We start from the raw sequence: 288,358 nt of genomic DNA on the forward strand, positions 1-288,358 counted from the left end.
ACAGCTCTGGCACAAAGAAGCCCAGCAGCAAAAGTAAGTTACCTTTTCTATATAAATAAATAGGAGTATAAGGGACACCTTGCAATATACTGAGCACAGCACTGCCCAGCAGAAATCTAATGTGAGCCTCAAATGTGGGCCACAGTTGTAATTTTACATTTTCTAGAAGCCACACCAAAAAGGGTAAAAGAACCAGATGAATTTAATTTTAATACTATATGGGGTGGGCAAAAGTAGGTTTATAGTTGTCATGAAGGTTATAATTGTTACAGCAGCTTTATTAACTCAACAAGAATAAACTCTGTGTTTTGGATACTCATAACTAACTATAAACCTACTTTTGCTGACCACTGTATTGACTTAACCAACTTAACCAATATATCAAATGTTATCATTTCAGCATGTAATCAATGTAAAAATTCATAATGACATAGTTTGTATTCTTTTTTTTATACCAAGTCTTTGAAGTCCAGCATGAATTCTACACTTGTAACATATCTCAGTTTGGACTAGCACATTTCAAGTGCTCTCTAAGCACTTGTGGCCAGTGCAGCCTTAGCACTTCTGATGGGATTGCATCTCTTTAAATTTTGACTTGATTTTTAGCACACATTTCAAGTTATGGAAGTGCTGGGCCCAGTCCCATTCCTTTAATAGCACTAATTTAAAGCTGTCTCATACGTCCAATAGAATATGGAACCAATTATCCTAGAGCAGGAAGCCCCAATCTCTTTGTGAGGAATGGCTATTTTTCTTCTCCTTGAAAATTTCAAACCTCCAAAACATTAGCATAAGCGGATAGAGGGGAAAGTGACAACAAAATTCCAGTGGCCTGGGGGAGGAGACCTTCCTGGTAGCTACACACTCCTCACTGATGGAGATCTAAGCAACCTGGGGACTGACTTGTTAAGTTTGCCGTCACGTTTGCTGTTGGTGATCATGATGGTTGGGGTGGCGGGGAGGCTGTGCCTTGATGAATAAATAGCCTGGATGGATGAAGGCTGTACTAGATTTGCTGGTGTAAGAAACACCAAGTTTTCCAGATACTAGGTGGCATCTTAGATGTCAGAGTCCACTGCAAATACTGGTTCATGCTCAGTTAATTATGGGCACTAAGGAAATATTAGTAGAAACTGACAAGATCATGTTTGGTATAGAAACAGAAAAGCTGTAAACTCTGACAAGTCTCTGCATAACTAACCATCTCTTGGGGCAAAGGAGAACTCAGTAAGGCCCTTTATGTTATCTATCCTTGGTTCATATTTTTGGAACTTGCTCCTACCCAGGGACTCCAAGGATTTCTTAAATGTCAATCTAACTATGGTATGACTTGAAGCACTCTTTAGTGGTTCTTGTGTTGTTGTCATTTTTTGTTCTGTTTCCTTCCAGACTTTTTTCTATAAACTTTTTGTGATCTCATAGCTGAGCTCAAATTTAACATCTAATTCTGTACCTCACGTTTACCAACTTACAATGTTTGCATTTTCCATGTTTTCATGTTGACTTCATAGACTATGTTTTTAATGACGGTATAATGGTCCATTGAGTGTATGTGCCATGATTTATGTAACCATCCTCCATTATTATTGTCCTTCTGGATATTATAGGATGTAGTTTTGTTTTATAATACTTGGGCACCAGAAATATTACCATTCTTTATTCTTTAAAATTAAATTAAATCTGGGTTAGGCTAGAAAGTTAGGCTACATTTCACATATATACCCAAACTGGCCTAAACCATGAGAGAGATGCACGGGCCTCTAACTGGAAGTTCAGAGAAGGTTTCAGGGTTAATCTAGTTCAGTCGCCTGACATCATCGAGGATCCAGGTTCTTCCAGTTTTCTGCTCTACTCTCTGCACAGTTAGCTTCACCTTGGTATAAGATGGTTGTCAACTGATGCCACATGCTTCTTTGTGTACATTCAGAGATGGGGGGGGAGGTAGAAAGACAGAGAGAGAGAGAGAGAGAGAGAGAGAGAGAGAGAGAGAGAGAGAGATATTCTTCTAGAATCTCCCTTCAAATAGCAAGTAAGCTTTTTTCACAGCCACTCCCAGAAAATGTCTCCTCCTTACCCATTGTCCTAAATCGGGTCATATGCCCATCCCTGCACCAAGAGCCATGGTCAGAATTAAGCTCATTAGTCTTTGGATTGAGACATATATCTCATTACTACAAATAAAGCAGGCTATTTCTCTCCAAAAGCACAAATGCACTCACTGCACAGGGAAGTAAACATAGTTACCAGTGGAAGAAGGAATGAATTTGTAGAGATCACTAAAATGTCTCCTATATCTTCCAACTTCTGTTTTCAGCCCTAGAAACCAAAATACCCAGCTATACAAACACAGCTAATGAAATCCCCAAGGCATGGCAGTCCTAAGCCCACACACAAAGGCTCCCCCTCACCACTGTCTTTCAGGTGAGGGAAGATCAGCTACCCCTTTCTTCTGACCCTCCAAGAGCAACAAAAACAAATCACAGATTTAACTTCTCAACACAGTATCCTGCTACATCATCTCTGTACTTAAGCTGTGTTTTTTTTTTCCTGACCTCCTTTGGGGAGAGAGAAAGACGACTAAGACTGGACACCTTCCTTAATTAGAAATGAAAGGACCAGTATAGACTTCAAGAGGATTTGCACCATCCAAAAAAAAAAAATCAAGGATCTGGGTACTTGGGAGAATAGAGCTACTGCTTCAAATCACACACATATTTGATTAAAGGTAAATGTAGTAAAACTTTATTAAATAACCCTCACTCCTCTAGTTTGCTGATCTTCACACTTTAAAATCCCATTTGTAAAAAAAGTGAGCTGGTGAATCTTGGATACAACTGAAATTTCCTTTAGTAGGTAAATGAATAAATAAACTATGGTATATCCAGACAATGCAATATTATTCAGCCTTAAAATAAATGAGATATCGAGCCACAAAAAGACATGGGATAATCTTTCATGTACACTGCAAAGTGAAAGAAGCCAAAATGAAAAGGCTACCCCTTGTAGGATTTCAATTGTAGGACTTCTGGAAAAGACAAAACTATGCATGCAGGCAGTAAAAAGATCCGTGGTTGCCAGGGCCTGGTGGGAGAGATGTGTAGGCAGAGTGCAGAGGACTTGTAGGCCAGTGAAACTATCCTGCACAATACTATAATGGTGGATATATGTCATTACACATTTGTCCAAACCCATGGACTGTACAACAGCAGGAGTAAATGCAAAGTATGGATTTGGGTTGATAATGATGCATCAGTGTAAGCTCACTGATTGTAACAAATGTATCATTCTGGTGTGCACTGTTGATGGCAGGGAGGTTGTATGTGTAGGGACATACGGGAACTCCCTGCACTTTTGACCTAATTTTGCTGTGTACTCAAAATGATTTTAAGTAATTAAGTCTATTTTTTAAACTGCAGGACAGTATTATGAGAGAACTGAGAATTGAGAGTCAGGAGACCCAGGCATAAACCCAGGCTGTCATTTACATGCTGTGTAATCTTAAATTATTTTAACCTTTCTGTATCTAAGTTCATTCACATGTAAAATGGGGACAATATTAACCTATAAGATTATTTACTGTGAAGAGACAACCATAGGTACTTGCACAGAGCACACAGTAGGTGCTCAAAAAGTGCTGATTGAGCCCTGGCTGGTGGGGCTCAGTGGATTGAGCACCAGCCTGTGAACCAAAGGGTCACTGATTGGATTCCCAGTTTAGGACACATGCCTAGGTTGCAGGCCAGGTCCCCAGTAGGGGGCGCATGAGAGGCAACCACACACTGATGTTTCTCTCCCTCTCTTCCTTTCTCTAAAAAAATAAATTAATTAAATATTTTTAGAAATGCTGATTGAGAGTGAAGACAGAGGAGGAGGAAAAGACCAGGATTTCATAAAGTCAAGAGATGTTGGAGGCATTTTATAATAAGATTCATCAATTAATGGTGACGAGATAATCAGCAGTTATTTTTTTTTTACCTCATATGGTCCACTCCACTTTGGATTTGGGCTTTTGGCTTAATCAGATTATGATTTAATAAAATTTCTATATTGCTTTTATTCTTCCGAACACTACCCTTGCCTTTGTTCTCTTTTGAGAGCTCATGGGAAGGAATGCAGTTTGGGGTAGGTTTTGTCACTACTGTTGTTGGTTTTCATTTATTTAATAGATATTTACTGTGAACCTGAATGGTGACTGGTAGTTATGTTGCACACTGGGGATGAAGCACTGCATAAGCCAGACTTAGGCCCATTGGTCACAGAGCTTATGCCTAGAGCCAAAGATAGGCATTAATTGACTTATACCAGAGTGTTTTGAGTGGTACAGTGGGAAGTACAAGAGAATCAGGAAACCATACAAATAGCAAGGGGAACAAATCACCTTGATGGTCAGGAAAGGCCTTTCTTGATGTCTAAATCTTGAGTATGCTGAGGTCTGAGGCATTAGCTAAAAGGAATAGGGAACTGGAATAGAGTGTATAGGGCAGGACAGCAGGTTCTTTCCTTTGAGTATGCATCAGAATGAGTTAGCTATTGCTGCATATCAAATCAGCCAAAAATTTATCACCTGGAAACAGCAAACATTCATTACAACAAACAGAGGTTTTGTGGGTCAGGAGCCCAGGAGCTGCTTAGCTGAGTGCTTGTGACTCAGGGTCTCTCACAAGGTTATAGTCAAGGTGCAGGACAAGAGAGGGCTCTGCTTCTAAACCAACCTGCTTCCCGGCTCACTCTTGTGGGCTTCTCCAACAGGGCTGCTTTGCAGCATGCCAGTGGCTTCTGAGACAGAGGGAAAGAGAATATGAACCTCAAGATAGGAGCCTAAGTGGTTTTTAAATGTTCACTTTGTTATTATTAGTTTTATAATACTTGTCCTAGAAATGTTCGGTAGTTATTCTATGGATATAAAATATCTTTACTGATATCCTACTTTTCCATTCATATTATTTGAAAATATTTTCTTTTACATTTTGTAATCAAAAGGTATGTATAGTTCCCTGTTTTATTGAGATATAATTGACATATATTATGTAAGTTTAAGGTGTACAGCATACTGATTTGATATCTGTATATATCATGAAATGATTACCACAATAAATTTAGTTAACATCCATCAACTCGCATAGTTATAAATATTTTCTCCTTGTGATGAGAACTTTTAAGATCTGCTCTCTTAGCAACCTTGAAACCTCCCAGTTATAAGATAAATAAGTTTTGGGTATGTAGCATGCAACATAGTGACTATAATCAACAGTACTGTATTGTGTAATTGGCTTTATTTTTTAGAACAGTTTCAGAATTATAGCAGAATTAAAAGATAGTACACAAGTTCCCATACTTGCATTATCTTGGTACATTTGGTACACTTCATGAACAAATGTTGATACATTATTATTAAACAGAGTTGGCGCCAAGTCCATCCTTTGTTCAGAATTCCTTAGTTTTTACCTAATGTCCTTAAATTTGTTCCAGAATCCCATCCAGGATAGTAACTTATGATTAGTTCTCATGTCTCCTTAGGCTTCTCTTGGCTGTGAGAGTTTGTCGGATTTTCCTTGTTTTTAATGTCCTTTATAATTTTGAGGAATTACTGGTCAGGGATATTGTAGGACTGGAATTGTTTTACAACCTAACCTTTGAAGTGAGATCTCACCACTCTGGCCATCCTTTATTTGTTAGAAGCTAGTACCACTAAATCTCTCGAGGGGAGGAATACTAAAGAATTTGGGGCTATATCTTTTAACCCCCCATAGCTTGTCAGGCCTCACCCCTGGAGTTTCTGATTCAGTAGGTCTAGAGTGGGGTTCAAGATTTTGCTTTCTAACAAGTTCCCAGGTAACTCCCCTGCTGCTGGTCCAAGGATCTCTCTTTGAAAGCCCCTGGGATTGGGGTCCCTGGGAAAGACCTTGGTGTGTACAGGAATATAAAAAGTTCATCAAGATCTATTTATTTCTCTCAAGACCTGTCTCTTTTGTAACTACAACCTTCACTGAAATCAACCCACTGGTTTAGCTTCTGACTTTTGCCAATTAACACAAAACTATTAGCTAAAAATATACATTACTGTATAAAACACGTCCAATATCTTGTGTTTTTATTAGATATGATTTATTTCATTTGATTGTCACAAATACCAGGGAGAGAAATCATGTATCTTCCCCTGATATAAGAAGTAACTGGGACACAAAGTCTAAGTGACCCGTGTAAGCTCACACAGTTAGTTAATGACAGAACCAAGCTCAGGACTGGGTCATGTGAGCCCTGGACCATCACAATTTCTATTATACCAGGCTCTTTCATATTGTTCCCAATTCTAAGATTTGCCACCTTTTGGACAATCATCAGTAAAACTATGCACATGACAGTTTAGGTCAAAATCAAATCAACAGAATACATAGATTTAAAGTAGCATTTTGTTTAGTGGAAAAAGGAAGGAGTGAAACAAGTGACTTTCAAGCTCAGAAAGATCAGCAGCATTTGTAGCTTCAGTTGGGAAACCTTCCCTCTTCACCAATAATGAATTCTCCCTGCTCACTAACTCCCACAATAGCCATTAGTACATTCTGCCTCTAGGTAGCGTCTGATAAAGTCACCACAGGCCACAGGTCTTCTTCTCTGCCCATATGGGCTCACCAACAGGATTGCTTAGTGAGCTCCCAGTTGAAGAGGTTGTTAGTATGTTTCTTTTAGGCTTTGGTTTGGATGGAAAGGACCTGGTCGTCTGTATACGGTACCACCACCAAGATGACTTGAAAATCTAGAAGTGGGGACGACCATTACTGTTTTTGAGTGTATGTATTACTGTTCTTTAAGTTCAGAATAGAGATACAATTGAATTGGATGCATACCCATTGAAGGCACAAAAGCTAAGTATCAGTAGCTACACACCAAATAATCTTATTCACTGAGAAAACCAGTCCAATCAGAGCAAAGGAGTGGTTTCTAGCTAGGGTTTTACCTTTCCTTAGAGAACATCCTGCCTTTCATTTTAGTTATTTACATGCTGCAAAAAAATAAAATAAGGTTTGATAGAAATGGTTAAAGCAAGCGGTACTTCATATATTCACATTAGGAAATAATGATTTCATATACTGAATCCTGAGTTCAAGTTCACTCTTATGTAGACAATACCAACACACAGTGTAAGCATGGACTTTTTGTCCCCAAGTAGTGGTGCTGGTGGTGGGGAAGCAAGAAACAGTCCTATGGTAGTGGCATTGATAAAGGGGTATAAGACATAGTGCCAATGACCTTAAATTTTACCGTTTCCAGTGGTAGTGGGGATGGGAGCATGAAACAGTCAGTGACCTTACCATTAATCGTGCCCGTGGTGTTAGGGAGAGTGCACAGGGGGTTGTGGGAAGGAGGCACAAAACGAAATGTCAGTGACCTTAAATTCGATCCTGTCCAATGGTGGTGGTGGGTGGGTGGAACAGAGTCAATAACTTAACAATTAATTTTGTCTAAAGGTGTTGGCCCAGGTGGGAGGGAGGTGGTGGTTGGGGAACAGGGGTCACGGGCCACGAAGCAGAATTGATGACGTAAGAATCCTGTCTAAAGGTGTTGGTGAGAGTGGAAGTGAGAGGGTGAGGTGGGGGGGGGGGCCGGGGAGGGCAGGACACAAGTCAGTGATGTTACAATGAATTCCGTCCAAGAGTGAGGGGTGGGCACAAAATAGACCCAGTGATTTCATTTGATCCTGCCCAAAGGTGGTGGTGGTGGTGGTGGGCGACGGGACGGCATGAAACAGCCACTATGGTTAAGTGGCAAACAGAACCTAAAAATCAAAGCGTCAAGACGTACGGAACACCTTGAAGCACAACAGCAGGCCTCCAGGGAAGGCCTCCTGGAAGAGGTGCCATCGGTGGAGAGAGGCCTGGAGCAGCATTTAGGATCAGATTCTTTACGTGCCTCCAGGCCTCCTCCCAGCCCCTCTCAACCTCAGCTACCTTTCTGCCACCGAGGACCTAGTCGGAGGCCGGACCTGAGGTACTAGCCCTCGCTTGCCCGGACCTGGAGCCAGAGAGGAAGGAACCGGCGCCCCACCACAGAAGAAAGCGAAGGCCACGGCAGCCAATCAGTGGGCGGCGCGTGCGGCCTTGCGCCCCTCGCGCCCCTCGCGCCCCTCGCGCTCCCGCTACCCCGCTTCCTGCTCCCCTCAGGCGCCCGCGTACGTGCAGCCGCTGGCCCCGCCCCAGGGGCGGGGCCTGGGGTATCCGAGGTGGGCCGGCGGGGGCCAGGGAGGTGCTGCTGCCTCCGCTGCTGCCGCTGCCGCTGCCACTGCGGCGGCTGCGCCCGCGGCACCGAGGACGAGGCTGAGGCCGGGGTGCGCGCTTGGCTAACGTGCCGAATCCACGCCTCTCGGTTGCACCGGCCCCTGCGGACGCCTGCGTGTCTCGGCTGGTGTGTGTGCTGCCCCGGCGAGGATGCGGCTGTTCCGGTGCCTTCTGAAGCAGCCGGTGCCCAAGCAGATTGAGCGCTACTCGCGCTTCTCGCCATCACCGCTCTCCATCAAGCAGTTCCTGGACTTCGGTGAGTGCAGGGCCCCGGGCCCCCATGGTCCCCACGGTTCCAATGGCCCTGGGGTGCGGGACGCTGTCTTCCTGGCCCTCCACCATCGCGGGTCTCCGCAGCTTTAGGGTAAAGTCGTGGGAACCGCGGGCAGGGCTCCGGGCTGTCCAGGGACTCTCTTGGGGACTCTGATTTCGGGGCGCGCAGGGACAAGGCCTTATACCCATACCGGTCGGGGGCCTACCCGTAGACACAGAACCTCATCCCGAATGGGACTCCCCAGACGTGCATGTTAAGCTTCAAATCTACTTGACACAGACCTCCCCGCCCTTAAAACTTCCCAGCAGAATGTGGGTGGCTTTTTCACGTTTTTATTTTTAGATTCTTTCTTTGGTTGGTTAAGAGCTGTTTAGAAACACCTTGAGGTCGTATAAATTATGCAACGGCATTTTGTTCCTTTTCTGTTTTAAGGTTCTCTAGGGTGGCCGGAGCTGCAGGACTCGAACTGCGTTATCTTCTTAGTGTTATGTTAAAATAGTTAGAGGCCTGTGCTGTTTAAGCCTTCGATGCTGGGGAAGAGGGTATGTGTGGGCTCTCAGCATAAGAGCAGGGTTTGATACAACCCCGGCCTCGGTGCTAGCACCTTTGCTCGCACCTCAACTTTTGTGTCCCACCCACCTTCTCCCATGTTGAGTGGGCTGGGCTGGTGGGCAGCTCCCACGGATTGAGGTGGGAGTACAGCGGACCGGGCGCCCAGCCTGCCTGAGGCCTAGCTGAGATGGGGCTAGATTCCACTACCTTATGTTAATTGGATCATGTTTCTCCAGAGTGGTGCCTTTTCAACCTCTGAGTGAATACTCCTAATTACTGAATGCAAGAGAGCTGGTTGTGGAATAACTAAAGTCAACCAAAAGTGCTCACCCAGGTATCAGAATGGAACTCGGCATCCTTGAAGGAAAATAAAATAGAGCAGCAAAGATGTTCTAAGCTCCCAAGGGAAAATAGCCTATTGTTTATGTCTATTCATTTCATGAATTTTATGTAAATGTGAAGGAGTAGTCTCAGGTGGATATAAAAACTGAAGTGTGGAATAGGTAGAACACTTGAGGAAGACCCAATATGCAGAATGTGATGTCCATACTGAAGTTGGAATGGGAAGAGAGGAATAGGGTGACGTGGAAACCAGATTAAATTTTAAGAAACCAGTTTGCCAGAGAATGATGAGGAAAATCGAAGTTGCATCTTAAACTTCACTCCCCAAAGCTTTCCAGTAGTTTTATTCTACCATCTCTGACCACTTGTGAGAACTGCAGAGGTTTGAGGCAGCTACTGACTTCAGAGTTTAGAAAGAGAATGTCACTGTTGCTATAAATAGCAGGTTTGCCTTTTCTAATTTATGGTTTAGAGAAGATTCTGAAGGTATCATCCTGTCATTAGGATAAACTGAGCCAGGCTAATTCACAATAAAGAGCAAAAGGAACGCAGAAACTCCCAACTCCTAATTGCTTGGCGAAATTTCGCCACATTTATTTCTATAACAGCTAGTGTCTACCCGTGTTAATAGGTGTCTTGGCAAGGACAGTACAGTATTTGAGTAGGAACACCATGGTGGAGGATAGTGTTATTGTGGAAAACCCCTGGGACTAGTATCTGGAAACGTTCTAATTCTTGCTCTGCCACTATAGTCCTCAAGAATGTGGCCTTGGCTAAGTGACTGAACCTCACCAGGGTTCACTTTCCTCATCAATAAAATGTGAGGATTCTATCAGGTAATCTCTAAAGCACAGCTCCAAAACTCTCTGATTCTAATTTCAAAGGAAAAGGGATGAGCTTTTTAGAAGAAAATGACCAAATCTTTTCCTAGACATTTCCCATAAAAGACCTCTGACCTGTTTTTGGGAGGGTGGAGGGTTACACTAATCCAGGGTAATGGAAGAAGCATAATAATTGAAATCTTTTCCTAGGAGGGAGTCTCACAGAAGAGCTGTATAGAATTGTAGTGGAATTTCTTAGAAACTACAAGCTTGTTTGTAATAATACCCAGAGATGAATTGGGTGGTCAGAAGTCTAGCCATTGATGAGAACTAGAAGAAGACAGTTGTCATACAAAGGCTGGCTCAGCTAATACTTTTCTCTTAGTTCTTCTGGCTCCTGATACAAGTTCCGTTTGGGCAAGTGATGTGGGAGTTTTATAATTTAGAATGGGTGTGGGGGCATTTTTATGGTGAGGAGGAAGAAGAATAAAGAGGCTTTCTGCCAGTATGTGATTAGAGAAAACTGCAGGGGAGGACCACCTCAAGTTCTTCAAGGACTCGGAAGTGGGGAGCAAGTGAGTCAGCAGGGTGGGGACAGTGGCAGGCTCCTGGGTATATGCTGGCTCCAGAAGGAGCAGCTGAATTGGCCCCAGTTCGATATATTTTAAAAGACATGTGGCTCAAATGAAATAGATGCGTGAACCATGTTGACCCACAGGCTGCCACCATGTAAACTCAAAGACCTTCTCCTTGGCTACTTTACAAATGGGACATCAATTTTTAACTAGAGTAACTGGACAAGGACCAGAAAAAGGATATATACGGAATTTTATGCTTCTGTATTTGTTAGAACCATGTCAACAAATACATTGTAGTTTCTGTGGCCCCTGGAACAGCTTGATTAGACTTTGGCTCTTTTTTTAATGGAAGATTTTAAGCATATATACAAGTAGAGAGTGTACCCCTTACTTAAGACTGAAGACCAAAACTGGTTGTTACTTCAGAAGCAGTGCTCTTATTTTTTTAAATTAAATGTATTGGGATGACACTGGTTGACACTTGTATGATCTTATTAAGCAGTGCTTATATTTTAAAGGACTCTTTCTCAGTCTCAGCACTCTTTTTTAAAAAGTTTATTTATTTTGCAACAGAAAGAGTGGGAGAGAAATATCAATGTGGGGCTGCCTCTCAAGTGTCCCCTACTGGGGACCTGGCCTACAACCCAGGCATGTGCCCTGACTGGGAATCGAACTGGTGACCCTTGGTTCGCAGGCCGGCGCTCAATCCACTGTCAGTCTCAGCACTCGTGCCATTTTAGGGCCAGTCACTGTTGTGGGGGTGCTGTACTATGCGTGTACTGAAGTAGCATGCCTGGCCTCTACCCACTGGATGCCAGTAGTAACACTCCTCCCCCAAAGTTGTGACAACCAAACAGGTCTCCTGAAGTGCCATGCCCCCTGGGGGAGGCAAAATCCCCCCCTGTTGAAGACCACCGCTGTGAAGTATTTCGATCAGTGGTTTGCATGCCTGAGCCCATCACCTCAACTTCTAATATAAATGGTCTGGGAACGGGGTGCTGGGTATTGGTATTTTTAGAAGATGCCCAGGTTCTAAAGCATAACCAGGGTTGAAAACCACTAATTCGATGGTTTGGATCTAGAGTACTGTCTGTCTTTCATCTGTGTGCCCTTTTTCTCTATGCTCTTTAAAATGAGAAGGGTTTCTTGAACTCAACCTTTACTTGAAACGTGGGCTTCCGCACAGCAAAGGGTAGCAAGAATAGCAAGCGGTCTAAATGGAGCATGAGTTTATAATGGCAATAGTGCCTTCTAAAGGGTGGGATTTTGAAAAGTGAAATTTTCTTTTTGGTCTGAGATTATAGTCACACGCTTCCCAATTCAAAAGGTTCTGAAGGACATAGGCAGAAAAGTCAGTTTCCAACTTTTGTTTACTAACCTCCCTGTTTTTGCATCAACAGCAGCTTATGTTTTTGTCTGTACCTTGCTTTTTAAAACTTAATAACTTAGCTTTCCAGAGCTGTATCGGCAAACTTTTTTTCTTTTTTATGGCTTCTGAGAATTTATTTCTATGAGTGTGCTATATAACTCATTAACTAACTCCCTGTTGATGGTTAGGAGGTCGTTCTGAATCATTGCTATGACAAGCAGTACTATAATGAATTACTGTGCTTGTATGTATATATATGACAAATTCCTAAATGTAGGATTACTACATCAAAGGGCATGTGCATTTGAAATTTCTTTTAAATTTTTAAAAGATTTTTTAAAATTTATTTTTAGAGAGGGAAGGGAAGGAGCGGGGGGAGAGGGAGAGAGGGAGAGAGGGAAACATCAATGTGCAGTTGCTGGGGGCCATGGCCTGCAACCCAGGCATGTGCCCTGACTGGGAATCGAACCTGCAATGCTTTGGTTCGCAGCCTGTGCTCAATCCACTGAGCTACGCCAGCCAGGGCTGCATTTGAATTTTGATAAACATTGTTAATCTGCTTTCCATAGAGGTTGTGTGTTTATCCTCACTGGAAGTTTGAGTGGGCCTATTTTGTTACACATTCACCCCATTTTTGTCAAACTTTGGATTAGTGAAAAATGGTATCTAGATGGCATTATTTCTCCAGGAGTAAACAGTTATTTACTTCAGCTTTTTTTTTTTTATGGAAGATTTTAAGCATACAGAGAAGTAGAGAGTATAGGATGATGAATTCCCAGGTTCATTATATTGCTATCCACGTGCTGGTTGGTTGTCTGTAGATGTGTGTATGAGCAGTGTGGTAGACTTTCTTATTAATGTCATGTCTGTTTTAGAAAGAAATATTTTTCTATATTAAGACCAACTGATCCTTCAAATTATGTGTTCTTTAAAGATTTGTTAGAATACCCCATGAAACCTTTTAAACCTAGTGTATTTTGGAGGCTCTTGTTGTTTGACAACTTTGGGAATTGATCTGTATAGCTTTCCTGTTTCTTCTGGAGTCCATTTTGATATATTTCTCTAGAAAATGACCCTAGTCATTGAGATTTAACGTGAATTTGCATAGCTGAGATAGTAGTCTCTTATCAGCCTTAATCTTCTCTGTGGCTCTTTCCTTTCTGTTTCTTTTGTATTTGTTCTCTCCCCTTTCTTGACTCGATTAGATGGTGGTTTATAGCAACGATTTTCAACCCGTGTGCCCCAATAATTTTCAAAACATGCAGTCCCTGAAGACAACAACTAACACAATGATAGCCGTCTGGTGGGAATGAATCAAAATTATACCTATTTTTTTGTTGTTGGATTGGCAAAAATGTATTTTTTGGTGTGCTGCAGAATTTTAGTAATTGGTTTAAGTGTGCCATGAGATGAAAAAGGTTGAAAATTGCTGGTTTATATGATTGGATTCATTTATTAGTTTTATGACTTTGGTTCATTTGACTTTCTTTTCTGCTTTGCTGTTTATTTCAGTATGTAGGGCTACAGTTTTGTAACCCTAATTTTCTTTATGTTTACTTCTGCTGCACTGTGATCAGAAGATGTTATCTGAATCATTATTTAATTTATTAATGTTTATTTCATAGTCTAATATTTGGTCATTTCTTGTGAACGTTCTTTGGTCAGCAAAAAGGTTACACTCTTTTCTCAGGTTACAGAGTTTGCTATGTCAAATCTACCATATTAATTATGTTATTGAAGTTTTCTCTACTTTTACTTTTTCAAATCTACTTGCTGTGTCATGGTATAAAAGAAGGTCAAGTCTCCTAATAATATGATTCTGTTTCTTTATATGTTGCCTATGGTTTTTGCTTTATGTCTGTCGATGCTATGTTTGCTGCTTAGATATTGTTACCTGTCGTGTCCTCGTTGTGAGATATACCATTTAGTGACAGAGTGCTGTCCTTTCACCAGTCTAATGCTTTTTGGCCTGGATTCAAGCATATTTGACATTAAGATCTAGAACTCGATTGTCCTCTTGTTGATACTTTCTGGTAGAGCATTGCCATCCTTTTATTTTCAGAATTACTTTGCTTACCTGTTACCTTGAATTGTATAAAGTTAGGTTTGCTTTGTGAATCAGACTTTTGCTTTTATGTGGGTAAGTGTAATCATTTTATGTTTACACATATGACAGATCTGCCATCTGTTAAGATAAACATCTATAATTTTCTTTTGCTTTCTGTTTTTAATACCTCAATTTTCTACTACATTGTATATCTTATTTGCCTTATTATATTTCTTTTAATAATTAGGCATGAATTTTTGGTTCCAGTGATTGACTTCATAATTATTTCTTTATTTCTTTAGCCTTCTGTGTCCACTATGGTCAGCTCCAGCCACTTGAGCCTATTGAGCTCCTGAAATGCGACTGGTGTGGCTAAGAAACTGAATTGATTTAATTGTCATTTAAATGTAAAATTGATACTTAAATCAGTTAATTGGAAAACTTTTAAGTGTGTTTGGAACAATTTGGATATGTGAATCTACCTTAACTCTTGATGAAATCTATTATATCAATAATTTCAGTAATATCAATAAATATTAGGTCCATAATTTCTGATAGAAATTTAGCTTATACTTGAGAGTGCAAGAATAAAATATACACTGGATTTCATAAACTTTTTATGTTAAAATAGTCAAATATCGCAATTATTTTTGTATTAATTTCCCATTGAACTAATTATCTTTTGGATATGTTAGAATAAAGAAAAATTTAAGATTTTTAGCTCTTTTTATGTTAACATGGCTCCTAGCAAGTTTAAAATTACACATGTGGCTCATGTTATATTGCTATTGGACAGTGAGGCTTCAGATAATATATATATTTATTAGGAGTAATAGGAACATAACATTTTAATGGTCAGAATAAACATTGATTGATTGATTTTATTTCTCAATATAACTTTTTCTTTTTTCCCCTGAAACCTGTTACTCTCAGGATTTTGGGACCAATCAGGAGTTGATGTTATGGTAGTTCTTTGTTATATTGGCAAAAGTTTGAGGTCTTTTTATTAAGTAATTGTTATGAATTAAAAGTTCTCTTAGTGCCCTGGCTGGTGTAGCTCAGTGGATTGAGTGCTGGCCTACAAACCAAAGAGTCACTGGTTTGATTCCCAGTCAGGGCCCATGCCTGGGTTGTGGGCCAGGTCCCCGGGGGGGGGGGGACATGAGAGACAACCAGACATTGATATTTCTCTCCCTCTGTTTCTCCTTCCCTCCCCCTCTCTCTAAAAATAAATACATAAAACAGTTTTTAAAATTCTCTCAGTGATATAAGAAGAACTTGGGCTGTTTTGACAAAATAAAATAGAACCTTCTGAATCTTGAGTGAGTTCATAGGAACTGATTCACATTTGCATTCAGACTTGCTTTTCATCATTCAGTTTTGCCCTGTCCTTCCGGTTCCTTCATTAATCACTTTTATGCCTCCCTGCAGACTTACTTCTACTTGTTTTATTTTCCAATTCCTTTGCACTTGTGTTTTGTGTAGCCACACTTTTTATACTAAAGGTATTTGCACCTGGCTTCTGTTATTTTATTCTAAACTGTTTCTTTGCAGAGGGCAGGCCCTTGCTTCCTTGTAACCTGTCAGAGCCTCCTCCTCTCACCGCCTCCTCCTGTCACAGCCTCCTCCTCTCACAGCCTCCTAGGATGTTTTGCTCTCTGCACAGAGCGTGCGATAAATAAATAGCAATTACTGACTCCATACAAAGATTATTAAACATTCTGTCACCTTGAGTCAGTTGTTATGTAAGTTTAAACTTCTATAATGTCCCCACATTTAAATATAGAATCTCCCAAATGAAACCACCAGAAAGCAGGTTGTCTGCTAACTCCATTCTCCTTCCACAGAAAAGATTCCTACCAGAATCATACTGGTTCTGTGAGCCTCTGAGCCTTTAGCTATTAGAAGGCGGCAGATAGTTTCCTGGTTTTAGCTATTTTTGAGGTTTAGGGGCCTAGCCACCTCTGCTTTCCTTTAGAAAGTATTTTAAGATTCTGATATCCACTGAGAGGTTGACTTTGATTCCAAATGACTGCTCTTTGAAAGAAATGTCTTGGGTTTTTAAGTTATTATGTTCCTTAAAGCCAGGGTAGAACAGTGATTTTGTTTCTGAAGAAGATAAAAAATATTTGTATTTTGTTTTGTTTTAATTGTGTTAAGAAAAGGGAAAAACGGAAAAACAATCAGATTCTATTTCCAGGTATGTTTCTTTTGTACCTTTACCTGTATGCTCAAGACACACCTTTTCTGTAAGCAGTAGGGTTTTTCTGCTGTGAGGAGTTGCCAAGAATTAGACTAATCTGTTGGGAGACAGAGTGAGCTCCTCAGAATTAAAGGGGAAGAGAAAGATTTCATTTATAATAAAGATATCTAATGTGACTTACTGCATCTTGACCAGTATTTCAATACAAGGAAAGAATTGGCCTTTCAGGCCTTAATGATCTTGTAGGGCTGAATTTCAACATAGCCTGGTTTTATCAGACTCCAGGCACTAAAAGTGTGTAGCTCTGGCTTCCTTCCATGCATTTGTTTTATGAGCTTTTGAAAGGGAGACACAAACACACTGACCTAGTGATGACTGAGTGGTTTCCACCCATTAAGCATTGGGAAATTGATTAGACTGTTGGCAAGATTTGGGAAACCGTGGCCCTGGCTGGTGTGGCTCAGTGGATTGAGCACTGGCCTCCAAATCAGGGGGTCACCAGTTCGATTCCCAGTCAGGGCACATGCCTGGGTTGTTGGCTAGGTTTCCAGTGGGGGGTGCATGAGAGGCAACCACACATTGGTGTTTCTCTCTGTCTCCTTCTCCCTCCCTTCTTCCCCCCTCTCTAAAAATGAATAAAACTCTTTTAAAAAGATTTGGAAAACCTTGGTTTTGTTACTGGACGGGATCAGAAAATACCATCACTTTTACTTTTAAAAATATTGTATGTGCTTTTTATTGTTTTACTTCCATGATAATCTTGATTTCAGTTGAGCAAATCCTCTTGTTTTCTGAATACTGCTGTCTAAGAGAGGTTGTCAACTATAGCCTGAAGGCGAGCCACCTGTTTTTTGTTTTGTAATTAATAGATTTTATTTTTAAGGGCAGTTTGAGGCTCACAACAACATTTGGCAGAACAGGGAGTTCCCACATAACTCCCTTCCCCGGATACAGCCTCCTCCACCATCAGCATCCTTCACTAGTGTGGGACATTTGTTACAACTGCTGAGCCCGCATTGATCCGTTATTACCACCCATAGTCCATAGTTTACACTGGGATTCACTCTTTGGTACACTCTATGGGGTTTGGAAAACACCTGTTTTTGTAAATAAAGTTTTCTTGAAACACACAATCATGCACATTTGTTACATATTATCTGTGACTTCTTCCCCTCCACAACAGTAGTTGAGGAGTTGCCAGTAGAAATGGTTTGGTCCACAAAGCCAAAAGTGTTTACCAATTGGCCCTTTACAGAAAGTTTGTGACCTCTGGTCTGAGTGAATTCCATTCCCAGTTAAAGACGCTTGAAGTGATTGCTCTTAATTTGCATCTAAATGATAAAGCTCTGTTTCTCCCCTTGGCTAGTAACAGTAAACCTTGGCTATCAGGAGTGTGACTTTTGTGATACCTAAGACTTTTCCAGGTAATTGGCAGTTTACCTATGGGATATATGCCCCTGAGTGGAATTACCGTGTGAAAGGCTTGAGGAATTTTATAGCTTTAATCTACAGGGCTGTCCCCAAGGTTTTAAGTGAACCAGTTTCTCCACAGCCCTGCCAAAATGAGGTTTTAGGATTTTAATTGTGTAATAGGTGATATAGAAGCTGGAAGTTGTGTCCCCACCCCCCATGTGGGTTTATTTTCTGCATTTTGTTGTGTGTAAAATACCCTTGACCATTTAAGCTGGAACCTGGAGTTTTAATCATGAGTGTGAATTCCTTGTCTATCTGGCATAGTGAGCTATTGTGCTATGTAAATATTGTTTCCTACTGTGTTCCATTCTTCGGTAATTATCAAAGCATACAATTAAAGGCATTTGCAAAGAAAATCACCTATAATCCATCCATTTTTTTCTGCAATAGCCTTCCAGCTTTTGCCCATATATTTACACCGTTTAACACCAAAAGTTGGTTTCCTTTTTATTTAGCACACAGCCCAAGCTTTTATACACTCGATCATTTATAGTGCTTTACTTTATCCCTCTGGAATCGCTTGCTATTTCTGATGGGACTTTTTATCCAAGCCCAAGAAGAGCTATGAACAAAGAGCTATATGTCAAACTTTATGAATCCTATGAGTCCGTGCATGCTTTCCTGCTGTTACTACCTGTTTGTGTCATAGAGGTGGTTTCTGGGAATGTGTGAGGTCTTAACCAAATTGTCCTTTATCTAAAGTGTCCCTGGAGGCTTTCTGGATTGGAGACACAAATAGAAGAACAAGTGTAAATGTATGTGCTACTCTTTTTCTTGATTTCTTGATCCTTTTCTTGGCTGCTTACTCCTATAGGTGCTCTCTGGAGTTGTTCCGGATGTATATTATTAGGCAAAGTTGGTGTAGGAGAAACCCAAATCTTCTTTCTCCTCTTAGATTCATTCAGTGGGAACTTGAGCTTAGAGATCATCTGTCCGAAGTCCCCAATTTCACACATGGTAAAGTAGAAGCCCTGAGTAGTGAAGAGACTGCCCAAACCATCAGCTGGTTGTTGGCATAACATCTTGGCCACCTCTTCCAAAGTGAACCATATTTTTTTTTAGGAGGCAAAGCCACCCTACCTTTTCCACTATTGTATCTAGCGGACACAATAGTGGAAAGATGTAGCTGTAATTCTCACAACATCTGGGTGAAGTAGCTGTTTTCCATTTCTTGGATGAAGACGCTAAAACTTAGATGATTTAAGTACCTTGACTAAGCAAAGTTACGGGCAAAACCACAGTTAACATTCAGGTAGGTTGAGCTTTTAAACCTATGCATTTTCAATGAAATCTACCATTTCTTTCAATGTAATATATCATTGCCCCAGTGCAGTTCTTTCTAGCAGACAGTTTTAGTAATGCTGAGGTTTTGTCTGAGTTTGTTCTGTTACACAATGAGGAAATTGCATAATCTAATGGTCATCCAATGTTACCATTTTTTAACTATTAGATTAATACCTACTTATTTACTTACACTGAAACAATTCTTATTTTGAGGATCACCGCCATGCATTGTCTGTCTTATTGGCTCTGGGAATATGAGAAGCAGCCCATGTAGACTGTACTCAAATCTTGATTCCAGGTGCCTACCACCAGTGGAAGCTTGGGCTAACCACTACATTCCACTGACCTTGTCTGCAAAATGGAAATGATAGCATCTAATCATAGGCTTGTTACACTGCTGAAATTGAGAACTGTGTGGCACAATGCATGGCACATGGTAGGTGCTCTGCGTTTATTATGGGAAATTAGTGACACTGCATTTCCTGGATGAAATCAGCTTCCTGCTAAGAACAAACGCTGCATAGGGTGCTCTAAATCTCCAGTGTTAATCATCTCAAAGGTTGTTGGCTGAAGGTTTCAGCTATATAAACTGATCACTTTCCAAGAAACAGCACTTCCAGCTCATGTGTGCTTTGAGCATGAATGGCCTTGGATCCTTTACCTTCACTGTAATGGTTAACTTAACATTTTCCTCAGTTAACCTCCAAGATGAGTACACTGTGCTCTTTTACTTAACTGTCCCTGCCTCCATGACAACAAGACATCCTGTAACTCACCAATCCACCCTTAAGACTAGATCCCAGCCCTCTCTGGAATTAGTTTGATGTGGGTCTGTGTGGTGGTTTTGGTTACGATTGTTATTTACATGTTCTCGCTGGTCAAAGTTCTATTTGATATCAGTTTTGAGCACTCCCTGGCCGGACACACCATATTAACAGTCACCTTCCTATCTACCTTTTGGCTCTTCCCCTAACTCTAAGGATTTCAATACCTCTAACCAAATGGATAGCATGCAGTGATCCGCCCATAAGAGAAATTGACCATTACCAGCAAATGTTAGCTTGAACCACTGAATTTTATGTGCTATAGTAAGTTTATATGGAAACTTACTAGGTATTTTAATTTTCAGTTTTAATCAGTAAATATGAAATACCTGCAATGTGCCAGGTAGTGTGCTAACAGACTCTTCCATTTTCTGATGGATCCGGGGACCCACAGGATATAGAGCTCAGTGATTGGGGGCAGTGGCAGAGGGGTTGCCCATGCAGTGGGCACAGACTGTGGGCCCACAATGAAATCCATGTACAACTTGCTTTGGCCTTATCTGCCATTCCGAGGGGCAGGTTTCTCACTAGTCTGTTTATGGGCATATATATTTCAAAAGAGTAAACAAATGGGATTTCTAAAGAGGGGATCGAGTCACTAATGGACATCACTTACTTTCCCTTGGCACAGACATGTTCTTATGAGATTAGCATGTTCTTATGAGATTTTTGTATTTTTTAAAGAATAAAATGGCCCTAGTACATTAATTTTTAATTTTTAACTCTCACTATGCTTATTGACATGCTTATTGATTTTAGAGCAAAGGGAAGGGAGGGAAAGAAACGTCGCTCAGTTGCCTCTCTCGTGTGCACAGGACCGGGGATCGAACCCACAGTCTAGGCATGTGTTCTGACCAGGAATGAACCTATAACCTTTTGGTGTATGGGATGATGCTCCAAGCAACTGAGTCACATTGGCCAGGGCTCTAGTAGGTTTTTTCCCTTTAAATAACAGACTGGGTCTAGTTATAGGATGACCTTTTGTAGAAGACTGTTTTTCTTTAAAAGCGCTTCTTAACCACTGCGTATTTCACCATGTAAATATACAATACTATACTTTATTTTACTGTTCCCTTCTTGTTGGATATTTAGGTTGTTTACAGTGTCCCTTCCAAATCTTTTATTTGAAAACATTTCTGCTGTGCAGTATTCCATTGTGTAAATAAATGTACCATAGTTTTTTGATCCAGTCATTTAAGTGAAGTAAGCCAGATGGTGAAAGACAAATACCATAGCATCTTACCTATAAGTGGAACCTAATCAACACAACAAACAAGCAAGCAAAACAGAACCAGAGACATTGAAAGTAAGAACAATCTGACAGTAACCAGAGGGGAGGGGGAGGGGATAATGGAGGGAAGAAGGGGAAGGGTTGTCAAGGAACATGTGTAAAGGACCCGTGGACAAAGACAACAGGGGAGGGGGTTGAGGGCAGGAGGGAGGTGGGTGTGGGTGGGGTGGGGAAAGGTGGTGGCAGGAAAATGGAGACCACTGTAGTTGAACAACAATAATAAATAAAAAGGAAGGGAAAAGAAACATTTCTGACCTTAGGAAAAGGGGCAAAAACAATTCAGTTAGCATTCCTGTCTAGCACTTAGATTCACCAGTTAACTGCCATCCAGCAGGTCCTTGAATAATGTTTTATTATGATGTTGATGAGACACCACAGGAACCCAACTGTTGTCTATATCAGTTAAAATTGGTTTTGTTATCTGTCATTTTACCAAAAGTTGCAGAGCCTATCTATAACATTAAGTGAGGACTTAAACATATTTGCTTTTTATCTCCCCCCTCAACCCCATTCATTCTCCAGTGTGATGCAGATATCACGCTGGAGAATGAACCGGAAGTCTGCAAACAGAAGGGTCGCCCTCCACCCTGACCATCAGAACATTGTTAGGCCGGGCAGTTACCCCTAGGCACAGTAAAGGGCAAAAGGGAGGTTCTTCTCTAACAACCCTGAAGAAACTATTTAAGAAGGATTAGGAAAGCTGGCGTGGTGTTAGGACCTCCACCAAAAAGCCGTCTAAATCAGGTGTTCTGGGTGCTCACTTAGTCTTTAGGCTGCCTCACTCTGAAACATGACTGAATAAGCAAGTATCACCAGACAGCTGAGGGAAGCCCGCAGCGAGAAAGAAACTAAGATAAATAAATGGCCAAAAGAAAAAAATGACCCCAGACAAAACAAATTCAGGCAATAGAAGAATACTTCAAAGTATAATTTGAGAAATAAATCATCTTCAGTACCTCCTCATGAACATCTTAGGGCAGGTGTCATATCCCAAGGATAGCCATGATGATGCTTTTCTACGTTGTGCCTTTGCCAGCTCTCCATCAAGAGGGGGAGTCTGATTCCATCCCCCGGAGTCTGGGCAGGCTGTGGCAGCTTTGACCAGCTGACAATGGCATCTGAGGCTGGGACATAAAAGGCCATACAGCTTCCACCTTATTTATTGAACCCATACAAGAATCCATCTAGCCCAAGGCTGCCATGCTGTGAGGAAGCCCACGGAGAGGTTACCCAGCGGTGCTGGTGCTCCGGTCAGCAATGCTCGGAAGTAGGAAGCCTTCAGATACTTCCAGCACTGCCCCCCCACCATGGTCTAGTCACTTCTCTGGCATTGAGTTTTCCCAGCTGAGCTTCCAGGCTAGTCATCACTCCAGTGTGTCGTCTCAGTCCCTGACCCACAGCACCTGTGAGCATAATGAAACAGATGTCGGACCAAAAGAAGTTAGTGTAATCTCTGGGTGTTGTGGGGGCATTGAATGCCATAGGGAATGAGGTGAGCTCGCCAGTCTTTGGCTCTGAAGTTTCTGGTTCCCTGTTAGTAATAATGTTAGTAATAATGACAAGCTCCTGGTCTGGAGTGATGGCAGCCTCAAGTGTGGTACTCCCCCAGATCCGCTACCTATTTTGATCTCTTGAAATTCAGGAAGTTTTACCAAACAAAAGAAAACTGTTATAGTACTTCTGGAAATTTTAAAAGTATATGTGAAGCAAAAAAAAATAAATAAGGGATTCTTCTGAAGGATATTCACAATGATTTGATAGCTCTCCATTCACACTTCAGTTTGTTTCTTTGAAGGACTATTCAGTTAATCATTGTTTAGCCCTGGTAACTCTAAGAGTTAATTACTTATGATTTCAAAATTCAATGTTTTCAAAAGACTAGAATCTTATAACTGGAGAAAATTAAAAGAGCTGCCCTTAAAATGCTGTTTTTTTCTCCGTTATATTTTATCCATTTTAACATGGTTAATGGTAAAAATACATTGGAAACTCAAACATTTAATTGGCAGTATTTAGAGAAGGCAGTATTATCTGAATGAGCTGATCATGCTGTTGGATTTTGGTGCCTTGCTTGTAGTTTTTCTGTTTGTTGCTCTCATTTCCCACCCCCTGATTCCATTACTACTCCTCCCAAACCATCCCCCACCAGGTGTGAAAGCTGAAAGCTGTGGACACAGATAGGCTTCAAGTAATCCAAACAGGGGACTCTGCATTTGGCTGTGAAGTTTCACAGCCCTCTCTTTAATTATAAAATATATCATCAGTTCACTTCAATAAATGAAGAAATAATTAGGGTTTTTTTTTTTCCTGCTTCCTGTAACTTAGTTGAAAAGAGGATTAAAGATTCACCGGAAATACAGGCCACTGTGAAAACCAGATGTGAAGAATAAGCCTGAGGTATTATTCTTGCTCTCAGAAGGCTAGTCAAATGCTCCTTTCTTATGGTGACCATCAGGGGGAGGGCTCCCTGCATTAAATAGAAAGTCATTTGCGTTTCTATGTCTGATTCATTCTACATCTTGGTGAATGGAAAGCTATTTGGAACATTTCCAAGCTTAGCAAATCATACCTTTTGCAAATGTAGTAATTGTCTCCGACTTTTCAATGAAAGAGCAAAGTATGAAAAACAGAAAACTGAAGAGAATGAAAAAGGCCATTAAATTAGGAGGAAGCAGTGAAGAAAAATACACACAAGTCTATTAAAGCCAATGACTAATTTGTGTTCATTAAAGTCAGAATTTTTCTTGCCCCTCACCCACTCCTTCGTCATCCTCTGAACTGATGCTAGGGAATAATTTAATTGGTACATTTGAATAAGATAAAAGTATTTAGAGAAATGCAGAATAAACTAGAAAATCAAAATTAATGAATGTAGAAAAGCCACATAAGTGGGGAAAAAACAAAGTCAAATAACTGGAAAATAGTATGTCAGAAGACTTATAAAAACAGAACCCTTTTGAGAGGACATTCAACTAAAACCAAAAGGTTCTTTTTTTGTAAGTGTACTTTAAAAATGTTTATTGGAACCCTTTGGTGAAACTAAGTATCCAGCATTAACACACAGGATAAAATATTTTCAACATATGAGGAAAACCACTGAGAAGTTTTAAAAAAAATCAGGTAGTTCATATTTATTTTTAGGTTCACTAATTAACTATAAAAGACGTATCCCCTGTTTAAGCTGATGTATAATTAAGGTATCTGAGTACAAAGAAGTTTTCTCGAAAGCTAAATTAGAATGTAGGAGGCAAAACCTGACATTTTTCAGGTACTCTTTTTTAAAACTACAAATTTTGGAAAGTATTATCTATTCTCCAATAAATCATTGAGAAGCTACCATAGGTGAGGCTCTCTAATTGGTGCCACGGGGGGGATATATAGAGAGACAAATAAAATAAAGTTTCTTTCTACACTGGTTTATAAAAGACTGGTAATCCAAGAAGGCTAGCATAAATGCTTCCTGAAACTTGGTCACCGTAGGCCATGCCAAATGAGTGGTTGTGTTTTCTAGTTAGTGCAGAGTTGACCAATGTAAGCATCGATGCCTTTTATTTTAAAAATAAATCGAAGTGGATGCTGGGGACACAGAACATACTTTAATTCTTTTTAATCCTTTCTTAATTATGTAGAATCATCAAATGAGCACAGGCAGAGCACTGAGCCAGAATGCAGTCAGGTTCTCAGGGCTCAGAAAATACCAGGCCTTTTTGATCTGGCACATATGGCCTCAGGCTGTTTCATTTTATCGTCCTTGGCATTGTTAGTGGTTGCTATTTAATGAGCCCCTTCTTCTACATTTTAACAACTTGTTGATGCTAAATGTTGGCACTTTTTCACCCTCACCACAGCCTCTACAAAATAAGCGGTTTTAATTTTATTTATTTATTTTTAAAGATTTTATTTATTTACTTGCTTGCTTATTTATTAGAGAGAGGAGAAGGGAGGGAGAAAGAGAGGGACAGAAATATCAATGTGTGAGAGATCACATTGATGCCTCTCACACACCCCCTAACTGGGGATCTGGTCCAAAATTCAGGCATGTGCCCTGACTGGGAATTGAACTAGCAACCTTTTGGTTTGCAGGCCAGCACCCAGCCCACTGAGCCACACCTGCCAGGGCTGTTTTTATTTTATAGATGATGATATTGAGGTTTAGAAGTGTAATGACACTTATCCATGCTCATAAAGCTAGTGGGTACTGGAGTCAGGTTACAAACTCAAGTCTACTGCTAGCACTTAATCTTGGCTTTATTTTTCTGCAGGACCGCAGTCTCATATCTGAACTCTGATGTGTAACAAGCTCTAAAAATGGAAGTACTTTTTCATACCTTTGGTGGCAAAACATACCTTTGTGTGGTAAAAGCCTATCCAACCCGATTTGAGGTCATGGTCTTTATCCTGCTCTGTGTAAATGTGCACAGATTTCACTGCAGCTATGTTGTGTCTGTATAATAGATCATATTACACAATGGATGTACATAATCCTTTTTACTTTCCTAAAATCTGACAACCTTAATATTCCAAAACCATCTAGCCCTGAGGGTTTCCAGAACAGATGTGGACCTGGCCTCCCCTTGCCACCTGGCGCCTGCCAGCCCACTGTCATTTCTCATCGGTTCTCCCTCTTCACCCTACCCACGTGCTTCTAATTTGATGCTCCAGATATGCCATGGACATGGAAATGTAAGCATGTAAACTTCCCCTACCCAAAAAGTCAACTAATTTTTTCCTGAGTTCATACTGATACTCCCAGTTCTGATTCATCACCACAAGGTTCTTTCTTTTCTTCCCCATTCTCTAAGTTACTCTTCCTATGGAGACAATGTCAACTTTTTTTTTTTAACTTAAAAAAATTAAATTCCTTTTGGAGATCCAGAATGGTGGCAGAGTATGTGGAAGTAGCTATATTCACCTCCTCCCAGGACCAAACTAAACTTCCAATTAAGTTATAGAACAATCACCCTGAATACCGGCCAAAGACTAGCTGAAACAGAAGTCTTATAACCAAGGTTTTACAGAAGGAGCCATATAGGGAGTGGTAGGAAGGGTGGAGACATTGAAAGAGCTGGCCTGGCTCCCAAGGGTGGTAGCTGACATTGAGGAGGGATATCTCAGCTGCAGAGGTCCCCCCCAAGAAGCATAGGGTCTCAACCCCAAGCTGGGCTCTATAGCAGAGAGCACCAGAGCTGGGAAGAGGTACCCAGGTAACATCTGGACGTGAAAAGCATCAGGGACTCTCTCCCCAGGGAGAGGCAGAAGTCTGCTAGCAACACAGGTGCCCTCTTAAAAGGCCAGCACACAAAATCTTGTTCTCAGCTACTTACCCTGGGCTCCTACCAAGGTGGGGGCAGAGGAGACTAGAGTCTCATGGGGAAAGAGGTGAAGGGATAGCTGCCAGGATCCCTGTGCTGAGTCCCTGTCCCACACTGCAGACCCCATCTTTCTTGGATGGAACACTCCCCTCAATGGCATTGGTCTAGGGGAATGCAATAGCTCTACCCTGCTGACTCCCCGTGGCACCACCTTTGTCACACTGGGAAGAATGAGGAGAGTGTGGAGGAGTGGATTGTTAGGTGAGCTTCCCTGTCTCTCGGCCTGGGCCAGAGGTTGCCCATTTCTGAGCAACCTCTCCAGGGAATATGGCGTGGCAGGAAGGCCTATCCAGTGCGAGCAACTTGGGAGGGACCCATAAGTATCACAGAGGACAGAAGAGGGACTGATAGTTATTGAATACTTGCTCTTTGTCAGACTCCACACACATTGTCACAGTCTTGACAAAAACTGAAGTTTCATCCCACTTTACAGATAAAGGCAGCTGAAACCTAGAGAGGTTAAGAAACTTACCAATGGTGTCCCAACCCCAAAATGGAGGAGATGGGGCTGGAGCACATTTCTGTCCCCAAAGCTCATGTCCTTTCTGTCAGGTTTAGAGTAGGGCTGGGGGTTTTGGGGGAGGGTCAATCATGAATCCACTCAGGGAAGGGGCTCAGGTTTCCTCTTTCAGGTGGCCAGGTACCTTTTTCTTACTGTGTCCTGGTTAGGTAAATTTGATGCACAGCCAGCTCAGAGCAATCAACAGAAGAATCCCTGACATCTGTCTTTAGAGTCATGCAGTGTCTGGCCCTTTCAGACATGCCATGGTAGGTCACTCTGCTCCTGAGAGGACCTGTGGTCTGGTTTCTTTGGCGCATCCTGAGTCCTGTGTCTTGGTCAGAAATGGGGCCTGTGGCTGCTTCCCCGAGTGGCAGAGTGGTGCCCGAAGAAACACATTAGGCGAAAATCCTGGTACATAGCAGGTGAATATTTATGGAATGAATGGATCTGTTGCCTTCCAGAAACTCCTCTGAACAGGCATGGATTTGTATGTTCTCCTACTTTTGTGCTTGGCAGTTTTCCCACGGGGAAAACAAATTCAGATTATATCCCAGGTTCCTTTTAGATCGAAACTGGTGATGCTAGGAAGATATTTGTGTTAAGGGAAAAGAAACTGCTTTCAAGATGGCCTCTTGGAATAAATGTTCTTTTGCTATTCTAATTATTTCCTTAAGCTTGCTATTTCAGAGGATAAAAATTTAACTAGAGGTTGCTGGATTATTTAATTTTCTCTTCCCGACCAGTAACTGCTACCATGGGAGCATTCATTATTCCATCTGTTAGATTGTAAATCCTGGTACTTTTTTCATCTCTGAATAGGGAGAGACAATGCGTGTGAGAAAACTTCATACATGTTTCTACGGAAGGAGCTTCCTGTCCGCCTGGCTAACACCATGAGAGAAGTTAACCTTCTGCCAGATAATTTACTCAACCGCCCTTCGGTGGGATTGGTCCAGAGTTGGTAAGTACATGATGTGACATCAAAGGGGCCTTCCCATGATGCTCTGAACATTTGGCGTTGGGATCATTCTCCCTAAAACTGCACGCACTGCATGTGTGGGAATGAGTCACGTGGGATAATTGGGATTTCCAGGCAATGAAGATTGTTTTTAACTGACAATTCAAAATTTTCTTAATGAAAATACTTCTAAACTATATGAGACACTTTGTTGACTTTGCAAATGTTTTAAAAAGAGCAAGTGCAGAAAAGTGGAGAGGGATAGCAGTGTGGCAACCCATGGGGGCAGGTCTGCAATCTTTTAGGTGGGGCATCTTGCTTCTGTCACGTCCTAGCCACGCTCCTTCTGTTTTCCTTTTAAAGAAGTTCCTTGAAGCCAGTACTTCTTTTAGAGCAAAGTCAGTCATTTAAAGGGACCTCGGACTGGAAAACCATCAGTACCTGCTATGCTGCATTTGCCCTGTGAAAAGTATGAAAAATCCTCACAAGTATAACTTATAAAGTTCAATCAGGTATAGCTCTGATGCTTAAAGCCTGCGTTATTTAATTGAGGAAGTTGAATTTGTGAGTAAACTACCGACTAGGTAAACAGGGTGAGGCTGGTGAGTGGTAGGATGTCAGAGAGTTGGTGCATTTTTAGAAAGGGATTTGCATAAACACAAGAAACATTTACAGGTCTCCTCTGTTATAAAAACAAGGTGGCAGGTACTGGAAAAAAGCTGGAGGAGTCTGGGAGGCCAGACGCAAAGAGTGCTGCCAAGCCAGGACAGAGGAAGTGCTGTGGGAGAAGTGCCAGCTGCGGTTTTGCACTGCCCCTCGATGAGTGGCTGGAAATGACAGGGTCAGGGAGAGCATCTTAGGGGAAGGGAATGACGTGGAACAGATAGGAGGAGGATGGCACTGTTCATGAACTTGCACTTAGAGGGTCAGTGGAGACCAGGCTGCTGAAAGAGAATGGCCATTCAGTAGGCATTCCTCAGTAATACAGGGATGAGTCAAAGTAGGTTTCAGTTGTTGGTATGGAAAATAATACAATAATTAATAATAATACAAGCATAAACTGTTTTGCCTGCTCACAACTGTAAACCTACTTTTGCCCACCCCTGCACGTTTTATACTAAATTCTTAGGGCTGAGAGTGAATTGTTTGAGACACACACTGGCCGTCCCTGGCCCAGTCAGTAGCTCCTCGCTGTGGGAGGCAGAGGGGTCCTGAGAGACCCCGGAGAGATGATGACCATGGTTTTGATATCATAGTTGCTTTCTACCCTAAGTTCATAGCTTGTTTCAGAAGGAGCAGCAGGTACTTGTTTGCATGAGACTTCTTTAATTGCTTCAAGGCCACAGTTAGAGATTTCCAAAAGAAAGTATATAAGCACTGTCTCAGGCTGCCGTGGTGGGGCTCTAGGCAGTCTAGATGACTTTCAAGTGCCCTAGTCCTGGTGACAGTGACAGTCAGACATTTACTATCACTTATGTAAAAGTGACTTCAGAGTCTTCACAGTGAATTGCTGGCAAAGTAGAGACACAAATGACTGTGTTGACTCTTTTTCGTGTCTCCTCACCATGGCCATTCCAAACACACACACGTCATTTCTTCCTTTTCTTTTCTTAAGCATTGCATTGTGAAATAATTTCCTGCTAACACAAGGGTTTGCAAAACTAGTGGCAAGAATTTCCATTACGAACCTTCATGCAGATTGATTGATTGTTGACATTTGGCAACATTTGTTCTACCATTCTCGTTCATATTCTGTCTGTCTGTATGTTTGAGTTACACACACACACACACACACACACACACACACGGTACATACACATATGCTTTTTCTCCCTGAACCATTGTATTAATGGTAGACATTGTGCTTCTTTACATTGTGCTTAATTTAGTAGGTATCTCCTTAGAATGACTCTTAGAAAACCACAGTATGATGATCAAATTTGAGAATTTAACACTGATCCAGTAATTTTCTTATATGTAGAACTTGTTCTCATCTCCCTAATTGTCCTAATGTCTAATAGTGTTTTCTTTTTGTTGTGCCCCCCTCCCAATTCAAGAATCCAGTGCAAGATCATGCATTCTGTTTTGTTGTCATTTCCTTTTCCCTCTTAAAAGTGACCTCACAGGGTGGTTTGACTTGATGACTTGAGCAATATCTAATCCATAGTCTTATCTTCCCAGAGACTTTGAAAAATATATAGCCAGAGATGAACATACTTTAGTATTACGCAGTGTCACAAAGTTTAAGTGAGGCTGATTAACAAAACGTCATTTCTATGTATGTGCTCAACAGTCAGTTTTAATTGCTTAAGTACCCTCATCCTCTATCAAAGCTGGCTAGTAGGATTAGTGTAATTATTTGCTAGAAATCATTAGAATAATAAGAGAGATCTTTCAGGACATGTTAATACCCAAAGCAGAGATCACCTCTGAGTAACTGAAATCTCTGAATCCCCACGGGATCTAGCAGGTCCTGTCTGGATGTAGATGCTCCAGTAGCGTGCCTCTCCGGGTCCCATTTTTCCGTGTTCTCTAGCTCTTTATGTTGAACACATTATTTCTTACACTGGCCCTGATTGAGATATGGAGCTATTCTTAATCCCAAAGCTGTTTCGGAGGGGTTAAGAGAGTTTAACTGTGAGAAGCTACCTTCTTGATTTCTAGCTTCTAAGTTCTTAGTGCACACTTCAGTATCACACATGTGCTTCTTGTCATTCATATGCACTTTTTCATATAACTATAGAGTTGGTTTGTCCATTAGGATATGTTTGTAAGTAGCAGAAAATCAAACTACACATGGCTTAAACAATTGATTGCCTTGTGTAACTGTAAGATCCAGCCATAGGATGAGCTTTTGGTGTTGATTGGATTCAGAGATTCATGAGCTTATCAAGGTACTGCTTTCCGTGGTGTTGGCTTCCTTTTCAGGCTGGACTTCCTCCTGGTGACAGAGTAGCTGCAGCAGTTCCAGGCTTCACGTCCACATAGCAAGCTGCACAAAAGCAGAGCAAGTTGGTTTCTCTCCCAGATACCTCTACCAAGTCTTTTTTCTTATTTCTCTGGTTTGAATTGAGACATTATGCCCATGCCTGAGCCAATCCCTGTGTCCAGAGATATGTGACACAGTAACAGGCTTAGACATGGACCATCAGCCTAATGAGGAATTAGTGACAGGAGAAGTGGGATTACCCAGAGAAAAGTCGGGACACCCCAGAGTTTTGTGTGGCATCAGCTGCTCCTGAAGCACTTGGGCTGCATGGGGGAAGGGGAGGGGATGTTACCTGAGTGAAAATTTGGGGTACTGTAAGGAAGGGGGAAAGGAGAAATGGGTGTTGCATAGATAGTCGACACATTAACTTTTCTTTTTCAGGTATATGCAGAGCTTCCTTGAACTTTTGGATTATGAAAATAAGAGCCCCGAGGATCCAAAGGTCTTGGATAAGTAAGTATGGTACCAGACTCATGTGAAAGTAAAATGATCTGGGTAAAAAAACGGTTTGGTGAATGGAGCTCATGTCAGTAAGAACCAAGCAGTATGATTTGGACTAAAACATTAGGTTTCAGTGACACAACATTACACTTGTTTAAAAAAATGGAGTTAAGAATTTAAGAGTACAAAATGAATAATGACACTTAAATCATGGTCCATGATCTAATTCTTTAAAAACATTTTTTAATTGAATCTATTGGGGTGACCTCATTTAATAAAATTATATAGGTTTCAGGTGTACAGTTCTATAGTACAGCATCTGTATAGTGCATTGTGTGTTCACCAGCCAAAGCCAAGTCTCCATCTCTCACCATATATTGACCTCCTTTACCCTTTATGGCCTCCCCCAGCCCCTCCCCTCTGGTAACCAGCACACTGTTGTCTGTGTCGGTGTTTTTCTTCGTTTGTTTTTCTTGTTTGTTCAGTTGTTGACTTCAGTTTTATATCCTACATATGAGTGAAATCATATGGTTCTTGACTTTCTCCATCTGACTTATTTCGCTTAGCATGCTGTGATCTAACCATTCTTAATACTTTTTGCTCACGGGGAACTGGTGTGGACCCTCACTCTGAATGTTGCAGTAAATGTTCCACCTAGTGGTCGTTTTAAGAATGCAGTGGTCTCTGTATATGTGTGAATCTGCCTGCTCAGTCCTTCACAGTATTTTGTAAACACTCCTTTATTTAGACTTACAAATCCTTTACTTTTACAGCTTAAAACAATCCAGATACAAATTGCATACAGTTAACTAACTAGGCTATTTGTGACCATGATGACATTTTTTATCTTGTTATTACATTAGGACACCTTTTAAAATTTTCATGCAGCTTGTTTAAAGTTAGTAATCCTGACCACTGATGACGTTCTCGCATTATGGATTGTTACCTTAAATCTGAGTTGCTGACATTTTACAAAGACATTTACTCGAGATATTAATTGTATCATTCATTGAAACCTGTGTTACATCAAAATTACCACTTTCTGGTTGTGGTAATTAACTCCCACAGACAGTTCAAAGTTTTGCTTGATGAATTAGATTCACAAACTGTAGTCTGCTCTATTACATATAGATAAAGTAATTTAATAATGTGTGATGCAGGAGAGATGTTTGAAATTGTTCACTGAAAGCTTTTAAAACTTTTTTGCATAATACTGCAACTTACACAGATGCTTTAGTTATCTTTTGCAAAAAGAATTTTACATATGACAGCCTAACCTCCGTCGTCTCACCCCTGGGTCCCCCAGTACTCTGCCAGTGGACTGTCCTTTACAAATCTGTCCTACAGCCTTCTAAACCTGTTACTCGTGCTTGCTCTTCCTTGTTCATCTCTTTAGCCACTTGAGGAAGGACCAATGCAAAGCTGAAATCTTTTCCTCTAAGATCAGGACCAAGCCAAGGATGTCCCCTCTTGCCCCTTCTCTTCCTCGTAAGGACTGGAAGTCCTTCCCTTTACCTCTCCATTGCCTTCTGATTAATTGGTGAGAGCTCTCTGAGTTCTTGATTTGCTCGGCGCCCTTTTCATCCACTGCACCAATAAGCTATTACATAATCTTTTCAGTCCCTTACAGTTAAAAAAAAATTGTTTTTCAAAGCAGTATAACATTTGAACTGAGAAACACAATAATGGCTTTACTTTGGGGAAGCAGGAGAAAGTGTGCTTTTTCTATGACAGCCTGAGCTCCAATGCTGCCATTCTGTAGGAAGACTGCTAAATTCTCAAGCTGATGGGAAATATTTCTGTTTCTCATTTTCATTTAACCAGAAAACATGAACCTTAGCTCCAAGCGTGGATTTTTCCCCCCAAGAGAAATTAAGTATCCTTTCCACATTACTTTCTTCCTTCCTGGTTCACATACACAGGGGTGCATGCATATGGCAAGTCTGTTGTGTTGAGGAATTTCTTTCTAAGTGGAAACCTGGTCCACACAATTGTGAGACTGAACGCCTTAAATATAGGTGTTCCATGAAAAATAAACCTAGAGAAACCTAGAGAAACACCACGTTATCTGAGACCTTAGCTCGAGGCACTGAACCCAGGCCTCTCAATTCACAGACAAGAACACTGAGGTCACAGGTGTAAGCTGACTTGCCCAAGATCATAACATCAGTAGCAGGGCTGGCCCTGGAAATCACATTTCCTTTCCCTTACAGCATTGTTCTTTACAACGCACCATACTGCCGGAACAGCTGGCTTGAGCCATGAGTAGCGAGGTCAGGTTTACATGTAAAATTACATGTAAATTAAATTAGACTATAAGAGGAAAAAGTCTTTGTCTGTTTTCCATTTTGCTAGGTGTTTTGTGTAATGAATCTGTGAAGCGTGGGAGGGAGTCACTGGGTCAGAGCTCCAGATACAGCATTTCCCTTACTATCAGCTCTTGCTGTTATTTAAGGTTTTGAAATTAAATGAATCAAAGCCAGAAGCCTTGTTTTCTCAGAAGTCACTAGCAAGTAACAGTGTGTTTGGCTGATATCCTAAAAATTAGGACTGGCCCCTCTGTAGCTTCACATTTTAGGATCCAAGTTTGTGGAAGTATGTGATATTGAATTTCTGCTGTGTGGTTCCCAGAGTCCTGCGTCAGTTTCTGGAACAGGTTGTCCATCTGATGCGATTTATAGAGACGAGCCTGCTTTGTGCACTACCGAGCACTGCAGCCAGTGTGCACAAGATTGTGATATAGTAGCTCTCAGCGAGTTTTGATAACTTGCTCAGGTTCATGCAGCTAGTTCGTTAGGACTGTTGGGATTTTAGAAGCCTGGGGCTCATGGCGAAGGAAGGAGTGAAGGTGAGTCATTTTTACTCATAGTAGTGGCCTTTTTTGTTCAGTGAGAGGTTATATAGAAGTCTCGGGCAGGGAAATCATTTTTTTTTTTTAATTAACTTTTTTCTTTCTTTTTTCTTTTTTTAAATTATTTATTTATTTTTAGAGAGGCAAGGCAGGGAGATAGAGAGAGAGAAACATCAATGTGTGGTTGCTGGGGGTTATGGCCTGCAACCTAGGCATGTACCCTGGCTGGGAATCGAACCTGCGACGCTTTGATTCACAGCCCGAGCTCAATCCACTGAGCTATGCCAGCCAGGGCGGAAATCATTTAAGTAAAGTGAAAGTAGCTTGGAGGAGAAACACATTTGTATAATGATAATGTTAAGAAGAGCCACCAAATATTGGGGAAGTCGTCTGGGAATTGAACTGTGGAGGCAAGTCTTCTCCCCTCAGATAACTTAAGGCACTTCTCTACCACAATGAATCGTTTCACTTTAGTGCTATTTAATTTATGACCAAATTGGAATGAGCACTATTACAAAGGACAAATTGTCCATCATAAAATTTCTTGTGAGTAATTATGACCTCCTAATTTCAGAGTTGATTTATTCACCTTTGCTGTCTTTGTGTGCATTTGTTACAGACATAGTTCATCATTGGGGGAAAAAGGCTACCCAGATAAGTAAAAAGAAAGTCACTCCACATTTCTACTGCCAGGGGCCAACCACTGTTAACATTTCCTCCCATCCCTACTTTGAACTAGGCATACATATTTCTATAAGTATAAAATGTTTTTACAAAAATAACCATGTCCACATTACAGATCTACACCATTTATTCATAGTTTCGTAATGGTCCATCTACAGGTAAGTCATGGGATTTGAACTCTTTATTATTGGGTTTTAGAATGGTTTGTAGTGTTTTTGTGACTATGAACAGTGCTCTGAAGAACAGTTCTTAAAAACAGCTGTTGCATTGATTTAATTTGTTTTTCTTTTATTATTTGTGAATGTGAAGTTTTTCACATTTGCATTTCCCCTGGTAAATTTCCCTTTGACACTAGATTCCTTGCCTAGTTTTCCGTTAGGATGCTCACCTTTCTATGAAGGATAGTAACGCTTGCAAATAGACTTTTCCCAGTTTCCACTTTGTTTTTTGACAGAATTGCTGAAATTCCACCTGGTCATATAATTTGTTCCTGCATGGTTTCTGCTTTTGCTATTAAGCCTAGAACAGCCTTCCTTACTTGAAGGTCATATACTTACTCAGCTGATTTTCTTTGGTCTTTTCTGTGATTTTGCCCTTTTGCTTTTAAATCTCTTAACCCACTTTTTGGCTAACACTTGAAATTGGGTTGTGACTTAAATTTTTAGCCAGCTGTCCCAACTAATTTGATTGTTTCCCTGCTGACTTGCAGTGTCGCTTTATTGACATACTCAATTTTTATACACACGTACTCACTCACCCTTGGTCCTGGTTCTGCGTTTTTTGTTTGCTTCCATTGACTTGTCTTTCTCTTTTTAGTTACTTACCATCCTTAATATATTTTCCCTCTGCATCTTTACAATAATATACTGTAATACTCGAATACGGGTGTTTTAATTGCCTTTATTCTACCTACATTTCATCATTATGTTTTAACTGCTATGAGAAATATATTTCAAAATTTTACTCTTCAGAAGTTTCACATTATTTATTCATGGATGCTATTGCATTCAGACTCCATAATAAATCTTTGGAAATGTTTTTTGAATTGTCCTCATGTCATCAGAAGAAATAATATGCTCTGCAATTCTTTATTCAGCAAATATTTATAGAACCTGCATTCTGTTTAATCACTTATCCAACAAGTCAGTGGATTCCTTAAAAAGGTATTTGAGCATTTTTTTTCTTTCCTGGAACCATTTACTTTTTGTGTTTCTCAAAGAAGAATTTCTGTAGGAAGTTGCAAGCAAAAACTTGGGTAATACTTTAGTTTCACACGAGTTCTTCCTTGTAACCTGGAATGATTATGTCATCTTTGCCTATGAAAATACCAGAAGATAAGTAGTCCAGAGATGGAGCTGGGAAGGTTATGCATCAACCATGAGATATAAAGACTGACCACTTTTGTTTCCCTCCCACACAGCTTTCTACAAGTTCTGATTAAAATCAGAAACAGACACAATGATGTGGTTCCTACAATGGCACAAGGAGTGATTGAATACAAGGAGAAGTTTGGGTTCGATCCATTCATTAGCAGTAACATACAGTATTTTCTGGATCGCTTCTATACCAACCGCATCTCCTTCCGCATGCTTATTAACCAGCACAGTAAGTTGGGGTTTTGGCCCAGGTTTGAAGTCATAACCAGAGTGATTTCTTCCAAATGTTTTTCTGTTACAGGTCTGCATTTCCATCTGTAGAAATTTCATTCCCAGTTCAGTTTTTTTTTTCTAAGTAAATCTTATCTATTAAAAAGCTGGTGATTAGTATTCTTTGTTGAAAGAAATCCTTGAAAGGTTCTTTGGTTCTCTTATTGGAGACCTGGCCACTGTTTGCCTTTAAGCATTTGCTGTTACATTCCTGGTGAGGGCGAAGGTCCCTCTTTAATGGCAGCTGCATTCATCTCCAAATGCTTTCATGTGTCTCTGAGAGAAAGTTCTAGTCTTTATCCAGGATGTTAGGTGGTTTCCCTTCTGGGAATATTGGCATATTGACAATATGAGCAATTGATCCTTAATGTCACAGTGATCAGTGAAATCAGATTAAGCGAAGTGTCAAACCATAATCTTGTCTTGAGAGTTTTAATCCACTGTTGAGGCTGATGAGCAGATGAGAAAAACAAAACTAAAATTCTTGCCACAAAAAAATATTTTGGCTTATTTTCAGCATTGTCTCTTAGCCTGATTTCATAATTCTTATGAAAAAGCATCCAGACTTCTAGAGTCTAAATCATCCTCTTCGCTGATCAGAAAATGGAAAATGCACCTTTATTTTACTAATTTTATTTATTTGTATAAATGAATGTTATACAATTATTAAATGTGGATTGGTCCTAAATGTCTATCTTTTAAAAATAGAACTGTATCTGCTGTATACCTGAAACTAATAGTTTCAAGCAAAACATACAACTCTTTAAAACTGTAGTCAAAGCATTATCAGGCCAATGATGTGACAATAAAGGTAATTTGTTATTAAACAAAGAAATGTACGACAATTTACAGGAAATTTGAAGGGAAAAAAAGAGAACGAAATACTAGCTAACTAAACTACTTAGATGATAGTTTCTTTCTGAGCCAAATATGTGTGTCTGCATATATACGTGCGTGTTTCTAGAGTGCTGACTAAGCTTGTCACTTCTGGTTTTCTTTCACGTAATCAGTTAGAACTTTGCCTGCTGACCTAGTGTCCATATTCATCAATTTTTATCATTTAAAATCTCCCCTATTGTATTTACGCATTCTCCTTTCGTGAAATCTAAGTTATTTCCAATGTTTGTTTGATTTAAAAGTAAGTACACCAAAAAAATAAATATTTACAGGGTCTGGCAGAAGTAAGGCCTGCTTGAGTGTGGTTGGTAGGGTAATAATATGGGTGTGATAATTTATAGTTTTTAATGTGAATATTTCACCTAAGATGTCACATGGTGTGCTTGAGTGTGATATTGTTATGTTATAGAATTACATGCTTAGGATTTGGTAATAAAAGATTTCGTAGAGAACAAATGGACAGTGACCAGAGGGGAGGGGGTTAACTGGGGAAAGAAGGGGAAGGGACAAGCAAAGAAACACGAATAGAGGACTCAGAATAGAGGACTCACGAGGACTCACGGACATGAACAATAGGGGGAATTGACTGTGGGAGTTGGGGGCGGGGTAGAGGAGAGCAACGGGGAAAAAGGTGGGACAACTGTAACTGAACAACAATAAAAACTTCAAATAAAAGATTCTGCAGTAAAAAAGAGGCATTATTTGTGCCAGACCCTGTATCTATGTATACCTATGAACACTTGAATTCAGATTGCTTTTTCCTTTGGGGCTCCTTTTGGCTTTTATTTGCAAGTACAATTTTGCTAATCTTTTGTATTGTGAAAGCATTTGTACTTTTGAAGATACTTGAACAGCTATCATTTGTGTACACTACATCGAAAAAAAATCTCCACGATGGAGGCGTTTGACATGTTCACAGTGAAGACATTTCCCAAGGCTGGCCTAATGCTGCAGATTGTGTTTTCTAACTATTTAGTGAATGTTGGATTAAATGTCTGCAGTAGTACTAAGAAGGTGGGTAAACCTGGCTAAGGATGAAAGGAAGTTTTTTCATCCACGTCACACTGGGTCGGGAAGAAAGGGTTGGACACCTGGCACGTGTCACTGCTTTGGGACCTGCTACGTGCAACTGGCAGGTCTTAAAGCACATCCTTTGTCCTTTGTTGTTCCCTTGTTGTGTATACAGGGCGGGGCAAAACTAGTTTTACAGTTCGTTGTGTGGCAGATAACACAGTAATAAATGATAGTGTAAGAATAAACTGTGTTTCATGTACTTACAGCTGTAGACCTTTTGCCCCACCCTGTTTTCTATTACTTTAAGTCACTGGATGCTAAAGTGATTCTTACAAATATGGGAATCCTCTGTATTTCTCTGCCTGACCATCCCGGCTGGCTTTGTTTGTAATCTCTCCCTTCCCTTTTGTGTTTGTTTAGCACTTCTCTTTGGTGGTGACACTAATCCTGCTCATCCTAAACACATCGGAAGTATTGATCCCACCTGCAATGTCGCTGATGTCGTGAAAGGTAAGGAGACCACTGTAATGTTAGTGACTGCAGTTCAAATAGGATTGTGGCGCAGTCAAGGTAGCTTGGTGATAGGGTGATGTTGCTGAGTTGTTTGCTGAGTCTTCAGGTCAGTCTGGGCCCAAGCTACTTAATTCAAATAGGAAATGTTCTTTCTAGGCAGTGCAGGAAAAGATGCGTAATTTGTAACGCTCGGAATGGGAGTTTCTACTTCACTGACTAGGGTTTTACTTGTAGTTCTGTCTTAAACCATATACATTTCCCAGCTTAAGTAAGATTCTAAGTTTTGATTGCCACTATTATGTGAACATTTTAGAGAAGGCTTGTTATAAAATTTGGCTGAATACACGTTAGTAAAATTTAAACAGCTTTCTGATGTGCACCCTAGGCTTTAGAACCTACGTGCGTGTGTGCTTCATGGGGCCACTGGACATCGAGCCAGACACTGTCCCAGTCGCCTTGGGATAGGACAGAGCCCTAGAGCCTGAAGTCCCCAGTACCCGGGCACTTTGAATATGAACAGCAGTTTCCTTTTTTTTTTTCCCACTTAAGGTAGACGGTAGCTTCAGAAAGCCTTCCTGGTTGTAAAGGGACCACCAGGTTTCTGGACCTTTCCTTCTTCAGTTTTCTTCAATATTATGGTTCTCTGTGCAGCCTCCCATCCCCAAACTGCCCCTTGCCAACTTTACTCGTGTCTCTCCTATCGTGGCCCTCGTCTCCTTCCTCCAAACACACACTTACAGGTTCTCATGAGCACAGCTCCTGGTCTTCGTTAAGGACCTTTGTTGCTCTCAGTTTTCCTGAACTGCGTTGCTAAGTCAGTAGGGGGCAGAAGAGGGCCTTGTCTGCTTGTGAGGCCCCAAAGCCCACCTCAAGCAGAGTGGCCTTTGCTGCCAGACTCAGAGGACCAAGGGAGGTGGCCCGGCGTGTGCAGCCTTCCCCCTGGAGGAACAGGCCACACCTGCAGCAGCCATAGCTAAGGAAAATCTGTGCTATTTCTTTACTGTGGGCATTTGTTTTTTAATTTTTTCCTTTTAATCTTAACACAAGGATTTTTTTTTTATTATTGATTTTGGGAGGGGAGAGAGAAAGAGACATCAATGTGAGAGAGAACCATCGATCAGTTGCCTCCCATATGCAGCCCGACCTGGGATTGAACCTAGTACCTAGGTGTATGCCCTGACCAGGGATCAAACCCCCAACCTTTTGGTGTTTGGGATGATGCTACAACCAACTGAGCCACCCAACCAGGGTTACTTTGGGCATTTTTAAACCCAGGGAGGAGGACCCAGGCCTACGGGCCCTCACTCAGCCTACACTTGCCAAGCTGTCCTGGCCTCTGTTTAATTAGGAAACATTTTCTCAAATTATTTCAGTTATCAGATGAGAGGCCCAGCCTCAGCTCCCTAAGAATCCCATAGGTTGCTCTCTTACAAGATAACCCTGTGGTTGATCATGACTTCTGCAGGCCCCCACTGAGGAAGGGGAGCGGGACTGGTCTTGTCAGTTGTATATTCATTAGACCCTAGCCCAGTGACTGTTATGAATCAGAAAGCCAGGTTCAGAGAGTTGACTGCCCCGAGAAAGAAAGACACACATTCATAGTGCAAAAGTGCATTATTATATACTGCGTGTGTGCCTTTTCTCCTGAACTGTGAGCAACTTGGGGTCAGGGTTTGTATCTTATGCTTGTTTTATAACTTATGTAGAACTGAGTATATGCCCGTTAGATGGTCAATAAGTATTCGTTGGTTTGATAAACTTGAAACCTTTTGAGAATTTACTGTACAATTCACCCATATAAAGTGTACAGTTCAGTGGCTTTTAGAGTATTCAGCATTGTGCAGCCAGGGGCACAATCCAATTTGAGAACATTTTCATCACCACAAAAAGAAACCCCCTTCCATACCCCTTAGCCGTCACTACCCACTCCCCCTCTCCCTGGCACTAGGAAACCACTAATCTACTCTCTGTAGCTATAGATTTTCCTATTCTGGACAGTTAATAGGAATGGAATCATCCAGTATGTGGTCTTTTGTGTCTGGCTTCTTTCACTTAGCGTAAGTTTTCAAGGATCATCCTTGTTGTTGTATGCATTAGTACTTCATTCTTTTGATAGCTGTATAATAGTCCATCAAATGGATAGACTACATTTGTGTATTTATCAGCTGATGGACAGTTCAGTTAGCTGGGAGACTTCGGACGTGTTACGTAACCTCTGTGAGCCTCAGTTTCTTCACCTATAACCATGGTCCTATATTGTAGGGTGAAATGAGTTAATATATGTAGCGCTCCTAAAGCAGTGCTAGGACCCAGTCAGGGCCATAGACAAGTTTACTAGCAGTAGTCCTTGGCCATCGTACAAGTAGTGTGGCTTCTCATTTATACAAGCAATTTTAACCACAAGTCAGTACAGCTAGGTAAGTGACAGCAGGTTCTAGGCAACCGCTAGCCCTTGCATAGAACAGAGGAATGAGCGGTGCTAAAGTGAGTCAGGCATTGGCAAGGGTGGGGAGGAACCTGTTTCAACTGGACTCAAGGAGAAAAGAATCTGTTTTGCAGCACTTAATGTTGGTACCGCTCTTATTGGACTTGGTACCTATTACCTGGCCTTGGCATGAGCTGTACTTCTTTTAAAAAAATTTTTTTTCCTGCTACTTATTCCAGAAAGAGGGAAAGGGAGGAGAAAGAGAGGGAGAGAAGCATCAATATGAGAGGGAGATACATCAATTGGTTGACTCTCACGCACTCCCAACTGGGGACTGAACCTGCAACCCAGGCATGTGCCCTGACCAGAAATCAACCCAGTGACCTTTCACCTTGTTGGGCAAGGCCCAACCCACTGAACCACACTGGCCAGGGCCACGAGCTATACTTCTGTTGATCCATCTAACTGGGGAGTAAAGATCCAAAGGTTTAGAATTACTCTTACCCACGTTTGCATTGCCCCTTTTAGGGACAGAAATTTTGTACCAAAAACTCGCTGAGGATCATGTGCAAAACAGTTCAGTGAATATTTCAAAGGAAAAAAAATGGAAGTTTATGCCCACTGTCTGCCTCACAGCTCCCTGCTTTCTTTGTCCTTTGTACTCACGAGTTTTGCCAGATCCCTGCCTCCTCTCTCCGCCCTCTTCCTGGGCTTGTTCACAAGCCTTCTCACCACTCTTTCTCCTGCCCCCTATGAGTTTTAACCAGTGAGACCACTATTGTCCGGTGAACAAAGTTTACTCCATCCTCTCGCGTAATCATTCCTATCACACGTGTGGCATAACTTAAAGCCTGGCTCCCTGGGGAGGCTATGTCCAATAGGAGTCATCCTCAGGTCCCTCTGCCACTTGGAACGCCACTTCCCCCAACACATACATGTGCATTCATTCTCCTACCCCCACGCTGATGGGTGTGGAGGAAGGACTGGCATGTCCCCTGCTCCCCACTGCATCTTTCAAACCATGTTCGTCATTTCTTAACAGCCTCGTCCCTTAAGGAAAACAGTGGTGGAGGGTGTTTTCACATTCTGAAAGTGGATAAACACATAAAACAGCATCTACGCAATCAACTTCTCGGCCAGCCTTTATTCCCTTCATAAATCACCCCTACCGCTACCCACAGCACACTGAGCATGCTCGGCTCATACATACTTTCCAGAATGCTTGTGTCCCATCTGGTGAGGTGTATACTTACTAAGGGTAAATTATTTGTCCTCAAACAATTGGTATAAGTTATACTACCTGTTGTGACTACATAATTTATTAGAATGTTGTATGTGCCCTGGTTGGTGTAGCTCAGTGGATTGAGTATGGGCCTGTGAACCAAAGGGTCAGAGGTTCAATTCCCAGTCAGGGCACATGCCTGGGTTGCAGGCCAGGTCCCCAGTAGGGGGTGCATGAGAGACAACCACACACTGATGTTTCTCTCCCTCTCTTTCTTCCTCCCTTCCCCCTCTCTAAAAATAAAGAAATAAAATCTTTAAGTAAAATAAAATGTTGTGTAAACTGAAGAAATAGTACAAAAACAGCCTTACTTCCATTAAAATCAAGTTGAATGCTTTGGAAAGACTTGATAAAGAAGAGTCTCTTAAAAATATAATGAAATGACTGTGCGTAAGATGACTATTAGGTTATAGGGCAACACTGAATAAAAATCTTAGAAGGAATCTGCACTTGGGTTGCTTCACGGTTATCTTTGAGTTTATTACACTTGAAAGAAATAGGAATTGGAATATTCATAGATGGATGCGGTATTGTTTATCTAAGACAGATGACCTGGAACCCCAAACCCATCCATATTCAAAGAAGAGGCTTTGGTCTTATGTGAAAAGATGGGCAGAGGAATGAGTGGTATATTTACCTGTACATTTTAAGTTATGTTTACACTAGTAGTCACATTTTATGGTTTCCCATTTTATTCAGCATTTTTGTCAATCATCCAACTCCTGTTTCCAGTTGGGTCAGTTAAGGGAACCAACCCCATGTTACCAAAAGAGTAAAACAGTGCTCGCTGAAGAAAATTTAGAAAAGGTGGGAAAAGAGAGGAGAGAATAAAAAGTGACCCATTTTCATAACCCAGTGAGAACATTGCTTTATACATTTGAATTCATACCAGATTTACAGATCGGGATAAAATTATGAATTGATGTAAGCAATCTTTGTATGCAACCCGTAGTCTTCGTGCATTTCCCCATGTCCAGTACTGAAGCCCGTCACACACCACCTTCCTGGGTGAAATCAGTACCTGACAACAGTAGCCTCTCTTCTGCCATCTGTATCAGTATCGTTGGAGTCCTTCCTGTATCTGATCTGCTGTATCCACAACCTCTAGATTCAAATGATTTTTCCCGCCTGGTGTATATAATCTTTATTCTTCAGTGGGGTCTTAAAGCAGTTACCTTTCTTACCATGGCAAAAATGGGCTGGGCCAGCAGGCAGGAAACCTACAGGTCTCTCTTCTCCACTGTAGACTAAAGCAAATTTTAGCAGTCAGCTTTCCATTTCATTCCCCACGGGCCCTACTCTCAATTTTGTGGGTGTCAAAATACCCACGCAGATGTCCTCTCTGGCTCAAAACAAAACTGTGAGAGGACCAGTGAGGCAGAGAGCACCAATGGTGAGAAGGCCTGGAAGTTCTTCCATTTCTTCTAGCAAAAAGGCACCCCAAACCCCTCCAAAGGCCCCAGGAGCAACCCTCAGAGGGTCTCAGAAGGCCCAGGCCTCACCAGCTGTTCTTCCCAGTGCTTGGAAGTGCTGCCAATGGGAGGAAGACACGTGTGCCATTTTCTTCGGACTCTTAGTGAAGGCATAGCCACTCCCTTCCCCTTCTTATAGTAGCTGGTATTCTTCACTAGCTTTTTACCTCCTCCTCGTGTTCTCCAAGGTTTCTCAGTGACTCTTCTAACTTGGCATCTCTATCTGTAATATTTTTTCCCTTCCTTTTGCTTTAGGAGGCATGGTGTAGAGGGAGTTGGGCTTGTGGGTTTCAGTGGCAGCTCTACTATTGATTTTCTCAGCTGCGAAGATCCTGCATGGTTTAAGCTACTCAGATGTCCAGCATCAGATGACCCATTGTGTGTGGTGCGCACACATATATTTTACAGCCTTAAGAACCCTTAATGAACTAACAATGATTCCATACTTAGATCTCTTGAGACAGACTATGGAAAACTTTTATGTGGAAGGGTAGGGACAATATTTTTATTTTTGACTAGCCAGTTGTATAAATGTGTAAAAGTAGGGTGCAATGTGCATAACATTAATTGAATGTGCAGAAGGCTGAAGCATGCCTCCTTGCTGCTTATTTAGCACATTAATATCTACCTTTACACATCTGAAAATTATAGACTCGTGGTAGTGAATGCTAGAATTAGCGTTGTAAAGTAGTTTCTATTATCCTCTGGGAGGTGCCTTCCATTGTGACCCTTCCCTCCTTTCTTTGTAAGAAACCAGGGAATGAAATGGAAAATCCTGTGGTAAGATAATTTTAAAGGCACAAACTTAAATACTTGGTACAAAAGTCACCTCTCACAGCGATGTTGGCTTGCCTGTGTTGTTCCTATATGCTGTCATTGCTTCGCATAATAGCACACAAATGGTATCCTGAAAGTGTGTTATTATTTTGGCTCAGAAATAATGTCTCATGCTGTCACCCAGGGCCCTTCAGGTTGCAAGTCACAGAGACCCACTCACGCGAGCTGGAGAAACATTTATTGAAAGGACCGTATAGGTCCCATGGTAATCCAAGGGCAGACACGCTTCACAGCTGGAGCTAGAGACACTGGAAGTGGGAGACAGAAAACAAAGGGTTGTTTTCTGTGTATCTTTGCAACTGGGTTGCCAAGTCCTGGCCCCTCTGCCTTTGTCTCCTGTCCGTAGTAGACTGGTGGGCTTGTTTAGGGCAATACTGGCCATGCCCGGCCTTCTAGATGATGATAACTTTCAGTGTATCCTTTTGTCTTCTGCCCTGCCTGAGTCTTCATCCTAAATTCTCAAAAGAGGAATTTAATTGGCTCAGCCTATCTTTCTGTCTACCACCACAGGTTTTCTACATCGGTTGCCTTTACATTAGATGCTCTGTCCCCCGCCCCCTCCTGTCAGCTGTGGTTTGGAGGGTGAGAAAGGGGCCAGTACTTAAAAAATAATCTGGTGGGCCCTGGCTGGGTAGCTCAGTTGGTTGGTGTGTCGTCCCATATCCAAAAGGTTGTGGGTTTGATTCCCAGTCAGGGCACAGGCCTAGGTTGTGGGTTTGATGCCTTGTCAGGGTGGTTACAGGAGGCAACGGATTGATGTTTCTCTCTCTCACTCTTTCCCCTCCCTCCCTCCCTCCCTCCCTCCCTCCCTCCCTCCGTCTCTCTCTCTCTCTTTCTCTCTGAAATCAATAAACATCCTTGGGTGAGGATTCAAAAAGAAAACCTGGTAGTTCCCCCTTGGGATGGGTTTTGGGTAGAAGGGTGATGATAGACACACCTTATTAGAATTGCTCTGAAACTTAAAAGAGTTTCTGAAAAGCAGCACATCTGTGATTTTGCAGTGCTCTGTGATCATTTATGTTCCCTTGTTCTCATAGCGGCTTCTTAAACTTGAGCTTGACAGTTTTCTGCATCCTATTACAGCCAAGTTAGGGACACTGGCACCTTCACGTTTGTTTTTTTTCAGCTCGCGGTCAAATTTATCCTTGTCCAGCTTCTTATAAGGTATTTGTAAATAAAGGTTATGTGTATTCATGATAGAGGCCAATATTTGACAGCAAAGTTCTATGGTGAATTTTTAATAGGAAGGTCTTCTAATAAAAAAATAATAAAACAACCTCCATAATGTATTCAGTATTCCTCTGTGCTTTTTCTTAAACTAATTCCTGGCTAGGTTGGATCTGTTCAGATAGTTGCTTGGTGAACCTTCACCCTACACTTTATGACTTGGACATGGCCTTTTAAATAAAAAATTAGGTCCTAGCTTGTGTGGCTCAGTGGGTTGACTGCCAGTCTGTGAACCAAAAAGATTGCAGGCCAGGTCCCTGGCTGGGGGCGTGCAAGAGGCGGCCGATTGGTGTTTCTCTCCCACATCGATGATTTTCTCCCTCTCTTTCTCCCTCCGTTCCCCTAGAAAAATAAATAAATCTTTAAAAAATAATTAGTCCTGTGTGTTTAGAGGTTGAGTATTCTAGCCTGGGGAAGTATTACATGTGCCACAGTTACAGTTCTGTAAGTGACTTTATGATCAATATCTTATTGTCCTTGAAAGCCAATCCTTAAAACAATGAATAGCATTTATATTCAGTGGCAGCCATAACCATTTCCTAGTATTTCCTTGCAAAGGTTTTTGGTGAATGCTGGCTCAGAGATATTGCAGATAAAAGTAGTTTGGTGATTTATCACATTTTAAAATTTTGCTTTCTAATTAAAAGTAGAAAAGTCTCCTGGCTGGCGTAGCTCAGTGGATTGAGCGCGGACTGGGAACCAAAGTGTCCCAGGTTCGATTCCCAGCCAGGGTACATGCCTGGGTTGCAGGCCAGAACCCCCAGCAACTGCACATTTGATGTTTCTGTCTCTCTCTCTCTGTCTATCTCCCTCCCTTCCCCTCTAAAAATAAACAAATAAAAAAATCTTAAAAAAAAATAGAAAAGTCTTATTTGAAAGCTTGTTATAAGTAGAACTTGCATTTTACTCTAGAATAAAAGAAATGAAACTACAAGCCCATCGTTGAGTCTTGGTTATGGTAGTGATGCTTTGAGGCTTTTTCTTTTTTGTTTTGGTTCATTCAAAGAGAAGTGAAATACAAGTTGGAGTATATATGAGCTGTTACACACCCCAGCACCCCATGAGCGCTCATGTCCTCAGAGAGACAGTGACAGAATTAGTGTGACCCAGCCTTGACTTGCCTGGCAAGTAGTCCCCTACTCCAGCTTCTCTTCAGAGGGACTTCCTAAGTTTTTTAAAACATAGATTCCTAGGCCTCAACACAGACCTACCGCATCAGACTCTCCAGGGGTTCATTTTATAATCCGTGTTTTTGAAAGACTTGGTAGTGAATTCCACATGCAGCCAGGTTTGGGAACTGCGCCAGGCCTCTAGTTCCCAGTCGGACACAAAAGAACTTTCTCATGGGCAAGAAGGTGGTTCTGTTTATCAAATGCTTGCTAGCTGTGTGTCACGTGCTGTGGGAAATTATGAAGATGTATACGAGTGTAGATTTTACTATTACTGCTCCCCAAATACTTGACTGGCGGCTGGTGTATGTGAGTCTCACTATGGTGGTTTGAGTTTTTCGAGGATCATAATGCAGTTTTTAATGACAGTATCAATACACCATCATTTGTCATGTTGCTTCAAAAAATTATTACTCACACGCAGTTGTAGAAGCTACACTGGGTCTTTGAGTCCCGAGTTGGTTGCCCTTATCTGGACTCTACCATCTCTTCCACATGTTACATTTGTGTAACGCTTTTTCTTAATAATGACCACTGGGCCAGTAAATGCCATAAGAAGCTAGCGCATGTAGTGGGTTCTTTTCCTTTTATAATGAAAGGGAGAACAATGTCAGAACACCTTTAAGGTGTTACATGCGTGGAGGAGTTGTTCTGTGGAGATGTTTCGGCTTTGTACATGGGTAGGGGAACGTGACTTTAGATTTCAGTATTTGCTGGTTTCAGAAAAGAGGCCCTGAGAGTTCTCGGCCGGCTTTGTGCGATCGTGTCACTAGGTGGAGATGTAGCATTGTTTGGTGGTGCAGGCGACACAGAAAGAGTGCATCTTGGTTTCTTCTGACAAAAGTACCGAACGGGTATTTGATGAGATTTATTCGACCCTAGGAACAAACCCTGCAGATTTACTATAATTCTAGATTGTAATTTTGTAGGGTTTAAATTAAGTCCTACTTTAATGACTGTTTTCACACTGATCAACTCTTTTTTCCTCTCCTCTTACTAATATTTCCTCATTATTCCATCTCATCAGAGCTATTCTAATGCCTCTGTCTGTGGTTCTGTGTAGTGGTTTAATCCTAGAAGTTTAATAAAATGATCAGAATTTAACTCTGTGGTCAAATACTACATAAAATTTTAATTTGATAGCAATATGAGGTTAATGAACCAAAACTTACAGTCTGAATACACCCAAATCTTATGTTTGATTATTTTAGGTTGATACATCATATTTTAACATATGTAAATTCTATAGGGCTTATTTTCCCCCTTTCTTCCTTTTCTTCCTCCCCTCTTTTTCTTACCTCTTGAATCTTAAACAAGCATCTGCACAGTATTGATGAAGGTAATGTAAAAGTATGAGCCTGTCTCCAAAGAGCTGGTATCTAGTTGAGAATATTGCAAGTATGCCACGAATTGTTTTAAAGTAATTTGAATATCTGATCTTTAGAAATTGTAAAGGTGAAATTAGAAAAAAAACAACTCACTTTGGAAAATAGTCTGGCTGTTCCACAGACATTTAAACGTAGAACTACAGCACGATTGAGTGCTTTTCCTCTGCTAGTTGTCTATCCAAGAGAAATGAAACTGTATGTTCACAAAAAATGTGGATGTGAATGTTCATCATAGTAGCATTATCCCTAATAGCCAAAAAGTGGAAACAATCCAAATGCCCATCAGTCAGTGAATGAATAAATGAAATGTGGTATATTTGTGCAGTATGATATTATTCAGAATAAAAAGGAAGGAAGTTCTGACACGTGTTATAACATGGATGACCCTTGAAAACATTATGCTGAGTGAAAGAAGCCAGTCACCAAACATCACATATTATGATTCCGTTTATATGAAATATTCAGAACAATAAATCTAACAACACAGAGTACATCCGTGGTTGCCCAGGGTTGGGGTAGGGGAATGACTGCTAATGGTTACGGAGTTTCTTTCTGGAGTGGTGAAAATGTCAGGTTGAGCCCTGGCTGATGTGGCTTAGTGGACTGAGCGCTGGCCTGCGGACCACAAGGTCACCGTTTTGATTTCCAGTTAGGGCACATGCCTGGGTTGCGGGCCAGGTCCCCAGTTGGGAGCATGAGAGAGGCAATCGGTTGCTGTTTCTCTCCCTATCTTTCTCCTTTCTTCCTTCTCTCTCTAAAAGTAAATAAATAAAATCTTTAAAAAAATGTCATGTTGATTGTGGTGATGGCTGTACAACTATGCAAATACACTAAAAACCACTGAGTGGTACGTATACTATAAATGGGTGACTTGTATAGTATTTCAATAAAGCCAATTTTTTAAAAAAAAATAAGTTATGGAAAGGTTTCAAATTCATCAAACCGAGGAATACTTATTGACTATCTAACAGGCTTATACTAAGGTCTATGTAAGTTACAAAACAAGTGTTAAGACAAACCCTGACCTCCAATTGCTCCCAGTTCGGGAGAAAAGGCACACATGCAGTATATCATAATGCACTTCTGCTTTCTGAAATTGTTCCCCATCTTTTAGGATGTAACCTCTTGAATTTCCTCTTCCAGCTCTCTCTGTAATGGCCCTGGTCTTCTTATCCTATGTCTCTGTCCTTTCAAAAGCAAACTGTTGCTCCTCAGATTCTGATGAATATCAGCCCCAGCCTGGTTACCTTTAACTAACTTAAAGGACAGTTTTAAGCTATGGTAGCATCTCCAATAACTTAGAGTGTGTGATTCATGAAAAACTCATGCATTCAGCAAACATTTATTGATGTTTCATTTACAAATAATTGACAAATCTTGAGACTGTTGGCATTATTATCTAATTACAATAAATATCATTTTGCTATAATTTACTCAGGTTGCATGGTGTTCAGAAGTATAGTCTTGAGTTTATAGATTTTCATGAAAAATGCCTGTTAGGAATATTTAAAACTAAAGCAAATGTGTGGTTAGTATAGAGCAGGCCATACCATCGTCAATGCAGTATTTTGATGTTGTTGTGGTTATTAAAACTTGAAAGGAGAAATTTTGGTTCAGTCATAGTATTTCTATTAATGCTAAAAAGGCTATTTTTAAAGAAGACAGTAGTTGATTAATTCTAAATCCTTCAGGTTAGGAATTGTCCTTATTTCCTTGTCTGTTCTGTCTGTCTGTCTACCTATGCCCGAGTTATTAGTGCAGCTGCTAAACGTTTTTCTTTCTCCGCAGATGCGTATGAAACTGCCAAGATGCTATGTGAGCAGTATTACCTGGGAGCTCCGGAGTTGGAAGTTGAAGAATTTAATGGTAAATAAAGAATAATTTTAACCGTAAATACAAAGACGTTGACTAAAAAACTGATTATATCTGAGCTATATTTCAGTGAGATCCTAAAATTATGCTGATTTTTAAAATATTTTTTAAAAACCTTTTTTTTAACCTTTATTTTTAAAACCTTTTCTTCATCTGTGGTCAACTAGGTGTATTGCTGTAAGGAGTTTTTGTACAGGAATGTGTAATCTACTAGAACTCAAAGTTCTTGGAACATTTTCTTTCTACACTTCCAGTAGAAAATGCACAAAGGTATAAATAGGCAGTTCTCAAAATAACAAATGAAAATACATAAACCTATAGAAAAGCGTTTAACTTTATTAATCAAAGAAGTGCAAACAAAAACACAGAGAAATGCCATTTTTGTGTCTTAAAATAGCAAAAATTAAAATACTTTATTGCTTTGAATTGGCGCCCAGGAAAATACTTTCTTAGCAACACTTACATATTTCTGTTATAAGTTTCAAATTGGTATGGCCTTTTTCAAAAAATGCTACCAATATTCTTTCTCTTTGACCCAGTACATAAAATTAGTAATAGTCATATTTTTAGTCTAGTAAATTAAACTTCAGAAAAATTAGTATAAGAAAAGAGAGGTATGCACAATTGTATGTACAAGAATGGTGATCACAGTGATTTCTTTATAGAGATAAATTAGAAAATCCAGGTTTTCTACAACAGAGGATATTTAAGTAAGTTGTGGTATACTTATATGATACAATAGACTACTATGAAGGCCTTTAAAATAATGCTTTAGGCCCTGGCTGGTGTGGCTCAGTGGATTGAGCACAGGCCTGCGAACTAAAATAATGCTTTAAAAGAATTTTTTGCCCTGGCTGGTGTGGCTCAGTGGATTGAGTGCTGGCCTGCAAAGCAAGGGGTCGCTGGTTCAATTCCCAGTCAGGGCACATGCCTGGGTTGCAGGCCAGGTCCCCAGTAGGAGACACACAAGATACAACCACACATTGATGTTTCTCTCCCTGTCTGTCTCCCTCCCTTCCTCTCTAAAAATAAATACATAAAATCTTTTGAAAAAGAAGCTTTTAAACACAGGCTATAAAGGTTTGTAATAGTGCAAGTTCATTGGAAAGTATTTGTAAGGCCTTCTAGCATTATTATAGATGGAGACAACAGAAGTGTGGATAGTAGCATTATAGCCAACTCTTCTATTAATCGTATGAATCTTTATTTTCATGTTATTTTTTTATTTGTAAGTTACCAAAAAAAAGTCATACTCACTGTAAAAGCACAAACAAGACAGAAATGTAGAATAAAAGCAGGTCTCCACTAGGTTGTCAGTCCCATAGAGAGCTTTATTTTTTACATAAATGGGGTTGAAACTACACATATCACATAATGTGTTTTTCACTCCACTTTGAAGGTCTTTGCGTGTATTGTCATGTAGACATTATCTGTAGTGTAGCTTGCCATCATTTATTTAATCATTTCCCAATGCCGATGTGCATGTGTATCTGTGTGTGTTTTGAAGGTGGGAAAATTGGTGACCATGTGGAAGTATTTCTGCGCATTAGATTCCTAGAAGTGGAATTCCTGAGTCTTAGGGTATAGGCATTTACAATGAAAGATAAATGGAAAGAATCCCATTTACAGGGCCCAAGATACAGGGCCCGGCAGAAGTAACGCCTGCCTGAGTGTGGTTGGTAGGGTACGTGAATGTCTCGCATGCAATGGACAGCAATTGGAACATTTCCCCTAAAATGTCATATGGTGTGCTTGAGTGTGACATTGTTATGTTGCAGAATAGCATGCTTAATATTTTGTAATAAAAGATTTGGTATAGATTGCGAGCTTGCAAATAGGGTTATTTGTGCCGGACCCTGTATATCAAAACTGTATTTTTCCTCTAATGAGATCAAAGTGTGAAGACACCTCAGGCTGCTGTTGTAAGACATTTCCCCCTACATTCTACTAGAAGGTATGGAATCAAAGCAGCTTTCAAAGTCTCCTGGGTTCTTTAAGAGTTGTGCCCGTTTTGAATCAACACACTATGAGAACCAAGTGGACTTGGCTTTGAATATTCCTGAGTAGAAGCATCTTGATAGCCCCTCTTTCTCTCTCTGGATACGTGGGGCCTGACTGCACTGTCAAGCTTTCTGTTTGTCAAACATGGAACTGAAATTCATAGCTAGTAACCAATTGCTCCTTTACATGAATGGCAGCCTCACTCACTCCGAAGGCTGGAGCAGCGAGCCTGTTCTTGCTGGTTCCCAGGTGCCAGCTGTGTCAGTGCGCTCCTTCCCAGCAAGGCTGTCACGCGAGGCAATGCACCCCGCCAGGAGAAGAGCTTTATGCCTATTTTTGGCAGTGTTTCATGCATGGTTTTTGAAGCGCTTTTTCCCGTCACTAAGATAAATAAATGCCGGTGGTTATAGGCAGCCTCCAGTTTCCTGTTGCTTTGAGTAATGTATTTATGATTTCTTGAATGTCAGAGCTCTTTGTGAGGGCTGTTAAAGACTGTGTTTTATCTCTAATAAGCTCTGTATTAGAGATGCAGGTTAGAGGTTGGTCCTGAACACCTTAAGTAGACTCTATTGCTTCACAATGAAAGAGAGTACGCACGTGTTTCCCACAACATGATACCTGACTGTTTTCCGGGAGGGGCCAGATCACATCCAGAGACTTAGGGTTTGATTTTCAGAGCCTGTGTGAACTAGCTTGGCCTCGCCTTTCGGAGTGCTCTGTGACCCAACGGGTGCCTCTAACAATAGTGACTGTGCTTGGTCCCCTCGGCTCTGTACTTCGGAAGAGTAAAACTGTCATTAACCCAAAAGAACAGTTTGTTGCTGCCTGAGAATTTAATTTCTGTTAGTTTGACACATTACCTTTTTTTTCCCCCTGATTTGTTTTTCTTGTCCAATGTTGATTCCTGAGAAGGTGGTAAATAGGATTATGCAGAACATACTATGTGAACACCACAGCATTTACCAGTCCTCACTACAATTCCCAATATTGGGGACCAGCTATAGTAAGCTTCCTTTATCATCTTTTCTGTAATGTGTTTAACAGGAGCCTTAAAATAACAGCATTTTAGTTACCTCATCCCATGTGGGTTCCTCCAAAGACAAGTAACCATTTCATCACACTGGTCCTCATTTCTCTTCAGAAATCAGTTGCCAAAACATGAAGCAAATAAACATTTCTAATTAACCTCTGCTGCATCCGTCCATATTGGCATGGCAGCATGGCTGAAGGGAAAGATACGAGCTTTGTAGCTAGCCAGGCAGTAGAAATCTGGATCCTACAAGTTAGATGTGGGCCTTAGACAAATCTCTTCACATCTGACACTCGGCTCTCTCATCCATAAGCTCACCCCATGGAGCAATAAAAGGATGATGTTTCCAGGGCCTCAAATGGAACACTGGCACATACTGGATATTTTCAAAAGGGTGGCCACTGGAAGTGAGGGTTGACTTGGGAAAGATAAGACTCATGTGGTTACTCCTTGCATTTTCCATCATTTCTAGATTAGTTGTTTCTGTCAAGAGGTTGATTTTATAGCTTAGGTTTGGTAGGGAGCAAAAATTTCAATTCATACCATGTATATTTTGTTATAAGAGGTTTCGTAGAAAAGGTATATATCTGGAGCTTGTTGGCCTCTAGTTTCCCAATATTGGATATTTTTGTGGTTATTTTCAGGCAAGTGGTTCTGTGTAACAATCGAAAACCATTACTGGTAACTCCATTAATAGTGTAGGCATTATTTTTTAGTTATGATAATAGGCAACACTTATTGACTGCTTACAATGTAAACTGTGTACACTAGTTTATCACTATGATCTCATTTAATCCCTGTATTAACCCAGGGAGATATATTCTGTGCCATTTCAGAAATGGAATGCCGAGGCCCAGATGGGTTAGGTACCTATTAATATATGCATTAAATGCCTAAGTTGGAACTTGATCTTAGGTCAAGACATATTATTTATTATTTTGAAAGAGGGCTACTATGGGAAAGGGGGAGGGACTTGTTCTTTTCTCCTTTTTTAACAAATTTTAAAATCATTCCTATATATTAATAATTTCAAAAATAGCTGATCATCAGACAGTTCAGGAGTTAGAATCAACAGCTCTTGGTTCAAGTGTCCAATTTCAGCGCCTCCTCTGTAATGGTGAGCAGTCCGGCGGCCTCTGCAAAGCCTGTGTCCTTACCCATCACAGTGCCGCCCACTCTCTGATCCACACGGTATTGTCACGAGGATTCAGTTGCATAATGTTTAAGCTCTTCGTAAACTGCTAAACACCAAACGAATGTCCTCTCCACTTTATACTCTTCATTATGTATTTTATTAGAGGAAGCAGTTCGGCTGAAATTATAACGTGGGTGAGTTTGTGTTCTACTTGAGAAAGTTCACATCATTTTAGTCTCTTAGGTGATTTCAGGTCACGAGGACTAAGTTTTGTAGCCTCTACTCTGTAGCCCACACTGATCTTAGTGCTTGACCCAGAGTTTGGTATCTCTCAGATTTCCCCCAGAAAATCCCTGATGCAAAGAGCAAGGACTGTAGGTTTCTGGGAGGCTGTCTGTTAGCTGCTAGTGGAAAAAGGTTATGGGAATCTTACATTCTACTCCATCATATGCCTTGTCTGTCACAGTTTAACATCGCTGTTAGTCTGCTTCACTGAAACAGTGTGCCCTGTTTCTTGTGTGCCTCTTACATCCCCCCTGCTGACCTGTGGGGTCACTGCTAGGGGTGGGTGTCTCCTGATGTGAAAAATACTGAGCGATATTTGGATGACCTTATGTAATGCTCAGAACATTAGGCTTAAGTGATAATATTCCAATTTGGCTAAACTAGATTCGAAAGCAATTGAGTCATTGGCCCAAGGTCACGTAGCTGGTAACTAAAGGAACCAGATGGCACCCCGTATTTGTCGGACTGCCAAAGGTTTGCTCAGCCCTGCCTTTAGAGGTGGCAACCTAAATTGGCCTTTTGCAGAGTTCTGTTTTAGGTACTCGGAAAAAAGAATGCAAACACTCTTGACTTTCTTCGAGTTTTGGCCCTTACTCATTGACCGTTTTGTCTCTGTTTTCAGCCAAAGCGCCAAACAAACCTATTCAGGTAGTTTATGTGCCCTCACATCTGTTTCACATGCTATTTGAGTTGTTCAAGGTAAGTGGAATTTAACAACATGGGAAGAAGTCTTCATTTTAAATTACTTTGATTCAGGGCATAATGGATTCATTAAATTAGCATAAGAAAAAGGTTTTGCATAACCATTTTAAAAATTCTATTTCTGATATCCTGTGGGCTTTATAATTTTTACACTGTGAGATGAAAAACTGTTGTGTACAGTATAGTTTTCGGGAATATTAGTACATATTGATTTTGAAGCTTAATTGTACTTTAGTCATTTTATATAAAATCCATAGTGTTTTTTCTTTGCTTATGAGATTAGAGATGCTTTTTCATTTCCAAACCTGGCAAAGACTTTATTGATGGTAGCCCGATTTAAAATAAAAACATGTTTATGCATATTTATGCCTCTGAGCATTAACTGTAGTGGTACATTAGTAGTTCTAGTTCTGAGAGCTACTGTAACTTTTTAACATATTTGAGTCATTTCAGAAGATCTGATGGAGGAAGAGGAGCAAGACGTGGAATGGCTAGACCAAAGAGAACACGCCCCCCCCCACCCCCCCAAAAAAGTCTTTAGACTCTCTACAGCATAAGCTGTTGCTTTTGTTAGCCAGTAGCCAATGGCATATATGGTAACAGTATTACAGGCACAAGGCATTTGCAGTAAAATTTCATTTCTTCCAATACGTGCAAAACCCTAAATTGAACCCCTGAAAATCAGTTGTGCTGTTTTGCACCCCCAAATTATATTGTTACTGAGGTAACCACCAAAGGTCGAGATGAGCATTCAATTGTGAGCTTTCTCCTGAACAGCTGTGGCTTTTTCAGAATGTCTTCTTAAAGGACATTTCTTCCACTTTTTCTTTTCAGCCACATGGTTAATTTTTGTGGGAAGCAGGGTTCCCACCCTCTTGACAGGGCAGGCGCCCTGTCACTGCAGAGCGTTAGGTAGGATTGAGAGCACGTCAGTGAGCCTCGGTGGCCTTGTCACATGTGACCAAAACACTCCTCTGGGTTGAAAGTTGAATAATCGAATACCCTAAAGCCAAACAAATGGGAAAAGGAAAGGGAAGAAAAAACAGACGTGTACTGTGGTAGGTGGGGCTCACACTGGGCGAAAAACGAAGCATTAGGAAGTGTTTCCTTGACCTGAATGCACATTTAGCTAAGTTCTTTGGAAGGAAAAAAATAGCTACGTACATGGTACTAATATTTCCCCCACAAAACAATTATGTATAAGTAATCGCACGTGAGTTTCTTTTCTTGAAATGTGGTTTGCGAGTCAGTGGTATGCTTTAAAAAGGGTCTTCTTATTTCAGAACTCAATGAGAGCAACCGTGGAACTCTACGAAGACAGGAAAGAAGGCTACCCTTCTGTTAAAACCCTTGTTACTCTGGGTAAAGAAGACTTGTCCATTAAGGTAACTGCTCGGTGTGCACATACACTTTCATTACCGGTTCATTCAATGGTATCTAGACAATGAGGAATCAGAGGGAAGGGAAGGAAACTGACATTTACCGAACGTTTTATTTTTAAGTGCCGTATTAGATCTTCAGCTGAAGTTACTGTATTTTTTTGGACTGTAAGATGCACGTAGCTTGTAGAGGAGGAAAATAGGGGGAAAAAATTGAAGCAAGAAATGTGGTAAAATATTTAATATCGTAAATAACATAATATTTCACCAATGTAAATGTAAACAGAACTCAGCAACAGCATTAACAACCATTATTCCTCCCAAATTTGGGTGGGTGGGGGTGAAAGTGCATCTTATAGTCCGAAAAATATGGTACCTTATTTAAATTTCATTAGTACCTCGTTTTCCAGGAAGCTAAACAGGGTCTCGAACCCAAGCCTGTGGGATCCCACAGCTTCCCTGCCTCCTTTGTTTTACACTGTTCGCAGAGGAACCATATTTCATTGGGGGTTCAAAGCCCATGCACGTTTTAGAGTAATTTCATATGGACTTTATTTAACAGACTTGTTGCCTTCTACTAAGTATAGACTGTTGCCTACCCCACCTCCTCCTCCATTACAGATCAGTGACCTAGGTGGCGGTGTTCCCCTTCGTAAAATAGATCGTCTTTTTAACTACATGTATTCAACTGCTCCTAGACCAAGCCTGGAGCCTACAAGAGCTGCCCCTCTGGTAAGCATCTTAAACTGCGGCTTAAGGGAAGATCGTTAACGTGAGCAGGGACTCAAACTGGGCTGGGGCGTGAACCTCGCTGAATTGGAATGTTTCTTGTGTGGTTTGAAGGAGAGCAAATTTTATGCCACAGCTACTTTCTTTGTCAATCCTTTGGACTTAGATTTCTTCTGTAATTTGTGTCTGAGACACACTCAGAGCTCAGTGTCTTATTCGCAAGTACAGAGAAAAGCCATTTCCCTTTGGGTAAGAGTGCTTCAGGAGCACCATTTACCACCTGGCGCTCCCCTTGGAAGAGGTGGAAGTTTAATCGCGGTGAGCAAAGGAACAGCGCAGCGTGTCTGGCTGTAGTGTGTCCTGGCATTTGGGCGCTGTGTACCAAATCACCCTAGGCCTTTGAACTTCCCCACCAAATTTGTTTATATAATTAAGATGTGAAATTACGAACATAGGAAATTTTGTGTATTCAAGAACATAAGCAGAAACCATATAGGTGGTGTGTGCATTTTCAGAGCCCTTTCTGTCTCAGTCTGGAAATAACCTTCAGCCCTATTAAGGCAGTGAGAAAAGTCTGGTTACCATGGCAGCGTTTAGATCCTGGTAGGGCCACACTTTCTTCCCCTGCTGAGTGTTTCTAATTGACAAACAACAATTGAACCCTTTGTCATTAAACACAGCAACATCTATCAGTCTGCAAAAATGGTTCAGGGTATAAATTAAGCTTCATTTTCAAGTCCTACCCAACTGATAAGCACGTAAGATTATATTTTATTTGTATGAATAAATTCTTAACACTTTGCATTGTTTATTCAAGACAGAGTTTATTAACGCAGCATGTTGAAAGCCGAGAGGAAGTCACTTACATCAGATTCAAGAAAATTCACGAAAGATCAAGTTTGAAAGGCACTGCCTTGACCAGGCTCTGGTACCTACTTAAATAAATGTCAAAGGGGAAAAAAAAATCCTACGAGCAAAACTAGAGCCTTTCTCATTTATTTAAAAGGAGTACGGATTGTCTATTCCAGGTCTCAGAATAGCATCTTGCGAACAGCTGTTGTGTCATAGTTATTTGTTAATGATCGAGACCTTCAAAAACACAAAAACAACTTCCCATTTTATAAATGAGAAAATAAGCTTAGTACCTTGCCCCAGGTCATTGAGCTAGCTCATTACGGCACCAGCTGCCTCTGCGCTCTTTCCAGTGCGCCTACCACATGGCCTCTTCCTTTGGAAGACGTGCTTCCTCTCACGTCTCTCCCGGTTTGTCAACGGTCCTCAGCTTTAAACTGGGCATGTGGATGTGTGCTGCTAGAAAACATAATTCCCTCACCAGACACCTTACTGTGTTACAGCTCTGTGCCTTGACACGTGCATTTCTTATGCAGAAATGTCCTCCTAGCCAACCCCTATTGATCCTTGGACACCGTGGGAAAACTCTCCTGAGCCTCACCCAGTCCAAGTTAGAGGCCCCTCGTCTGCATTCCGCAGGGCTCTAGGCTTACCTGTCTCCTCACACTGGGGACTGCATGGGCCCCGGGTGTGCTCGGCTGGTCCCTGGCAGGCCCGAGAACAGGGGCCTGGGCCTTGCTGGAATGGAGGAGGCCAGTTTCCTTGGTGTCTCGCTGGAGTATGCTGGTTTCTTTACTGTGGTGATTTTAGTCACCATTATGGATATTTTTGTCTTCACTACTGGTCATATTCTGCCAGTCTTAATTAATACCCTTAAATGACAGGGTGTACTTCCCTGTCACACCCAGCCCTTTGAGTTAGTCCCTACCCTGATGAAGAAATCGAGGAAAGATGGTAGAAATCCATGTAACTTGGTAGAATTGCTGTTCTGTAGTAACCACAATAGCAATTACCATCTATTTCGTTTTATTATGTCTGATGAGGTAATTTTTTAAAATTACATTTTTCTGATGAGAAAACAGTCTCAGAGAGGCTGAGTAAATTGCTCAGTTTCACAAAAAGTGTGTTTCAGCTTAGGTGTATCTCAGCCTAAAGCCCAGGCAACTGCCACTGCATGGTGCTTTGCCCTGCCGCCTTTTTTGTTAACCTTGGCAGTAGACTCAATCAGAGGGACCGATGCATGTGCTACAGCATCTTCCCCTGTAACCCCAGCATTACTGAAGTCAGTCTCAAATGGTCTTACTGTTCTTGTCAATACCTGAGATGTTTTTTTACTCCCCCCAAACCTGTTACTGACAGTGTTCTATGATGTAGAGATATAGGCAGGTACTAGAATTCTTTTCTTGTCTCTAAAAATATGTGGATTAGCATATATCAAAATCGTGTAGCATTCCCAGAACCTTAGAAAGAAGCCACGTAGGAAATTGTTCTCTTTTCAGTGCATTAACTTCGGTGCTGGTAGATTTGCACTCCTGTGCTATTCAATTTAATTTTTGCTTCAAGAGCAAGGGAATCTGATAGTGAAACTTTGGAATGGTGTGGTTTAGTTTTGTTGCCAGTTCAAATGCTGCTTAATTTGGGATTTGCTTTAAACATACTAAAACAAAACAAAACAAAACCGGTTCTTTCAAGTGCTAAGAAAGCGTTAGTCAAAAATTGCGGTGTTTCTAGTATTTTCCAAACCTACAAGAAATGTTTTTGTAGACTGAAAATAGATTGTTTGCCATAGATGAGCATATACATCATTGTAAGGGCCGAATCAATCATGGGTTTTCTTTAAATCTGAATCAAGAATTTCTTTTAATCTTCTGAATGATCCTCATACCAAACGTGTTGGCATGTGTGCCTGTCTCAACTGTATTCATTTTCTTTTCTTTGTAGGCTGGATTCGGTTATGGCTTGCCAATTTCTCGTCTGTATGCTAGATATTTTCAAGGAGATCTAAAACTGTATTCTATGGAAGGAGTGGGTACAGATGCTGTAATTTACTTGAAGGTACTACACGTTATTTCTGTTGGTATGAAGGCATCTAAACTTTAAAGCTGTAAATTCTAATAACTGATAAATAGACCATAGCATCTATCACCTGTCATATCAGCTCAGATTTACTTCAGTGTATGTGAAAGCCATGTCACATAATTCCCACTCTTGATTTTACACATAGATATAGCAAAGAATGAAACATAGAGACGTAAGAAGTAAAAGAATGACTTTTAAAATCATAATTCAAAGTTGTGACTTTCACAACAAATTGCATAGCTATTGAAAGGCTTAATCTAAAAGGAGACAGGTTATCATAAACTGGAGTCTTTTAATCTTTTGCTTTAAAACTTGCTGGCTTTCCCAAAGTTACAATTCAGTAATCATAATATAGTTATATAAAAGGCTGATCTAATAGCAAAGATTTCTGTAACACAGGCTTTCATTCATTGGTGGTGTTAGACTTGAATTCATTTCTAAACTGGAATATTGGAAGTATTTTTTGAATGGCTAATATAGGCACATGCTGCAAAATGGAAAACTAAGTGTCTCCCACCACTGGCGCTAAGGCACCCTGTTCTGCTTCCCAGAGGTAACCTGGGGTACCAGCTTCTTATGGATTCTCCTAGAAAAATCTAATTTTTAAAAAGATTTTATTTATTTATTTTTAGAGAGAGGGGAAGGGAGGGAGAAAGAGAGGGAGAGAAACATCAATGTGTGGTTGACTGTCCCTGGGGGCCTGGCCTGCAACCCTGGCATGTGCCCTGACTGGGAATCAAACTGGTGACCATTTGCTTCTCAGGCCAGCACTCAATCCACTGAGCCAGGGCAAAATCAAATTTTTTTTTCACACAAATGATTATTTCAGCACTTGGCTTTTTTTTTTTTTTTTTTTTTTTTTTTTTTACTTTCCAGTATATCTTGGATATCTTTCCATATTGATTCACGTGGAACTGGCCCCTTTTTAACAGCCGCATATTTTGTTACATATGCATGTAATATGTTATATCAAAACCTAGCCAGTTATTTGGAGTGTTTATCTTAGATGTCATTGCATTTAAATGGTGTGCTATTTCATAATACTTTATGGGTTATATTCATAAATCTAGCATGTATGAAACATTATTTCTTTGTGGGCCCTTTGGAAGAGCAGTTGCCCAGTGAGCAGTAGTGCATGTCACGCCGACTGGTGTGGCTCAGTTGGTTGGGCGTTGTCCTGCAAAGCAAAAGGTCACCAGTTCGATTCCTGGTCAGGGCACATGCCTGGGTTGCAGGTTTGGTCCCCAGTCTGGGTGCATACGAGAGGCAACCACACATTGATGTTTCTTTCCCTCTCTCTGCCCCCCTCCCCCTCTCTCTAAAATCAATGAAAAAATTGTCTTTGGGTGAGAATTTTTTAAAAGTATCTCAAACTAGATTCAAATGCTTTTTGTTCTGGTCACGTGTGTGTCAGTTCTGGCTTTGAATGAGTGAATGTTTATATTCCTTTTAAAAAAGCTTTTATTTCATCCTGCTTGTCTAAGTAATCTAAAATAGCATAATAGTATAATTTTGATATAATTCAAAAATACGTATTAAGGTTTTTGACATTTTAAATAGTCAAATTTGGGTTAGTATTTCATGTGAGACAAATAACACTGTGGCCCTTTGGTGTATGTTTTTCCATTAGGCCCTCTCAAGTGAATCATTCGAGAGGCTCCCAGTATTCAATAAGTCAGCCTGGCGCCATTACAAGACCATGCCTGAAGCCGATGATTGGAGCAACCCCAGCAGTGAGCCCAGAGATGCTTCAAAATACAAGGCAAAACAGTAATATATTACTTTGCTTTCTATTCTAGAGTATCTGATTTTGCCCCAGAATACACCAGCAGGACAATGCATACTTTCGGCCAAACCTTCCTTATGGTTTTGTCACTGGAAGAGCAAAATGATCCCCGAAACAAATAATGCAGCCGCTTTCTCACCCCAGACAGGAACGAGAGAACAAGAATTGGGCAGCCAGAGCAGCCATTCAGATAGAGGCCCTGCTGTTCCAGGGTCTCTGCGCTATGGAGGCCTTAACAGCGGTGGGCAGGGTTTATCCTGCTATGACTTATATTTGAAAAGTAATCGAGTTGGCAATTTGTCATCATCCATAGAGCTTGACAGAGAAAATAAGTTACAGAAATTCCGTGGGTTGAAACTGAAAAAATAAAGCAGTTAAAATGACCAATCTAGATAAACAAAGGTGGTATATCCACACAATGGAATATTATTCATCCTTTTAAAAGAACGAAGTTCTGACATGTGCTTCGATATGGATGAACCTGAAGTCGTCATGCTAATAAGTGAACTAAGCCCAACTTGAAAGGGCAAACACTATAGGATTCCACTTACATGAGGGACCTAGTGTAGTCAGATTTGTAGAGGTGGAAATTAGAATGGTGGTTGCCGGGGGAGGGGGAATTGTTTACTGGGGCAAGAGCTTTAGTTGGGGAAGATGAGAAAGTTCTAGAGATTAGTTGCACAACAATGTGAATGCATTCAACACTACTGAACTGTATACTTAAAAACAACCAAATCATATTGATATTTTTCATTCAAATTTAGCATTGCAATGTTTCTCCCTAATGCACTTTTAATTGTATATACTTCTTCTTAACCTGAAAACCTTGTCTTAACATCATGCCACAGAAAGGTATTTGTCTGCGAATACAGTTTGTATGGCATTGTACTTTTTCCATTTGTCATAGCATTGGCCTTTCTGACGAATGATATAAAGGGTGTCTATACTTTTTCCTATGGAAGTGTTGTGATGGACCTGTGAGCAGTAAGCAGGACTGGTCACTTATCTGAAATGTATACTTGCCCGTGAGTGCAAGTGCACACTTGGGTGTGTATGTGTATTCACATGTACATGCAAACACACACTCACACACCCCATCCCCGGCCAAGATTAAGCTAAATCACCTTGAAACACCCGGATCAATTTCCCTTGATTCCATTTTCAGTCTGTATGTAAGGCAAGTAGCATAGTGGGCATCAATGTGGCTAATTAACTCAAACTATTGCTCTGATGGTGGCGTTGTCTGGGTAATACAGATGCAGTCTTTATATATAATAAGGGTCATTTGAACTGTGAAAGGGATGACTTTAATTGGCTATTGTTTTGAAGGCAATTTTAAAACTCGAGAAGTTTTTAGCAGGTTGTATACTAATTGTGAGTCTTAATTTCTAGTATATTTGTAGACAAACATATTTTAGCAGAAAGCAATTTTTAAAATTCTAAAATGGTTAGCCTGGCAATTACAGTTGTTAAATTACAGAAGTAGGAAAATTAGTGGTGATCTTGGGAAAGTATTCAGTAGGTATGGTAAGTTCACTAGGTGAATGAGAAATTCTAAGAAAATATATTTTCTAATCAGATTTTTAACAAGAGTTCTATTGAGGTACAATTCATATACATAAAATTCACCCTTTTGAAGTGTACAATTCCATGGTATTTAGTATATTCACAGAGTTGTGTGACCCTTGTCACTATCTAATTTTAAACAGTTTCATCACTCCCAAGAGAAACCGTGTGTCCGTTAGCAGTCATTCCTCATTTCTAACCAGGTTTTTAACTGAGACTAAAGAACTATTTTAAAGTATACATAAGTAATTAAGTGATCATTCTTTTTCTGTAGTAACCATAGACAATAATTCTGAGATAAGTCAAGAGCTTTTGAATTATCACTGTAACTAAATGCTCTGAGTAAGTCTTGCTTGAAATCAAGAAGCTTATGCTTATAAACTCACTATGTATATTCCCATTATTTTCTTTGTAGAGACAAGATCAAGACCAATAGAACTTTCTAGAGAACTGAATGCTTTGGTCCTCTCTGTGAAGAAAGATCATCTTGCGCAAGTCAACCTCTGAGCTCCTTTCCTCTACTCTGAGCGTGACACCATCATTATTCTAGTGCTGGACCTTTGCCAGAGAAACTTTTCCTGTAGTTACTTCAGATTTTCCACTAGAGTAGTCAACTGAGTAATTTTTCATGGTTTGTTGTGATTTGGTTGGTGCCGTCACAAGAGAGCACAGAGCCTCGTGAGCGCTCCTGTGTCCTCATACCTCTCTCCTCATTATCATGAGTCAAGTGTCTGCAGTGTCCCCAGGGTTCTAAGGTCCCTCCGCATTCCAGATACAGCAGATCTCTACTGTTGCAGCTTGTGACCAAATACCACGTTTGTCCCAGACCACCAACGGAGGCCTGGGAAACATGGAATTGAAGACACCAGTTGAGTGTGTCTTGATGATTCAGTCCCAGAGCCCCTCCTCTCGCACATACATCCGTCCTCACTCTCTGAGGGAGAGTTTCGCCTTCTGCCATCTGATCATACTCTCATTGTGAGGGGTGTGTACTTTTGTGCTAGATCTTACTCTTTGATGCGTTGGTTTTATTTTAAAATTCATTTGTGTACTTTTATTCTGTCCATTAAAGCATTCCAAAAGTTGTCTTGGAATTTTTCACTTAGCTGCTTGGTTTCAAAGATCTTAAGTGAAAAACTACCTTGTGGTCACGATCCAGTTTGTAAAGATTGGGAAGTGGAGCTTTTACACTTACGTGCCCTTTTTACCAATCTAATACTGTACCTTTGTCATATTATGTTCCTTTGTAGTTTTCGAAGGAATTGCTACTTCTCGCATGAGGTACTTCACTACTTGTAAAATAGACTATCAAAGGGGAAAAGTTCTTTGGAGTTTATTTTGAAAAATGCCCTAGGTCTTTATAATTTTCAGTTTCACGAACTTTAGCCAGTTTTAGAATTGCCGATCTGATTTTCACAATCCTTCGCTTTTTGCTGAAAGTTGGAATTGGCAGAAGACTTGGGGCGAGGACATAGGATCCGCTATTATTTACCCATAGGAAGGGGAGCTGTCCGAGAGTTCAGATTACACCCCACCACTTACGTAGCTCCATGGGAAGTGTTTCTTTCATTTCATCACGTGGGAGTTACCCTTCATGTTCAGAAAGATCCCATTTCTTCCGTCCTTGGAAGGATCTCGTCTGAAAACTCACCATCAGGTGAAAGAAGTGCCGATGTACTTCCAACGCAGGGGTGACGGGATGGTCCTTGTGGAGGCCCAGCCAGGGCCGTTTCATATGATTATTTTCTTGTGTAAAAGATTAAAAACTAGTGGCTCTTTACATTTAGAAACCCTGGCTTCCTTATAAACATTAGCTAGTATGTGAGTATCTTGCTAGTCCTCCATTTATTACTCCTTTACACTTTCAAGTATGGTGCACTGTGGGGGGAAGGAAGGTTCTGGAAGTGTTCCCTCCTACCTTGTTCTGCTTCACTGTGCTTGAGGAACACCCACTGAGCATTATACCCTCACAGCAAACTCCATGTAAAGGTTGAAGAGGGAAAATGTGGTGTGGGAAAATCCTATCGCATTCCCCCCTTTCAGGTCTTTTTCAAAAGTAAAGTTTTCTTTCAATGTTTTAGTGGCTTAATTAGTAGTCCTTTACTCATATGCTTTCTGGTTTACTCATATCCATCTGATGCCAGTATGATCTTGCCTCCTCTTTGCTTTCTGCATTAAGGATTTAACTTTGAAGCCCTGGCTAGTGTAGCTCAGTGGATTGAGCGCGGGCTGCGAACCAAAGCATCGCAGGTTCGATTCCCAGCCAGGGCACATACCTGGGTTGCAGGCCACGGTCCCCAGCAACCACACATTGATGTTTCTCTCTCTCTCTCTCTTTCTCCCTCCCTTTCCTCTCTAAAAATAAAGAAATAAAATCTTTAAAAAAAAAAAGAATTTAACTTTGCTCCTGAAGTAACCACAAGAAGAGTTTCAGGAACATCTGGCATCCTCGCGGTTTAGTGCCCCCAAGTATTCATTTATTCGTTTTGTTGGCTGTGCATGATTCTTTGAACTTAGATGCATTTTCTCTGGCTGTTTGACAGGTTTGTCTCGAAACAAATGGTCAAAAGTCTACATGTGAGTTGTAATATAAATAGACATTGATGCCTTTGCCACAAAATTCATTTAGTTCAACCAATTCCTCTCTTTGCCTTTCATGGACTTGATTTTAAGTATTTGGAGAGTGTGTCTACTATTTGGAACAGTGCCTGGCACATAGTAGGTGCTTAATAAATATTAACTGAATGAAAGTCTGAAAATTGAGAGTCATTTACCATGGGTGGAGGGCAACATCTCTCTAAGTTCTTAAACTGTCTTTGTTCCCAAATTAAAAATCATTCCAGTCAGGAACTGTGGAAGTGCCAAATTTCCTTTTCGTGGTGCTAAGCAGTGACTTTAAAATGGAGAGAAACGAAAGTCCCTACTTCTTTCAGCAGGGATGGATCCACAGGAGGCTTCTGATGCTTTTTGGTCTTCGCATATTCATTTTGACCCCTTAATACAGTTGGTTCTTTCCATCCAACCAAGCGGCATGGGTTCATAGCCTTGCTTGTCTATCCCGAAGAGCTTTTACATACAGCATTCCCTGATCCTTACCATGCTGTGTGGAGGAGCACGCAGGCATTATCTGTTTTTCATGAGCCCCAAAGCAGTGCGGTGTTTGCCAAGGTGACGCGGTAAGTGATTAGAAGAACCAAAGTGAGTAGTCAGGTCTTCTTATTCCTAGGCCTGTACTCTCAGCAATGCACCAAGTAATTAGCATTCTCTCTTTTGAGGAAATTCCTGGGTGTACCAACCCTCAAGGGTAAGATGTAAACCACAATTTTTTCTGTAGTGCAAGAGAATTCTATTCAGGAGAGGTTTTTCTTTTGTGTGTTTTCATTTTGGCATGGTTAGTGAGAGGAGATAATCGAATGGATTTGGCAAGTTTTACCGAGGAAGACAGGCAACTTAAAGTATATAGCGGTAGGTAATTGTTAGAGTTATTTAATTTTATGTTTGAATGAACTCAGTGCTCACTGCCAGCCCTTCATACAAAGACTCCTCATTCGAGAGTTGATGCTTTCAGCTTTTGGTGGGCTGGTTGCAGCTTCGGTTGAATTTTCTCGCGTGTTTACAAATGTACCTCTATTGCTATTCCGTATGTTCAGTAACCTGGCTGGGTCTCGGGTTCTTGGGTCACATGCTTTGTCCCTTGATTCTTTGGACATCTCACTTTATTGTCTTCTAGTGTCTGGTGATGCTGAGAGAGCGGAATCCAGAGAGAACTTGCTTCCCCTTTGGTACATGACCTGCTTGTTTGCTGTGGGTACTTGTGATTTCTTGTTTATCCTTGAATTCAGTAACTCCATTTGAGTGCATGTCAGAGTTGACAGACATCTGTTGGCTTTTTCTGGTTCTCAATGACATTCAAGATTGACATTTGACCTGACCGGATTTCTTACTAGTTCATTTGTTTTCTTCTTCAACAGTTTGTCCCAGTATTGGCTGGCGGTTATCTGTCCTTCATATTTATCACTTTTTCGATCGCTGTCACCTCATCTTTCTTCCATAGTGTTGATTCTAGGCCTTGATGCTTCCAATGTGGCTTTCACTTCTGTTGTGGTTTTATTTTTTTATCTGTTTCTTTCTTAGCTCTGCCAGCTTTCTTCTCTCATTATGTTGTCCTGTTTGACTCCTTATTTCATTTCATTTGGAGGCTGAACAGTGTGGTCTACATTTTTGTGGTTTCTGAAATCATTCTGTTTCCAGAGTATGTGTTCATCTGTCTTTTGTTTCTTTCATTCCTTTCCTTTTCTGTTGTTCTGCTCTGTTATTGTTGCACAAGTATCATGATGGCTTTTCTGCTTATTATTTGTGCTTGCATGGGACCGGTTCTATCTGCCCAAGGAGAGGATGGACAAAGCCTTCTGGAGTCCTTTCTGAAGTGAGAAGTGTTTGAACGATCACCTTAGCACTCGAAGTGTAAAGCTAGATCTTGATGGGTCGTACTGGTGAGGCTGTTGCTCTGTTTTTCATCCTGCTCTCTAGATATGGGGAAATAGGGAATGAAGCCAAGTCTCCTTGGCCCATGTTGTCTGTGAGTCCCTTCCATGGACAGTGTGGGATCCTTTGCCCTGGGGTGGGCAGGTCCCATTGGGGGAGAGGGATTCCCCACCTTCTCCCATTTACACTAGATGTCGTGCTAGCAAAAGTGTGGAGAGTTTGTACTTAGGCTCTGCTGGATTATATGTACAGCAGGTCCTTGAATAACGTCGTTTCGTTATAACATTGATGAGATGCCATAGGAACTTAACTGTTGTCTATATCGATTCACCTGTGGTAAAACTGGTTTTGTTATACATCGTTTCACTTAAAGTCAAAGACCCTATCCACAGTGTTAAGTGAGGACTTACTGTAGTCAGCTTGTGTATGACTGGCTCCTGAGTTACTGTTTCCATCTGCTGCACACAAATGGGGCACCTGAGATCTCAGCCTCCCTTCTTAGGTTTTCTCCTGGAAATGTGCCCATGGAGTGTGTACTCTGCTTCTCCGGGCCGTCACCACTCTTGGTTTTCTACAAGTTAAGTAACTGTCATTGGTAGAGTCCTTTGGAACATTCTCGTGAACGGCCCAGCAACTATGGTTTACTTGGAAAATTTCAGAATCTTCCTTTGATAAGTGCCCAACTTCACTGTGTCTGTGAGACACTCCCCTGGAGTCCTCAGTATGTGGTGGTAGCTTTTATTTGTTTCATTACAGAGAGCTGCTTCAGTTTTTGGTGGTGTGTGTTGAAGGGCAGATGCACCAAGATAAGCATGCATTTATTCTGCCATCTTTCCCAGTGGTCCAGGTGCTTAAACATTAACTTTGAAGGTAATGTACTTCATACTCATAATCCATGTTAGTAAGCAGAAGGACTCAATATTGCTAGGAGGAAAGACCCATTAATAACTTGATCAACACAGGATTTTTGTTTATTGTTCATAATGGAAAGATAACTCTTAATTCAGGTTCCTGTTCCATCAATTAGAGATATCAGTACCTTCTGGTTTGAAAGTAAGGGACATTTGACATTTTAATGAATGTAAGATGTTATCAGCCACTGAGAGTTATTTATGTGTTAATTAAATATAATAGAAGATTTCTAACTAGCACATAATCAGAGTTATCAGGGGAAGTATGTACTGTTTTTTTATTAGCACTTCACTAGCCAAGCTACCCCACTGAGGGTAGTTACCCTTATGAGAGCTTTACTATGACGTAAGGGTTTGGGGTTTTTTTCTTGCCTCTCTTTTCAACCAACCCATTTTATAATTTGGTTCTTTAAGAAATAGAAACGTTCGATTCCTCATCGGCATTATTTCTGTTTTTCATGCACATGCATGTCCATGGTTTGTAGGGCTGGGGCCTACTGTAGGGACACAGGCGGCCATGTTTCAAAAGGACAGGTGGATCACAGGCTGCAGGTCTAATTTGGCCTGTTTGTGGCATCTCCCTTCCTGGTGGCCAGCATATTCTACTAGGCACACTTTTCTCACCTTCAGGGCCTAGCACAGGGGTGTCAAACTCATTTTCACCCAGCTCCACTATTGCCTTCAAAGGGCTGAAATAATTTTAGGACTGTATACATGTAACTACTCCTTAACTGTTAAGGAGGTGAAATTACATTCGGCCCTTTGAAGGCAACTGTGAGGCTGATGTGACCCCCGGTGAAAATGAGTTTGACAGCCTGGCTCTCTGTAGTTGGAGACTAATCAAATTCTACTGTACACAGTGCCTCCCCTAAGGTCACAATGATGTAGTTCCATTTGTTAATTTTTTCTTTTTTTTTCCCTTGCCTGAAGAGATAGATCTGAAAAAAAAAATTGCAATGACAAATGTCTGAGATTTTACTGCCTATGTTTTCTTTTAGGATATTTATGGTTTCAAGTCTTACATCTACATCTTTAATCCATTTTGAGCTTATTCTTGTCTGTGGTACAAGGAGGTGATCTAGTTTCATTTGTTTGCATTTATCTGTCCAATTTTCCCAACAGCATTTATTGAATCGACTGTCTTTCTTTACCCCACCATACGTTCTTGCCTTGTTTGTCAAGTAGCAGTTGAATATATAGGCATGAGTTTATTTCTGGGCTTTCTATTCTGTTCTGTTGATCTATGTGTCTGTTTCTATGCCAGTACCATGCTGTTTTGGTGACTGTGGCCTTGTAGCATAGTTTGATATGACATAGCATGACTCCTCCAACTTTGTTTTTCTTTCTCAGGATAGCTGAGGCTATTCAGGGTTTTTTGTGGTTCCATATGTATTTTTGGATTATTTTAGTTCTGCAAAATATGCCATTGGTATTTTAATAGGGGTTGCATTGACTCTGTACATTGCTTTGGTTGATATGAACATTTTAATGTTAACTCTTTCTATCCATGAATATGGTACATGCTTTCATTTATTTGTATCTTCCTCAGTTTCTTTCTTCAGTATCTCATAATTTTCCAAGTATAGAGCTTTTACTTCCTTGGTTAAATTTATTCCAAGGTATTTTATTTTATTTTTTGATGCAACTGTAAATGGGATTGTTTTCTTAGTTTCTCTTTCAGATACTCCATTATTGGTGTATAAAAATGAAATCAATTTCTGAATATTAATTTTGTATCCTGCTAGTCTAATGAATTCATTTATCAGTTCTAGTAGTCTTTGGGTGGAGTGTTTAGGATTCACTATATACAGTATATGTCATCTGCAAATAATGACAGTTTTACTTCTTTCTTTCCAATTTGGATTCCTTCTATTCTTTCTGTCTGATTGCTGTAGCTAGGACTGCCAGTACTATATTGAGTAAGAGTGATGAAAGTGGGCATCCTGTTTTGTTCCTGATCTTGAGGAAAATGCCTGTAGTTTTTGCCCCTTAGGTATAATGTTGGCTGTGGGTTTGTCCTATATGGCTCTTACTATGACATTGAGGTATGTTCCCTCTATTCTCCCTTTGCTGAGACTTTGTATCATAAATGGGTGCTGGATTTTATGAAATGCTTTTTCTGCATCTATTGATATGATCATATGATTTTTATCCTTCATTGTGTTTATGTGGTGCATCACACTTATTGCTTTGTAGATATTGTAACATCCTTGCATTCCAGGCATAAATCCCACTTGGTTGTGGTCTATGGTCTTTTGAATGTGTTGCTAGATTTGTTTTGCTTACATTTTGTTGAGGACTTTAGCATCTATATTCATCAGGCATATTGGCCTATAATTTTCTTTCTTTGTAGTTCCTTCATCTGGTTTTGGAATCAGTGATGCTGGCCTCATAAGATGAGCTTGGACATCTTTTCAAGCCATCTCCATGGTATCAAGGCAAGACCACTTGACAGAACTCCTTCCCCTCCCCACTTGAAACCCACAGTCAGATGTAACAGGAGCTGGTACTCAGGAAAGTTAATTCTTGGCATCTTTTTTTGTCATCATCCTTCCAGGGGTAGGAATGTAATGTCAGCGTTTCCTCACAGAAAGATACTACAACCTGGGGGTACTTGACATTGACTTCCTTGGCTGGGACCAGGTCAGCCTCATCAGAGTTTTTCACTTCATCAGGAGCGTGAGTTCTCCAGTGGAGTCTAGCTCCAATAATCGTCTTGGGCTCCAGACCCTGGGCAAAGCCTCATGGCTTTTCTGACTCTTCTTTTCTTCTCCAGTTTCCCCCTCCCTGTTATCTTCAGAATCAGAGTCAGCTTTACACTGGCCTCCCTATGATTCATATGTCTCACGTGCTGTTTTCTGTGACTGTAGAAACGCATCAATGAGGTTGGGCCAATCCAGGTTCTCTTCTGGCTCCCACATGTTGCCCTCATCTGAGAATCCCTTCTACTTTACCACTCGATGGTAGAGAACTTCTTCCACCACATATTCCTCTTCCTCTTGTAGCACCTCCTCTTGCGCCCCCCACCCCCCGCTGTAGTGCCTGCAGCTTTCTCGTGTAAATGGCTCAGAGTAGAGCCCAAGAGACTGAGGAATCAGTGCCATACTCATGGTGTGTGGTGTCGGGTGGGCCTGAGGAGTAGCGCCCAGAAAAGCAATAAGCCGGGTGGCTGCAGTTGATTCTCTCACTGAAGTGGCATATCACAGTAATCACTATTGCATTTCATTATCTCTCTGGCCAACAGAGAACCATGGCGACATGAGAGGAACCAGCTTTCACAATCAGATTTCATTGAAAAATGTGGGTTGCTGTTTCCTCGTAACAGAAATGCAGTTACAACAGGGTCCACGTGTCTTTCTAGGACTTCAGAAATCACTATTTAAATACAGGGTTTCTACTTACAGCATCTGGGTGATGCTGTTGCAGTTAAAATAGATGCTTGACAGGAGGAGAGCCTCTTTAACACTTCCACACCCATGTCAGAGGTGGAGGGAAGATTTCACCCAGAAGGCTTCCCTCTGAAGTCCACAGGTTGGCATTAGCTGTGTTTACCTCCCAAAATGAAGAAAAGAAAATAACAATATTGTGTTTATAGAATCCTTGAGAAACCTCTGTTTCTGCCTTTTCTCTGTCCCTAAAACAAGGACATGAATTGCCCATGATCCCAGTGGTAGGGACACGGGCTGCTACTTGTGTTGTGACACAGTCGGCTCTCTGTGATGGTCCTGCACCCTAGGACAGAACAGCAAAGCTGTAGTGCACACTCCCAGTTCTCTTTTAACACCTGCTTCTCTGGTCACCCTTGGAGGGCAGAGCTAAGTGATGGAGAAAGATAGGCTGCCAGGATGCCTTTAATTATTCCCTTAGGTAGGGCCAATTTGTCACCTTTAAATCGACTTTTTTTGCATATAAATAAAAGCACCTTAGGGCATCCCTACTGAAAGACTCCAAACAAATGTCTGGCACAGATCTGGTACAGATATTCAATGTCTGCATTGAAAGAAAGCCTGCTCTTTTCTCCTCGCAGTAGTAATAAGTCCCTAATAGGATGTGACTTCCTGACTATGCCTCCTGTCTCCTTCCCCGCTGGTGATTCTGCAGGGGCAGCGCGCTCCCCATTGGGAAGTGGTGACTTCAGTCCGGGGTGGAGTCTGCATATATCTTGAAGTTGATAAACATCAGAGCTTGGTGTCTGGTGTCCTGTGGTCTATCCAGTTTGAATGGTTGGGAATATATTTTGGGGGGTGGGATTTTTCTGAATGTTACAGATCTGAGTAGTAGATTTGTGGTAATATTGGATCCAGGAAGCTTACAGTGAAAATAGTATGAACTTAACCTGAAAAATATTTCTCTGTTCTATAAATCTCTCAGTGACATTTGGGTTAATCAAGCATAATTAAATGTAGTTAGAGTTTTGTCAGATTGTAGTTTGGAATAATGTTCATCTTTGGAGAGGCTAATATATTCTGTAGAAATTTTATTAAGCACTTTAGTTAAGCAAACACTAAGGAGAACAAAATCAGCCTCAGGAAGATTAATTACTAACAAAACACAAAGTTTAGCAGATTATGTAAATCATTTAAATTTTGAATACCATGGCTTGAGCTTTAATTTACACAGAGAGGTATTTTGATTTTTTTTTCACTTTATGTTTTCCAGAAGTACAAAATTATAATTGTAGTGTTTAAAAGTTCTAATCATTTTAGGATTTCATCAAGTTTGCTTATTTTTTTATGTTATACATTCCAAAAGTGAAGAATTACAGTTTCATTTTTTCCATTGCTAATAATCATTTTAGGATTCCACTAAGTTTGACTCGATTGTAAGAACTGTATTTTTATTTCTCTACCTTGAAAGAAGTGATCTTTTAAGAGAAGTATTAGGAGAGAGAATGTATATAAAAGACAGAGCATCCTTCCATACGGGGCCTTTCAATAACAAAATGAAATTTTTAAAGAAAGGAAAACATAAGAGTTTAGAGTATAATCATAAATCTTTTTTATTTTTAGCAATTTCTTTAAATGGAGAAGTAAAGAGATCAAATTGGTTTTGTATGTTATATTTTTTTGTATTCAAAGAACTACATTTTCACTACCCTTCCACGTCTCAGGGAATAGCCTTTGATAAGAATCCCCATAGAAATTTCTGAAACTCTGTCATGATGTGTTCAGATTTGATAGTTCTTGTCTACATTTCTAGAGATAGAGTTTCAAAAGTATTGTCATCTCAGGAATACAAGATTACCCAAGAAATTTGAGCCTCATTTTTATCACCACTCGGATTGCATGGGCTTTAGGCTCTTGTCATGATCAATTGCACCTAAATATCCTTTGTTTAGTGGGTATAAAAGATGTCTTTCTCACGCATGTCTGAGATTTTCACAGGGAGAAAAATCCCGCAATTTGATTTTCTTCTGTAATTTTGCTTCTTGGCTTTTCAGGGAGGATTCTGTTTCCCATTGGAATAGAATCCTTTCGGGATAATAACACATCACTTGAAAGAACATTCTATTAGAAGTCTGAGTTTTGCCAACCTAAAAGTGGCCTGCTAATTTGAGTTCTGTACATAACTTTTGCAAATGGGCTGAAACAGCACAAATGTCAAAGGTCATATATACTCTGAGCACTGTGTCAGCAAAGGAATGTCTAACTGTGGCACTTACCACTGGTTGTACAGCTCTTCAGTTCATCTTAGCCTTCCAAACTGGTTGAAAATGGCCACCTTAGAATGGAATGCATATTCAGAACAACTGCTTCATGTTTTAAAACATTCTTACCTTGAGATTTTCTTTGAGAGAAATTAAAAAGACTCCACATTTAGTTGTAACTCTCTTTTGGCTCTTCGTATATGCTGGGCATCAAAAAGGCTATTAGAGAAGTTTGATCCAATTGGAAGTCAAAGGCATTGGCTATTTAGCCATCCACGCTAAGTGTAGTGCAGGGGAGTTTGCGAAAACAAGTGGGATGAGTATGAATTGTTCTATTGTTGTTTATAATACACCACGGCACCCCTGTCTTACCAATTCCATTTTCTTTCTGCTATTTGAATGTTTATAATCTTGGGAAACCTCAGTCTGTGTTTTAAAAGGTACTATATTTACATTAAGAACTGGTTTATGCTTCTATCTAAAAAAATGCTGAGTTTAGTATTCCTCATCTTTAATTAGGACAAATGTTTTAGAATAACTACAGCAAAAGCCTGTAACTATAGGGATCTGAAACCAATAGACACTGCCTGCCAGTGAAGAAGGACCAGGCTGAATTGCTGACTTTGAAGCTTTGCCTGCCGAGCACAGGCAGGGGGCAGATTTTGCCTGGCTGTTGTAACAAGCGTAAAAGGTACAGTAGAAAGGGCTCCCCAAGATCGTCTCTCTGTTCCCTTTTTCTCTGCCTGCCTGTGCAGCTCCTCCTGGGAGAAGCATCCCATATAATCCTTTAGTTTCTCGCTTCTCACTTTTAAAAGTCCTTGTTACAGCTGGCATGTGAATTTGCCCAATCAATTGTGCAGACACTTAAAATTCTTGCAGACTAGACCAAACTAAATGTATTTTGACTCAGTAGACAACCAAGGCAAGGCTTACCTAGAAAATGTCAAGTACCGAGTGTTTTAAAAATTTAAGCAGACTTGATTCCGTGTGGGAGGAATTGAGTTATATTGCGTCCGTGTTTGTTTCTGTTATGTTCGTTGTTACGATTGGCATGCTCTCTTCTCATGCTGAACTTCTCAAAACCAGAACTGAAGGCTACACTCTAATGAAAACCCGGAGCTGTATTTGAGTCCATTCTGCTGGACATGGCACAGGTTTCAGAAGAATAGAACATACTACTGGAGCATTCTGGCTCACCCTAACCTGTGCAGAGTTCTTGGTCTTAGAGTCACTTGATGTTACGGTTGCTACTTCAGGTTTATATACACATCCCACCATCTGTTGCTCTAAGTTCACGCCCCCACAAAAGTACACGAGTGCCGGGAACTTCAATATTTCCCAGATTCAGAATACAAGTTGTGAATACTTGAGAACTGCTTGAACCAAATAAGAAAAGTCAAGGTGGAGTAAAATACACCATTGTGAACACATCTAACCCTGTGTTTAAATGTAGAGTTACTTGCTTGGCCGATTTTTCATCGTAACTCCTTAACTCAAAAGCAGATTCTAAACTGGGAACGAGAACAGATTTGACAAGAGGAGAATATTAACTCATGTATGAAATATGAGTTCATTACAATGTTTGTACCCGCAAGTCCAACTCTGACCTGGTTCGCTTTGTGCACCTGTCAGCTTAATTACAGTGATGAATGTATGCACCTGTCCAGTGCTCAGTAGCTGTCTTGCGGTTCGTGGAGTGAAGCCCGGCCACCTCCTGTACCGCGTGCTGTTTTGTGGCCTGGCTGGTCCACACTGTCATCCGTGAAGGATGACTTTGGTTTGAGCTAATGTGTCGCTCCACACACTCTGGAGAAAAGTGTTTCATTGCTGTGACTGTTGGAAAAACATGACCAGACAAGTATGTGACTCAGATAATGTTCTCCATGAGTTGGGGAGCCACCCGCGGTGTGTGTGTCATAGCCAAACGAGTCCTGCAGCACATGGACAATTCTGTATCACAATCATCGAACAATAAAATGGCAGTTGTGATTCATTGTGCTTCAGCGTGGTCTTTTCTTGAGCTCTGGTCAGTAGTCCAGCCCTCTCACCTGTAAGCTTTGCCTTCTACTCGCTTGGTTTCTGAAATTCAATACGTGACCAAGCACCTTTGCAAGTTACTGGGAATGGACAAAGGATCCTGAAATTCTTATGATCAGTCAAAGGAAAAATAAGGTTATTTGGATTCTCTGTAGCAAGGAACATTGAACTGGCCTTTTTGGGGAATGTCCTATTGGCAAAATAAAGGAGCTGTTTAATGGTAAACTATTAGAGTGGTATTTTTCAAGATACGGTCCATGGATCAGGGAAGAGGGACCAAATGATACACTGTCTAAACCAGGACACCTTTGACAGTGAGAAAGAGCACTGGATGCTGTAAACAGGCATAAACCAGACTGTCCTGGACAAACGGGCTTTGGCCATTGACCAGGTACACCAGAGTTACCTGAAATGCTGGCTACATGCACATTCCTGGGCTCTGCCTCAGCTCTGCTGATTCTGATTCTCTGGGTGGCAACCTAGGAACTGATATTGTAATAAATACCCTGGGGACATGCTTTAAGAAGTGTAAGTTGCAAATTGCTGCTATATGGAATTGGCAGAAGTTACACTTGAAATTTTTAATGAAAGGGCTATTGGTTCCATGGTCTCTTCTGAGGAGCTGGTGCCACACCAACCCCAGAACCTGATGCCTCCAGACACGTGATTGTAGCTATGTGCTCCCTGAGTAAGAGATGTAGTCTTCATGTTACCTTTCAATGTGTGATTGTTGCTCTTTTACTGAACCTTCTGTAGTGAATGGCTGTCTTTAAAATTTGACACCCACATAACTACTGTCTTGTGTGTTTATCACTAAAACACACACACACACACACACACAATTTGAGGCAAGAAACTGGCATTTATATGATTCTTGGGTGGTGGTAATGTCGGGAAACCAACGCCTGTGCCTTGGTTCTGCTACCAGCTAGCTGTTAACTGTGCCCTAGTTTCCTCATCAATAAAATGAGGGAATTGAGCCCTGGCCGGTGTGGCTCAGTTGGTTGGAGCACCATTCCCATAACCGAAAGGTTGTGGGTTTAATTCCTGGTCAGGACACATACCTAGGTTGTGGGTTCAGTCCCCAGACTGGCCACCTACAATAGCCAGTCCAGGTGTATACAGGATGCAATCAATGCTCCCCTCTTGCATCAATGTTTCTCTCTCTCCCTTCCTCTCTCCTTTCATCTGGCTCTAAAAGCAATGAAAAAGTGTCCTCAGGTGAAGGTAAAAAATAAAAATAAAATGAGGGAGTTGACTGCGAGGTTCCAAGGTTCTTTCCAGGCCTGATGTTGTATAGCCCTCTTTAGGCACGCTCTCTCTGGAGTAAGCCGGTGTCTTTCCCTACCTCCTTCCCCTCCCCAGGCAAGCTACCTTTCTCTCTCCTAAGCTTTAAGAGCCCTTCTTTTGACACTTTACCTTATTTCCTGAGCCCATGCAGCCCAGCTGGGTCACCTTTTGTACCTCCAGGACCTTTTAAATAAACTTACAATTGGAAAAATATATTAAAAAAATTTAAAACACAAAACCTAAAATCACTAATCAGCTGTTTTCACATTGTGATATATTTTGCCCAAAGAATACAAAACCAACGACTCTTGCAAGTGACAGTGGTTTTTAGTTAGAAATTTTAAAGTATCCATCTGTATTTCACCAAAAGTCGATGCTGTGCTAGCACAGCATTCGCAACTGGGGAATAGTGTCCTGGTAGCAGCCACTCCTGCCCTGATTGGAAATTCCAAAAGTGAACACAGTTTAGCTTCATAAAGAGACCCTCTGACTCAAGAGTCTGCACTTCCATGAAGCTGCTGCAAAGCATTGCACTGTAGTGTTTTCTCTTCCATGTCCTTCATTTCAAATTCTTTCTAGTGACTTAACAATGCATGTTTACAAATGATTATCTGTGCATATTGTCAGCTGTTCACTTCGTAATTACACATAGATGTATTCTTTGATCACAATAGTAAATTATGAGGCATCATATAGGAGGGTTTCTGTAGATGGTCGTCCGCCACTAGAACTCTGTGATGATAAGAATGTTCTCTGTGCTGTATAATACAGTTGCCACTAGCCAGCAGAACACTTAAAATGTGGCTAGTTCAACTGAAGAACTGATTTTTAATTTAATGTGTTAATTAAAATGTATTGATAAATAGCTCCTTGTGGCTAATGGGTACCATATTGGACAGTGCAGCTATACACGGCCATTACATTCTGTTGAAGCTTTTAAAGTTAACATGGAGCATCCATTTTTATCTGTCACTGGGCTGGCTGCCTAACAGCACTTTTGTCATTTCTAGATGTTGGTCTTAAGTGAATCCTTTGCCCTCTGCCCATTGATGACACTTTCATCAACATAATACTCTTCCAGGATGAGAAAATAACAAAAAGATATTTAGACATTTTCATCTCATAGTTGCATGGTAGATCAATTCTTACCTTTGTTATAAAAGGCACTGATTGTCAATCTCTTTGAATCCAGTTCTCTCAGAGGCTCACTTTGTTCTATGAGTTGAAACATTAACTATAGCCCAGGCGTCTCAGCTTGGCCTTGTTGGAATCTCTGAGTCCTGGGCTCCATTTCAGATCCATTCTATCTGACTGTGTCTGGGAAGCATTTATTCAAAAAAAAAAAAAAAAAAAGAGGTCCCTAGGAGCTTCCAGTGTATGACAGCGTTGAAAATCACTGATAAAGTCCAAACTACAGACCAGCCTTTGAGAATGGCTAAAATGCTGGCAGCAGCAAATACCATCTTCCTGGTACAGAGCAGGCTTGGGATCCTTGCCACTTTATGGATGTCCTGTTCAACAGATAATTGGAAAACACGTAAAGGAAGAGGCCTTGTCAATTTGGATTTGGGGCAACTAAGCAGCCTTGCTGTTTCCTTCTGTGCAGGGAACTCTAAGCTAAACTAATGCTACTCGTATTGTTTGCTGGCATTCCTGTCCAAACAGAATTTGCCAGTTCTCATACAAAATAACCATGTTAACGATTTCAACAACAGTGATGGGTGCAGAAGCTTTCCACAGTTCCTTAGTAACCGCTTAATACTAGGGTCATTATTTTGATGTTAAGGATGATTGTTGTCACCTTAGCACAATAATTGGAACGTAACTTCCTATATGAAAACTGCTCTTTTCCTAGGCTTTCAACTGGTAACAAAATAACAGTTTTTAAGGGCAAGTAATGCCCCATGATTCAGGTGAGAGAGGCCCACCAGCTACCACGCAATCAAAGAATCTAGGCTGAGACCTTGAATGACCATCTCATCTGCAAAACAGTTCTGTCCAAATGGGGGAGTTTCAGCTATTGGAGACAAAGGCCCCGCATCTGTTAAGGCCTTCAAGGAAAACGTGTGCCAATGCCTTATGACTTTGGTAGCGCCCCCAGAGCCTTATTGTCCATGGGCCTAGCTAAGGGGTATCATTGTCCATCTCCTGCATTCAGCATTCTCAATGAGTGGTTTCTAAAAGAAAATCTATTTAAAAAACCTACTTTTCCTATTTTCCCCTACTCTGGGTAAGAATTGGCAACATTTGCACTTTGGGAAAGTTAGAGCATCCCACCCAAAAGTGAACAATAAAATAATGTGAAATTATTTAGTAAAATCTTCAGAAAATTCTAATTGGCAGAATGAAAAACATGAACCATTTCTCAAGAGCTCAGTAAAGTCGAAGGTCAGGAGAGGCCAGAGTTGAGAGTCAAGGTACTGAACTGAACTTGGGGTGGAGGGTGAGGATTGTGTCCTCTTTATTCTTTGGATCCCCAGCACCTGGTAGCTCGCTCAAATATGTATTGAATGTTTAAGACAGAAATGTATGCTAAACCTTAAGTTACAATGCAGGTCGAAGGCCATGATGCAAATATAAGTTACTCTAGAAAGGAGCATGGGGTACGTTCATACTGGATAGCTGGAAGTGAATCACAGCTTAAACGCTGCGGTCAACATGCAAGGACCAAACCAAAACCAAAAGACACCAACCAGACAATGCAGAGAATAGGCAGGAAACAGATTCTGCCTGGTAGCCAGAAACTGTATTCCAGAGCTTGTTTCAGCAGGAACACATCCAATAATCAAAGACTTTCCTTAGCCCTGGCTGGTGCAGCTCAGTGGATTGACAGTGGGTTGTGAACCAATGGGTCGCTGGTTCGATTCCTAGTCACTTCCTCTCCTCATGGATCAATTTGCATGTATATTTGGGTCAGACACCTCCACTTACAGCTATTCTGTGCTTCTCTTAAGACTCAAGAGAAACATTTAAGCAGATTCATCACAAGTAGATGTAGGAATGTTTAAATGAAAAACATGTATATCTTCTCCTGCATGAGGGTCACTGTTCCTCAACTCTGTCAGGACCCAGAAGAAGGCTCGAGTGCTTATGATCACTGTCTTCTATCATCTCATGGTACACAGAGTAAGGTACCACCCCTGAACATGTCCATATTCTAATCCTCTGAATCTGGGAATATGTAGTATTCCATGGCAAGAAGGAATGCATGTTGCTGATGACTGTAACACAGGGGTATTTTCCTGAATTATCCAGATGGGCCCAGTGTAATTACAACAGTCCTTATACATACAGGAGGGAGGCAGAAGTGTCAGAGGAATGTGATGTGAGAACCACTGGACTGGCCATCGCTGGCTCTGAGAATGGAAGGGGCCACAAGCCAAGGAATGCAAGTGGCTTCTAAAGGCTGGAAAATTCAAGAAAACGGGTTCTCCCCCAGAGCCTTCAGACAGGAATTCAGCTCTGCCTACTCCTTAATTTTAGTCCAGTAAGATCCATTTTGGGCCCCGGCTGGTGTAGCTCAGTGAATTGAGCACTGGCCTGTGAACCAAAGGGTTCTTGGTTCAATTCCCAGTCAGGGCACATGCCTGGGTTGTGGGCCAGGTCCCCAGTAGGGGGTGTGTGAGAGACAACCACACATTGATGTTTCTCTCCCTCTCTCTCCTTCCTTTCCCTCTCTCTAAAAATAAATAAAACCTTTTTAAAAAAAGATCCATTTTGGACTTCTGACTTCCAGAATTGTAAATGAATGTGTTGTCTGAAGCCACTAATTTGTTACAGCAATAGGAAACTAATACACACCTATTCAACTTCTGTCATCTGTCCTTAATCCCTGGGTACCTGATACAGAAACAAGTGGAAAAACAATCCAAGACTCAGTTGTGTTAATGTTGATTTGTGGTCAGGCTAGTAAATAGTATATTGTCAGTGCCTGTGCACTAGAAATGTGATTCCAGGTGAGAAACACTAGTTATCCCCTCAAGCGGTGTAATGAGTCAGCTCCTGCCACATGCATGTTCAAAGGTTTTCTTTGAACTTGGAAATGTTAGAGTGACAAGTTCTGAAGTTGAAAAGGCCCCTGTGGAAATGGTAAAGTATCCCAATTCTTTCAGGTATGGATTAACTATTGAGAATGGAAGGTTATATATCAAATATTTTGGTAATGTCTAAACTCTGCTTTTATTAGTAACTACAAATCAATCCCCTTCCCCATACTTCCCCGAAAGATAATAAATGTAAGGAGAATAAAAATTGCTTATAGGAGACAATACAAGCCACCCCTACTCTAAACATTTTTCTCACATTTCTCACATTTGGTAAACTTGCAGCTGAGATTCAGCCAATACAGTGGGTTTTCTAGAATATAAATTATGGCAGTTCAAGAGGGCCTAAAATACAGATCAATTAGCACCTACAGATATTTATGCCTTTAATATTTTCAAATTTTACTGGTTATTTATTGGTTTTGACCCAATGCTTTCTTAAAGAATTTGGTCACAGGATATACTTTGGTGCTTATGAACTGTCATGTTTTGTTTGAAAACCATCTCTGAGGGAGTCTTTTTGTTTTGCATCTAATGGCTCTTGCTGAATATGTAAAGAACTGGCTTAAACATTCAGCTTCAATAGCCAACGAGGACTCCAATATTAGAGTACTCTGGGTGTATATGTGTGAACAGTTTTGATAGTGTACCTTTTAACCTCAGGTATTGTATTTATTAACAAAGGATATTTCTCTTTGGGGGCAAATGTCAGAGTTCTTAAACATGAGAGTTTGGTTATGCCTTACAACAGATTGTTTTGCCCTTGAAAACATTTCTGAGGTATCATGGAAGTCAAAATAAAACCTGTAACTGTTACTCTAAATACAGCCTGTCAAGAATGTGTTTGATCTGTGTGGCAAAGCCAAGTCATATGGTCTATGAATAACAGGTGTTGTGTTTTTAAGTGAATTCCTTTGCTGACTACAGGCCTGGTTTTATTTCTTCTAGAGTCAGGGTTAACGTTAGAGCTGTTGTTATTTCAAAGAGCTAAACATCACCAGATGGAGTTAATAGCAGCTCCTAAATTTGGCTAGTGGAGGGCATGAGCACATTGTCAGAACATGAGCAGGGTATGTGTTTGTGTGTGGGGGGTCTGCCTTAATTGTTGACATTTGGGATCCTGATTTAGCACCTCCATCCCCTTTATCAGCTTCCAGCTGATTGCAGGAGCTTTTCCCCAAAGATGGAAGAGTTCAAAATGGCCACTGCCGCACGTTTTAGTACAGGTGAAAAGCATTGTCAGATCTAAGAAAGGTGGGTGGAGCACGAGGTCCTGTGCAGCCCCTAGTGTGAGGAGTGAAACCAGCTACTGATGTTTGCAGTTGTGAAGGCCCCAGGGACCTGGAAGGCAACCTCTTCTCCAGCTTCCCACTTAGTGAGAGGTAAGCACTTTCTCATGGTCACTCAGTGACAGCATTGTAGCTGGAGAGGCTTAGGGACAACGCAGATTGCCTTGTAAATTTAGAGGCCTTTCCAGGCAAAGAAGACGTCAGAAATCATTCCCTCCAACCCCTTGTTCTACAAAAGTAGATACTGAGGCTAGAGAAGTGGTTTGGCCAAGGTCACAAAGCAAGCCGGTGAGGGCCCCTACAAGCCAGGGTCCTGACTGGACTCCCCAGGTGGCCTCCCCTCCAGGAGGGTCTGTCTCTGACTAGCTTTTAAGTCAGTCACTGGCCCTTTAGCAAAACTCTGCCCCGTGCTGCATACCACCGAGTCCTACTCAAGTGCTGGGGACACAGCTGGTCAGAGCCGGGACAGCTGCTACACATGTATTTTTGCATACTTTTGAGAAACCACAAGAAAAAGTGCAATTCTGAATCTCTTTATTTACAAACAGTTGGAAATGCTGTGTTCCATTTGGGAGCAGGGATGGGTTTGGAGCATAAGGGTTGGGGTGGGATAGAGGGCTGATTCCAGTAGTTCTCATTATTCAGCACCAGAGCAAATGCTTGGGCTTAAGGTCATACTTTAACATAGGTGAATCATCGTCATCTTGTCTCATAGGTACAGTATATATGCTCTTCTTATGGCTTTGTCCCGGAACACATTGCTATTAACAAAAATCTAAAGTCTACAGAAAAGTTCCAAACGCATTATGAGCTTATTTTCTTTTTCAAAAAAAAAAAAAAAATGATGGCCAAGACTGGTGCCGAACGGGTGCCTGAGGCACGGGAACTGCTCGGCTGTGCTTGGGCTCATCGGGCTCAGCCGAGCCTGTGCCACCATCTTGCATCCTGCCCCCGGGGTGCAGCTGGGTAGTTACATGGGGCCTGAACATGGAGAGAAAACACATCTGCACTCTTCCTGTCCCTCCCTCCCTCCAGGGGCGGACTCACAGTTACCACCGCCTAGGGCATGGAGCAAGACTGCAGCCCCACAGCTGTGTGTCTTCCCCTCAGAGCAGGTCAGAAGGTAGAACTCAGTCTTGGGGTCACTCTTCTTGAGGTTGGTTCCCTTCCCCTTTGTAAGGTCCTGGCACACGGGAGCTGGCTTTCCACAAACGGGCCACTCAATGTGACCATGGCATTACAAGTCCCCCGTGTTATCAGAGGGTGGAAGGGTGAACATTTGATTTCAGGGTTCCCAGGAGGGTGTGGCAGCTCATGGGGAAGTTCTGAAATTGGGGAGCTGGGGTGGACAGGGGACCCACATCCCACATGGGTACCCACTAACTTTGGGTGTCCGTGAAAGGAGGCCTTCCTTCTTCACCTGTTAGGGGGTGTGCGACACTTGAGATTAACTACTCTCCCACCCCCACCTTCTTTCAGCCCTGTTGTTGCCCATCGTCATTTAACCTGCTCCCTTCCAGAACCCTACGTGGTGTGCTCTCGTCCTCAGTCTGAAGCTTCCCTCCCTGCCTGGAGCTAAAGAATCCCCCCATTTTTTTGTCATTAATGCTAACCTCCTTAAGCTTGTACATCTCCCATTGCAGCCTTCGCTCAGTCTGGGCCATTACTGTTGACTGGCCGGCCCAAATAAAGCAACCCCACCTCCTCCTGGGAAGAGAGAGTGGCTGAGAGAAACTGATGGCCAGAAAGCATCAAATGTTGGGTGGCAGAATCCCCCCATTCCTTCTCAGTAGTCTTGTAGCCTTAGGAGGTATTGCTAGAGGTCAGGAGGGGGACATAAGGTGATATTTAGAATCCACTTGTGGGTTGTTTTGGCCCATGTCTGGAATATCCCAGGCATTGGCCATTTCCCATAATTGGCAGCTTCGATGGCCCTGAATCTGAGTCACCTAAGTGGCACCTGTCAGTATGGGGTATAAGGCCTGCAAACTTACAATCAGCCTGATACATCCATCCCACAGGATTTGCTCCAGAGCAGGATTCAGGTAAAAGTAGATCTGTCTGTCCTGGGCCTCTCTCTAGGCACCTTTTTCCTCTTCTCTTATTCTCACCACCTTGCTTTACCCAGCTGGTCTCCTCATCCGCTCACTGCTGTAAGGCTTGCCCAACTAAAGTGGCAGGCACATGTGCCCACTTTCCCCTGAGTGCATGGTGAAAGCGAAGAACCACCAAATGGGCCTTGCGCGGTCTGCACAGCAACGCTCTAGGCCTTGACTGCAAAATTTTCTTCTCACGTGCCATGTTCCTGCCAGCTCTGTCCCACACGAGTGCTTGACAGAATTCTGGAGGAAGTGCCAATAACAAGGGCATTCTGGGCCAGTTTAGCCGTATGATTTCACTTCCCAATAAACACCACTCATCTCCAGGTGGACAAGGAGGTAGTTCAACCCCAACACGAGGGGGAAAGACACGCCACCTTCCTTCACTGCTTGCCCCACTTGTCCCGCAGAAGGCCGGTTCCCAGGGCCTCTGGAAAGGGGTGTTTCTGTCACAAGAAATGCTGGGCTCTGCCTACAAGTTGCTGGTTCAGGCCTCTTGTCTCGGGCTTCAGTGGGACAGCTGGGTGGTGCCTCTTCTACCCAAGCGTGTGTGTGGTTCTACCCCTCGAATCAACCCGCTCACTTCCTTCCTGTGATGAGGGGGCAGTAACTTCAAACAACTCAGCAGGAATGCTTAGGGTCTGCATCCTGTTTGGCAAACCTAGGGCCAGGATAACTACAGTCCTCCCCAGTCCGTTCAGATGCTGAGCTCAGAACCGAGGCTCCCACAGTGCTCTCTGAAACTCTTCAGAGCCTCCCTTCACTCAAACATAGGACGGAGGCCATGAGAACACCACAACTCATTTCCTGGTTGGTCCAAGCCAGTTCTACAGGAATCCAGAATGAGCTGTTGGAAAAAAGTGCCAAAGTCACAATGGAACCAGCTAGTCCTTCACACCAAGGACTTCAGCAGGGTTATTAGAGAGCAGGAAAGGAGTATATTGTAAAATGCCAACTATATTTTCAGGTTGCATATGGTCTGCACCCTGGATGGCATGTCATAGAACAGGTACGTGCAAGTAGCGCCCCCTATGGGTATACTACATAGTTTGGTACATCAAACTGTTACTTGAGGTCTATGAAACTGTTAACTGGTCAGAAATGGGGAAAGCCATTCCATAACAGCATCCTGTAAGGAGAAGCTTCAGGAGATATTTACCATCTGCTAAACTTGGAGCCAAAGCAAAGCAGCTCCTCCTTCCTTTGTTATATAGGATATTTTTCTTTGTCGAGTTTCCCACAGATTAAGGTAGTTTGGGAAAACAAGTTCAATCGATGAGAAGGGACAACCTGGAGCACATTAGGCCTTACGTGGTGCTCTCCTTGGCAAAATTGTCCTCTGAATAAGAAATGAAGGGCCACAGTAGATGACCTTTTATATATCTGGCCTAAAGCAAACCTTTGTTTATGCACCACATTTCTGGAACTGGAAACAAGTGATACATTGCAATGTCAGGTTGCAGTGCCTAAAGTGAGTAGGTTGGCATTTGCCTCGGACTCAACTGTTTCTGTTGGTGACAGGTTTATTATGGCAGAGCTCGGGTGGCAGGAGGCAACGTGCAGGGCCCTTAGGAGCAGGAAGTAGCAGGTTGAGGGAACAGCCGCTTCCACAGGTGGTGCACGTGGTGGGGGTAGGTGTAAGGACCAAAGCAGAAGGCACCCCACTTGGTGCAAGACTCCCAGAGGTGCTCTGCATCTTTCCTTAAAGTAGAGTGATTCTAAGTGATGCTAAGGAGGTTTGTATAGTTTGTCTGCCTGGAAACCTCCCTGCAGAGCCCAGGTGCTGGGCTGACTGGAGAATGAGGGAGAGCTGGTCCCAAGGCCTTCCAGTAACAGAGCTCAGGGTCTCCCTGCAGAGCTGCAGCTCCTGTAACTATTACCCTTCAAACACCACCCAGGCACCCCCAGTGTCCCTGCCCTCCTCCCTGGCCCGCATGGTGTGGCTCTTGTAGTCTGCCAGCAACCTTTACTTTTCATCCTCATCCCCCTCACTCAGGCTGCTGATGGAGGCCGAGGCGGCTTTGGGCGAGGAGGGGGGTGAGCTTTTGATCGGGAGCCATGAGAAGGTGGGCGATGGCGAGCGGGAAGGGGACCGGCTCCTGGTGGGGCTGCTCACAGGGCTTTGCTTTGGGGACAGGGCCTGCAGCATCCGGCTACTCCTCTCCTGGAACATCTGCTTCTGGAGAGAAATTGGAGAGAAGGCATCTGTTAGTTGAGACATCTGAGATGGCAGCGAAACAGAAAGGAAAGGCGGGAAGGGGAGCCACCACCCCAAACGCCTGCCCTCCCACGCAGACTTGTACTACAGCCCATGTGGGCCAAGACTGTCTCTGTGGAGGAGCTGTGTGAAACTGAGGTCCAGGGAGCTGCTGACACACCAGGATACATCACTGCCGGTGCCCAGCGTGCTTTCCTTCATGCCGCCTTCTCTTCCATTTACAAAATCTAAGCGAGAGTCTAGCATTTGCCAAGCAAATAGCAGTGTCCTAGGTACCAGAAGACTATGAAGGAGAATGTCACAAACCAAATCCACAAAATATGTAGTGTGTCACATGGAACTGTGGTCTGTGAGAAAACTAAAATGATAGATAGGATAGCAAGGAAAACGATGAGAGGGATGTGAGCCTGAGGACACGTGGGCTGCGATTGTAAACAGGGCTCAGGGGAGGCCACGCTGAGAAGGCACTACTTGAGCAAAGACCTGAAAGAGATGGGGGAGAAGGCCACGTGAAGGGCGATTAGGAGCAGGTGCATTCCAGACAGAGGAGCCCAAGAGGGGAGCACACAGTTCATGTGCAAGGATGAACAAGGAGGCTATGGGGGCTGGAGTGAAGACACCTGGATGAGGAAGGCTATGAGAGGGGGTGGGGTTAGAGGCAGGTCACCAGAAAAGTCACGGAGAACTGTGTTATGTAGGGTCTTGGTGGCCATGTGAGAATTTTGGCCTTTACTCTGAGGAGAAGAGAAACCTCTGTAGTTCTGAGCAAAAGAGTAACAAGCTGACTTTTGTTCTGAAGGGCCAGTCTGGCTGCTGTGCTGGGAGCAGACTACAGCAGATGAGGACAAGGCAGGGGGAACAGCTGGGAGCCCTCTGCAACAAGAATCCAGGTCTGTGGTGGCACCTTGCACCAAGGTGACGGCCATGAGGGTGCTGAGAAGTGCTGGGAGTCCAGGTATGTTCTTTTCCCACAGTTTTGTTACAATATCATTTACTTAAACTTTTCAGCATATAGTTCTGTGAGTTTTGATAAATGCCTACAGTTGTGTGATTACCACCACAAAGAAATTATAGGAATGTTCTTTCAGTACCCAGTTCCCTTGGGACTGTTTCTAGGCACCCCCCCCCCCCCTCAGCCTCTGGCAATGGACCTGGTTTCTGTTCTGTGGTTTTGAAATACCATCTAAATAGAATCGTGCAGTAATGTGGTCTGGCCACACATTGAAGGCAGAGCCAACAGGACTCGCTGACAGATGGGATGTGGGGTGTGGGAGGAAGAAGAATCAAGCGATTCCAGTTCCTAGCCTGTGAAACTGGAAAGCCAGCGATGGCATTTGCTGGTACAGGGGACTGGGGGGTTTTGTGCAGGAGGTTTGGGGGTAAAATGGACTTTCCAATCTGGGCCCTCAGGTGACTGTTGCCTGGTGCTTTGGGGACTGAGCCCTTCCCTGGCACTGCCCTTCTGGGGAGCCCAGTCATAGCCCCGAGCCCCTGTGTGTCAGGCCTCCCAGAGCTGCCAGCAACTGTAACCTTCTGCTCTTTGCCTGTGGTACGGCCCCCCCCCACCACCCCCCACAGCTCTGTTCCATCCACTTCTGAGCACCCTGCCCATGCTCTTTCCTCATTTCTTTCCTTCACTTGTCACCAAGACTCAGCAGCTCTGTCCAATCTTTTGATCCTAAACTGACCCTCAGAATCAATTCTCCTATTAGTTATTTTGGGCTTTGTTACTGTTTGAGTTATTCATTTTACAACCCACTACTAAACCCTCTTAGGAGCAGGTGCTGTACAGGAGGTGGTCAAGTCTGAGCTGGGGCTTTAGTCATGCTCGGGAAGAGGGGCTTGGGTGGCGAGGGAGCCGTGTGCTGGTGCAGGGAGCTAAGTAGAGAATACTGAGTATGAGTGTCTGTTGAGTGGTAGTAGCCTGGGACTGGAACCCCAGGAGGAGGTTGGATTTTTTCCCCCCAGAAGTCCCTGGAAGACTTTAGTCAAGGCAGGGGTATGCTCAAATTGGTGTTTTAGAACTGTCTTTGGGAGTGAGCATAAAAGCAAGGAAAGAAACCATACAGGAAAAAATTAATGTTTGGCTCTATAAAAATTTCAGAACCTTGCCCTGGCCAGGGCGGTTCAGTTGGTTGGAGCGTCATCCCGTAAACTGAAAGGTCTTGGGTTCAGTCCCAGTCTGGGCGTGTATAAGAGGCAACGGATCCATGTCTCCTCACATCAAAGCTTCCTTCCCTCTCTCTCCCCCTCCCTTCCCCTCTCTCTAAAATCAATAAGCATGTCGTTGGGTGAGGATAAAAAATAATAAAAAGTAAAAAGTAAAAATTTCTGAACCTGAAAAAAAAGGCACCATGAAATAGGTAAAAAGAAAAAGGAAAACATGGAAAAATTTTGGAACATTTAACTATAAATTGTGGATCTTAGTATAAAAGCAAAGCTTAAAAATAAAGAAAATGTAAAAAGACTTCATAGAAAGGGGAGCCCATGGCATATACAGGCAATTCACAAGACTTAAAAATGAACCATAAAAATTGTTTGGCATGATTAGTAAACAAACAAATGTAAAATGACTAAAGTGCAATTTTTGTATATATCAGGTTGTTAAGGATATTTTAACCTTCCCAACTTAAATTTTTTTCCAGATATAGTTGACATATGGCACTTTGTAAGTGGAAGGTGTACAGTTCTGTGTTTTCATGTTCTTTTGTGTAATTACTACAGGTTTTTCCCTTGTGGTTACCACCAGGCTTACACTGAATAGCTTAACATTATAACACTCTATTTTAAACTGATACTTCAATGAAATTCCTCAACTTCATGCTTTCACTTCTGCTCCCCCTCACATTTCAGGTTATTGATGTTACAGTTAACATATGCTTTTATTGTGTAAACGGTAACAGATTATTGCAGTTCTGGTTATTTTTATTATGTGTTCTAGCTTTTACATAAGAATCGTAAGTGAATTACATATCACCATTACCACATTAGAGAATCTAAATATGACTATTGACCATTACCAGTCAGTTTTATGCTACCCTCTTTGTTTTTTTTTTTTTTTGTGGGGGAGGGTGTTGAGGGAGATGGGAAGATTCGAAGTTGCAATTTAAATTTTTTCCCATTTCATTTTTATCTTTGGAGATCTTAAAGACTGTGGCAGAGAAGGGCTTGAAATAATCAGTACTCTGATCTTGGCAGACCTGCAGCACCCAAGTCCTAGTCCAAACCAGCAGATTTGGGGGTCAAGCCCTGTAGATTCGAGATGTGGGGCGAGATGGATTGGGGGCTCCCAAGAAGTGACCTACAATGATGGGGGAGCTAGATGTCTGCCCCGGGCTCTCTTTTCCCACTGAGGGAACCCTAGGTTCAGGGGAGACCTCCTGGCATGGTGCTTTGCCAGTCAGGGTGGACGGCTGCCCCTGTAACCTTTCTAATGTGGCCAGTCTAAGGCTTGGTGGTGTAGAGGGTGTTTCAGCCTCACCCATGTGTTCTAGGATTCTCCTTGAGTGTCTCGTCCATGACTAGTTGTTACTTCTTGTGAGGGGGAGCAATGTCAATAATGATCCACGTCACCATCTTGTTCATGTCAGTCTCCCAAGAATCTTAAAAATCTGCAATGGCCAGGGTTGGTGACAGTTCAGAGAAAAGATCGCACTCGTGTACCTGCTAGTGCAAGGGAAAAGAGTGTTTCCTGAGGGGTAATTTGGAAATAGGTGCAAAAACTTTTTTCCTGGAGAGAGAATCAGAGACGGATGTAAATATTTATTCTGTACCTGGGTATTCAGTGCCGTGTCATAACACACAAATCTGAAAACTCCCTAAATAGATGAGAGAGATCTTGCACAACTCAGGTTGTACTAAGCAGCTGATGAAAATCAAGTCCTTAAAGAATACTTAACAGTGTGAGAAAGTGTCCATGAGCTATTACAAAGTAGTAAAAATGATTTTCGAACAGTATGTTCTGCATGATCCCAATTTTGTAAAAGGCATTATATACAGGGGCGGGGCAAAAATAGGTTTACAGTTGTTGATATAGGTGTTATGGCCAGGCTTTCAGATTTAAAAATACTACAATAATTCATAAATAAATCAAGAATAAAGTGTATTCTGTGTACTCACAACTGTAAACCTACTTTTGCCCCACCCTGTACGTGTAGATGGGGAAAAAAGATTAGGGTAACACCCCCAAAATATTAACGGTGACAACTCCGGGGTGCTGAGCCTGCAGGTGACTTTTAGTCTCTTTTTATTCTCTATTTCCTAGTAGTTCTGTAATGGACATATATTACTTTTATCATCATAAAAAAGCAGTAATAATAGGGAGAGAGAAGACTGAAGCAAGGTTAGGCTGAAGGATGTTGCTACAATGACACAAGTGAGAAAATACTAAGGCCTCAGGCACACCATCCATGCCCCCCAGCACTCATTTTCCCTTTATAAGCTGTAGCTAGCCCATTACTCTCTAGACTCTTGAGTCTCCTCTAGCAAATATAATAGTGATGATTTACTGATCACTAAGATTAATTCCAGATTTAAAAATCCCACCATTCTGCAAGCACACCAATTATTCACCTTCCATTAAAGATACTGAGAACGCTGCCAAAATGCCCCACTCCTCTCAGAATCAAACACAACAAATGCTATAGCTTAAGCCCATTTATGACACAAAATCAAATGCCAAAAGGATAGGGTGGCGTATTATTAACAGCAACATAAAAAAAAATCCTTGAACTTCCAGTGTGCACTTTAAAATATGTATTTTTATTACTATAATCTTTAAGTATAATTTTAGTGGCACCCATTAGCCCTCCTGCTTTTAATGGATTGTCAGCATTTCCATTAGAAGCCCACTTTCTAAGGAACCTACAACTTGTCTACTGTATTTGACTCAAGCTCATAACTGAGAACATTCTGCCTAAGGGGATGAAATCATTTGAACCTTTAATGATAAACAATGGTGTCACACTTCATAAAAGGCGGTATCTGTGCACAATAACTCTGGGTCTCAATTTGCAGGCTCTCTGATCTGTTACTGGTGCACTGTGCAGGGCAGCTCCCCTACAAAGTAGCTGAGCTGAATTAGGTCAGGAGACAATTTGTAATGAGCTTCCCGGGAAGAAAAGCACTTTAAAATATAACAAACAATGAAGACCCTGGCATGGCGTTTTCAAAGAGAAAAGGTATTTAAGTTCAGGCTTCTACTGTATCAAGAAGTTTCCATTTATAAAGTTTTCTCCCAAGAAAATAGTCCCATGTAGAGTCCTGTCCATATGAAAGTATTTCTTCCCTCCTACAAAGCTTTTCCTTTTAAGAAGATCTTAACATCTACGGAGGCAGTAAATGGCATGACAAATGTCTTTAAAGGTTTCAGTATTTCAGATACCTTCCACCATATCTGCCAAAAAAAAAATGAAAAATATCTTAGTTACATCTGGTTTGGACCTCTGGTAAACAATGGAACTCAAGCAGAGTTTCAGTTGTGGCCAAATCAATAAACAACTAATAACATGTGCCTGCCAGGCACTGTAAAGGGTTTTAAATGTAAAACAGTTTCATTCTCCCAGTAACCCTAGCATGTGGCTGAGAGGCAAAGGACCTTACCCCAAGGCTCCCCAGCCAGGCAATGAGCCCCTTCTCATGACTCTCTGTAATTAGCCACTTTCATAATAAGCTTTCCATGTTTATTCACGTCTTACTTGTACATTCGTTGGAAGGCAAAATTTTGAAACCACTGTCAAAAAAGGCTCAAGTGGGAGACCTAATTCAAATCCACAAACTGAATTTTATATTTATTTTCTCAAAATGAAAACATTCTTTAAAATGAGCAGTACCATTGGGATGGCTATTATAAACATACCAAAAAATCCAACTAGTACTAGATAAGAAAGAAAAGTTAGAACCGTCATGTATTACGTTGTGAATGTAAAATCGTGCAGCCACTATGGAAAACAGTATGGTACTTCCTAAAAAAAACAAAAAAAAACCCCCCAACTAGAATTACCATATGATTTAGCAATTCCACTTTCGGGTATACACCCTAAAGAACTGAAGTAGGTACTTAACAGATATTTGTACGTCCATGTTTATATCAGCCAAAAGGTGGCACAATAGCCAAAAGGTGGAAACAATCCAAATGTCTACCAATGGGTGAATGGACAAACAAAATAGAAATAGAAACAATATCCCATTATATATGTGTGTTTATATCAACACACATGAAATGGGAATTTTTTTTTTGCTAGCATGATGTAGAGTATTTCCATGATAGAAGTTGAAAAGAAACATTTTGTTTACTACAAATTATGGAGGCTGTTCCTGGCATGAAGAGCCTGAAAACTGACTAAAGATTCATTCTTTCAACAAATACTTACTGGTAGCACACTATGTATGATGCAGGCATTAATCTAAACCTTGCGGATACAGGAGTAAACAACAGAGGAGAAAGTCTATGCTCACATTTATTTTTTAGCTGAGGCATAATTGACATATATTACTTTCAGGTGTATAACACGATTCAATATTTGTATATATTGTGAAGCGATCACCACAATGAGGCTAGTTAACACCTGTCAGCATACACAGTTACAGAATGTTGTATGATGAGAACTTTTAAGATCTACTCTTTTAGCAACTTTCAAATATGTAATACAGTATTCAATAGTCACCATGCTGTACGTTGCGTCCCCAAGGCTTATTTATTTTAGGACTGGAAGTCTGTACCTTTTGATTCCCTTCATGCACTTTACCCACCCCCACCCCTGGCATCTGGCAAGCACCAGTAGACCTCGGATCATGTAAATCTGTTCTTTCCAGAAAACAAACACACCATCAAAGTCTTTTAAAAAAAGATAATCTTATACATCAGATGGCAAAGGCCTGTTTGGTTGGCATAGGGATCTGCCAGAGTGACCGGACTGGGGCAGAGGGTGTTTGAGGTCCAGGATGAACTAGAAACTTGCACCTGACTTAAGGTCATTCCCTCCTGGTGCTCCAAGGAAAGGGTCTGTGTTCATGTGGTAAGATAGAATAGACCCACTTTCATTTCAAATAGAAAGTGATTCTCTGGGTTCAGTCAATGAAGGGATGGAGTGGCAGATCATTCAAAATGATACATAATTTTTTAAAAAACAGCCTATGTGGTTGGGGTGCTAATGTTTATAAAGAGAGTGTGTCTGCTCTGGAAATTCAGACACTTCAAACAAAAACAACAAACTTTCTCTAGGAAGTCCCTACCCCAAAAATCTAACCCTGAAAGCTGACTTAACCTTCCTCAATCCTGGCTCCTTGACACTTGATACCTTGAAAGTGAACAGTGCTGCCTCCAATAGAGCAACCAAGCTTCAAAATTTGATGTCTTTAAAGCCCCTCCCTCGACACAAAATGTATTTCAAAGAGACACTCTCCCAAAGAGAGGTAATGCCAAATGTCTGTTGGGAAGGCTTCCCTTTGTAGTTCTGCTTGAGTTATAGGCTATCTTCTGAGTATGAGTCAAGACTGTTTACAAGAATCAAGCACCAACAGTCATGTATCACTTAGCAACAAGTACACATTCTGAGAAATGTCATTAGGCAATTCTGTTGTTATGTGAACATCACAGTACAATTACACAAACCTGGATGATGTAGCCTACTACCCCTGGGCTCTATGGTATAGCCTATTGCTCCTAGGCTATGGGCCTGTACAGCATGTTACAACAAAACACTAGATTAAGTCAAGTGCAAGAGAAAATAACATAATCAAGGGACCAATCAACATGAGATATATGAGGCTGCTGCTGGTGTAACACAGCATACTCTTTTACAGCAAACTTTATAACTAGAATGACTATAAAGTACTGACAAAAGCATAATACAGCAAATACATAAACCAGTAACATAGTCATCTATTACCATTGTCAAGTATTATATACTGTGAGTAATTGTACATGCTATTCTTTCATACAACTGGCAGCACAGTAGGTTTGTCTATAGTAGCATCACCACAAACTCATGGGTAATGCATTGTGCTACAATGGCTACGTCGTCACTAGGTGACAGCAATGTTTCAGCTCCATGATAACCTTAAGGGACCACCATCATATATGTGGTCCATCATGGACTGAAACATCTTTATGCAGTGTGTGACTGTAGCTAATAAATAAGTAGAGTGGTAGGTAATGAGACTGAAAAATATGTTGCGCTCTGATCATCCACCAATCAGACTAAATAAATGGGAACAGATAATGTATTATAGTGATTGAGAAGTAGATTGCTTGCCTCAAATTCTCAAAAGCAATTATGCTAGCCAGCTGCCAAGATAGCCGTACCACCTCCTGGTATTCACATCCTTGTTTATTGTCCTCCCCAAATATACAAGAATCAGTCTCTGTGACCAATAGCATATGTCAGAAATGATGTTTCTCACCTCTGTTATTAAGTCATAAAAGACTATATAGCTCTTTGGACTTTAAGTCATGATGGCAGAGTAGGTAAACATGTGCTCCCCTCCTCCCATGATCATATCACAATGACAACTGTATTACAGAATAACATCTTTGAGAACCACCTGAAGACGAGCTGAACAGAAGTCCTATACCTAGGGGATCAAATCCAGACTGGTAGGAGGGGTGGAGATGCCGAATGGGCAGGTCCCACATCCATAATGTGGTGACTAAGAATTAGGAGCGAGGAGGGATATCCCCCTCCTCCCCCTGCAGAGGTCCCCCCTGAGGAGCAAGGGCTCCCCAGCTCAGGGTGCCAGTGCTGGGAAGAAGGGTCCCAATAACACCTGGCTGTGAAAGACAGTGGAGACTGCATCCGAGTGAGACGGAGGGCTACTACAGACTGAGGCATCCTCTTGACGGGATTGCACACAGACTCGCTCACAAATTCACTTGCTTTGGGCTCTAGTGCAGGGGCAGCAGCTGAAAGGTGACAGGGACATAAGGGAGGAACTGAATGGACTACCTTCAGGGTAAAAGCTGAAGGGGCAGGGGTCAGGACAGCTGTCTCCTTTGTTGAGCCCTCCCCCAACCCAGGCAGCAAACAAAACAGAAACAAACTCATGGATTCAGAGAACAAACTGATGGCTGCCAGATGAGGGATAGGTGAAAAAGGTGAAGGGATTACGAAGTATAAATTGCCAGTTATAAAAATGGTCATGGGGATATAGAATTAGAGCATATGGAATATAGTTAATAATATTGCAAAAACTGGTGTCAAGTGGGTACTAGACTTACTTGGGCTGATCACTTCCTAAGGCATACAAATGTCTCATCACTGTTTTACACCTGGAACTAATGTGATATTGTATGTCAACTGTAATTGAAACATTTCTAAAAAAATATTTTTAAAGACTATAGCTTTTGTCTGGGTCACTCTTCCTCTGTCACTCACTCTGGGAGAAGGAAGCTGTCACATCTTGAGGACACTCAGGCAGTCTCGTACAAAGGCCCATGTGGTGAGCAACTGAGGTATCCAGTCAACAGTCATGTGAGTGAGTGTGGAAGAGGATGCTCTAGCCCTTGATGGCTGCAGCTCCAGCTGACATCTTGACTGAGACTTCATGAGAGACCCTAAATCATAACTGTCCAGCTAAGCTGCTTCCTGATTCCCATCTTTCATAGAATGTGTGAGATAAGAAATGGAGGAAATAGACTTCCAGGAAGTCCAGGAAGCCCAGAGTCCCAAAGAGGTTGGACCCAAAGAGGAACACACCAAGGCACAACATCATCAAGTTACCCAAGATTAAAGATAAAGAGAGAATCCTAGAAGCAGCAAGAGGAAAGGAGACAGTTACCTACCAAGGAGTGCCCATAAGACTGTCAGCTGATTTCTCAAAAGAGACCTTACAGGCAAGAAGGGGCTGGAAAGAAGTATTCAAAGGCATGAAAGGCAAGGACCTCCATCCAAGATTGCTCTATCCAGCAAAGCTTTCATTTAGAATGGAAGGGCAGATAAAGTGCTTCCCAGAGAGGTAAAGTTAAAGGAATTCATCATCACCCAGCCCTTATTATAAGAAATGTTAAAGGGACTTATCTAAGAAAAGGACATAAACACAAACAGTAAAATGACAGCAAACTCACAACTATCGACAAATGAACCTAAAAAAGACAAACAACAAAAACAAAAACTAAGCAAACAACTAGAACAGGAACAGAATCAGAGAAACGGACATCACATGGAGAGTTTTCAGTGGGGAGGAATGGGGGGAAAGGTACAGGGAAGAAGCATAATTGGTAGGCATAAAATAGATGGGGAGAGATCAAAAGTGGTATAGGAAACAGAGGACTCAAAGAACTTATATGTATAACCCATGGACATGAATTAAGGGGGGGGAATGTTGGTGGGCTGGGGTGCAGGGCAGAGGGGGGTAAAAGGGGAGAAACTGGGAAAGCTGTAATAGCATAATCAATAAAATATACCAAAAAAGAAATGTTTGTTATTTTTAAGTCACTAAGTTTTGGAGGTAATTGATTACACACCAATAGATTACGAATACAGCCATGGACACCATGATCTTGACTTGCTTAGGAAGAAGGCCAACAGTACCTCTCCTGAATCTAGATGACCTGGCCTAAAGTACCATTTTGGCAACTGGCTTTGTCACAAAACCTTAGAGAGGTTTTTGGGAGACCTCAGTTTCTCCACAAAGCCACACTCTGAAGTGAAGCAAAGTGACTGCACCCTGTGGACATTTCTATCACGAAGGACACAGTGCTGGCTGGGAGAAAGTGGCTTGGCCCTGAACTCCATCCCAATAGATCCAAACTCCTGTGAGACCAAAGGAAAGCTTCACAATTTTTCTAGGCCTTTGTTCCTTTATCTATAACACAGCTGTAATACTATCTTCTTGTGTGGTTACAAATGGGTAGAGTAGATATAAAGGACTTTGGAAAAAGAGTTTATCCTGCTATACAACCTTGACCAGGGGTATCCAACCTTTTGGCATCTGCGGGCCACACTGGAAGAAGAAGAGTTGTCTTGGGTCACACATTAAATACATTGTGACATGCAATCACACAAAACCCCCCTCATCATGTTTTAAGTAAATTTACAATTTTGTGTTGGGCCACATTCATAGTCATCCTGAGCTGCATGTGGCCCACGAGCCATGGGTTGGACACCGCCGCTCTAGGCAGTAACATCATCATCATGATGACTACCACCACCACTGCTTTTCGCTCACATGGAATGTGAGGGTCTGCATTTTATATCATGGTTTTGCTATCAAATATGAGGTCATCTGGGGACCTAAAGACTCTATGCCATGAGGAATAAACACAAATATTCCCTAAAGACAGGTGGACAGCATAAATATGTGACTCAGTCTAGAGGAGGTAGCAGGAGGAACAGTGGGGCGTGGTGTGGACACCGCAGTTAGAGAGTTCATGCCCTCCCTCATAGAAATTTTAAAACATTGTTGAGGGCCAAGCCAATCAAGGCTGCCTGCTAAATTTGATCCACCAAACACCAAGTTGGAACCAAGCTTTGTATCCAGCACCATATCTATTTGTATATATTGCTGTATATATAGATCAATATAGATTGATGGAAGATGGGGGCCTCACCATATCCTTTGCAGATGTTGGGAATTTCTATGAATAGGTCTTCATTACACATCCATTCATTCAACCCAGAAACATTTATGGAATACCCACTATAAGCTACATATAACAATCCTGTTGTACCAAATTTTGAAACTTAAATCCTTCTATTTTCTGCCCTTTCAAGTTTGGGTTATTTGTACCAGTACTGTATTTTCAGATAATGTAGATCCTCTATTTTAAGAAATGAGTTCCAGTCCCAAATCCACAAATAAAGAATTATTATAATAATAGCATATTCATGAAAAGCAAATTACTTACCTTGGCATTGAACATCCTTGTAACTATTCCTGTACTTTTAATGTCAACAGAAAAAAGTAATGTCTAAGTCTGGCTGATACGGTAAATTAATGTTAATAACAGTTTTGACACTAATAGCAAGTTTTAAGGAGAAAAATCTCCAGTCTCTAAACTGGGTTTCATTTCTTAAAAATCACCTCAGCTCACCGTCACCAGATCCCCTAGAACAGTTCCAGCTACTACTTCGCCTTCACTGGGAGCCTGAAATGACTAGGGTCTGCATAAAGTTTCCATGGAATTATATTCCTTCCCTGCCTTTGCTCACTGCAGATGGAGAAAACACTCGCCCCCTTGAGTTACAACAGTAAGGCTTCACAGCAAAGACACATTTCTGAATCCCCATAAGCAAATTAATGCCTACGTGGTTTCATTCAAGAAACACTAGCTATTTCTTTAGAGCCTGAAAATTAGTTGAGAAAAACGTGAACTATTCAATTACATGCCAGATTGATGGGAAACCTCAGGCTTTATGTTACAGAGATCATGGAATACCAGACAATGAGGTCTGTATTTTATCTTCATGCCCTTCCCTAGTACCGTGCACACGCAAGGACCTTAATAATGTCCTATGCATCAAACCGATCCGAGTGAACATTGTAACATGCCCAGGGAAAATGAAAAGGAATACAGCGCACGGCTCCTCCATTCTTTCTAGAAGTCAACAAGGGTTCAAGCGGCCCCTTGCAGACTCAGCCAATAGGAGGTGGTTGGCCTACAACATCCACCTCTACAATTACTCATAGGCCGCTAGGCTTTAAGCAAAGCATCTCTTCAAACTTCTCAAACGTTGTTCTTTTTCTATTACTAATTGAGTGTTTTACTTTTAGATAATCCTATAATGAACCAGCTCAAATGAGCAGAGAGGCAGGAGTGACAACCCATCAATAAAATAATTAAACCAAAGTGGATTTTGTTAGAGACTTCTCATGTCATAATAGGAAATCTAGGCTACTTAAAATCAGGGAAATCAAATGGAATCATTTCTTTTTGTTTGAAAGGGAAAGTTAGCTGTAGAAGTATTTCTTTCATAGGACCCTCATTAACTCTGCTAACAATATTGGTTATTTACTCTGGAAGCGCGGGCACAACAGAATATACCAACGGAGTACAAGGTGGTTTCCAGAATTTTCTTTTTCCTTCTCACAGTTTTCATTCAGATTTTTCTTTAGAATTTAGGTGAGAGACAGATCCTCGACATTTTCTCTATCAGTTTTAAGATTCAGATTGTGGCCACAGTCTCCAAAGACTTTTGTGCCAATGTATACATGCCATGGAAAACGGCAATCAGGGTATGAGGGGCACAGATGCAGGGAAAAATCCTACCTCTTCTCTCTCTTCCAACCAATGAGAGATGAAAGTTCCAACAAAAGCTACCAAGGCAGATACATTTCTTTTGCAGTCTCCTCCCCTGTCTGATCCAAGAGCCAGTTAGTCTTGTCTTACAACACAAGTTGCATGATGCCACTGACCCAGTTCACCCTTACCCCCAAGCTTTGCATCCTCTCCAACTGGGAGCCTGGGATGAGCTATGGAACCCACTTCTGCAGTAATAACACTCAATGATTACCATATGGCTTTGAGCTCTGAACAAGAAATCAAAACAGAGGCCAGAGCTGGCTTGGGGTACTTTTGGGTAGCATATTGACAGGTAGAGCAGGAACTAAATAAGGAAGTGGCATGACCTTCAAGTCACTCAGGCTGATGGATGCCCAAAGTGGAGGCCACATATTGGACTGAGGTAAGAGACACCCTGGAGTGGTTACATGAAAAGTGGTTACTGAAAACACCCGTCATTACGGGGCCAAATGAAAGAATCACATACCCATGCTCCGTCAGGCCCAAACAGTTCTAGGAAGTTGCCGATGAATTCCCTGGACTTCTCTTCCCACTTCTGAATTAGATCGTGACTCTTTTCTTCCACTCGGTTCACAAATTCCTTTGACCTTTCCTCCACAGTCTTTACCTTTTCTTTCATCTTGTCTACCTGATTCTGAAAGCGGTATTTCTTCTCCTGGTAAAAATTAAGGGGGAAAAATGCATTTATCCGAGAGTGCATGAGAGAGATCAGCATTCACAGTATGGTTATATTTTACTTCAACCTGTGTGTGTTCTTCATCTGAAGAGCCAGGGCATTACCGTTTCCCAGAGCTCGACTGATGGGAAGGTGTGTCTCCCTTGCTGTTAGTCTTGCTGGGTATGTAAAGTGCAGTACAAGTAGTTTTAATATTCTTTCTTTTAAACATCTCAGTTGAATTGACTTATTTAAGAGAAAAACCAAAAATACATATTTACTCTTACTATTGGAGTAGATGTTGGGCAAATTCACCCCCTCAATTCTGCTGAGACTTAGACAAAAGCATAAACTGTACATACAATGGCCACTCAGAGCCTGCCTGAGTCTTCTGTTTTACTGGGCATTGTTAAAACCACTATCAGTTGAAAAAGTGGGTCACTGGCTGGGCCTTAGAATCCATGTATTATACTCAAGTTTTCATTGTAATATTTTCCATTAAGCTAATTGAACTACATCGATTCCCTGGGTGATGAAGAAAGATTTTATCCCAATAGCTTCTCTTGACTGGGACTTTGCTTTTCCTCTGGCCTTATGCAACAGTGCTAGTATCTATGTGCCTGGAAGGCATTGTATGTTACGCAACCCATGTGTCACCTCTAAACCTTGGTTTCCTCATCTGTAAAATGGGATAATTATCATCCTTACCCTATAGGATTACTGTAACAATTACATAACATAATGCATGGAGTGTGCTCTGGCACAGCCTGGCATTTATTAAAAGCTCAGTTGCGTTGTCTGTTTCATTACTATTAAGCAGCATATACATTTAATCCTGTTACCTGATGAGAGTGGTCTCAAAGCCATGAAAATAACATGAGACGGGGGTCTTCCCCTCCATGAAATCATGATACAGTTTCTCCTAAATAGGTAGTAAGGTTTGTTGTTTTTCTTCTCTACATGGGACTGAAGTTCATTTCATATTTCAGAATATTTTGAGGTAACTGTAATATTGCTAAACTGAGTAAAGATTCCCTAGTTTAGACCTTCCAAGCTTAACTGTAGCCTCAGGGTAGGTGTGAGCTCTATGTGCTGCCACTCAGCTGTTTTTAATATATGGTTACTATACCCAGCACTCAGGGCAGAATGTAGTGGCAGAATGGGCACTGGACTGGGAACCATGAGGCGGGGCGGCTGCTGCGGCCTCCCCTCTACTTTGCTTGTGGGACCCTGATCACAGCCCCTCTGAGCTCAGCTTTCCTCGTTTCTAAATGCAGGGACTTGGACTGGGTGACTGACCCTCAGCAGGTTCCTGTCACCTCTGAGGTTCTGTGATTCATCTACATGCCCATCCAACACATTTGACTCCATCTCTGGGCTGAAGCCAGGTTGTCACAGAAAGGCCACAAGAGCATCCTTGCTGACTACACGGTCCCCTAAGCTAAGTGGCTTATCCAAAGGCCGCTTAAAGAGAACGAGCGAGAACTTTTGGAAATGGCATGAGATGCTTGGATGGTTGACTGAATTTAGTTTAAAAGAACAGTTTAATTTATTGAAATAACCAGGGATTTATTCTCTATGAGAATGCCGAATAATCACTTTGAATTCTTTGCAGCCGCTTATTCAGGTGCCACTTGAATCCTACATTTTCCATTTTGTTGTACGATTTGTGTGAAGCCACAGAGCCTGGACTGCCAACCCCCCCACCTCATGAGGGACAACTAATAATCCCTGATTTACAATTAACGAGCTCCTCCTCATTGTGAAGGTACTAGTGGTCAATTTGTGTAAGCTGCTGGATAATTATGGCTATGCGTAATTATAAGCATCTAGTTTTGTAGAAAAATCCCTCTTTAAAAATACAGTATCTATTTTGGGGAGCTGAACTTCTGTAGGGATGGAGAGTTCTTGTTTTAATCAACTACATGGGCTCATCAGAGTCTAGGCAAATGGAGTTGTCCAGACTTGCTAACATCACCTCCAGCAACTGGGCTGCCCTCCTTGCTTTTTAACAGCATGTTTTGCTTGTTTTAAAGATTGTTTTAACAGCTGCTCTATTATTAAACTAACAGCAGCTCAGTGGGAACAATACGGCAGAAATATCCAAGGAAACCAAAGACTTTAGGCTTTATTTAAGCAGCTGTAATTTCTCTGGACAATAAAAAATAGCTGTTAAGGTGTCTAGCAAGCATCTGTAAGGCCTTAATAAAATGAAAAATTTAAAGTGTTAGAACAAGAAAGCATTTTCTCTGGGTTTAGCTTTCTATCGTCTCTCTGAGCCTCCCTCCTTCCCTTTGAGCAGAAGGAAATTCTTGCCTTTCAGGAGGGCAGATCTCCCAGAAACCCTCAACCCGAGTCTATGAGAGCTCTAAAGAGGGAGGTTGGGATGAGGAGAGGGACACAAGGCAACTCCTTTGTAAAATGTGAAACTCACTACCTGTATACCTTGGTTGACTTATGTTACTCCTTTGGACATTGGTTTTTCCATCTGTAAAATGGGGATAATAATAAATCATTGGGTTGTTAGGTGGCTTAAATGAGATGATACATGTAAAACATCAGAAACACTGAGTGGCATATAGTAAGTGCTCAATAAACAGTGGTAGTGCTGTGATGTGGTAGTCCTCAGAAGGTACAAGTTGGCACACTTACATTTATAAAGCTGACATTCAGTTCCTTGGCTGTGTACCCTCTCTGAAGGTTGCGACGGGCATAAACATCATAGTCCCGGACAATTCTTGTGATGATGTCTGATGTTGAGATGCCTTCTGTTCTCTGAGTTGGAACGAACATTCCTGTTCATAGAGTAAAAACAAGACAAAGAGAAAAAATTAAGATGCACTTGGCTGATCCATCTTCTTTCATCCTCCTTTCCAGGGCAAAGGTGTACTGCTGGGTGTGCCAGTGAGGTTTTCATACCTGGCCCCAGCTGACTGTCCAGGCTCTATTCTGTATGCTTCTTTTCTACCGTAAATGCTGAGTGTTCATCCTCCTAGACCTGTTCCCTAGAAGCACCACACACTCACCCAGCTCCTGGCATTTGCTCAGACCCAGCCCTTCCTTTCTGCCTTGAATACTCCTCCCTTGCTCACATCAGCCACATCATTTGTCCTCATCCTGCAGCATCCAGCTTTGAGGTTATGCCTCTGGGAAATCTTTCCTGACACCTCTGGGCAGAATCCAAAACATTGAGGACATACAACGAGAATGGTGCCCCATGCAGTTATGTAGCACATCTTCTATTAACAGAAGTATTTTATTTTATTTTATTTTACCTTCAAAGATTTTATTTCCTTTTAGAGAGGAGAAGGAAGGGAGAAAGAGAAGGAGAGAAACATCAATGTGTGGTTGCCTCTTGCAGGCTCCCTGCTGGGGACCTGGCCCACAACCCAGGCATGTGCCCTGACTGGGAATCGAACCTGCAACCCTCTGATTTGCAGGCCTGCACTCATTCCACTGAGCCACACCAGCCAGGGCCATTAACAAAAGTATTTTAAATGTCTGTCTCCTTGAAGAAAGAGAACATTCTGAAAGCACAGATTATGCCTTGACTGTCTTTGCTTCTCCAGCACCAGGCTCAGTGCCCCTGTATGTAGCACATGGAAGGTGCTCAGTGAATGCAGTCAGTAAGTGAATGGAGAATAACAATTGAGTCAATGACTTAGATCACCGCATCCCCCCTTCTTCCCCAAGGAGATCTGTGGCACGTTATGCTGGAGAAAAGGTGTACTGTTTTTGTTGTCTCTGACCTAAAGACATGCTTGTGGGGTGCTAGATGACTTTATTTCCCTAAGACTGTTCTACTCTCATGGTGACTTCACCACTCAAAGGCCCTTTCATCCAGAATATGTGGGACTGAGTAAAAAAAAAAAAAAGTAGAGGATGTCAAATTCCAAAAGAACTTCCTTACAGACAACTGAAATGCTGTGCTGGCAATTGAGATCTTTCTACCCAGTATGATTACGGCTACTCAGTCAGAGACATCAGGCACGGGATGGCATGATGGATGGAGCCTGGAGACGAGGGGGCTGGGTTCTTGGTTTGTAGACTGGGCAGTTTCTCAAGCTTCAGAAGGCAGGTTACTTAATCTCAGTCTCCAAAGCTCAGAAATGAGGTGGCTAGACAAGACGACCTCGATCTCATTCGTGCCAGTTCCCTCTTCCTCACTCTTCCAGGGGTGTCCAACCTGTGGCCCGCGGGCTGTGTGTGTCCAGGATGGCTATGAATGTGGCGCAACACAAAATCGTGAATTTACTTAAAATATAATGACATTTTTTGTGTGATTTTTTTTTGTGTGAAATTCATGGCTCAAGACAACTCTTCTTCTTCCAATGTGGCCCAGAGATGCCAAAAGGTTGGACACCCCTGCTTTACACCCAATTGCCTTCCAATCACCAATCTACTTCGTACATGTCTCCCCAGTTGACCCACTTTTCTCCATTTAAACCAATCTAACATCTTCTTCCACAGCACCTCAATAGCAGTCTCCAAAGATGCCATTTTTTGTCCCGCCAATTCTCTGTCCACACAGTAAGATCGCAGAGCAGTCTTTCACAATGCAAGTTATATGCCTGCCCAACATCCTTCATGGGCTTTCTACTGTCCTCTGTATTTAGGTCCAAATCCCTAACCTGGCTCTGCAGCAGCTTGTAGCATCTTTCCTGTGCTTCCCTCCAGTCTCATCCCAAACCCTCTCCACCCCCTACACTCCCTGAGCCAGGTCCCTGTGCTACACAGCTGCAGGGGCCCCGTTCTCCTATTCACTGGTGCTGGGCAATGGGTTGAGCCCCTCCCCTTACTCTGCCACACACACACTCCACTTCGTTAATTCCTGGTCATCCATTGGCTTTCACCTGTAGTGTCACTTTCTCAAGGAACTCTCTCAACCCTTGACAGGGTCTTCCGGTTGCTATTTCCCTACCAAGGTCCAACTGCCCTTTTCCTTCAAATATTCCAAGGTCTTTATAAAACAACTTGCTCAAAAAATGTCTTCCCCGCTTGACTATATGCTAACATGAGGGAAGAGACTGCTTGTGTCTCCTCAGTGTCAGGTGACAAGTAGGCACTATAGGAACATCTGTTGAATGAATGACTAGATGGATACTGATCTCTAAGTGCCTTTCCAAATCCAGTTTTCTCTGATTCTGTCAACATGGGTGGATTTTTTAGTCTTTTGGACCCTCCTAGGATGTCTCTTTAGAGCTTTCTTTTGCTATCACTGCACATTCACAGTAGCAGCAGCAGGGGGGCACTGCTGATGTTAGAGACAAAGCATCTGGTTTCTAATATCCTGTGACTCAGAGGACAGAGGTGGGGTTGCCACTAGACCAAAAAATTCTTTTATCATCTTCTGAAAAGGTGGACTCCAGAAAACCAGATGGAAGGCAGAGGCTGCAAATAGCTAAATGCATGAATATAAATAGCACCCAAGTGACTCAGCTGTGTGAGGTGCTTTGGTGGGCGGAGAACTGAGTGACCACTCAGGTCCAGGGGGCAAGGGGAGGGGTCAAATAACAGCCTCACCTTGGTGGGAGCAGCAGGGAGCTTTCTGCTGAGAAGTATGCCCCATCTTTCAGCAGGTAGATATTTCACCCCACCCTCCCTGCTGAAATGTTAAGATTCTCCAGCTATTAATGGACTTCAGCAAATCACTTAGACACTGGTGACATGAGCTCACCCTTGCTTTGAAGCCATAGGATGAGGTCTCTGTAGCTGAAGAACTGAAAGCTGGTGTTGGGGAGAGATTTGCTTTGGCTGGTTGAGAGGTAGGTCTCTGAAAGAAGCCAAGCCCTCTGCTGATATAATGAGGCACCCAGCTTCTTCCACATCCTAATTATTGCTCTGCTAAAAATATTCAGTAATGAGCATGATCAGAGAACCTTTTTTATCGTGCTTTTCAGAATTGCAGCATTTGGTTATAGAGCTATTTTAAGCAGCAGCAAAGCACATGTTAATGAAGGAAACTTTCAACAGTAGTAGGCAATATTAGAATGATGATGAGTAATGTGGACCTTACAGTCTACTTCATTTAAGCTCCATCTTGTCGTCCAGGTTGGCTGCAGGATTTTGACACGTAGCCCTGACAAGCAGAGCAGAGTGCTATGCAGTTTAATTCATGCCCTTGACATCTCTGGCTTCATTTCAAGTGATTTCTGACTTTCAAAATACACCTTCAATATAAAAGCCGAATGTGGATGCCTAGACCATTTCTGAGCATCTTTCTCCCACAATGAATAGCAAGCACTCTGGCTTCCTGTACTGGGGCCCCAGACAGACCTCTGTGAGCCTCTCCCTTGGTAAGAACTCAGCAGAGCAGCTCAGTGGACCACAAGAAAGGGTCCCTGTTCATATGAAAAGTCACACATAGTCTTATGCCTGTGCCCCCAGGGCAAGTGAAATACCACCCAACTATTCAATTTGGAGATGGGAACTGTGGTTGAATTAAACACAGGCACAATTCCCATCCCCTGGAATCTGGGCTAGCCTTAGTGACTTGCTTGTAACAAATCAAATGTGGTATAAGTGACACTGGGTGACTTCCAAGGCTAGGTCAGAAGTGTACAGCTCTTTACATGGCCAGCCCTCCAGATGCCTCCTCTTAAGCCGCATACTCTTGGAGGCCAGCCACCATGCCGTGAGAAGCCCACTCAAGACGGAGCAGCCGTGTGCAGGTGCTCCAGTGTCAAGCCCAACTGAGCACATTGTGGGCAGCCAGCCTCTGTTGCCAGTCACGTAAGTGCCCCATTTGGGGCCTTCAGTCCAGTTGGGGCTTCAGATGATTGCAGCCCCAGCCAACAGCTGACAACAACTGTTTTAGAACCACCCAGCCAAACCCTTGGTGAAACCCTGCCCCACAAAATCACGAGCAAAATAAAGTGGCTCTTTTAAGTCACTAACTGTGGCAGTAATTTCTTGTGCAACAATAGGGTGCTGGATTACTTAGAGTTAGAAAAATGTTGGACCTGTTCCTACATCTAAACAAGTAGACTTGAGGTTTGACTCCCTAAAATCAGAAAGCAACTTTTTCTAAGCTCACTAGAGGTCACTCATCCAGAAGTAAAACCACCACCGAATGCTTCTTGTTCTTGGGGTGACAGAGGAAGTGTCACCCTAGGAAATGTTGATTCAATTAACCCTGGGGGTAACCCTGGGTGAACCAGAATCCTTGGTCTAGATTCTCACTACTCTAGGTCAGGTATATAGACTAGCAGTTTCTAACAGCTTGGGAGCACATCACAAATGGAGACCTTAGGTCCCACCAGGCCCCCTGTCCAAATCTGCACTTTAAAAAGATCCTGCAGGGATCTGTAGGCACATTTCCATTTGACAAGCAATGGTCTCTACCAGGTCCTCATGACAGTTTTGGAGCAGCTAGCTCACAGCTCAGATCTTACAAAGACAAACTGATGTAACTGCTGTATCAGCCAGTTTCTCCCCTTCCCGGACATGGTCCTCAGCAGCCTTGCAAGTCTGAACTGTATTAGGTTTCCTGTCTTGGAACGCCTTTCAAACAAGATCAGGATTTGAGAATGTCAGGCCTCCCATTCTTACCCAATGCTCCTGACCACTGAGGGAGCCCTTTCTAAGAACATGGGGACAGAACTGACCACCAGCCCTGCTGGGGGCTGCATGGAGATTCCCCACATCAAGGGAAGGTAGTTGGAGCTAAGAATCCAATAGACTGCATTTAGCTTTTGACTTCTAAAACAGGCTCTTGTGAAGGCTCATTTTTAAAAGAATAGTTATGAAAGGGAAGGCCTTTACCTGTAGGAGCCAAGCTTCAAGGAGTACAAAAAATTTTTCTAAATCCCAGAAGTGTCCCTCTAATTGTTAAGAACCAAAAGCTGAGTAGACTCAGGGTACAGAATGTTTTACCATAAGTCCCCGAGTGGAGGAGATATGAAATTGACAAGGGGGTGGTTTCCTGCCTCCAGGAGAAAGAAAAGCCCCTCCGGGGTTGAGGGAAAGAGCCCAGACAGGGATCAGGAGACAAACAGCGAAGCCAGAGAACGTGAACAGGGCCTGTCCCATGCCCCCCACTCAGGTTCAAGCCCCAGGGACAGGGAAGAGACCCCTGAGAAAGCCCAAAGCAGAGGATCCAGCACACTGTTTACCTCCAGGAACTTGTGTGGGGAAGTGAGGCCTCAGTAGAGTGTTCTGCGTGACGGGCAAGTCAGGCAGGGTCTGACACTGCTTCCTCCCACTACCTGTGTTTCCTTTGCCCTCCAGGAAATTATGGGGGACATTTTCCAAGTTTCCAGTGACCCCCTCTAGGAAGACTTAAAGTAGCTGAGATTTAAGATCAGCATGACTGCTGAGTGGCATACTAGTAGCACAGGGAGTGAAGGTGGCTGGGGAACAGATGGAGAAGGTAACAGTGTCAGAGGGTTGCAATGGGGGTTTGGTAGCCATAGGGGATGGCTGAGCAGGACCTGATACCCCGAAATCTAAGGTCAGCCAGAACCAGATCTCTATCCTATGACAGGCCAATACGTAGGCCCAGAAAACACCAGGAAAAAAAGGCCAGAGTTGACTCTACATAATCTAAGTGCAAACCTAGAAAAGTCTGAATTACTTCAAATGTTAAGCAGGGTTTTTCCTGGAAACAGGGCCTTCTAAATAAGTTCAGTTACAGAAAATACTTTTGTTCTCTTAGCCAGTTGGTCACTCCTCTACAAGAGACCTGCTGATGGTATTCCCCTGAGTTAGTGGCAGCTAGCTTCATGTGACATACAGAATAAAGCCCAAACCACCCATCCTGCCGGTCTCGACCTCTACTCTCACCTCTGCACACCCTGTACCACATAAACACTGTTGATTTTCTCCAAATATGCTACATTCCTTCATACATTCCTACCATTGGGCATACTTCCCTAGCCTGCTATATATGCCCCATCACAGGCTTATAATATTTTGGTAATAATGAATTATTTATTTCTGGTTCTGCTCTCTCTCAAGGGTTAGGGTTTATCTTATTCATATTTGTATTCCATTTCCCCTCCAACAACTGCTGGCTTGGAGATGCACTCAGGGGATTCTTGGGTTAACCAATGAGAGTCAGAACCATCCAAAGGTGAAACAGGCTGTGGAAGCAGGGAGCTCCCCACCCCATCGCAGGAGATGGATAAGCATCAGGTCTACCAGATGCTGACAGTGATGCCAAGGAAGGGATAGGAGAGTAAGTTAGTGACTCTCAGGGGCCCATCCTACCTCAAGAATCTGAAGGTCCATGAGGAGTACCAGGGAAAGGCTGGAGTGGCAGGAGGGTGAGGGTGCCGGATGGTGGAACCAACCTGGGTTGAGTTCCAATGGCCCCTGCGAACAGGGAAGATAGCTCTGATGGCAAATGTCAGCAATGTGGGCAGCTCAAGTATAATGTATATTAGGCTTCTTGAAATCCCTCAGTAAAGCATATGGTAATTCACTAGAGTATCTGTATCAGGCCAGATCATGGTTTAATGTATATAGGAAGGTACGCATGGATGCACCTACAGTGCCTATCCATGGGATGTATGACAATAAGCAAAATAGCAAAAAATAAACCGAGACATTAAAAATCTCCTTCTGCACCTACCTCTAGATAAAATACCAGTTCCATACTCTTCCCTGCTCCAAGATTCTCATGCAGCAATAGGCCGACAGGAGGTTTATGGAAGGACGTCTAATGATGGAAGGGGATGGAGAAGCTGAGTAATTCAGGTTACTATACCGCCCCCTCCATCTTGGACATCTCCATTTTTAGGGCCAGAAAAGCCATCTGACCCTATAAGAGGATAAAAGTAATTACCTTTTCCCCATCTGTCTTTTTGAGTAATCCAGATGGATATAATCTGGGGAGGCAGGGTATTTTCAAAATCCCAGCAATGACTATTTTAATTCTTGGGTGATTATTTTAAACTCTGCAACATTGACGAAAAACCTCAGCTCAGAAAAATGACAAGTACTGGGTAGTGAGTGTACAGCAGAGCCTATTTTTCCATTATACATTTGTCCCCCCAAAGTACCTAAAATTTGTGGTTTATATTCTTGCCTGTTACAATTAGAGCAACACAAAGGCAAATTCAAAGATATAACTTTAAAGCTTTTTCATTCAGATTACAGTCACCTTTGAAACCAATCAAATGGCAAACCCTTCCATCTCTCACTGAGATTCTGCTGGGCTGTGAGGCTATGATGGTTGGGAGTACTATACTTGCTTTATTGTGGTGGTCTGAAACTGAACCTGAAGGATCTCCAACATCTGCCTGTAATTTTTGTGGTCAGCATCTCCTTCAATAAAGGTGTGTGTGAGGGACTCAGAGCCAGGAGACAAATGAAAAGCAAATAAACTGGATGCAAAGGTCCATATAATTCAGGCCAAAATATCACCCTTATATATAAATAATAGGAACAATCCCACACAATAGAACTGTGGCAAATTATCTAAATGGCTCCATTCCCCATGTGTTGGGAAGGCTTCCATCTTAAGCTAACTCCTCATCATAAAACTCCATCTAACTCCATAAAAGCACCCTTGTTCCTCCAGCATTAATGCACACTACACATGTACCAGGCACTGTGCTGGGGATACAAAACTGGAGGAGATATGGCTGTGGCCTGTGGCACTTCATTCTAGCTAGGGACGCACACCAAGAAACCGTTGGGATGACATGAGAAGGAAGCTGAAAGGGAAGTCCATGTGCAATGAGTGTCCAAGGCAGGCTGGGGGGAGCATGTCTAAGCTGGCTCCTCACCTGAGCCTGGAACAGGCATAGAAGCTTAGAGGAACGGCATTCCTAGCCCAGAGAACAGCAGAGTAAAGGAACTCAACAGGGTGTGCCTGGACCATAGGGTCTGTGGAAGGCAGTGCAGAGAGCCCAGACTGGTGAGATGAAGAGGTTGCGCAGGGCCAAGGGAAAGAAACTGACAATAAAACCCAAGAGTGGCCAGAGATACCAAAAGGCAATTAGAAGGTCCCAGAGGTGTCCCACAAGTGGTGGACAAGAACACCTAAGAAAGGAGAATGGCCAGCATGGTTGTTATGCCCGGACGAGGACTGAAATGAGGCTCCTGGATTTGGTGGTTCAAAGGTCATTGCAGAACTGAGGAAGGATGGACAAAAGTCAGACTGCAGGTGACTGAGGAATGACAGGAAGGTGCACCTGAAACTTGCCTGGAAAAGGAGGCCGGAGAAGGATGTGGCTGGAGAAGGAGGGAAGAGGGAGTGTAGAGGAAGGATTTGGGTTTGTTTCGTTTGTTTTTATAGACCTCCCCATGATGGCAAGCTGAGAATAAACTACTAGAAAGTGAGAACCTTGGATAGCAAAGAGAGGAAGAAGAATGAAAGAAAACAGGCTCCAGGGAAGGGAGAAGGTAGATTCAGATCAAGAGGTTAGCCTGGGACAGAAAACAAACCCCCCTTTCTCAGGATGCAGGAGGGGAGGCAAGAATGCATGAGTTACAGATAAATTGGTTGCGGGGGGGAAGAAGAGGGGATAAGTATCACCAAGGAGCCCCAAGAATCCTACTGAGACTAGAAACCACAGATCTGTTACGAAGCTCTAGCAGTGATCCAGCAGCACAGCAGTAGGAACACAGAACCTGATGAAGAAATTAATTCCAGGGGGTCTGCAAGAGAAGGAAACCCAATTCTCCGTCTCCCCCTCCCCAAGAACACCCTCGAGTTGACCTGTCTCTGACCTAGACAGAAATGCTTAGTGACAAACAGGACAACTTCCAAAGTTCAGGCACCATGTCTGCCCTCCACAACACTTAACAGCTTCAAGAAGAAAATATATTACCTAAATCTACAAATATTTATCCCTTCTTTTTTGGCCTCTGCATGTGGTACCTAAGGATATTATCATGTGACAAGATGACATGGCAGGACTGACTTTGCAGATAAGGAGTCCTGGTCGTTAATTAGCCAGTTATCTGTCTTCTTCTGGAAGGGACTTTCTTGGGAGTATAAAATAATTTTGTTGTGCTCTGGCTGGCATAGCTCAGCGGATTGAGCGCGGGCAGCGAATCAAAGTGTCCCAGGTTCGATTCCCAGTCAGGGCATATGCCTGGGTTGCAGGCCATGACCCCCAGCAACTGCACATTGATGTTTCTCTCTCTCTTTCTCTCTCCCTTCCCTCTCTAAAAATAAATAAATATTTTTAAAAATCAAGCATTTATTTCTAAAAAAAAATTAATTTTGTTGTGAGGACTTCATTGTGAGTAAGGAAAATGACTGCCCCTCCATAAGGTCCTGTGATTTTAGTCTGATGAACTTTAAAATCAAGCCTCAAACCGGAAGTTGAGTACTTTGGGGCTCAGGTTAATTCCTATATAACTACCTAACCAGTAGCTGCACCATTTGGCATATGTGAACAGTCTTGTAGAGGCTACCTGGGGGACCTCTGAAATTCCAACACCTGGTATGTGTACACTGCAGGTCTAAGGCAGATGTTTCATTAAACCTGCTTAGTGTGCCACAGTGGACAGGGGTGCCCAGAACTCCTCACCTGCTTCCTTTATGTGCTTGTAAACATCATCAGAGCCAGCAGAAGAGTACGGAATATCATCATGGGCCACAAAGTCAATCTGTTGGAAAGAGAGAAGAGTATGTCACCACTGGGGTGGAATTTAACTCATCCTAAAAACTGGTGTCCCCTTCCAATGGCACCTCCATTTTCCCAGTTCACATAGGTCCCAATCACCTTGGAATTGACCTCATTTCCTCTTTATTGCTACTACAATAATCTAGGATTATTGATACCAACTTGTAGCTGGCCTTCCTCACTGCAGGCTCCTTTCCAAGCCATCCTTCTGTCTCATGGGGGATCCTCCTTAACCAGAATTATCTCTTTGTCATCCTCGTGCCTGCTGATCTCTACCAGTTCCCTGTTTCCTACCACATCAACTAAAAACATCTTTGCCGAGCTTTCACAGCTCTTTATAACACAGCTACACTCCACCTTGAGAGGTAGTTTGGAGTAGCAATTTAATTTGCCTGGATATGATTCCTGCCCCACCACTTACAAGCTATATAACTTATAAATCAGTGGTATCAGTTAAATCAGGATTTCTCAACCTTGGTACCAGTGACGTTTTGAGCTGATAATTCTTCGAGGGATTCTGTCCTATGCACTGTAGGATGCTCAGTAGCACCCCTGGCATTTACCCACTAGATGCCAGTAGCACCCTTCTAGTTGTGACAGCCAAAAATGCTTCCATGCCTTGCCTAATGTCCTTTGGGGGCAAACCTGCCCCCACTTGAGAATCACTGGATTAAATGATATATTATGTAGAAATGTTTAAAAGTAATAACTGGTACATAGTAAGTACTCAATAAATGTTGTTATTATTCTATTCTTAGTACTCAAACTTAGTTCCTCCTCCTGTGCAATGTATAATGATAACAACAACTGTTCAGGGTGGGTAGTCATGGCATTGAATATGATTTGTGTAAGAGCAAAGCACTTAGCACAGGGCTGGGCACATGGTGAATACTCAGTAAGTGGCAGCCGTCATCACCATCATGAGTCTCCCCATAATGCCTAGCACAAGTTGAATATATAATAGATGCTTAGTAAAAATGTGTTAGTGATTGCTAGAAGTAAATCATATTGTAGCTCTTCCTTTTTCTTTTTATTCTCGCTGGGAAATTGTCTCCTCTGCTATTACCAATGCACATTTATCAGTGTGCTCTATTCTCTTCTGCATCGTGAATTTAAAAATAGACAAGAAAACTCTTAGAACAGCTTAATCTTATTTTTTTGTGCTGCTTATAAAAGGAAAGAATAGCTCCTAATGTGGGGCTGGTAGGGAGATACAAAGCACATAATTTGATGCAAATCAAAAGAATTTCTCATGTTTTCAGCTAATACAAATCTTATATCAGTAGGAGCCTCAGGGTCACAAAATCATAGACATACAGTTCTTTCCTTAAAGGCTGACCCCTGCCCTTCTGGATAAGATGTGTGTTCATTTGTTCCATGAAAAATAATGCCTGCAAATCTATAAGCACAAATAATGACAGTGCAGCGGCTGCTGCTGCTGTTGACGATGACAATGATGACATTTCTGGAGCTCTTGCTATGAGCCAGCCACTGTTTCAAGGGTTCCACTTAGATGAACTCATTAGATCCTCAAAACAGCACCATGAGGAAAGCACCAATATCACCCCATTTTACGGTTTAGGTAAATGAGTTCTATATTTCGCTCAAGGTTAGGGAGGGATTAGAGGCCGCACCTAGACCTGGTGGAGACTCTAGCTCCAAAGTCCACAGTGAAGACGTGAGAGGGTATCAGTCCCTAGGATTGGGCAGAAGAGAGGTGCTACATCAAGTGACACCAAATGACAGCTGCTTTTTTAGAAATTGGAAGTGACTTTGGGCTTTCTGGATATTGGCTGCAGAGCCAGACTCCCAGTTCTGCTACTTAGAGAACAAGAAAGAATAAGTACCTTGTGTTTTTCCAAAAACTCAGGTGTGAGTGTCCATGGAGCATCTCTAATGACTTCATCTACATAGCGGCAGTGTCTGAGAGCTTCGTATCGCTCGGCTTCATTCATCACAGTGAAGCCTTTGAATTTGTGGGTAAGGTTATCACTGCAAACTGAAACAGACAAGCACATTAAATGCTGCACGCTGGCCCCAGCCCTGCTCACAGCCATCCAGTACAGACATGGCTTCTTTTTTAAAAGATTTAATCTTTATTGTATTTTTTCCAATCACCATTTAGTCCTTATACCCCCCTCCCGGAGCAATCACCACCCTGCTGTCCATGTCCATCAGTCCTTCCTTCTTGCTCAATCCCTCCCCCCCCAACCTCCCCCCGCAACTAGCTGTCATCTGCTCTCCATCTATGAGTCTGTCTGTTTTGCTTGTTAGTTCAGTTCGTTCATTAGATTCCACATATGAGTGAAATCCTATGGTATTTCTGTTAAAGGAGCTCAGTCTCGCTAGGTGCTTTGCATAATCAAACTCAGTTTTTAACAGGAACAAAGGATCAGGAAAGCAAAGCAAGCTGAAATTCACTAGCACTCAGAATTTCATTTTAGTGCTAATTACAACTGCATTCTTCACTATGGCTTTTATTAAAGCTGTTCTCCACACTACTAATATGACCTGCATTATCTTTTTATTTCCCTATCCCACCCTTCAGTGAAAATGAGTATTTAGAAACACAATGATCAAAGAGACAGAGAAGGGAGAGAGAAGGAGCCAAGAGGCCTGAATTATAGAAGGTTTGAACAGTCAGTTCCAGTTCCTTTACTAGACCATTGTACTTAATAACCCAAGTGTGACTCACGTGCATGGGCACGTGCACAAGCATACCTCTGTTCCCTGGACTGAGGACCAGTCACTACACATCTAGCCACACAGTCAAGAGGACAAAGTCATGAAATACAAGGTCTGCTCAGCAGAGCCTGTCCTTCCCACATCTCTTATCCTCCCTGGATCTCAGGTTCATTCTGAACCCTCAAATGGAGCCGGTAACAATGTCCACTATCAGCCTTGGAACGGATTTTTTTGAGGATTTACATAAAAGTGCTTTGAAACAAATGGAACAATAAATACTATTCATTATCCTATCCAGAATATATGTTTTCATTGGCAAAGGCAGCTTTCCAGAGCTTAACTACATGTCAGGAAGAAATGTCACTGTGGGCACAGTCCCCATTTACCAGCACCCCAGGAAGGGTCTTGCTGCAGTGAGTCAGACTACCTGACTGCTTCTTCAGATGAATTTTTTTTCTTTAAGGTGTTATGTACAGACAATACATTTACAAATTTTAAGTGTATACGATATGATTTTAGAACAAACATGCGATCCTTTTCTTGGAACCAAATCATGACCCACCTTCAGGACCAAATTTGGCCTCAGAGCTAACAGTACAGCCAAGGGCCACACCCTGGATCCTTGGAAAAGCTCCTGGGTCACACCCTCCACCTCCAAACCGTCAGCAAAATTTCTGGCCCTGCCTTCCCAGTGCAGCTAGAAGCCATATTCTTTCTTACCACCTTCACTGCTCCGGGCCCATTCACCATCTCTCCCAAGGCTTACTGTAGTGGCCTCCCAACTGGTGTCCTGATTCCGGCCTTACCCACCTCCTGTTCTCATCAGCCAGAATGATCCCCTTAAGACCTCTTCCCAGGTTCAGGACTCTTCTCATTTACCCCAGAGTAAAAAGCTAAACTCCTCCAGAGATCACCTGGCTCCTCCTACAAAATCCACACCTCCACCCATTCCTTGCCTCTTTGACCATATCTCTCTTTTTTAAGATTTTATTTCTTTATTTTTAGAGAGGGAAGGGAGGGCAAAAGAGAGAGAGAGAGAAACATCAATGTGTGGTTGCTAGGGGCCGTGACCTGCAACCCAGGCATGTGCCCTGACTGGAAATCGAACCTGCGATGCTTTGGTTCGCAGCCCGTGCTCAACCCACTGAGCTACGCCAGCCAGGGCTTGACCACATCTTTTATTTTGCCCCAGCCCCTGGTTTCCTTCTTGTTTCCTGAAGCCACCAGGAATACTCTTCCACAGGTCAGGGCTTCGCATTTTCTGTTCCCCAAATCTGGAACAGTTGCATTCCAGATATCCACAGGGCTCACTCCCTGTCCTCCCTCAAGTCTTCCCTGACCACCCTATTCTAAATTGCAATCCTGCCACCACCCCTGGCAGTTCCTGTACCCTTGCACTGGACTTCTTGCCATGGTATTCATCATCATATAATTGTCTTATTTAATTGTGTTTATGACTTGTGTTCCTTTACTAAAATATAATGTCCCAGAGGATGGGGCCTTTCTCTTGTTTCATTTTCTGGTGGCCCATAGTAGGCTCTTAATAAATATTTGTTGAATGAATGAACAGTGTCTGATACATATGGATGCTCAGTAAATATTTACTATGATTTACAATAATAGATATATATTTATCTGCAGGCATGTTTCAATACTGTACACGCAACTAAGAGACTAGTGTGTCTCTAGATACACATAGGTATGCCTATATATCTCCTATACATACTTTCTGAGATACTGTATAGCCATATACAGAATATAATACAGTACAATAGAGAAAACAGTATAGTGGTGGTTTATATTACTGAAACACCATCAGCCATGTGGCTGGCTTGAAAACCTTGATGAGTATCAGAACCACCTAAAGACTTGTTAAATAGAAAGATGACTGGGTCCCACTTCCCAAGATTTTGACCCAGTGGGTGCTACAGTCTGAATGTGTTGCCCCAAATTCATATGTTGAAATCTTATCTCCCAAAGGCAGTGAAATAAAAGGTGGGTCCTTCAATGGTACATAGTGAGGGTGGATTGGTGCCTTATAAAAGAGGCTCCAGAGAGCTCCTTAGAACCTTCCACCATGTAAGAAAACAGCCAGAAGGTGCCGGCTATGAATCAGGAAGAGGGCTTAGCAGGAGACCATGTTAGCACCTTGATCTTGGGCTTCCCAGAACTGTGAGAAATAAACTTGTTGTTTTTAAGATACGCAGTTTACGGTGTCTTGTTATAGCAGCCCCAATAGACTAAGACAGTGGGTCTGAAGTGGGGCGCAGGCAGCTCTGTTTTTGACAACCTTCAGGGAAGATTCTGATGCATGCAACATTTGAAAGCCCCTGAAGCATATTATGAATATCGTGAGTAAAGAGCCCAGCCTGTTTTGAATCACCCACCATGCCAGCTGTCGGGGGAGGCAGGGAGTAAGGCCATAATGACTGTTATGTATTGATTTACTGGCTGTGTTAGCTTTTGACTCCATAAACAGGAATCATTTATCGGCCAAGCTGTACAATTTAAAAATTGATCTAAGACTTTAAATGTTCTTTTAGGACTTTACTAAAATACTACCTTCAGAATCATATTGAGCAGAAATGGATTTCAGATCCATCAGTTTTCTATTTTAAACAACACAAAACTAGGCCAGATTATATTCCACTGCCACCCCCCTTTTGAATGTGCACCTGAGCAATTTGGTATAACTTCTAGATGACCGAGATAATGGCCTCCTGACAGAGCGCAGAGAAAACCAACATCCTGTTTATGCCAATACAGGGTCCTATTTTCATATCCCAGGAGTGACCTCAAGAAGCAGCTGAACATGCTGACCAGTTATTGTCTAAACATTAATTACACCCAGAGCAGCACTGTTATTCTTGAGTCTTGGCAAATGCACTCTGACAACCAGATGGAGAACTCTGAGCCATGGTGTTCCATGGATGAATTCACTGAGCAATCTGGGAGCTCATGCTGCAGCTAACCTATCCTGGCAGCTCCCTGTGCTCAAAATAAAATATTGCTGGTACCTCTAGACTTGCTGGTGGTGATCACTTCGTAAGTTTCATACATGTCTAATCACTATGCTGTACATCTGAAACAAATACAATATTGTATGCAATTGAACTGTACTTGAAGATGTATTTGTTTTTGGAAAATTTTTTTAGATTAAAAAATATTACCGGTACCCTCAAGAGAAAAAAAAAATAAAATAAGGGTTGAACTTTGGATTTGGTTTGGGTTCTAATCCCAGCTCTGCTACTTGGGAAAGTTAAACTCTCTAGGCCTCAGTTGCCTGTCTTAAAACATGGCAAAGTTTTCAGAATTCAATTTGATCATCAGTACAAACAGAGAGCCATGCTCAGTAATGTTTATCATTTATTAATAGCAGTAGAAATACAGGACCATTGACGGCAATACTCATTTGTGTTTGGAGCTATGTCCTTTCCCTGCCCCCACTCCAAGCAGGTGCCTAGCCCCTTACTACAAACTCCCCCACAGAAGCTGTGAAGTTCAAGCTGTTGGCAGATAGCTTGCCATTCTGGCTACCATTTCCCTTAAGTCAGAGATCCTTGGAGGAAATTCTGTTATGAAGAAGACACAGAGACAAGATTCCCCCAAATGAGGAAGAGACCAAAGGTCTGAGGAGCCCACAAGTGGCATGTGCCAGAAGCAGAGCCTCTGGGAATGAGGGACATGCTGCCCTGAGCACTGGGGTTCCAGCTGGACACAGACCACGGGTGCCTCACCTTGCTCAGTGGACCTGCTCCCTTCTAGTTATTCCATTGGTTTGGATGAGGAGTGCAGTGCAAAAATCATGCTGCGCTGAAGACTGGAAAGCCCTCTCCTGTTTCAGTAAATGTTTTGAAATTTTGTTTGACTCTAGGGAGCTGAAGTCAAACACAGACTGAAACTGAATTTCCTACTAGTCAGGCAAAATAGAGTCTTAGAGGAATATTTCATTTCAATTCAAATACAATAGAGCATAAACCCTTATTTATGAAGTAATGTTTATGTCTACTATAGTACAAGTGGTATTAGGTTTATTATTATTTTTTTATTCCCCTCCCATGAGGCATTCAACCAATGAATGCATAAATAAGTGGCATAGAAATTGTGTCTCTCTCCCTTCTCTAAAATCAATTAAACGTTTTGAAATTAGAAATGCAGGTATTATAATCATAGTGCAAAATCATGGCAGTTTGTAGTGTATGTTACTGCCTAAAGTTGAGAAGTAAATTGTACTTCCAGCTATCACAGTTTCTGGTTTCTGAATCAATTATTTCTGCCAAATACCAAGTATTTCAAGCAAGTGTTTGTCCATGCACTTGCCCAGACCAGAGGACTGGCTAAGTCCTCACTCCACCCAGGGGAATTCCTACAACAAACCTGCCTGCAGATGTAAGGGGGCCCACAATTAATAGAGCAGGTTCTTTCAACTCCTCATAATTGTTTATTTGCTAACTGCACACATATGATCAAGAGCCAGCCTTTCAACCACAGAGTATCTATTCATAAAGGGCTCCCTAACTGTCTTCACTATAGAACTGTCTGCCATTAAGTGAGTTTGTGCTACTCAGGAAATACAGTCCAAGACAACGAATGGTCTTCAAACTAGGGCACACATACCCCTGAGGATACACAAAGACTTTTCAAGAGGTTATCCAAGCACAGGGAGCTGTAAAGGGATTAATTTCCAGATCAACTTCCAAGGGGTGCTTTCCTAAAATTAACAGGCTCAAAAAAGCCTGTGTCCAAAACCATGTTTATCCACTTTACAAAAGAAAGGCACCATGCAAACCTCACTATGTTGCATCGCAAGGGGTGGGGAATTAAGACTTCAGGCCAAACCAAATGGAAACCTTTTTAAATAACTATTCAAAGCACCATGAACCTATAAAAGCTGCCTGTGTTGCACACAATTCTGATACAGGTGAAGCTGGATCTTAGAAACGAAATACGGTTGCCAGGAGAATAGGCAAATTTTTGCCTAACAACTTTGCCTCTTCCTTCTCCTAAGTATTGTCAAAGGATAAGGATCTCAAGTGATTCAATTCAGGAACTCAGAGCAAAATAAGCACTGGAAAAAATACTGAGTACTGAAAATTACTTTTTAACATAGTTAAGGGTAAACATGTTTTTCCAGCTCATCTCAATACTCATAGAGAATCATTTTTAATGGAATTTATTGGGGTTACATTAATTAATAAAATATAGGTTTCAGGTGAACAGTTCTACAATATGTCCTCAAACTCTGAGTTCTCTGAGGACATAGTTCATGGCTTCATCCTCAGTGTACAGAAGAATGCCTGCCTCATAATAGAATCTCAATAAATAGTTGTTAAATGAAGGGATTATTCAGTGAATCAGTGAACTCATTGTTGCCTAATGACCTAGATAGTTGCTAATATTAATTTACTGCTTTTTCCAACTTACAAGAGTATATGGAAAGCTGCAGGTTTCCTTTGTCCTTACCTTTGGTGTGATAACTCAGGGCCATGGCGAGTGTTCCTGTTAAGTGTGGCCAACACCTAACTACCTCCAAATCTGAGTCACCAAAATAACCAAAGCCCAAATACCGCAGAGGTCTCCCTAGGGTCCCAGCAGCTTAGGACCAGACTCCAGGTAGCAGTAATCTTCCTCAAGATAAAGGGAGATGAACAAGGGCTGGGTTCTCTGCCTGCCCCAGGTCCTCTCTGCACGACTTGTCCAGTAACCACTGCCTTTTACTGCCTCTTCCTTTGGGAAAGAATTCCATTCGATAACCACATGGTCACCATCCTCAGCAAAATCTATAGATGGGTTCCTCTTAAACATTCAAAAAGTAGTTTTAAACTTGCAGAAGACAACGAAATACAAAAAAAATACCCAGATACATAGTCTCTTATCAGCATCTTTATCTGCACAGCAGTGGCCTAAGAGTTGATGGTGTGTGATTCATGTAATGCCACAAAAACTGCTCACAGGGAAAGGATATGCTGCTTTCAGAAGCCACAGAGGTGAGATACAGGTTTTCCTAGTCCCTTTTACCCAAGTTGAAATCTGTAGGCCTTCTGGGGAAGGAACATTTCATTCCACATATAACCTCCCTTCTCTTTGCACACGTTTATGCAGTCAGTCTCTTCACTGTGAACCAAGATTACTTGGGTACATAAATCTCCATTTCTTTAACACACTGTACATAAATTCAACTAATTGGGGCTGTTGTAAGCCACTCATGTTAACACAACATCATCCTAAGTGCTGTGGGTCACACAAAGTAAATAAACGATGACCTTGTTTACCCTTCATCATTCTGAACCCCTTTCAGCTCTCCAAGATTTGACATCTGAATAATATTGCTTTTCTCCTAACCCTCTAGAAAACTTTAGAAACATAAATTGGATCATGTCTCAAACACAAGAAGAAAGGCATTAATAGAAACCATGAAGCAGTTACCCTCTCTCTTTCTGGGGATCAGTGATGTATAAATCACATGATGTAATTTCTCCTATTGTTTTTTAAAATGTTTTACATTTCAGACAGTGAACATGTGAGTCAATAGGGAATACACTGGGAGCCTTAACCACATGAGAGTTTAATGATGAGACTCTGAAAGGGATTCCTTTCAGGAAGCACATTATAAAGGAGTTTTCTAGACAAAAAGAAAATGTACTTCTTACCTCCTACCAACAAGTAGCTGTTGGGAAACAGTGTTTTTGCTTGCATAAGTGCCCTTGCATGGCCTGAATGAAAGAGGTCAAATATTCCATCTGCATACACTCTGACAGGTCTGTCAACTGTCGGAGAAAGAAAATATCATTAACAGAACTGCAGAATAAGAAATCCCTGTTACCTGATTCTTCCATCAGTGTAGCAGCATAGGAAATTTTATCTGGATAAAACACAAGGTCATGTACCATCAATTTCCTATTAGTGCAGGAAATTAATTTTACAAAGAGGTTCTTCTGAGGACATTAAAAGAGAGTAAAAACATAACAAAATTAAGACTGGCTCACAGTAAGAACACATATTATTAGCTAATAGGAAAGACAAACACAGAGCACTGGGGAGTTCTCTTGACCCAGAGCGAAGTCTCAGGGGTCAGAGCAGGCACATTCAGACAGACCAGGCATAACCAAAGGGTTGGCGGAGTCAGCCCAGTGGGCATATCAAGGCAGGAGCAACTGAGGAGCTCAATGAAAAGGACAAATGACTTGAGCCTTGAGTCTGGCAGTCCTGGATGAAGACCTCTGAGTCCTGTTCCCCAAGGCAGTTACATACACCTTTATGCCCAACTCCAAGTCACACTGGTAGCTAGAAATCAGCCTTGGTAGGAACATTTACCTACAGAAATTGGCAAATGTTAGAAATCAGGGCTTATGTCTCCCTGGAGGGCTGATTGTTAAACATTTACCAACATACTACTGCACAAGGATCACCCCCTAGCCTCTTTGGTAACATGAGAGACGGGAGGGGAAACACATGCCCCCAAGGAGAGGAGAATCAGAGGACAAAAGTTACATGTGGTGGGGTGGAGCTCAGGCTGGGAGGCAAGCAACCAACACTACAATCTTCTCTGAGGAGAAAAGTCAAGAGTAAAGAGGCCACAGCAGACACTCTCACAATGGCATACAGAGCTCTGGGAAGTGCCTTTCCATGAGGAAGGACACACTTCACCACAGCTCTCTGGAAGCCAGGAGACTGAGCTGGAAAATGCAGGATGACACTTTTGCTGAGCCCGCACAAAGACCTATCCCCTCAAATCAGAGGGAGACGTTGGGGGACGCAGGGGCTGGGTGCCAAGTTTTACACAATTCTGGACTCTCACCGAAGGAACCACAAAGTGAAAAGATAGCAAACTACAAGCTAAATGTGGCAAACTGAACACACACATCTCCACTTCCTGCCAAATACCATAAGAATTACAGAGAAAAATATTCAAAAGGTATAAGAAATGAAAAGGCAATGACAGTGAGTGAAAGATGTCTACAACATTTTGGAAAGCTGATTGTCAAGTGCTGAGTGTCTACCGGAAGCAAGACTCCGGGGTGGGGCAGATGGGGAAAAGGACTGCTGGTTTATTTCTTTAGAAGCCTAAGAGTCTTACTGATTTTTAAAACTATATGCATGTATTATGTTGATGCTATAAAATAAAATTTAAGGAAGCAATCAATGCAAACTTCAGCTGAGTGATCTTTAAGACTTAGATTTAAAATTGTGATTATTTCTTAATGTAGTACAACCTCATTAATTTGGAATTTAAATTAGAAGAAATGTTACATTAATAGATTCGGATGGTAAAATGTTTCTAATAAATTAAATTTCTCTAATAAAAATACTGGAGGCTTTATGTAAGATAGGGGATTGCAATTATTTCCAATTATACACCATTTTGAACAAACAGAATTGCCTTCACAGGATTATCCTGTATTCTAAATAAAGCACAGTAAATAGAAAATGCTTTGAAATAACAAACTGCCTAATGAGGGATCCTTGGTTTCAATGCTCTTATTCAATTTGAATTCAATTGAGGAAAATTTGTTTTAAGTTATAAACCCCAGGGGAAAGCAGATGGCAGTTTTACAGAACTTTTTCTTACTGATTCAAAGGTGATCAAGATAAATGGATTCAAGAAGCAAGGAAGAAAGAAAAGTAAAGAATGGTGACATAATTATTGAGAAAAAGGCCATTTAGTACATCTTTTAAGAGTATTTGTGGAGCTGATTTTGCAATAAGTCCACTTTTACAACTATAATGTGTCAGCAATTTCTAGATTGGGAAACTCTACAGGACCAACAGAAAGGGGGGAGAAAAAAAAAAGGAACTCTGCCTCTTCAACAAATAAACTTGAAGAAAAAAAGAGGAAGAGAGATGGAAGAGGGACCTGCAGATTAAGAGAGATTTAAAAGACATATAAACATATTGTAATGTATAAACATTATCTGGATTTCAGTTCAAACAAACTATAAATAAATGATATGACAACTAGGAATTTTAATATTTGATGATATTAAAGAATTACCGGTAATTTTTTTAGGTGAGATAATGGTCTAGAGAGAATGCTTTAAAAACAGTTACTATCATACCTCAGTACTCACTGGGTTCAGCGCTCGTCAAAGCCTGTACCCGTCACATTTTGACGAGAAAAAAATGTTTCAGCGCTCGGTGCTTGCTCAGGACTCATCGGTTTCGGCACTTGTCATGACTTCCAGAACAAATTAATGACGAGTACTGAGGTATCACTATTTTATATACAGACACACAAATATATAGATGAAATTATAGGAAGCCCTATTCAAATAATTCAAGAGGGAAGAATAGATGGGACAATACTGACCATGGTTGTGGTCACAACTAGGTATGGGTGACAGACTCATAAGTGTTTATCATATTGTTTTATTTTTGTGTATGTTTGAAATTCTCCATAATAAAATTTTTAATAGAATGTGCCTTTTTCTAGTTTGTATGTTTCTGTTTTAATCTTTTCCTTGAAGTTTCTCTGGCCATCCTTTTAGGCATCTGGGCATCTATATTGGGAAGCAGTGGCTGGTGAAGCTGGGGTTTGACAATTATCACAAGTAGGAGCACAGCTACTCCATAGCCACAGTTTAGAGACCTTAAGGTGGCTCCCAATGATCTCCGCCTGTGCTGTTCACACGTTTGTGTGACCCTCTCCCTTTGAAGTGTGAGTAGAACCTGTGACTTGTTTGTAATGAATAGAATCTAGCAAAGATGATAGATAGTACTCCCATGATTATGTTACAGGATATATGACTTCATATTGCTAGCAGACTCACTCTCCCTTGGTGGCTTTGAAGAAGGAAGCTGCTGTGTTGTGAAAGGGCCTATATAGAGGGCCACATGGCAAGGAGCTGCAGGTTCCTCTAGGAGCTGAGGGTGACCTCTGCCTGACAACCAGCAAAAAGCTAGATCCTTTGTCTCACAGTTGCAAGAAAATAAATTCTTCCAACAACCTGAGACCTATCACCAGTCAAGCCTCCAGAGAAGAACTGAGCTCTGGGTGACACTTTGAATACAGCCTTGTGAGACCCTGAAGCAGAGGCCTCAGCTAAACCAGGCTTGGACTTCCGAGCCATAGAAATTATGATGTAACAAATGTGTATTGTTTGATTTGTTATTTTTACCAAAATACATATTGTTCTGCTTGTAGTAACCTTTTGTTAATTGCATAAAATCATGTTTTCTTTTTGCCATTTAAACATTATCATACAATTCTATTCTGAAGGACGTTCATGAAAAACAAAGCAAAACTAAAAATTCACAACCTTCATTACCTAGAAGATGTCATTTAAAGAAAAAAAGTGTCATTTAAAGAAAAAAGAGGGGCTTTCTTGCAAACTTTTTCACAAGTGTCCCCTTTTCTCCTTAAAAAGGAACGATTTCTCTTTTTTGAGTATTTTCGTGTTTTAATATGTATAACCTTTTTAATATTAATGATACCTAGTTGGAAATGTAATTCAACAACTAATAGAATAAGTAGATAAAAAAACAGTAAGCACACAGAAGATTTAAAAAGCATGATGAGTAACCTGACAACTTGATCTAGACTATATTTATAGAACTACAAGCAAATGCTATAGAATACCATCTTTACTGGAACATGCGGAACATTTATCAAAATGCACTGTAAACTAGCTATAAACAATTCTCAAAATGTCAAACTGAAATTATGGAGTATATGCTCTAATCTAATTCAAGGAAATTAAAATAGAAAGCAACAACAGAAAGATAACAAATTCCCAGATGTTTAGAAGTAATACACTTCTAAAAATCCCATGCATCAAAGAAGACTCAGAGTAGAAATTATAAAATATTTTTGGTAACCCAAAGTAGCCTGTAAGAGATTAAATTTATTAGAATATTTATATTATATACTTTAAAAATTAACAGGATTAGCCCTGGCTGGCATAGCTCAGTGGATTGAGCATGGGCTGCGAACCAAAGCATCGCAGGTTCGATTCCAAGTCAGGGCACATGACTGGGTTGCAGGCCACCTCCCCAATGGGGGGCCACGTGAGAGGCAACCACACATTGATGTTTCTCTCCCTCTCTTTCTCCCTCCCTTCCCCTCTCTAAAAATAAATAAGTAAAATCTTTTAAAAAATTACTAGGATTTTTCCTTCTTCCACTTCAGTGTTGTTGTTGTTGTTTTTTTAAATAACTGTTTTTGAGATATCACCTACTCTCAAGGACTCTCAAATCAAAGGGAAGGATTTCAAAACAAAGATGAAATACCTTAACAGAAATATTCATTAAAAGGAACTTTACAGAATTGCCAATAATGTTAAGACAACACTGAGCCCTGGCCAGGTAGCTCAGCTGGTTAGAGCATCATCCTGATACACTAAGGTTGTGGCTTTGGTCCCCGGTCAGGGCATATACAAGAATCAACCAATGAATGCATAAATAAGTAGAACAACAAATTGATATTTCTCTCTCTCCCCCTCCTCTAAAATCAATCAGTAAATAAGAGTTTCTGAAAAAAAAAAAAACACTTAAAGACAACATTGAGTAACCACTTTCATTATAGCATCTTTCATTGGAATTCAAAATCCAAGTGAAATCAACTGTACCAAAAACCCATAGGCAGAATCTTCACAGGCTACCTCATTTTACATACATAATTAAATATTCCTTCTCACCTTTCACTTTGTATACCTCATTGGACACAGTTGCCATTGTAGTTGGATGGTTGATGGCACTGCCAGTGCAATGGCTGGGTGAAGATCCTTACAAATGTATTTCAGGCAGAAATCAGGCTTAAAGTTTCCTTGAAGAATATTTTGGCACTTCTAGTCTAAGAAGATGCTGGTCAATTTTCCTTGATTGAAGATAGCCAAGAATGCCTGGGGACTGACATGTCTCTTGGGCCAAGGTCAGCCCCTCAGTGATGGTGGCCCTAGTGTCCATCTAGGACACAGGTGGCAAATGCAAGGCCCATGGGCTGAATCTGGCCCTCCACCTTGTTTTATCTGGCCCAGCACCTTGTTTCTATCCGGTGGCAGTGCTGAGATCCTTGCCCCTTGGGTAAGGAGTAGTTACATTTATACAGTCTTAAAATTACATCCGGCCTTTTGAAAGCAACTGCGAGGCTGATGTGGCCCCCCGTGAAAATGAATTTGACACCCCGATCTAGGAATATAACAGGCTTTGTGTTCAGACAGAATTCAAAATCCAAGTGAAATCGCCTGTTCCAAAAACCCACAGGCATCTTCCCTGCTCTCGTCCCATGACTTCCAGGACGGCTGCTGAAAAGCAGTGAGGAGAACAGGCTTCTGGGAGGCTCACCTACAGGCTGACTTTTTGCTGCTGTCCCTGGAAAGTCCTGCCTTCACTTGCCTTTGCCAATCTCTTTTCAGTTCACAAAGGCATTTCTGGAGAGTTGGTTGTACACTGGTAGCTTAAACATGACAGTCCTCATCAGCTGGTCACCTGAGGTTGCAGGGCCCACAGGGTCCTCTGTTTAGTCTGTGCTGGTCCATCTTGGCCCAGAGCACAGGTAGCAAACACAAGGCCTGGGGGCCAAATCTGGTCCTCCACCTTGCTTTATCTGGTCTGGCACCTTTCTACCCGGCGGCAGTGCCGAGATCCTTGCCCTTAGTTAAGCAGTAGTTATATTTATATAGTCCTAAAATTACATCTGGCCCTTTGAATGCAACCGCGAGGCTGATGTGGCCCCCGGTGAAAATGAGTTTGACACCCCTGATCTAGGAATATAACAGGCTTTGTGTTCAGACAAAAAAGAATTCAAAATCCAAGTGAAATTGCCTGTTCCAAAAACCCACAGGCATCTTCCCTGCCCTCGCCCCATGTCTTCTGAGATCCCATAACCTGGGTTGATGAGTGGAAAAGGGCCAAGGTTATGAGGGGGAGGGACTCACACTAGTGTGGCCACCTCATTTTATGTATATAATTAGATATTACTCCTCACCTCTCACTGGTGGCCCTCAGGACCCCCTCCTCAAGGCCTGGAATGCAAATCTAAACACTAAAATAGTCTGTTGAGGAGTGAGCTCTCCCTATACCAAAGCAGAAAGTTTGAACCCAGTCCAGGGCTCAACAGTGATGGTGCCTTCCAGGACTTCCAGGATGGGTGCTGAAAAGCAGTGAGGAGAACAGGCTTCTGGGAGGCTCACCCACAGGCTGACTTTTTGCTGCTGTCCCTGGAAAGTCCTGCCTTCACTTGCCTTTGCCAATCTCTTTTCAGTTCACAAAGGCATTTCTGGAGAGTTGGTTGTACACTGGTAGCTTAAACATGACAGTCCTCATCAGCTGGTCACCTAAGGTTGCAGGGCCCACAGGGTCCTCTGTTTAGTCTGTGCTGGTCCATCTTGGCCTAGAGCACTGGTGGCAAACACAAGGCCTGGGGGCCGAATCTGGCCCTCCACCTTTCTTTATCTAGTCCGGTACCTTGTTTCTACCCAGCGGCAATGCTGAGATCCTTGCCCCTAGTTAAGGAGTAGTTATATTTATACAGTCCTAAAATTACATCCAGCCCTTTGAAGGCAACCACGAGGCTGATGTGGCCCCCAGTAAAAATGAGTTTGACACCCTTGGCCCAGAGTCTCTCCGTACAAGGAATCCAGTGGGGACTGTGGAAATAACCACAGCCTCTTTGCTCTGAGGGAAGCAGTAGGGAGGCTTCCAGTTTCCACTGTTGATTCTAGTTCCTAGAAGGAGTCTGAGATAAGACAAGCTTGGAAGAAGGAGTGAAAACACCAGGAAGCAGTTTCTGGGCAGCTTGTATCCTGGAGTAAGTACAGGTGGGGTGGGGGTGTGAACACACATCCACCTGTGCCTTGCCATAGGCCAGTCCTGCTGACATTCCTCCCCTTCCCAGGACCTTTAGGGGAAGAGTAAATGCTGTGTGCTGTACAGATGAGAAGTCTCAAAGTCTGTATAAAAGGAGATAAAGAAAAATAAACAGGTCCAAAGTAAAGTCCTAGGACCCCAGCCCCGTGTGAGGAAGAGGGGGGTCATAGGGGAGATTGGGGGAGTAGGAGCTTAGTGCATGTAGGCCTGGGGCAGGACAGACATGAGGTTGTCAGACTGTCCCAGTGCCTCGGCTCTTTTGTACACCTCACTGGCTGCAGTTGCCATCGTAGTCGGATGGTTGACGGCACTGCCCAGTGCAATGACTGAATGAAGATCCTTAACAATGTATTTCATGTGGAAATCAGGCTTAAAGTTTCCTTGAAGAATATTTTGGCACTTCTGGTCTAAGAAGATGCTGGCCAATTTTCCTTGATTGAAGATGTCCAAAAATGCCTGTGGGGACTGACCTGTCTCTTGGGCCAAGGTCAGCCCCTCAGCGATGGTGGCCATGAAGCTCCCCTGGACCATGTTCACAATCAGCATCATCTTGGCTGCACTGCCAACCTCACCTAGAAAGAAGGCCTTCCCCATTGCCTGGAAGCAGGTGCTGCAGTCCTCATATAAGTCCTTGTCTCCAGCTGCTAAGATCACCAACATCCCATCATTAGACAACTGCTGGTTGCGTAAGACTGGGGCTTCCAGAAAGCGCCCCCCCCTGGACATAATCACCTGGGCCAGCTCTGTGACTGTGTCAGCGTCCACTGTTGACAGGTCCACATAGCACTTCCCGGGGTGGATCCCCTGCAGCACACCATCAGGACGCAGCACCAGATCCTTGGCCGCCTCTGGATCAGGTGCATAAGCAAAGGTGATGTCACAAGATGAAACAACTTCAGCAGGGGTTCTTCCTAGGCAGGCCTCCTCTCTCTCTGTAGTCGGGTTCCAGACAGTCACTGTGTGACCCGTTTTTAGCAAGTTGGAGACCATGCCCCTTCCCATGCAGCTCAGGCCCAAAAATCCTATCTTTTTGTCTGTGGGTATGATGCTACCATTCATGACCCTGCTGTCTGTTGCCTGGGTAGAGACGGATCCAGTCTCATTTCCACTTTTCAACTTGTTTGTAATTTGCTCGTAACAGATAGCTGCATTCCTGATTTGACTGAGCAGGAAGTGATCAAAGTGGGGGTCTCCGCTCACAGGCTCACCACTCGCAGACCACTGCCCCTTAAATGAGGCCACTGGTCTAGCTATCGTCTCCGTCATGGTTCTAGACTCAGGAACAGGGATGTTCTTTGGGGGCTGCCTACGCTTCCGGGAACGGTGTGATCGAGCCCTTCTCCGAGGGGCCTTGGGGCCTCTCTCTGAAGATTCTGAAGACACTGTCGTCTTTTCTTCTCCCATGGTCTCCTTCAGCTTCCCTTCAGACAGGCAAGGCTCGCACTTATCACATGAGTCTGGTCGACTTCTTTCCCCACTGGAATTACGCCGATTCTCGTCATCAGCGGAATTGTGAGGCGGCGTCTGGTTTTCCTCGGTGGCTGTTCGGATGAACTCCTCCACTTCTCTCACAGCTCGCCGGAACAGTTTCCCCTTGTTAGTCTTTACTATTTCCTCCTTATGCTCATGATACGGCTTTAGCTGTCTCGTTTCCATCCAGGCATGATCCTCCATTCCGAAAAACTTCACAAAGCAGCATTTCTTTCCACGCGGTCTCCGCAAACACTTGGGCGGGGTAATAATCCTTGCCGGCCAAGGAGGATACGGACCGAGTTTCCCCCACACCAAATCACCAAGCCGCAGACGCACAGGTGCCATTTTACCACACAACTACCTTCGTCGACGGCGGCGACGACGACCGTCGACGGCGACGACGGCCACAATGACAAACGGGCTGCAGGCGAAACCGAAGTCACCCAGATGCTGCCTGTTGGAGTGTGCTGGACACGACGGAGTCGGCTCAGGGACTGGGGTCAGCTCACGGGAAGGGGGGTGGCTCACCGGGAAGGGGAGTTGTACACGGGAAGGGGGACGGCTCGCGAGAAAGGGCGCTCCTCACGGGAAGGTGGGCGGCTCACCAGAAAGAGGGGTGGCGCATGTGTACCGTTTTACGGCACTAGGTCTGCGGCTGAAACATGCGCCCTTTTACGGTGGCTCACTAGGTCTGTGGCTCAAACGGGCACTGTTTTATGCCGCTAGGTCTGTGACAAAATGTTATACATCATAGAAAATGAATATGATGGCGTTATGCACTTTCTGCCTACAGATTATAAAATTTCTAAAGCATTTTAAGTAAATTCCTCTTTATCCTGAATGGTTATAAGTATATTAGATAAATGTGATGTTCTGGTAGAATGTATGTCCATATACCACACACTGATAACTGTATTTTAAATAAACATAACAAATTAGGCATAACACCAAAATGATGCTTGATATTTGCTTGAGGATCATGGATACAAATAATGACCATGGTACAGTACTGTGGGGGAAATCTGATTGTTTTAACTTTCTAGATACTACATTCCAAATTTTTATGTTAGCACTTTGAAGTAAATGAAATGACAGAAGGAACTATGCTTACCTCTCATCTCACACTACGTACAAAAATTAATTCAAAATGGATCATAGACGTAAATGTAAGAGCTATAACTATAAAACCTCTAGGAGGAAACAGGAGAAAAATCTCAGTGAATTTGGCAAAAATTTCTTAAATAGGACCCAAAAAGGGTACACTATATAATGAAAAAACAAAGATAAATTGGACCTTATTTAAAACTTACACTCTTTAAAAATGAAAAGGCAAGTTATAGGGAGAAATTATTTGCAAAAAATATGTATCAGATATATGACTTGTATCTAAAATATATAAAGAACTCTCTTCTCTCTCTCTCTCTCCCTCCCTTCCCTCCCTAAAAATAAATAAATAAAATCTTAAAATAAATAAAATATATAAAGAATCCTCAAAACTCAATAAGACCAATAACTCATTTTAAAAGGGGCAAAAAATGAACATTCCACCAAAAAAAATAAATATATGGATAGCAAAGCTCATGAAAAGATGCTCGATATCATTAGTCATCAGGGAGATACAAATTAAAGCCAGAATGATATACCACTTCATACCTCTAAAATGGCTAAACATTTAATAAAATTATTGACCATATCTATCAAATATTGGTGAGGATATACAGTAATGAACTCTTACACATTGCTAGTAGAAATGTAAAATTGCAATTGTTTTGGAAATCAGCTTGGCGTTGGTTTAAAGGTTAAGACTACACCTACAGATTATGCTGTTTCTTGGTATTCAGATTCAGATAACAACAAAAAAGTGTAGTTATTCATTTTTTATTATGGCTATTATCAACCTACATTTAAATAATGCCTTAAAAGTACATATGATTTATAAAACCCATATATTTCACTTGATCTTCACATCAACTCTGTGAAGTAGGTAGAGTGGACTTAGTATTATCATTTTTAGTATCCTCATAGAGGAACAAATGGAAGCTCAGCAAAGTTAAGCAGCTTACACAATGTCATACAACCAAACCATGAATTCCCAACACTGAGCAATTATGATAACTAGTATTGTTTTTGTGTACAATTGATGTGCAAAACGTGGCACAGAAATTAACCTTTTAAAATCTAATAGTTATATACTCTATAAATTTACATAGTTTTATATAAACTTTATACCTCCCTTCTGAAGCCAGCAATACTATTTTCAATAGATGATAATGATTGATGTTTGCTTTTTAGATACATTAAAGTTAACAGAAGAGAACATTAAAGAAAAATTAAATAAATAATAGTACAGGTGGCACACAAATGGAACAAATCATTAAGATAACTTTTGAAAAATGAATTTGGAAACTCCATACACTGTGGAAACAGACTAATATAAATCCCAATTCTGAGAAGGAAATAGGAAATTGGAACTGAGCTCCCTTTTGATGAAAAGGAACCTATGAAACGATCACTTGAACTTTTCCTTTACTGCAAGACAAAAGACTGATTCTCTTTGTCTCAGGACACATGCTAAACCCTGTAGACACATAGCTCCACAACTGGACTAGTTAAGCTAGGGTCAAAGGGGCTGATTCTGACTGCCCTACTATTTTTCGTGATGTTTCATCATCCTTGTGACCTCACTGATGAGGCCCAGGAGCTAAGAGCTATGACCAGAGTTTGTCATTACCTCTTTTAGAATTTATATGCTAGCCTCTGTTTGGGCAGGCCTAAGATTGTGAAACATATTGTAGGCAATTGTATTGAGTCATAAAATAGGGCTAGTGGAAAAGATAGTGAAAGACTTCAGTTATAACTATAATCTTGAAGCACATTATAAACCCCTAGTGCGGGTCTGTTTTGTCTTTTTTGATGGAATGCTCAAGACAGTGCCACAAAAAGGTAATTGCTTACTACTCTTGAAAATTACCAAACACTTCAAAAAAGTAATGTTTTTCTCGTTTTCTTTAAAGAACAGTACAACAGCAAGATTTAAAAAACGTGCTCTGAGCTTTTCTAGTAACAGTACAATGCTTCAACAATTATTTAGGATAATCTTCCTGTCACTCCCTCCAACTACTATCAACAGTTACTCTTCAGCAGCGGTTCTTACAGTGTGGTCCCAGGACAGGCAGCATCAGCATCATCTAGGAACTTAGAGATGCAAATTCTTGAGCCCCACCCCAGACCTATCCAATCAGGAGTTGCTGTCTGTTTTAATAAGCCCTCCAGGGGATTCTAAGTAGTATGCTGAACTTTGAGGACCATTGCTCTAATAAAACAATGGTTATCAGGGCATTCCAGATAATGAAAGAACTAACGTTTCTATATAAAGGAATTTTTAACTGAAGTTCCCCAGCTAGGTGCCCATCAACATCACAGATCCTCTTGCATAACTTCCTAGGGTCATCACCTGAGATAAGAGGGGAGAACTTCTAAGACTAGGAGCTCAGCTTTCCTGTCTCATTCCTCTTCAGTGACCCATGTTCAACAGAGCCCACTGCACAGCTCTTTCAAAATGTAACACCATCTTATTCTAGCTTTATTCTCTGTGTTTAAACTGCTTGGCAGTTAGGCAACGTACAGGCACCTGATCTCACCCAGTTAATTGGCTTGATGCTGGCTCAAAGCATTGGACCAGTTCTCAGTAATTCTATGTTTTAAAGATTTTCTTTACTTGTTTTTAGAGAGAGGGAAGGGTGAGAGAAAGGAAGAGAAACAGCAATGTATGGCTGTGTCTCACACACCCCTTACTGGGGACCTGGCCTGCAACCCAGGCATGTGCCCTGATTGGGAACTGAACCAGTGACCCTTTGGTTTGCAGGCTGGTGCTCAATCCACTGAGTCACACCAGCCATGGCTAATTCTATTTCTAGAAAACAAGCTCCTTCTCTTGTCCCAAACTTCCAGTCATTCATTCACTCATGAAATATTTACTGAACACACAGTACTTGACAAGCATACCTCCAGGTACTGGTGAAACAGCAGTGAGCACAACAGACAACCCAGCCACTGCAGAAGATCACAGGTACTTTCTGCCTGTCTTGTTACTATACCTTCCAACCTCCAGTTCAATGCCCGAGCATGTTTTCTCTGACCTCCATGGTCTGCTGTGGCTTGTGTTCCACAGGGCAGCCCAATGTGGAGGACAAAGCAGGTTTTGAGGTGAAAGATAGTTGGGGTCAAATCCTAGCTCTACCCACTCAGCTAGGAAATTTGACAAATAACTTTTCAGTTCTCCAAATCTCATTTGCCTCATCTGTAGAAAGGATACACTAACACCCATCACACACAGTTTTTGCAAAAACTAAATGAGACACATGCAGGGCATCCAACCTGTGGCCTGTAGGCCGCATGCATCTCAGGATGGCTATGAATGCAGCCTGACACAAAATTGTAAATTTACTTAAAACATGACGAGACTTTTTTGTGATTATGTATCGCAATGTATTTAATGTGTGGCCCAAGACAACTCTTCTTCCAGTGTGGCCCAGATATGCCAAAAGGCTGGACACCCCTGGAGGAAAGAGCACCTGGCAGATTTAGAGTAAGTTAGATTTGGCTTACCTTTCCCTAGAAAAAGCTTTGTTTTCTCCTTGGGCCTAAAGCTCATCCTTTAACTTTAGGTCAAATCTGTTCTCTTCACAACTACCTGGACTTTCATTTCATCTTTTGGATTTACCTAGGCTATTCATTAAAAATGCAGGTGCCTGGACCTCAACCCAGATTTAGTGGTGGTGGTGAGACAGCAGGAAATTTGCTTCTTTAACAAACTTACCAGGTGATTCGTTGCACACTGAAGGATGGGGAACAAGTGGTTTAGCTGCTGTGAACTACTGCCCTAAGCCACTTCTTGCCTTTCTCAAAAGAAGTAACAAAAAAGCTTACTAATTTGGCCTGCTCTCTTCCTTACCTCACTCTCTCCAAGCTACAGTCCTCACTTAACATTGTCAATAGCTTCTGTGACTTTAAGTGAAACACTGTATAATGAAACCAGTTTTAACATTGGCTAATTGATATAAACAAGAGTTTGGTTCCTCTGATTCTATTTTGCTCATTTGTTTGTTTGTTTGTTTTGTTGATTAGGTTCTACTTATAGGTGAGAGCATATGGTATTTGTCTTTTCCCACCTGGTTTATTTCACTTAGCATAATGCTCTCTAGTTCCATCCATGCTGATAGGTAGGGTAGGAGCTCCCTCTTTCAATGTTATGACGAAGCAACATTGAGGAAAATGACTTTATTAAAGGACCCACTGTACTCTTAAAGAGGAGGCAGTGTCATGGATGAGAGAGCAAGCTGGAACACAAAGAGGTTTGAGATCAAATCTGAGTTTTGCTACTTACCATTTGTTCTCCAAGTGTAGTCCCTCAGCAGAAGCATCACCTGGGAACTTGCTAGAGAGGCAAATTCTTAGGCCCCACCCCAGTTGGACTGAATCAGAGACACTGGGGGTGAAGGCCAGCCATCTGTGTTTGCATATGCCCTCCAGGTGATTCTGATGTGTGCTCAGGGATAAGACCCAGTGCCACTTACTAGCTGAATAATCCTGGGCGGATTCACAGTCTCTCGTTTATAGGAAATAAAGCCTTCATTTCCTCACCTGTGATATGCTAAAAGTACTAACCACATAGTGTTGACAGTGAAATGACATGATACAGGTAAAGAACTTAATAGTAAACGGTTAATAAATATCCATTGTTGTTATTATTAAGAAGGCTGTCCTTTGTCCCATGGATTCTTTTAAACTTGGGATGTTTGTTCTGGAGCCATCTTACATGGCTAATCAGTGTGATTTTCCACTCCATCCCAACTAAATGGAACACCATTCATTTACTGCTGCGCAGCTCGCTACCTGCACGCCTTCACTGTTCCTGTTCCACTTGCCCAGAATACCTTTCCCTTTTCTGCCCACATTATCCAAATCTTACTTTTCCCAAAAGTATCAGCTGAGGTAGCCTGACTGCTCCAGGCCGAATGAATCGGCCTTTCTTAAAACCATCAATTTTCATCTGTGTTGTATGATTTAACCCCTCAACCAGTGATTTTCAACCTTTTTCATCTCATGGCACACATAAACTAATTACTAAAATTCTGCAGCACATTTTGCCAATCTGACAAAAAAAATATTTGTTGCCAGCTATTATTGTGTTGGCCATTGTCTTTTTTTTTTTTTCCATTTGACAATCTAAGGGAAAAAAGGTCAGTGCCCCTGACTAAACAGTCAGGTATTGCAAGTTTTAAAAATCTTTGCAGCACGCCAGTTGAAAATTGCTGCCCTAAATACACCCATGCACGCTATTGGTGAGTTTATTTCATATCTAGTTGTCTTGTCTCTTTATAATGAAGCTTGTGGGAAACAGAGGCAGTACCTTAGAGTTCTTTTTAAATCTCTTCCCTATCCAACTCTGGTTGGTATCCACTAGAGGAGTGAATGAATGAACAAACTCCTAGCTCTTTAATTTAAGGCACACCTGGAAAAACGTTTTCACAACACAGACTTTTAAGAATGGTAATAATTATGCAGCTTAGGTTTGTATAAGCCTTCACAGGTTAAAAAATGCTTCAGAGTTTTTAACCGAGCCTAGTTGTCACAAAAACCTGTGAAGCAGGCATCATCATCGTCCCTGTTCACACATGAGGAAACATTTAGATCATTCTTGTGACTTGCTCAAGACTGCAGAACTACTACATGGCAGAGCTGGGGCTCCAACACTGACATCTCGCTGTATCTTTTCCTTGGCTACTTTGCTTTGTCGCATTTATTACTGTCGGTGTTACCCTTGCGCTGTGTTATAATCTCTAAATTCAACTCTGATTGATGGTGAGTGCTGCTCAAATGATCATGGGCCTTTCTGCTACTTTGGATGTCAAGACAGGGCCCCTTCGGAGGGGAAGTCCAGCCTCACCTGGTGTTCCTAGGCGGGCTTGAGCAATGGTCAGTTTTTCATGGGGCGCTTGGCACTGGCAGCTGACTTCGTCTGCAAATGGAGCAGGAGCAGTCAGAGTCTAGAAAGGAAAGAGAGAAAGGGAATACAGTCTGACAAACTTTCCTTAGGCACTAACTTCCCCGGCAGTTTTATTTCTGTTCGCTACACAGGTATGATCAAGAAGTAGAATATATCCACTGAGTCTTTTAGAGAAATATTGTACTGCTAGAAATAAAAACAGGGACATTGGCACTGAAACCTTTTTTTTTTAAACTGTTGCTTCAGAAATAATGAGAGCTCTTTTGTGTTTACTATATGCCAGGCACCAGATGAGGTACTCTGGGTATATTAATTCTTTTAGGCCTCACAACACCCTGTGATGGCTAGCTCCTTCTAGCCTTCTATAGTATAGCATAATACCATCTCTATTTCACAGAAAAGGAAACTGAGGCTCAGCAGGATTAGGAGGTATGCTAAGTCATGCCCTTGGAAAGTCACAAAGCTCAGCTTTGAATATTTCACAACCAGTAAGGGCAGGCTTCAAGAAATAAGACTTACCCACACCCTGGGGTACTCATCTGGAAGGAATGCCATACTCAGCAATGTGAGACATCTGTATTTCACACACAGCAGCCTGACCAATCACAAGATCTGATGTCTCTTCAGTGCAAAGGCCAAAGACGTTATCTGTTCCCTGGGACCTAAAAGCACAGTATTTCTGGCGGGCTGCAGATAACTGCTCCTGTGGTAGCTCCAACAGCCACCAACGGCTGGAGGCCCCGCCCCAGGCAGCTGGGGCTGGGGCTCCAGGGAGCTCTGCAAGAGAGATGTAGTCACTTGGAAGCATGCCCAGGAAGTGGCTCTGCATTTTTTAGTCAGCCTCTTAAAATGAAAACCTCACTCTCTCCAGACAGAGAAAGACAAAGCGTGTGGTGTTTTTGTAAACAGGGCAAATGCAATCCAGAGTTGTCCATTTGTAGCCTTTGAACTATATCATTATCCTGGTCACTACATCTACCTTGGTATTTTTTAAGCTGAAGTTACTGTAAACATTACTTATATTATTGCATAGATCGCTTCTTAGAGATAGACACAGGTGTTCCTTAACCTGGCAAAACTCAATGGAAGAATGATCCATACATTTGAAGAGGGGCTGTGACCCACCTCTGCCATTCATTTATTCATTCACTCATCCATATGCTCATTCAAATAAATGTCAGGCTCAATCTTAGAATTGGGGGTGCAAGTAGGGATAAGACCAGCTCCCATACTGGAGGAGTCCCTGTTCTCCTCTGTATTGCCAAGAACCCATCCTGTCCCCTTCCCACCCACCTGCATTATAGCATCTTCCTCCCTGGAAGCTGGAGTCCTGCCCCAGAGTTGTTTGGAGACCTCCCAATTGCCCAAGACTCTTAACCCCCACCATCCCATTCAGGCCTCTGAAAGCAGACCAAAACTTGGGACATGGATTCAGGAAACTTGAGTCCATTATTGGTTCTTTTTCAGATACATTAAGGTGACCTTGTGGGCCATGGTGGGCCAGGGCAGCATTTGTAATATGCCAAAGAGGTACAGTGACAAGAACAGAGGCTCCATAGCCGCAAAACTGGGGTCCCAATCCCTTTTGCAGAACTTACAGGATATGTATTCTCAATTGGCTCTCCTGGTTGAAATGACCTGACACCCACTAAAGTTAGCTCAAGAGATGAGGGTTCTTTTAAGGCTACCTGGCACAGAAACTGGGAGGGTGGGGGAAGGGGCAGCGCCTGGCCCCAAAGAACTCTGCACTGACCTGGCTGCTCTCTGCATGTGATTCTTTCTGTCCCACACCCATTTATCCTATATCCTTCCACTGCATTTAAGTCTCTGCGTGCCTTCCACTGTCCCATAAGCTTTGGTTTGCATGGGACACATCATGGGCTCCTCGGCCTCCCTTCCTAACACTCATTCATCAGTTGCAGATTGAGCCTTTCAGTCCCAGCTCCTGCTTGCTCCTACCAACTTACTGTTTCCATGTTTCCCCATTCAAATTCCTAAGGGAGACTCAGATTAGCCAAGCTCATGTGTTCCAACCAGGCCACAACCACAATTAGCCTGCATGGAATCAGGTGCCCACCAGCTGTGGCTGGTGAGTGGAGGGGGAGTGGCAAGGGATATTATGGGTGACCTGTCATTGCCCCTTTAGCAGGCACTGTTACTGGGGCAAGAAATGTATTTGCCCTTGTGTGCTCTTAAAAGGATGTTCCTTAATTTAGTTGAATTTCAGTTTTACCTATAAAATGGATACCCATCTTGTAGGGTTGATGTGAAAAATAGAGATAATTATGTCAAGTACCTGCTATTCAATAAATTGTGGCAATTATTATTACTGCTATTAGTATTCATTATTATATATCATGATATATAATACTTTATATTATGATATAATAGATAATGTAGTTCCCCATAAAAAGAAGCAAATTGACTCTGAATGAACTTCCAGGACACAGCCCAAATTGGTAAACAGATTAGCAAATGGGGTTCTTATGTTAATGATTCATTAATCTTTTTTTCCTTTTTATTGAATTTATTAAGGTGACACTGGTTAACACATTTATACAAGTTTCAGGTGTACGATCACTAACCTTTAATATATGTGAACAGTGAATCTTTTTCACATGATCTAAAATTATTATTTGGGGATATTTTATGTGCTAGTCACAAAGCTTATTAAAGTCATAGGGTGTTGTCCTCTTCCAAGGTGTACTCTAGAGGGTGTGAAACATGGTAATTAAAGCAGAAATACAGAAAGTTGTAAAGCAACAATAGCTACTCAAAGATGAGGAAAATGTTTATGTGCACTGTGCATTTTGTCCTTTTCTTGTGCCTTTTGTTCTTAATTATTGTAGCCTAGAAGTAGGACAAAGGGAGAAGCAAAGAAATGGAAAGCAGAAAGAGTTTGTGTTTGTATGTGCGTGTGTGCACATGTACATGTATGCTTACAAGCACCTGAGCATCTGTAATAGCAGTTGACATGGAGAAGGGGTATTTCTTGGTATGTACAAGGCATCGTACTTGGAATGGGGAAAATGTAAAAATAAATGAGCCACAGCCTTGCTCTCTAGAACATCACCTTCCAAAATGAGGCAGAATACTCCCTGGGTTGAAAGTCAAGCTCTGCATTCAGGGAGATCTTGGTTAAGGCCCAGCTCCCACCAACCCGCCCTGTGAGCTGAGACAGTATTTATTTTTTGTTTGAACACCCTAGAACTACTCCTTCTCTGAGCCAGAACAAATCATTTGATTTACGAGGAATTCTATACTACTCAGGTTCTGTCTCTTCCACCTACAAGAGGCAGACCAACCTCAGGACAATGGGACTAAGACAGCCAGGGGCTTTAGAGAGGAGCAGGGACTGGTCCACCCTGGCCTCCAGACTCTATCTACATCAGCCCGCAGTTGACCCAGGCCTCCTCCACCTGTTCCTCACCATTCGCCACAGCTGGGATGGTTCCAGAGATCCTCTGGGTAGGCATAAAACTGGGGCCCAGTAACATAAAACTAAATCTCTGAGTGTCTACTTAGTACCATGGATATCTATCTATATACTAAGCACTTGAACTATATTAGCAGCCCTTTTAATTTGTACCACAACTGGGTAAAGCAGGTACCATCTCCATTGAATGGTACAGGACCTCTCCTCAACAGCGACATCAAGTGGCAACAGGAAACAACTGCAGCAGTAGATACCTCAGACTCAGTTACCTTTTTGACTCCCTTTAAACTGAGGAAACTTTCAGGATTCTCAGACAGTTAGGATGGAGGGGCTCAAAAAGGAGATACTGGATTTCTTGATAATTAGAAAAGAGGGTGCAGACAATCAAAAAACCAAAAGCATGTGGCCATATTTTTACCCAGATTTAATGAAGTGGGTTAGATGATTTACATATAGTTATGGCAAGCCTCAGCTTAGAGTCCAAATCACCAAGATCAGACTGTCAAGTGTTTCCTAGCACATTCTATGTGTTTCTTTTGATCTAGATGTTTGCAGGGTGAATAAACAGAAAAGATAAATATGAAAGGAAGGAACAGAATTGGCTCTGGGGCAGCAATCCTCAATTTGAAGGGTGGCCATTTTAGAATAGGGGGAGGTGTTGGTTAGAAAAGGCATATTTGCCCTGGCTGGCGTAGCTCAGCAGATTGAGCGCGGGCTGGGAACCAAAGTGTCCCAGGTTCGATTCCCAGCCAGGGTACATTCCTGGGTTGCAGGCCATAACCCCCAGCAACCGCACATTGATGTTTCTCCCCCTCTCTCTCCCTCTCTCTCTCTCTCTCTCTCTCTCTCTCTCTCTCCCTCCTTTCCCTCCCTAAAAATAAATAAATAAAATCTTAAAAAAAAAAAAAAAGAAAAGGCATATTTAATTTTCATTAATTTTACACTTGGGAAAAACCTTACCCTGTTCAACATACAAGCCACAGAAATTAAGCCTCTGGACAGGTAGAGATCCTCAGACAATAGACTATATCCCACCCCCCTCCCCCGGGAAGCCATATTCCACCTTCTGGCTTGGGGAGGCATGTGAAATTTTATTAAAGAGTTCTTATTTATCTTTAGAGAGAGGGAAAGGGAGGGAGAGAGGGAGAGAAACATCAATGTATGGTTGCCTCTATCATGCCTCCTACTGGGGACCTGGCCCGCAACCCAGGCATGTGCCCTGACTAGAAATCAAACTAGCGACCCTTTGGTTTGCAGGCCGGCACTAAATCCACTGAGGCACACACCAGCTGGGGTGGCACATGAAATTTTCAGGTTTGGCCAAAGACAGCAAGGATTTAAAGGGTTAAGAAACCCTGGCCCAGTGCCCTGGACCTCACATGTGCATGGGTCTTGCCAGGGCATAGACTTGGAGCTACACTCTTTCTACCTAATTTAAGATACCCAAGTCATTGCATGTGAATATGTTGCCTATTTGTCATGCAAGTTCTGGTTATGTTAACTGCACCATAGTAACATATCAAAGCCATATTCCCATCAGGCTTTTTAAAGGTGAAGACATTAGGGGAGGGAGGACAGAAGTAACAGGGGAAAGAAGGGAAAGGGTCATCAATAAACATGTATAAAGGACTCATGGACAAAGCCAAAGGGGGATAGGATTGAGGGTGGGAGGTGGGTGGAGTGGGAGAAAGTGGTGGTGGGAAAATGAGACAACTCTATTTGAACATTAGTAAAAAATATTATTTAACAAAATAAATGTGAGCCCTGGCTGGTGTAGCTCAGTGGACTGAGTGCGGGCTGTGAACCAAAGTGTCGCAGGTTCGATTCCCAGTCAGGGTACATGCCTGGGTTGCAGGCCATAACCCCCAGCAACCACACATTGATGTTTCTCTCTCTCTCTCTCTCTCTCTCTCTCTCTCTCTCTCCCCCTCCCTCCCTCCCTCCTTCCCCTCTCTAAAAATAAATAAATAAATAAAATCTTTAAAAAAATAAAAATAAATGTGAAGACATTAGATATTGGACATTTCACTGGCAGAATGTGTTTACCTGGACATTGCCAAATATTAGAACAAAAGCTATTAGGCACTACATAAAATGTACAATGCAAATATTATTTGAGCATGAAAAATGGTCAGTAGGACCTGTACTTATGCAGTATGCATCACTGACTGACAACTGGACCAATTAGACAGACAACCCATCACCCAATCAGAACTTAGCATAGTACTGCTGCTAGTGACAGCCAACCACAGAACTGCTTTTTTAAGCTAAGCTGTTCTTACCTACAGTGAGGCAATCCACTCAGACCTGAGTTCAAATCCTAGCTTTAACCCATTTGATTTTTTAAATTAGATTTTTAGAAAATTGCTGGTTCTTAACACCTGTAATCTTCAGTATCATCATTTATAAAAGGGGGATAATAACATGAACTACTACTTTACTTCATAAAGCTGTTGTGAGGAGTAAATGAAATCATGTATGTGTGATTAATTCCTTCCTTTTTGCCTCTCTAGAATCCACTCTCTTCCTACCCTTCTCTACTCTTCTCTGTATGGCATCCTGTATGGGCTGCACCAATAGGCTCTGGTTGCCTTCCTGCTTCCAGTTGGATTGGGTCCATGGGAAGTGCATGCAAAACACTGGAGGGCAGACAAGAGTGAACTCAGGGTATTTGTCTCCCTGGCTTCCTACCTGCTAGGAGGCAGTATGTTGGTTCCATTCTTTTAATGAAACCCACAGCTTCTGTGAGGAGGCCCTCTTTCTAGAGCACTCTGTGAAGTTCTGATAATCACAGTCTCCACTTGCCTCTTCACACCCAGGAGTGGCAACCCCTCAATGTTTCCAGGCCAAGGGTACATATGATCCCCTGAGGTTTCCTTTAACCCTTCTCATGCCTGTGTAAATAGTCCCTTTATTAGACTTTCTTCAAATTTCCTGTCTACAGTGAGCGTCTGTGTCTTGACAGAGCCTTGACTTGGGTGGTATATGTAACAGCATGATGGCAAGCTTACTAAATGTTAACTAGCAAATGTTGACCAGGCATGTGAGAAGTGCAGAGATCAATTGAAAAGCAAATCCCCCATAGTTAATAGTCATAACCATCTCAAGAATGCCTTCCAGTAGGATGGAATTTTACAGTGACAGAATATTTTAATCAGGAGATGCAAAGGAGACATGGGCAGGACCAGCGAAAGACCCTACTTCTCCCAGGTAGGCCTTTTGTCTCAGCACTCACCAGCTTCAGCACCACAAACTCAGAAGTTACAAAAAGACATTACAACATCTCATCCCTCAGTCTCATGTTGTTGTGTTTGCATTTACACATCTCTGAACATATTTTGAAAGCCTGATTTTAGTTGGGATCAGCCTATTTTACTCTTTTGAAGACAGAGGAAAGAAAAAGCAGATCTTATAGCTGATGGGGAATCAGTGGATTCTTGGCCATTGTGATATTTATAGCCCGTCTTCCCCAGTGACTGTAGAAGCACCAAGAAAACAGGGACTTGGTCTGTCCTATTCATTGCTATATCCCCAATTCCTAGGACAACACCTGGCATATAGAAGGTTCCTCAATAAACATTTGTTGAATGGGGGGGATTTATTTTTCCAGATACAGCTTTTTAAACTTCACTTTTATTGTTGGCACTAGTATTGATGTCCCCATTTTCCCCCCTTTTGCCCACCTCCACCCAGCCCCCTGCCCCCTTCATTTTGGCCAAAGTCAATGGAGAGAGAATGACTGTTGACAAAAATGGAACTCAAATAAATACACTTATCAATTTTTCTTATCATCATCATGATACATATTATAAAAACTAGGGGAAAAAGGAGAAGAGAGCAAAAGTCATCAAGAATTCTACTTCCCAAACACAACATTTAAAATGTTAAATGTTGTTAACATTTTCTACATTTCTTTTCAGGCATTCTAATATGTTATATATACATATTAACAACTTGGGAATCTTACTACTGCCTGGACAGTTTTTTTCACTCAATATGTTATGATTACTGTATCATATTATCTAAATAGTCTCTTCAGCCTCACTACTTGTTCTAATGAACAGGCTATTTTGGGGGGAGGAGCAGTTGTAGGGTCTCAGCCAAATGAACAAAAGGTCCAGATATTTCCATATAACTCTCACTAATTTTGATAGCTGTAAAACAGTCCATTGGATGGGAAAACCAAAATTTACTTAAATATTTCTCTATTGTTGAATATTAAGTTGTTTATGCTTTACTAATATAAATAACATGCTAAATATAATTCTAAACCTCTGATTTTTTCCTTAGGATAGAGGCCTAGGAGCTGAATTACTTAGAGTAGGAGTGTGAACATTTTCAGTATAAATATTTGAAGAATACCATATATTGGTAAATTACCTTCTACAAAAGCTGCATTATTTATGCTGACATTACAATGTATGAAAGCACCTTTCTTGCTGCCATCTCACTGTCTCTGAGTATTGTTGTTGTCAATTGTATAGACCAAAAAATGGTATCATGCTGTTTCAATTTGCATTATTTTGATTACAAGAAAGATTGAACATTTTTCCACTGTTTATTAGTCATTTGTGTTTTCTTCTAAGATTGAGTTGTCCTTTGCTCATTTTTTCTATTATTGAGAACAAGTATTTTGAAGTTCATTAAAAGCAAAACAATAGCACAGTTTAAACATTATCTTAAATAGCATTTTCATTTATTTATTTATTATTTTTTAGAGTGGGGAAGGGAGGGAGAAAGAGAGGGAAAGAAACATCAATGTTTGGTTGCCTTTCATGCACCCCCAACTGAGGATCTGGCCTGCAACCCAGGCATATACCCTGACTGGGCATCGAACCAGTGACCCTTTGGTTTGTAGGCTGGCATTCAATCCACTGACCACACCAGCCAGGGCTTAAGGCCTTTTTAAAGTGCATTTTGCTGGTGTGGCTCAGTGGATTGAGCACCAGTTTACAAACCAAAGGGTCACTGGTTCGATGCCCAGTCAGGGCACATGCCTAGGTGGCAGGCCTGGTCCCAAGTAGGGGGCCTGTGAGAGACAACCGCACATTGATGTTTCTCTCTCTCTCCTTCTCCCTCCCTTCCCCACTAAAACAAACAAACAAAATCTTTTAAAAATATACCCCATTTCATTGATTGTAAAGGGTACATAGTCCCCCCACACACACCCACACTTTAACCTCCCTGAGATGAGGAAGGGGATCTTACAAGAAATATCTTAAAATCAGAAATAATGTTAGGCAATTTTCTAACATTTTAACCCCTCTAAAATGGAAGTTCATCTTATAATTAATGCCGTCTTAGATTAATGAAATGAATAGATGCTATTCACAATAGAAAATAATCATCCTTACCTAGAGCTAAAAATTCCAAACCCTAAATCACTTTTTTCTTCAGCAATTGAGCACAAGGAATTTATAATGAATATCAATAACAGTCTTATATCTTATTCAGATCCCATCTCCTTCCCCAAAGTACTTGAGGTGACTTTAAAACATACAATTTGAAAGTTTAAAATAATAGTTGCAAGATATGAGGGGTCAGGGGTGAAATAAGCACACAGGAACACCTATCATAGTCCTCTGCAGTTCAGAAAGGAGGGCCACAGAGTGGCTTTAGGCTCCCAGCAGTCAAAGCAAAGAGGAAGACGAAGTTAATATTGTATTTAAGTGAAAAAAAAAAAGAAAAAGAAGAAAAAAGAAAGAGGAAAAAAAGCCAAAACCACTATCAAGAAGAAGCTCAGCATTTCCTGATTCCAAATTTTATAGAAATTCCTCCCCTGGTGCCTCCATAAGGGGCAGGTTGAGCAATGCGTAGTGACCTGATATCCTCCAAAACAGCCCAGGTACAGACAATCCTGTTTTTTAATGTTTGTCTTGGTAGTGCCCTCCAGGCAAGACTGAGCCCCAGAACCGAAATGCAGTTCAGAAACACATTTCCACAAGGGGCCAAATGTGTAGCCTGAAAATGTGGTTGTCTCCCTCACAGCTGGATCCACAGGCAAGATTTAGAATACCAAGACCAGGGTGTTATGATGTGGGATATCAAGACAATCTGTTGGACAGAAATGCTTAGATATTTACTTTTCATGTTAAAAAAAAAGCATTACTACTATTTAACTCTAACATACAGATTCATACCGGCACCCCATCTATGCCTCATAAAGTCCACAAGGTGTCCTCAAGGAAGAAGGGAAGACATGCAATAGAGAAGGAGGGCCTGACATTTTCATTTATTTTTAGCTTATCGCAATACAACGCAGCTCACCTGGGCCTGAATAAGTAAATTTGTAGATTATATTATCTACTTGCATTATCTACTAAATCAGCACTCACAGGATCAGCAGGTGGCTTAAAACGTTTCCTGCAATGACATAGGAAAGCAAAGAACATAAGAAGGAGCAAACAGTAGGAAAGTGGCAGAGCTGGTCCTTCTATACCCTACATGAGTTCCCCACCTGCCACATTACTAAGTGGTGACCTAATCAGACCTCACAGGAAGACAGCTGAGTCAAAAATGGTCACAAAGAGGACAATTTGAAATATCTGCTACTATTAGCATTAAACCTCACCTGGAACATATATTGGACCTTGAGATACTGGCTAATGATGGCATGAAATGACTGTAATTACTGTGATCCTTAAAAAGAAAGCATCCAGAACATGAAGACAAGCCTCTATGACTTTTTCAGCAAGGTTTCAAGACGTGATACTCAGTCCTGTAGTTCACAAAATCCTGTTGTTACATGTAATGATAAATGTTTAGAAGCCTTGAGCTCCCATGATTCATCAGAGAAAAACCTGCTCTTCACACCACAGTAGAACTGGTTGCTCTAATGTGTAGAAAAAAATGGATGTCAAAATAAAATGCATTCCTTTGTCAGCAAATATATTTAAACGACATATAGAAAACATTGCTGAAGATGGGAAGAAACAAGCATTAGAATAAATTATGCAGTGTGGGAGGTTTGTTATACAGTTGGATAGTACAGATATTTCTAACATGTCTCAGCTTGAGGTATTTGCTAGATGCTATTTCAATGATAAAACCTTTTTTTCTGAGCCACCAAAGAAAAGATCTTCCAAAGAAGAAAGATTTTCCAAAGAAAGATGGTCCGAAGAAGACTGATTCTGCAAAATGGATGAGTTCTTTAATAAAAACAGCATTTTACAGAAACATTCTGTAAGTCTGTCAGTGAGGTGACTGCTTTCCTCTTGCACCTGGATCTCCCACCTATTTGAGAAATACCTATCTTCTTTCTATGACCCTTCCTCTATTGGCTCTCTTACATGTAGTTCTTTGGGGTTCCATCCTGGAAGATTGTGGAAGATTTGCAGATTAAGTTAACCAGATCTCATAAAGATATAGGCAAATATAGGGAGGGTTCTAATAAATAGCTTTAATTACAGCTTCTATTTTTCTTCCCTTTAAAAACCTGATAAAGTGGCTTGGGGCCAGCTGTTTTCTAGAATTTTCCCTCCAGCAGGATTATCCTGAGGCAGTCTTGCAAGCTAACCAATGCTATCCACTGCCTTCTGAGTCTAAAAACTCCAGACCAGGCCATTGTTTGTTTGTTTGTTTGTTTGTTTTTAAAGCATATAGACTGGGAACCATTGATTTTAGTTCATAGATTACTTGACTAGGGCTTGACTGGTCCTAGAAATAAGGCAAGTTTAGTTCAAGGGCTCACATATGCTCTCTTTGGGACTGGACATACTGACTCCTGGAAGGCCTGAACACATTAAAGCTGTTTTAAGTTTAGGTAGGATCAGACATCATTCCTTAGAGTGTTACCTATCAGCCTACCAGAAATTGTTTGGAAATGGGAAATCTGTTGTAGAATATACACTCTCTCCATTGCTGTGGTCAGAATATCTTTCAAGTTTGTATTAAAGCATATAGAAACGTGCACATATCCTAAGTATGTGGCTCCAGGAACTTGCACAAGCTAAACACACCACGGCAGCCAGATCAAGTCACCAGCCACCGCCAGCCTCTATCTTGTGCCCTTTGCACTACCCTGACTCCGAACACCATAGGTTAGCTTTGCCTACTTTAAAAATATTTTATAGACATGGAATCACGTAGTGTATATTCTTTTGTACCTGGCTTCTTTCATTCAATATTACAGTTGTGAGTCATCCATATTTTTGGCAGGTGGTGGTAGATTTGTCATGCTCATTGTTGTGTAGCGTCACATTGGGTGGATGTACCACGGTTTACTTATCCATTCTACTTCTGCTAGGCATTTGGGTAGTTTCCCATTTGGGTTTATGAATAATGTTGCTTAGAACATTCTAATATTGGTTTTTGTTGGCCATATGTACAAATTTCCTAGGAGTGGAAGAGCTGGGTCAAAAACACTTATTTTGAATTTCTAAATTCACTACAAAGAGCCTAGACATCTGATTTGTTTACACTCCTGGTCCCGAAAGTCAAAAATGTAACCTGAGAGAACTAAATACAACATTGCTCAAAGTGCATCTGGCTCCTGAACCACCTGGGAGCCTGAGGTGATTCTTTGCTTATTGATATTGGAGAACTGTGTGCAGTCGAAACAGGGGGCTTTAGAAGTCAGACAAACCTAATTTTCAATCCTGGCTTTATCAGTTCATATTCAATCTTTGGGGAATTACTTAATTCCTGCCTTCCTCACTTAGAACATGGGGAATAGTAATTCCTACTTCACAGGTCTATCGCCTGGTTTAATGAGATAACACACATAAGGTATTCAGCACAGTGCCCAGCACAGTTTGCACTATAAATAGTTGTTCCAGGCTTCCATTTGCCCACAGGGGGAAAAAACGCGTGACAGCTGTAGCCTTGAACCCAGTACAGAACAATTAACCTCATCACTAAACAAATTGGACATAAAATAGATTTTAGTATTATGTGACTGTGCCTCTGATCAACATTAGGCACACTGGCAATGAAGCGCAGAAGCCTGTGTGTACCAGGAACAGGCTTTTGACATCATTTGGTTGGCAATAGGCTATACACGTCGTTCATGATGCTTCTATTAACCTATTATTATTGTTGTTGTTACTTTTCTTTAAATGCCCGTTTAAATAACCCTCAGCATCCTTTTACATTGATGTCAGGTTCAATTGGCATAAATTACTGAGTAGAAAACAAAAACACTAAGTCAAAGACTTTGGCGGGAGGGAGGAGGTTGCATGAAAATGAAACCTGCTCAATGGGCTGGCCCCGTGTGGCCCTGCACATTATAACGCAGGCTCACGCTACCAGGGCTCGCTGCTTTATTTTCTAATCACTGTGTTTTCAAGTGGGCCTTCAAGACTGTTGAGAGCTAAGCTGTCTCTTTATCCCCAAGCAGGGTCAGCTTCCCCAGCTTCCCATACAACTTGGTTCACGCTGGGATAAAGAGGAAGGTAGGAATGTTAAAACAATAATGCTATGGTCTGAGGCCAGCAACGGGTAATCAGATCCTAGCAAGGTAGAGGCTGTTACCTGGGAGATTATTGGAAGAAAATAGGCCTAGCTTGCAATGACTTAGTTTGTTCCTACCTTCCTTGCTTTGTTTTTTTCATCCTGCCCCCAGTGATCAGATGAAATAAATCTTTTTCTACATTTATTTCACTAAGGGCTCTGAGAAGCTTTGTGTGAGCACCAGTGAAAGATGCCAGAGTTCAAGACTATGGCCTGACTCACTGCTGGACTTGGACCCCAAGCTCAGATGGATAGTATCACTTAGACAAGGCCTCTGTAGTTCCATGCCATACTGCCATGCCTCAAAGAGAACCCATTGCAGGCATCCCCCGTTTTATTGCACTTTGTTTTATTGTGCTCCGCAGACGTTGTGTTTTTTACAAATCGAAGGTAAGACCCTCCACCAGCAAAAAGACTATAACTTGCTTTATTGAAGTACTCTATTGCAGTGGTCTCAAACCAAACCTGCCATATCTCCAAGGTATGCGCATTTTGAACTTCAGTATTATGACACAGAAAAATTAGGAGGCTATTGTTCATATTAAAAAGAGATTTGACCTAGGTTTCTTTGGACAGTAACTAGAACATAAAACCTTTCTGAGGAAGCATCTGAAGAATAAAGCAGAAGACACCAGAACTGTATGTTGTATTAGTTAATACAACATAATGTAAAGTTCCATAGTATTTTGTGATGCTTTGTTATTCATATTTAGCCAATATGTGTTACCTTAAGATCTTTCAACCTGGTTTTACACCAAATGGACAAAGCCCAAAGGAGGTGAGGAGTGGGGTAGCCCTGCTTTTTTTTCCTTTTCTTAAAATGTATTGATTTTTTTTTTTTTACAAAGAGAGAGGCAGACTGACGCATTGATCTATTGCTCTACCCATCCACACATTAATTAGTTGATTCCTAGATGCACACCAATGGCATTTGAACCCACAATCCTGGTGCACTGGGATGACACTCCAACCAACGGATCTACCTGGCCAGGGCCAGCCTCACTTTTTGATAGGAGCATCAGGTCAGAGTACATTGTGGTAGACAATGTTCTGGGGCTATGGAAGCTAGATTCACAGTCTTGGAACTAGAAAAGATAATTTATTCAACACATTGTGGGTGATGGAATTGAGGTCTAGAGAGAAGTGATTTGCTCAAGCCCACGCAATAATTCAATGGCAACACTGAGGTTGAAATGAGACTGTGGGCTCCAGGAAGTAGAGACCAAGCTACATCATAGTTGCCTTGCCAAGCCCCAACCCTTTTGCTGTGGGCCAGTCCAGGTCCCCTGGAGCTCCAGATCTGGATTTGCCTTGACCTTGGGGATAAGTGTGGAACCCCCGGTGCAATAAGGGAACAAATCCATTTCCTTTCATCACTACCACATCTCATCAGGAACCACTTACCCTTTCTACCTTTCCCTACCTCCCCCTACCTCCCCCTGAGCCTGAAGAGAGGAAATACCCTGGGGCTAGACTCAACTTCCCAGGCTATCCCATAATTACACTTTTGTACCGACCAGAAGCAAACTACCATGACTTTCCTTCCACCTTCACAGAGAAAACAGACAGTCAGATAAAGGGAGGCTTTCAACTTTCAACACCCTTCTACTTATGAGTTATTTCTTACCCAAAACATCCTTGCCAGCTTCCTCATCGCCACATGGGAGAGGTGTCTCTTTTCCTACCTGAAGCTAAGTCTTCCATGTGTGCACTGGAGCCCAGTGTCTCCAGCTCTTCAAGTAATTCCCTCCCACAATCTTCCCCATTGCTTTCACCCTCTCCCATTGGTCCTTTCCCATTTATATTTAAGTGCAAGTTGCTACCATCTTAAAAGAATGAGCCAACCAAAAGTTTTGGCGTATTGGATTAATGGAAGGAAAGAAGGATGAAGGGAAGGACGAAAGGAAAGAAGTTAGAAAGGAGAAAAGCTGGCATTTCTCAACCCTGAACCCTAATTTATCCACCTTTGGGGTACTATACATTCTATCTGCTTCTCCTCTCAGTCAACTCCTACTTCCCTGCCTCCTAAAGGTTCTTCAGCCTATTGCCATCTGGCCTCCGCTTGTACCACTTCACTGAAACATCACTGTTGACTTCTTTCTAAATCCAAAGAAAACTTTTCCTTATTATCTCATTTGCTGCATTTGGTTATTTTTTATTTTTTAAAGATTTTATTTATTTATTTTTAGAGAGAGCAGAAGGGAAGCAGAAAGAGAAGGAGAGAAACATCAATGTGTGGTTGCCTCTCATGTGTCCCCTTTTGGGGACCTGGCCCTCAACCCAGGCATGTGCCCTGACTAGGAATCAAACCAGTGATCCTTTGGTTCACAGCCCACACTCAAGCCACTGAGCTACACCAGCCAGGCTTGTTATTTTTTATTTTTATTAAATGCATTGGGGTAACATTGGTTAATACAATTATATAGTCTTCAGGTGTACAATTCTATGAGGGAGGACCAAAAAAACCAGAACTTATTTATAAGAATTGTGTATTTATTCTTACATGTTTAAACTCCAGTCATCTTCAAAGTACTCTCCATTTTAGGAAATACCCCTATCAAGATGTTTTTTCTACTGCTCAAAACGGTTTTGAATTCATCAATTTTGATGCCTTTTAGTGCTTCTGCCATTTTTTGTTTCACCTCCTTCACATTAGCAAAACATTTCCCCTTGAGGACTTTTTTCATCTGGGGGAAGAAAAAAAAAGTTGCTGGGAGTGAGATCAGGCAAATAGGGAGAGTGGGGAATGGGGGTCATGCCTTTTTTTGGTAAAATACTGCTGAACACTCAGCACCATGTGGGCAGGTGCACTCATAAATCAGCCATCATGAAATGGACAAATGCATTGAAAGAGTGTTCAAAAAAAATTCACTGAGGCAGAACTCAGCCTCTCACAACAACACCAGCTGGTAAACTGATACAGATGGGTTTCTAGAATACTCACCTAGTGGGGGAAACCAGTACTATAAGGAGCCTGCCCTCTAGAAGATAATTCCAGTTTTTTTGGTCCCCCCTCATATAATACAGAATCTATATATTGTATTGTGTGTTCACCACCCCAAATCAAGTCTCCTTCCATCACCATTTACTTCCGCTTTCCCTCTGGCAATCACCATACTGTTGTCTGTCTGTTTTTTTTTTTTTTCTTTGCTTAATCTCTTCACCTTTTGCACCCAGCCTTCCAACAACCCTCTCCTCTGACAGCTGTCAGTCTGTTCTCCATGCATGAGTCTGTTTATATTTTGTTCGATAATCTTGTTAGTTTATCCTGCCCCTGCTACCCTACCCACCCAATCTCTCAAATATTTGAGAAATATCTCTGTCTTCTTTTCACAATTCTTTCTCTATCAGTCCTTTAAATGGTGTTTCTCAGAGTTCTATCCTAAAAAGATTCTGTGATAACACAGATTAATTTAACCACATTTCATGTAGAGACAGGCAGATAGATGTAAGGAGGCTTCTAATACCTTTAATTACAGCTCCTCTGTTTTCCTCCTGATAGGATGGCTCAGGGTCAGTTATGTTCCAGAATTACCCAGTAGTAGGATTATCCTGAGGCACTGTTGCTAACCATTTCTATTCACTTCCACTAAGACCAGGAACTGTCTTGACTCAATTTCACTCCCATCAATTTCACTACCTCAATTTTCCTTCCCTTTTCTCCATGCTGATGCCTCCCACATCTACATCTCCAGCTCAGAACTCTCTCCTGAGTTTCAAAATCAAACATTAAATACACAAAGGGAAGTCCCCATGGTTTCCCTAACATAACTCTCACAAACTGCTGTCACCTGATGCTCCCATCTCAGTGAAGACACCCACTCACTGGAACCAGAAAACTGAATCTTCCTTGATACTGCCCTACCTTCAGACTCAGTTATCAAATCCTGGGGTATTTACCTCCTAATGTATCCCATATCCATCTGGTTCTCTCCTTCTCCACTGCCCCAACCAGTAACTTCAAGCATTCTCATTTACATTACAGCAACAGGCTCCTAATTAAAACAGAATGGGATTGCACAAAAAATCAGTGAAAAATATGAAGTAAGGAGACTTCCGGCCAAGATGGAGGCATAGGTGGACACACTGTACCTCCACGCACAACTAAGGCAGGAACAACAACAATTTAGACACAGAATAACATCCAGAAATGACAGAAAATTTATCTGACTGGAAGTCGGACAACCAAGAAGTTGAATTAGACCTGTGCATCCAGACCGGTAGGAGGAGCTGAGGGTCAGGTCACGGCGCGGAGAGCAGAGAGCAGTGGGACTGGTGCGTAAGATATCCCGGGATGTGTAAGGCATCCGGGGCGCACAGGAACGCAGCGGGTGGACCTGAGCGTGCAGGTGGCAGCTGGCAGACCCCGATCCAGGGGTGGCAACCAGCAACCAGCAACCAGCAGACCCAGTGAGGCGGTGATTGCAAAGCAAGGCAGGACACGCAACCCAGGATCCCAGTGCTGGGAAATAGAGCCTCGGGACACTGACTGAGGACATCTGTGGGAATTGAGGCACGTGGAGAGACACCCATACTCACGGGGGAGGTCCTTGGAGGGTCCCACAGTGTGCACAAGCCCACCCACATGGGAATTGGCACCAGAGAGCCCAGTTTGCTTGGGGGAAGCAGCAGAGGGGACTAAGGTCCCACAGAGAACTGAGCAAGTGCCATTGTTCCCTCTCGACCCCGCCCCCACATACAACATCACAACCTAGCGACTCGGGTGCCCTGCCCTGGTGAACACCTAAGGCTCCGCCTCTTACTGTAACAGGTGCAACCAGACCCCCCCCCCCAAAAAGAGAGAGATGGCTCAAACAGAAGAACAAATCAAAGCCCCAGAACCCATCCTTTTGAGCAACCAAGAGATAGCTAACCTATCAGATGCACAGTTCAAAACACTGGTGATCAGGATGCTCATAGAATTGGTTGATTTTGGTGGCAAATTTGATGAACATATGCAGGCTACAATTAGAAAAATGAAAAATGCATAGGAAACCAATAGTGATGGGAAGGAAACTGGGACTGAAAACAATAGAGTGGACCAAAAGGAAGAAAGAAACAACCAAACAGGAAAGAATGGAGAAATAAGAATTCAAAAAGATGAGGAGAAGCTTAGGAACCTCCAGGACATCCTTAAACGTTCCAACATCCAAATTATAGGGGTACCAGAAGGAGAAGAGGAAGAATCAGAAATTGAAAACTTATTTGAACAAATAATAAAGGAGAACTTCCCCATTCTGGCAAAGGAAATGGGCTTTCAGGAAGTCCAGGCAGCTCAGAGAGTCCCAAAGAAGTTGGACCCAAGAAGGAACACACCAAGGCACATCAGAATTACATTAGCCAAGGTAAAAATGAAGGAGAGAATCCTAGAAGCAGCAAGAGATAAGGAGACAGTAACCTACAAAGGAGTTCCCATCAGACTGTCAGCTGATTTCTCAAAAGAGATCTTATAGGCAAGAAGGGGCTGGAAAGAAGTATTCCAAGTCATGAAAGACAAGGACCTACATCCCAGATTGCTCTATCCAGCAAAGCTTTCATTTAGAATGGAAGGGCAGATAAAGTGCTTCTCAGATAAGGTCAAGTTAAAGGAGTTCATCATCACCAAGCCCTTATTTTATGAAATGTTAAAGGGACTTATCTAAGAAAAGAAGATAAAAAAACATGTATAGTAAAAAGACAGCAAACTCACAGTTATTAAAAACCACACCTAAAACAAAAGCAAACTAAGCAAACAACTAGAACAGGAACAGAACCACAGAAATGGAGATCACATGGAGGGTTAGCAACAGGGTAGTGGGAGGAGGAGAGATGGGGAAAAGGTACAGAAAATAGGTAGCATAGATGGTAGGTAGAAAATAGCCAGGGGGAGAGCAAGAATAGTATGGGAAATGTAGAAGCTAAAGAACTTATGACACATGGACATGAACTGAAGAGGGGGAATGAGGGTGGGGGGGTGCAGGGTGGAGGGGAGTGAAGGGGGGAAATGGGACAACTTTAATAGCATAATCAATAAAATATATTTAAAAAAAAAGGAAAATATGAAGTAAAAGAAAGTGGTTTTTTTTTTTAAATCCTCACCCAAGGACATTTCTTTCATTGCTTTTTAGAGAGAGGGAGGAAGGGAGATCTTTATGAGAGAGAAACATCAACTGATTGCCTCCCATACACACGCAGACCAGGGATTGCATGTGCTCAGACCGGGGATCAAACCTGCAACCTTTCAGTTACAGGACGATGCTCCAACCAACTGAGCCACAGCGGCCAGGGTTGAAAGTGATTTTTTTTAGCCATGAGTAAATATATGTATATACTATGCAACATGAAATGTATTAATCATGGTGGCTTTTCAGAGCTCATCCTCCACTAGCCTGGGCAAGTGTCTGAGCTCTCTCTAAAGCCACATTGTGGCTACTGCACACTTGTAATTGGCTAGCCTGAATTGAGATGTGTTGCAAGTGTAATGTACACACCTGATTTCAAACTTAGTATGAAGAAAAGAATATAAAATACCTCTACATAAAATAATAAAAATTAATCATTTTCATATTGATTACATATTGAAATATTTTGGGTGTATCAGGTTATGTAAAGCCAAACTTACAAAAAAGCTCCCTTAAGGGATTTCAGCCTCCTGGCACACTTCCACATGCCAAACACTTCCACATGCCAACTACCGCCTTCTGTTAAATGGAAATGATCGTTACAGGCAGGGGCTGTGGATTACTTCTTTCATTTTCCTCCATAGCACCTGGTGCATTGCTCTGCATGAAAGTTGATAACCAGCTGGCTAACTGTGGATCCTGTTGGTAGGGGACTGAGTTTTCTCTCACTTATCTTCTATAGCCCTGCTATCACTAAATACTTTAAGTCCCCCTCACTGCCTGAGTCAGGACACATGCACCCTGTCCATTTCTATATGCTCAGACACCACAGTAAAACAAAGACCCTACCTATCTTTTTATATTTTTAACCCTTTCTTCCATAAGGAGGTTAGCATTAAGCAAATGGTGGGTTGGAAGGGTAGTGAAAGAACAAATTTAAAAGAATAGAAGAAACAAATTCATTCATTCCATGCTCAATATGCCTGACTATAATCACTCTGCAAGAAATGAATGTTGCCTTTGGACAGAGACCAGCAGGAAAATGGCTAATGATAATGCTGGACAGAATTCCAGGTGACCACAGTAAATGCCCAAGGAAGCCCATGTTTGTTTACTTTCACTAACACAGCCCATTAAGTGTCTCACTTTTAAAATGTATGCTGCTCTCAGTGGCTAAATAGATGGCAATACTAGTAAAGGAAGTCATTGATGTCTCTGGAAATCCATCATCTTTTGGCTCACCAGCCAATGAGCATCCTACCTCACAACTGATATAATGCACCTTCTGCAAGACAGCAGTCTCTTGGCACTGCTCCCCTTTGAAGGAAAGCCTGAAATGAACTCCTGCTAAAGTAGCATATTGAACAAGCCCATTTTTATTTCCAAGGCCTTCTCAGTTGATCCATGGTACACCCATCTTCATGGAAGTGACTATTGCAGGCTAGAATTACAACTTCCTTCTGACAGCAGAATGCACTCCTGGAAGAACCTGACCAAGGTTAACCGAATCCTTAAGTAGACAGCTTTCAGAGTGGCTGGGCCTTGTTAGAAAGGGTTGGCAGAACACCTGCTGGGCCCAAGGATTTGTCTAGGCAAAATCTGAGGGTTGGGGAGGCCAGAGGGCACAGTCCTTGTTCACAAGGAGTCTTTATGCCTCAGGAGTTGGGTCTCCAAAGAGGGCTGTTGCATCATATTGCCCAAGGCTATTTACTCAGTTTCTCTTCTTGACAGTCAAGGTTATGAGTCACCTTGCATCATGTTTAAGCAAGAAAATAAACAAAGAACAGAAAAGAAATCAAGGATCAAGAATAAACACTGTAATGATGGAAAGAAGAAACATGTCAAACCCATGCAGTATGGTAAAGTAGCCAGAGCCATAAGAGTGCATTTCTAAAATACCAGCTCTATCATAAAATCCAGGTAATCTTTTCCAATTTCTTTATCAGTCTTATTTAATTCTACTTATTCTCCTCTTTTTCTATATTTTCTTCCAATGAAAAATAAAGCAGGTGGAAAAACTACAGGCATACCTTTCCGAAAAAAATTCCCCTTGAACACAATTCCATTGAATCCTCAATATCCTTATCAATGTACTACTTACAAGAATCTAAAATACAGATTGCTTGTAAAGTCCTCTTAAGTATGCCAACTTCCCACTTCATTCCCTTAAAGAGCTATGCCAGGCTCTGTATCAGAGACCAGAGATACAGTGATGACAAGACAGGTTTCTACTCAACATCCCCGTGGCAAACTTTGACTCACTCTCAGGGAGCTCACCACTCTCCTTTCTGTCCGCACTGCACCTGGTAACACAATTCTTAGCATGCTGTGCTCTTATCAACCTGTATGGAAACTCTGTTTATGTTTCAGTCTGCTCTCAAACCTTTAGATCACAAAGTACTCGAGGGTTCAGAGCTCAGCCTGTAGTATGTACTCAATCAATGAGGGCTGAGTTAAACTGGATCAGAATTGATAACCTTCACTGTAAACCATATAGAGACAAACGCATGTAGACACAGGAACACTGTACACACCTTCTGAAGTGCCATGCTAAACAGACAGCCCAGTTCACTACAAAAAGGGCATTTTACACAATTGCTGAGATTTAAATAAAATTTGTACTTCCAGACAATAAGTTCACATTCTGGGGCTTGTCATGAAGTTTTATAGCCCCTATATGCTCAGGAACTTCCTTTTCCATTATCCCTAGGTAAAGTTAAGAGTTTGGGGAGCCAGTGTATGCCTCAGGTAATATAATGAGAACCACTGTGGCAATGGCTACCTTTTTTTTTAAAGATGTTTTATTATTGAGTCCTGTTTTCTCTTAACTGTATGAATTCAACATTGGTGACTATTGAGAGAAGGATCCTGTCCTCTGCAGGGCAATCTCTCAAGCCTTTTGTGCACTTTCCAAAGTTAGTTAAGCAACTCTGCAGCCACACCCTGCTGATAGTTGTGACGCTGGTGATCCACGTGTAAGTTTGGGTGAAATGCTTGAGTGCTGGGAGAAACACAGAGTTTGTATAATTTGAAATATGAAGATATTAGCAAAGCTAAAGATTAACAGAAACTACTTAAAAACTTAAAAAAGAAGTGTGAATTTAGCATTTTCACTTGGCACTAACTCCCTTCATGAATGAAGTTTGTTATTGTCATTAACATGTGCCTTGACTATTAAAGTAAAATCCTTAGCAAAGGAAAGTTGGGGTCTGAAGTGCAAATCAAAATTTAGAATATATCCCTACAATGACCAAAGTTTGATAAAAGGTGCTTCAAAAAATTTAGTGTAGTGGTTTATAAATTGCTTGCAGCCTCTATTTAAACAGAGCCAATTTTCAGTAGCTGGACAACAGGGAACATTTTTATCAAATGTAGATCAAAGCAATCACTTAATGATGGAACTTCTATACATCCTTCATTCACACACACACACACACACACACACACTTTAAGCCAGAACTACCAAAAAGATCAGAAGGGAATGTATCTCACTTAAGAGTGTGTTGTAGGGGAAAGAACTTCCTCTTTGTAGGTGCAGAGCTCTGGGTTTGAATCCCAGATCTACCCCTTGGAAGCAATGTGACTTTGGGGAAGTTGGCTTACCCTGTCTGAACCTGTTTCCTCATTTCTAAAGCGGCAGGGAAATGGAAGTATAACATTGCCAGCTTTGCATGGTTCTTGGGAGTTAACTCCAGGATGAGCTGTCACAAGTGAAAGTGAAAAGTACTTGAACTTTCTTCCCTTGATTTCCTCTGCCCACCCTCTTAGGCAGAAGCAAGCAAGGAGCAGGATAGCTAAAAGGCAAGAAGGGAAGGAAAAGAAGTTGACACAAAAGACTGAAACAATACACAAACTGGAGCTGGATGTTGCCTTTCTGTCCCTTACCCTTCCTTGACTTACCTGTCAGGAAGAAGTGTGATACAAGTTTGAACACTGGGTTTAACTTTTAAAAATATTTTTGGGTGATATGGTAACAAGTCTTTAGTGGTCAACTTTTTCTATGCTAAACCATAAGATATTTAGTGGTTTAAAGGGATCCTTTGGTAACAAACTTATTGGGATGCTTTGCACCGCATGAGAACATACGTCGTGTGTATCATTCAATAAGTGCTGGGGAGAAGTTAATATCTAATTGCCCTAAGAAAATATATTTTAAAAAACAAGCACAAGTGAACAAAGGCCCACATTGCTCTAATATAACTTCCTTTGTTTTCATGCATCAAGAAAGTTGTGCTAAGGCTGCCTTTGAACCCTTATTAACCCTTTTGAAGAAATAACAGTTCCATGATGGGTGGCTTTGGAATCTGTGAGCCCTCATTTTAGGAAAATGCTACATCACAAGATCCTTTAAAAAAAACAAACCCCTCTTTCCAGGGTCAGACTCCACAGCCAATCAAAATATTGCACCTTTTAACTTAAGGGAAATCGCTAGAGAGAAGATAGCTCTAACTAGTGTATAGTTCTAACTAGTGTATTGCGGGTTCCCCAAGCTCCACAAGACTTCAGTCCACGGAAAACCCACCACCCATTTGGTGTTTCTGATTCCTTGAGGATACACGCCGAGGTGGCTGTGAACCAGTTACTGAGCAGGAAGGAAGCTCTGAGTGCTCGGTTTGGACTCATTAAAAGGCATGCAGCCCCTAAGTAAATGTAGCTTCCCATACCTGAAGAGAAACCCTCACAGCATACCCGGAAATGCTTACAATTCATTTCAGATGATACACATTATTTCTAAATACATCATCGAGGGACTCTTTTACTTATTTTGAAATGTTCAAACGAATGGAGAAGTTTTGCTTCCATGTCGTTTTCATTTTTCCAAAACGCATTAGGCACCAACATTAGTTGAGAACCGAATCATTCCTCAGCTAGAATTGAGAACTTAACGGACTCGTCCAAAGCTTTGCGAAGAGAATACCATTTTTTAAATTGCACTGTAGAATTTTTTTTCCTTCAGACAAGAACACACTTAAAAGGAAAAAGGCCATCCCCTCCTCCCCAGGCACAAAAACACAGCAGAGCCCAAGCAGCCCGTTTCCTACCCAGCCTGTACAATAATGCTTTGTAAGCTGAGAGCAGCGCCGGGTAGAGAAGCTAAATATAAACAGCTGAGAAGGATTAGGCGGTAGCTCCATTCTCATTTACATGAAAATCCTCTAAGCATCTTTTTTCCTCGCTGGCTGCGGGCGCAAAAGGAACTCTTTTGTGCCATAGCCACGCATACATTTGCATCCTTTGTCTTTACTTACCAGTCGAGGCTGTGGGCATGTGTGCTCTATTTCCTCCATGGTTTCTGAGGGAGGCTCATTGGAAAGGGATTTTGGGATACCTGTTTCTGACTCAGCATCAGTGGTAAGTACTGGCATGGCCAGCGAATGCTCCCTCCAGTTCTACACCCTCTGTCAGTCTCCTCCCAGGCAGAGAATGTTTTCTTTGTCACGTATTTTTCTCTTCCTTACCCATCCCCCTTCTTCGTCCCTTCTTTCTATTTTCCCTGGGGGAAGTAAAGGGGTTACCCCCCACCCCCGGCCCTTTCGTTCTGAGAGAAGCCGGGAGGCAAGGCCTCAGTTTATCACTAGAACAAGCAGGCGGCACTGGAGCAGCGGTGCGGGATACAGTACCTCATTTGCATGGAGCGCGCTGGTTGGCTACTGTCATCATAGTACCACTCCGCCTGGGAGCTGCCGGGCCCCATTGGCGGCCGGCTGTGCCCACGGGGCCCGAACTTGCTGCTTTTGTGTCTTTTCTTTAATTCTGTTGCAAAGGTCTCGGTCCACTCGCGGCAAGAGACCGGGCTGCACTACCCAGATAAGCTAAAACGCTTCCGGAGGCGGGGGGCAGGAGGCCCTGAGAAAGAACATTGCAGATCTCCGCCAAAAAAAGAGACCATGTCCCTGGCCTGAGCATTTGAGGTGCTCTAGTCAGAATTTTGTCAAACAGGAGTCACTCTGAAGACAAAGCCGCTTTTGAGCCCAAACTCCCTGTGCCCACAATTGCCAGCTGGCCTCCGAGGACCTCTCAGAGGCATTTATTGTGGGCAGCTGGATGTTCACCTGCTTGATTGCGACAAGATCAGGGCAGATCCCCTGGGGCTTGGCCTCCTGGGGCCGCGACCTGGGCTTGTCCAGTGGCTGCCTTGGGGGGAACTTTGAGGGAGGTAGATTGTTTCTGATGACCTGCCTCTCACCTCCAACTGCTTCCTCCTTCAGCCACACTCCTCTTGGTCCACTATTCCGTTCCCTCAGTGAAGTCAGTGCTGTTTGCCCTTCTATACATGCCGGTTTCCTCTGCTTCATTTCCCAAGCCCCCAGCAATCAGCAAAGGCTCATGACAATCACAGAAACATCCCAGATGGGGTGTTAAAAAGGAAGTGACTTCATGTCTAAATTGGCTAGGAATATCCCCCATTTTAAGAGGGACACACACTCAAAAGGACTTATGCAGGTATCGAATCTAGTAAAATATCACACTTGTAATAACATTGATAAAAAACATGGTAATTGCTAGCATTAAGCACAGGCACAGTGCTAAGTACTTTACCTAGATCTTGTTTTATCTTCACAAGAACCCAAAGAAGTGGATCTTATTATCCCCATTTAACAGGTGAGGAACAAGCCATTGCTCAGGGCTTCAAACTTATAAGCAATAGAGCTGGGATTGGAAGGATGGAGCATGAACCAGGGATGCAGCAGGTGTAGAAAAAAAAAAAACCTAGGTAGGAGTCCTCTTAAGATAAGTCCCTGGGCTCTTAGATCTTTCACTTTAATCTAGCAGTGGTTTTCATCCAAGTGTGGTCCAGTACCAGCAGCGGCAATATCAGCATCACCTGGAAACTTGTTACAAATGCAAACATTTGGCTCCCCAGGGTCTGGGGAGGAGCTGGGATTCACATTTCTAACAAGTTCCGAGGTGGCATGATGCTGCAAGTCCAGGGACCATATTTTGAGAACCAGTAGTCCAAAAGATGGGATAAAAACACCTGCTCTGCCTCCCTCACAGAATTTGGAAGATCAAATAAGATATTATGTGAAAGCATGTTATAAATTAGAATGTGCTATACTAATGTAAGGGAGCATTATTTTTTCTTAGCCCTCCTATAAGCAAAGAGAGCCTTAAAAGAACAAAATGGGTTCTGCAGCAGAGATTGACAGTTTTAGAGCTGACCACATTAAATCAGAATGGTGTCACTTGACATCTCAGTTATTATCAATGCCTGAGAGAAGTCCAGTGATGTAAGAATTCCAGTGATACTTGGGTCATCTGAAAAGGGGTCTTCATACCTGCTTCCTATTCCTTTCTATCCTGTCTGCCTTCCTAGAAGCACAAAACACATTGAGCTGCAAGTTTAGCTCTACCAATCCCTTCAATACATTTGGGAACCCCTTTCCCACCCATGCTGAGTGACACAGCAGTGGCTCAATGTGTGGTCCTCAAAGGAGCAGCAGCACCCCTGAAATCTCATCAGAAATTCTTATGCCCCACGTCAGGCCTACTGAATTAGAAATTTAGGTGGTAGAGACCAGGAATCTGTGTTTTAATTAAAACCCCCAGGTTTTGGGGGCATTCTGCTACATACTAAAATTTGAGAACCACTGCCTAGAACCATATGATCTCATTGGAAAGTACCAAACCCCTGCTGTTGTGGACCACTGAGCTGCCAGCTTGATTCCTAATTGGTCCTCTAATTTCCTTTCTAGAATGAGAAGCTCACTTGTTCACCTGATTATTTAGTAGAGTCCTGATGTCTGGTGGAGTCCTTTCGAACCCCTCTTGCCCAAGAGCCTAGACCATGCCTTTATCGTCCCAACTAGCCGTTTCTGTCTCAAAGTGGGCAGATGCCCCTTTCCTCCCTTCCTCATCCTCCCCAGTCCCATCAAATCAAGACACTGCCTCTGCCTAAAATGAGTATATTCATTGTGTCACCCAAGTCAAACCCTTACCTATCAATGCCACTATGTTAAATCCAAGTCACACTTGACACATATTCAGCCCAAGTCCTTGAACCTCTCAAGTTAGACTTCTGTCTTGAGCATCAGCTCTATAACTACTAGCAATTCCATTCCCACTAATTCTATTCCAGCCTTGTCTTGGCTTCCTCATGCCCCTCGCCCCACAGCCCAGAGTTTGAATCTTAGTATGTCTCACAGTCCTATTGGGTAGAAATAGACTCCTTCTGGCACTACTCTTAGAGGGTTCTTTACCAGATCCATTCACTCCAGGGGCAAAGTCTTGGCTGCTATTGCAGTCTGATTCAGGAACTTCTTGATAATACTTTAATGGGTTATTTTAATTTGGGAGCTTTGTAATGGTATTAAGATGATTAGCTGAGAATGGCCAGTTAATTTAACCCTATAGAATTAAATATTCCATAACCCTTAAAGGGTTATAATGCAGGATTGCTTATAAAAGACAAAAAAGATATAATTTACATAAATAAGAGGAATGATTAAAATAAAAATAAAATACATTCACTGATATAGTATTATACATGCATTAAAAGCCATGCTTTCAAAGAAATTCTAATGCTATGGGAAATGTTAACATTATGTCAGGTTGAGAAAAGTGAGCCCAAAATACAATGCCCCAAAATGATCCCAATTATGGTTATGTACATGCCTAGAAAAAAGTACTGGAGGGAAATACACCAAGATGCTAACATTGACATCTTTAAACTGGAATTATGGGGGATTTGTTTTCTTTTTTACATGGTCCTGTCTATAACAATTATTTAAGAATAAGAGCATATATTGCCCTTATAATCAGGAAAAAAAAGTACCCCTGCTCCCAAATGCATTGACAGCTGGCTATGGGGTGGGGATGAGGCAGGCAGAGGTTAGCACGTGAGCAAATAGAAAAGTGCAGGGACACAGTGAGAGGAAACAAAGTTGAAACCGAGGAACAATGCTGTAGGTAAGGGGGTCCTATCTCCAGTTAACAGAAGCAGAGGAAACCCATTGGCAGCAGGCTGTTGAGAAAATCCCCAGAGACCAGTTGGGGACAAGACTCCTGAGTCTCGTAACCTCTGCAAGTAGGGTGTGGCTGGGGTGAGAACGTGTTAGCTCTGCTGCCCCTCACAAGCTCAGTCATCTTTCTCTCTACCATTTACTCGGTACTTCTCACACTGTTAGCACCATGCCAGGGACTTCCCACCGGCACCTGTAATCCCCACAACACCTGGTCAGAGAGAGTTGTCCCACTTTGCAGATGAGGAAACCAAGCCATATAGCCCTTCACTTCACGTTTCAGAGAGACCTACAAATGACATCATTCTTCCTGTAAACCATATCACTTCAGCAACATCAAATTGTTGAAAATACCATTCCCAAAGATCTGCAGGGAAGAACTAAAAGAATCTCTTCAGAGCAGAGCTTATTGGAGCCCTGCTTGATCCCCTCGGGCCTTATTGTGAACACCTGGCCAGCACCTGCATCTCTCTACCTCAAGGCTTTCTCTGGCCCTGGGAAACTCTTGCCCTTTGCCACTGCCTTCCCAGCATCACCACCACCAAGGCAGGGCTGAAGGACGAAAAAATTAGCAGCCTAAATCCCCAAGAGCCCTCAACCAATGACTGAAGAGTGAATATACAAATACCCAATTACTCTACATCAGTGGTCCCCCACCTTTCTGGCACCAGGGACTGGTTTTTCCGCAGATGGACATGAGGAGTCCGGAGGTAGAGCTCAGGCAGGGAGGGGTTTGTTTGGTCAGGAGGCAGAGCTCAGGTGGAGGTGGAGCAGGAGGTAGAGTTCAGGTGGTAGAGGGGCAGGAGACTGATCTCTGGGAGGAGGCAGGAGGTGAGGTGGGGCAGGAGACAGAGCTCAGGTGGGGCATCAGGAAGTGGGGGGCAGGAAGCAGACCTCATGTGGGGGCAAGGCAGGAGACAGAACTCAGGCCAGGGTGGCGGAGGCAGGAGACAGAGCTCAGGGGGCAGGTGGAGCTCAGGTAGTCAGTTAAGGGAGTGCGGGGGCAGAAGGCGGAGCTCAGGCCATTGTGGGGTATCTGGAAGTGGGGTGCAGGAGGCCAAGCTCACACAGACCAGGTGGAGGCAAGAGGTGGAGTTCAGGTGGGGGCGGGAATCAGGAAGTTGGGGGGCAGGAGGCAGAGCTGAGCACTGTGGGGGGGGGGCAGGAAGTGTGGGGACAGGAGGCCAAGCTCAGTCTGGGGCAGAGCACGAGGCACAGCTCAGGTGAGCTTCCCTAGCCACCCTGTTTCTAACAGGCCTTCGCCCCGGTGTTGGGGACCCCTGCTTTACATGACTCGAAAGTTCCCCAGTGGCATTAATTTCCAATCACCACAGTCATAAATGCCCTGACAGTGAATCCTGAGTTGGCTGCCTTCCTTTCCTCGTGTCACTCACCCACCCTCCTGTGATTGTTTTCTGGGCTCAGCTCCCAAATAAGCTATTTGAACTTGAATCCTTTTCTCAGCATCTGCTTCTGGGGGATCTCCAACTAAAGCACTATTTCACTGTCCCATCAAAAAGTTTTAATATCTGTTTTTTATGGTGAATATCTGTTTTTTATGGTGAAATGCCTTTCATATTATTACATATGGGTAAAAATGAGCCATAACAGTACTTAAAAGCCTATTTTTAAGTAGGCATCACATTTAGACTTTTTCTTTAAAAATAACCTTAAATTTTTATCTAACTTTTCAGTCTTTAAACTAGTCATGCTTCTAGATATTGTATATTCATTGTATAAAAGTATTAAGTCAATCATACTGAACATTTTAAATTATTTGGCTACAGTTTGTATGCCCATACATATATTACACTGCTCTTAATATTTATCAAGGCTGTATGCAAAGCCTCCATTTCAAGTCCTTCCCTCTTACCATCACTGCAGGCACCACTTTTTCTTTCCTGTCTCCTCTTTCTTCTTTACTCATTTTTCTCACTGCCCCAGGTTCATTACATAAGGAATGTGTCAAAAAAAACCCCAAAAAACAAAACAAAACAAAGAGAAGACGGAGGAAGCAAGGTAAAGTTCACCAAAGAATTTCAGGTTGCCTAGAGACCATTATTACCTTCTATGGAATTTTATTACTTTCATGGCTCTGTTGTGAGCCACTTCCCCAGTTTTCCACATGTGGCTTATGGTTTGGGCCTAAAATCTGATATAGTCCAGCCCTGGTGTGGCTGAGTGGGTTGGGCTTCATCCCACAAACCAAAAGGTTGCAGGTTAGATTCCCAGTCAGGGCACATGCCTGGATTTTTGGCCAGGTCCCTGGTTAGTGGCATGCAAGAGGCAACCTATTGATATTTCTCTCTTGCATGTCGATGTTTCTCTCCCTCTCTTTCTCCCTCCCTTCCCCCCTTCTCTAAAAATAAATAACTATTAACTGTTAATTTTATAAAAATAAACAAATAAACAACTGTTAATAGTAAAGAGTTTCGAATGAGAGGTTAAGTGATATTGTAACGGGTGACGGCCGTGTTGAGCTCCTGTGCTTCCCTGTTGAGCCCCTGTGGTTTGTTCCTTGTTTTAGCCAAATAAGGTAACTAGATCTAACTTCCGCATTTGGGCTCCTGTAACCTTGCTTCACCAGGTAGGCAGGAAGCTCGGGGCTATTTAAACCCTGGAAGGTCAGAGTTCGGGGCTCAGAATTTGGAGTCCCATTGTCTCCTCTGAGCCCGCGCGCGCGTAATAAAGGGTCGTGCTCCGCCATCTCTATCGCATGTGAGTTATTCTTTCCCCGCAACATTTTGGTTTCCTGACTGGGAAAACGACACGCGAAGCAGGCATTTTTCCTCCGGTGAAGATGACAGAGAGCTCGGCGGGGGAGCCCTGCCGCAGGGAAGGAGCATATGCCCTGGTTGGTTCAGGCTTCCTGGGACGGAGGCTCCCGTGCCTTGTCCCCGACCGCTCTAAGACCTGGGCGGAAAGGGAGAGACGGACCACGAACTGTCGGAGGCGGCAAATCGAAATCGGTAAGTGCCCCAGGGACGGACCGAGACCAGAGAGAGGCTGATCACCTCTCAACCGGAAAAATTCAGGAGTCTGAGCCAAGGGTCAGACCATCGGACTCCTACTCGGGGGAGAAAAAGTTGTAAACTCTATGTAACTGTGTGTATGAATGTATCTGACTCCACAAGCCAAATTAGGCTTATGGAGTCTAACTGGGACAGGCCAGGTGGGCATGCGAAAGATCCCTTTTTCCTGTTTGCGCCAATCGGGAGAATTCATCATGGGGTGGGGGGGCTTTCTGCCATAGTACTTACTATATTGTATATATGTTGGAGATCAGGCAGCAAGCCATGTGGATACACCGCCATTTTGGGTAAAATGGAGGATAAGCCTTGTGAGTGCCGCACTGTGCAGGGTGGAGCGTGCATGGGCGCCGCCATCTTGGATAACCCAGCAAGCATGGTTGCCGCCATCTTGGATGATTCAATGTGCATGGGCGCCACCATCTTGGAACAGGGCAAGCTCGCCGGCTAAGGGTTCTCTTCAGATCATGGGCTGTGTGCTGGCCTGCTGTATGGGCACTGCATCAGTCTGGTTCTCTGTGTAACTACCTCTGATAAGAATGGCTCTTGTTCTGAAGGACATGAACTGAGGTCCAAGGGTGAACATCTGACCTATAGGGTGTTTGCAGGGTCTGAGCTTCAGAAAACTGCAGGATGTCCCTGCAAAATCTAGGGAATTTTAGTGGAAGGTACCTGCAGTGCCAGGGACTTTCGGCGGCCACATACTGAGTTTAAATATAGTCTTTCCCAGAGTGGGAAAGGAACCAAGATCAAAAGAGAATGATGGTTAAATCTGAACGAGTAAAATTATGTATAAAGAATGTAAAGTTTTAAACCTGGAGTAAAGGAAACCTCAACTATTTGTTTTCTGGTTTTGTGAGAAAAGAGCAAGTTTCTAACATTGGTGATGTTTCTGATCAGAAACCCTCTGTACTTGAAGGCCTGTTTAAGGTCACCTGTAAGACCTAAGAAAGGTCGCCTGTAACCCGTCAGGGAGAATGCCTTTGCCACTCCGGACCCAGGAAGGGTCATTTGGGGCTGATGAGTGCTTCAGCCAGAGGCAAAGCAGCATGTCTCTGCGAGGCACTCATGGATACATTGGTGCAAGAGAATGCCCCTACCTGTGTATTGTTCGGGAACTCTGTGTTTTGGATTTTGCTCTGTATCTGCTCTAAAAAGGAAATTGAGGATTCCAGGGAAGGTTGAAGCTTCACACTCCGTAGGAAAGTAAATAAAAACTTTTATATATATATATATATATATATATGCACACATCTATATATATGTGTGTATATGTGTGTGTGTGTGTGTGTGTGTGCGTATATATATATATATATAAAAGTCTGTGGGAAACTGCAAAGATAAATGGAAAAGTAAAAGTTTTAGGAAGGAATTATGTGGTGTTAGTAATAGAAGGTATAAGGCATGAAGATGCAATCTTGGTGGATATCAGAAGCTGTATGAAAGAAAGAATAGAGGATTTGTGAATGTTGCAGAAAAAGTCTGTGGAAGTAAAAGTTTTGAGAAGCCTGGTAGATATCAGAAGGGAAAGGATTTTCCTTCATGCTTTGTATTTTTCTCCCTACCTGATCCCTCCTGAATTTGGCATTCTGAAGGAGTGAGTGGAGACATAAGGTTTCTTTGCCATAAAACCAATAAGATCAGTCATTAATAGTAGTTTTGTTAAGACTTTGACTGGAATGTCACGTCTGAAGGAGGTATGTATGGGTTCTGATCATCACCAAAAAGTCCTGAGGAACTGGGATTGACTTGTGAAGCTAGTGTAAGCCCATGAGAAAAGCCTGGTACTTTGGTTGGTTGTGTGGTTCATGGCAGTCTTTCCAGGGAAGGAACGCAGGTTGCTTTCATGAAAGATGGCCAAAAAGGAACCTGTGGGCACAATGGAAACCTCAAGGATCTGAGTGAAACAACTGGTACAGGCGCAGCCAGAAGGCAGATGCGTGGCTCTGCTGTGCCCCGAGGGGCGGACTGAGAAGTCAATCTAAAGGTTCCCTGTGTGAGTTAACAGCGAAGCGGAATTAAAGATCCTAAGTGATCCAGGCTGCTCTTGGTGTGTTTATGCAAACAAACAGTCAAAATGAAAAGCAGGACTCAAAGTAGTCCCTTTAATAACAGTGAGGGTGATCCTAAGTAGAAAAATTGTGGTTCAAGGAAAATCACAATGCTCAGTATTGGACACCAGAATGACGCAGCTGTCTTGAAAGCATCTTTTTGTTTGAAAGTTAAAACTGGTTATGTAATATCATCAAAGATATACAATTTATAGGTATGGAGAACCTGTCAAATTGCCATTGCTAAATGTCATTGCAGGAAAGACCTTGCAACTGAATGTCTTCCCAAAAGACAGTCTCACGGGCACAGAGACTGGTTTGGGGACTATTGTGTGAATTAACCTGTGTGCTCTTCTGTTTTCATAGGACGTATGCCTATGACTTCATTACCTGAGTAATTGCTTTCAATATAGGCCTCACTTAAGGAGCCCATTCTTCATCATTGCCCCCTGAAACTCAATGGTTTGGCTGAACTGAGTGGTTGGGTTGGTGAGCAGTTTGGGCGGTCTGTGGGCTTCACTTTAGAACTGATTTTCCCTTTTCTATCTTCATGGCTTGAACAGGAAGGGTTCAGATATCTGAAAGGAGGGAAATCCTAATATATTCCCCTCAGCCCGAGTAAAGTACAATGGGCCAGAAGAGTTTTGGATAGGTGTAGCATGCCTTGTACACCTTCCTCCAGATAAGCCATTCTTTACTTAAGTTCCTGCTTTTGTCATTTAGTGGTTATGATTTAATTGTGCCTTCCAACTCTTTCCAAATCTGTCATCTCCAGAATATGACCAGGATGCCAACGGTGCAGTAATGCCAGTCTTTGGACACCAAGCCTGCGACTTTCTGGTGACAGCCAACTCACCAGGATTCTGTAAGGTCCCTCCTCTGCGGCAGGACTCCCTCCGTGCTGCACCCCCCACCCTTCAGGGCACCCCTGACCCACGGGTAGGTAGAACAAAGTCCATTTCCAGCCGGAAGCAGTTAAAAGAAGATAAGACCTTCATCCATTGTCCTTTAAAAGAATTTAAAGTGGGTGTATATCTGAAATGAGAGATTATTACAGGGTGCAACCAAGAGAAGGGACCCCAGATGGGCATTTAAAATGGGGTCCAGAACTCAAGGCATCCAGGAGATTTTAAGATGTCTTCACCCCTTCCCCCACAGGTGTGAGTTGGGGGAGGGACACACAGAGCAAGAACATGCAGGGCTGTTTTGTAAAGCAACAGCTTTGCAGCTAATCCATGGCATAGTCATTTGACATACTTAAAGCCTTCGGCTAGTCACTTAGATATGCTGAATAGGTGTGGCCATGCTCTGGGCCAGGGAGATAAAGAAAGACTCCCCCCGCCCAAGATGTGACTGGGAGGCAGGTCCCCCGAGTTACAGCACCTGCGTGGGAGCTCGGAGAAGATTGGCTCCATAACACGGGGCCACACCTGCCCAGACCCATGATGGCAGCTGGACGGGAGTGGGTACCAGGCCGTCAACAAAGCAGCCATCACCCTCCACTGGTCATCCCAAACCCGTACACCCTCCTGAGCCAGCTTCCCCCAACAGCAACATGGTTTACCTGCCTTGATCTGAAGGATGCCTTCTCCTGCATTCCTGTGGCACCTTCCAGCCAACCCATTTTTCCCTTTGAATGGAAAAACCCGCACACAGTGCTCAAGATTCAGTTAACTTGGACTAGGCTGCCCCAGAGGTTTAAGAGCTCCCCAACCTTATTTGGGGAAGCCCTAGCAGGAGACCTGAAGCCCCTCGCTAAGGGGGGCCGGACCTGACGATTCTGCAGTACATGGATGACCTCCTCTTGGCGGCCCATCCCAGGAATGGTGCTGGGAGGGAAGGCACACGCTGCTGAAGCGCCTGGCTGAATTAAGGAAAGAACACCAGAAGCACATCCTGAACACACTCTTACTCTTCACGTCGAGTTGCAGAGGGCATGCGCTGTGTGTCTGAAGTGCCCCCACAGCCGTCCGCACAGTCCTCTGCCATGGCCCTTCATGGTGCTCCGTCAGGTGCACCTGCCCCAGCAGCCTACGAGCTCCCTCAGGGTTCCGGTGCGTTGCCCAGCGCAACGCTCAGCAACCAGGCTTGTCGGAAATACTCACAGTATGATCAGGGGTGCGGACGGAAAATGGAACCTTAGCTAAATTCTACCAGGAAACTGGACTTCCCTGGACAGACTTGCTGCTACTAGCATTACCTAGGTTGCAGGAGTCACCCCTTGGATCCACTACAGTGGGCCAAAACAGCAGCAGATCCTGAGGACCCGGGGACTAGGCCTGCACCTAGAATACCCACACTGATATCACTCCCACACTTGGGAGTGATATCCAGGACCATAGGATACCAGACCCGGAGGTGTCAGGCATATGGGACCCTGCATCCTCTGAACCTTGGTCCAGCACCTGGGGCCACAGTGACTCGTAGGGCAGCTGCCAAACGAGTGTTGGCCCTCCAGCGGTACCAACACCAGTATCAGCTGTTGCAACCCTCCCAAGGACCTCAGCCATATAGCCAGGTATATAGTGGTGCTAAAGGGATAAAAACACCTTATAGCATCAAAGGGGGGGAACGTGACAGGCAACAAGTATGTTGAGCACCTGTGCTTTGTTCTTTGTTTTAGCCAAATAAGGTAACTAGATCTGACTTCCGCATTTGGGCTTCTATAACCTTGCTTCACCATGTAGGCAGGAAGCTCAGGGATATTTAAACCCCAGAAGGTCAGAGTTCAGGGCTCAGAATTTGGAGTCCCATTGTCTCCTCTGAGCCCGCGTGTGTAATAAAGGGTCATGCTCCGCCATCTCTACTGCGTGTGAGTTATTCTTTCCTGCAACAATATGAGCAAGGCCACACAGTTAATGACATAAGTATCCCTTGAATCCAGGTCTCTTGAATCAAAGTTCACTCTATTTTCAACCAAGCTACACTGGATTTGCTCTGTTAATAAGGTTGCTAACTCATATGTATCTCATCATCCAAAAATAAACCCTTTACTCCTCTTCTACTAAATTCATGTAACATGAAATACTCTTCACTTGTATATTTATTCAATTTATGGATCTGGACTCATTGTTGGTGGTTGAATTTACTTATGACAGAAAAATAAGCATAGATACATTGCCAGATTCACAGGTGGGTAAAGAGGCAGGCTTGATACAGGTCTATGACCAGTAAGGGCCATTAGGGGAAAAAAATAGTGGTCAGACATAAAAAGCACTCAGAGCTTCACAACTTATTTTTTGAAAAACAAAATCAAGAAGATAGAATGAAAGTACTTGAGTTTATTCTTCAAGGATTTTCTTCTTTTTCCAGCTTCTATAATAACCAAAGAAGAATTGACTTGCACTCATTCATTTGACCCAAATTTACTGAGTTTAAAGATAGTTGTAAGGTGCCAGGAAGCAACTGCACAGACCCAACATGACCAACCTACTACATGAACGCAAATGCCACTAACGCAATGTCATCTTACACCTTATATTTCAAAGAAATGAATATTTGACATGAGTCAGAGAGATGAGCAGCAAAGAGCTCCAGTTCTTAGCGCTCAAAGACACCATACCATAGTGGTTGTGCCTGTGTTTGAGAAGGTCCTGAAAGAGGTAAGTTGGTTTTCATCAAAGTAAGACATATTATCTAAATGCTGATGATAAAATCTGTGGTAAATATGATGTATTTTGTTTTGCTGTAGCAGAACAGATATGGTAACAGCTTTTTATTTTGCATAAATTAAAATTGCCCTTAGCTGGAATAAATCATTCTTATTGACATTAGCAGCTGTGTAGTCAGTAAAGAATTATTGTTGCTATTACTTGGTGGTATTTATAAACACTTTTATTTTCTAAGTGCTTTACAATCACTTATTGTCTAATTAATATCTAATCATCTGTTTACAAGTAATAATCACACATGTAGTGCAGTATAATCAAAACTCCAAATGCAGCCGCCATCACTCAAGAATGTTGTGTAAATTTTGGTCCCTCCTTCATGGGGTTTGGGTCCAGACATACGGCTGAAATAGATAATACAAGAGAAAAAATGAATGAAGATTCCTCACTTGGATTTGAGCATAGTTTGGATTCACTACTTTTATGTGCCAAATATATTATCTGAATGTCAGTGGGTAAGTAAGAATATAGGTAATTTTCAACATTTAATGGCTCAATTACACAGACATATAATATTTGTAATTTATTTAATCCACAAAATTGTATAATAATGTATAATAAATGTTCAAGGGCAGGCAACAACTTAACATTGGAACTGTTAGTCACAATCACCAATCAGTGATTTTCATGAAAAAGATCAAATGTAGCAAAGTTGGCTCAGGGACCTTCAAGGTTAACCTAACCAGGTTCAAGTCTAGACCAAGCTATGGCCGGTACAAACACCTGTCAGTCTTAATCATCCAATGTAAGTGGATGTACTGCCCTTGCCCTTCAGTCTTCCCAAGTGTTATTCTACAAGCAATTATGGGAACCATAAAAGGATTTTTCAAAGCAGGTGAGTGATAGGCATAATATTCTAGATTCTGCACCCCTCACCCCACCACCCAGGAAAATTTTGCCTACAAATAGAATTGCTTCCTTGCATTGTGGGCGTTTTATATACATCATGTTTTCTGATGCTATTCTCAAACTGTCCTCTAGAATAGTTGCCCGAATTTACACATCTGATATTCCCAAAGAGTTGTCTTTGTTGGTTATTGACCTGCCACAACCAGTTCTCTTCCTTGCTTTCCCACCAGGCGGTTTCCTGGTACTGCAGCAAATACTGCACAATCCTGAGGAGTGCACCTTCTCAATTGATACAAATGTGCTTGACTGGCAAGTGAGTAATCAAGACCCTGATGCCAGGATCGATAATTTTTTTTTATTGATTTTTATAGAGAGAGGGGAAGGGGAGAGTGAGAGAGACATGGATCTGTTATTCTACTTATTTATGCATCCATTGCTTGCTTCTTATATGTGCTCTGACCAGGGATCAAACCCACAACCTCGGTGTATTGGGACAACACTCTACACAGCCAGGGCCAGGACAGATAAATTCCTTAACAAGTAAACTATTATTACGATGCCTGGATTTTATACTAATCGATTATGAACAGCATGGAGTCCAAAGTGAAATCTTCATCTTCCAAAATCTGCACTCAGAATTGTTAAATGCTCAAAGAGATTTGGTTTAATCTTCTGTATTAGTTTCCTATTGCCGCTGTAACAATTTACCACGAAAGTAATGGTTTAAAACAACACAAATTCATTATCTTAAAGTTCTGGGAGTCAGAAGTCTGAAATGAATCTTGGTGGCTTAAAATCAATGTATCAGCAAGACTGCATTTCTTCTGGAGGCTCTAGGAGAAAATGTTTCCTTGCTTTTTCCAGCTTCTAGAGCTACCCACATTACTGGGCTCCTGACCCTCTTCCTTCCATCTTCAAAGCCAGCAATTGTATCACTCCAGCCTCTATCTGCTTCAGTAATCACATCTCTCACTATCCTGCCTGCCTCTTTTCACTCCAAAGGACCCTTGTGATCACCTTGGGCTCACTTGGATAATCCAGGATAATCTCAAGATCTTTAACTTAATCACATCTGTAAAACCCCTTTTACCTTGTAAAGTCACATACTCCCAGATTCTGGGAATTAGAATGTGGACATCTTGGCAGGGGGCACTATTCTGCCTACCACACCTTCCTTAGCATGAGCTGGACCTGGTATCTCATCTCCAGATACTCCAACAATATAGTGTCTATCATTTCAATACTTAGTAATTTATGAAACCCTACTCTGTGTCAGGCACAGGGACTGTGTTAGGTTTGCATATAAGAATCAGTGGTTGGAGAGGTTAAATAAGTTGCTCAAGGTCAGTGGCAGAGCTGAATTTCAACTCAGGCCTGCTGGACTTCAAAGCCCTCACCCCTGCTCATTGTACGCTGCCCCTAAAGCTCAACATATCCCATGCTGTGTTCAGTTTGTTCTCTGTGCATAGCCTTCATGTTGAAAGCTTTTCATTTAGTTCGATGTTTAATGATTCTACTTAGCTAGATAAAAAACCTTTTATTTAGGCTCTATAAATCCCATATTTGACTCACTCATAGGTGCTGGTGGATAATATCATCATGAAACACTCATTCAAGATGATGTCTCCACATGCGCTAATAAATCTTCCAAACAGTAGCATCCGATGGGTTCTTCCTCCATAACAGAAACAGAAGTGGACTCACTAGGTTATGTTCTCTTTGAGTGAAATGTAACTCTCTGAATAACACCAGGTGGTGCCAATGAGAAATGGTCTTTCCAAAGGCCCATGAGTGTATCAAATATGTTTTTCTTGAAAAAAACAGAGCCCAACACTTTAGGAGTCCAAGTTCATGTCTTAAAGTCTCTCATTGTCTCTGAATCTTTTCACAAGTTTCTCAACCTTCAATTTGATTTGATGTTCTGTCATCCTCCCAGGTGTTGCCTGAGGCCCACACTTTGAGTAACACTGTTTTAGAGCAAAACTGTGAAGGTAAAAATACTCAAGAGAATATACAAAATCTATTGTCCTTTCTTTTAAAAGGATACAAACTGTCAAAGGGACTCAGGAGTCAATTTGGAGAGACTCCTGCCAGCCAAAGATGGAAACTTTAAGCATCAGTAAGGATAAAGAACTGCAATAGATTGAAATCCGTCAAGTATGTTTAAAATGTTTTATTTATTTTTTAGAGAGAGGGGAAAAGAGGGAGAATGAGAGGGAGAGAAACACCAGTGTGCAAAAGAAACATCGATTGGTTGCCTCCTGCATGCTCCCAACTGGTGACCTAGACCAAAACCCAGGCATGTGTCACAACCGGGAATCAAACCGGCAACCTTTCAGTCCACAGGGTGGCGCTCAATCCATTGAGTCACACCAACCAGGGCACCATCAAGTATGTTTAAATCTGTGAATTCATCATACCACAAAACCCAAACAAACTAAAAAAAACTCGGTTGTCTGCATTGGAGAATGCAAGGGAGAGAGAAAAAAAAAAAAGCATTATCTTGAAAACTGGGAACCAGAGGAAAAGAATCAAGCATTTATATTACCATTCTCATACAAACTGTATGTAGAAAGTGTATCGTCTGCCCTGGCTGGTGTGGCTCAGTGGATTGAGTGCCGGCCTGTAAACCAGTTCAATTCCCAGTCAGGGCACATGCCTGGGTTGCGGACCAGGTTCCCAGTAGAGGACACATGAGGGGCAACCACACATTGATGTTTCTTTCCTTCTCTTCCTCCCTTACCCCTCTCTAGAAATAAATAAAAAATTTTTAAAGAAAAGAAATGTATTATCTTAGAATGAGTAATGAAGAAGGTATTATTATTGGTGGAAGTGGAGTTGTGGTGTTGTGAGGAAAAGAATTTCCTGAGACCCTCATGGAAGGATGGAGTTCCATAGTAAACTTTATTGATGATGTAAAATTAAAGGGGTTCCCTTCCTGACTGCTCAATGTCCCCTTTCCATCTGTCTTGCCATAGAAAAGGTCCAATCTTGTCTTCTATAGGGCCAGCATAAAGGCCAGTGCCCACAGTTTCTGCTCTGTATCAAAGTACAGTCCAGTCTAGCATCTGGCTAGGTTAGCTTGTATTCCCAGCTTCAATTTATTACTGTGCTGAGGTAGTCAGACTCCTGCCTGGAGCCTGCATGTGCAGTCCACATAGCCATTGGCCACACAGCTGCTCAGGCCACGTGGCTATGCAGAGAGGATGTGCACATGCATGGGGCAAGTGTGTTACCAGGTGGGTGAGAGAGGGCTTCTTTGCTCCTGTAGGATTCTATTAGCTTGGGCTTGGGAGAGACCAGGTGCTTTTTCAAATTTGCTAATGAAGTTTCCAAGTTTTCATGGGCTTTTGATAGGTTTACACCCACCAGTTAGACTGACAGGACTCTTTGATCAATCACCTCTTCCTGTGCCCCTCAACAATCTTGTACCAGAATGGGGAAGGGAGGGGTGTTAATCTGCTTGGCGGAGCAATACCATAATTCCCTGGGGTGTGAAGCCCTAGCTTCCTGGCTAGGCAAGCAGGCTCATACTCCCCATTTTATTAAAGCTCAATGTCTAAGTCCTTTTCCTCCCCTTTCCCGTTGATAATTAGCTAAATACCAACGGTGACAGTGAAGGTAATAAGGTAATGAAGTAGACTATCCCTATTTTATAACACCCAATGAGTGATTGGATCTAGGCATCAAGCACCAACAATTGTTAACATGACAAAAAGGCAGACAACCCCAAATGTTACATATATCTGCTAGAAGTACCTGCACCACCTATAAAGTAGTTTGCCAAGTCAATATCAATAGAACCTGGCTGTGATCACACCTCTTTTTTGTTGTTGTTGTTTTTTTTAAGATTTTATTTATTTACTTTTGAGAGAGAGAGAGAGAGATCAATGTGCGGTTGCTGGGGGTTATGGCCTGCAACTCAGGCATGTACCCTGGCTGGGAATCGAACCTGCAACACTTTGGTTCGCAGCCCGTGCTCAATGATCACACCTCTTTTTTTTTTTTTTAATTAAGAATTCTTTTTTTTTTTTAAGATTTTATTTATTTATTTTTAGAGAGGGAAGGGAGGGAGATAGAGAGAGAGAGAAACGTCAATGTGTGGTTGCTGGGGGTTATGGCCTGCAACCCAGGCATGTACCCTGGCTGGGAATCGAACCTGGGACACTTTGGTTCCCAGCCCGTGCTCAATCCACTGAGCTACGCCAGCCAGGGCTATGATCACACCTCTTAATCCAAGACCAATTTACAGAAATTACAGCAGGGATAAAAGAATATGTTAATGTCACAGGGATGCCATTAACAAAATTCAGACTGTGAGAAGGTCTATAGGACAAACCTAGTTTCTGTAACCAAAAAATTTCAAGAAACCTATGGATTCAACAAGATCTTAAAGACATAGAAATGTGAACAATTTCTGGATGATATAAAATTATTATTTGTCTTAGGTATGATAATGATATTGTATTTGTTTTGAAAAACTTTATTTTAGAAATACATACTGAAGTATTTGCAGATGAAATATATTGTGTTGGTGTGGGAAATGGACAGGACTCTAGATGAGTAGTTCTCAACAAGGTGAAATATTGCTCCCCAAGGTATGTTTAGCATGTCTGGAAACATTTTTGGGTGTCAGATCTTGGGGAATGGTGCTATAGGCATATAATGGGTAGAGGCCATGGATGCTGCCCAAACATCCTAAAATGCACAGGAACAGCGATCCACTATGAAGGAATGAGTCTGCCCTGGCACACAGACGACCTTCAACATGCCCACATAGATCACACCAGCAAACACTTGCACTGCAGCTCATCCAACTGTTGGCAGAATGCCTGTGCTCTTCCTGGAATGTGAGAGGCGGGAGGCCTGTTAGGAGCTGCTGCAAGGCTATCTCATGCTCACCTCCCTATCTCCCCTGAGAAGATGTCACTGGGAAGTTTTGAAAAATTTATCTTTGCTTTATTTTAAATTAGAATACAAAAGTGTAAAAAGAACAAAAAGTTGTTGTAGTCAGTGATCACCATCACTGTCAACATTTCATGTATTTTCTTGTTATTTTTTCTGCACTGAGATTTTCCACCCTCAACAATGCTTTTCAAATAAAAAAGACCACATGCCAATTGGAAAGTCTCCATTATGAGGACATTTTTGCTATGACTTTACTGAGCCTCAGGGCACCTAGCATGATGGTAAGAGGCTTTGTCCTGTATACTCAAATGTATCAGAGGAAATGAAAATGTTTGGTGTGGTGAAGGGGACGTTTTGGGGTAACAGGTGGGAGGGCAAGATTGTTTGCTTCAAATCTCACCAATCAATTAGTTAATTAAATATATTGAGCACCTGTTACGTGCCAGAACAGAACATATGATTCTTCTACTTAAATGAAGTTAACAGTCTGGGGGGGAAAGGAATATTAGTACTAGTAACAATAATAACAATAGCAATAGCTACTATTTGTGATGAATCTACTATGTGCTAGTTATTGTGTTAAGGCTTATTTTTTTGTTAATTTTTTTCTGAAGTATAGTTGATATACAAATGCTGTATGATTTCACTTATATGTAGAATCTAAAAAAACGAACAAATAAAAAAATAGAAATAGACTCATAGACACAGAAAAAACTCATAGTTGCCAGAGGGGAGGCAGTTGCTGATTGTCTCCTGGCTCCTGTGAAGGTACAGAGCTTTCTGCCTTAGCCCCCTGTATAGAGCTGCAGAATAGAGAACCAGTTAGTTGCCCTCTACAATGGGCTCCTCAGAAACCGGAGCTGAGGTCGCCCAGCCTCCTTTGTTTCCATGTTGTCCTTTCTGGTGTGTGGGACAAGGGCTACAGGAAGCTGGCACCATTGGCTACCTTTCTTTCACTGTCCATATACTCTCTGAATCCAAAGTGACTCAATGTACTTTTATCAGGCAAATTAGTCTGACCTTGTCTTTGGTCTTGCATGTGTACTGGACACACAGAACAAACAATTACCCAGACCCAAATGGCAATAATTCCAAGATTGAGAAGCTCTAGGTGAAATGATATTGGTCATGAGTTGATCATTGTTGAAGCTGGGGAGGGGTACATGAACAGCACAAATGGGAAGACACTGTTTTGTCCAATTTTGCGTATGGTTGCAATTTTCCATAGTAAAAATTAAAAAAAAAAACATAAAATTGGTGTTCGTGTTATTAACCATTAAATGTGGATATCCAGGAAAAAAAATTGGTCACCTCGCTTTATTAAATATCTAGCACTTTAAGTGCATATACTGAGGCAATATGCACAAAAGCCCAAACTTTGCAGTCAGACTTTTTTTCTAGCTCCACTGCCAAATTATGGCTGTCTTTTTTATTGATGAGAGGGAGAGAGAAAAACATCAATTTGTTGTTCCACTTATTTATGCATTCATTGGTTGCTTCTTGTATGTGCCCTGAATAGGGATCCAACCCGTAACCTTGGTGTATTGATATGATGCTTTAACCAATTGAGCTAATTGGCCAGGGCATGACTGTGTCTTTTTGAGCAAATAACTTAGACTCTTTAAGCCTCAGTTTCCTCACCAGCAAAATAAGGTTAATAATGCCCCTGAGGGTTTTGTAGCTTTTAAATATAAGTAACCAGTTTAGTTGAGTGCCTTAAGTAAATACCTTTATTAGACCTTCTTCGTTATTCTTCTCTGCTAGTTTTCAATACAGAAATAGAAAGAGGCCTTCTTGTTGTCTGGACAAGTAACTTTGACCTAGTTGATTTCTTTCAAATAATTCCCTGGCAAATGTGGATGGTCCTGATATGAAATGTTCGGTTCTGAAGATTTAAAACAGCAAACCCTGGAGGGACGCAGAGGGATGAGGAATAAGATGGAAATATGTGTGGTTAATTCAGTAGTTCTCAATCTGGCATGATTTTGCCCCACAGGGGACATTTAATAATGTCTGGAAACATTTTTATTTGTCATGACTTGGGTGGGGGGTGCTACCAGCATCTCCTGGTTAGAGTCCAGGGATGCTGCTAAACATCCTACTATGTGCACAGGCTTGCTCCCCACCACAAACAACTATCTGGCCCCAAATATCAGTATTACCAAGGTTACAGAGAAACCCAGGGTAAGGTAACCAAAACTTCTTCATGAAGCTTTTCCTAAATAATTAACTTTGCCTTTCTCTGTTCTTCTTACCCAACACTTACAGGTTATTAAAGGAATGCTCAGGAGAAATCATTCAAAATGTGATTACTCTAGCTCTGTGGCCCTATTTTGTTTTTCATTTCTTTATGAGAAAAAAAAAGTCTGCGTAGTGTTCTGATTTCATTACCTTTGAGTTTCAAATAGCAAACTCAAAGTATGCACTGATTACCTTCTTAACTCTAATACATGGTGGAAGCTGGGGGCATCATGTTATTAACTAGTGGGAAGAATGTACCGTCTCTCAGCGTCTTAGTAGTCTTTATTCCTGTTATGCCAAAGGGGGAGGATTAGGGTTAAGGGAATTTAGACACTACTCCCCAAACATACATTTCTCCTGCTGCAATAGCCCATCTCAGTTTAGATGACACTTGCCTACCATGTCATTATCAAATAGAAACACTATGGGTAATGTACCCACCCCACCCCCTTTCTAAAGGCAGGATACTTGAGGTCAAGACGACAGTATCAGAGGCACTGAATAAATGAGTGAGGTAAATGGTGATAACTATGTATTCAACTGGAAAACAATAGGGCCATTTCTGTGAGATGTGATGTGTGTTTTGGGGAGCAGTAAAGTAAAAATGGGTGAGATGATAAAAAATGGGGGGAATCTGTGTGGGTGATGGAGTGGCTTAAGGATCTATGATGTGTTCCTATTTCTTTATGCCTCCCTCCCCCTTTCCCAGCCCTCTTATCAAAACTGTGCCACCCACAGCCAGGCAGTTGGGTTGGGATACCTGATTAAGAGAGCCATGCCAGGGCCTGTTCAGTGGTTTCTCAGATCCTCAGGTTCCCTCCTTCAGGCACTAGAACTAAGACGGAGTCCACGTGAGTTGCGAGCTGAGCTGTGAGCAGAGCATTAGAGTACATATGTCCAGAAACGGCTCCTTCCATGGGCTTCTCAGGCTGCTCTGGGTCCTGTTCTTGCTGAGGCCTGCTTTTTCAGCTTTCTCTGGATTCTAATAGTCAGTCCTTCACATTTCTCCCTAATGAAAAAGCTAACTTAGTGGGTATTGTTCCTTGTAACATAACCATCTATCTCTGGGATACACGTATACACATCCACACGAAGAGATGAGACTAACCTGAGAGATGAAGCTGAGAGCTGCCTACCAGCAAGGCAAGACCCCTTAATAGTCATTTGTGCTTCATGCCGAGGAGGGTCAAGGGATGGCACTCCGCCCCAGAGACCAGTTTATAGTAAATTCCCCTTCTCAGAAATCTTGTAGTTCTAGATACACTATACTCCACTTTTGATACTTGCATATACAGTCTTACAACTCCTGTTATGTTGAATTATTGTTTATCTCATAATGTTACCTAAGGCTTATTTGTAACCTTGTTATTTACCTCTCATAAAATAAATACTGGGTAGATTAGTTGACACTTCCAGGGTCCATTCACTTTCTTACATCATCCTCAACCCGCTCAGATCAGCTTCTGCCTCCAACACTCCACTCAAACTGGGTTATGTTTCCATGTAAGTATTTCTCAGGTACAGAGGAGGGTATTTTAGAGCAGTGGTTCTTTTCTTTAGCATAAAATATGGGTATTTTTATTTGAACTTTATAGATTAAGAAATTTCATAAGTGACACAATAGCAATTTTGTGGATACTTAAATCTACCCCTCACCACAAAAAAAGAAAAAATACATTCTTGACTCTCCTGAAACATCTTTCTTGTATGTGTACACATAGAGGTTAACAGTGTCTGATGACCAGCAGTCATTTCACTAAATACAAAACTGGGCAATGGCATCAATTAATAGCCTACTTACTACATTGGTGGGTACTTTTTACACAATGTCCCAACAGGATATGATCTTTAGATCCTAGCTGAGTGACAGAATGGAGCTTTGAATTAATCTAATTCAAAAGCCTCTATTTGCAGTATTTTAACTAAAGAATTTTTAAATAGGTGTAAATCTACATTTAATGCTAAGTAAATATGTGTTCAGTTATTCCCACCAATTTCATCAAACAGATATTAAGCAAACTTCAATGATTGCAAGACAAAAATGTAATGAAAACTGGTCAGTGGGTATGTAATAATCCAAGGGGCTAAATAGTTACATGGAGACTATATTAGAAATTTTAAATACATGCTGAAGTAAGTGTCATATATTATCATCATCTGATTCACCTTCCTTCAAAGACCCCTTAGCATATTTCTCTGCCTCTCCCCTTATATCTTTTCAAACAATTTCATGTCTTTCTTTAGTTATTTCACCAGCTGAGCTCCAGTTCAAAAGCTTTATCCTTAACTTTGTTGTGTACTATGTAAATTATTTTGGGAACTCCTTTAACAACATCACAGCAGTTCATTTTTTTTTTTCATTTGAAGTTTTTCTATTCCTGTCTTTGCAGCTTGCCTGGCTTTGCCAATACACAGCCCCAATAACCACACGAAACACCCAGCGGGTCATTCATGTAGAGTTGTGCACTGTCATTTACACCATAAGACTCTAACATGAAACTGCAGCCAAAAGGTCTAACAGCACTGTAGGTGTATGTGCATGTACATACATGGCCACTCAGTCTGCAAGATGTTTTTTGGGATGTTATAGCCAAAGTTAGATCTAGTTGGAAGCTTCTTCTCTTGCAATGTCTGTTAAAGAATGAGCATCTGCCAGTAAACCTGCTACTGCCATTCCAAGATGCCAATCAATATTAAAAGGTCATTTGTTGGAACCTTCTTCATAAAGTTTAGGAAGGGCTAATTTTTTTACCCCAAAGACACCATCTTTACATCTGATTCCAATAGCTGTACTACTATTTTTCACAGCCTTCATAGTATATTGAATCTGAAAAACTCTTCTATCAGTGTGTGTGTGTGGGGGGGGCTCTACCCACAGAGCCCCCTATCCACCACAAATGAGAATAAGTCTACCAAGACATGGTCTGCTTGGGGAGGAAAGGACCAATCTCTCAAAGGAGAAGAGCCTTGAGCCTGTTCCTCAGTGGGCTTTTATTGGATTCAATTTGCAGAGGAATATAAGTAAAGCTTGTCAGTCATTGTCAGGCAGTAATGATCAAACAATAGATAATACTCAAAGAACTATGAGGGCTTATTCTGAGTCAGGATCAGATAGCTAAAGGGCCATAAAACTTTGGGGAAACATTCATTTTATGTTTGGACCCTTATCACTTAAATTGAGGGTATTTTTAGCAAAGCATGTTTGACAGAATTTTATGCATTCTTTCTTAGGCCTGGTCACCCTGGGGAACCACCTGTTCTGGCACAGGGCCACACTCACCTCTGGCATTGTTTTAGGCTTAAGTCAGGTGGAGGATGTGGGCAGCCAAGAAATTAGGAGAATTTTTACAGATAGAAAGAGGACTCGGGCTATGTCAAAGCTGAGGGGTGAGGGTCCATCACCTCCTTTTTCTATAGTTCCCCAAGTACTTCACTGATGGCACCATCATGACTGTGCCTGTCTTAGGTTGTCCCTCCCTTGTGGAATCTTACCTGTCATTGGCTAACCAGTCATCCACCCCGGGCCAAGCAGGGTGAAGTAAAAGGGGCAGAGGGGGCACCCCTGCCAGGAAGATAAGTTTTGTCTCCTTAGTGGCTTATGGTCCTAAGGTCTTTTACTCAGCCTTAGCCATGGTTGGGAGGGGGAGGTTATAGCTTCTGAAACCAGTCAGGGCGGTTCCCAACACATCAGGAAGGAATGTAGAGGCTGACAGGTCATACCTGGTGCTGACTGCGCTCATCCTACTAAAACCCAGAGCACTGGTTCTTGACAAGGGGAGATTTTGTGCCCCCCTCCCAAAGGTGATTTTTTTAGTGTCTGGACACAGTTTTGATTGTCACAAATTGGGAGAGGGTTGCTACTGGCATCTGGTAGATAGAGACCAGGGATACTGCTAAACATCCTACAATGCACAGGAAAGTACCCCCACAGCAAAGAATTATCTGGCCCCAAATGTCAATAAAGCCAGTCAGTTGAGAAAACTTGCTTTAGGGCAAAGATGGGTCTTTGAGATAAATAAGACAATTTAAAAGGGGCAAATGTCTATTCAAATGTCTTTGAATAGACATTTCTCCAAAGAAGACATACAAATGCCTAGTAAACACATGAAAAATTCTCAACATCATTAGCCATTAGGGAAATGCAAATCAAAACCACAATGAGATACAACTTCATATCCACTAGAATAGCTATAATTTTAAAAATGGAAAATAACAAGTGTGTGTGAAGATATGGAGAATTTGGAACCACCACACATTGCTAGTGAGAATGTAGAATAGTGTAGCCTCTTTAGAAAACAGGTTGGCAGTTTCTCAAAAAGTTAAAAATAGAGTTACTATTTGACCTAGCAACTCCACTCCTAGGTATATATCTGAGAGGCTTGAAAACATATGTCCAAAAAAAAAAAAACTTTGTGTGTGAATGTCATAGCAGCATTATTGACAGTAACCAACAGGTGAAAACAACCCAAATGTCCATTAACTGAAGAATGAAGAAACAAATGGTAGTATATCCATACAATGAAATATTATTTGAACATCAAAAAGAACAGATACCGATACATGCTGTAATGTGAATGAACTTTGAAAACATGCTTGATGAAAGAAGCCAGACCTAAAAGACCACATATTGTATGATTCCATTTATATGAAATGTCCAGAGTAGGAAAATCCATATAATAGAAAATAGACTAGTGGTTGCCTGGTACTGGGGCTGTTGAAGGGGCGTGAAAGCCCTTATCTCACCATTTTTCAGCAAAGACTGGTAAAGGGAAAAGAATGGGAGACAGTTTTAATTTTGATCCATGAATTTGCTATAGAAAATTGGAGTTCAGTCTAATAAGTGGCATCTTGAAAGAACTATTTCTGTCATTCAGCCCTGGCTGGTGTGGCTCAGTGGACTGAGCACTGGACTGCAAACCGAAGGGTTGCCAGTTCATTTCCCAGTCAGGGCACATGCCTGGGTTGTGGGCCAGGTCCCTGGTAGGGGGCACTTGAGAAGCAACCACACATTGATGTTTCTCTCCCTCTCTATCTCCCTCCCTTCCCTTCTCTAAAAATAAATAAATAAATAATCTTTTAAAAATAACTGTCTCTGTCATTCAACCAACAGTTAACTGTCAAACCCCTTCTATGAGCCCAGCTCTCTGTGTGCCCACAGAAATGCTCCTTCCTGGGAGATAATGGAAGAAGTAAGGGCTTTGGAATTAGATCTTGAGCTAGTAAAAATTTCAGTGTGAAAGTATCTTATGCTATCAATTTATAATCCAAAAGAACAGAGGAAGGTAAATCAGTAGTATAAAGTAATTTTACATATAATTTAAAATAGCAGAAGGGTTGCTAGAAAGAACTAGGCTAACTACATTATTTTCTACCAGAGCACCATAGGGGATCCCTGTTTTAATGAATAAATAAAAATGATGTGTAATTATCATATCAATTGCTTGCATCTAAGTGAGTGCTTCTGAAATTATTTGATGGTGCTTAAAAATCTTTGGTCTCTGAAGTGTGTTTAACGTCTCCTTGACTCTTATCTATATTATTAATTTGCAGATCAAAGTTAACTTGGTGCTATGCAAATGAAGAGACTTCAAATGAATGAGATTTTACTGTAAAATTTTAAGTCCATATTACTTGTAACAGAACTGCAATATATTTTGAGAACACATGTCAACATATCTAAAAGAGATATTACAGCTTAAAGCAGTGTTATTCGATAGAAGTTTCTGTGATGATGGAATATTCTATATCTGCATTATATAGCTGTCCAAATAAGGTAACTATGTGGCCACTGAGCATTTGAGATGTGGCTAGTGCAACTGAGGAACTAAATTTTAAATTAAATTAAATTTTAATTAATTAAAATTTAAATAGCCATACGTGGTTAGTGTCTACCTTACCTGAATTTGAGCTCTACCCTTACTACCTTGGACCGTGTAGTTAATCTCTGTGAACTTTAATTTTCTTACTTGAAAATGAGAACATAAATAATATCTTCCTCACAAAAATTGGAGCAAGAGGAATTAGGATATGTTCAGGTAGTCTCCTATTTCCAAATAAGTGCCAATCAAGTACCAAATTTAAATATGTGGAAAGTGAATAACCAACTCCCTCATTTAGAGGGGGTTTGCATTCCTCAAGAGATAAGAAATATGATTAAGCCCTGGCTGGTGTGGCTCAGTGTATTGAGTGCTGGTCTGCGAACCAAAGGGTCGCTAGTTCAATTCCCAGTCAGGGCACATGCCTGGGTTGCAGGCCAGGTCCCTGGTGGGGAGGTATGTGAGAGGCAACCACACATTGATGTTTCTTGACCTCTCTTACTCTCCCTTCCCCTCTCTAAAAATAAATAAATAAAATCTTTTAAAATGAGGCATGAATGTATGAATAAGTGAATGAATGAATAAATGACTAAAATGCCTCCCTAATTTTCCCATTAACTCAACAAAATGAGCTGGCAAAACTCATGAGTCCTCAACATACAAATTTCTCCAATCTCAGATAGTATGGAAATGAATGGGAAAGTGACTGATTGGGGTAAATGGTCTACCAATCGTAGCTCAAGTGCCTGTGGATACGGACCCAGTCTACTTTTCTGAGACACGTGATGCTTTAACCAGTAATCTACAGCCACTCCAAGGGGGTGTGGGAAGGTTCTGAATGAGTTCTGGGACAGAAAAGACCATGACCTGTGTCCTGAAGCCTGAGAGACCACTCTCAGGGAAGTGGCATAACACCAGCTTCACCATGAAGCAGAGAAATTGCATCATTGCTAGGAAGGTTCCTCTGGTCCTGATCTCTTCTTCATATCACCTGGAATCATTCTTACTGTTTTGTCCACTGCCTAAACTTTTTCATCCAGAACTTATTTATTTTAACAAGGACTCACTAAAATGCACATTCTCCAATGCCCTCCCCATAAAATAAAATAAAATAAAATAAAATAAAATAAAATAAAATAAAATATAATATAATATAATATAATATAATAAAATACCACACAAGGTGGTCTCACTTTTGTGCTAGTTGCATTGCAAAGAATTCAGAAGTGGGTGTTATAATCAGGATTACAACCTTTCTACCAGGAGAATTTCTAATTGTATAGAATAATGAACATTTTGCTAAACATTCTCCATCATCCTCAGGCTCCCATGGCGTCATTCTTCCCCTTGAACTACCCACATTGCCTCATCCTGATTTGACTTTTTTTTTAGAAAGAGAATTTGTTCCTCTCATCTAACTCTATTGGGGAACTCGCATACTCAGTAAGGGGGATAAAGAAATATTAGCTGTAACTTTTCTTTTGTATCACCTTAACATGGAGAAGGTAATTTTTCCATTTTCCATTTTGAGTATTACATAATTAGCATAGGTCCATTACACTCACAGATACATAGAACTTTGCTTTGATATTCAGAGGCAAAAATCAATCAGAAAGCATGTACGGTACCTTGCGCAAGAATTTGGGAGTGCAGTTGTCCCTGATGTTCTCTTCCATGGTGCACTCCTGGTGGCCCACCATGTCTGTTCCTGGCCTGCTTTACCTCTTTTCCAGTGTCCTCTCTTTGGAGTCACAGGGTGAAATTTTTCTTTCTCTGGACTTACCGGAGCACTTGATCAATGGTTAAGCTCAAAGATAAGCTCAGAGGAACTAGCTGTGTCCCAGTGATTGAATAAGCAGAGATCCAAGTTGCTGGAGCTTCTTGCTTTATTTACCACAAGCTTCCTCTTTGTCCCCTCTGGGCTGTTGTTCTTTGACAATCGCCGTGCTCTGGACTGGCGCTAGGATGGCCCGTTGTGTAGGGACAGGCAGGTTGTGGTGAAAGCTGGACTCATGAAAAAGGCCATTGTTTAATGTACCCTGTCCCTCTCTGGAGCTATGGCAACAAATTCTGTTGGTGAATTAACTATGTCCTTGTGTGCTGGCTCAACTGATTATGCTTGTGGAATGACAAACATTTTCTCTCTTTTATTTTTCAAGATAAAAAGTGGTTAAGACCTTGAAGTATGAATATACAACTCAGTACTTTTTTTAAATGGGAGAATAAAGATAGAGAAAAATAAATCTCTCATACATACTGAAATTCTAATAAATAATTTCTTTTTCAAGGAGCTATTCTAAGCACCGTGGATAAGGAATTTGTCCATTTAACCACGTAGAATCTTCACCGTTTGTGCTGAGGTCATTTCTCCTTAGATAACCCTGGGTGGTAAAAGAACTCTTCACATATGCATGTGCTTGGTCCTTCGTGAGAAAAAGATTTTTTCAAAATCTGGCTGCAGCAAAGTGCTGTGGGAACTTTGGCTGCTAACTAGTAACATGAGTACCATACTTCAGAATGAAGACTGCTGTGCATCTTTATCTTAGCCATGTAAAGATTTCTTATGACCCACGCTAGCAGGAAAACTCTCTGCTGCTTTCTCACAGATTCCAGTTTCCAGGATGGTAAAACTTGCTTTCTGATCAGTGGAAGAATCCCTTCAACCTTCCTGTCCATCCATCCATCCTACACTCTCCAGCATGATGGGTGCTGTGCCGGTTGCTGGGGGAGCTCTGTTAGTCAATTTGCCGCTAGTTCCCTAGCGTGGCTGTGTATATAGTATGCCAACTTGGTGAGCTGGAGCTGTATTTTCAAGGATCTTCTTCCCTTAGGACTTCGGGCAAGAGTTGGCCAAAAGAGGAGTGTCCACACGATTTGCAAGACAAGAGTGAATCAGCGGTCATTACTTTCCCAAGGCTGTCATGGCTGAGTGTGGTGATGAACAGATGGTCCCAGCTGATCCTCACTTTCCCTCACTCTGTGTCCAGATCTTCTTCCAAACTGCTGATGCTGCAGATCTGCAGCTTGAGGCCCGGCATCAGACATTTATGCAGTCCCACAGAATTAGGAGCAGCTTCCCATAGGCTTCTACAGGGTCCGGCAGAAGTAATGCCTGCTTGAGTGTGGTTGGTAGGGTAATAATATGGATGTAGTAATTTATAGTTTGAATTTGAACATTTCACCTAAAATGTCATATGGTGAGCTTGAGCATGATATGTTCAGAATGACATGCTTATGATTTTGCAATAAAAGATTTTGTAATAAAAAAGGGGTGTTATTTGTGTTGGACCCTGTACTTTGGCAGCTGGGCTTCTGACTGCCAGGTGGGTGGTTTCTTCTGTCCTCCAACTGCCTTCTAGATCTCCACTCCCCCAGTGCCTCCCACAATGGGCCAGGTCTATTTCCTATAATAAATCCCTTCCTGTACAGCTCAAAGTGGTTCTGCTTCCCTCACTGAACTAAGACTGATAACATTTGGTTTTCCAAATGATACAAGGACTGTTAGGAGAGAATCTTCAGCTTCGGAGGAGTTTGGAGAGCAATAGAGAGCAAACCCCATGCAACTTGTGTCTAGAAGTGACAGAGAAACCCAAGAAAATAGATGCTATATTTGTATCAGACCTCTCCACACAGTTCCTTATAGCCCTCACCCTGCGATACTTCTTTTCAGATCCAAGCACTTTTGCAGGTACCTCTTCTTTCTTCATTCCTATGCTTTCCACTCATCCTCATTCTTTAAAACTTTTTTAAATTTATTGATTTGAGAGAGAGAGAAAGAGAGCGAAACATTGATTTGTTGTTCCACCTATTTATGTATTCATCGGTTGATTTTTGTATGTGTCCGGACTGGGAATTGAACCTGTAACCTCCTTCATCCTCATTCGCATCCCCCCAAAGAGACTGGGATGGGCCATCAGAGGTAAGTCACATTATAGGAGTGGATTCTAGATAGTAAGCTAGAGGGAAAAAAAAAACACGTCCTGGATACTTTATTGCTTCCAGAGTGATTCGCTGGGTCCATTGAAATGATGCCCTAACTTGACGCAGCACAGATCAACTCGAACGGCAGGTTTCTCTGAAACTAAACTGAAGCCTAGTTCAGCTGTCAGGAAGACATCATCCACCTCTATTTGCATTGGTTTGCCCTTCTCAATAATGGAAAAATCACTGTTGTGTTGTCAAAGCCCAATGGTTCACAAGAGGCTTGTTTTAAAATTGCCTCTTGTTGTCATTTCATAGAAGAACAGTGCATTTGATTATATTTCCAAGCTTCTGTCTCACATTCAAAAGAAGAATCACGGCCAATCTATTTCCTCAGTTAATTCCTGCTTAGAGCACGCAACTATTTCTCATGACCACGAGAAAGTTGAGGGAATAGGTTTTGATTAATTCTGTCCAGGAAATAGAACTGATACAGGACTACCAATTCCATACTGTATTCGTATCACAGACCTACTCAGGTCAATAAATTAAGCCATTTACCCTTGGATTATGAAGGTGTCTATTACCTGAACACTTAGTGGTGGTTTTCTGGGGTCTTCTCTGCTTTTGAGTCTCATGAATGAAAAGGTCTCAGGGGATCCCTCTGAACAATTGTGGTCTACCACATGGGGTGCTCCAGAGCTCTGAGGGTTGTCAGTGGGTGCAGCCTAGTCACACAGGCCCACAGAGTTGGAAATAGATCTGCAGCAGATTTCAGCTACCCTTTATGGCACCATGTGTGAATCTGAAAAAGGTGTTCCTCTGGACCAAAGCAGCCCCACGTGGTGAGCAGAGGGAGGGTTGGATTTCAGCCCCTATTCTCCAAGCCTGTGGTGAGCCCTTGCAGCCCCTGACCCTCAAGAGAAAAAAGGGTTGTTGGGGAAGTAAACTGTCAGCCTCATCACAGGAATTTGCAGGATGAGCATCCTCATGGCCCAGGAGGTGTTCAATGTTGGGAGGCATAGATGGTCAACTAGGCATCAGCTCCAGGGCAGGTAAAACAACCCTCCTTTTGCATGAATTCCTTGGCAGCATTCTGTTGATCTTCCTAGTACCTCATTGGTGGGCAGGGTATACCCTGAATCATTGCCTTGGCTGCGGTATTTAAGAGGGCCTTGTTTTGGCTCTACTCCTCTGAGTAGTCCATGTGGCCATGGGGACCCCCACATGAAGTCCTGGAGCTCTTCACCTACCCTTCTAGAATACTAGAAGGAATTTGCTGCCCAAATGTCCTCAGCCTGCTTCTGGGGCCATATTCAAATTCAAGAGTAGAGTTTAGGTCTTTTGCATATTAACTGTGGCCAGTGGATTTATTGAGCATCTACTTTGTGTCAAGCCCTCAACCAGGTGAAAAAATAAAGGCAATTACAGCAGTGCCAGCCTTCATGGGATTACAAATCATTATATGAAGTGCTATTAAATTGACTATTTCCCTGTCTTTAACAATTTATTTTACCACCTCCAACTTATCCTCTATTCCCGCTGCCTGTGCTTTGTCTTACTTCATACCCATCTCCCAGGGGCACATTATGTTTATTGGTTTATTATCTACGCCTCTCAGGGGCAGGCACTTGGCTTCACTGCTGATACCCCTACTGCCCAGAAGAGGGCCTGGCATGTATAAATGCTCAATAAATATTTTGTTAATTAAAAAGTTTGGTGTCAAAGCTGCATGATTTTCTTCCTGTTTAATTTGGCTTTGATTGGCTAGGAGAGTAGCAGAAAGCAAAGCAATCTGATTTGACAGCGAGAGGTATTCCTGAAAGGCCTGGGGGCAGATAAGTAATGCTGAAGATGGAATTTGGATCCGGGAGAAGAGCTGGTGTCAAACAAAAATAGATGCATTGAGAAACTGTAGGGGACAAGGATCATTGGAATTTATTAGCTTTCTTTTTAGACACACAAGAGTTTTAATTTGCAGAAACACTCTGAAAGAACCAAGCTCCGAGCAAAGACATACATTTGTTCATCCATTGGGCCATTAACAAAACTTCTCTATGATGTTAGGGTGATAAGTCAAGTAACTCAGAAATTGTTTTCTTCCCCTCATCCCATAGCAATTATTTTAATGGATTGCTAGGGTTTTGCAGACATTTTTTCCCCTAACAGAAAAACTGACATTTTGCCAGATGTATAACTGACTTGGAGAAAAACTGAATATGATATGTATATAGTTAAAAAAATGTTATTTATTTACTGATTATTAGAGAGAGAGGGAGGAAGAGAGTATGCAAAACATCAATTTGTTGTTCCACATATTTACACATTCATTGGTTGCTTCTTGTACGTGCCTTGCTGGGGGGTGAACCTGTAATCTTGACATAGTAGGATGATGCTCTAACCAACTGAGCTACCCAGCCAGGGCTTATGATATATTTTGTAATTTTTACTATGTCTTTCCCAGGGCTTTTTGCTATTTGCCAGAAGCCCTTTCATGATGCAAAATTTCTATGCTTGACCAGAGAACCTGGTTTATTGTTCGTTCTTCTCCCTTTCCTCTTCTATTCTCTTACCAACTAAGGCAAAAGGGTATCTTTACCTTCAACTGTGAATCTTGAAGAAGTTATTTTGCGGGAGTGTCCAGAAGTTGAAGAATTTCTAAGAACTTCTCCACCTCCAAATATTCCTGATTGTGGATAATGCATCTGAATAAATTGGTGATTATAAGAGAAACATACTTAGACGTCCCACGAAAGCCTATGGCGAAAAAAGAGCAACAAATAGTGTTTCCAAAGTTTTGACTGAAGAAAATGAACTCTAATGTCTGTTTTTTTTTTTTTTAAACCAAGCTCTGGCCAGTTTTATTAAAGAAAAATTCTGCACGATTTACTTTTCACCAGTCTGTTCTGACATGCTTCTAATGATATCAGAATCACCTGGATCAATGATAGCCAGTGTGCACACTCTGTCGTATTTTCCACATGCTGTGCCCAATTCAATATTGTTGTCACAGTAGTGATGGGCACCAGTCTTAGCTGACAGGGCATTGTCCTCTATTTCAGATTTCCTCGGGGCTGGACCATTGTTGGTGAGGATAACCAGATTTGCTTTGCCTTGTCTGATCACCTTCTGAGTCTGCTTGTACCCCAACACATACTTGCCACTTTCTTTTCCTGATAAGTTGGAACCTAGAGTTGATCGACTCCAGCAACTTTTTTGTTTTCTTTGTGGCCACCATCTCCCTGCCTTAGGCGTGGGAAGGTCCCCTACCAAGCGCAGCAGCCAAGATGGCCGGGTAACCACAAAGGCTGAACTCTAATGTCTTGAAATAAATCTAGGTAGCTAGGAAACTTTGTGGCAGGGTTTTGGAGTTGAAACCAAGACACCAATTTAGAAATGGTTTGCTTTGCTCCATGCCAGGCTCCAAAGGAAAACAAAATGTTGGGTGGCTCAGTAGTAGTGTTCTGAACCCCTCCCTGCATAAATGACAATTGAACAGAAATGCCAAAGAAAGAAAATTATGTTCCCACGGTTGTGCCACCTGCCCTAGTTGAGTGAAGAGAGAGACGGTCATCTGTTTTGGGCTGGCATTAAAATCTTAGATGGCGACAAAAAATTGGAAAATAAAATTAAAAAAATCAATTCAAAGCAGCATAAAAACATAAAAGATAAACTTAACATGTGGAACTTATGTCCAGTGAAAACTTAAAAGACTGCTGAGGAAAATTAAAGAAAACATACAAAAAGGGAAAAATATACTGTGGCCATAGATTGGAAGACTCAAAATTGTTAAAAAAAATCTATTTTCTTGAAATTAACCTATAGATTCAATAAAAACCCAGTCAAAATCACAGAAAGCTTTTTGGCAGATATTGACTACCTGGTTCCAAAAAATGACATGGAAATGCAAAAGAGTTGAATTAGAAAAATTCTGAAAAAAAATAAAAGAACAATGTTGGAAACTCAGACTCCCTGATTTTAAAACTTACTATAAAGCTACTGTACTCAGGATAGTATGATAGTGCCATTAGTATAGAGGTATTATGGATAAATGGAACAAAGTAGAAAATCCAGAAATAGACCCCCATATATGTGATGGATTGATTTTTGATAAAAATGCCAATTCAATGGTTAAAAAAAAAGCCTCTAAAAAGAACATGCCATTCATTGCAGCATTTTTCAAAATAGCCAAAAGCAAGAAGCAACCCTCGTGTCCTTTGATAGATGAATAGATAAACAAAATGTGGTAAATATATACAATAACATATTTTTCAGCCTTAAAAAGGAAATTCTGACATGTTACAACATGGATGAACCTTGAAGACATTATGCTAAGTGAAATAAGCCAGTCACACACACACACACACACAGACACACACACAATGTGATTCCACTTATATGAGGCACCTAGAATAGTCAAATTCATAAAGACAGGAAGTAGAATAGTGGTTGCCAGTGGCCAGGGCAGTTACTGTTGAATGGGCATAAAGTTTCATTTTGAGAACATGCAAAAGTTCTGGAGATCAATTGTACAACAACATGGATGTACTTAACACTACTTAACATGATTAAGATGGTACATTTTACATTGTGTGTATTTTACCATAATTAAAAATTTTAAAAAGTGAAGCCAGAACACCTGGATATCTATAAGTAAGAAAGAGAACCTCAGTACTTATCTTACACTACATACAAAAATTAACATGAAATGGATCATGGACCTGAATGTAAAAGCTGTAAGATTTCTAGAATAAAACATAGAAGAAAATGTTTGTAACCCTGGATTAGGCAAAGATTTCTTAGATAGGATACAAAGTATGAAACATAAAGGAAAAAATGGATACGTTGAATTACATAAAAAATAATAACTTTGGTCTTCAAAAGACGCAGTTAAGAAAATGAAAAGGTACACAAAATACTGAGAGGTAATAATTGCAAAACATATTTTATAAAGAATTTTTATTTAGGATGTATAAAAATCCTTATTTAATAACAGGATAAATAACTCAATTTTAGAAAATGGGCAAAATGTATATTGTAAACCCTAGGTCAATCACTAAAAAAGTTGTTTTAAAAAAAGAAGTATAAATGATATGCCAAGAGAGGAGATAACATGTAATCATATAAAATACTCCATTAAAACCAGAGAAGTGGTAAGTACAACATAGGGAATATAGTCAGTGATATTGTAATAACTGTGTATGGTGCCAGGTGGGTACTTGAAATATCAGGGGAACAATTTGTAAAGGATATGATTGTCTAACCACTATGCTGGGCACCTGAAACTAATATAAAATAATACTGAATGTAAACTGTAATTGAAAAACAACTAGAGAAAAGAAAAAAGAAACAAGGAACAAAGAGAAACAAAGAACAAATAAAAACAGTTGCAAATGGTCAATAATCACATAAAAGATACTCAACATCATTAGTCATCAGGGAAGTGGAAGTTTAAAGCTCGTAATGAGATACTAATACATAACCAGTAGAATGAACATTAAAATAAAAACTGATAGTACTGCTGAGGATGCAGAACAACTGGATCTCTCAGACTTTGCTGATGGGAATGTAAAATAGCACAGCCACTTTGGAAAAACAGCTTGGCAGTTTATTTTAAATTTAAACACCTGATGACACAGGAATTCCACTCCTAATTATTAACCTAAGAGAAATGAAACATGTCCACACAAAGACCTACACACAAATTACAGAAGTAGAGAGCAGATAAGTGGTTGCCAGTGGTTAAGGATGAGGGAGTCGAGCAGGAGGGGAACAGGTGTGGCTGTATAAGGGCAGCATAAGGGTTCCTTAGAGATGGAAGTGTACTGTATCTTGACTGTGTCAATATCAGTATCCTGGTTGTGATATGGTATTACAGTTTTGCAAGATGTTACCATCGAGAGACACTGGGTAAAGGATACAAGGATACATTTTTCTGTATTCTTTTTCATAACTGCATGTGAATTTACAACTATCTCAAAATTAAAAGTTTAGTTTAAAAATGTAGGGTGGGCCCTGGCTGGTGTGACTCAGTGGATTAAGTGCCAGACTGAGAATCATAGGGTCTCGGGTACAGTTCCCACTCAGGGCACATGCCTGGGTTGCAGGCCAGGTCCCCAGTAGGAGGCGTGTGAGAGGCAACCACACACTGATGCTTCTCTCCCTCTTTCTCCCTCCCTTCCCTTCTCTAAAAATAAATAAAATCTTTAAAAAAATGTAGGGTGGACTATGAAATGTAAAAAAAGTAAATATTGACAGGAATTCTTAGAAACATGCCCATTGTATTAAAGACATATAGATATAACATAGTAAGTCATTGATTATTTATGCTAAGGGAAGCAAATGAAAGCAAAGGTCAACCAAGATATACACGCGTGTAACTTTTTAGCAGACTTACCTAGCTAGTAATATCTGATCTAGGAGACATGCCTCTCTCCCACTTTTGAACACCTTTTGTTTTCAGGATGATCTTTTGAAGTAGTGCTGGCCTTACATAAGAGTCTTTTAGGTAACCCAGATATCATTCAATTCATAGAAAGCTACAATACTAAATGCCGTAAGATATTAAAGAGTGAACTGTGGCTGGTGTAGCTGAGTGGATGGAGCTCTGGCTGTGAACCAAAGGGTCGTCGGGTGAATTCCCAGTCAGGGTATATGCCTGAGTTAAGGGCCAGGTCCCCAGTAGGGGGTTCACAAGAGGCAACCACACATTGATATTTCTGTCCCTCTCTTTTTCCTTCCCTTCCCCTTTGTCTAAAAGTAAATAAATAAAATCTTTAAAAAAATTTTAAAAAGATGTTAAAGAATGAAAGCCTTTAGAAAAGGAGGGAGATGAGTCCTCCTTTCTCACGGAAAGAGGGGTATATGTGACCAGTATTGTTCAACCTGATGTTTATGTCCAGGTTAGCCATCGTGCAGATGACTTTAACAGGTTTAGCAACTCCTTGCCTAGACCCCTTGTTCTCGACTTTGGCTACACGTTGGAATCCTATATTGGGATGCCATCCTAAGAAATTATGATTTAATAAGTCTTTGGGGAGGGCACTGGAATTTTGGAAAACTGCTCCTGTCATTCTAATGTGCAGTCAAAGCTGAGAACTACTGCTCTTAACTTCATAGAATGACTGCTCTAAACTCTATAAACTTTATGGCCATATGTAGATTAAGAAACCCTCATGCTGCCATCCTTGGCTAAAATCCACTATGACTGACTGTATGATGAGTGTTCTAACTTGTAATTCTTTCTTAACTTTGCTCCAGTACCTTTCTTTAATAATTCCCAGATGAATTCTGGTTTTGCATTCCCAAGGGTGAGTTCAGGCTCCTGGTTTACAAGGTTCTGAAGCATTAGTATAGCTATTTGTCACTGGGATAGGTTTTATTCATGATGACACTGCATATTTATGTTAGGATCCATGGCTTGTTATCACAAAAGACTTGCCCATTGGTCAATAATTCATGTTGAATCACTTGAGGGCATGGATCTAACATTGTTCTCTAGGGGATGGTGCGAGATACATTGTACATTAGTGGGTTCGAGAAAAGGATTCAGATACATTTGCCGTGATGGCTAAAGTTACTTCTACGTAAAATGGTACTCAAAGATTGTTCTCATTCTAAGTTCTTGGTTTAATTATGTTCTTTCATTAAGATATACATGCAGATGTCTCTGTTCTTATTGTTTGTTAAACAATAAATGAGATGCCGACTTTGCATGTTTTGTGCCACACACAAGAATATAATGGCCTTTTTGTCTTTAATAACATTGACATTTTGCAGTAGTGTAGGCCGGTTGTCTTATAGATTGCCTTATACTTCGGATACATCAAGTTATTTCTTCATGGATAGATTCAGGTTAAACATTGCTTGGGAAGACTTATATAGGTGATGTTCCTTTTTCCAAATGCATCGCATCAGGAAGCATATGATTGATTACCCCGTATTGGTGATGCTACTTTTGGTATTTTGGCTAAGATGGGCGCACATACCTTTATGCTGTCGAACCTATCACACAGCGACTGTGTTCACACTTTGAGAAACAAAGTACCAGGCCACACTCAAGGGTGCGCAACAGGAGGCGGTCCCTTTGCCAGGCTCTGCGGAAAACAGTGCCCCACAACCATCCTACTACCCGCCCGCTTGTCTTTTCCACGAAAATCACCTCTCAGAACCAGAGACTCCCTACTCCAACGCACCCACATATTTTTCCATCTCTGTGGGTGCGCCTGCGCAGCGAATTTCCACGTAGCTCTTTTGTAGGGCCCGACCGCTTTTTATTACACCCTTGGGCCTCGGTTCTCGTAGAGCTTTTTCTCCTCTGGGGTCAATTTCAGGTCCTTAAACGCGCGCCCGCGGGAAGACCTGGGGCGGAGCACTGCACTGCACTTCACGTCAGGGGCTTTCCGGGCGGAAGTCCGCAGACTCAGGAGCCTCTGATTGGCTTTCAGGCTGGCGCCCGTATCTACCCCCGCTCCACTTTCGGGTTGATTGGCGCGGAATCGAGAGACTCCGGACCATGGCGCCTGTGCACGGCGACGACTGTGAGCTGGGGCCACGTGGGATCCCGGGTTGGGACTGCGGGGACAGTGGCGTAATTGTGGGTGGTGTGGACTAGGGAGTGGGTTTCTTTTATTTTTCACCAGGCAGTCGAGCGGCGGGGACTCCCTGCGGGTCTGTTTGGCGCAGACCTCGGTTGCCCAGGGCGGGGACTTGTAGGGCACCCGACGGGTCAGTCCTGCCGGGCTCTTTGCTCCTGGAATGCCCCCTGAGGGTTTTTTTGTTTGGGAGACTGCCTCACTTCCATCACTGCGGGTCTCCGCACTAGCCTGCTTTTTTTTTTTTTTTCACCTTTGGTGAGTCAGGTCGCACATGCCGGCCACGCTCGTAAAGCCTCTGCCCGGGGGGCAGTTTTGACCAAAGGCTTTACACTGCTATCAGTACAAGTGTGCGCTTGAGGGCTGGGAAGTGTGTCATCCGGTTTGTAGAAAATTGTTTTACGAGCTGTCACCAGAAGATACACTTTGTCTTTGTAGATAGTGGGTTTCTACTTTCTCCGTAACATTTTTTTTTTTCAAATTCTATGGGAAGTTCTTCAAGTATTGCGTAGAAATAGCGTTCACAATGTAGTCATTTCTGATGAATCTTTTAAAAAGTGTATCAGTTCCTCAGCATTTTAGATGTCTTGTATCACTTCTTTTTCACTGGTAATCTTTTATTTCCAAAAATAGGATACAAAAACGCAAGTGGGTCTGTCTGATTTCTGATTGAACAGTGTTCAACTAAAGTGTGATTTTAACGAGCTTCTGACTTAAAATCAGATGCATCACTTTCTTAGTTGCAGCGTCACATCTTCTGTCACTTAAAGTGCATCACCATTAATGAGAACTTGATACCTACTGGTAATCAGCTTCCTTTGCATTCACCTAGTGGTGAGGCAGAGGCTTCAATTTGTTCTTCTAGCCCTTCGTCTTTTAAGACAATTTGGAGAGTCGATAGCCTGGATTGCAAATGTGAGTACATGAACAGTCTTTGCAGCCCTGTATCAGTGATTTGCCACCAAGCTGTTTCTTCACACTAAAAACTACAACGTCTGTGAACATCAATAAATCACTCTGGAAGATACTGTGCAGTCTTGAGACCCAGCCCTCATAAGGCATGGTGTTAGGTGTTGCTGGAGGCTTGTGACTGGGATTTTTCCTTGAGAGCAGACTAAAGATTGGTACCCGAAAGACTGTTGCAGGCTAGTGTCTGTCTGCTTTTGGGGAGGATGGTGATGCTTCAGATGGTAATTTGGAACCAAACATTTAAACTTCTGTAACTGGATTTTTTCCATGCTTATTCTTTTTTGCTAACTTACTATGTGAAGTGTTGGAGGCATTCCAGAAAGGAAAATCTAGGCCTTTTTTCCTCCTTAAGTATTAGGTGGGGTACCTTGACAATGGCAATGAAAAGTTGAAAAGTCTATAACTAGCTGTTATGTGTGAAAAGGGATCTGGGAGAATTTAATGATTAAATAAAGCATGTACAGTAGTTCATTCATTTGTTCATTCAGCAAATGTTTATTATGTACCTACTAGGCAAAGGCATTCTGCCAAGCTCTGGTGTTACAGTGGTAGGTAAAGCTGGATGTGTTTTTTGTCTTCATGGAGTTGAGATCGTAAACACCTCTAATTATATGCAGTACTATATTCGAGGCTTCCCTGAGAAAACTGCTTTGCTTTATCTTTGTTTTCTAGATACTAGACCATGGTACTGCTGAGTGTGGTGTGTGTGACTACCCTGCATCTATATACATACAGACATTAAATGAACTTCTCTTATATTGCTGAGTATGAAGCCAAGTATCTTCATTTAATCCTTAACAACTTTATGAAGCAGACATGATTATCCCCATTTCACAGATGTGGACCCTGAGACTCTGCATTAGTCTGAGTCCTTAGGGTTAGATACAGCAACCAACTCGAGCTAATTTTTTAAACACAATTTTATTGACCATTGAAAATGAAAAAAGTAGAAAATACAAACAGAAAAGAAATAACACAGCAACCTATTGCCAGTTATTTTCCATTCGTGAAGTCTAGCTAATTTAAACAGAACAGGAATTTATTAGGATATTGCGTTGTTCACAGAAACTCCAGGAGGACTGGAGAGTCTGCCTGGGGCTGCTTAGCCAAGAATAGTGATTAAAGTCCTGTCACAAAAGCTGGTCTAGTGAGGAGATCCTTGCTAACACTGGGCAAGTACTTGAGGTTATTGCTTGTTAACATTGTAGTTACAGCTCTGGTTACCAGTGCTGACACTTTTGCCCCAGTTCTAAATCCTGCAGCTGTTGGTACTTACAGTCCCTTTCCTTAGCCCACCCCCTTTCCTTTTGTCACTAGTTTCTGATTTAAAGTCTGAACAGGTGTTCTTAATTGGTAGTGCCTATTTTATATGCCCATGCTCTAGCTGTAGGGGTGTCTGGGAAAGAGCATCTGCCTTTTCAATTTCTGTAGTAGGACGTGGCCTCTGTGTCCCGTCAAGACTTACATGAGGGAAGTTTCACAAACAGGTTCAGATGCTGGGCAGCTTAAACAATAGCAAGACAGCTGGCCATTGCAGCTCAGAGAGGTCAGCCAATGGTCTCATGTGGTCCAGTACGTGGCAGGGCTGGGCTGCTTCTACCTAATCTCCCATTCTCCCACTCACTCTACACTCTCATGTCTTACCTTCCGTACTGATTTTCTTTCGGTTCCTGAATACACCTTGCATTTTCATCCCTTTGTAATTTGGCTCATGCCTTTTCCTCTGCTTGCACCACTTTTTACCCTGTGTTCTGATAGTGCAATTCTATTCCTCTTTCTGGGTCTGTGTTGGAAAACTTTTCCTGCGAAGCGTTTCCTGATTTCTCAGGCACAATTAACAGCTGTTTTTTAGTTTCCTCAGTACCACGTCCTTACCTCTTATATGGCACCCTGTTTATGTGATGGTGGGGCCTCAAGTCCTTTTGCTTTTTACTTACTTGACTGTGAGCATTTTGAGGACAGGCAACCCTTTCATAGTTGTAATTGCACCCTAAGCACGGCAGAGGGCGCATTGTTGCCTGTGGAGTAAGATGTTTTGTAGACTATCGATTTTGTCAAGTTAATCTAGAGGAGTCAAGAGAGTCTTGAAGGGAATCCATTGAGGCCTACTTTTCACTCGTAGTGGTCATATTTAGTAATCTCCAAAACTGTTTCATATAGACCTGCTTATGATTTTTAAAAATATTTGAGTGGCACCCAAGATTTTGTGACTGTCATCATTAAGTACCTGCATTCCTTAATTTTTACTTAATGCCTTTCTCAAAGTGGATTTAAAAGTCAAATGTGAAAGTCAAACAATAGACTGCGATGTTAGAAAGAGATTCCATTTCCAGGAAGCTAAAAGAAATAAGATCTCTAATTATGCTTCACTTTTGAGATACAGTTTTTTTTTTTTTTTTCCCAGCATTTGGTACATGATCTTGAAATTGCATCTTCTGTTTCAGTCAGACTCTTAGTCAAACTGCTTAATGTTGTTAAGGATGTTGCAGTGGGGTTGGAGCTTTTAGGATACCTCTTAACAATACTTTTCCTCTTCTGTGCCTATTCCTTTTTATAAAATAATTAGCACCAAATAGAATAAAATACTCAATTTCACAGGTGTAGATGGCAAACATGCTGAGCCTAAACTCATGGCTGGCAGCTGTCTCACTTGGCTTGGTTATTCATCAGCTGGTATATGAAGGTCTTAATTTTGTGCATGAAATTTTTTCAGTATGTGTGTGATATCAGTTTATAATGACCAAAAGCATGAACGATTCAAAAACTGAGTAAATGAACACAGAAGCCCTTTGGCATTTCAGTAGTTTTTTGACAAAACATTTTAACCTTTGTAATTTGTTCTTATCATCATATTATGTCATAACTAAGTAGGTGAGGCCTGGAAATCAGTGAAAGAATCAAGAACCTTTTCAGAATTATATTTGTTAAATTCTCCCAACCCCCAATTTATCCCCTTTGAAATTCCAGGTAGTTCATCTGAATCTCTCTTAGGCCATGCATGACTTGCAAAGATTGTTTTAGAGTTAGTTGCTCCTAATCTCCTATTTTACATTTTAAATTCTCTGAGTATGGGGATCATACCTTTTTGATCTTTGTGTCTGCTCTTTGCAAAGAGCAGGTGCTCCTTAAGGTGTGTTGAATGTTGACTAATAGACTTCAACTCTTTTATAACTCTACTAGGCCCCTCATTTCTAATGGAAAGGATATGGACTAACAGCTGGTCTCGCTTCTCTAGCGTCTCTAGGACACAAGAATTGAATCTGGAGTTTTTTCTCTTTTTGGAGGGAAAAAATTTAACAGTTGCTTCCGTTGTTTCAACTGTATCTCAGAAAATTTCTGAAGAGTCACAGGAGCTGCAGACTGCAGCCATGAACTTTGTGAACTACTTACGTTATAATATTATCATTTGTATAATATTGAAACTGTTTTACTGCTGGCTAGAAGTGTTTCTTTGTTTTTGAGGGAAGATGGCTGACAATTTTGTAACATTTCCTGTTGGCTTTTTTTCCCCCCCCCCCCCCAGCTGTGTCAGATTCAGGAAGTTTTGTAGCTTCTCGATCCCGGCGAGAAAAGAAAGCAAAGAAAGGGCGCCAGGAAGCTCTAGAGAGACTGAAAAAGGCTAAAGCTGGTGAGAGGTATAAATATGAAGTAAGTAACCATTTTTCTGTTTTTTCCCCCCTCCTGTGCTTCATCTAATAATTCATAGCCCGTAACTAGTTCACCTTTGCATGTGTTTCAAGCTCGTTGTAATAATAATTTCTTAATATTGAACAGGCAAGGGCATGAGGGAGATTTACAGATTATGAGCAGCACTTGACCCTTAAAGTTCCTGTAAGCCCTTTATAGATGCTTTCACAATTCTGAAATGAATGTAGCTGTGTGTATTTTTTCCCTGATTAAGCACACTGCATCTCTGCTAAGTCTCACGGCTTTGTTGGGGGACCTTAGAGATGCTTTTGCTTCATTCTCAGGGTATTGAGCAATCTAGCTAAGCACTACTTATCCTCAGAGAGAATTGTTTTTCCTAATTTCATTTGTAAGGAGACTAGCAATGGGGACTTGGACCTTACTTCTGTTGTGCCCTGATGTAAGATGGAATGTCATGACATTTTGGCTATTTTCCCACTGTCTATGGTCTGTAGGTAACAACAGTGGCTACTATCTGCACAGTGTTGTCTAGTTTCACCTGCAGTGTGTTTGCTGAGTATCTTAACTGCCTCAGGGCCAGAAAGTGATTGATTAATATTAGAAAATAATGACAACTAATGTACTTTTTTCCCTAACACTATTCTAAGTGCTTTCCCAAATACGTTCATTTACTTAAATTTCCAACAACCATATAAAGCTACATGCTGTGATTAACAGCGTTTTGCAGCTGAGCTATCTGAGGTCACAGTGGCAGAGGCTTGATTTGAATCCAGGCTTCAGAATATGATGTTTAACCATGGCCCATAGTGTACTGGGTAATTAAGCAAGCAGAAGAGGATTTTTGTCATTTGGCACCATCCATTCAAGCTAAGTGAGCCAATCATGGGAAAGGGCTACTAAAGGATTACAGTAAAGCAGGAGTAAGGCATTTTTTTTTTTACAAGATTTTATTTATTTATTTTTAGAGAGGGAAGGGAGGGAGGGGGAGAGAGAGTGAGAGAGTGAGAGAGAGAGAGAGAGAGAGAGAAAAACATCAATGTGCGGTTGCTGGGGGTTATGGCCTGCAACCCATGAATGTACCCTGGCTGGGAATCGAACCTGGGACACTTTGGTTCCCAGACCGCACTCAGTCCACTGAGCTGCGCCAGCCAGGGCTGACTAAGGCATTTTTAAGAATAGTTTTCTGGTATCTTTGTGATAGTATGTAAGTATGTTGCTTAAATAAGAGACAAAATATGCCTCATAGACGGCAACCAACAAAAATTATCCCCCCCCCCAAAAAAACCCCAGATTGGTCAGTACAGTAATATTAATTGGACTGGTTTGTATCTGGGTTGTCAGAAACTTAATTTGGTAGGGCAGGTAGTTTCTGTTATCAAATGGTGGAAGGCTAAATCAATATTTGCCCGTGATCCCTGTTATCAAATGGTGGAAGGCTAAACCAACATTTGTCAGTGATCCCTGTAGGATAGATTAAACAGGAGGTGAAAAACTAAGCCTAGTCCTGTAGTTTGTAAGTGTGGCAGGGATCCAATTAGCTCCACCCATTGTGCTCTCAAAGCTTAGTGTCCCAAGTGTTTTTTTTTTTCCCTAGGGTTTTATCTCCTCAGGTAGAGTTAATTGTTTCCTCTGCCCTACTTGATAAGGCAGAATGCTCTAGAGCAGAGGGGAGATTTTTAAAGTGACCTCTGAGTTCTTGCTAACCAGCCCACCAGATTCTCTTCTGGAAGGTTGGTGGCCTGTCACCACGGCAGCTGCAGCAGTGCCGTGCGTCCGTTTGTTGTTTGAACGGTGCTGCTCTATTCGTGCCAATAGTTCATGGTGCTCGGGCCCTCTGGCTGTCGGACAGCCTGTGTGATTGGAGGACTTGCCACTCTCTGGACTTGCTTTCCAAGTAGTTCAATGGGTTTTTTTTTTATTGAAATATAATTATTATACACTGTTTCATTAGTTTCAGGTGTACAGCATAGTGATTCGACTTTATAGACATTATGAAATGAGCATCACAGTAAGTCTAATAACTGTTCAACTAAATATATTTCAAAAGGAAAAATATCCCTCCTCACTTCCCCTCCAAAAGTTAGCAAAGCACTATATTCTACAGGTACACTAGAAATGTACCTGTAAGTGTACATTTTGAATGACCCTCTGTTTGAATTTGTCACTATAGCAAGTTGATAAAATATTACTGCTTATATCCCCTAAGATGTACACTACATCCCCATGACTGACTGACTTTATATCTGGAAGTTGGTACCTCTCAGCCCACTTCACCCATTTTGCCCACCCCACCTGGTAACCATCAGTCTGTTCTCTGTATCTATGAGTCTGGTTTTGTTTTATAGATTTCCACATCTAAGTGAAATCATGGTATTTTTGTCTTTCTCTGTCTAACTTATTTCACTTAACATAAACATTCTCAAGGTCCATCAGTATTGTCCCAAATGGCAAGATTTCCTTTTTATTGTTGAGTAATAACCCATTGTCTACCTGGACCATCTGTTTATCCGTTTGTCCATCAGTGGACACTTAGGTTGCTCCCAGGAGTTCAGTGTTTGTCTCTGTGTAGTCTCAAGACCTGAGAATGGTGGGGGATCATTGGCAATTCAAACGGATCACTCAAAAACCATTTCTAGTGTATCAGTGGAATATAGAATGTGTTTTTCTAACTTTTGGAGGGTGATAGAGGGGTGAGGGTTTTCCTTTTGAATTATATTTGGTTGGTTGAACAGTTATCAAAATTATCATTTATTTGCAGGGCAACATCACCTAGTGGAGAGGGAGGTGACGTGCCTTACAGGTTTGCTAAGTACAGGAGAAACCAGTCTAGGAATTATAAGTGAATAATCCCCAAAGCAGCTAATGAAGAATTGGCTATAATTCAGTTTGTTTTTTATGAAGTAGATGAGTAATTGATGGTGTGACAAGTGTATTATGCTAATGGAATCATTTAATATCTGATGTTAACACCCACCTAAAAGGAATACTAAGCTAATTGATGTCTATTTAAGGAAAACCCTGCAGTGGTGTTGAATGTCAGAACTCAAGATTTGGTTGCAGCTACTCCTTCAGGCTGCCATTCCAGTTTCAATTTTGACGAATTTTTTTTTTTCATCAGAATTGTTTAACACTTTCCCTCCATTTGAAGCTTTCTCAAACTCGTATAATGGCAGGTTGAGGACTTCACAAGCGTCTATGAAGAGGTTGATGAAGAACAGTATTCAAAGCTGGTTCAGGCACGCCAGGATGATGACTGGATCGTGGATGATGGTACGTGGGAAGAAATTGCCTGCCAGACACTGTCTTAGTTGCATTTCATGCTGCTTTGCATGGGCAGGTGTAAGGCTCTGTTCAAATCATACCATTGGTGTGGGTTTTTCTCAAATACTGTATTTGGGGGTGTGGCAGCAGAACAATAGAACATTTATTTTGGGGCATTTTGGAGAATCCAGGCTCATCACTCAGGATAAACTGGGAGGAGCTGTGTTCTGGTGCAGTATCCCCACATATTGTGGGGATAAGAAAAAACTACCTTGCTCACAGGGTGGCTGTGAGGATCATACAAGGCTATGTGCGTGAGGGCTACCGTGGGCAGTAGAAAGCACCACGCAAAGGGTGGTCCATGTGCTCTTATGCCCCTTGTAGAAAGCTCGAGGTTCCTGCTGGTATGGCGTGACTTCTTGGGCATGTGACTGACGACCGGGAGGAGGTACAGACTGCACCTGTGACCACATTTATGTTTCTACTTCTGTAATTGCATTCAGCAATATTGTCAGCTTTCCCTCATAGACTGGGGTGCTTTTTCTGGGCTTGTGACCTTCATTTTTTTTTTTTTCATGTCATTCTTCTGGTAGAGGAAAACTACTGTAAAGTACAGTATGTGGCAAACTTTCATCCTGTGGGCCAAATCATTTCCCTAGCTGAACCTAGGTTGGTACAGACACACATCGAGAGATTGTGGGTCTGGTTTCAGACTACTGCAGTAAAGTGAGTGTTGCAGTAAAGAGAGCTATAATCTTTTTGCTGTGTGGGTCTTGCCTTCAATTTGTAAAAAACGTAGTATCGGGAAAGTGCGGTAAAGCGAAGCACAATAAAATGAGGGATGTCTGCATACTTTATGTGTATCCTTTGGTTTTGATTCAGAAAACTTGTGTGAATGCTGTGCTTTGACACAAAAAAGCAGGATTCTGCTGCGCTTAAAAGTGTCACAGGGCAGCCCTGGCTGGCGTAGCTCAGTGGATTGAGCGCGGGCTGGGAACCAAAGTGTCCCAGGTTCGATTCCCAGCCAGGGTACATTCCTGGGTTGCAGGCCATAGCCCCCAGCAACTGCACATTGATGCTTCTCTCCCTCTCTCTCTCCCTCTCTCTCTCTCTCTCTCTCTCTCTCTCTCTCTCTCTCTCTCTCTCCCCCTCTCTCCCCCTCTCTCCCCCCTTCCCTCTCTAAAAATAAATAAATAAAATCTTAAAAAAAAGTGTCACAGGGCAGGAGAACATCTGAGTGGGTGGAAAGGTTATTTTTTTGATTTGGTTTGGTTTGGTCATGGCTAAAATATTATTGGCCACTTCTAGAAACTTGATGCCAAGATTCCATTTTGTTCCTGCAGATGGTATCGGCTATGTGGAGGACGGCCGAGAGATTTTTGACGATGACCTTGAAGATGATGCCCTTGAGTCCCATGAACTAGGTACCTACATTCTGTTTTCCAGAGAGTGCCATTTTGGCATTTAAAGAACTGTTTAAAATTTGAGATGACTTGGTACTTGGAATCTGTTTTCTTTAAGGGAAGAGGACCTACCACCATTGTTTTCAGGTATAGAAAATGTTCTGTTACAAAGAGGAGCATAGTTATGTGGAAAATTAAATGTGAAAAGCAGAAACACCACAAGGAAATGAAGTTTCATGTCTGTGTTGCCCCAAGAGTTTGGTCTTTCACTTATTTTGGCATTTTCAGTCTTTTAGTTATTTTAGACTTGCTGATTTTGGTAAGTGATGTCTTTTAATTCCTGCTGAAGTGATGTATTTAGAATTTTACCTCTTTGATAATAGTGAAGTACTACAACAAGGTTTGAAACTTAGAGTAATCAACTTGTTTTGCTTAATTAAAATTTAAAATGATAATGAATGGATATGTCAAATTTTCTTAGCTACACAATCACTGGTAAGCATTTTTTTCAGTAAACAAGCCTGATTTAGTGCCCATGAGATGAGAAGGGAAAATTCTCTTCAGTATTGTTTTTTTCGTTTAGTTCATTATCAGCAAACTGTGGTCCACTTACAGCCGGTTTATCTTTAAATGGCTTTATTGAGATATAATTCACATGCTATACAATTTACCTATTTAAAGTATTCATACAGCCCTGACTGGTGTGGCTCAGTTGATTGGGCATTGTCCTGCAAAGCAAAAGGTCACTGGTTCGATTTCTGGTCAGGGCACATGCCCAGTTGGGATGCATATGAGAGGCAACAGATTGATGTTTTTCTCCCTTCCTCTCTTTCTCCTTCCCTTCCCCTCTCTCTAAAAAATAAACAAAGTTTAAAGTGTATGTACATTTCGATAGTGGTTAATATACTTAGAGTTGTGCAGCCATCACTACAATTTCCTATTTTCATTACTCCAAGAGGAAATCATGTAGCCCTTGAGCTAAGACTGGTTTTTACTTTTTTGAAGAATGTTTAAGAAAGAAACAGCAAAAGAGAGAGAAAGAAAAGATGCAAAGAAGAAGACACATGTGGTCACAAAGTCTAAATTCTGTGTTATCTTGCCCTTTTCAGAATGTCTGGACCCTAATTTGTAGACTGACGTTTTGCAACATTTGTTGACTTTTCATTCTGTTTGTATTCAAATTTAGGTTTTTATTTTTAATTTCTTTTTAATATTAAGATTGGGTTTATTCTGCTCAATTCTTTAATTTTTTTTTTATTTATTGATTTTAGAGAGAGAGAGGAGGGGAGAGAGAGAAGGAAACATCGATTTGTTGTTCTACTTACTTATGCATTCATTGGTTGATTCTTATATGTGTCGTGACTGGAATCCGACCTGCAACCTTCACATATGGGGGTGGGGACTCTCTAACCAACTGAGCTATCTGGCCTGGTCCTTCAAATTTAGGTTTTTAAAGAAATCTTTTAGTTTTAATTTAATTTTTAAAAAGACTTTATTGATTTATTTTTAGGGAGAGGGGAAGGGAGGGAGAAAGAGGGACACCAATGTGTGGTTGCCTCTCTCATGCTCCCAACTGGGGACCCAACCCAGGCATGTGCCCTGACTGGCAATCGAACCAGCAACCTTTGGGTCTGTGGGATGGTGCCCAATCAACTGAGCCACAGCACTTTAGAATATTGTAAAACGTTTCTGTGATTTAAAAATCAAAATGGTATGAAGATAGTAAGGTAAGATCTTAACTCTTATTCCTTTGCTTTCTACTTTGTCTCTACCCATCTCCACAGGTAACCAGCTGTTTTTAATAGTTTCTGATTATTCTTCCTCTGTTTCCATTTACAGAAAATAAGAATGTGTGTGTTTTCTCATGTGTAATGTTATTTATTTATTCTTTCATGAATTGAATTAGACTATATGGACCATCTTCCTGGTTTCTGCCAACCCGCATAGCTCTACACATTGGTACCCTTTGGTAGTGCTGTAGCTAATTGTGTATTCTGAGATTTTGTGAGTCCACGACAAAGAGAGTGAAATAAAATGAGCCCGTGTGCTCTTGTCATCTCCCGGAACTGAGCAGGCCTCTGTTAGAGTCCTGGCTATATTGTTAACTGTTTGTGTCACCTTGAATGAGTCCCTGTCTGCACATTAGTTTTATCAGCTGTAAATTAGGAGGTTGAACTGAACAAGGAAGATATTTCTTATTTTATTTGTATATGGCTACATAGGATTCCATTGTATGGCTATACCCTGGCTTATTCAAATGGATTCCTTGAATGGACGTTTAGATTTTCAGTAATTTGCTCTTACAAATAATACCACATTGAACGACTTGTGCAAATGGTATTTTCCTCGGAAAATCCCTAGAAGTGGGATTACTGGCTGAGAAAGTAAATGCGCATGAAGTTTTATGAGATATTGTCAAATTCTTCTCCATAGGAATCGTTCTGTTTTACACTCCCATTAACAAATGTGTATGAGTGTCTGTTTAGACCCCATGGTCTCACCAGCAGAGTGTGTTGTCAAGCTTTTGAATTTTTGCCATTCCAATATGTGAGAAATGGCATCTCATTGTGCTTTTCATCTGCGTTTCTTTCACACATGAAGTTGGGCATCATTTCCTCAAACTTAATAGCTGTTTATATAAACAGGCTTACCTTAGAGCCCAGGTGGCAAACAGAAGGCCCTCGGGCCAAATCCGGCCCTCCACCTTGTTTTATCCGGCCTGGCACCTGGTTTCTACCTGGTGGCAGCGCTGAGCTCCTTGCCCCTAGTTAAGGAGCAGTAATGTTTATCCAGTCCTAACATTACATTTGGCCCTCTGAAGGCAACTACAAGGCTGATGTGGCCCCTGGTGAAAATGAGTTTGACACCCCTGCCTCAGAGGCATTGTGGGTTCTGTTTCAGACCACCACGGTAAAGTGAGCCATAATCATTTTGCTTGTGGAAGGGCTTGCCTTCAATTTGTAACAAATGCAACATCTGTGAGGTGCAGAGAAACTCAATAAAATGAGGTGTGCCTGTGTTTTTATGTGAACCATATGTTTGTATTTATTACCCACATTCCTTTTGGAGTTTGGGGCTTTTTTAATATCCGGGAAATTGGTCCTCTATCTGTAAAACACTAAAAATTTTCTCTTGTCTTTAAACTTTTTTCTGGTTTAATCGAATTTATTAATCTTCTTTTTGCAAGTTAATTTTGAATCATAGGAAAACTTTCCCCACACCCAGGTTATAAAGGAATTTGTCTTTTTTATTAAAGTACTTGTATAGTTTCATTTTAAAATTTTGATCTGATCTGTGGTATATTTGCTGTCTATGCTGGTTACTTTCTTCACAGATGGGAGCCAACACTCCTTATTAAAATATCCATCTTGTCCCCAGTGATATGAGATGCCGTTTTTATTGTATGCTAATTTTCCATAAGTAATTGGGTCTTTCTCTGGACTCTTCTTTCTGTTTCATCTGGTCTCTGTATTCATATGCCACTATACCACACTATATTAACTACTCATTCTGGGTCTTCTTGCGGATAGAGACTGCTCTGGTGTGAATCAGAAAGCAAGAGTAGAATTGACAGTATTAGAAGAGTTCACAGGTCCTTTACTTACACATGGTCGTAGAGAAAATATGGCCAAGTTGTTCCTTACTGTGTAAATGTCTGTAGCTTAGTGTTGCTGCAACATACTGCATGTAAGTAGTTTCCAGTCTTGATAAAATGGAAATTGGGATGCTACAATATCATAACTAGTAATCCTATTTTTTCACAGTGTAGTTTTTCCTTTCAGATTCAGCATAATGCTAAAAAGGTGATCTCATGAAGGCTGCTAGGCTAATCTCCTGCTTCCAGGTGAACTTGATCTTTTTATTTCTATGGGGAAAACAGAACCTCCCCCGACCTTTTAAAAAGCTTTTTATTCACACTAACAATAGCAATTAAATAGTCACACTTAATAACTCACCCAGATATTTTACTGGTATTTCATCAGTTTTTGAAATAACATTCAGCCTAAGTGTTTCTGAATTAAGCTTGTTTTAAAGATTTTCTTGTATACCTTGCATAAAATTTCATATTTTCATATTTTGAGTTCTTAATGTTTTCTCAAATTCTCATACACAGAGAGCGAGTGACTGGGCTTTAACTTTTTCTCCCTATATATTATTGTTGACACTATTACAGATGCCCCCCCCCCCCACTTTGCCTCCCTCCACCAAGCCCCCTGGGCTTTTACTTTTTCATTTTAATTTTTGCCAGTGCATGTTTCTAAATAATTTATTTTCCAACAGGAAAAGGTGATAAAGCACGCAACAAAGAAAAGAGGAATGTAAAGAAGAGTGTGGTGACAAAGCCAAACAATATCAAATCAATGTTCATTGCTAGTGCTGGGAAGAAAACTGTAGATGTGAGTTTAATATTTTTCTTTTATTTTGCCTTTTCCTTTGTGAAAAGAATTTAATATTTGATTATACAGACAATAGGTGCTCACTATATTTGAGCTCAAATTTTTGAGTAATATTTTCCCAATTTCAATCACTAAATCAAATGTACATTTCTGAGTAAATGTAGGCAGCTCAGTGGTTAGAACTTGGAGCTAGAAAAGAAAATTGAATCAAACAGCTGAACTGACTGCGTTTATTTTAGTGATTAGGTTTCTAGGTGAATTTGGGCACCTCGGTGGTTGGAACTTAGAGATAGGAAATAAAATTGGATCAAAAAGCTGAACTGACTGTGTTTATTCCAGTGATTAGATTTTTAGGTGAATTTGGGCACCTCAGTGGTTGGAACTTGGAGACAGAAAAGAAAATTGAATCAAAAAGCTAAACTGAGCCCCGACTGGTGTGGCTCAGTGGGTTGGGCATTGTCCCGCAAACTGAAAGGTTGCTGGTTCAATTCTTGGTCAGGGCATGCCTCAGTTGTGGGCCAGGGTCCTTGGTTGTAGGTATGCGAGAGGCAACAGATCGATGTTTCTCTTGCACATCAATATTTCTCTTTCCCTCTTTCTCCCTCAATTCCTCTCTCTCTAAAAAAAAAAAATAAAATCTTTAAAAAAACCGTGAATTGACTGTTTATTTCAGTGATTAACAGGAGGATCATGGAATTAGGATGGGAATAGAGGATGGGAACTGTAGGTTTGGAAGTTATATATACAGAGGTGGTTGTTAGTATCTGTGACTAGTAGATGAGCGCTCAGATTGAGGCCTGAAGAGGTTAGGTTCTTCCCTTCATAGACATGTTGTCTGGGTGAAAATGGGAAATGCTGGGCTATCTCATTCTGTCTTCCTTTATAACTTCCAGAAAGCTGTAGAGTCGGCCAAGGATAATCTGCTAGGTGACATCCTGCAAGATCTGACCACTGAGGTAAGTGAATCTCTGGGAGTTGTTAAATATGCAGGGGACATAGGCTGAAGAAACAGTTCAGTAATTATACAAAACAGACTCTTGCCAGAATTTTTACAAATGCAGTGACACTACCACCACCACCACCACCACCACCACCACCAACAACAACAAAAAACCCAAACCAGAAAACAGCCCTTCACATTGCTTTGTTCTCACCATTGTAGGTGAGAATAGTGTCTAGCTGTTAAAAGCGATGCAGTTCTGTAGATCGAGCTGCATGGGAGTGTGTTTGATGTAGTACAAACACACACACACACACACACACGAGTGTTTCACGTGAGAGTCAGCTCTGGGAATACACACTGCTTGCACTCACAGTTGCTGCACTGTGTTCCCAAAATAGAATGAAGCCTGTCAGTCTGTACAATCAGGCGTGAGATCCTTGTCTGGAATTTGGAGTGGCAGCAAAGGAAGAGTCAGCGACCTGTCCACGACAGAACTCAGACAGGCTCGGCTGTACCTGGAATTTGCTATCCCACACAAAAACTAAGTTCTTTAGAGATGTGTGTCTTTCTAAAGGACTCTTGATTAAAAGGACTTAAACCAACATCATGTAGTTATAGTTCGATAGTTTTTAAAGAAAATATTCTGGAAGGGTAAGGGGAAAGTATGTCAAGTTTTGCAAAGAAAAAAATTGGTCAGGGGTGGATTCAGTATCCTGGTTTTCTAGTGAGTCTGTGGTATTGTTGCTATAGTAACCGTAGTGCAGAACATAGATCTGTGGGGGGAGCAGGGAAGGAAAAGAATGCTTTGCTTATTGGGTTTCAGTGGGGGAAGCAGCGTACCTTTTCTGTCTTGTGGTAAAACAAGCATGGCAGCGAAGGTCTGTCTTACCGCTCCCTTTAGACACCACACGCAGCTCCACCACCTGTAATAATACCAAAGAAGAAAAGATCCAGTGGAGCTTCACTGAATCCTTTCTCTGCGCACACCCCCAAGGTAAAGTGTGTGGAAATGCCTTCAAACTTGATTTCTGTTATGCTTAAAACTTATTTTGTTGCTTTTCTATGCGAGCGAAATGCCTTTGAATTTGTTCTCTTTTTTTTTTGTTTTAAATTAGAGCTCCCATTTCATTATATAGTTTCATGTGTTTCAAAAATAGCATGCGCCTGCTTTTTTCTTAGTAAATTTTGTAGTAAGTAGAATGTGTTTATTATAGGTATTACAGCTGTGCTAAATGTAATAATTTTCCTCCTGGAAACAAGTATTTTTTTGTAAGCCTAGGTAACAGTAAAATAATTGAAGCTGTTACCTTAATAATATGCAAAATCGTTTTATAAATGGGAACTGTCATTATTTCTGGTCAGGGTAGGACAGTTGGCATATTTTAGTATACAGGTCTAACTGACTAAACATTTGAAAACATTTACAGGCAGTTCCTTCAGGCAAAACGGCTTCCCCTATCTCAAGGAAGGAGCCTCTATTAACTCCGATTCCTCTTAAACATGCTGAGTTTGCTGGTAAGTCTGATGTCAGGCAGAAGTACAAGGGTCTGGAGCAGTTGCAAAGTGCTGTCAAAACTGGAGGTCCCAGGAAGGAGGAAATGGAGGCGATTTTGAAGGTATTTGTGATAGCAAGTTTAGGTGTGAAAGGTTTGAATTCATAGCAGTAAAAGTTATAAACATTGCATTTGGAGATTGAAGAGACAGATGAATGCAGTGTGGGAAAAGGGTAGGCCGTTATGCCTGTGTGAGGGAAGCCTTTGTGCTCTGCAGCAGCAGTCCATGATGGGAATGTGCAATGACGTCTACAGGAGAGCCAGCACCGGCTGAATTGTGTATGCACAGCAAGGAGGAGTCAGGGGCAACAACAGATTTTGAAGATGGCGACTTCGATGAGCCCATGGAAGCTGAGGAGGTGGATGTGGAGCCTGTGGCTGCTAAGACCTGGAACCAAGAGAGTGAGCCCGCAGAGGTGGTGAAACATGAGGCAGATCTTGGGAAAGGGACCCTGTCCTGCTTGTAAGATCATTTTATGACTTTTCTGGCAAGTATTGCTGCACTTACTGTGTTGGGTTTTGAAAGGTTTTTGAAAATTTGATTTTTGCAGAGGAGGTTTTCTCCCAGATGTCTCTTGTTGGGACATCGATCAGGAAGATGACAGCAGTTTCTTAGTCCAGGAAGTTCAAGTGGATTCCAATTGCCTGCCACTGGTAAAGGGGGCAGATGAAGAACAAGTGTTTCAATTTTATTGGCTGGATGCTTATGAAGATCAGTACAGCCAACCAGGTAATCACACTGTATGTCTGTAACACAGAGCAGCGCCTTTCCCTTAAATGCTTTAGTGATTGTAATTGGCACAGGCCCTGCACTCACATATGTGCATAGTAAGGGAGTGACACTCAGTCACTGTAAAGTGCATGAGCCACCTGGATGGAGAGGAACTGTGTAGTGTGAATAATCCTCACAGATGCTTATAATTTGTCTTTGATGTATCTGAAGTTATATTGTAGTTGTGCACTTAAAATGAAAGCAGTCATTAATTTGTTCACTTACTCAGCAAATTGAACACAGTGTATGCTGGGCACTGAAATGGGATGAACAAGCTGGACAAATTCTTTATCCTAATGGAACTTATATTCTAGTGGGGTGGGAGTGGGTGGGAGGATATAGGCAATAAATAAGGTAAGTTGATAAATGGTGGAAAGGCAGTTAGTTGGGGATGGTCTGGGAAGGCCTGTCTGAGGAGACTACCACTTGACTGAGATTTGACGCATGTGCAGATCTGAAGAAGGAGCTTTTCAGTCTGATGAAACAGTAAGCACAGAGGCCTGGAGAGAGAAAGGAGGTGGATTGTGTTGTTTGTACCTTAGTAATGAAGTGACAAGATTGGTAGAAAATGAAGTTGGAGATAAAGGCCACGGCTAAATAATGAAGGACCTTGAAAGCCATATTAAGGAGTTTAGATTTTATTTTAAGAGCCATGGGCGACAGTGGAAGATTTTAAATGGGTGGGGTGGCTGTCTCATGGTGAGGTGGACATTTTAACAGGAACCCTCCAGTTTGTGTGGAGAATTGTGTGTGTGTGTGTGTGTGTGTGTGTGTGTGTGTGTTGGGGCTGCAGTGGGGTAGTGGGGAAGTATGGAAGTCCTGGAGATCAGTCAGTCTAGGGCAGGCATGCTAGTTACTTGGAGTAGTGGTGGCTGTGGAGAGAAGTGAATGCATTTAACGTGTATTTTGACATGAACTTGTCGATGGATTAACGTTAGGGTTGTTAGAACGGAGAAATCAAGAATGATTTCCAGCCCTGGCTAGTGTGGCTTTGTGGATTGAGCACCGGCCTGTGAACCAAAAGGTCACTGGTTCAATTACCAGTCAGGGCACATGCCTGGGCTGTGGACCAGGTCCCCAGTTGGGGCTTTGTGAGAGGCAACTGATCGATGTTTCTCTCCTTTTCTTTCTCTCCCTCCCCCACTCTCTAAAAATAAATAAATAAAATCTTTTCTTTCTTTCTTTCTTTTTTTTTTTTTAAAGAATGATGCCCAGGTCTTCCTCTGCATGAGCTGATACTGTGAATTTTGACTCACAAAAACCAGGAGGCTTTCCACTTTCGTTTTCTGCTCTTTTGAGCTCTTTTTCACCACACGATTGGGCATCACGAAGTCTGTTGGATTAACAGGAAATACAGTTTATACTCTTAAAGAAAAAGTTAATTTTATTGAGATCCATTTCTGAATCTAACGGTAGATACAAAATGTATTTTTCAAAGAGGTTTCCTGGAGGCTGCATCTGGTAATGAAAATAGAGGGAGTGTCAATGTCAGTGAAGCAGTGAGTGAGGAAAAAGAGTAAGTATTAACTGGCAGACTTGGAGGCCAGATTTACCTTTAAGATAACCAGACATTGACTTTAACTGGAAAGACCTTAATGGTCTCTCAGAGGCCAGGCAGAAGTGTTAATGTTTCAGCTTATCAAATATGTAGACAGTCTTGCAGAGCCACTTGAGTAGCAAACTTCCATGTGTTAGTTTCTTAGGTAAAGATATAAGAAATCTCAGAAATGGTATCACATCTACTTTAGCTAGGGCAAGTCAATTTGGTTAGACCCTGTCTGTCAACTCTTTGACTGCTTCTTTGTTACTTGTCAGTGGAAGGTAGGCTGGCAGGGATGATTATGCAAGGCTGAGCAAACATCTCCCATCCATTGCCTGAGCCCAGGCACCGTTTTCTCACGCGCTTCATAGGGCCTCAGGAGTGCAGCGGTGTGAGTTGTGCGACCACATGGTGGGCCTGCCCTTTCCAATACCAGTCTCTGTGCTTTGCTGTATCTGCTGGATCTGCTTTTGATTCCCTGTCTTGGTTAACAGTCCCATCAAAACCAGAAACATGGGAGCCAGCCTTGATTCCTGCTTTTCCTCATTTTCTTCATCAAGTTCAATTAGTTTTCTCTCTTAAAGTAGATGAGCTGTCTTCTCTTTCTCCTCACAATTGTCACCTCTTCTGATCACTTCTTGCCTTCCTTGCACCGGTCTCCGAATTGATCCCTCCTCAGCTGCCATCTCCCACACTGTGGCCAGAGCAATTGCTCGGAAGGGTAACTCCGACGGTACCATTTCATTAACAAAAAATCCTCAGTGGCTACTGCTTTTAACATAAAGTCCAAGTTCCTTAGCAAGGCTTCTCAGGCCTGCCATGAATGAATGACTTTTGTGCCCTTGAAACAGCTCCCTGTGGGTCCCTTTAACTCATTGTGTTTGACCAGAATGACCTCACCTATCTCAGCCCAGGGGTTATCAAGAAGTTTCCTAATCCTCCAGACTGGCCTGGGAGCCCTTTCTCTGTGACCTCATCCTACCTTTTCCCCTCAGCGTTTGTTTTGAAAAGATCTGATTCTGTGCTTTTGCTTCCCCCAAAGCCTTTTAACTCTTGGAGGGCTGGGACCTTTTATTTCCAGCTTTCAGAACGATGCCAGGCTGTGCTGAAATTCCTTTCGGCCAGTGCTAGTCTGTGTAGTAATACGTGCTGGAAGTTAAGATTGAGGCATTGAAGCACCAGGTACATTTGCAAAGCAACCAATTTACAAAATGTATTGTTGAGTTCCTGGTACTGACCAGAGTGACCCGGATAGGCCTTTTCAACCACTATTGGGACATATTTTGCAATTGAAAGAGATACTTGTGTGTTACTAGTCTGTCTTTCAAATGCTAAGGTAACAGGAAATTTCTGGTGCCTGGAGAATGCCTCAGAGCAGAGATCATCTAGTCTAGTTAATTCACTTCCAGAGGAGGAAGCTGAGGTTCTAAAAATAAAGTGGTCAGTTTCTCCCTAGCAGAGTTCTGGGCTTCTCACCCTCAGTCCACTCTGCTGTTCTGTGGCACTTCTCAAGTTGTGTCCTCTGTGATTGATGCCAACGGGTTAAAATAAGATGACTTAAAAAGAAGTCCTTTAATCGCAGAGGGTTGAACAGTTTCATCATGATAGCAGGTAATGATCACTGAGCCTTGGTGAAATCAATGCTGCTAATAAAACCAAAGTACTCCCAAAGACCCTGTTATTGTTTCTGGCTTTCTTACGGATTCTGAGTCAGTCAGTTGTTGCTGAATGCTCCATAATTATGAAAAGAATTTTACTCTTTGCAAATGGGAAGATATCCTGTCTTCATTATGACTTTTTCAAGGTTGAATAATCCTGACTGCACCTGGTTTCAGCTCGTAACTTTGAGGGGGGGATATAATCTTTGTTTACCATGATCTTTTTGTGGCAAATGAGGCATAAACAGTGTCAAATGTGTTGCATGAAATGTGATATTAGTTTGACTGTAAAATGAGCTATTTGAATCTTTGAATCCAATATTAGGGTCTTTATTTTTCTTTGCTTGGAATTTTGTTTTTTCATCTCTAAGTGTTGTAAGGATGACTTTTAATTTTCTGCACTACTGTGATTTCTTTTTAATCATCCCCACAGTCCTCCTTCCCCTCTCCCCTATCACCCCCACCTGCCTTTTTCCCCCAGATGAAAATCACACAACGCTTGTAAGAATTTTAATCATCTGCAGAAATGAAAATTCTTAGATGGTCTTATTTCCATTAGAACGAGGAACAAAAGGAAGCAATGATGAGTTATCTTGTGAAACCGGAGTAATTGGCCTTGTGAACAGTAGTAGTCTTTACATGTGGCAGAATTTTCTTAGTGTCTCAGCCAAGTGGCCGTGCTGAGTGGTATATTGATTACTGCTATCTAATGGTTCACAGGGCCCAGGGTTTAGCACAGCGATCATCCCTTAGGTTGACTAACAAATCCATTAGTCAACTGTCTCGATGGCCAGTTTTCATGAGCAGTGACTCCATATCTTATCAAGGCTTGTTTTTACTTTGTAGTTTATGTTACAGAGGGATCTTGAAAGGAGCGTGTCTGCTGAGTTGGTTATTACACTATTTGTTAAACTGAAATGGAAGAGATGAACATTATAAACACTGCCTAGCTAGATGTCTTAAGTGACCTTTGAGGTAGAAAAGGTGAAATAGGAGATAATTGAACTCCGTTGTGAGACATTTATTATTATATGGAATAAGGCATATGAGATAAATTGTTTTTCCGAAACATAATTTTACGTATAGAAAAATACTGGGGTACCATATATAGTTATCCTTATACATGAATGTTAATTTTATTTATTTATTTTTAAAATATATTTTATTGACTATGCTATTACAGTTGTCCCATTTCCCCCTCTTCACTCCCTTCTACCCTAAACACCCTCTCCCACCCACTTCCTCCCTTTTAGTTCATGTCCATGTGTCCTAAGTTCTTTAGCTTCTACATTTCCCATACTATTCTTGCCCTCCCCCTGTCTATTTTCTATCTACCATCTATGCCACTTATTCTCTGTACCTTTTCCCCTGAATGTTAATTTTTATCAGTAAGTATAAGTGCTATAGAGGACTTTAGTGTTAATTCTCAGAGTTCTGACAAGAGGTTTAATTATGAGATGTGTCAGAAAATAGTTTGCTTTTTTTGTTTCTCTTAATCTGGGTAATCCTGGTTTGAGGGATATATATATGTTGTGTGGTTTTTACCCACTGCTGACTTAGGATGGCTCCCTAATTCCCCAGGGGTTTCCACACTGACCTGGGTGTCGCAGTTGTTTCCCAGGTGTTTCTACTCAGGCCTGGGATGTCTCCCTAATAACCAAGGTTTGTCTCTTATTTACCTGAATGTCTCCCTAATAGTAGGAAAGATGTTTATACCAAGAATCATTCTGTCCCCTGTCCTCCTAGTGGTCCCAGGTTTTACCAGTGTGGTATTGTGTGACATAAATAGTGAGTAAAGAAACCGATGTTGGGGACTGGGTATCAGGTAGAAATTTGCTGTAAAAAATGACTTATCATGCCCTGACTGGTGTGGCTCAGTGGATTGAACGCCGGCCTGCAAACCAAAGGGTCGCCAGTTCGATTCCCAGTCAGGGCACATGCCTGGCTTGCCGGCCAGGTCCCCAGTAGGGGGCGTGCAAGATGCAACTGCACATTGATGTTTCTCTCCCTCTTCTTCCCCCCTGTCTAAAATAAATAAATAAAATCTTTTAAAAAGTGACTTATCATGAAGGCATATATGTGGACACATTCATTGAGTCTTTATAGTGCCCCTTGAATGTGATATAATTGAAATGTTTTTTTTTTTCATGGTTTTCTCTTATTCTTTTAGGTGTAGTATTTCTGTTCGGCAAAGTTTGGATCAAATCTGCCGAAACCCATGTGAGCTGTTGTGTCATGGTAAAAAACATTGAGCGAACGCTCTACTTCCTTCCCCGTGAAACGGTAAATGTTAGTGATTAGCTTTTAATTCCCAGTGCATTCTGTGCTCTGCCATCAGGCCTGTTCTTCAACAGGACTATGAATTATCCATAACCTTGATGCTTTAAAAAATTATTTATTTTGAGAAAAAGGGGAAGGGAGGGAGAAAGAAAGAGAGAAACATTAATATGTGGCTGCCTCTCATGCACCCCCCTTTGGGGACCTGGCCCGCAGCCCAGGCATATGCCCTGACTGGGAATCAAACCAGCGACCCATTGGTTCGCAAGCCAGCACTCAATCTGCTGAGCCACCCCAGCCAGGGCCATAACCTTGATGCTTTTATCTTGCACCACTGATTGTCAGTAGCTCCATTAGAGGTTGGGAAAAGTAGAGAAATGAAGTAAAACTGTTTTTCTGCTTGTTAGAAAGTGTGAAAGACTGTAACAGTGTCTGAGTTTTCATGTGCAAGCCTACCTTCTCCCACTTCTCATTTCCATAGTAATGGTGGTTGGGAGTATATGGTTCTAAAATGTGCATGGAGTTTGGCCTCGTTTTTGTGCTTTTGCTGTATAGGCAGCTATACCATTTCCTCTATGGCCATTTAACAGGGTCAGTTCCATTTGCTCGTCCTTTTATATCCACACTCCCCTTCCAAACCCAGCTTCTCCTCATCTGTGTTGAACTGTGAAGATTCCTGTTCAGGATTTGCAACACTCTTTTCCCCATTTGTAGGACTGATTGATCACCTTTATCTCCAGTTTGCTTTTATGATGCCATTGGGAAGAATTGGGCATTGGGTTTAGTAGATTTTTGGGTCCATTTGTACCTTTGAGCTCACCTGTAAGACTGTTCTATTAAATGTGTAAGTGGGTGAGGATGAAAATTGATTTAGACTTGGGTTTCCGGTGGTTGAAAAGAATTATGTACAGATACTCTTTTTTTACCGCCCCCTTCCCTCTCCATGGGAGAGCAGAAAGTTGATCTGAACACAGGCAAAGAAACAGGAACTCCAGTTACGATGAAAGATGTTTATAATGAATTTGATGAGAAAATTGCAACAAAATATAAAATTATGAAGTTCAAGTCCAAGGTTTGTATTCGGTGATAATTTTTTCTGGCTCTAATTATTAGTTGATTGTTCATTTCCTAATTTAGCAAATAGTTGTTGCATATCTTTGTGCAAAATGCCCTCTGTGGTGATAATTCATCAAATAGAAGTTTTATAGATCTCAGTGTAAAACCAGTATGGATAGATTTGTGAAGATTTTTTCTGTCTCTTTAAACTGCTTATGAGATAATATTCATTAATTTGAATAGAAAGATTACTCATAGCAAAGTAATTGCTTCCAGTACTTGGAGCATATCTTGTGTTCTTATTCCCACATGGAGAAGAAACTGTTCTGATCTTGTGTGTATTAGTTGTTGCCAAGTTGTCTTGGTCAGAAGGTTAAGTGAGGTTTTATTTTTTATTTTTTTTAAAGAAATAATAGTGGATATTTATTATTGAAATCCACATAGTTTATGTAGACACTCTTCTTCATAAGCCTGGCACTGCAGGACAGAAAGGTCATCATTCCAGGTCATGGGGGTAGGTGTCACCCTTTGGTGAACCCACTCCAGCAGGGATAGGGTGGGTCATGTTTAGGTTGTGTCCCTCATGCAGGAGAGGGTAGGTTTTATTTTTTAAAATTAGGGGCTATGATGCTATTCTGATAGAACAAAAAACTTTTGTTCCCGTGATACATGTTGATCAATTGTGAGATAGTGATTTTGTGAGATAATCAATGCCTTTGGCCATCAATGTGGGGGCTGTAACTCACTCAACATACTGGCTATTCACAGTGACTGCAATAAAGGGAGGGTTGAGCTGCTAAAGGTAAGGCTAATGGTCTTAACTATTTGAGCTTTGAATTGTGGCTGGTGGATCAAGTCTAAAATTCTAAAAGCGTGTGGTGTAATGGTGAAGAGCACAGGCACTGGGGCCATACACCTTGTGCCTTTAAGTCTTACCCCTACTGCTTTCTAAGTGCTGAGTGGCTTTGGGGCCTGTTTCTTCCCCTGAGAAATGGGTACTTGTTTCAAGAGTTGCTGGAAGGGTTAACTCAATTCATATTAGGTTATCAGAACAGTTCTTGGTACATAGCAGGTGCTCAGTAAATACCAGTTCCAATTATAATCCTAATTGTGAAATGTTCTAGAAAGATGGGGTTGCTTAATATTACAGAGTAGCAAATGATTTAAGGAATTGACATTGTGAAACGTTTAAATCTTTTATTGCCCTTCTTGAATGCAAATACTTCTAAGTTCTGTAGTGTTTAAAAGAAGTCTTTTTAGCAGTGAGTCACACAGTGTTGTAGTCTCCGTTGAAAGGGGAAACTGGGGCCTCTTTGGCTTTAGTTACCTTTGTGTTCCATAAGGATGCTAGATTCCTAAGGATTAAATACAGAGACATGCATTGTGTATGTAATGTTCATCAATTTATTTTGTGAGAAGTTTTCATTAATAATTGTAAAATATCTGCTTACCCAGATAGTGGAAAAGAACTATGCTTTTGAGATACCTGATATTCCAGAAAAATCTGAGTACTTGGAAGTTAGATACTCGGTAAGTCAAACAAAGAAAATTGCTGGGTTTTGGAGAGAATGACATTGTTCTGTTTTTGAAATTTCAGCTGGCTTTGAATTAGTATTCACAGAGCTCCTTAAGCCCACAGTTCACTGAGGTGGGCTTACAGTAATGAATAATTAAAATGGATAAAAATTTAAATACATACACTACTGATTGTACTGCTTTCCTCTGCATCTTTAAATAAATAAGTCAAAACCACACAACTCCTTTTGTCAAGTGGGACGAATGCCGCATGATGGAGTTCACCATCATTAGTCTGTTGAAGTGTCCCTTCTGAGCAGTAGAAAGGTGAGAGAGGAGAGTGTCGGTAGTGTCACTATCGTGCTGCTCTTGTTCCTGTGACAGGCAAGGTCATGGCTGTGGGCTGTTAATTAACTGGACCTTAACCTCCTTTTACCTTTGTTCTAGCGTTTTGATCCCACAATGTTGGAAAAGGGAAACTTTTAAGAAATGTTTCTGACAGTGGTGATGAAATGTACCATGGAGGCATTTTGAATGAGTCCCATTCTCTTGCTTTTATTCTTCTAACTCATTGGCACTTATTTGGCCGTTCTTTATCAGTAAGGCATGTATGACTCTGGACAGAAACCCTCTTTTGGGGAGCTTCTTGGCCTACTTTTCTTCTAATGGGTGTCATCAAGATGCATTATTTTGTCATTGTGAATTGTTTTTGTTTCCTACTGTGAATTGTTTTGGATTTCATTTGTGGCAAATTACATTTCATATATATAAAAGGAGTTTCTTCTGGTACTTCATAGAGAGGCTTTTGTTTATTTCAAATACAGACTGGAAAATGTGAAGTAATAATTTTAAACAAAAAAGATATTTTCCCCCTCTTTGCCTTTTTCAGTCTGAAATGCCACAGCTTCCTCAAGATTTGAAAGGAGAAACTTTTTCTCATGTATTTGGGACTAACACATCCGGCTTGGAACTGTTCTTGATGAACAGAAAGATCAAAGGACCTTGTTGGCTCGAAGTAAAAAACCCACGTAAGGAAAATTTGACTTTTAGAATCCTAAGTAAATTGCTGATAGATGTGGTTTTTAAATGGGAAGTTAGGGAATTGGTTATTTCAGTGTGTCCACTTCCTTTTTTATGTGTTTTTTTTTTTTTCTCTCTCAAGGTTTTCCTTGAGTGAGTATAGGGAATGTGTTTAGAATCACTTTGTCACTGTAATGCCTGGCAGTATAGTCACAGGGAAGCCTTAGATAGCCCAGGTGGCATCTGGTAACATCCCTTGTGGTGCTGCTGTCAGTGTGGACTTCTGACCTGGCTGATGTGGCCCAGCTGTTCTTCCTAATTAACTACTGCAGGAGAGGGGTATCACTCAGTGGTTGGCTGATCTCTTACCTGATGTTTTGCAGTATTTGTGTCTGTGATACTCTCTTGTCCTCACAAATCTCTTAAAAATGTTTTATGATTTCTCCAAGACAGTGATTTGTTTTTTTAAAAACCTGTTTTGGGTCCTGGATTCTTCAGAAAATCAGATGGAAGCTGTAGACCTGTCTCCAGGAAAATGAGCGTATGGGCACACACACACAAGGATTTGCATACAATCCAATAATAATGTGGCTTATTGTTAGTTAAATATTATAAGACATTTTTATTAGAAGATGGGATTGAAGACCTCCATCACAGATGTCTTAGTTATAATATTTGTTTCTTTTTCAATAAATGGCTATTGATCTGTTGTATTTTTTTCTCTTTTAGAGCTCATAAATCAGCCAGTCAGCTGGTGTAAAGTTGAGGCAGTGGCTTTGAAACCAGACCTGGTGAATGTCATTCAGGATGTCAGTTCCCCGCCACTCGTGGTGATGTCTTTCAGCATGAAGACAGTACAAAATGCAAAGACACATGAAAATGAGGTGAAGAAAGAGGACGGAGTTTGTATCTATGCCTTAGATGAAAATACTTGCTTGAACTTACACAGCTTTGCTGCAAGGGAAAGCTGTTCTTTTTGAAGGGGAAAGAATACTAATTCATGACCAAACTCTTTTAAAAGACTTAAATTGCTGGACTTATTTTTATTTATTTATTTATTTTTGGGTTTAACAATTTTTTTATTTTGGAGAACTTTAAATTGACATAGAATAATTTAATAAACTCCCATATACCAATCACTTATATTCAGCAGTTAGCAAGATTTTGTCATACTCCTTTATTCCCCCCTCCTTTTTTACCTCCTGAAGTAGTTTAAGGCTAATCTCAGACATTTGTATCATGTCATACTTTGGTATGCATCTCTCAAAGCGAGCATACTTTCTTATATAATACCATCATCACACCTAGAAACATCAACAGCAGTTCCTTGATATCATCTAAAATATCCAGTCCACATTCACGTGATTTCTTTTTCTCCAAAATGTCTTTTAACGTTCGGTTTATTTGAGTCAGGATTCATACAAGAATCACAGATGGTGTTTAATTTTTTTATGTCTCTTGAATGTCTTTTAAATAGGAGCAGCTTCCTCCCACCCCTTACAATTTATTTAAGTGACTCTGACTTATTTAAGAATGACTGTTGGTTGTCTCATAAAAGGCCCCATTTTCACTGGGGGCCACATCAACCTTGTGGTTGCCTTCAAAGGGCTGAATGTAGTGCTCCTTGCCCCTAGTTAAGGAGTAGTTACATTTATACAGTCCTAAAATTACATTTGGCCCTTTGAAGGCAACCTCAACGCTGATGTGGCCCTGAGTGAAAATGAGTTTGACATCCCCTGCTCTATACCAACCGTTGGGCAAACTATGGCCTGTAGGCTAAATACAGCCTACCACTTGTTTTTGTAAATAAAGTGTCATGGAACACAGAATTTTAAAAAGTTTATTTATTTATTTTTAGAGAGGGGAAGGGAGGGCGAGAAACATTAATGTGTGGTTTGTGTCTCATGCACCCCCCCCCCCCGGGGACCTGGCCCACAACCCAGGCTTGTGCACCGACTGGGAATTGAACCAATGACCTTTTGGTTCACAGACTGGCACTCAGTCCGCTGAGCCACACCAGCCAGGGCGGAACACAGAATTTTTTGTTCACGTACATATTATCTGCAGCTGCTTTTGTGGTATAGAGGCAGAGTTAGTAGCCATAACAGAGACCGTGTGGCCTGCAAGGCCCAAAATATGTACCATCTGGCTTTTTATAGAAAAAGCATGCAATTCCCGTTCTTAAGCAATAAAAGACTGGTTAGATTCAGGTTTGACTTTTTTGGCCAAAAATACTTAATATGTAATGCATTGTATGTCATATTGTATCGTATCAACAGGCATACAATGTCTGGTTAAACCACTCTTAGTGGGGCTGATTGATTATTCGGTTTAAGTTTTCATTTAGGTTTTTCAGCCTTGGTACTGCTGGTTTTTTGAGATGTTTAATTCTCTGTTGTGGGGGTTGTCCTTTGCTTTGTGGAATGTTTAACAATATCTCTGGCCTTTACCTGCTAGATACCAGTAGCACTCCTCCCTCCTAGTGTGACAACCAAAAATGCCTCCAGACATCTCTAAATGTCCCCTGGGGGTGGGGGGCAAAATTGTTCCCAGATGAGAACCATTCATTTGATGGCTTCCTTTGTTAGTGATTTTTGCATGAATTAGTTATTTCATTAGGAGTTGGATTGGGCTGGCCAAAAAGTCCATTTTTTTTCTGTAAAAGACAACTTTTTCATTTTTACCAGTAACTTGATTGATTTGGGTATTTTGAGTATGCCGGCTATCTCCTGCTATTGGCTTCTAGTGGCTAGAGGCCAGGGGTGCTGCTAAACATCTTGCAGTGCATAAGACAGCCCCATGGCAGAGAATTATTTGGCCAAAATGTCAATAGTATCAAGAAACTTTGCAAACCACTTTTGATGTGTTTGACCAGTCATAGTACCTTTACCTTCTCTGTGCACTGCACAAATCCTTTTTTGCATTTCAGTTGCATTTTTTGGTTTCTTGAATAATAAAGCATAACACACCAAAAATGTTTCATATTTTCTTCTATCTTCAATATTAAAATGGCTGCACAAAAATTCAACAATTTTGATAATTTTTTAAAATGCACTCTGATATGGCAGCTGTAACAATACAGTCTAACAAAATTGTTTTGAATGAAGTTAAAGACAACTAAATACTCCTAGAGTGATCGCGTGGAAAAAAACTAAATGAACTTTTTGGCCAACCCAATAAAAGTGTAGTTTTCTAATTTTGTCATTTCCATGTTTATTAAACATGTTAAATATTAGAATGTTTATAAACTAAATATAAAATTAACACTTCCTCATTAACTATATTTGGTTATGCTGTAGTAGTTTATACAGGAAAGATGAGAGAAATGTGAACTTCTGTTTATTGCCAATTATCTGAGTAGGAAGTCAGGAGCCTACATTATTATATACAGTGTTGACCGACCATTTATTTATTTATTTATTTATTTTTGTTACTTGTTTTTGCTTCCTCTTTTGTGTAATATTATGAACTCATGTGTATTATATACATTCAGTATGTTCAGTCTATTGCATTCATCATTGTTATTTTTGATGCTTAAATTTGTCTTTCATTGGTCATTGGGACTTTCTTTATGTTTGCTTCTAAGTCCTTTTGACATTGATGGGGATCTTTTTAACAGCAGAATTTTGGTATTATTTTTCCACCGATATATTTTTAAATTTTATTTATTTATTTTTAGAGATAGGGGAAGGGAGGGAGAAAGAGAGGGAGAGAAACATTGATGTGCGAGAGGTACATTGACCAGTTGCCTCTCACACAGACCTAACCGGGGGCCTGGACCACAACCCAGGCATGTGCCCTGACTGGGAATCGAACCAGTGACCTTTTGGTTCACAGGGTAGTGCTCAGTCCACTGAGCCACACCAGCCAGGGCTGGAGTATTTTTTTATGCTAGAAAGCAATGTTATGAAAGTCTAAGAAATGTCAGAAGGACTCAGGAGTCAACTTGAAGACTTTCCTATGGGCCCAAGATGGGACAGTTTGAGCATGGATAAGAATAACTGTGACAGATTCAAACAGGTGAGTTCATAATGATATTGTAAACACTATTAAAACCACACTGGTCACCAGTGAAAAAAGCTAGGGAATCAACTCATTATGGTAAAAACGGATCAGTGAAGGGATTGAATCATGCATTTATCTTGACTTTTGAACATATATTCTACCTTAGCTAACCAAATAATTCTTATGGGGGAGTTTCTCTTCACAGGTTTCTAGCCAATAAATGATGAAGGAAAAGTTGACCATTAGACACTTGCAATCCCTAGTGAAATAGAGGATTTAGACACTGGTCACCAGTGGCTGCTAATGTCACTAAGACAGACAGAATCACACATAATGTGCCTGTGTCTTGTGGTAGAAGTAATCAGTATTACTGCTAATGTATTCTTGCCAAAAAATTGTACCTGAGTTTGAGCGAACCTTTGGATTTAACTGTGAATTTATAGGCAGTACAAAAACAAAGGGACATGTTAAGTGACGTTATTGTGATAAAGGCAGCAGAATCCACACCATGGGGGCACTCCACAGGACAAACGACCCAGTCTCTTCAACAAATAAATTTCAGGGAAACAATAGGGATGTGTGTGTGGAGGGGGTTCTACCTATAGTTTTATTTACTAGCCACTTGCAAAGAAAGTATAGATAGGCCTTATTCAGTAAATAAAATTGAAATAGTTGGGAAAACATGACAATTTGAATCCTATCTGGGTATTTAATGATTTTAAGGAATTCCTGTTAACCATACTATCTGAAATGATTGTATTACATTTTTAAAATGTCTTATTTTTTTTAAAGAGGGGAGGGATTTTTTGCCTTCAGTGCCTGGGGACGTTCTTGGTAGTCACAACTTCAGGATAGGAGGTGGGCGGGGGGCAGTGCTGTTGGCAGTTAGGGATGCTGCTGTACACATCGCCCAGTGCACAGGATGGTCCCCACAGCGAAGAATTATTTGGCCTAAGATGTCCATGGCGTCAAGGTTGAGAGGTACATGCTGAAATATTCCTGCATAAAATGATGGGTCTGGGCTTGGCTTCAAAATAATCTGGGGGGAGGCAGGAAGTGGATAGGGGTACAGATGAGTTGATAATTGAAGCTGGGTGATGGGTATATGAGGGGTGACTTTATTCTATTTTTTGTTTAAATGCTCTCCTAATAAAAAGTTGAAAATATCCACATGTAGTCAAGTCTGTATCTTTTAATATCCTTGGTGGTTTTGTTGAAAATGCAGAATGTGTAGTAGGTGTTTGATAAGTGACTTTTTTTCCTCCTTTGTGTGCAGATTATTGCTGTGGCAGCTTTGGTTCATCACAGCTTTGCATTAGATAAAGCGCCGCCACAGCCTCCCTTTCAGTCACACTTCTGTGGTATGTATTTTTTTTTTACCGGGTTTACTAATGCCTTGATAGTCTTGCTTATTTTTTCCCCAGCTGTTGGATCAGTAACTTGTTTTTTTTTTAAATGTTTTCAGGAGTAGTGAGTGTTTTATTGGATTGGTTGCCTCTGGTTCAGCTGGTTTGTTTTGTTCTCAGAGAACTCAGGAGGCACTTTGAGACATTGTTTCTGTTCTAGTGGTTAGTCTGTTGGGGTGGAGTAGTTTTTTCCTGGGTTAACTGTTTTTCATGATGTCATTTCAAAAGCCCATCATAAAAGCCTGTCCAAAGTTTTCTGTGATGAGGGCAGATGCCAAGGAATAAAGGAATATTTAACCTATTTGGGGGGAGTTACAGTAGTATCAAATTGCCATTGGGTTGTGCTATGTGTAAAAGTCAGTGGGTGAAACAGTCCCACAGATTTTGCATGCTCAGAGTCAGGCTCCAAGGACCATTCTGGCATATTCCATGATAACAGCTTAGCCAGTTAAGTAACCGCTGTTTTTTTAAAGGCACAATACAATTTGATCCTAGATTTTTTTCCAGCACAGAAACACACGAACTGGGGTAGCACCTCCTGTCTAGTCTCTTGAGGAGGGTTAGGAGAGTGGGACTCAGGAAACAAGCACAGAAGAAAGCGTGCTGTTATTATTGTGGAGTGTACCCTTTTTTACTAGTTTTTTTGAGAGATAATTGACATACCTCATTGTGTAAGTTTAAGCTGTGTAGCAGGAGGCTTGATTTCTATATATTGTGAAATACATACCAAAAGTTTACTCTTTAAGTGAGGTGGAATACATGGGGAAAAATGATGAGAATAACCTGGAAAATATGTGGAAGAGAGTAATTGTTAGCTTATCTCAATATACATTTACTTAACCTCCTCTGTGTATGTCACTTTGTGAACAGCTATGGCAAGGAACTTATGGTATGGTGAGGGAAGCTTTGGTCATCTTTACTTTTCCAGCTTTGTGAAGGCTGGACTGAGTTTCTCCATTGTATGCTGGTTGCAGCTTACAGTGGTGGGGGGGCATTTCCTTTGGTAAAGGCTGATAAACATCCTCCTTTTTGACTTAGATGGATAGCAAATGTTTTATCTAAGCAGTTTTAGCAATTGTAGGGAGTTAGGATTCTGTGTTTGGCTATTTTTTTTTAGATTTAATCTTTTAAACTTAAAATAATTGAGATAGTCATGTAACATTGTACTAGTTTCAGGTATACCACATAATGATTTGGTATTTGTATATGTTGTGAAATCACCACAGTAAGTCTAGTTAACATCTGTCACCATACATAGTTACACATTTTTTTTCTTGGGATGAACACTTTTAAGATCTAATCTCTTCATAACTTTCTAATATGCAGTATATAATAGTAGTATTAGTAACTGTAGTCACTAAGCTGTACATTACATCCCCATGACTTACTTATTTTATAACGGGAAGTTTGTACATTCTGATTCCCTTCTGTCATTTCACTCACTCCCCTACCCCCTCCTCTGGCAACCACCAATCTGTTCCCTGTATCCAATGAGTTCAGTTTCTTTTTGTTCTTAGATTCCACATGTAAGTGAAATAAGTTGTCTTTCTCTGTCTGGCTTATTTTACTTAATGTCATGCCCTCCAGGTCCATCCATGTTGCCACAAACGTCAAGATTTCTTTCTTTTTATGGCTGAATAATATTTCATTTTCTTTTTCCACTCATCTATCAGTGGACACTCGGGTTGCTTCCATGTCTTCGCTATTGTAAATAATGCTGTAATGAACATAAGAGTGCATATTTCCTTTCAGTCAGTGTTTTCATTTTCTTTAGGTAAATACCCAGAAGTAGAATTGACGGATGATATTGTAGTTCTATTTTTAATTTTTTGAGGAATCTCCATACTGTTTTCTGTAGTGGCTGCGCAGATTTACATTCCCACCAACAGTGCACGAGACTTGCCCGTTTTCCCCACATCCTTGCTAACACTTGTTACTTTTTATCTTTTTTATAAGTCATTGTGACAGGTGTGAAGTAATCTCACTGTGTTTTGATTTGCGTTTCCCTGATAATTACTTATGTTGAGCACCCTCTCAGGTACCTGTTGGCCATCTGTATGTCCTCTTTGGAGGAATGTCGATGCAGATCCACTGCCTGTTTTTAATTGGATTGTTTGGTTTCATTTGGTGTTGAGTTGTATTCTTTATATATTTTGGCTATTAACCCCCATCAGGTATATGATTTCCAAATATGTTCTCCCATCTGGTAGATAGCCTTTTCATTTTGTTGATTGTTTCCTTCACAGTGCAGAAGGTTTTTTAGTTTGATGTTGTCCTGCTTATTTATTTTTGCTGCTTATGCCTTTGCTTTTGGTGTGAAATCCAGAAAATGATCACCAACACTGATATCAAGGAGCTTACCGACCTATGTTTTCTTCTAGGGGTTTTATGGTTTCAGGTCTTATGTTCAAGTCTTGAAACCATTTCGAGTTAGTTTTTGTATATGGTGTACAATAGTAGTCCAGTTTCATTCTTATGCGTGCAGCTGTCCCATGTTCCCTGCACCATTTCTTCTTGGCTCCTTTGTCATGAATAAATTGACGATACATGTAATGCATATGTACGTATGCATGTTTATTTCTGCACGTCCCATTCCGTTCTGTTGATCTGTGTGTTTGTTTTTATGCCAGTACCACATGATTTTAATAACTGTAGCTTTGCAATACAGTTGAAACCAGGTAGGGTGATGCCTCCTGTTTTATTCTTTTTCAAGAGTGCATTGGCAATTGGGGGTCTTTAGTGGTTCCGTACAAATTTTAGGATTATTTGTTTTGGCTCTTCTTTTGCGGTCCAACAACATGACCAGTGGAAATACTTGGTTCTCTTAATTCTTCAGAGATTGGGGGGAATTTATATTTAAGATAGTTTCTATTTAGAAACATTCAGTGTATATGTACCTGAAATTGGCTAAGATGTGTGTTGGAATCTTTATTTTTTCCTTCTTACAGTTGTGTCTAAACCAAAGGACTGTATTTTTCCATATGCTTTTGGTGAAGACATAAAGAAAAAGGTAAAGAACTCATTATTTATTTCTCTTAAATATGAAGCATCTGTTTAGATTGAGAAAAGGAGGCTGGTGTGGATTAATGGAAACATTATTTTTATGTGAATTGGTCGCCTCTATTCTTACTGTATTGGAGTGTGACATTAATCCATTAAAATGTATTAGAAATGTAAAACTAGAAAAATTATTTAGCAATGTTTAAATGTTTCACCACCTGAAAATAGTGGGATTCTACAGTGTATGAATAGATGGATAGGCTCAAACTTTCTTTTAGATAGCTTACTAGGAAGCTTTTCCAAAATGCACGATCATGTGGTTACTGTTTTGGGAAACTGTAAAGCTTTAGAGTTCTGTACCCTTCCCCAGCCCAGCTTAAAGGGAGCCAAGTGAATGCTGTGGATATTAAAGGGGACATGTATTGGAAAGGTTGATGCAGGCTTGTCCCAATTGATAAGTGATCTCTAAGCCCCAGTGTACTTCATGAAGAAGCTTACTCTCAGTATATTCCACGGGCCCTTAATAAAATGAGTGGGGTGGGTTGGTGAATTGGGTAATGTAGTGATTTTTTCCCTCAGAAGTAAATGTATTCAACGTAAAGGATTTCTTTTTGAGGGAGTATGTGGTTTCTTTTATGAAATGATGGTGCTGGTAAATATGTAGGTTTCTTTTGTTCTTTTAGTGTTCTTACTTGACAAAATTAAAAGTTAGCAACCTTGTCAGGTTCTACTTATTTTAAATCAGCTTGAGAAGTCCAGTAGCCTGGTGGTGCTTTCAGACCAGGCTGTTATTTGTGAAGTGCCCGGAATTACCTATCCAAGTAGGAAAATTCATTCGAGTCACACTGATGTTTTTTAGCCAAACTAGTTATAGAAAATATATAGTCATCAACTTCCATTTTAGAAGAGTCTCAGTAAATAAAAGGAGAGTCTTTTGAACACCTGATTTGTAGTTAGTAATCCAAGTGGAAGCCTTTTGTGTGAAGATAGGTTTTATTTATATTTAAGATACTTGTAATTCTGAAATGTGTGATTGGTTTCACTCTAGTTTCTTATTTATAGATTCTTACACCACCATTTGATATTAACTTACACAATCCTTGGACCTTCTTTATGTGGTAAATACATGAAGAGTGAAGTCTACCAGGGATTATATAAGAGAGTAGGTAATATTTTTGATAGGTACTCTGATTCATATGTATGAAATGTATCCAGATGCACAAGCGTGACCCTGTGGAGGGGTGTTTCTGCACTTGGTAGTGCTCAATACTTAATTTTTTTTCCCTTGATACTCTTATCACTAGCCCCTAAGAGACTATGTATAAGGAAGGCAAAACCTAAAAGCAGGAATTTCATTGTTGCATTTAGTTTTGACCTGGATGGTTTCTTTTAAGCCAAAGAAATCTTGCCCTGCTTGAAGGAGCTAAGGTATAGTACTTGACAGTAAAGAGTAAGTGACTGATTTGTTTTTATCTAACAGAAGGTGAAGGTTGAGATTGCCGCAACAGAAAGGACACTGCTAGGTTTTTTCCTTGCTAAAGTTCACAAAATTGATCCTGATATCATTGTGGTAAGTAGAGTTTGATCATGGCGCGGGGAAGCTCTTCAGTCCTTAGTTGTTTTCATGGTGACTGAATTGGTACTTTTTGAGCAGCAAAGAATCTTTTCAGAGTGAACGGACCCTATGGACTGGTGGTCATTGCTGTCCTTGCTGCTAACAGAAAGGAGGAAAAAATTGGACCCCACTACAAAACGAGATAGTGTTTTTCTCTATTGGAAAGGCAACTCATGAATAATTATTGAAGTTTATGCTGCCCCAGTTATTTGCACTTAGACCACCAGCCTGTAAGTTGATAAGCTTGGGTCAGCAGTTGATTTCTCCAAAATTTTGGCTTAGTGGCCCAGCTGCATAGCAATCCCAGGATTTTCAGTTTATGAGCTCAGTGGATCTCTGATACATTTCTTTGAGAGCTCAGGGCTAGGAATCTGTTTTTTTTTTTTTCTCTCTTGATGACAGGGTGTGCTTCCCACAAGATAGCAAGGTAGTAATTCAATGAGTTGTTTTGGTTTTTTACTTTACTTTTTATTTTGTATTGGTTTTAGATGTACAGCTTAGTGGTTAGACAGTCATGTAGTTTACATACTGTTCCCTTGGATGTTTCTAGTACCTATACATAGTTATTGCAGTCTTATTGACTGTATTTCCTATGTTGTACTTATATCCCCATGACTATTTTGTAACTACCAATTTGTGCTTAAATACTTTCCATCTCTTTCACCCAGTCCCGAACCCTCCTCCCCTCTGGCAGCCACTGGTTTGCTGCGTTTATGAGTCTGTTTCAGTTTTGTTTGTTTATTTTCTTTAGATGCCACTACAAGTGAAATCCTATGGTATTTGTCTTTCTCTGACTGATTTCACATAGCATAGTACCCTCTAGGTCTATCCATGCTGTCGCATTTACCCCAGTTTTTAAGAATCGTAAAGCAACATTTTGTTTTATGTTTCCTCTGGCCTTCCTTAGTTTGTAGGCTCCTCAATGGGAGTCCTTCCTTTTGTCTTTTTTTTTTTTTCTGGCTTTGGGAGGAAAGTAAGATATAAATGCTTATATTTGAAATGTGCTATTGGTAATTTGGTTACATCGAAGCCTTGCAAACATGTTGCCATGTATTTCTCTGCATTCATTTTTGCTGTTCAATTCCTTTCCTGACAGTGGTGTAGCCAAAGTACGGGAGCCTGTAGGTTATTACCTGTGTCTTTGCACACACTTCCCTCGGGCACAGGTGGCAAACAAAAGGCTCTACCTTATTTTATCTGGCCCGGCACCTTGTTTCTACCTGGCGGCAGTACGGAGCCCCTTGCCCCTAGTTAAGGGGTAATTACACTCATACAATCCTGAAATTACATTCGGCCCTTTGAAGGCAACCATGAGGCTGATGTGAACCTGGGTGAAAATGAGTTTGACACCCCTGCCTTAGGGTATTTCAGGTCCTATGTTGAAAGTGTCAGGAAGATTCTGTTCACAGCACCCTATCCTGGTGCTCTAGCTTAGCACTAGACCCTCACTATCTCCACTGGTAGTCTGTCTCTTGCACCCCAAGGAGATGTCATGGTGCTTAGGGTAGCTGGTCTTGGGTAGGATATTAGAGCCAAGTCTTTGAGTGAGAATCCAAAGTGGTGTAGGGGAGAATCCTGACATGGGTTTGAGTCCCTGATCCCAGGCATGATAGTTTGAAAATGAGACATCCTCACGTCCGTTAGGTGTCTTAATAGATAAAACTGCCATACATATATAGCAGAATATATTTATAATTAAAATTAATAACAGGTAAATCTATTTACTGATCTGATTTATTGTAAACTTTATCTAGCTTTTTTAATAAGCATAGTCAGTGAAGTGTATTATTCACAAGATGGAAACTATCATTATAGACATGGAAAATTTGGTTACATTTTTGAGATATTTTCTACTTGGTATAGTTTTGTGTCCTTGTTTTTTACAAGTTTCTTTTTCAACTGTTGAGTGGTATTGGTTAGTTACTTTGTTGCACATTGATTAAGAGTCTAGATCAGTAATGTTTAAACTCAGTTCTTTAGGAAGAAACTACATTCAGTTTCCTGAGTTTTCTAGGAGTATATGTGTAAATGTCACACACTACAAACAAGATTCTTGGTTTTTAAGGAAGTAAAATGGAATTGTTTGAATACAGCTTTTACTAGTCACAGAAAAAGTGTGAACATTAGAATTTTCATTTGCCTCTGAGACAATGAGGCATGAGCTGCAAATTAAGACATGATATGAAGCGTGCATCAATTAGGATGAGATCAAGTGTATTCCAGCAGGCTGCTGAGCAGCCTTGGGAACGTCAAGGCTAATGAATGCCACTGCTGAATAAATTCCTGAAGAAGAAAACCCCAATTGGAGGTAAGCTCATGATGCCTTCTGTTAAAGACCAGAAAAAGAAAGGACAAAGAAATTCTGTGGATACGAAGCTAAACCCTCTAATTTGTGTTGGATATATTATTGGCTGCCTTCTTTTTCCGACTAGGGTCATAATATTTACGGATTCGAACTGGAAGTGTTACTGCAGAGAATTAATGTTTGCAAAGTTCCTTACTGGTCAAAGATAGGTCGACTGAAGCGATCCAACATGCCAAAGCTTGGGGTAAAATAATTTTCAAAATCTTGCTTTTTTCTTTGACTTTTTATATGCTTTGACTAGGACTTGATTGTCTTGTGATAGGACGTTTTAACTTGGGCACTAAATATCTTTTCCTTTGAATCCAGCATTTTATTGGTAAAAGCTACTGGTAATTTTAAAAATTAGCTGTTAAAATGTAGAGAGAGCACATATATGCTACCTCCACTTCAGCAGTACCAAAGCATTAGCCCTTAGAGCGGATTGCTGGGCTCAGAAATCATCGATTGTGATCAGCATGGGAAGGAAGAATGAGAGGGAGCCGACAACTGAATGCATAAGAAGGCAATGGGCTAAGTGTGTTCTGTGTTAGTTACCTCTCACAGGGGTAACAGAACTGGTTCAGAATCATAGTCAGGGAAACAACTGAGTTTTTCGAACCCAGTCCCATCTGACCCTTTTAAAGCCCATGTACTTTCACTCTATCTGCTTGCTTCACTTAGGGAGATTTTGGTGGTTTTGTATGAAGCACCTTTATTTCCTAAACCTGATACTGCTCAATGCTTGAAATCTTAGATTACTTAAAGTCTATAAATAAAATGGGCATGTTGTCTTATCAGAGAATCTAGGAATCTGTACCTTTTATAATGCTCTCCAGAGGATTCTGCTTGCTATGGATTGGAATTGGGGCTCCTGCTCTTGTTTGTGTCTTTGAGGTGATAAGAGTACTTATTAACACTTCATCAGAACAATTGCCTAAACTTACTCCTTATCCTCTTCAAGGTTTTTTTAATATGGCATCTTCTTGGTGAAGTTTGCCCTGACCACCCCATTTAAGATGCAGCTCCCCCAGATTCCTTGTTCCCCTCACCCTGCTCTACTTTTTCACTTTTCCATATACTTGTTACCCCTAAAAGTATATAATACCTTGTTTATGATATCTATTTTTAATTGTATATTTCAAGTGAGATTGGGAATCTTTTCTGTTTTGCTCACTGTTATATCTGAGTACCTAGAAAAGTGTCGTTCCAAACTATTTGATTGGTGGCTGCATGAATGGTTTAGTCATTGTAATTTCGGGGCTAGCTTCAAAGCAAGTTAGCACGAAGTGTTCTCAGTGTCTGCTTTTCATGGGGTTTTCTTTTTGTCCTCCCTTTGTAGGGCAGGAGTGGATTTGGTGAAAGAAGCGCTACCTGTGGCCGAATGGTCTGTGATGTGGAAATTTCGGCAAAGGAATTAATTCGTTGTAAAAGCTACCATTTGTCTGAACTCGTTCAAAAGATTCTGAAAGCTGAAAGGGTTGCAATCCCAATGGAAAATATACGAAATATGTACAGGTATGATCCCAGATGCTTTAGAATTTGTCTTAAAATTAGCAAAAGCAAGATGCCAGCACCGTCCTTCGGAGCATGTGGTGCCATGGAGGGGGAAATTGTCTTCGTGTTGTCACCACCATCTCCATTACTTTGATAATAAATTGAACTATTTTGCCTTTGGAATTATTCTGATTTGATCAGTTTATCTCTGTCTCCCTCACTTGACACCATCTTGATGTATCCTAAGAGCATTTTGGAAATTGATGGGATTTTTATGTTTCCACCCTTAATTCACAAATTCGGGAATTAGTGGAAATATTTTGGAAATATAAAAACTGAGAAATTGTTATTTAGAGATAATGCTCAGTTGTTTCTTCCAGTTTTATTCAGGTAAAATTGACACAAAATGTATATATTTACAGTGTACAACTTGATGTTTGATATACACATGCCATGTGAATTATTCACCACAGTCAAGCTAATTAACTTGTCACATTGCAGTTACTTTTTCTGTATGGCGAGACCATTAAAGACTTACTGTCTTAGCACATTTTAAGTATATGATACAATATTGTTAACTGTAGTCACATTGCTATCCATCAGATTTCTAGTATTTTGTATAACTGAAACTTGGCACTTATTTCTTAAATAAAGTTTTTTTCTACCCTTGGGCCACTCCTTGTTTTCTTCCCATACCTCCCAAGTCCTTGGATTGCTTCTCTTTCTGACTGCACTTTTTCTCTAGGTGATCTCACCGAGTCTCAGAAGTTTCAATTCCGTGTGGGTGCTGATGCCTCCCACCTGCATACCTTCAGCTTAGACCTCTCCCTTGAAGTCCAGACTCCTGTGTCTATCAGCCTGTTCTACTTGGTGTCTGATACGAACCTCCCGTTTAACTTGAGCCCCTGATCTGTTCCACTAGGTTCCTCTTGTGTCTTTCCTTTACTTATGGTTACTCTTTCTTTTTCCACACTGCTGGAAACCTCCTAAGTCATCCTTGGCCCCAAACCTCTGAGGTATTCATGATTCCTTTCTCTGATATCTCACATTCTTTCCATTAGGTAATTCTGACAGCTCTATCTTCAAAATATGTCTAGATCTGACCACTTGTTTTCTTTTCCATTGAACTCACCCTGGGCCGAGCCACTACCCTTCTTTCCCCTGGCTAACTGGGTGTTATATTACCTTTCTCACTGGTCTCCTTGCTTTTGCCCTTGACACTTTGCTTTCTGTTCTCAACCTCAGAACCAGATTACCCTGCTAAAGTTAAGTCACAGATGGCACTCCGCTTGAAATCATCCAGTGACTTTCTGTTTCAGAGTAAAAACCAAAGTCATATTATTTTGACTTACAAGGTCCTGTTCAGTGTGTCTCTGCCATTAACTCTGTCCTTATCTTCTGTTCTGTCATTCTGTTTCAGCCATTTGGTCGCCTTCCTGGTCCTAGAACTGTCAGATTCGCACTCAAAGGCCCCTGTCAGGGCCTTTGAAAGTACTGTTTTGTCTGCCTGGAATGTTCTTCCCTCAGATACCCAGTTATTCTCAGTGAACTCTTTGGTTCCCTAACTGAAAATTCAGCCTCTTCTCCTGATAATATTCCATTTACTTCTTATTTTTTTCTTTCTAGCTTAGCATTATATCACATACCATATATTGATATACTCTGTCTTCCCCATGAGGACAGAAGTCCCCTGAGGGCAGGATACCTGGCACATAGGAGGCAAGCGAGAAATATTTACTAGATGAATGAATGAATATTTACTAGATGAATGAAAGGATTCAGGTGGTTTTCAGGTTGCAGTTAACACGTAACTTTATCCTTGTGGGATTTTTTTGAGATTTGGAGAAAGGCACTGGGATCAATGTCATGAGTGAATTACTAGCTTTATACCAACCTTATTTTAAAATATTTCCAAAGCCAAGGTGACGTTGCTCTGGTTACCTATACCAGAAATTTTTGTAGTATTTTATGAAGTTCTGATTATAGCCATTGTTTCTTTTAATTACTTGATTCTGTTTCATTCTTACTTTTCTGTACAGTGAATCTTCTCATCTGTTGTACCTGTTGGAACACACCTGGAAAGATGCCAGGTTCATTTTGCAGATCATGTGTGAGCTAAATGTTCTTCCATTAGCATTGCAGATCACTAACATCGCTGGGAACATTATGGTAAATTTAACTTAGGGAGGGGGGAAAAGCATTTCCTGTTGAATTCAGTGTTTTCTTGGGGTAGTTGTTACATGATAATGAGTCTAAATTCATCCTTATAAAATGAGTAACTTGTATTCTGAAAGCTGGGCTTCTTTTGTAAAATGAAGAACTGGTTGGGAGAAGGGGAGTAAAACCAGGTGCAGTATGTTGAAATTTGGGTGAACATAAGGATCATCTCTAACATCTGGATGTGTTTCATTTGTGGAATGGTCCATTTGGGAGTAAAGAAATAGCCCGAGTTGTCAGTATTTTAGGCTCTCTTTGTCTCCTTTTAACTATAATGCTTAGAGAAAATGCTAGAAATAATTTAGTACCCTTAAAAAAAACAGCCCTTGTTAAGAGGAATGATTTTGAAGCAGGTGCTATGATTAAATTTACCAAGTCAAAGTTGCTCTTGTTTGTTGTGATTTTGAGCTCAAATTTCAAAAAAGAAATTCTGTTTAATAGTCTAGGACGCTGATGGGTGGACGAGCTGAGCGTAATGAGTTCTTGTTGCTTCATGCATTTTATGAAAACAACTATATTGTGCCCGACAAGCAGATTTTCAGGAAGCCTCAGCAAAAACTGGTTGGTCTAAAATTGTATGGTGTTTTGCCTTTTCTTATCCCCCCCTTTTATTACCTTATAGATTTTTTTTTTTTTTGCTGTGATAAAATGTGACAAAATAATTAATCCCCTGTATACTGTAGAAACTGAGTCAAGTTTATTCTGTTGTGTTTGTGTGGTCATTTCCTTCTCCACTTTTTCTCTGTACAGATAATAATTATGAGATAGGACCTTGGCTGGTGCGGCTCAGGGGATTGAGCGCTGGCCTGTGAGCCAAGGGGTCGCTGGTTCAATTCCCAGTCAGGGCACATGCCTGGGTTGTGGGCTGGGTCCCCAGTGGGGAGCACATGAGAGGCAACCACACACTGATATTTCTCTCCCTCTCTTTCTCCCTTCCTTCCCCCTCCCTAAAAATAAATAAAATCTTTTTAAAAATTATGAAATGGGAAATTCTTTGAGGGAGGCATTAGGTCTCTCTGATGGGTGACCATACATGGAAAGCATTTTGCCACCTTAGCCCTACCCAAAGTTACATGCCAATTATATCTTTTATTTCCTTAAACCTGTGAGCCTTTATTTTTGTGTTGCATTGTTACATTTTTACATAGTAGTAGGATTTAAGGTCACCACAGCCGGGTTTCCACAGTGGCCTCCATCACAATGGAACTAAAACTTAGCTGCTGTTCTATTGGCACTGATAGCAGTTGTTTCAGAATGGGAATTTAATGTTAAAATGGTTCAGGTTCTTGTATTTGCTTGTTTTATGTACATTATCACAATTGGTATAGGGACTATTGACTTGAGAAATTTGACTTCCACTGTGGCGTTGAATGTTGACAATTAACTACTTGGGAATAAATTTTCAGTGTGGACATATTTATTTAATTTATCTTCACCCAAGGACATTTTTTCATTGCTTTTAGAGACAGAGAGGAAGGAGGGTGGGGGGAGACAGAGCAAGCGAGCAAGAGGGAGAGAGACATCGATGTGAGAGAGACACAGTAATTGCCTTCTCATACGCACCCCAATCAGGAATGGAACCTGCAACCCTATGGTCCACAGGGACGTCGCTCCAATGAACTGAGCCACATTGGCCAGGGCTGGACCTACTTATTTTAAGGTGTCCATATTAATAATGAGAATAATGTTAATATCTACATAAACTAATTTTGTATTTTTACATCATGAATATTAACGATTTAAGGGGACTCCTACAATCTCAATTTTTACATAATATGAAGAGTTGTATTTCTAGTATCCATTCATTTTTAAAAAAGTGAGTTTCTATGAATTCAGAAAAATTTTAAAATAAAATTTGCATATTTATTAGCTCTGCGGTGTATTTGTTTTTGTAACTACCATGCTTGGCATTCTTTTGGCTTCATGAACAAATTATAATAACAGTCTTTCCCCACAGGTAGGACCATTAACTAAAAGTAAAGAATGTTTGTTAAACTGTATACTGCATTTGGAAAAGGAGGGGATCATAAAACTTCTTTTTTTTTTTTATTGTTCAAGTACAGTTTTCTGTTTTTTATTCCCATCCCAGCCAACTCCCCCAGCCCTCCCCACCTCCCTCAGTCTTCTTAATTAGATAATTAGTTGATGACTGGTGAAGTTATCTTTGCATTTGATATTAGGGAGATGAAGATGAAGACATTGATGGAGATGCCAATAAATACAAGAAAGGACGTAAAAAAGCAGCTTATGCTGGAGGCTTGGTATTGGATCCTAAAGTCGGTAAGGTTGGGCATTGAACTGGCTTGCCCTGGTGTTAAGGAATTTCTTAATGCAAAGTTAGGCTTGAGAAACTGGAAGACATGACTTATAGGTTAGCAAATAGACCTCAAATAACATTACATTGAATGGCAAAATCAAAAAGTTTAGACAGTAACCACCAAACTGAACATCTTTTATAACAGGAGAATAACTTTTTTTGTTATGAAATACAAAGAAGATGTTTTGTGGTACACAGAGTAGAAAATCTTTTTTTTTAGCATCCTAATCATTTTTAAGTGTACAGATGAGTGGTGTTAAGCATATTCACATTGTTGTGCAGGAATTAATGTGAATTTTATCAAGTAACTTGAGCTCTGAGTAGGAGACATTTTAAATTAATCTGTTGTAATGAAGCAGATCAGTAGTCCAGTTGTCCTTTGGTGTTAGGTAGATCTGGGCTTGAATTCTGGCTATATAAACTTGGGCTTCCTGTTTAACCTCTGTAAGCCTTCGTTTCCTCTTCTGTAAAATGGAGATAAGAATAATATCTACCACAGAGATTTAAAGACTAAAAGTGATTGTTTAGTGTAGTGCCCAGCACAGAGTAAGCTTTTAATATGTTTGTTGTTAGAATTATTGTCTTATTAGTGGACATTTACTTTTATTCAGTTTCTTCGTAAGGTGAAGAAAACTCTTTGTAAATGTCCTAGAGAAGTATAGTACCTTTCTGTTCACCATTTGCAAGTAAAAAGGGTGGATCGTTCCAGTACTGACATACGCATCTCTTATCCTGTTTTAGCACTGTTCGTGTATAGGTAACTGTACTGCTCATTTTATTCTTTGAGAGTTTGATAGTAAAAAAAATATATAGATAACCACTCATTGTGGTAGAGCTTGCTAAATATTTTTGGAGCAGAGGTGGGAGGGAATGCTTGCTTGAAGGAGAATTTCGCATTTTTTTGAAATAAATGTGTCTATAGTAATAGATACGGGAAGCTGTTTGCCTGTCATAATGGTGCCCTTTGGGAACTTCTGGGGAAGGAGCCAGTTGCAGCTGGTTTCAAGGCAAGAGAGAATCTCTTTTTGTGACCTGAGTTTTCACTCTAGTTCATGTCATTTTTTGTAGAGTGGTAAGGCTGACTCCTTTTTACTTTTCATCTACCTCAGAGCTCTGGATAGTATATTGTTTCTAATATACTTCAGCATTTAGTGCTTCTAATGTAATGTTTTTGGTTAAATCCGTTTTTTTTTTTAAAGACTTTATAATGTGGCTTTTTTATTGCAGGATTTTATGATAAGTTCATTTTGCTTCTGGACTTCAACAGTTTATATCCTTCCATCATTCAAGAATTCAACATTTGTTTTACAACAGTGCAAAGACTTGCTTCAGAGGTGCAGAGAGTTACAGAGGTTGGTGTTCAACTTGGGGCTCCTGAAACCGAGATTAAAAGTAGTACTTAAAGAAGAGAACCAAACGGGTTAGCATTTAGTTTTCTCTCCTGAAAGGTACATTATGTCCTTTCTTAGTGGTCCCCCAAAGGGGGGAGGGTTGGGTAGAAGGTCCCTCAAGGTATGGTACTTTTGTGCCTTTTTTATTTAACAGCTTTATTGAGATGTAATTGACATACCATACAATTCATACATTTGAAGTGTACAATTTAATAGCTGTTAGTGTACTCACAGAGTTTGCAACCTTCACCACATTTTACATTAGGACATTTTCATTACTCCCCAGAGAGACCCCCTACCTTCTACCGGTGACTTCCCTCACTCCCTTCACCCCTTGCAGGTCCAAGCAACCACCACTCTTTCTGCCTGTCTGGATGTGTGTGTTTTGGATATTTCCTATAAATGGAATCATATGCGATCTTTTGTGTGTGGCTTATTTCACTTAGCATACAGTTTTCAAAATTTGTGTTAAATCTTGAAAGTGTATTTCATTTCTTTTTACTGCTGAATATTTCATTATATGGAAATATATCACATTCGTTAATTTTAGAATCATCTTGTTAATTTATGCAGAAATAGCTACTGGGATTTTGATGGGCATTGTATTGGATCTGTAGATCAGTTTGGGGAGTATTATCATCTTAACAATGTCGAGTCTTCCCATCCATGAAAATTGGGTCTTTTCATTTATTCCTGTATTTAATGTCTTTGAATGATGTTATCTAGTTTTCCATGTACAATTCTTACACTAATTAAAATTAAATTTATTCCTAAATATTTCATCCTTTTTGATGTTACTGTAAATTCATTGTCTTGATTTCTTTTTTGTATTGTTCATTGCTAGTGTATAGAAAAATAACTGATTTTTGTGTGTTCATCTTGTATCCTGCAGCCTTGCTGAACTCATTCATTAGTACTAGCAGTTTTGTGGGTTCCTGAGGATTTTCTGTGTACAGAGTTATGTCATCTGTGAATAAAGATCATTTAAATTCCCGTCTGGATGCCTTATATTTTTTTTTTCTTGCCTAACCGCCGTAACTAGAACCTCCAGTACAATGTTACATAGAAGAGCATGAGCGGACACCCATGGCTTGTTCCTGATCTTTGGTGACAACATACAGCCTTTCACCATTAAGAATGATGCTGGCTATGGACTTTCCATAGATGGTGCTTCCTCAACCTGATAAAGGACCTTCTATTCCTAGTTTATTCTAGTTTGTTGAGAGTTCTTTATCACAAAAGGGTATTGTACCAACCTGCATTTCTGGGATAAATCCCACTTGGTCTTGGTGGTGTATGATCTTTTTTCTGTGTCGCTGTATTCAACTTATAAATATTTTGCTGAGGAGTTTTTTGTCTGCATTCATAAGGGCTGTTGGTGTGTAGTTGTCTTTTCTTATGTCTTTGGTTTTGGTGTTAGGATAATACTGGCCTGATAGAATGAGTTGGGAAGTGTTCCCTCCTTTCCTTTCCTTTTCCTTCCCTTCCACATTTCCCTTTCCCCTCCTTTCTGCTCCTTTCCCTTCATTTCCCCTCCTTTCCCTTCCCTCTTCCTCTCTTTTTAAGGTCTTGTTTGTGAGGGATTTGTATTAATTATTTAACTATTTTGTAGAATTTAACAGTGAAAATTGTCTGGTCTTAATATTTTTCTTTTTTTGATTACTAATTTAATCTCTTGTTGTAGGTTTTTGCAGATTTCCTTATCTGTCTATTATTGTTGTTCAGCTATAGTTGTCCCCATTTCCCCTCCACTACTCTCGCCTTCCCAATTTTCTTTTTGTCCTTGAGTCAGTTTCAGTTGTGTGTGTCTTTCTAGGAATTTCTCCATTTCATATAGGTTATATAATTTGTTGATATGAAATTGTTTATGGTATTCCTTTATAATCACTGTTACTTCTTTAAGGTCAGTAGTGATATCCCTCTTCTATTCCTGATTTTTGTCGCTATAGTCAAAGGTTTGTCAATTTTATTGGTCTTTTTGAAAGAAGCACCTTTGGTTTCCTTGATTTCTCTATTGCTTCCTAGTTCTCTGTTTCATTTATTTCTGCTGTAATCTTTATTCTTTTCTCTTCTTTATTTGGTTTAGTTTACCCTTCCTTTTCTAGTTGCTTAAAGTAGGAGTTTAAATGATTGATTTCAGATCTCCTCTTGTAATACACATATTTACAATGGTAAATTTTCCTATAAGTCCTGCCTTAGCTTCATCCGTGAGTTTTAGTATGTCAGTCCCCTCTCCCATATGTCAGCCATTGATCTGACTTCTATCACCATAGCTTCGATTTGCCTGTTCCAGAACTTCCTGTAAATGGAGTGACACAGTATGCACTCTTTTGTGTCTGGCTTTTTTGTTCAACATAGTTTTTGAGATTCATCCATGTTGTTGCATTATCAGTACTTATTTCCTTTCTACTGCTAAAGAATATCCCACACTTTATTCTCTTCAGATGAGCATTTGGATTGTCTTCAGTTTTCGGCTATTATTAATAAAGCTGCTGTGAATATTCTTATATAGATCTCTTTGTGGATGTATGCTTTCATGGGGGGGGGGTGGTCAGTATCTAGGGAGTGGATTTGCTGGTTTGTGTAGGAAGTATATGTTTGATTTCAAAGGAACCTGTCAGTTGGTTTCCTAAGTAGTTGTGCCATTTTACACTTATATCAGCCTTGTGTGTGAGTTCTTCCCCATCATCTTCAGCACTTGGTATTTTCAGTCTTTTAAATTTTTTCCATGAAAGCATTGCTTAATGATTCTACTCACTAAACAACCTTTTTAAAAGGATCTTTTTGAATTCTCTCACATGGATTTTAATCTAACCACTGATCCTTCAGTCAACACTTTTATGTAGGGCTTAATAATTTATATATAAAGCTTATACAATTGGCCCTCAGTAGGGAAATTGGTTAGATTTGATTCTGTGGCCATAAAAAATAAAAAATATAAATTAACATACTATCTTTGTATATGGTTTTTCTCTGCTTCTTTGTACACATGGCAGAAGATGTGTATTTGCTTCCTAGCTCCTGAATTTACATGTCTTTTAGTTCCATGCACTAAAACCAGTTCCTCCCACTGGGAGCTGGTTTTCAGTCCCAGTTCCATACTCTCAGCAGAGAGAATCTTGTAAGCTTGTCTAGTCCACTTGGTCCCATCAGCTGTGACCACAGGAGTGGGTTCATGGAGTACAAACATGGCTACTAAGGATGGGCCTTTCTATGGGGCAAAAGGATAATTTTACAGAGACAGTATTAGGTAGACATCTCCAAAAGGTGGGGACTGCATTTGATTAATGATATACTCTGGGCTCTGTCCTGCAACGGTGTCAGCGTTGTCATAATTATGATCTAGCATTCCCTCTCCACCGCTACTGTTTTATTTGAGCTTTCCAGTTTGGATTCTGGATATATAGTAGAATCATTTCAGAGTTGGAAGGGACCTTAGAGGTCATCTATGAAATACTATACATCTAGCAGTTTATAGGTTCCGTCTCGTTTTTCTGCGTAGTCATTTGGTCTTCAGAACAAACAGCTAGTGCCATGCTGTTGGTGGTAGAGCTGGCCATGGATTATAAATTTACTGACTGCAAATCTTTTCAGTGTACTTTTTATCTAACCTTCATAGTTGCTGTAAATAAATTGGAATGTATACCAAGATCTTTTTAAGAGGTTTTTTACCATCGTTTGCTATACTGGAAAAACAGTAAGCCCCTGCTACTATTGTAAGGTTGTTCATTGGAAGGTATTGATCTTTATAAAATTAGATATTTTGTAAAAAGCCGAGTTATCAAGTGGCATTGACTTGACATACTTTCAGCCAGGAGGTTTATTTTTAATTCTGAATCCTTGAAAGGGCAAATGTGTCTGGCTTTCCTTTGCAGTCTGTTAATAGAACTAATGGAAGCTTGAGAAAAATGGTCTAATGCTTTCCCTGCTGTAAATTTTAATACAGAAGACAGCTGGTTGCTTTTCTAAAATGTTGCTATTCTACTGGTTACCAAGCAATTTATAGATAAAAGGTACTACATATATGCTAAGGAATATATACAGGGATGGGAGAAAGTAGATTTACAGTTGTTTGTGTGGAAAATAATACAATGTTAATAAATAATATACAAGAATAATCTGTTTCATATACTTGCAACTATAGATCTACTTTGCCCACCCCTGTATGTGTTAACATTTAGAAATATCATGACCTATTTAAATGTGTTCCCAATTGCTAAAAGAAGTTTGCTCTGACAGACGTCGGATGTGCAAGAGGGCAACAGATGGACCCTGGGCATGTAGGCGGTGGCTGGCAGACCCTGGGCATGGGGTGGCAGCAGCCAGACCCAGTTGAGGTGCCCGAGGTGGCTGGCTGACCAGGCGGTCCCACATTCACACACAGATAAACCAGGCAAAATTGGGGAGCGAGATAAACTACGCAACCCAGAGTTCCAGCCGCCGGGAAATAAAGCCTCAAAACACGGATTGAAAACACCGGGGGGGGGGGGGGGGGGGGGTTGCGGTGTCGTGAGAGACTGCTAGCCTCACAGGAGAGTTTGTTGGAGAGACCCATGGGGTCCTAGAACATACACAAGCCCACCCGCACGGGAATCAGTACCAGAAAGGCCCAATTTGCTTGGGGGAAGCAGCAGAAGGCACTCGGATCGGACAGAGAGCGAGCAACCCCCGCTGTTCCTTCTCTGACCCCACCCCCGCGTACAGCGTCGTCATCGTAGCACAGCGACGTGGACTAACCGGTTCCGGAAATCGCCTGAGGCTCCACCCCTCACTAGGTAACAAGCGCTACGAGACAAAAAAAAAAAAAAAAAAACCCAAACGAAAGGACAGATGAAACCCCAGAGCAAATACAACTGTCAATGAGATAGCCAACCTATCAGATGCACAGTTTAAAACATGTGATCAGGATGCTCACAGAATCGATTGGATTTGGTCACAAATTACATGAAAAAAATGTAGGTTACACTAAGTGAAATAAAGGAAAATGTATAGGGAATCAATAGTGATGGGAAGGAAACTGGGACTCAGATCAGTGGAGTGGACCAGAAGGAAGAAAGAAACATACAACCTGAAAAGAATGAAGAAATATGAATTCAAAAAAATGAGGAGAGGCTTATCAACCTCCAGGACATCTTTAAATGTTCCAACGTCTGAATTATAGGGGTACCAGAAGGGGAAGAGGAAGAGCAGCAAGTGGAAAAGTTATTTGAGCAAATTATAATAAAGGAGAACTTCCCCAATCTGGCAAAGGAAACAGACTTCCAGGAAGTCCAGGAAGCTCAGTCCCAAAGAAGTTGGACCCAAGGAGGAACACACCAAGGCACATCATCATTACATTAGCCAAGATTAAAGATAAGGAGAGAATCTTACAAGCAGCAAGAGAGAAAGAGACAGTTACCTACAAAGGAGTTCCCATAAGACTGTCAGCTAATTTCTCAAAAGAGACCTTACAGGCAAGAAGGGGCTGGAAAGAAGTATTCCCAGTCATGAAAGGCAAGGACCTCCATCCCAGATTGCTCTATCCAGGAAAGCTTTCATTTAGAATGGAAGGGCAGATAAAGTGCTTCTCAGATAAGGTAAAGTTAAAGGAGCTCATCATCACCAAGCCCTTATTATATGAAATATTAAAGGAGCTTATCTAAGAAAAAGATAAAAAATATGTATAGTAAAATGACAGCAAACTCAACAATTATTAACAACCACACCTAAAACAAAACCAAAAACTAAGCAAATACTAGAGCAGGGACAGAACCACAGAAATGGAGATCACATGGAGGGTTAGCAACAGGGGAGTGGGAGAAGGAGAGGGGGGGAAAGTTATGGAGAATAAGTAGCATAGATGGTAGGTAGAAAATAGCTGGGGGGGGCAGGAATAGTATGGAAAATGTAGAAGCTAAAGAACTTATGACACATGACCATGAACTAAAGGGGAATGTGGGTGGGACAGGGTATGCAGGGTGGAGGGGAATGAAGGGGCAAATGGGACAACTGTAATAGCATAATCAATACAATATATTTAAAATTGCTGCTTTTATGTTTAGACTTTTATTTTTTTTAGTCTAAAACATTTATAGTAATTGCTGTGATTTTCCATAGAAATTACAGCATTTTGTTTGGTAGTATACATGACTTAAAACAATAGTTGCTGTTTTTTTTTAATCCTAGAGGCCTCTCTTTTAGTGTTTTTATTTTAAAAACAATTTTCCCAAACATGTTTCTCCTCAATCGTGTTGAAGAGAAGAGAGGGCATGTGCAAAAATTCACCCCTTTACATGATGTCAACATTTCTCATTACCTAGAGGGGTGGGAGATACTGGGCAGTATTGGCTTGGTCTGCAACCTGTTGTGCTCTTTCTTTACCACCCATGTATTATAGACCTTTACAAGAAAGTAGTTTTTCAAGATGTGATCATGAGGTAAAGCTTCCACAAAGTGTTTTAGAAATGTATTTCATGAAAGTTTGATTTGTCTGAAATTTCTGTTGTGTTCATCAGGATGAAGAACAAGAACAGATCCCTGAGCTGCCGGATCCTGGCTTAGAAATGGGCATTTTGCCCAGAGAGATCCGGAAACTGGTAGAGCGGAGAAAGCAAGTCAAACAACTAATGAAGCAGCACGATTTAAATCCAGACCTTGTTCTTCAGGTATAACTTCACTAAGAGACATCTGAGTGACAGACTCAGCTTTCAGAATTTGATTATCTGGCAATGATTTAAACATGCTGCTGTGGGCAAATGCATGAGTGCCTGTTTTACATTCGTGGGTAGAAAACCATTCAAGAACAGGAAAGTGCCTCAAAATGGAAGGTGCCTCTATTTGCAAAACTGTATTTGGGCAAGATTCTTCTGACTTCAGGAGCTTTGGGGATTATGTTTACTCCATTCTAGGAAGTCAGGGAAATCGTGGCTCTGGGAGGACAGGTTGGGTGTGTTAAGAGTTCTTTTTTTTTTTTCCCCAGGGATATTGAGGGTTTCTCCTCACTGGTCATTTAGAAAGACATCTAATGTAATGCTTAAGCACTTGAAAATATTATTGTTTGTCTTTTGTCCTTGTGTGGCCTGCAGTATGACATTCGACAGAAGGCTTTGAAGCTCACAGCAAACAGTATGTACGGCTGCCTGGGATTTTCCTACAGCAGATTTTATGCCAAACCACTGGCTGCTTTGGTGACATACAAAGGAAGGGAGGTAAACGATGTAACATTCACATCTCTAAAAATGAGAGTGTCCTTAACTATATGTGTTATAATATGTGAGAATCCAGCTTGTTGCTTAGTTAGTTATACAGCTTCAAGAACCCCATTTTCTAGGACAAATTTGAGAGAGATGGGCTTTTAGATAATGATTCATTCATTCATCCATTAAGTAAGTGTATGCATGTATTTACTGAGTATGTACTGTGTGCCAGACATTGTTGTAGGCATTGGGGGTAGAGTGTCCTGCCCAGCATAAAAGGCTCCTGTATCCTGAGGCTTACATTCTGCAAGGGCAGGGGTCATAGAGGTACATGTGATAGGGACTTAGGGTGGGGACAGGATAGTTTCAGAAAACAGACACTAAGTGAATAAATAAATACAAAAAATAACTGAGAATATGATAGAAGTAAACGCTGTGCAGATAATAAACAAGGTGGTAGGTTAGTTAAGATGGCTAGTTTAGATTGGTTAGGAAGGCTTCTTTAGGAGGTAACAAGAACAAGACCTAAGTGACATCAGATAGCTGTTTTTTTGTTTGTTTGTTTGTTTACAGTTGTATTAAATCAGAGTGTGGGGGGGCGAGGGGAAGAAATCAAAGAGGATGCCTCTATTTTTGTCTTATAGCTAGTGGACCATTTCCTAAGTTGGAGAAATCTGGAAGAGAGAGATTAAGAGTTCTGTCTTGGTTGTGTTACCTTTGAGATTTGTAAAGATCTGTAGGCTATGCATTGAGTTATTTGCTTTAGAAGGATGGGCCAGATAACAATAGATTTGACACTGTAAGCTCCATTTGCTTTAGCTCCATCTACTTTAGCACTGTTAAAGCATTTGCTTTAGCAAATGGGTTTTTCCTAATTTGTAAAAGAATAGTTATGTTAAACATTATTAATTTCTTTGAACTCTAATGAGCAATTGATTCCTGTCACTGGATTTAAGACTGTTAGTCTTAAGAAGGTAGTGAGTGGCTATGGGCAGAATGCTTGTGTTGGGAGTCTGGACTTAGAATACTCTAGAGCAGGGTTTGGCAAACTACGGCCTATGGGCCAGCCTGCCATCTAATTTTTTAAAGAAAATTTTATTGGATCACAGCCACACTCATTCATTTATGTATTGGCTATGGCTGCTTTTGCGTTACATCAGTGGAGTTGTGTACTCAAGATAGAGACTTGCATGGCCCACCAAGCCTAAAATATTTCCTTCTCAGAAAAATAAGTTTGCTGACCCTGCTTCAGAGCCTAGATCTGCTCCATCTAACAGAACTTTAAGATGATGGAAATGTTCTTCATCTTCTGCACTGTCCGATACAGTAGCTGCCAGGTGCAAGTGGCTAGTGAGCACGTACTATCAGGCTAGTGCCACCTAGCTGAGGAACTGGAGTTTGAGTTTTACTTAATTATACTTATAATAAATTTCACTGTGAATTGCCACATGTGGCTAGTGGCTACTAGAGTGGGTAGCGTAGATCTAGCTGGAACAAACAGGATGTTCAGTGCTGCTCCTCAGTTGGCATCGCTCTCTCAAAGACTTGGCTTAGGGCCCAGGGAGGAAGGGCACAACATGTACTGGACGCCAGTAACATGTGAGAAGTTTTCAGATGCATTATTTCATTCAAACCCACCCACAAAGAATCCATTGATACAGGTGATAATGTTTTCATTTTGCAGATGAAAAAGATCAGCTCAAAGAGGTGTGGTCTAATAAGTGACTATTTTGAATTGGAATGCGTATCTCCCTGATTGTAAGGCTTTTGCTACATGAGGGTTGTCTGTCCCATCTCAGGATGTCTTTCACACTGCTTCTGCTTTATATTTTATGTCGTACTCCTGGAAGATCATCTTTTTTGATAACTGATCTCAAGACACAGGTCTTTTTTACGCGAGAAGATAATGTGTTTTAGGGCTAGTTGAAGTGAGGGAAGGATGTTTTCAGTTTCTTAAGCTAAGTTTATTTTTAAATTATTTAAATTTTCTTTCTGTATATGTATCCAGTGGCTTTGATAGAATACCGTCTTATTTTTGTATTAGGAAATGCACTCACTATGCCCCAACTGGCTGATAATACATGGGTTGACTATTGAGATTGGATCAAGGTTACTCTTAAGTTTCTCACGAGAGGCAATAGTTGACAATTTACTCCCTTGGAGGGTGCCTCTTGCTGTTGGGAAATCCCTGTTGTTACATTTTCTGCATTGGCTCAGAAATCCACAAGCTTAAAAGGGCACTGTTGATAATGATAAGCCCCAAATTTGTCCAGTGATCTCCCCCACTCTCCTAATCCATTGTACTTTATGGGCAATATTTTCATTTAGGTGGATTTTAAACTCAGTTTTTGTTTTTCCATTGTATAAAACATAACAATAACACATCTTAATAAATAAACTATAAAAAAATCCTGCTTTTCCCACTTAAAAAAAAGAAAACAAAGAAATTCAGACAAACCTAGAAATAAATAGATGTGATTTAAATTCTTGGTTTCTAGTTCCCCCTTTTTTTCGCCCCTTTGCTCCTTCCCACAAATTATAAACACGACAACTGTGGAAAGTGGACCTTTAAAGTCATGTGAGGTTAATGAGAAATAATCGTGATGTAGTTGCTCCCTGGAAATCTTATTCTAGAAGATTCAAAGCCACTTACAGAGATGATTTCCTAAAATAGAAAAGGTTGTTAAATGTTGGTGATAATTATTAACACTGGCAGAATGAATGTTCTATGTGATAATCTGTCTTTGGGTTTACTAGTTTTTTCTCTGTATGCTCAGGCCTTTGTGATTTCAAGCATCTTTTGATTCTGAGAGAAATAGGAAGAGTGATGTGTAAAATGATAGTCAGTTGGCTGAGATTTTGGAACACCTTTGTAACTTGATCAGACTGGTCTTTTTGTAATAAGAAGGAGGGACAAAATAATGTATACCTTGAAAAGCCTGTAAGTTGTTTCCTTTTAAAGTCCTTGTAGGATAAATTAGATTAAGGTTCAAGTGGAAATTAGTGAGAAGGAAACCCAGTAGCATGTAATCTGAAAAGATTATAAAATTTTGCATTTGAATATGGATTAATACACAGTCTGGGGAGGCCTCGAAGCGCTGCTCCCTTTTTATTTTTAAGTCTAGCTTGTATGTGTTCAATTTTGTCAGAATCATGCAGCTTTGGCTCTGGTGACCTAATAATTTCTGTAATCAAATGTATTATGGCTGCTAGAGTGTTCAGAGTAATTACTAATTGTACTTTTAAAAACAGGCTTACAATAAAAATGCTCACAGTTGTGTCAAGTGGACATCAATATTGTCTTTTCCTAGGTGTGATCTTTCACACTTAAACTGTTCTGTGATTTTTGATTTAGTTAATGGTTAATGAAATTGTATGGGGACCTGACAGCGTGCAAGTTATTTAAAAAAAAAAAAAAATGAGGTCGATGTTTCCAGAGAAGTAATGTGGAAACTTAGTTGACAGACACTCAAAAGTGAATCTGTTTAAATACCATCTGTGTTTGTGTGTGTCCTCAATGTATGTATAGAGAGGCACAAAAAAGATACCGGGCAAGTTGGTAGCACTAAATGGACACGTATTTTGAACCACATTTTGAACCACCCCGAAAACGGACTCAGTTGTCAAGACTGGTGTGGTAATTGAAGTGATTGTTCACTAGATGGCGATAGACACCCTGCGATCATTAATCAATTAAGGGCTTTATTCTTTGAACAATAGTGAAGGCCATTTAATAACACAAATCTGTCCAAATTTTTGACTATTATTAATTTCAAAACTGTTAATAAAGGCTAACACTGGACCAAAGGATTGGAATAGTCTAAACTATTTAGTGTTTAAAATAATAATGGTTTTTGAATTGTAAGTTTCATTGGTAAGATCAATCATTTAATGTATCAAAACAAGCCAATTCTTCTATCAAACAGCGAAATTCACACTTCTGGCCATGGGGCTACAAAAATGACTCCTTTAGTCACAGTATCAGTGTAATCTAAAGAGAATTGAAATTTTGATGTGTAATTTTGCTTCTTTGAGTTTGTTAGGGTTTTTTTGAGGGAGTTTAAACTTATTCTATACTTACAAGCATACTTATTGCACAATCCTTATTACGTAATGGTAATATTTGTCTTTATGGAATAATTAGTACTTATTGATGTTGCTATTGTTTTATTTCTACACTCTGTTATTTCTATGCCCTTGAGAAAACGACTTATGGTCTGGATTTGTGGTTGTGCCTTAAAGTGAATGCATGCTCTAATGTTTGGGTGTGGAACCTATGCATTTTTATCTTCTCACCCAGGAGGCTGAAATGAGTCTTTTGTCGGCCTGCCGGCCAAGCACTTGTGAACTGCCTAGCTTTCTGTTGTGTATAGCTGAAGTTTGTACGTGTAGAAAATGTATCCTAATCGTGGCATGAACATGGCATTGCAGCTTGGGCAGGCCTTCCTGGGAGTCTCATGGTGATGTACTATCACCTGTCAGGGGCCCTTGGTAATGGCTCTGGGACGGGGCAGGGCGGGGTGGGGGTGGACTTTAGCCTTTGTTGGTGTTGGTAGCAAAAGAGACTGAGTGAAGATGGAGAAACTTGTAAGTCTTAAGGGTGTCTTTCATCTTTATCTGGAAACAACCCAAATTTTCACTTTCCCAACCTTGTTTTGTAAAAAGCTAGTTTTTGGAAAAAAAAATCCAATGCAATAAAATATTATGGAGACAGCCAAAGGCCCTTTTCTCCCCACACTCGGTCATTTCTTTCTCATCTTTCTCAGAGATGACTGCTCTCTCAGGGTTGGTTTTGTCCTTCTGCTCATCATTTTTCGATTTTATAATATCTGTGTGCCTATACATGCGATACATTGAAAGTTTTTACCATTTCTGTGTTGTGCTATACATTTTGTTTGCAGCTTGCCAAAAACAAAAAGTAGGGGGAAAACCCTACTCTGTATACCACATTTGAAGTATGTCTGTGTTGATACATTTTTAGAATTGATTTATTTATGTCATCTATTGTATAATATTTCAGGGAATAAATGTAGCTCAGTTTATTTGTATTTTGCCATTGTCCACATTTTTAGGTTTCCAAGTTTTCACTTGTTTTCTTTTTTAGCCGTCAGCAACAGTGCTGCAATAGACAGAAGAGTGCCATGTGTGCAAGAGATTCTCTAGCGTGTTAACTAGGTGTGGAGTTTGCACACCCACAAGAAGTATAGCATTGATGAGAGCAGTCCTTTGATTTATCATGGGAAGCTACTTCTTTCAAATGGCTGAATTCATACATATGGCCATGTGGCCTATAGTGTTTATATAGTATAGTGTATTTCTGGCCATAATCACTTTGCGTTCTACATTCTTGTTAGCCCTTGGTATTATCAGGATTTTTATTTTTTGCCATTCTCATCAGTATGAAATGGTATCTCATTGTGATTTTAATTTACATTCCTCTCAGTATCAGTTAAGTTGAGCATCTTTTCACATGTTTTAACTCTTCAGTTTTCTTGTGTGACTTGCCCATGTGCACATACCTGCCCTGTTTCATTGCTATTTCCTTTGCCAGATTGGGGAATTTCTCCTTCATTAGTTTTTCAAATAACTTTTCCACTTGTTGCTCTTCTTCTTCTCCTTTTGGTACCCCTATAATTTGGATGTTGGATCGTTTAAAGATGTCCTGGAGGTTCCTAAGCCTCTCCTCATTTTTTTGAATTCTTATTTCTTCATTCTTTTCTGGTTGTATGTTTTTTTCTTCCTTCTGGTCCACTCCATTGATGTGAGACCCAGCTTTCATTCCATCACTATTGGTTCCCTGTGCATTTTTCTTCATTTCACTTATTGTAGCCTGCATTTTTTTCATGTAATTTGCAACCAAAATCAATTCTGTGAGCATCCTGATCACCAGTGCATTGAACTGTGCATCTGATAGGTTGGGTATCTCTCTGTCGCTTAAAAGTATTGCCTGCGGGGCTTTCAAATCTGTTTGAGCTATCTTTTTTTTTTTACGCCCTTTGGTCTGGTCCACACATATGAGGGGCGGAGCCTTAAGTGTTCACCAGGGCGGGGCACCCCAGTCGCTGGATTATGACGTCGTATGTGGGGGCGGGGTCGAGAGGGAACAATGGCGCTTGCTCCGTTCTCTGTCAGACCTCGGTCCCTTCCACTGCCTCCCAAGAGCAAACTGGGCCCCTCTGGTGCCGATTCCCGTGTCGGTGGGCTTGTGCACCCCGTGGGACTTTCTAAGAACCTCTCCTGTGAGGCTGGGAGTCTCTCCCTGTGCACCAACCCCCACAGCTGTCCTTAGTCAGTGCCCCCAGGCTCTATTTCCCAATGCTGTGATCCTGGGTTGTGTGTCGTGCCTTGGTTCACAGTTGCGGCTTCGCTGGGTCTGCCAGTTCCCGCCCCTAGGCCAGGGTCTGCCAGCTGCCGCTTGCGCTCTCAGCGTCCACCCGCTGAGGTCTTGTGTGCCCCGATGCCTTGCCTTATGCACCAAGTCCCAGTGCTCTCTGTTCTCCTGCGCCTTGCCCTGCACCCTGCTACCTGACTCTGCCCCCTACTGGTCTGGATGAATGGGTCTGTTTTAACTTCTTCTGGTTGTTATTCTGTTTCTAAATTGATGTCCCTATCTTGGTTTGGGAGGAGGCACAGTGTGTCTGCCTATGCCTCCACCTTGGCCAGAAGTCCCACTGCCTGTTTTTTAAAATAAAATTTTATTGACACACAGCCATACTCGTTTGTTCATGCTGCATTTGTGCTGTTACAGTGGCAGAGTTGATGAGTGGCCACAGAGACTGGATGACCTGCAAAGCCTAAAGTACATACTTTCTGGCCCTTCACAGGAAGAGGTTGGGGACCTCTGGTCTAAAAGGAAGTCATGTATAATAGAGAAGTCACCCTCATTCCTAACAGCTTTAGTCATAGTAGGTGAAAAATAGAGAAAATTACACTAAAGGAAAGAAAACATCTTTTGGATATTTACAAAATAGAGATTTTTGATGTGTTACTTGTTCTTAGCTTGTCATATGAGAACTTCTCACAACCCAAGTAGGGCAGAGGGAAGGTCTGAATACTCTGAAGTCGTATGCAGCATATATGTGTCTGTGCCTTTGTGCACTTTTGGGTGGGCAGAGAGTGTGTATAGCATTTAAGAGTCTCAAAGGGGACCATGGTGCAACAATGGTAAAGAACTGCTGGTTCTTTTATTTCATTTCTTCCCTCTACTTTTGTAGTTTGAGGGAAAACTTCAGCCTTAAAACTGTGTGCTTTTGTCACCTAAATCGTGGCAGTGTGAAGAATTTTCTTGCCAGACCAGACCCATGGAAACTGTGTGGGTGGTAGGAGGGAAGAGTTCTAATTCTGTCTCCAGAATTTTAATAGCCACCATTAAAGCTACTTTTAACTTCAGCTGACCTACTAAGTTTTTGATTTTTTTTAAGTATGAGAAGATAATTTCTTTTAAGGATGAAATGTAGGTTTCATATATTTTGGCAGAATATATTTGATATTAAAAAGCTATATCCTTTTTCAGTGATCAAAGATTACTTGTCACTTTTGAAGTTGTTTATTTTATAAAATTCTTACCCAGAGAAACTCTTCTCCATTTTTATTATTGTATTTCAGGGATGTTTGAGTTTTGAATTCTTTGTAATTCTTCAAAACTGCTAACATTCGGCTTCATTAATTCACATCTAATCCAGAATTTGTGGTAATGCAGGTAGAATGAGTGGAAATTCTTCATAGTACAAATATTTTTTTGACTATTTATTTTTTCTTCTTAATGAGTTATAGTTGACTTGACATTCTATCAGTTTCAGGTATACAACATAATGACTCAATATCTGTATACACTGTGAGATCACAATAATTCTAGTTACCATTCATCACTACATAGTGCAAATTAATAGTCATTTTGAACTTAGGCTCTTTTCATATACCTTTAAATTCTTTAGAATCACTTATTTCCAGTCAAGTAAGTGGCAGATCATACATACTGATGATGAACTTTTACTAATTAGCATCTACATTTCCTTGTCCATTTGTCTCCTTTCTGAAAATTGATGAAATTGATATTGGTAAATAGAAAGATAAAAAGAGGATGCACTAACTTGGAAATACCCCATGGAAGTCTAGCCCAAATTATGATACTGTACATCCATTAACTCGAGAGAACTGCCATGACAAAAATTTCGAGTAGATAGAAAGATTTATGCTTTATTAGCACAGTGTTGCATCTAGAGACATAAATAAGTGGGTTACACTTAGGCTTTCTTTGAATTACTCTACATACTTGAAAACATTGGCATGTTTATTTCAAAATAGCTACCACTTTAGGCCTTTAAAAATAAATTCAGAATGACCTTCTTACTCTTTCGTAATAGTTGGAAACCAGCACCTCCAAGATGCCTGTACACCTGCCTCTGTGTGCTCTTTTGGGTTTTGGACATTAAAAGGCTTAGGTTTAGGAGGATGCAAGGTGATTGATGTTAGGAGTGGATGTTCGAAGTCTGGCTGGTGAAACAGGCTGGAATCTGTGAGTGTAAGAGAAGAATACTTCAGCAAGGAGATATTTTTTTGTCCTTATTTATCCACTGTATTTACTGAATTTTAGAATGGTTGCCTTATCTTTGTCTTACCTGAACTGTGGGGAGTACAGGGGAGGACCCACTCATCCTTATAATACAAGTTTCTGTCAAGAAGGAACACCCTACATCCCTCCTACACACACATTGTACCTCTGGGTGTTGGTGGTGGAAACAGGTGGTCCCGGGGCTGTGGGCTGGTCTCCCCCGTTTTTCACAATCTTCTTAGTGCTAACCTTAAAACTGCCAGGATTTATTTTGTTAAAGAAAGTGAAATTTTCTTATTCTCAATCTAAATTAGAACTTTTTTTTTTTAAACCCACACATTGGATGTTTTACTATTTGATTTTGGAACGGGTCTGCACACACTAGTATGAACACTTAAAAATTTGTCTTTATTGCCTTGGGGTGTGACTCAGTGCATTGAGTGCTGGCCTATGAACCAAAGGGTCGCTGGTTTGAGTCCCAGTCAGGGCATGTGCCTGGGTTGCAGGCCAGGTCCCCAGCTGGGAGTGTGTGAGAGGCAGCCACACAATGATGTTTCTCTTCCTCTCTTTCTCTCACCCTTCCCATCTGTGTAAAAACAAATAAATAAAATCCTTAAAAAACTTTCTCTTTATTAACAAAAACAGAAGAAAGAAAAGCCCACAGCCTCAAATTGTTTCTGTAGTCTGTAGTCTCCATCTGTGTTCACGTTGTCCGAGATCACGTGGCATATGTTTTGGTGTTCCACCTCACACCTAGGCCTATGCCACACAGGTCCAGGATCACGCTGAGCTAGTAGTCTCCACAGTTAGAGGTGGGTGGATGTGGAGGTGATGCATTTTTAAAAGAGGATCTTGAGATTTAAGCCTGTTTTGAGTTGATAAGAATGATCTGTATACTCAGAACAAGAAAAAGATACTTTGGTCATTTTTACTAGGCACTCTTATTTGGAAAGACAGGGCTGGTATTTTTGTCTCAGTATTTTGCCCATTTTAATTACTGAAACCTCTGGGAATGCGGCTAAGGATGAGGAGATAAACCCTATCAGGCTGACCTTGTGTGTGTGCCTCGGATCTCTGCTGGGATGGATTAAGTTTCATTACTCTGACTCAAATAACATAAACTGAGTCCTGGAAATCTCTTCCTTTCTTCCCATCTCTCACCAGAACGAGGGACTTTCTGTTAACCCAAACTCATTTCCTCTTTCTGCCTATTTGCACATCTTATGTAAACCTAAGTTGGTGTATGTTTCTTGTTCACAAGCCGCGTGTTATTTGACAGGTGTTCTAAAGCTCCTTGCTTTGGCAATGAACCAAGATGACAGAGCAGTAATGATTTAGAAAGTGGCATTCCCTCCTTGTTAAGAGACAAAAAGAAAAGTGTGAATTTATTAACCACTCTTCATCAGTGGCGTAGAAATTGGCATAAGGTTTAATTGTCTGGTTCTGCAGTCCGTCTGCATAGGTAATTTCCTGGATAACACTGTTCTTTAGGAAAGGGGCAATGTCATATAACTTGACTTTTTTTCTACCACGACCTTTCTTCCCCCTCCCTTCACAAATTGCAGATATAGATGGATTGAAGAGAAGGGATCGCTAGAAAACCCAAATATTGACCTTTTCTCTTTTTTCTTTCCCCGTCTGCCCAGGTGATAGATTTATGGGCGACGTGGTCGCACCTGGCAACCTTGCAGATTTCCCATCCCCCAAATGAATCAGCTGCCTCAGTGTTTGAATCTGATGGTGTACAAGGTGTCGCCGCACTGTCGCCTCACTTTAGCCATTCTGGGCACATTTATCACTAATTGGAAGAACCTGCTTTTGGCAGCCTGCTCCATTTTAATGGCTTGAGCATACTTTTCACAACAGTCCAGTGAGATCCTTTAAAGGTACATCTATCTCACATTTGAAAACAAAACGAGCTAGTGGGGTTTATTCTGGCTCAGGACTGGTTAACTGAGGGAAGACTGGAAGAATTAGTGCCTTCTGTGTATATATCGTCCTTTGAGCAGGCAGCACGAGCCTGTGTCAGTTTGCCATGTCATAAATACTGTGTTAAATTACAGTGAGCTGAGTTTGGTAAGTCGTGGGAGTTTTGGGAGGCGGGGAGAATGGCTTTATGTATGTGTGTATGTGTTAAGAAGCTGTTTGATTTTAAGCCAGGGATTCCTGAGCCCTGTAGTCATCGCGTTTTCGACATCTTGTACGTACTTTGAAATTGAGTGCCAGTGTCGCGTTGTTCAGCTGTCCTTGTTTCCTTTTATTATTATTAATTTCTGTGGTCAAATTGGCTTGTTTCCCTTTTAAACTTGAGTCTCAGAATTTAAAACTTCTCTTTGAAAATCAATTCCCTCCCTATTTTAAAAAGCCAAATGAAATAAAATAAAACTAAAGTCAGTCTCTACTTACGTTTTTTAAACAACACCAGAGCATGAGTGATTTCTAGAAATGGTTTATGTGCAGTGTTTGGAATTACTAATTCTTTGCAGGTTTGGGTTTAGTTTTCTATTGCCTATTTTTACTGGCTTTGTTGTTTTATAAATTTAACAAAAAGATTTGTTGTTTTGAGGCTAGTGATGAGATTTTTTTGCCTTGGGGCTGAGAGTTGAGTGGGGGTGGGAGTGGAGCAAAGATATTAGGTTTCTGTCATAATTTGGAGTGTCAGACATTTGGCTATATTTATTTCAGGGGCTTTTCACCCCTGCTGACTTAACCACAGACTATATTTTCAGCGCTGTGCAGGAGGGTGGTGTGCCTTCCGCAGGCGGAGAGGAATGGGGGTGAGGAGGGGGCACTTGGGGAAAGGAATAAGCTCACAGGCTATTAATAATGTGCATTGTTCTTAGGCCACATGTAACATTTCTGTGCTCTGGCCAGCAGGATAGGGCGTATGTGTTATTTAAATTGGACTTCATGGCATGATGTGACAGACAGCTGATAATTGAATCCCAGGAAAAAATCTGGGTACCTCTTCTTTGATGGTGTCTTTCTTGATGGGGCAGGGGAGAAAAAAAACAACTTGTTTTCAGAAGATTGGCTGAGGGCAGGTGAATATATTTAATTCAATTACTGATCCTTGTCTCATAGCCAGAAATTCTTTAAGTAATATTTGCTGAGTGTGTGCCATGAAGGGAAATGGAGACAAATGACATTGCTTGTGCCCTGCAGGCTTGAGACAAAAGCCTTAGATAATGATTCCAGTAAAACTAGGGCTAGAGTTTGGGGGGCCAAACTCGTGATTACTTCCGAGTAAACAAGAAAAAGGATCTTTAGTGGGCTCACAAAACACACAGAAAAGGGTGCATATGTGCTGGAGAAAGCCTGGACCTGGAGACCAAGGGTGCTACGCTTACCCACTTGCTTGTGTGTTTTGTGTGGCTTTGAGCAAGCCCGTCAGTTTGAGCCTCTCTGTTTTCACTTGGCAGAGGGTGCTAGATGATGGTGATTACTGCTGAGCTCCAGTTATGAAGCACCTTAACATAGGAAAGCCCATATACTGCTGTTTTCTTCTGACAACCCAGGGCAAGCATTCATGTGAGGTACCAAGCTCCTAAGTGTCAGGCATGGTGTTGGTGTGTTCGGGGAAACAGTGGTAAATTTAAGTATTCAAGGACCTTGTCCTAATGGAGTTTTCAGTCCGGTAGGTGAGAGCCATTAAGCAAATAGTCAGGTGAACGAATTATGCCATTCTAAAAGAAAATAAGTACTGAGAAAAGGAACGGAAATTTCGGAGTGCTGATAGCAAAGGCCCTGCGAAGAATCAGAGCACCTCGACTGAAGTAGCAGAGGTTTCCTGAGCCAGTGACACTAGAGCTGAGATCTGAAAAGTGTGCACGAGAGTTAATTAGCTGAAGGGCTAATAAGTGTTTCAGGGTGAGGGAGGACATGTGCAGAGGTCCTGTGGTAGGCAGAAGCGTTATGTGGTGGAGGAACTAACAGAAGCTGCTGTATGTAGCTGCAGTGTAGAAAGGAAGGGGAGAGGGACGGGAGGTGAGGCTGGAGAGTGGGCGGGAACGCACATGCAGGCCTTGTAGGCAATACTGAGCAGGGGTGGACATCAGCGGGTTCTGTGCAGGGTGGAGGGGTTGACTCCCATTTGCATTTTGAGAAGACCATTCTGGCTGAGTGAGTTGGAGGGGTCAGAATAGATAAGGAGAAAGAATTAGTAGGCTCTTATTAAAGTATTTGAGGCAAGTGATGGTGGTTACTTGGCTGGCATGATGGCAGTTCAGAGGAGGGAGGACACAGACGTGAGAGAGATGTACGTGAAGAAAATCAGCAAAACCTGGTGATAGGTTGGCTAGGGCTTAGAATAGGGAAACTGTTAAGCACAACTCCTGCCCAACTGTGCAGGTAGACAGATGGCGTGCCTTTCATTGAGGGGAAGAGCACCGGAAGATGACTGGGTTTAGGGCCAGGGGAGGGGAGGATCAGCGGTGTGATCTTGGATGTGTTAATTTTGCGGTGGCAGGATACAAATTTAGGAGTCATTAGTGTATTGCGGTAAATAAGCCACGGGCTTCGCTGAGATTACTCTGGGAGAGAGGAGGGAGCGGGAAGAGAAGGGGCTGAAGGATCCCCAGCATGATGGCTTGCTTAGTGGGAGAGGATGGACTTACATTTGTCTGTGGAAGAGCCAGAAGGAGAAAAGTGGGAACACGTGGTATGGTAGAAGAGGGTTGGGGGTGGGTGGCTGCCAGGAAGAAGCACTGATGAAAGTTTTGAAAATTTTCCATTGAATTTTGGGATGTGAAGGTGATTGTTGATTTCAGCTAGTGCTCTTTGCGCGCAGTGATGGGGGTGAGGCAGAATTGCTATAGGTAGGTATTGTAATTCTCCAAGTTTATAGGTGAGGGATTTGAGACATGGAGAATAGCTTGTAAAACACCTCAGCTAAGGTCACTGTCCTGGGTCCAGGCTAGGCCTGCGGTCCTCGCTCTCCCTGTTCTCCCGGTCTCCCAACCACCTCTAGCGCATGGCTTCCCAGGTGAGCCCCAGGGCATCGCTGCCTAGCTCTGCTTCTCCCTGGGCTGGCAACCTGCCTACTGATTACTTAACCTCTCTCAGCCTCAGCTTCCTTATTTTTAATAATGTTAACTACCCAACAGGGTTGTGTGTTGTGAGAATTAAAGAAGATAGTGTGTGTTAATATGTTGATAAGTGTTAGCTACAAACGAAACACCTCATGCTGTCGTGTCTGCCCTCTCTTTAGAGTGTCTCTTAACCCCATGTGCATTTTTCTCTCACTTGAATGCTGAAGAGTTTACTGTAATAAGGCTGATTTGTATGCTGTTTGCAACACTTTTTTTTATTTTATATATTTTTAAAAATATATATTTTATTGATTATGCTGTTACAGTTGTCCCATTTCCCCCCTTCACTCCCCTCCACCCTGTACACCCTCTCCCACCCACATTTCCCCCCTTTAGTTCATGTCCATGTGTCATAAGTTCTTTAGCTTCTACATTTCCCATTCCATTCTTGCCCTCCCCGTCTGTTTTCTACCTACCATCTATGCTACTTATTTTCTGTACCTTTTCTTCCTCTCTCCTCCTCCCACTCCCCTGTTGCTAACCCTCCATGTGATCACCCTTTCTGTGGTTCTGTTCCTGTTCTACTTGTTGGCTTAGTTTCTTTTGGTTTTGTTTTAGGTGTGGTTGTTCATAATTGTGAGTTTGCTGTCATTTTACTATACATGTTTTTTTTTTAATCTTCTTTTCTTAGATAAGTCCCTTTAACATTTCGTAAAATAAGGGCTTGGTGATGATGAACTCCTTAACTTGACCTTGTCTGAGAAGCACTTTTTCTGCCCTTCCATTCTAAATGAAAGCTTTGCTGGATAGAGTAATCTTCGATGTAGGTCCTTGCCTTTCATGACTTGGAATTCTTCTTTCCAGCCCCTTCTTGCCTGTAAGGTCTCTTTTGAGAAATCAGCTGACAGTCTGATGGGAACTCCTTTGTAGGTTACTGTCTCCTTTTCTCTTGCTGCTTCTAGGATTCTCTCCTTCATTTTTACCTTGGCTAATGTAATGATGATGTGCCTTGGTGTGTTCCTTCTTGAGTCCAACTTCTTTGGGGCTCTCTGAGCTTCCTGGACTTCTTGGAAGTCTGTTTCCTTTGCCAGAATGGGGAAGTTCTCCTTTATTATTTGTTCAAATATTTTCAATTTCTGATTCTTCCCCTTCTCCTTCTGGTACCCCTATAATTTGGATGTTGGAACATTTAAAGATGCCCTGGAGGTTCCTAAGCTTCTCCTCTTTTTTTTTTGAATTCTTATTTTGCTGTTCTTTCCTGTTTGGTTGTTTCTTTCTTCCTCCTGGTCCACTCTATTGTTTTGAGTCCCAGTTTCCTTCCCATCACTGTTGGTTTCCTGTGCATTTTTCTTCATTTCTTATTGTAGCCTGAATATGTTTATCTAATTTGGGACCAAAATCAACCAATTCTGTGAACATCCTGATCACCAGTGTTTTGAACTGTGCATCTGATAGGTTAGCTATCTCTTGGTAGCTTAAAAGGATTAGTTCTGGGGCTTTGATTTGTTCTTCTGTTTGAGCCATTTATTTATTTATTTATTTATTGGTCTGGTCGCACCTGTTACAGTAAGGGGCGGAGCCTTAGATGTTCACCAGGGCAGGGCACCCCAGTCACTGGGTTGTGACGTATGTGGGGGCGGGGTCAAGAGGGAACAATGGCACTTGCTCCTTTCTCTGTGGGACCTCAGTCCCCTCTGCTGCTTCCCCCAAGCAAACTGGGCCCCTCTGGTGCCAATTCCCGTGTGGGTGGGCTTGTGCACGCCGTGGGACCCTCCAAGGACCTCCCCTGTGAGGATGGGTGTCTCTCCGTGCACCTCAGTTCCCACGGGTGTCCTCAGTCAGTGTCCCGAGGCTCTATTTCCCAGTGCTGGGATCCTGGTTGCGCACCCTGCCTTGCTTTACTATCTCGGCCTCACTGGGTCTGCCAGTTGCCGGTTGCCACCCCTGGGCTGGGGTCTGCCAGCTGCCGCCTGTGCACTCAGGGTCTACCGGCTGCGGTCCTGCGTGCCCCGGCCGCCTTACGCATTCCCGGATGTCTTACGCGCTGGTCCTATTGCTCTCTGTTCGCTCCGAGACCCGTGCCTGGCTGCTCGTCTCTGCCCCTCCTACTGGTCTGGGTCTGGATGCACGGGCCTAATTCAACTTCTTAGTTGTCTGACTTCCATTCAGATCAATTTTCTGTCATTTCTGGATGTTATTCTGTTTCTAAATTGTTGTTGTCCGTATCTTGGTTGTGCGTGGAGGTACGGTGCGTCCACCTATGCCTCCATCTTGGCCAGAAGTTCTTATTTTATGGTTTTACTTTGCCATTTCTTCTGTGTTTTCTGCCTTTGTCCACCTACACTAATTTCTTTTCATCTTTTTAATCTTGTCTTTTTTAATCTTCCTCAAAACTCACTTTCCCTGACTGACTTCACCTGACCCTTCTTCAGTCTTTAACATAATGACCTCAGCTTATGTTTACATTCATTTACTCTTGAGTTTGATAAATTTGTTTATTCATTTCTAGTAAACAGATTTAGCCCTGGTTGGTGTGGCTCAGTGGACTGGGTGCTGGCCTGAGAATCAAAGGGTCTCTGGTTCCATTCCCAGTCAGGGCACATGCCTGGGTTGTGCGCCAGGTCCCCAGTTGGAGGCACATGGGAGGCAACCACACATTGATGTTTCTCTCCCTCTCTTTCTCCATCCCTTCCCCTCTACCTAAAAACAAATAAATAAAATCTTTAAAAAACAAAACAAAACAGACTTAGGAGCCTGGAGTGTTTTTCCATGTTCTTGGGCACACAGTGGCAAACACCAAGTATTGTAATAGTATTTAAGAAATAGTTGTCTGTCTTATCACTTCTTATCCCAGTGCTAAGATCCAGTTATTAGTAAGTCTTGCCAACCTTACCTTCAAAATATTCAGATTCATCCACTTTTCTCCCTTGTCACTGTTCAGGCCACCATTGTGACTGGCCAGCATCCCCACAGCAGCCTGCCTTCTACTTTTGCTCCTTCTAATCCATTCTCTACAAAGCAGGTAATCTGTATTTTTAACACATAATTGCATCACGTTGTTTCTAGTGGCTTTTCATTTCAGTTCACTTTGGCCTCCAAGGTCCTGTGTACTACCTACCGATCTACTGCTGACTTCCCGCCCTTGCTTTGGTCTAGCCCCAACGGCGACCATTTTCTTTTAGTTCCACACACAGGTTCAGTTCTGTCCTCCCACGGGGCCCTTGTGCATCTGGGCCCCTCTGCCTGGAACGCTCCGCCCCAGGCTTGGTGCAGAGTTGCATTTTTCTCTCTTCGGGTTTCAGCTTATACAACAGTATGGCGAGGCCTTCCCTGACCTCTCTACATGAATGGATCCATCCATGCCACCTCTCATTTTTAAATTTAAAATTTTCTCCATTATTTTTATAGAATTAAATAACATATTCGTGTAGCCACCTTCAAGAACTAGTACATGTTAAGGCTTTGTCATAACTACTTAAGACTTTTTCTTTAAGTCAAAGAAAGCCTTACAGATAATGTCCTGTGTGCGCCCTTCCCCAGTCTCCTCCTTCCCTGTCCAGAGGCAACTCCTGTTGTGAAGTTGATATGTGTCCTTTTTGTATGCTTTTCTTTTTACCTATGAATATACCCATTTAATGTAGGTAAATATACTTCATGTTTGAGTTAACAACTTGTTTTTTCTCCCAACATTCATATTTCTTTAACTATAGCCATGTTGATACACATACATCTGATCATTCCATTCCATCTGCTCTGGCGTGTTCCATCACATGAGTATTCTGCAGCTTATTTCTCTATTTCTCTAGTGACGGTCATTTAGGTGGTTGTTGGTTTTTCCCTATCATGAAAAGTAGACATTCCTGTTCTTTGTACACATGTGAGTTTCTCTGTCTTGATCTTTTCTTGCTCAGCAGCCTGTGTCATTCCCATTGTGTACTTGCTGACTGACTTCTTTGTGTCTATATTCCCCTTCCTTCTTAGACTGTGAGCTTCAGTAGGGTACGGAGTTTAATTTACTCATCCCAGAGCACAGAGCACCTAGCGTGGGCCTTGGCACATAGTGGGTACTTGGTTGACATTTGTTGCATTAATTCAGCCACCTACTTTCCATCTGTCTTGTATACTTTGTCCCTTTGGTTTTTGAATTTCGGTTTTCAGAGTCGTGGAGAAAGGTGAAGATTGATGAAATGATTTGCCAAGTCCTATGGGTAGTGAATGCACGTGATGCAGTGAACCTGGCACAGAAAGGGGCTAAAGAGAAACAAAGCTTTAAATAACTTGCTTTGGATTAAACCCTTTTTCCTCTAAAAATTTGGAGGTGAGAGATGACATGCAGGCACGTGGACTGGTTTTGGTTATTAAAGGAGCTGGTCGATCAGCTGTGGTCTCCTTCCACATCTGTAGCATTATTTACTGTTACAGAATTTTGCAGGGGTGAGAAGATTTTGTATTTATTTCCTAAAATCATTTTACTTGAAAATTAGAAAAGAACTACTCTCCATCTATCTATTTTTGGAGGAGGACTCGTGGTAGGCATAAGAGACAGAGGACATAGATAACAGACACATGAGAGGAAATTGGACTGTAGATCTTTGAAGCACGATTAGTTAAATCAATGAATTTTTAAAAATTCTATTTTTTATTAGAGTTCACTGAATCAGTGCATGTGTTCTCTGCTTGGTTTTTGAAACTGTTAAGTGTTTCTTTACCACCACAGACTTCAGATTAAACTATTTGATGCTCACATACTAAATTCACATACAAGGGGGAACCCCAAAAAACCCAGAATGTATTTATAAAAAATTGTGTATTCATTTTTACATGTTTAAACTTCATTCACCTTCAAAGTACTCTCCACTAGATGTACAACACTCACCGAGATGTTTTCTTCCACGGTTCAAAACAGGTTTTGAACTTGTCGATTTTGATGCCTCTTAAGTAGTTTTGCTGATTTTTGTTTCACCTCTTCCACATTGGCAAAACTTTTCCCTTTGAGGACTTTTTGCATCCAAGGAAACAGAAAAAGGTTGCTTGGGGCAAGATTGGGTAAATAGTGTGGGACATGAGGGCCAAGCTGTTTTTGGTCAAAAACTTCTGAACACTCAGTGCAGTATGGACGGGTGTGCTTGTAAATCACCCATCAAGAAATGGGTAAACATGAAGGCCTTCAGAAAAATTCACTGAAGCTGAACGCAGCCTCTCACAACAACGCCATCTGGTACACTGACACTGGTACATTCACCTAACAGAGGAAGCCTGTAATACAGGGGCCTGCCCTCTAGAAGATAATTCCAGTTTTGGGCGGTCCCCCCTTGTATAGGGATGCAAGAGCAGTTCATAGGAACAAACATTTATCTGCACTCCTATGCTATCCTTAAAACAGATTGCTGCTTTAACCACAGCTTTGGCCTTGTTTCCGGTAGAAGGTATCTCATTTTGTCCTCTAGGAGCTTGTGCAAAAAAACCACTTGCTAATAAATTGAATCACTGTAAACTATATTTGGAGATATTTATTAGAAGGGAAAAATATAGCTATGCTCATACCTCCTAATTTATTCTTTTCAGTTTAATGTATATTGATTCTGTCCTCACCCACACGGTTCATTGTGGCACACGTGACTAGCTCTTGACTTAGGTTGGGGAGCAGTTATTATGAACTCCCCAAATGAATTAGAATCTGGTCTTACTTTCCCCTCTGTGTGTCAGTAGTAAATAATTAGACATACAGTTCAGTTATGGATAATGATAGCTAAGATATATTTAAGCATTTAATGCTTGCCAGACACCGTTCTAAGCACTTTATACTAATAGTAAAAGCCTACTACAACATATAAACTGAATTGTAAAAATGTTTTTCCAATTGCATAGAAGGTAGGAGTCATGTTACAGTGAGGTTTATGAAAAATAGTGTTTTTCGATTTGTTTTCTAGCGAGTGTGTGTGTGTGTGGTGGCGTGGAGGAGAAAATGTTTTCATTTATTAGATCTATAGAAATGTACTGAACTGAGAAAATCTAAATGGTCTTGAGCCTAGTTATTTCCTAACATCCTGCCTGCTCCTCATCTACCCCCTCGATGAAAGCTTTAGCCTGTTCTGTAAATGGGGGCTGGGTGGAGGATGGCAGGCAATCCTCCATTGAGTTAGATCTGAATTTTCCTGGTTGTGAGGCAAGTTAGCGTGGGGTTTTATTCTATGATCTCTATTTTATAGACAAGAGAACTGAAGTATGGATTGCCCAAGGGCCAGTGAATCACAGAGCCGTAATTCAAATCCAGGGAGCCTGAGCATTGTTAACCACCCCCAGTGTACATTGTCTGCGTGTTTTTGAGAGTTTGTCTATGCAGCAGACATCATGAAATGCGAGAAAATAGTGTCATACATTCACAGTGCTTGGAGCCATTTTTGTTTGAAAGGATGTGTGCCAATTAGCATGTCTCATCCAGGATTGTGTAGTATTTGCTGCCACTTTATAGGTTTCTGTAGAGCGTTCTCTTTTTACTTCTTCAGTCTTTTGACACTGGCTGTAAGGGACTTGGAATGGTCCTAATGAATGTTGGTCTTAAGAATTCTTAAGGAAGAGGATGGAAAGACCGAGTTGAGGAGGCACACTTCCTCCCGTGTTACATGTTTTGGGGAACAAGGGGCGGGGGTGCTGCCCACCACAGCTGAAACCAGGATGGTTCTGGAGCCTGTCTTTGTGTAGCTTGTTTAGGGCACTCTCTGTGCCTGTTGTAATGGTGAAGGTTGTCATGTTTGCCATAAGCAGAATAAACAAATAGATCCAGAAAACGTATTCAGTCATCTTTGCTTGCTGAGCAGAAGCTAGCGGTTGTTTAAAACAAATGAAGGGGATAAAAACTCCCCTAACTTTTATTTACCAATCAGATTGCAAAGGGAAAAAAATAGCCTATTTTTAGGCTCCAATTATGCTAAGCCTTGAAGATAATGAAACAGTCTGACACAAAAGAGTGTGGTGATGACGCAAGTTTGTGTGGTGAAATTCCAAGACATTCACTGACTTTTTAGGATTCTGCACAGTGAATATTAAGCTCCTAAAGTGTTTGTTGCCCGGAAACAGTGCTTTATTCTTTTATATGCAGTGTAATGAAGTGAACCTGTGTTGTAATTTGTTTCTTGCAAGGAAAAGGGAGAATTAGCACATATCATCTATTCCTGCATCCTATCTTTGGCTTCTTGTGTGTCCTTTTCATTTGCTGAAGCCACCAAGTCATGCTGTTTCTAACACTGCATATTACCTACTGTCAGTTGCTCTGATTTTTCTTTATGTTGTACACAGGGAGGGTTTCCAGTGTTTGAATTAATTTCGCATTGTAGATTTGGCAGAATATGGAGGCTTTGAAAAAATACTGCTCCTCTCTTTCATTCTTTGTAAGAATTGGCTTTTCTGCTCTTCTTCCTTAATCATGTCAGGTGACTTCTTTCCTTGGAACTAATTCGTTTGGGGGATTTAAGTGAAAAGTGTGGTGGCACAGGGCTTCATTGGCTGGGTTGGTGGACATTGGCTGGTGGTGCTCCCCAGCCTCATGTTGCCTTTCCGTGTGTGGGTTTGGTAATGGGATTTTGGGATTTCTGCTGCCTACGGTTGTCTTCCTGAAAATGAAGCTGGGGTGCCGAAGGTTCATGTAATGGCAAGTATAAAGCTTCCTTCCAAGACACCATGTTTTCTTACTCTCTGAATCCGGCTATAATTTGAGGCCTAAAGCATCTACTTCTTAGAGTCTGGAGCTCTGGCATCTTTCATTTAGCCTCAGAGTTTTCTTCTTCAAAGTGGTCACTGGAAGAACTAAATACGGGAAGGCAGAAGGGAAAACTTGTCAAACCCAAGAAGCCCAAGTTGCAAGCTTCTGGCAGGGGTGGTTTACGGAAGGATTTGACGAAGTGGGAAGGGAATAGGTTGTGAAGGAGGTAAAAAGAGATACTCATTAGATTCAGGCTGAAGTGTACTGGCGTGCCCTGCCAAATAGCTAATAACATGAAATAGCAATCAGGTGATTGATACAGGCAGCCTGGTTGGATGAATTGGAAGCTAGGCAATGTCTCTGGCTAGATGCCTGCTCTCCACAGACACTACTTACTCTATTTCATTTAATGTCCCGCAGCCCTGCCGGTAGGGGATATTATCCCTTTTCACAAATGAGGGAAAAGCCTCAAGGGGATTAAATAAGTTGCCATGGTCTCCTTACTTGTAAGTGGCTAAAATGAATATGATTTCTTACATCCATGCCTCTCTTCTGAAATACAGGAAGCACAGATATGAACAGTATTTATCTTCTCATAAAGTAAGTAAAATATTGAGTGGTCCACCTGCTGAAAAGGCAATAATAGTTTTTTGTCACTATACTTCAATATAGAGCCCTTTCTTAAAATTGCAGATGGGCCAAATTCAGTTCCATTATCTGGCCTACTATGTGCCAGGTGAGGTACAAGTCCTGTAGATACCAGAAGAGTAAGACCATGGTCACTGATCTTAATTGTAAGTTGAAAGTGGGGTGGAGGGAAAGAGGACATTGACCTGTAAATGAACTCTGTACCATATGAATAAGATGCATTTTAAAGAAAGGAGAAAGGGAGACCATCACTTAGGGATTAGAGAATGATGTCAGTGTCCATAGAATAATTCCTACTATTGTTTCCATGGATTCTTTGTTCATTGCCAGGATTTGCCAAGAGAGGTATGGGATTCTGTTTTTGCAGAGGTGAAGTCCGAGAGGAACCAAAGGATGTTGCAAACAACCTTGGGACCTTTTCTAGCTAGAGTTTTTAATTCATGAGAGTAACAAAATTTTTTGTTTATGGCGAATGGAGAATCTGCCATTTCTACAACCATTAAACCTTTTCTTAACTTCAGCTGCGCCTCTCTTCACCCCCTTGTCAGACCAAGGAAGGCAGTGGGGTTTCTAACTGCAGCTCAGCGCATAACTGGCATGCATTGTTTTGCCATGGGGCAGTAGAACTTGAAATCTTCTTGTGGTTAATTCATATTGGTATTTTTTAAGATGTTTTATTTATTTATTTTTGACAGAGTGGAAGGGAGGGAGAAAGAGAGGAAGAGAAACTTCAATGTGTGGTTGCCTCTCGCACGCCCCCAACTGGAGGACCTGGCCTGCAACTCAGGCATGTGCCCTGACTGGGAATCAAACTGGCAACCCTTTGATCCGCAGGCCGGCACTCAGTTTACTGAGCCACACTAGCTGGGCCGTATTGATATTTTGGGATGGAGTTAGAAGGGGATTGATTTTTGTTGGATGAAAAGTTGCCTCCTCACCCTCAATACCAGTTAACAAAAATTATAGATAAAGCATAAGTGTAAATCAAAGCCCATGACAAGAGAAAAAATGATTCAAAAGTTAAGCCTTCTTTTATAAATTCCATCTCTCAGCCAAATGTATTACATCTCAGCCCAGCATGCTGAAGGTACTTATAATTCCTAGCACCGCACCTTACCCTTGACATACACCTGATAAAGAATAACAACAGTTATGAATTTACTGTTGGTTGTCTCTGAGGAATCCTGGATAATATGTGTTCTGGAGTCTGCCATACTTGGAGACCACTTCCCCATCCTATAACAAATTGATCTTGAGGTCTTTTTGGTCACAATAAGATGGAATTGTAGGAGTATGGGGAGACTTAAAGATCAGTCAATGTTTTGCACACTCTCAGTTCTCTAGTAAACACAGTATAAGCTCTACTTAGACATTGCCTTTGGCTTGGCAGTGGGATTCTTTAGCACCCAATACAATAAAAGGTGTCAAACCCTTCAGTGCTTTTTTCAGGGCAGAAATAGCAGAGGGATAGAGTCATAACTTTTGTAGTTTGGGATGTAAATTGCATATAACCATGTCAGGATTTTCTTAAGGGTTTCAGTCTAGAAGGCCGAAGACAGCAGGTGTTGATTCTGCTTTCTAAAAGGTGAACTCCAGAAAATTATAGACTAGTGAGCTATACAATACAATTCTAGAAAATTGCTAAGCTGTAGTTTTGTTTTGTTTTGTTTTAAGCATTTTGTGGCAGTCATCAAGGATCAGTATTGGTTCACCAAGAACAGGCAGTTTTGTTAATTTTGTTTTTCCTTTTAGGCTTAATATTAGGTTGAACCACATGAAAGTGCTAATTTTGAAAGTCAAAAGCAGTTGAATATCAATTTCATATGCTTCATTCTAATGGTTTTTATTGTGTTTTTGATAATAAAATTATGCATGTTCATTGTAGGATACTTAGAAAATATAGAAAAATAGAAAATAAAATTTACTCATAATGCAACAATCCATTTTAGGCATTTCTTTCCATCTTTCTCTATATGATGATCACATGAATATTATTTTTAAAAAACATAAGTTAGGTTATAGTTCATTTTTATAGTGTCTGGCTATTTATATTGAATATATTGTAAGCATTTCCCTGAAATCAGATATTTATACAAACAATTTTTGCTGTTAGGATTTCAGCAGATAGATGTTGCATAATTTATTTATCCATACCCCTATTTTAGCACATTCATGTCATTTCTAGTGTTTCATACTGATAAATATTGCTATAATATCTGAATGAATCTGGATCCATATCTCTAATTATTTACGTTAGATAAATTGTCAAATGTGGACTTGTATCCTTTCTAGGTTAAAGGATATAAACCCTTAAGACATATTTCCTAATTGCTTATCATAGAGGAGGTACTATTATGCCCCTGCATGACAGTATTTACTTGACTACAACACTGCTATGGTTAGCTATTACTTCTAAGACCAGCAGAAGAAGCAAGATAGGCCAGTTTTGTTTTTCTACCTTTAATAGGTTTTATTTTTAAGCAGACAAGATCATACAATCTGATTTTATCAAAGGACCTCACAGAGTTTCTTGTAATATTGTTACAGTCCAGTCAAAGCAATGTGAACTGAATGCAGATACAATTGGGAGATCTGTAGTTTGGCAAGCAGCTATATCTTAGAAATATTTAATTAGTGGATTTGTGTCATCTGGTAGGGGTGCCTCTATTATTATGTGGTCAGGCTCTGTGACCCTGTCCTGACCAACGTTTATAGAGATTTTGATGAAAACGGAACGTGCGCTCAGCAGATTTGCAGGTATGTCACAAAGCTGAGAGGGATGGTTATTAGTTTTCTCCTACCAGGCAGTGCGTGGGCCCTTTAAGCGCAGGAGCCACACACAGTCCTGGGAGCATTTTTTCTGAAATCAGCTATGTGGCCTTGGACAATATTATCTAACCTCCCTGTGTCTCAGTTTTCTCATCTGTAAGAGTAATCAGCAGAATACTTACCTCATATGTTTGTTTGGAAGATTAAATCAGTTATTAAATCTAAAGCACTGAGAATAGTTCCTGGCTCTTAGTAAATGACCAGTAAAGGTTAGCTGCTGTTACTGTTGTTTATCCTCCTCTCTTTCAAATGGTAGATAACATATACTTTTTAAATGAATGAACAACTAAATATCATAAAGACTTTGTAGGGAGATAGAATGGGCCCATACTACAAGTGAAATATAATGGGTAAGACTTGCATTTATGTTTTATCATATTAGAATGCCATGTAAAGAAAGGTTGAGTTATACTGTTTAGCTCCAGAAAGGATACATGTAATTAATTGAGAGAAATTAGCAATAAGGACTTGGTACTAATTAGCTCTATGAAGCAGAGTTGCCCTTTCTGGTAGTGGTAGAATTCAAACAGAAGCTCCAGACCATTATACCATAGAAAAGAGAAACCTTCTTTGGATTAGAGGTTAGACTCGATGACCTCTAAAGTCCCTTCCAGCTCTAGGCTGGCTCTGTGATTCTGAGTGGAATACCCAGGATTATCACAAAACATGTAGTAAGGCCCCATGAGTGCATGTTTGGAAGGGCCAAGGCTGCTAATCCGTGCCCACCCCCGCCCTCCCTGCTTCAGTTTTTCACCTGTTACATGGGAGCCCGGTATCGGCCCATTCCTCAGCTTGATGTGTCTTGCAGTCTAGCTTGCTGCCCCTGGCTGCTCCCTCCTCAGCAGCAATGCCTAGGGGATGCACAAATATTTGAAATGAGGGCACATTTTTCATAAACATACAAGAAAATCAAAAGACTTGCTGCTTGCAAAGTATATCTCATAATCGCTTAAAGAACAAGCACAAGATTTTGTTCATGTTGGATGTGCTCTCATCGTAGCTTTATAGGGGGCCAGAGGATGGACTTTGTCTTAGGCTCAGGGGCTCTGGGTTTCTGTACTTGCATGGTGTCTCCCCGAAGTGGAGCGTCAATTTCCTAATCCCCTGGGAAGGGTTGCTGAGCCCACACTGTTGTGTATTCTATATGGGCTTACATGCCTTGGGCTGAGATGATTTTTCTGTCAGTATGGACTCTGATTCCTTGCCCTTAAGCTATTTAAAGGTAGCTCCAAAATAAAGTGAAAAAGCTGACTTGGGAGCCCAAGCAGTTGCTTGCTTTCTTAGGTTCTTTGCCGAATGATTTCTGACATGTCTTGTCATTGTTTTGTGCTGCTCTCCCCATTTATAATATTTGGAGCATTGGCTTTTTGCCACACTTGTCAAGGATTTATGGGAGTTAATGACATGTAGTATATAAAGTACTTTGAGATTCTTTCATATAACTTGGTATTATCTTGAAAGCAAGAGGTTTAACTGTTCATTTGTTAGATAACTAGTGAGATTTTAAACAGATATAATCACACCATGTCTGTTATTTAACGTATTATGTGATACGCACAGACTTTTAGTGCTCAAATTTTAAACAGAGTGGCACTTTTTCTTTTCTTGTTTCTGTTTATAAAACCCATTTTGAGGAAATGCCTTGGGGGGAAAACTGGGAGTTAGGGTTCTGCAAAAAATTCTCCAGTCCATGTTTTTGAATGTTCTGGCTTGTCCTTAGTGCTGCTGTTCTGGTAACCGAGATAGCTGAAGTGAAGAACTCAGGACATTGCTGCCTTTTGCTGTTGATACTGATGTGTGTTGGTGGCTTGTGTTATAGAGGTGTTAACTGAGGTCCTCGCTGTGCAGCGCGTAGCAACCAAGGGGTTGCTGCTGTGTGTGCCAGGTGGGTTAATATATTTTTGAGAAAACATCTGTGGAATTTGACAGTGGATATTCTTTTGTAGCTATATTAATTTTACCCCTTTTGAGTAGTATTGGTTTACCAGCCAGAATCTAGAGCATGTAAATGCATTATCAGAATGATTTTAAAAAGTGATGTACACACAGGGAGTGAACTTTATAGGGATGGTTCTGATGCTTTCAAGGCCTAGATTCTTGTTGCATGTATTTTGAGCTAGAGTGTTAAGCCTGGTGCCTTAAGAAGGCTTTGCTTCTCCTTTTAAACTTCAGAATTTACTAAACCAACAGCTTTGTAGTCTTTAGTGGAAGGATTGTATGTAGAGCTTGGAGGTCCTTGAAATACACAAGCCATAGAGGGGACTAGATCTGTTTACTCTTGTCCTTGTGTTGTTCTGTGCACAGTGTAGAGCTCTGCAAAATAATAATGAGAACAATAGAGACTGAATAGCTGGATGATTTTTTTTAAAGATTACTAAGCATTAGATTTCCAGACCCATCTCATTTAGACAGAAAGGAACCTTAGTCTGACCCCCCCCCCCCCATTTTACAAAAAAAAAAAAGGCAAGTCCACAGGGTCTCACCAAACCAGAATCAGGACTGATGTAAAACCCAGGACTCTTCCTTTCCAAGCCAGAGCTGGAATGGATCTTCCCATTCTGCTATTTGCTGTAGAACACTGTTGCAGCATTTAGAAAATACGAAATCATAAGAAAATGACTCTTTCACTAAAACGATGCAATTTCTGTGTTCATAGTCCTAAGTAGGTTTTATTATTTGTATTAAGTAATTCTCAGCTGTTCCATAGTCTTTGGAGAGTATGAGTTGGCTGTATTTATTTTCTCCACCTTTTACCCAGTTAACAGAATGCTTATTCTCTTATTGCCACTTAAAAGTCATCTGGAAGACTCATGCTGACAATGTAATGCACAGTGAAGGAAGGGGGTAAAGTAGGAAAACATAATTATTGCATGCAAAGTCTTTTTAAAGGCTTTTTTCTCTTCCCTCCTCTATCTTTTCCCCAGCCTAGTTGGGTGGATCTGATTTGTATAGCTTTTTTTTCCCTTTTCTTTCCCTAAATTGGGTAAGAGCTGCAAAACTATTCAGGAGAAGCCGTAAACTATAGCAAACCATGTGAAAAGACAGTAGTTTGTGCCTTTCTGAACCTTGTTATAGATCTGTGGATAGTCTGGAGCTTACAAAACTATACTTAAATATTTTCTCTAATATAGGTTGAGGACAGATTTCTATTTGCTGGTGATGACTGTCAAAACAACTTCCCTAGAGCGATTGTCAGAGAGTGCCAGGCCTCATTTTCTGACTGAGAAACGGCTTTGGTTTCTCTTCACTGTGTTTTTACGTGATTATTTCTTCTTTTCTCAAGTGCTTATGACATTTAATAAATTTGCAGTTGAGAATTGTGGCAGCGAGTAAACATGAGAAAAGGAAATTGGGCACCTGGAAACTATTTAAATATAAACAAATGACAACAGAATGTAACCAGGAACAATATAATTTGAAAATTGTGAATGAAAGTGATCAAGGCCTAAAACAAGCCAAAACTGTATTTCATTCATTCCTTTCTTAACCAAAGTTACTTTTTCTTGAAACACAAGCACATCTTTTGTTTAATCCTTGAGGACTGATAATTTATAGGACTTCTTTATTTGTTCTTGATGGACAGTCTTTGGATTTGGTGCTCAAGGTGTGTCTTTTTTCAGCTATGCTTTACTGAATGCCAAGCTTTCTCAAGGCATATTTAAAATCTGAACTAGTAACAGGCAGATTTATGTACAGTATAGTTTATGTCTGCTTTTTAAAAAAGATTTTATTCATTTATATTTGGAAAGAGGAGAAGGGAGCGGGGAAGAGGGAGAGAAACATCAATGTGTGGTTGCCTCTTCCCCACCCCCTACTGGGGACCTGGCCTGCAACCCTGGCAGGTGCCCTGACTGGGAATTGAACCAGCGACCCTTGGGTTCAGAGGCCAGCACTCAGTCCACTTTGCCACACCAGCCAGGGCAGGTAAATATGTTTTTTAAAGAATAAACTTTTTGATTATGTTGCAGTTAAAGGTGAGATCATATGGTATTTGTCCCTCACTGCCTGGCTTTTTTCACTTCGGATAATGCTCTCCAGTTCCATCCATGCTGTCACAAAGGGTATAAGACTGTGGGGAGAAGGGTTTTCAGGAACTACTATAAAGGACACATAGACAAAACCAAGGAGAAGGGTGGAAGCAAGGGAGGGAGGTGGGTGCAGATGGGGTGGGGGGGAGTGGTGGGGAGAAAATGCAGACAACTGTAATTGAACAACAATGAAGTAATGTATGAAATAAAAAAGAATACACTTTTTAAATCTTTAATTTTTTATTTTTAAAAGATTAGTTGTGTTACCTTTCTTATTATGCTAAAAAACAAACCAGATTTACCTTCCTCAATTTGAAGTGTACAGTCCAGCAGTGTTAAGTATATTTACATTGTTGTGAGACAGATCTCCAGAACTTTATCTTGCAAATCTGAAACTATGCTCATTAAACAACATCCTTCTCCCTGTCACCCCCACCATTCTGCTTTCTGTTTCTATGAATTTACTTAAGATAGCTCATTTAAGTGGAATCATACAGTATTTGTCTTGTTGTGACTGGCTTTTTTCACTTGGCATAGTGTCCTCAAGGTTCATCTGTGTTATAGCATGTGACAGGATTCCCTGCTTTTTAAAAGATGAATAATATTTTTATTATATGTATATATCACATTTTCTTTATCCATTTATTCATCAATGGACATTTGAGTTTCTTCCACCTCTTGTCTGTTGTGATTAATCTTTAATAATTTTATTTGTGTTTTGAATAATTCATTTTTGCTGAGTTAAACTCAAACATACAACTTCTTGTTGATATGCACGTATAACTGAGTATAACACTAGACAGAAGCATGTAAGAGACCTGTGGATTTGAAGAGTAAAAAAAAATATATATATATATCTTAAAATTTTGTAGTATCAATATTGATTTTAAAATGCTTAAGTACTCTATATATTCTATTTTTGTTTTTGATACCAAAATAGATGCCTAAAATAGTTTTGAAATTGATTATCAATCAACTCTAGAACCTGCAGGTAGAGTCTTTGAGGTTATGTAATATTAATAGAAGAGTTCATCCCAGGCATGTACAGCCTTAAATTTTCTTGAAAGTGAAGTAGCCTCTGAATTTTTCTAAAATGCTTATTTACAGTTTTATTACATGAGATTTTCTGTCAGTTATCCAAACATACCTTTGAAGTTTTGTGAAGCATTGTGTAAGCAACCTGACAATACAGGTGCAGTATGCAATTCATCACCGGTTACAACAGAGTAAGAGGCGAATTTTTGCCTTTTGGAGTCTTGGGAAGAGGACCATTTCTTTTGCCTAACCTAGAATCATTAAATATGGAGAGAATGTTGAGCTGGCTTCTCTAGATAAGACATTTACTTAAACTTCTTGTTACCATTAATTGCTTCTATGGGCCAAAGGAAATGAAAGCGTAGGCAGGCATTCAATTGGCTACTGATGTAAAGAGAAAGTAAAACATAGGACTGGCTTAATAGTTCAAGGTTGAAAGCACAAACAATTAACAGTAATTTTATATGGAAACTATAAATGGTGGAAATAATGTCTTGGAAATAGTGTCCATATACTTGATGTGAATAAGAATTAGTAATGCCAGGTGATAAGGAAAGCATTATTTTAATGTTTGTATATGTTTTGGAAATGGAAGGTAATCCTGATTTAAAGAACAAAACTAAAGATGTTCCAGGGGTGGTAAGTGAATTTATTTAATGTGCTTTGTTATTAGGATATTCCTGTAGAGTACTTAGATATTCCTAATAGTTTCTTTTTATAATACAAGGTACGAGCAATTTGGCATCTAAGTTTTAAATAGTATGTTGCTACTTGATTTTGTTGAGTCTTCTTAAACATGTGGGATGGCCTATGCTTGTTTTCTGAATTGAAATACACTAAAATTAGTTTGGTTTTAAGAGCTCTTAGAGCTGATACTTACTGTCTTTTTCCTGTGTGTTTTTGGTCACTATCCTAAACACTTTAAATGCATTAGTTTATTTAATCCTCACAGCCATCTCATGAGATTACTACTCCTCTTTCTCACAAAAGGAAATGGGCTATAGACAGGCTAAATAACTTGCTTAAAGTCACACATCTAGTGATGGAGCTAAGATTCCTAGATTGACTCTGGGCCCACATTTATCATTTTAATGACTGTTATGTGAAAGTTCTGGACACTAAGCACACTCTAGGGTTTGAACAAGTATTGATTATATCTATTGAACTTCTTAGGATGACTGGAGATGTTATAAAAGTTTGCTGTAAAAGCCCGCAGGGAAGCCATTGCTCTGAAGGTGACTGATTTACTTAAATGATTTCAATCCAGGATACTGGTTTCTAACCTTGAGGTTCATTTGTCAAGTCTAAAAGACACTGAAGAATGACCTCAGAGAATCCTTAGGCAGATGATATTGTTTTGTTAGTTTAGTATGGTGATAGAAAGCTTTTGTCCTTTGCTTTCATAATTGTAGAAAACAGAGTTTAAGAACTGGCTTTGGTTCAACCTCCCCATTCTACCAGTTGAGGAAGCGAGAGAACCTTCTCATAGAGGGAGAGTGCCAGAGCCAGGATTGAAGATATACTAGCTCACACTGGCATTGCCATGTGCCAGGTACTGTTCTAAGTGCATTATGTATGTGAACTCATTAACTACTCAGAACATACCTATGAAGTAGACATTGCTACATACCCATTTTTACAGGTGAGGAACCCAAGGTTATTATTAACTTACTCAAAGTCATGTGGACAGTAAGTAGTGGAGCTGGGATTTTAATCTAGGCAGTTTGGCTCCAGAGTCTGTGCTCTAAGCTACCCTACTAATGGTTGTAATATAATGCAATTGCCATCCTTTTTTTAAGGGCAAAAATGGTTCAATATCAGCCATTTCATATGGTTTATTCTGACATAAATCGGGATCCTTCCACAGCATGTTACCACCTCGCCACAATGGGTATTTGTGGTTATTTGCAGTGTTTACTTATACAGAGATTTCCCTCCTAGCCCCAGCCAGCTAGGAAGCGATACTATTCTTCTTTTTCCTACAGTACATTTGCATGTATCTCCATTGTGCTTTTTCTGACATTTGCATTCATTTTTCCTAGTTGGTATTTTTTGACTTATATTTTACAATCAGGCAAGGTGAGATTGGCAGTGCCTGTTCCAGTCTCGTGCTGAATAGAGGCATTCAGAGTGGAAATCCACGTTCCTGACATTAGGAGGAAAGCATTCAGACTTGAAGCTATGGGTTTTTCTTAGACAGTTTCTTTTCAAGTTGAAGAAATCTCTTTCTTGGGAGTTTTTTTGAATCAGGAATAGATACTGGATTTTTTCAAATGCCTTTTCTCTGTTTATTGAGATGATCATAGGGTTTTCTGTTGTCACTTTATTTTTTAGTTTGTTGATAATGGTGACTTACAGTGATTGATTTTCAAATGTTAAACTAACCTTGCATTCCTGGAGAAAATCCCACTTGGTCATGATGTGCTATCCTTTTTAATGTATTTTAAAAAGAATTTGATGGGTTAAAACATTAAGAATGTTTACATTTATGTTCACAAGGGATATTAGTCTTAAGTTGTCTTTTCTTGTGATGTCTTTCTTAGTCTCAGTCAGACCAGAGGAATGCTAGCCTCATAGGGTGCCTTGGAAAGTATCCCCTCCTCTTCAATTTTCTGGGAAAGTTTGTGTAGAATTGGTATTTTTTTCTTCCTTA

General features: G+C 41.2%; 4 protein-coding genes, 1 long non-coding RNA gene, 1 other non-coding gene and 3 pseudogenes across 14 annotated transcripts in view; 4 read left to right on the forward strand and 5 right to left on the reverse strand.

Annotated features, from left to right (window-relative positions):
• Positions 1 to 8,206: 8,206 nt before the first annotated feature.
• Positions 8,207 to 65,500, forward strand: PDK3 (pyruvate dehydrogenase kinase 3). 2 transcript variants are annotated; one of them, XM_028522673.2, is made up of 12 exons: positions 8,207 to 8,529; positions 28,025 to 28,166; positions 31,534 to 31,605; positions 36,549 to 36,733; positions 39,106 to 39,195; positions 50,787 to 50,864; positions 55,944 to 56,020; positions 57,307 to 57,408; positions 58,024 to 58,134; positions 60,925 to 61,038; positions 62,693 to 62,832; positions 64,830 to 65,500. In XM_028522673.2, the coding sequence occupies exons 1-12, from the start codon at positions 8,424 to 8,426 to the stop codon at positions 64,858 to 64,860; spliced, it is 1,248 nt and encodes a 415-aa protein (XP_028378474.1). In that variant the 5' UTR covers positions 8,207 to 8,423; the 3' UTR covers positions 64,861 to 65,500. The 2 variants fall into 2 exon arrangements, with proteins under 2 accessions (XP_028378474.1, XP_028378475.1); XM_028522674.2 differs by having other exon boundaries at positions 62,693 to 62,824.
• A 6,797-nt stretch (positions 65,501 to 72,297) lies between these two features.
• Positions 72,298 to 72,920, reverse strand: LOC114505597 (annotated as a pseudogene).
• An 11,713-nt stretch (positions 72,921 to 84,633) lies between these two features.
• PCYT1B (phosphate cytidylyltransferase 1, choline, beta) lies at positions 84,634 to 192,475 on the reverse strand. 4 transcript variants are annotated; one of them, XM_036016714.1, is made up of 8 exons: positions 192,023 to 192,475; positions 139,823 to 139,922; positions 124,248 to 124,364; positions 116,760 to 116,911; positions 114,817 to 114,895; positions 104,981 to 105,123; positions 102,140 to 102,328; positions 84,634 to 88,394 (listed from the first exon to the last, which is right to left on the reverse strand). In XM_036016714.1, exons 1-8 carry the CDS (start codon positions 192,092 to 192,094, stop codon positions 88,182 to 88,184), a joined length of 1,065 nt encoding a protein of 354 aa, XP_035872607.1. In that variant the 5' UTR covers positions 192,095 to 192,475; the 3' UTR covers positions 84,634 to 88,181. The 4 variants fall into 4 exon arrangements, with proteins under 4 accessions (XP_035872607.1, XP_028378660.1, XP_028378661.1 ...); XM_028522859.2 differs by lacking the exon at positions 192,023 to 192,475 and adding an exon at positions 164,119 to 164,460; XM_028522860.2 differs by lacking the exon at positions 192,023 to 192,475 and adding an exon at positions 140,402 to 140,560.
• LOC114505007 (putative oxidoreductase GLYR1) lies at positions 129,028 to 133,236 on the reverse strand. Of its 2 annotated transcripts, XM_036016713.1 has the most exons (2): positions 131,793 to 133,229; positions 129,028 to 129,370 (listed from the first exon to the last, which is right to left on the reverse strand). In XM_036016713.1, exons 1-2 carry the CDS (start codon positions 133,216 to 133,218, stop codon positions 129,234 to 129,236), a joined length of 1,563 nt encoding a protein of 520 aa, XP_035872606.1. In that variant the 5' UTR covers positions 133,219 to 133,229; the 3' UTR covers positions 129,028 to 129,233. The 2 variants fall into 2 exon arrangements, with proteins under 2 accessions (XP_035872606.1, XP_028378659.1); XM_028522858.2 differs by lacking the exon at positions 129,028 to 129,370 and having other exon boundaries at positions 131,121 to 133,236.
• LOC118498539 lies at positions 159,018 to 179,622 on the forward strand. Of its 2 annotated transcripts, XR_004901023.1 has the most exons (4): positions 159,018 to 164,221; positions 176,401 to 176,514; positions 177,660 to 177,742; positions 179,008 to 179,622. It is a non-coding gene; the product is annotated as an uncharacterized LOC118498539 (long non-coding RNA). The 2 variants fall into 2 exon arrangements; XR_004901022.1 differs by lacking the exon at positions 176,401 to 176,514 and having other exon boundaries at positions 159,021 to 164,221.
• LOC114505320 lies at positions 186,719 to 188,611 on the reverse strand (annotated as a pseudogene).
• A 4,667-nt stretch (positions 192,476 to 197,142) lies between the features above and the next one.
• Positions 197,143 to 197,635, reverse strand: LOC114505189 (annotated as a pseudogene).
• A 5,026-nt stretch (positions 197,636 to 202,661) lies between these two features.
• POLA1 (DNA polymerase alpha 1, catalytic subunit) overlaps positions 202,662 to 288,358 on the forward strand; it is a 295,823-nt gene continuing 210,126 nt past the window's right edge. For 2 of the 3 annotated variants that reach the window (XM_036016711.1, XM_036016710.1), the window contains exons 1-26: positions 202,663 to 202,855; positions 207,402 to 207,526; positions 210,700 to 210,796; positions 212,131 to 212,211; positions 216,472 to 216,587; positions 217,481 to 217,543; positions 218,432 to 218,524; positions 218,958 to 219,045; positions 219,339 to 219,546; positions 219,635 to 219,813; positions 225,224 to 225,336; positions 226,286 to 226,402; positions 227,842 to 227,916; positions 228,791 to 228,929; positions 229,651 to 229,805; positions 234,203 to 234,287; positions 237,281 to 237,342; positions 238,813 to 238,902; positions 241,380 to 241,496; positions 242,631 to 242,806; positions 244,825 to 244,954; positions 245,444 to 245,563; positions 247,183 to 247,282; positions 248,547 to 248,671; positions 255,205 to 255,354; positions 255,775 to 255,897. In XM_036016711.1, the coding sequence (XP_035872604.1) occupies positions 202,831 to 202,855; positions 207,402 to 207,526; positions 210,700 to 210,796; positions 212,131 to 212,211; positions 216,472 to 216,587; positions 217,481 to 217,543; positions 218,432 to 218,524; positions 218,958 to 219,045; positions 219,339 to 219,546; positions 219,635 to 219,813; positions 225,224 to 225,336; positions 226,286 to 226,402; positions 227,842 to 227,916; positions 228,791 to 228,929; positions 229,651 to 229,805; positions 234,203 to 234,287; positions 237,281 to 237,342; positions 238,813 to 238,902; positions 241,380 to 241,496; positions 242,631 to 242,806; positions 244,825 to 244,954; positions 245,444 to 245,563; positions 247,183 to 247,282; positions 248,547 to 248,671; positions 255,205 to 255,354; positions 255,775 to 255,897 (2,952 nt within the window). In that variant the 5' untranslated portion in view covers positions 202,663 to 202,830. Of the gene's footprint in view, positions 202,856 to 207,401; positions 207,527 to 210,699; positions 210,797 to 212,130; positions 212,212 to 216,471; positions 216,588 to 217,480; positions 217,544 to 218,431; positions 218,525 to 218,957; positions 219,046 to 219,338; positions 219,547 to 219,634; positions 219,814 to 225,223; positions 225,337 to 226,285; positions 226,403 to 227,841; positions 227,917 to 228,790; positions 228,930 to 229,650; positions 229,806 to 234,202; positions 234,288 to 237,280; positions 237,343 to 238,812; positions 238,903 to 241,379; positions 241,497 to 242,630; positions 242,807 to 244,824; positions 244,955 to 245,443; positions 245,564 to 247,182; positions 247,283 to 248,546; positions 248,672 to 255,204; positions 255,355 to 255,774; positions 255,898 to 288,358 lie in introns of all 3 variants that reach the window. The other variant, XM_036016712.1, reaches the window with a different exon arrangement.
• Positions 247,910 to 248,039, forward strand: LOC114505865. Its single transcript, XR_003685322.1, has one exon.

The sequence above is a fragment of the Phyllostomus discolor genome, chromosome X, assembly GCF_004126475.2.
Source record: "Phyllostomus discolor isolate MPI-MPIP mPhyDis1 chromosome X, mPhyDis1.pri.v3, whole genome shotgun sequence".
NCBI classification, from domain to species: domain Eukaryota; kingdom Metazoa; phylum Chordata; class Mammalia; order Chiroptera; family Phyllostomidae; genus Phyllostomus; species Phyllostomus discolor.

Excerpts from the sequence above, each read along its gene's own strand:
- PDK3 (XM_028522673.2), top strand. The coding sequence starts at position 8,424 with ATGCGGCTGTTCCGGTGCCTTCTGAAGCAGCCGGTGCCCAAGCAGATT. Across the intron at positions 39,196-50,786 it reads TGTCGCTGATGTCGTGAAAG|ATGCGTATGAAACTGCCAAG; the intron begins GTAAGGAGACCA and ends CTTTCTCCGCAG. Across the intron at positions 61,039-62,692 it reads ATGCTGTAATTTACTTGAAG|GCCCTCTCAAGTGAATCATT; the intron begins GTACTACACGTT and ends TTTTTCCATTAG.
- LOC114505007 (XM_028522858.2), bottom strand. The coding sequence starts at position 133,218 with ATGGCACCTGTGCGTCTGCGGCTTGGTGATTTGGTGTGGGGGAAACTC.
- PCYT1B (XM_028522859.2), bottom strand. The coding sequence starts at position 164,235 with ATGCCAGTACTTACCACTGATGCTGAGTCAGAAACAGGTATCCCAAAA. Across the intron at positions 124,365-139,822 it reads AGCCCGCCTAGGAACACCAG|TTGACAGACCTGTCAGAGTG; the intron begins GTGAGGCTGGAC and ends TTTCTCCGACAG. Across the intron at positions 102,329-104,980 it reads TGAATGTCAGCTTTATAAAT|GAGAAGAAATACCGCTTTCA; the intron begins GTAAGTGTGCCA and ends AATTTTTACCAG.